Below are 280,731 nucleotides of genomic sequence, written 5' to 3'. Positions count from 1 at the left end.
ACTGCACTGCTGATTTCAGGCATGGCACCCAGGGCAGACTGGAAGCATTGCTAACTGCTTTGAGATGTCCTCAGCAGCTCCAGATTTTGGAAGGTCCCCCATGCTTGCCTGGAATATTTTTTCTTGATTTTTCTTTTGAAGCTGGTAGTTGCTTTAAAGTGAAGATACCTCTTGGTTTTTCCCTTTCTGGCTTGCTTTTCCCTTCTGGCTTGGTTTGTGCATCACCAATCATTTGCGGTGTCAGTGGGGTTTGTAAGGTAACCACAAAATCAGTTACATCTGGAGTGTGCTGAGCGAGGTCACTGGGGACAGAGTTTCTTTTTTAAAGGCAGTCTCAATAAGAGGCAACCAAGCCCTTTGCTTTTGCAGGAGGCAAAAGCCAAAACCACAATAGCATCCGTGTTTTCCAGTTAAAATAGCTGCCTTCTACTCTTGTATTGAAATTCAGTTTGGGTTTTTTTTTTTTTTTTCAGAGAAAAACAAGCTGGGGATCAGCTCATAATTAGTAGAAAATTGGTTTGGAATCTGCTTATCTCTTCATCAGAAACCAAGTCTAAACAAAACCAGAATCTGATCTGAGGTTTATGAGCTTTTTGACTGAGTATTCTAAAGCTTCTGAATTTCCCACTGGATCCAAAGTAGATTTTAATATTTGTTTTTAAGTATGAACCAGTCCTGATAGTTCCCTGGTGCTGCTCAACCAGGAAACTTGGGGACTTCCTTGAGAGGTTTCATGGAAGTTTGGCATGCTTTTATTAACTACTGATGCCTTTTTTTCTGAGGTGTACAATGGGCTGCAGAAAACACCATGGACATTTAGGTTATTTTTTTTCTATGCTGGTCAGGCTGCCTAAATGTGTTAATTCATTAAGCATGCTGTGTTCCTGACAATTGCCAGCTTGGGTTTAGGCTTCAGGCAGTTCTGAGCATGTCCTCGAAGCGGAGGCTTATCTCAAAGCTTCCTGAGTCTGCGGAATTGAATGAAAGTCTCACCAGGAAAAGTGGTTTGTTTTGCTTTTGGTTTGTTTTGTAAGAAAGCAGAGAGTTTCCCTTCCCAGCCAGGTCTAAGTGACCACAGAAGCTCACACGTTTCAGCGCTTCAAACTTTCAGGCTCTCCAGACTCCAGAAGTGCTAAATCAAAAATAAATAGAAATAAAAAGAACCCAGACAGACATATTTTCAGGCTTCCATTGAAATTGGATGTTGATTCAGTTGCAATTTGGAAAGAGGCTGTGAATGCACAGCCCTTCTCCCAATCACATTCTTCCTCGGAGAAGGGGAAAATGTCCACAATGAGGCACAAGGTCTGAAATAAAAATAATGATTAAAAAAAATCAACCTTGCTTCCCTGCCTCTGCCCATGTGGTGATTTGCATGCTTTTTGGCATAATTCTTGTGCGAATGGTCATCTGTCACGTGCGTGCTTTGTCAGTGATGGAGCTGAGCTGCAGTGAGGCAATATGATGTGCCAAAGGTCCAGTGAGAGGTCAGTGGCAGCTATGGCCCCGGTTCCTGATCTCTGGATTTTGTCATGGAGGTAAATGTTGGCTCATTTCAGAATTGCAGCTGCTGGTGTGGTCGGCCTGCAGGCATGGGGTGGTCCTGCTGATGGAACCCAATACTCTGACCCCTTCTGTGTTCCTGAAGCAATGGGAACCTCACTTGCTATATAAGGATCCATGGGCATCCACCCACTAGGATGGCAATGCCCGAACCAAGACCTCATCTGTATATGCATCTGCTTCCACAGGATTTTTTTACAGTGCACTAAGCTATTCTCTAATGGATGGGCTTCCAATCCTCTGTGCAGTAGTCTTTCTCTCTAAAAGAAATAATTTAATGAAGGTCCTCCATCTCAGTGCAGGATTTTGTTGGGGAGGAAAATAAACTAAATTTGGAAAACAATTAGTAACAATGTTGCCTTAATTTAACAACAGCTTTTATTAGATTGCACTTGTCCAGTGAGATTAATGGACATTTTCCTTTGAAACTCTGGGAGTCTTTCCTAGACACTGGGAATAAGTAGGCTCCTTCAAATGTTCTGCTTCCTACAGGATTTACTGGTGAAAGATTTAATACAATTCAGCACAAACATTTTAACCTTTCCATCTAAAACACTGAATTGAACCGTTTCCTGAATGTGTATAATTTAAAGGTTTGTGTTTTCCTGTGTCATGCTCTCTGAAGCATTTTATGTCGCCTTGCTCCTATTGACTCTTTTAAGAAAACACTACGTAAGTATACAGTCACTTTCAGATAACTCAGATGTTTACTTTATGAATGAAGGAGGAAATTGAATACTCAAATAAAGTTATGCATCTAAGTGCCAGAAGCTAACTGCCCTCTTAAATTTGCTTGTCTTCTTGAAAGAGCCTTTAAATACAATTTATGATGTAAAGAGCTTTTCCGCACTCAGTGCTGAGGAGGATCTCCACTGACACAGTTATAAATGGATGCTCTCAGCAGGGATCTCCCATACAGGGATGCTCACAGGGCAGGGACTAATGCTGCTTTAGGAGCATGCATGCATCCTATTGATCTGGTGTGGGGTTTGTGCCAGGGTACCCACAGGGCTTGGCTACAGTTCTCCTGCAGGTGCGCAGCTTGTTCATAAGCTCCTCACTTGGCACGGGTCTCCTTAGGTCCACGTACAAGCAGAATCCTTTGACAGGTATTGCTTTCTTTATGGAAAGAGGAAAGACTGCGGAGTTCCTTTGGGTCTGTTGTGTTGGCTGGGATTTGGCTGTGGGATGAGGAGATAGGGCTTACTCTTGCATCCATCGAGACCCAATGAAGACTTCTGTCCTTCAGCTCCATGTTCAGATACCAAAGCTATCTCCTGCCTAGAGGAGAGCTACTATGAAAAGCCTACTGCTGCTTTCTGATGTCTGAGTCCAGAAGCAGGGACTTTGGCCAGGTTCTACATTAGGCAATGACCTCTGAGCCAAGGACTACAGTTATCTGCAGCCTGGACAGGAGGAGGCATTACCCATGAAGGAGTTACTTGGAGCTTTTGCCACTGATTTGTTCCACTTGGGTGGATTCTCATAATTTCTTATAGCCTTGGGTTATTTTTTCTTGGAGATCCAGCTTCTGGTTTTATGCTATTACATCTGAACCTGTGCTTCAAGAAGGCACCAGTTGTCTCCATGACTAAGGGCTTGCATAAGGCGTGTCCAGCAATGTGAGATGAGCACCAGGTGACTGCACTCCTGAGTGAGAATGTGATGGATGAAGGCTATGGGTTTGGAGGGATGAATCCAGCTGTGAATCCAGATGTGCTAGAGCAGGGTGAGCTCAGAGTTGTGCCTGTTGGGAGCAAGGAGAGTTACTCAGTCTCCTACTCCTTGTTCTGCACCCAAAGAGGGGAGCAGTGAGAATGACCTGTTCTCTCAGTGCTGCTGCTTTGTATGGAAGCTGAGATTGGCAGAATAAACTGCAAATAATGGTAGTCACAGGAGGTATGGAAGTACTGAATTAAAAATGTGAGGTTCCTGTGAACTCAAGCAGATGTGAGAGTAGGAACCCAGATGTGTGTGACCTCTGGAGCAGAAGAGTGGGATGGATCTGAAGGGTGGATGGATGGATGGGAAGAGAGATGGTCTTCCTATTATAAGAAAGGTTTTAGGGTGCCAAGGAGACCCAGAGAGCCTCTTCCAAGCACTTTGCCCAAGAGAGAGGACCGAGGAGGGGGAGCCCTGGACCCTTCCCAAAATCCCAAATACATGTGTTGGAGCGAAGATGTACTTGGGGCTGTGCAGCAGGTGAAGGCAGCCCTATGAGCCAGGCAGAGGTCACCCCCAAGGTCCTATCTGTCCCCCAGCACTGCCAGTAGGATCCCTATCACACGCTAATATTGGGTTATGATCATGAGCCTCCACAATGTCACACTGATAACGGCGAGGTTTTTCCCTGGTACGAGCCTGTTTCATTTTGACACGTAGGTATGTCAAGTGAAGGGAATATTTTCCCTTCTGCATCAGACTCCAACTTCACTGAGGTCAGTCACAGGAGTGTGTGCGCAAATGTCAAGGCTGACAAGAATCATGGGGGAGAGCAGAGGGTCTTTGTGAGGCTATGGGGAAGGGAAGGTGTCCCACTGTGGTCCTCAAAGGGAACAGGATGCTGTGGGTCAAAAAGTGGTGAAGGCAAGGTTGGCACTGAGATGTGATGGCAGACCAGCCTGGTTTCATGTTTCAGAAGTTACTACAAGGGCAGCTAAAGCCTACAGAGTTTCCAGCTTTCCCAGTCTTAGCTACCCAATGATACTGGGGGAGGCTGGAAGAACAACTTCCCTCTACTTTCTCAGTTTCTTCTGACAAGATGAAGAGCTCGGCATTGGAGGATGTCATATCTCTATTTACTGTGCCTGTTGATGGACAATGTGAGGGGCTCCAAAGGCAGAACTGAACCCAGAGGTCATGGTGAAAGCAGCTCACTTAGCTGGATGGATGAGAAGGCTCTTCTGCAATTCTGTACAAGATCTTCCATCAGAAACTGATGCTGCTTGTCCAGAAGTATCCTAAAGACTGAGGCTCTGCTTCTACTTGAAAGAGACCTGTGTGCACCCAAATCAAGTCTCCTCTGAGGAAGGAGAGTTGACAGTCATCTGAAAGAGAAAATATGGTGACAAAATAAAAAAAGTGGCTTTGTGTTGGGAACTCTGCTGTCCAGAGCTGGTTCCCATGCAGGCACTACAGTTACCTTCTTGCTTCCTCTGAACCCAGAGGTCCCTGGGAGAGAGGGAAGTGCGACCTGAGGAAGTGCAGCAGCATCCCTTGGGCTGAGCTCTAACTCATGTACTGAATTGCACAAATGCATCACAGCTTGTGTTGCCTGGTCATTTCCTGCTGAAAAACTCTTTCCAAGCCTCTGCAAGACCCATATATATATTTATATATATCTCCAAGTCGATACTGCCCACTAAAATGTCAGTGGACAATAGTAACTAAAAATAGGCAAAACCAGGAATTAGTCTATAACATTTTTAAACTGGGAGGATGGCAAAGCTATATATAGGATCTCAGAGATCATAGGGATTGGAAGAAAATGGGTCCAGTATTTTTTCAATGAGGAAAACAAGGTGCTGTCACTTAGCAATGTATGGACTCGGTGCAGGCATCATTTCAGTGCCCTTCTTGAGTGCTGGGGCTCTGTGCTCCTGGGGCCATTGTGCACTGGGGCAAACGCTGTACTGTGAAGGCAATGATTGTGAGCAGGGGATTTTAGCACCGTCTCCAGTTTGCTGTTTCACTGAGAAGCGGATGGCGTGGAGGACATCAACGACACGCAGGAAATACCTCGTGCACCAGCTGCTTCTTGGCTTTCTGGTCCGCGGCATCGTGCGGTTCCTGCCGTCCTCTTCAGCCCTCCAGCTTGTGCTGGGCTGGCCTGGAAGCCTCTCCCGAGGCTAAATCTTGGAGGGCGAGGTTAGACTTGAGGCTGCTGCTCCCTCTGCTGACTGCCGAGAGCGCATCGCTCAGCGCAGGGCAGAGCCCCGCACAGGGTGGGACTGGTGCCCGGCGGGACGAGGGCAGTACCGGCACCAAAGGGCACTTTGTATTGCAGCAGTAGGTGAATAAACAGCGAACAGGAGATTGAGCGTTTCCTTTTCCTTAATGCACTTCTGTGACAAAGGATGGTTTTTATAAATAAATATATATATATATATATTTTCTTAATTCAGTTAGGACCCATTCTTGGACCAAAGAGAACTTGGCTGTCGAATTTAACAGCAACGCACTGCAGCCAGCAGTCTGCAGCTAGAGCTCTTTGCTTTTCCTCTGTAGGTCTCCTTAATCCTTTAGCAACTATGTGCATTTTCCAAAGAGGTTTTCTGTGTGTCCCACCAGAATAAAATCACAATGGGAAAGAAGTCTCCTTATAAACTGTGATTGGCTGCAGCCTCCCTCCAGCCCTGCTGGTAACGCCCTGTGGATATTTGCTTCTCAGAGATTAGAGGAACAAAGCGAGAAGAGAGCAGCGTTCCATTATGGTAGAGCATATAATATTGTGATTATTAATCATACCCCTCCAAATAATTAATCATTTTGTGTGTTATTTGAAGACAAACAGGGCCTTTGGTTCATTATCGCTTATACATACACAGAACTGGAGTCACATCGGTGCTGTCAGACGTGGTTAATCCCTGCCTGGGTTTTGTACATGTCTGGGTTTCTGAATCATGTACATGGCAAATGATCTACTAATATGTTTGCTCCACCAGTTTGTTCATATGGAGCCAAATATATGAAAGCATTCAAGCTCCGGAAAGGGCAGATATGGTCCTAATGGAGTTGACAAAGGCATCTAATGTTAAGGGTTGTGGAAAAAAAAAGGGCTTGCTGATGAAATGCTGGTTTTTTGTTTTTTGTTTTTAAGTATTTTATTATTTGGCACGGAGGGACATGGCTAGTGGGCATGGTGGGGGTGAGCTGGTGATTGGACTTGGTGATCTTAGTGGTCTTTTCCAGCCTCAGTGAGTCCATGATTTATATTTTATCCCGCTTGATGATTTGAACTGGGAGACTGAAAAAGCAATCAGCAAAACTCTGAGCACTGTAAAAATAGATTCTGGAGGTAAAAACATTAATTTAAACTAAAGCAGAAGGAAGGGATGGTTGCTGAAGAGCAGCATCTCGTGGTAGCCAAGAATGGGAGGCAGGTGATAAACTGCAGCTCAGCCCATTCCCGTGGTGCTGCAGGGGTGGGGAAGATCACAGCAGTCACCTTGCTGCCAGGTACCATCCCATGTTGTCATCCTGCCTGCATGCCACACTAACGCAGCCACCCTCATCATGCCCCCCAGCACAGCTTGTTGCCAGGCTGAAAACCTGGGCCATGAATTTTAAGACACCCTTACGAGAGCAGAGCCTCTTTTCAGGCTCAGCACTTGGAAGACTTCGCATGAAGACTGTAACGTTTTGATTACAAGTGATATAAAATGCCGTTTGCTTTATTTCCTAATTAATGACAGTACATAAGGCAACAGTAAACTCAATTGCTTCCAACAGCTTTTTATATTCACTCGGAGGCATTTTCAGAAATATGACTCGTGTACCCAGCAAAATCTTTCCTTGACCAGATGTAGAAGGAAAGCACTTTTATTGGCTCCATGATAATATCACTAAAGAGGAAACAAACTATAAAAATAAAAATTAAAAAAAAAAAAGACAGAATTTGAGAGTTGCTAAACTGAAAGATAGAGAAGCAAATACAGAGGAGATAAGAAGGCTTTTACTGATAGTGGTGTCCTGTGTAAATAATGCAGACACTGAAAAAGTCCCTCTGCAACGAGATTCATTAGAAGCGCGTACACCGGCCCTGAGCAATTACTTTGATTGTTCCCCAGCTGCTTCTCACAATAAATGTCCACAGGCCCACCAAGCTTGCAGCCATATTGCTGGCTGTGTGTCCTTGCAGATAGATACAGCAGTACTGAAAACACATAAGTGCAGGTTTGTTGCTTTCCAGACCATCTTTGGGAGAAGTGCTAGCCTAGGACAGTAGGTTAAACAAGCACCTACAACCAGGCAGAAAATGAAGCGTCCACTTCCACTGGGAATGAGTATGACCAAAATATATACTGACACACGTCTGCTTGGCATGTAGATGTCGTCTTGGATTTGAGTCAGCGAAGTGTGGGCACTCTTGAACTGCAATGAAATCTGCATAGACCATTCCTCCCTAACCTTCAAAGCCCTTCACAAAAAGGTATACTTAAACATTAAAAAAAAAACACCAGAAGAAATGAACATTGGAGACTACAGTTTTTGTGAGCATGATAGAAGCATAATGTAATAAGAGTAAGCTAAAAGCCAACAAGAGCAAAAAATACATACAGTGAGGACATAATTGACTTTGTATTCGTAATGTACATCGGTAATCTGAGGGTAAAGAGGTGAGTAAATGATACCAGACATGTAGAAAGAATAAAGCTCACTTGGAGCCATAAAATTTCATGGTAGCATGGAGAAAAATGAGCAGTGGGAGTTAAGATAGAATAAGGCAGTCCAACAGATCTGTATGTAAATGCTCCTGAGTTACAACAACCCTTCTTCCCTTTCTGCTGGCATCTCAAGATTCCTTTCTCCTCTACACATTTTCCAGAGAGGTCAGATGAAGCCACCCAAAGCCCTCGTGAGGAAGAAGCAGGGCAGTTGTTGCTTCTGAAGGCAACTCTGTGACTATGCTGTTGTGAAAATTAGAAAAGAGACATCTTTGGCAAGGCTGGATAAAGGGATCCCAGATAAAGGAGGGCATAAAAATATATATATCCTTAGAAAATGGAAGTGAAAGCAAAGAGTCTGCTAACATTTTCTTCAATCCCATTTCTCTGCAACAACATAATCCTCACAAATGAATCGGAGCATGTATTTGCTCAAAAGAGTTAATCTTTATTAACAGCTCCAGAATGCCCTTCAGCTCATGTACAACCTGGTTCAAAGGTTTTCAAGAAAAACAACATACCATAAACCAAAGGGCAGCACTAATTGGAAGCAGTGTAATGTCTTTGAAAACAGTAATAGCCTCCTGTGGGTTAATAAGCGGAAATTAAATTTCATGTATGTTAGCATAACCCATCACAAAGCACCAGGTGAAGCAAGGGGCACAGCCAGTAAGGATGGGGTTTGAGTGCACACAGTCACTGTCTTACAGTAACCCCTATTCCTTGACCAGAGTTGGGATATCCAAAGGAGTTGTCTTCAGCCTGGTTAAAGGGAATATTCTGAGCAACGTGGTCCCCGTTTCTGCTTTGGTGTTGAGATGAGTGTGGAAGATCATTGCAGAGGAGGAACACGACTTTGGCAGCCCCTAGAAGCAATCTTGGTGTCACACAGCCTTTGTCCTGGTACGTGGAGGCCAAGCAGTGGCACAGCATTGCTGTGACTTTGACTTGTTCCTGCAGTTTGATGTTGTCCAATTCCAGTGCTCAGAGCTCACCGCTGACCCAGAGCGCTGTTTCAGATGACCTTCAGGTCTTGTCTTCTGTGTCAAGATTGCTATTGAAAGACTAGTCCTACAGATTGATAGTTTCAACATTAAAATGTCATGAAATAGAGTAGATAGAAATGCATGCTGGGAGTGAGTTGGCTAATGATGACATTGCCTGAAATGGAGATGGCTAATATTTGGACTGCAGGGTGTGTGTCTCTTACAAGGAAATGGTTTAATCTGGAAAAGGAGGCAGAAATACAAGGTCAGATCCTCGCTCCTCTACCCTAATTTACTCTTCTGGCTGTGCTAGCTGCCCAGAATCTGCCAAGGAGTCAAGAAATGAGAGTCTTTGAGCACGGTGTCTGAGATGTCTCTCAATGGGAAATGCCACAGTGCTAACCCAACCCAGGGCACTGACAGCTGCCAGGGTGGGCTTTGGGCAGGGATGCTGGAGAACCTCTCGTTCAGTGATGTCTTGCAGGTAACATGGTTTCTCTGCCCAATATAATAATCATCTGCCAGTCAAACTGACCACGGGCTGATTACAGTGTTTGGTTGGAGATACCACTATTGACTGTCTGAATGACTGGGAGTTTGGTCTTGAATATGTGGCCTCAGACATTTACTGTGTCTTCGGTAGCATTTCCTGCACCTGGAGAGTCCTTTATAATATGGCAGATAAACGTGCTCTTATTTACCTTATTTCCAGCTGCTGGTGATTAAGACAATGGATGGGAAAGCCTGAAAGCTTGAGCAAGAGAAAAGCACTTCATGCACAGCATGGGTTGTGGAAGGATGGGAATGACCCTGGAGGAGGAACAACTCTTTGTGGCCACAAACCATGAGAAAGCCCTTCCCCAGCTCTGCTCACAGCAAGCTGCTGGTTCTCGGGTTCTATTTTATTTCTGCATCTCCCTGTGTTTGTGAGACTTCTTGTCTGTAGGCCTCTCCCCCCATGAAGCCATCAATCACCAGTGCTGACAGAGGTTCCTGCTGCCTGAAGCGGCCAGGAAGACTTGTTGGAGCCAGAACCCCAGGGGTCAAGTCCAGGTTGCCGTGTCTGAGTGAGGGTTGCTCAGGATATGCGCAGCCTAACACCGTGTTTGGAAGGCAGCAAAGGACCAAGAGGGAGGAGGAGGAAGGATAGGATGTAATCTTTCATCCTGCAAGTGAGATTTCAGAATGGGAATATTTCTTTTTGCCTGGGTTTTGAAACAAATGCTACTGGGGGTATGGCTCCAGGCAGCTGGAGGAAGGGAGTCCCCAGCCCAGGGAAATTGTGGCAACCAACTCTCTCCTGAGAATCTGCTCATTATTGCTGGCTACAGGAGAAATGCTGGCCGTGTCACACTGAACTCAATGGTGATTCTCGTGTGGAAGAAGAAATAGGAGAATATATAAAGACCCTGTGTTAACTGGGATCAGTGAGGGACATGTGCATGGCCAAAGGGTGCAGGCTGAGAGCCCTCCTTCATAAGATTGCCAATCTTACCCACAAAATGTCATGTTTACCCAAAGAGGCTGGTTGTATGCATTGGGAGCATTGCTTTGGTGCTGAGTACTCAACACACAGCTGTTCCCATGAGATATCCATTAAGAGTTGAACTCAGTGATCCTTATGGGTCCCTTCCTGCTCAGAATATTCTAAGATTCCAGCCAGCAGGGACAGCAACATTCCACAGCTTACTTCAGCATCCCCACTTTACATCAAATGTCATGAAATGACCCTTTCTCTTGGAAAGAAGCAAGACAACAGTCCTGTGGGTGTGCACCCACAGAGCAGCCCTCAAGAAGGTGCCAGGATGCCACCCAGAGCAGTGATGAGGGACACTCTCATCACACCCAACCAGAGAGATGCTCTGCCCCAGCCACTTGTGGATTTCACCCAGCAGCCACAACACAGCTCGAGCCAACTCTCAGAGAGCAGTGAGCACTCGGTCACACTTGCATTGTTTCAACACATTTACATAATTAGTTTATCAAGAAATGTGTTTGGCCTCATCTGATACTCAGGAAATGCTGTCTGTCATTTGCAGGCATCCTGCGGGGCCCCGAGGAGCTGACAGACCCTGGCTCCTTCCTATCTCTCCTTAACTCCATTTGCTGGGACTATTTCCTATTTTTTTTTTTTCCATGTAGCACTCCCTCACCATTTTGGGATTAAAGTAATAGATAACAACATTATGCCTAAAAGAAGGCTGTGACGGGTAGAGGAACAACATGAGTAAGGACTGGGAAGAGTATCTGGAAAAATGTTAAGCAAATGAAAGTGCAGGAACTCGGAATGTTTTTACACCCTTCCATCCAGATTCTCTGCAGATTGGATCCACTTCATAGAAGTGCTGATAAATGAAGAATCACTAATTATGAATAAAATATTCCTGCCACCAGAAGTTTCTATTTGTTAGAGGAGTTCCTGTCCAACAAAGCTAGTTTGAATGAGAATGGGCTTGTTCCCAAACCACTGATGAGGACAGGCTGCTTACAGGAGTCAGGGCTCAAGTCAGGCAGCCCATGGCTTGGTTCCCTTCATGCCCAGGGCTCAATGAGCTAGGAGCAGCAGCCTTGTGATGCTCACACAGCAGCCAGCCCACTGCCTGGCACTGCTACCACAAGAGCAACAGCCTTTTGTGGGCCAAGGCTGGATAATGGGGGGGCACAGGGTGACTTCAGTGCCAGGTCTCAACGAGGTGGGCTTGCTGCAGATTTGCTCATTTTGAAATTGAAAGCTTCTAGATGTCATTTAATTCATGCAAGTTGCAGAAATACCTGGTATTAGGACTTTTTTACTCCTGATAGTCACCCGTCATTAAGTTAAGTAAAAATAGCTCAGCTGGGAAAAAAAAAAACTCATTCTATTTAATGCCTGGAGTAGTAACACAGGAGACATTTTCAGAGATCTGTCAACCATTCCATAAGCAATAACATTTCAATCTCCCTACAGGCTGCAGAACCAAGGCGAGGCAGGAAAGCTCTGCACAGGCCTACATCTTCAGCACAATTCTTTCAGAGCTCCTGTGAGTACTTGTCATGATCCCAAGTGAGCTTCTTTGTCTTCAACACTACTGCTTGGATCTCAGCTGTGCAGCTGAATCACTTCATCTGAGCAAACCGTATCTGCTGAACAGCAGCAAAGATTTGGGTGTGCTGTCAGCCCAACACTGGTGCTCAGTGTCTGATTTCTGTGAAAGCAGTGCAAAGCACTCAAGTAGGAACATTTAAGAAAGCATATGTGATCTATAAGATCCATCAGCAAAGGGGTAAAGTTGTGTTCAAGTAGGTCTGACTGGTGATTTAGGGTCACAGAATCTTTTGAGTTGGAAGGGACTGTTAAAGGCCATCCCAGCTCTCCTACAATGAACAGGGACATCTGCAGTTCAGTCAGTGTGCTCAGAGCACTGTCCAGCCTGAATGATGTCAAAGAATGCTGCTGAAGGATTTTTACCAACATCATCTGCCCATTATGAGTGGACTGGACAAAAAACATGTTCTGGAGTTACTGTTAAAATCTTGGTTGCACTGATGGAAACAAAGCATAGGAACTTAGTGTGCAGTAACATTTCTTACTTCACTTTGTTGAAGCCCCCATGCTCAGTAGGATCCTGGTGTATTCTCATTGTGCTACCCTTCTTCCATCAGTGAGCTGGAACAGTGATCTCTCCCCTCTGACCTCAGCCAAACACAGGACTCATCCAGCAGGAAAGTGTTGTCATTCCCTTCACTGAAGATTGATATAATACCATTTTCCCCTGCTGGGACTAGTGCTGCCATTATAACAGGGGAGGTAACATGGGATAGGGCAAGGGCAGGCAGTGCTGAGTGAGCTTTGCCAGGTACCCCATTGGTGCTGCCAAGCATGTGGGGCTTTCCTCCAAATGCTTCCACCACAGGAGAAACGTGTCTTCTGCTGCCAAGGGTCTGGGAATGCCACTTAACTGGGAGAAAGCATGCACTGCAGCATGACAGCCACTTCACCAGTCAGTTCAGGAACGCTCTGTGAAAACAAAAGAGTACATGCTCCGTGCCAGAACTGTCCTCACTGGCAATGGAACACATCAGATATCTCGTGGGTCCAGGGAGCCTTTCTCAGTAAGAACATGAGGAAATGGGAGCCATGAGTTACACAGAAGAGTCTTCTATAGCTTAAGGCATGTTGGCTAAATATAGGTCACATTCCTGTAGCTCTTCTAATGATAAATGCTGTACAAGCTATATCCCAATCTGGTTTCTTTCCTCATAAAGAGCTCCTCATAGATCCAAAGATATCCGACCCACTCACATCCTGGATCTTTTTGTTTGTCTTTCAGCAAATGAATAAAGATGGGTCCTTTTTTTTTCTCAGATGTCACTTAAAATACGACACCATTCTTTTGACCTACTTGCATTTTCTTCTCTCCCTATCACAACATCCTTTCAACCATGGCATTAGACAAAGTAATTTCATCTCCATAGGCAGAAAAAGCCTCATAGGGAGAGTGAGAGGGAAGAAAAAACAGTGAGAGGGAAGACAAACCAGTGTTTACTCTGTCTTGGTCACTAGTCAATAGAAGAAGAAACTAACAGTTGGAACAGGTTGGTGTTTCCCTCTGACCCCAATAAACAGATGGGAAATAGTACAAAAGTATCACTAAACTTTCCAATAGACCTTAGACCAACACATGAGCTGTATGAGTAGCTGCCTAGCTCTGAGTAGAGCTTTTCCTTACAGAGTAACTCGATTCTCACTAGAAAGGCTCAGTGAACACTGATCTAACCCCTGTTGCAAGCATTTCTTTGAGTATAGTGAAATTCAGAGTGTCCATAGACCTCTTCAAGCACTAACTCAAATTCAGAACACAAACCAACTCCATCTGGGGCTCTGTTGTGCTTTAATCCATGCCTGAAGAGTAAACTGGTGCCCCTGAGAAAAGCACAGAAACTCTGCTTCTGCCCTCTCCCGTCCTGAAGATCTCCATGATGTACATGTGTTGGTAACTTACTGGCTGCTCCTGGCCCCCTGTCCTACAGCATTGGCCTCAGCTCTGCTCTGGAGTGGTTGGGAACATCTCTTGTACCTTTCATGTTCCCATGGTCTGGGAGAGTACAGATATACAGCTGTATTTTGAGCTGATTTTGGAATGGTCCCTTCCCAAACTGAAGGTCCATGCCCATGTGTGTGGTGCCCCAAAGGCCCCACTGCCTGCCAGAGGTTGCACAAATAGGGCATGTGTTACTTGCCAGCAGTAGCTCTTCATATTGTGCAACACCAGGTGCTGAACGAATGGATGAATGAATGGATGAATGAATGAATACTGAATGAATACTGAATGAATAACCCCTCTCCTCAGAAAGGGTTCTAAGGTTTGTTAGGTGACACAGGAGTTAAAAACAGGGGAACTTTGTCCTCAAGCTGACCCCAAGGCTGTGAGTAAGTGCTTAATTAAGTAGGTAGCTAAGTGAAAGAAGTGGCAGTATGGATGTGACACATATATGACTCAGAAATGCAAAGTTCTTACTTATCCATTCCCATGCTCCTTCCAAATGGCTTAGGGGCAGCACCTGGGTAGCAGTACTTGTTAGTACTCAGAAACACATAAGCATATATCAAGCTTATTGCCAGCTCTGCTAAGCAAGTACATGAAAGGCAGTTAATTAAAACGCTTTGGAGAACCTCATAATCTATACTGGGGCAAAGCCTCAGTCTGCTACCACTGCTGTGACAGAGGAGCTGTTGTTGCTAACTGTATTGCAACTTTCCCGAGGCTGTCATACCACCAAACGCTGCCGTGATCTGTGAGCCTTTGTTCATAGATAAAGATGTGAACTCCCAGCTCTTGTCATAGATAACAGCACAAAGCACTGCAGTGACAATGCAAAGACGTAAAACTCAGCTTCAAACATGCAGCCATTTGTTACTGTCCTCAGTGCAGCTGCTGAGCAGAACTGAGGGTTGTTCGTAAGTGGGAAAGCTGAGCTTGAGGGTTGGTCCATATGTCCCCTGGTTTCTGATGGTGTTTTGCCCCTCTGCATTGCTGGGTGAGTGCCTCTGTATCTGCCATTACCCACAGTGGGGATGCTGAGGGTTAGGCTTGGGTTAACAGAGGAATATCCTGCTGCAAAGCCTGCTGGAATTGGTGGGAAGATCACAGTGCTTTTTTGCCCAGGTTTTCATTAGGAACTGAGCCTTGGAGTTATTAATGCATTTCAAAAATGCAACAGATCTCTGCCACAACCCCATAGGGCTGTTATGGTCACAGGTAACTGTGAGCAGTGGGTGCATGTCATGAGCCTTGTGCAGCAGGATGAGGAGCCAGCCTCTGAGCTGCTGCACTGAAGGCCAAGAGTTGAGACCTCATTTTCTAGTCAGAGAGGTCTGACCCATCTCTCACTGGAAACCCGTAACGCTGGCTCACTTTCTACATCAAAACAAAATTTTCCAGAACCTAGCACTTGCTTTTACGAAAGCAAAAACTTGTTCTGAACAAAGCTCTTCAGTAGAGACACATCCAGCCTTCCACTTACAGTGGCAGTGAGGATAATTGAAATTTTTTTTTAGAGCTCGGCACCATGTAAACTACTGCCTCTGAAGGTGGTATAATGTCCATAGCTGCACCAATTCTGTCAGATTTGGTGTAAGGAACAATGTTTTCTTATAAGGAGAGATGAGAAAGTGACACAGCTGCCCAGGGAGTGGTTGGATCACCATCCCTGGAGGCGTTCAGGAACCATGGAGATGTGGCACTAAGAAACATGGTCAGTGGGCACACTGGGGTGGGCTGGGTTTGGATTTGGGGTTCTCAAAGCTCTTCTCCAGCCTTAAGGATCCTACAGTTGTACCTTCTGACTTGGGAATCCATTGGAGTTACAGATGGTGGGTCTTCATTGCTGGAAAAGTTCTTTGTACCTGCGTGCCTACTAGGAAGCACTCTCAAACAGCTTCTCCTCCCACCACGTCGTGAGAGACCTTCCTGCTGGAGGCTGGCACACCGTGCTCTGCAGCAGCTCCAGAGCTGGAGGTTGGTGGGGCCGCACCGGGCTCCCATTGTTCCCCGCCCGCGAGACAAAGGGTTAAGTAAATGTTTGGAGAAGATAAGGTGCCCTGTTGACAAGCAGCAGGCTCCAGCGGTCTCGGCAGGATCTCTCGCAGCGGTGATAAATGGGGAAGTTTTCAAAGTGGAATCAGCAGACGCCACGGAGAGGGCGGTTTCTGATGCCGTGATTGGCAGCGAGGAAGGAATCTGAAGGTGTTTAATGATCCCACACTCTGCTGCAGTTTTTTTAAAGGCTCTGTGTCTAGCCAGGGGAAAATCCTCTATCAGTCACAGAGGCTTGCACGCCTTGGTCTTTTTTGTTTTGTTGGGCTTTTTTTCCATTAAAACATGGGAAACACTGAATGGGATCCTGATAAAGCTCCTCTGGGATTCTTCATCCTCTCACATTGGCTTTGTCCCTTTTAATTTTCTCTTTGAAGTGTCTAGCACATGTTAGGTGAACTGTTTTCTTTGGATAACTTCAGGCAGGAGCTGCATTTTGGGGGAAATAGCGTGCCAAACTAACAAAGTTTTTTCTCTGTTTAGCTGTATTATTCCAATTACTACCATCTCTTTGCTATAACAAATATATAACCAAATGACACCAAAGAGTAAAGCCCTTAGAAGGAGTTAAACACCTGCCATGACATTACTGTGCATATGAGAGGCCAGAAGAGATTTTTCTCCTCCTTTAAATAGATCCCAAAAGCTGTTCAATAACTCCAAGTTGGCCAAACTCCAGTGACTTTTTATCCAGAACTCTGCCATATTTTCTGTCGTAATTTCTGGCCAAAAACTGCCCTGGGAAGGGCTGCAGTGAGGAATAGGCAACAGCAGTTGAGTCAAGAATGGAGCTTTGCTGTGTGTTGTATCCCCCTGCTCGCTGCAGAGTGAGGATGAGGTAACAAATACTACATGGTCTGAACATCACAAGGAGAAGGGGCAGGGCCACACTCATCCTGGAAGGTCTGAGATGGAAGGAAGGAAAAGGAAGGAAAAGGAAGGAAAAGGAAGGAAAAGTAAGGAAGGAAAAGGAGGGAGGGAAGGAGGGAGGGAAGGGGGGAAGGAAGGGGGGAAGGAGGGAAGGAAGGAGGGAAGGAAGGAGGGAAGGAAGGAGGGGAGGGAAGGGAAGGGAAGGGAAGGGAAGGGAAGGGAAGGGAAGGGAAGGGAAGGGAAGGGAAGGGAAGGGAAGGGAAGGGAAGGAAGGGAAGGGAAGGGAAGGGAAGGGAAGGGAAGGGAAGGGAAGGGAAGGGAAGGGAAGGGAAGGGAAGGGAAGGGAAGGGAAGGGAAGGGAAGGGAAGGGAAGGGAAGGGAAGGGAAGGGAAGGGAAGGGAAGGGAAGGGAAGGGAAGGGAAGGGAAGGGAAGGGAAGGGAAGGGAAGGGAAGGGAAGGGAAGGGAAGGGAAGGGAAGGGAAGGGAAGGGAGGAAGGGAGGAAGGGAGGAAGGGAGGAAGGGAGGAAGGGAGGAAGGGAGGAAGGGAGGAAGGGAGGAAGGGAGGAAGGGAGGAAGGGAGGAAGGGAGGAAGGGAGGAAGGGAGGAAGGGAGGAAGGGAGGAAGGGAGGAAGGGAGGAAGGGAGGAAGGGAGGAAGGGAGGAAGGGAGGAAGGGAGGAAGGGAGGAAGGGAGGAAGGGAGGAAGGGAGGGAGGGAGGGAGGGAGGGAGGGAGGGAGGGAGGGAGGGAGGGAGGGAGGGAGGGAGGGAGGGAGGGAGGGAGGGAGGAAGGGAGGAAGGGAGGAAGGGAGGAAGGGAGGAAGGGAGGAAGGGAGGAAGGGAGGAAGGAAGGAAGGAAGGAAGGAAGGAAGGAAGGAAGGAAGGAAGGAAGGAAGGAAGGAAGGAAGGAAGGAAGGAAGGAAGGAAGGAAGGAAGGAGGAAGGAGGGAAGGAGGGAAGGAGGGAAGGAGGGAAGGAGGGAAGGAGGGAAGGAGGGAAGGAGGGAAGGAGGGAAGGAGGGAAGGAGGGAAGGAGGGAAGGAGGGAAGGAGGGAAGGAGGGAAGGAGGGAAGGAGGGAAGGAGGGAAGGAGGGAAGGAGGGAAGGAGGGAAGGAGGGAAGGAGGGAAGGAGGGAAGGAAGGAAGGAAGGAAGGAAGGAAGGAAGGAAGGAAGGAGGGAAGGAGGGAAGGAGGGAAGGAGGGAAGGAGGGAAGGAGGGAAGGAGGGAAGGAGGGAAGGAGGGAAGGAGGGAAGGAGGGAAGGAGGGAAGGAGGGAAGGAGGGAAGGAGGGAAGGAGGGAAGGAGGGAAGGAGGGAAGGAGGGAAGGAGGGAAGGAGGGAAGGAGGGAAGGAGGGAAGGAGGGAAGGAGGGAAGGAGGGAAGGAGGGAAGGAGGGAAGGAGGGAAGGAGGGAAGGAGGGAAGGAGGGAAGGAAGGAAGGAAGGAAGGAAGGAAGGAAGGAAGGAAGGAAGGAAGGAAGGAAGGAAGGAAGGAAGGAAGGAAGGAAGGAAGGAAGGAAGGAAGGAAGGAAGGAAGGAAGGAAGGAAGGAAGGAAGGAAGGAAGGAAGGAAGGAAGGAAGGAAGGAAGGAAGGAAGGAAGGAAGGAAGGAAGGAAGGAAGGAAGGAAGGAAGGAAGGAAGGAAGGAAGGAAGGAAGGAAGGAAGGAAGGAAGGAAGGAAGGAAGGAAGGAAGGAAGGAAGGAAGGAAGGAAGGAAGGAAGGAAGGAAGGAAGGAAGGAAGGAAGGAAGGAAGGAAGGAAGGAAGGAAGGAAGGAAGGAAGGAAGGAAGGAAGGAAGGAAGGAAGGAAGGAAGGAAGGAAGGAAGGAAGGAAGGAAGGAAGGAAGGAAGGAAGGAAGGAAGGAAGGAAGGAAGGAAGGAAGGAAGGAAGGAAGGAAGGAAGGAAGGAAGGAAGGAAGGAAGGAAGGAAGGAAGGAAGGAAGGAAGGAAGGAAGGAAGGAAGGAAGGAAGGAAGGAAGGAAGGAAGGAAGGAAAGGAAAAATCTAGTTTGGGGAAGGAACCTGCCCAATGGTGCTGCTGTCAGGCTGGAGGAAGCTGTACTGATGAGCAAAGATGAAAGGGGCAGGGTACAGCTCAGACAGGGGACAAATGAGTTGGGACATGAAAAGCGGTGAAAGTATCTGAAGAATGTAAACACCAAGGTGAAAGAGGAATTATTTAGTATGTTATGGGCTCAATGCTGGGTGCGAGGTGATGGCACAACAAGAAAAACTTGCACTTGCTATCAGGAGAGCCTTGCTGAGTACTAGGGCTGAAACTCAAAAGGAAAGAAATGGTTTCAGAGGAGCAGTTCTGGAATGAGGCTTATGGCAACCAGCCTCCATTGCAGGTAGACTGCAAAGCTGCCCCTGTGCTGCTGGGCACATTTGCACTGTATGCCTCCGATCAGGAGCTGAGTGGCTCATGGCAAGAACAAACAGGATTTAGTGGTTGTAAGAGGGAGTGCACAATGCTCAAAGGAATTTTGATTGAGATTTTATAACTTCAAGAAAATCTTTTGCAGATAAATCCGGAGGGGGTTTAATAAACAGTTTGAGAGATTAGTATAGAAACAAATCCCAGTTAAGTCTCAGAGGAGATGCTGGTAATGGAAGCCCACTGCAGCAAAAGGACGTCAGGGGTATTACAGGCACTAAACAGAAGGCTTTCCAAAAATATAAACAACCTGGGGAGAGGGCAGATTGGGAAACCTGTAAAAATAAGCAGAACCACATTAAAAGGCTGAACAGAGGAGCAAAGTCAAATATTAAAATATTGAGGGATCTTCCAGCCATGGTGTTGGCCAGTTCTGTTCCGAGGATACCCCCAAGGATGTGCAGGGACACGGGGGCATGGGGACACTGCTCATGACGGACACTGCTCATGACACTACGAGATCCAGCAAGGAGTGACAGCGTGCAGCCAAAGCAATCAGCGTCCTCATCCAGAGATTAGGCGTGAGATAAAGGGGAAAATATCCCTTTAATGAGCATCCTAAATGCATCAGACACTAAGCAGATGCCTTCCACCAAAGACATCTTCCTAATTTCTGAAGTAATAAAAGAAAACTGCAGCTTGAAGACTAAAGACCTCGAGATCTACAGAGGAAGGATCCAAGAATAGCCAAAAGATCTGGCAGAGAGGATGTGCAGGTGATTTACAGGGGGCAAAACCTAGAGCGGTGAACACTCACTGTAATTAAGCTACAAAAACAGGAGAGAACAGCAGTGTTTTCACCCATCAGGACAAAAATCTAACCCATTTTCACAACAGAAATTACGCAGCAGTCCATATTGTTCTTAGGAACCGAAGAGATCTTTCATTTGCAAAATAATTTGGTGTCTAAAATGAGCATGTCTTCAGCTCCAGGTTGCACATTCTCTGTGGCACCTTTGGATGAGCAGTACCCAGCCAGGGTGGTGTAAGCATCCAGGCACTGATGCTGAGGACACTAGCAGTTTCCATGGGTGATGCTGATGGGTTGATGGTTGGACAAGATGATCTTACTGGTCTTTTCCAACCTAATATTTGCATGATTCTATGTCCATCCCGACTGCAGCCATCCAAAGCAATGGATTATGTCTTGCCCTTGGGTGGTGTGATCTCTGCTGAGGGGAAACTGAGGCACAGCAGGAGGTAACTGCAGAGCTGAAGGCTTGAGGAGGTTGTGCCTCTGCCCTGCTTTCCTCCAGCCACAGCTCCCCACCAGTGTCACAGTGACAACCTCCATAGTCACCCATCAAGGGACTATTTTTAATCACCTTTCCACCAGCTTTTTGCAGTGTCCCATTCACACTTGCTCTCTGAAAAAGGATGTTAGAGCAGATTAACAGCTGGTTCCTGCCTGCTACGACAGCTCTGACAATGCATCCCTCCTTCTCAAGGTGACAGGAACATGCAGCTGCCTAATGGGTACAGAAGTGTCTATTCTTTCCCAGTGACATTTATTGTGAAATATCTGAGTGGGACTGAGAGACATGCAAGGCTTTCCCCCCTTATCAGGCGACCCTGGTCAGTGTCCTGCTGTCAAGGACTGAAGTAATTTATGTCAGAGCAGCGAGTGTTTACTTATCTGCCCCAGCGCCTGCCCGGGCTCGGAGCAGCCAGACTGGCTCCGTGGGGCTCACCAGCCTCTTCCTGCCACTGGGAAAATCCCAGTGGGAGAAACAGCTGAAAACGTTCCTGCAGTGCAGAGAGGAAAGATGTGGTGCTGACGACACAAGGGGTAGAGCTGGAATCCTGCAGCACAAGGGATGCAGCCCAACCCCAGCGGTGGCACGTGGCATCTGCATAGATGGCACTGGGAAAAGTGTGAATTTAAAGAGGGTTAATCCTTTCTCTGTATGTTTTCCCTGGTCATCACAGCTGACAACCTGCAGAAAGCATTAATTCCAAAACCTTCCAGTTCTAGCAAGCATCACTGTGATTCCAGACATCCTCCCTGCACAGCTACCACTCCCCATCCAACCATGGGGGCTACTATCATCCCACTGGGCACTGCAGCCATCAGGCAGGGCAGAGACAAGTCAGGGTCTGATTTCTCTGCTCCCAGGGGCTCCTTCTTGTCCTCGCAGCATGCAGAGGGATCTTGGGTGCCTGCAGCTTCCTCACCAGTGCTCAACAGCTCTTGATATTGGGAAAACTTTAGCTGGTTGGGACATCACCAGCAACAGATTAAAGGAGACAGGCCGTCTCTTGTTAAATGAGCTGTTACTCTAAATTTGCTCCTTCTTATCCTTTTTCCAATCCAGGGCACTCATCAGAAAAAAAAATAGAAAAAAAAAAGTGTTCCAGTGGTGTTCTATTGCTTCTGACTTACGTTGTGTGCTGGCTGCTCTCCCCACCCAGCAGGGCACAACCAAGGGGCAGAGCCCTGAGGAAGCCCTGGCTGTGCATTCAGCCATTGCAGCAGGGCCCTGTGCTGACACAAAACCCACACTTCTCCTCCACTCCTCCCAAGCGTGATGCTGGGTGATACTGGGTGGCTGGAGGAACTTGGGAGGCAGCAAACAGCTTCACAAAGCACCTTTGCTTTTGCAGAAGTGCATTTGCAGCTAGTGGAGAGGGAGCCTGGTGGCTGCTCGTCTGTTTTTTCCCAAGTGCAGGGAGATTTCTGAAGAGTGGACTAATCAACCCAAGTGTGATGCCTCATATTTCTCCATCACAAGCCTACGCATGGCAGACAGCAACACACAGCCCCGGCACTCGGCCCTCTGCTCTCTGACAGAGGTTCCTATGCGAGAGTACAAAAGCTTTGCTTGAAAAAATAAGATATTTATTATGCCTTTGATGTTCCATAAGAATGGTTGTGGCTTCTGCTTAGTCTCCAACATCCGATTGACAATTGTTTATTAGTTTTAAAATAGCTGAAATTCATGTCAAACATTCCGCATGTTAGAAAAATGTTTATGAAGTGTTATCATCGTTTATTTAACTGCGAATGTTTAGGAAACCAGCATAAAATATAATGGACCACACAGGGTTCTGAGCAGGCTGACAGTGGCAGCCTCACTTCAAGAGCACCACCATCCCCAGCATCATGCAGGGTCCGGCTCATTGAGTGATCTCCAGGTATTCTGATAAGGATTTGGGAAACAAGGGACCAGGATTTGGGATGGCTTCATTTTGTTTGAAGAATGTTCCTTTTAAAAAGTTCACTAGAGCTGTGCTCACCATTGCTGCTTGTGGACAGCTGGGACCAGGGAGGAGAGGATCAATTCTTGGCTGATGTGCAACCTGAGTCACCTGGAAGATTGTTCGGATGTAGAGCATTAATATTCATTCATCATGAATATTTACACTATATTTACACTACTCACACATAATATACTCTGCATTAATATTTAGAGTGTCCAAGATACTGCATATTTGTCTTAATATTTTGGAGGGGAAAAAAAAAGTCTTTGTGATGGCAACAGGTTTGGATGAAGCTTTAATCCTTGTTCCTCCCAAGCTGTAATTTCAAGTCCAAGTGCATGTTGGCAGACAGCTGTCTGGTGAAACTCACTGTGTGATCCTTAGCTGGGGTTGGAGGAGAGCACCCCATCTGCAAGGGCAAGGCACACACCGCAACGTCAGCAAGCAGCTCCCATCCTTTTAGGATCATAGAATATCCAGAATTGAAAGGGATCCATAAAAACCACTGAGTCCATCAGGTGACCCCACTCTGCACAGATTACTCCAAGCAGAAGAAGCAGTGCTTTGTCTCAACTGAAGACCCTTGGATGTAAATACATGGTGAGACATTCCCTATGGGTGATCACCACCAGCAGCTGCTTGACATCAGTGGATGTGCATGGAAGAATAGATTCTGGAAATTCAGCACCATTCATTCTGTTTTGTGGAGTTTTCCCTTGAAACCTGCAGTGTTAGCAGCAGGGCCAGGGAAGGAAAGAGGAGGTTATCATTCCCAGCAAGTGACAGAAAAGTGGAATCGGAAAGAAAGTTTTAATCGTTGGGTTAAAATGCTTTTTTTCCACTCATTGGTAGAAATGATCCCATCTGTTTCTTTATTATTCTTGTGCCCAGATGTACCAGGCCCACAGGTCTTCGTGCCTGGAAGCTGTCAGCTCTACAGAGATGCACTGATGCTCCAGACATGAGCCATAGGCTTACCCAACAAACATAACACGAGGCAATCCATAGGAGCAAAGCAGCAGTGAGCTCTCTCCTGGTGAGGATCCCACCGAGCATGGTTTGGCTGGAGGCAGCCTCCTGCTGGATGTGATTGCATGCAGGATGTTGCAGCAGTTGCTCCTAGCCCAGAACCAGAGAGGACCAAGCTCAAGTCCCAGATTAATTGCTTTTTTCTCTAACCCATGTCCGACAGCAAAGTATTGCTTCATTGATTTTATTTTTGCCTGTTGGCACACACGTGGGTTTGTTTTCAGCAGCTTTGCTTTCCTGTTGTTTTACAAAGAGACACTGGGTCATGTCCATAGCTCTGACCTCTGGGACCTGATTTGGCTCCCACTAAAACAAGTTTCCCACTGGTGTCTGTGGGGTCACTGCATGGTGGAAGGGTCCTCATGGGGCAGAGCTGCAGCTGGCTGCACCAATGTGCTGAGCACTGCAACTCTGTGCTCTTCCCGTTCCCATCACCTTCAGCTGAATGTTTTTCCCTCTCCAATCATAAAATTTCCACTTTTAATATTTAAAACTTATTTCTCATAAAACCCCCAGTGACGAAAATTTCTTTTAAAGAAATACGCCACTAATGTATCTTTATGACGTGCAGCTGATGCTCACAGCATGGGCTATGACTTTTTTATGTTCCTTACTTGTTCTTGAGGCATTTTATTTTGACATCACATCCTTATATGCTAAATTAAAACAAATTTTTATTATCTACTATATGCCAACAGACAGCAGTGCCTTAAAGCTGTTGTACAGCTCCTCACGTCCATCCCAGGGCACCTTCCCCTCTTCCTCCCCACTCCCTCCCTCCGCCCCTCCAAAAACCCATGGAGCGAGTTATCCCCGCTGACAGTAATTTACAGTCCCCATTAACGGTCATATAAATTCCAGTGGATCAAGGCAGCTTCGAGTCTATGATATTCAGACGCAGCTAATAGCTCTGGGATAATTGCCATCTCGTGTTTCTGTGCTCTGAGCCCGACTGTTTATATCTGCAGGACAAGCAAGCAGTAAAACAAGTTTCCACGTTCCCCGAGTCACCCAAGGAGCCGCCGGCTCCAATAGCAGGAGGAGGGCTGGAGGTGGCAGTCATTTCCTATAGTTAATGTTCACTGCTTCTGCACAGCTCCCCGCTCCAGGAGGGAAGTGGGGTCAGCCCTGAGCCCTCCTGCATGCTGGCATACGGGTGTAAAGAAGCCAGCTCGGTGTTCCTGCTGTTAACAACGTGGCTTTGGCTCATGCAGTAGGTGGGTGATCTGTAATTTCAGGTTTTGGAATAGGCAGTTTGGAAGCTTGATTAATAGGAGCACTTATTGGAAATCCTTGTTGGCTTTGAACGCTTGGTTAATAGAGATATTTACTGTGGAAGCTGTGCTGATAAATAGCTGTTTAGTTTAACGGTGAAAGGACCAATTGGCATGCTGGGGGCAACAGGAAAAGCCATCCCCATCTTGCCCAGGCCCCTGGCAGGGGTTGTTTGTTGTCCCACAACACAGGAGTGCAGCCAGCATCCCCCCCGGGGCTGTGCCAGCAGTCTGCAGGCAGTTTGGGAGATGTTGTGGATAACCATGGTTATGTTCTGCGGCGAGGAAACACTCACTGGGTGGGATCTAAATCATAGAATCATTAAGGTAGTAAAAGAGCTCTAAGGTCATCAAGTCCAACCTCAGCCCACCCCACCATGCCCACCAACCACGTGGTGTCACATCCCTGCAACTCTGCAACACCTCCAGGGATGGTGACCCCACCACCCTCCTGGGCAGCTGTGCCACTGCATCACACTCTTTCAGAGAAGAAATTTGCCATAATTCCCAACCTGACCTTCCTCTGGTGCAACATGATGCCGTAACATCTCATCCTATTGCTGCTACCTGAAAGAAGAGACCAACTCCTACCTTACCAACCTCCTTTTAGGAAGATGTAGGGAATGATAATGTCTCCCCTGAACCTTTATTCTGGTTTTCTTTAAGTGACGCAAATCTCAACATCTTTTTGACTTAAAACCTGCATGTTTGTGTTCTTTTGCTAGGAATTCCAAGGGCAACGTTCTTACCTCATTGGAAAGTAAGGTTAAGGGCTAGGGCTCCCCATGTCCTGATTACCCCATGGTGCTGGGGCAGTGGGGACAGCACTGCTCCTCCTGCTGCATCCCACCACACTCCTGCTGTGATTCACTGAGCCCTAATGCCTTCCCTCACACTCTTGTTTACTCATTCTCAAGCCAAGAAAACCTTTCTTTTTGGGTAGGAAATTAAGAGGAATCCTCTCCATTATGCACATTTCCAATAAATTACTGGAGAGTTTGTGCCTTTCATGTTGGCGAGGTCTGTCAGAGGTATTTGCTCACCATTGATTCACTCCACCCCGAGCGCGGGGGAATCTGATCATGGCACATTACGTTTGACAGGGTTATCAGACGACCTTCTGAAAAATTGCAAAGCACTTTCCATCTTTTACAGGATGGACCGATAAAGCCTGGGGGGCTGCTGTGGTGCAACAGCTGAAAAATGCAGCAGGGGTGCGGCTCTGCAGGCAGCTCCACCTCTTTGCATCGCGCTGGGGGCCGCTCCCCTATAAATCTGCGGGGCTGGCAGGGGCCGCTGGCTCCCTCCATTGAAATGCCAAGCATCACTCCAGAAGAACCTCATTTGTACAGAGCCCTCTGGAACATGGAGCCAGGTGTTCCCCAAAATGTGAGCACAGCGCTGTTTTGTTGGAGGGGCAAAGGGCTGCTGGGGGAATCCGATTAAAAACTCCACTATGCAGATGCCAGGGCAGTGCCAACGGGATCCTGACTCTCCTGCCTGAATTTGTACCTTTTTCTCGTGGGTCAGAGCACATTTCAGTGGGGTGTGTGCCAAACCTGCTGGTAGTGGGTGGGAGTCCTATCCAACACTCCCTGCTAGCCCTGGCTATTTGCTGATTCTCCTGGCAGCTTTCATCCTCCCAAAATGTCTCTTTTGACTCTTTATAAAGGTGACCAAGTGCTCCTTCAACTTCTTTTTGTCTGAAAAAAAAAATAAAAAAGGCTTTTCTGCTACAAATCCAGAATTTTTCAGCAAGGCTAAAATTCTCTTTATGAGATTTTTTGGTGCTTACTGAGAACTGGGACTCTGGGAGAAGCGTGGTGGACAGTGAGGCATTTGCAGAATTCATTCACCGTGGCCAAACTCTGCCACTTTCCACCAGCACTGCTAAAACATGCACTGCTGTTAACCTTAAAAACTTCAGGAATGAAACTAGAAGAGAGGATACGTGGGGTTGCTGATGGGCTGCATTGTGCTGAGTGATGCCCAGCCGCAGCAAAGTGACATCTCTGCACTTGCTTTTCCACTTTTTTTTTTGACCATTTGAATCAGCACTGTAATATCCTTTGTTGCTGGGAATGTGCAGATTGGCACTTCCCAGTCTATAATCTGGTTTCAACACGGTGATGTTGGTGAAGATGCAATACTGCCACCACCTCTGGGAAGAGGTGACCAACACATCCCTATCGCCATTGCCATCCCAGCCTCTGTCCCTGGCCACCACTGGCACAAAAGGGAGAAGCAGCAAAGCCGTGGATGCAGAATGAATTCAGGTTTTAACTTTTTTGATTTAGCAGTAAACCTAAGTTCAGTAAATTGATTTTTGTAGTAATAAAAGCTGAACACTCATAACCCCCAAAGCGATAAACTTTTTACTGCTATTTAGAATTTATATTTTATTTCTAGTCTTTTCCTTGGATGTGCCCTGAGGGGGAACACTTTATGTGCGGCTCCAGAAATGAACTGAGTGCAAATATTTTTATTTTCTGCTAAGCATCAAAATTTTGATGCATTCTCATGAGACCAAATGCACTTCTTAAAAGTACAGGGCAGCCAGTAGAGCAACTTGGCTGCTCTTTTTTTAAAAAACTATTTTTTTCTGAAGAAAAAGCACTATTGGTACAAAGAGTGGGCACAGCAAGCACCAAATTCTGATCTTGGCCACCTCTTTTATTGATGTTCAGATATAATTAATCATTCCATGACTCTATTTTATGAGTCCCTGTAACTCAGAGGGGCAGAGGAAAATCTATTGAAGTTTCTCAAGAAGAACCATTCATGCCTCTCTGATTCAATGCTCACTTGGAGGGTGGGGAAGTCCCAGGATGCTGAAGCTTAAAATAACAGCACAGTGATGGATGAGAAGATCATTGCAGGCACATCTGAGAGATTTTTGAAATGTCTGAACTGTAACTCTTCTCTCCTTACAAGTCCTGGGTGGCCAGATTCACCTGGCTTTTTATGCAAAGGAATAAAAGAAGCAATACATTTAAATGGTATTAATGCTCCCTAAAACATCCTGGAAATATTCCTTCTGTAAAATCTCTATGACAAGTATAGATGGCATCTCATAAGGTGACCCAGATGATTCAGCACTTGGCTGCACATGAGTAATGTGGCCATCCCCATCTCTGCAGCAGTAACCTCTTTACACCATGTATTGCCATCCAGGAGGTGTACAGGCTTTCTGCATATAGAAATTCAGCTGCGTGCTGGATTTCAGCTTTCTTAACTGTTGCAACATCCCAGCAAACTCGGTGGGGTAACAGCAGCTGGAATTCAGAGCTCCTCAGAATCTCTGAGAGGACATCAATGAAGGCTCAGTACAGGGGGCTGCTGAGTAAATACTGAGAATGGGGAAATATTTGAGCATTGGCCTCTCCATACTCATCTCTTGCTTGCATCCTCAGACATGCTCTGTTTAAGCTTTGTTTTCATTTTTATTTTATATTAATCATAGGACCATTAAGGTTGGAAACAACCACTAAGATCATCAAGTCCAACTGTCAACCCATCTCCACCGTGCCCACTGACCATGTCCCTCAGTCACCTAAGAGTCTCTTCTGTCCTGCATCACCATAATGTGGGCAGGATGAGACCTGTAGAAACTCCCTTTTGCTCGGTGCCAGCTCTGAAATCTTCCCATCAATGAAGCCATACAATGAACCATGCTTAATGAATCAAAATGTTAATTATCACTCACATCAATTCAGCAGCCCTGCCTGGATGGTGGCTACCCCCCTCTCTACTACTCTGAATTCCTCCCCCTCATCATCATCACATCTTCTGGCTCTCTCCTTCATTAGTTTTTATCTGATGATTGAATACCACCATTAGCCAAAAATTATCAGTGCTTGCATGCGCTCACAGCACACTGCAAGGGAGCATTGTAAAACATGAGGCAATTTGTGCCACAAAGATGTCACAAACTAAAGAAATATCCCCCTTGTTTCCTCTGAGGCTGAATGAATGAAGCCTCAGCACCGCTGCTGAACACCACTCAGCTCCTGTGGAAAGAAAAGCATAACATCCAGGTACAATGGAAGAAAAAGCAGATTATTTGTGATTAAGATAGGCAATTTCAATGGAAAAAATATAGAATACCCCAAGTTGGAAGGGACCCAAAAGGTTTCATCACATCCAACTCCAGGAAACACACAGGACACCCAAAAATCAGACCACATGTCTGGGAAGAGGAGCATCGCCTCACGGAACTGACATTTTGGAGAGCAGTTTCTTCTTGCTGCATTTTAGATGAGTTGCAGTGATTTTGTGCTGTGTAATCCACGTTAGAAGCAGGTTCCCAAAGTGGAGACATGTCTGGCCCAGGCAGGAGAAGATGCTTTCGGTGCCTTTGCCTTCTCTTCATGACTTCCCACCTTGAATGTATCTTTAGGCATTTCTTTGTTCCATAACCCATCAGAATGAGTCATTAATTCCTAATTAATTAACTTCTGGTGGCCCTCAGCATCCTTAATGTATCCACTGTCACTCCATGATGGACATCTCCATCATGCCAGGGAATTCCATATGGAAATGACATAAGGGATGAACAGAGCCCCATGCTCCAAATCTGCACCCAAAAGCTGACCACTCACAGCCTTGTTTTGCATACAAAAATGGTAGGGGTGGTATTTTAACATGTTTTCTTCTCATTAGCTGATGGTCCCAACAAGCATTGTTGGTCACTCTGGATGTATGCCCCAAGGCAACTCTGCCTTCTCATCACTTCTCACACAACACATTTCTAACAGTTTGAATTCAGAGCACCTGGCATCAGTCACCACGGGGAGAAGTGTTTGACACCGGAGCCTCTGGGTGGGCCCAAATTTGGTCATTAGGAAAGATTACAGAAATGATGACGCCATTTTTTTACTGTTGGTCACTGGCAGTGATCAAGCTGGAGCACTGATCTGTCTCCCTATGTTCTGGGGGTTCCTGTTGAGCACCAGTGGTGGGCAAGTTCGGAACTGGGATTCCAAAGGACTTTTGGAGAAGGACTGTGCTTCTTGGGCTGCCCATGGACATGCTGCACCCATTGCATTGCCTTGGCTGCTCAGCCCAGATGCTAAGCAGAAAGGAATATGTTCAGTGTCCCAGGCACTGACAGCTCGACATATACACAGCCTAGATAGTTAGCAAACTAGATAAAGGAGTGACAACATCTCCTTGAGAGAAAACACAGGATTTCTCCCTCTGTGATGCTTCATCTCTGCTGTCTCCTGATTTCAATCTCCCAAGGCACACCACTCACAGCTGCCTCCCGCTGCCCTGGGGCTTGTGGAGCCTCTTGGGGCAGCGTGGAGCCGCCCTCCTGCACACTGTGTTCCCGATGGACAGTGTGCTTTGGGGAGTGCTGGGGGACTCTGGTTCCCTGCAGTCTTTGCTGGAGTTGTTGGCTAGCAGTGCCCCAGACCAATCCTTACCCCTTTCTCTAAGCAGCTTTTTACACTGCACGGCTCAAAGAGGTTGCAAATGCCTTTTCTCTGGCTTAGAGAGAGAAGAAAATGCTTCTGGATCTAAACCAACTATTCAAACTCTTGTTTTCTGGCATCCAAAGAAATCCCAAGGGTTTGTTTTGCAAAGGAGAAAGTGCTGGAGATTGAAAAGTGATCTGTAGAGGTTAAATACAGAGAAAGGTGCATGCAGGGTTTAGGGCACCTTAAGAACAATATTAATTATTTAATACTGAGAGCCCTGAAGGATCCACCAGACAAGAGTTGGGATGGATTTGTGCTGCCCCAGTGCTGCCATCGATTCTCACTTCCTGGCCCATTAGTGCTGCCGTGGTGCAGGGCTCAGGGCAGCTGGAAACCTCTGGCAATCTTCAAAATGTATTTCAGTGGCTATACTCTGGGGACTGTGTAGCCCCCCCAGGGATAAGCCTGCATGTGCCCAGCTGCTGAATGCAAGAAGAGATTGGTGGATGGGCACCAAATCCTGCACAAATGGCTAAGCCCAATCCATGAGGTTTGAGCGTTACACTTGGGCATCCTCAGTCCTAAAACAGCTGTTTGGGGCTGATGTTTGTAAGGTGTAAGGTTTCCAAAGGTGCTGATGAGATGCTTTGTCACAGTGTGCCATTAGCCCATCAAGCAGCATGCGTACATCCTTCCTGACCAAGGCCCCAAATAGAGGGCAGGAAAATTAATTGGATAATGCACCACAGATTTCCCTAAGAAGCAACAGCCACAAACCACCATGAGGCCGTTGGTTTCCTGCAATCTTCCCATGGAAAATGTCCTCACCTCCTGCTGCAGTCGGGCGGCATCTCCAGAGGTGCACAGCAGGAACTGCTTGTACACTGCTGGAGCACTGGGAAGGATTTCAATTTCAGGTTTTGCTCTGATTTGCACCAGCGCACGTGTCCTAGCGGAGCGGCACTGCCACATGCAAACAGAGCCCACAGCAGGGAGAACTTTGAGAAAGGAAAGGGCTCTGCTGTAGGCAGCTCTAGGTTAATAAGTGAACTATTCATCTGATAGGGACACGGGAGAAGGTTGCAGGTATTCAGCCCCACTACAATTCAGCAATACCACTTTGCTTTATCTCTCACCCAAGTAACACAAACATTTATGGAATTACGTTTTAAGGCTTTTAAAGGTGTATTTAGAACGTGTTTTCTTTGAGGCGTTATCTTTGCAAGCTCTCATGCACTGATAAAGGCCATGTTTGGCTGCCTCTTGAGGAGCACTTGTAAGCTGTTGGCTCAAGGAGGTTTCTCCTTGGGGGCTGCAGGACAGCAGCAGTGGCAGTGCCATGGGCAACAGCCTCGGGGACAGAGCAGACAGAACAGATGGGAAATTAAGCCCTCCGTCTCAGCGTGAAAGTTGCCATCTCCTCCCCGGGAGAAGGGAAGGAACACAGCTGAATGAATGACCTCACTGCAGGATGGTTCCACTTAGCATCCCCAGCCCTCCTCCCGGCCCTACCCAGCGATGAAGACGTCGCCCCACAGCTCATCACTCACGGCAGCGCATACCCACGCCTCGTCCCGCAGTCGGGGATTTGACCCAGAGCTCCTCGAAATCAATGGAAAGGCTCCAGTGGATTTCTGCAGGGCTCGGAGCTGAGCGAATGTTGGCAAACTCCACTGAAGCTAATGGGAACTTTGCTGGCAGTGCACGCCGGCGGGTCAGGCGGAGGGAGAAAATTAATTCGTCAAGAGGAAGATTCATCTTCTCTTGAAGTTTCCAATGAGTTTCTTAAAGGAGTACTCGCCACTACGCTTTCCTGCAAGGAGTGCAGCTCTGGATTGGCAGTGATGCTATTGCAAATATCTTGGGGAGGGGGGTGGGTGTGAAGTCTCCCCCCACTCCCTTTGCCCTGTTTCTGTCCTTCTTCAGCTCAGCTCCTCACCTCCACCCTCGCCTGGAGCCAAAATCTCCATGCTGGAGCCTGGCCCCACTCGGCCCCCCTTGTGCTGTTGCTTTCATTCATTTTCTTCCCCTAAAATCGCCAGGCACAACTTGTCTGAACGTATGCCGAACCTGATAAGCCTTTGGCAGCCTCAAGAATAGATTGCTTTCATAAAAATGAAAACCATTTCGTGAGAACTGAGGATGGGAGTGGGAAGGGGGAAGCAAAAACAAATGCGAAAATAATGTGCAGGCGAGGGCCCGTGCAATCACCTGGCAGGAAGAGGCATTCACAAATCAAAGCATAAATCACAGCACCGTGAGCAGCCGGGCCAGGCAGGCGGTGAAGCCCTGCACCTCCAAGCTCTGTTTGCACACTTGGTTCTGCACGGAGCACAGAGTGGGCACATCTTTCACCAGCATGCAGAAGGGAACTTGCTGAAAGGCTCACACGGGAGAAAGGAGCCCCAGGACTATGATCTGGGTCCAGGAGTGTGTGGGTGCAGCGGTTTTGCAGTTATTGGGGCAGGGCATGGAGATCTGAGGGATTTGGAAAGTTGGGGTTTTGCCCCAGCCCTTGGTGCAGCTCAGCAGAAACGAAGAAATCATGTTCCCAGTGTGAGTTTTGCTCTTGGAGAGCAAAACTTCACCATGGTCCCTGCAAGTAGAGGAGATGCTTGTGAGGAAGGGACATAAATCACTGCTTCATACAGCCCGAGCCATTGCACAACGGCACACGCTGCAGTTCCACCACGCCAAGCTGGCAGATTAGCAATGAGGCCCGAGGGCAAATCTGACATTTCCAAAGATGTTGGCCCTAGAAGGAGAGCGCAGTGCTGCTAGCACCAGCTTAGCAATTTGTCCGTGTAAGCGCAGTGCTTGCTTAGCTGAGTTCTTTTCTTCACCTTCTGGGTTCTGCAGCTACAGGAAACATCCAGTTTCTCTCTTTGCACTCTTTGCACTTCAGCCAGACTCCAGTAAATCCTCTGCTGCTGCCTTTCACTGCTGTGGGACCTCTCCAGCACCTCATGTAGCATCAGCAGTGGGTGACAGGCACAGAGTGGGCACCCACCCAGCTCCTGGGTTCTCATTACGGAGAAGAGAAGATGGAAACAATGAGAAAAAGTGAGTGGTGCTTCCAGGCTTTATCTGCTGGGTGTCTACATGGAAGAGGAGAGCAGTTGAGCATCTCTCTTTGCAAGGGCCTGTGCTGCAACTGAACTTCAAAACAAGCTATCTTGTCTTTAAGAAAGATACTACTGATGGATTAATTGCATTGGAATAAATGACACAGTTGTGTTTTATGGGTAAAGCGTTGCAATCGACCAAACACTGAAGAGCTGTCATCCCTCCCCAGCTCCAGAGAGCAGGAGCCATTCTAATGACAAGTTTTGCTAACGAAGCCATGGTGAAAAATATTTACTGTCAGAGTTCCCTCAATTGACATCTTCATCTTCTGTAATTTGCCAAACCCTGTGCAACTGGAGTTGTTTTCATGGGACCACAATTTACAAGAAGGGTTCCTCCTCACTTCTCAGTGTCTGCTTAAAATATAACATAAAAAAAAAGCATATTTAGTTCTGAGATTCACACTTAATTTTTTATTTTGTTTTGGCCAAGAGAGGAGGGAGTGGCAAGGGGAAATGGATATCATAGGAGACAGAACAGAGACGGAGGAGTATGAGATAGGAGGACTGCTCAGTGCAGTGAGTCATGGTTGCTTGCAGGAGAGCCAAGAAGTGTTAGAGCACAGCAGGGTCCTCCCCGGTTCAGCCAAGTGGGAGCCAGCTGAGAATGTCCCCAGGGAAGCAAATGAAAATAGTTTTGGGACAGGATCAGCACTGGGATCCAGGAGGAAATGGTTAAAGCCACCAGATGTCATTGGTCTCCTCCTTAGTGGTGAGAGCCAGGCACAGGGACCATGATGCCAATGTACCCTGCAAACCATCCCATCTTTTTTTTTTAGAGCATCAGTATTCATGTGTTGGACTATTGGGAAAGTCTGAGGAACAATGAGAGCAACAGGTGAATGCAGGTGGGATCATGAAAACTTACAATGTGTTTCCTGACTCGACACGTGGTGCCAAAACCGGGCACGGACAGATGCATTTCCATCATCATTTTGTGCTTCATTGAGAACAGCTGCCACCCGCTTTCCCACTGTCTTTGTACTCCCCTGCATGTTTGCAGCACCTTGGAAGGCAAACGCTGCTCTCCCCATGTGTTTGCAACCCAGATGTTGCAGGTTCAAGGAGGTGAAAGAAAACTGAGCCAACATGGGAAGGACTCATCTGCTTCTCCTTCCACACCAGAGAAAAGCCACAGCTAAAGGGCAAAGCATCACCGGTGTGAGGAGGTTGAAGGCATGGGTGCAGCTCTCCAGCCCAGGAAAGAAAAGAAAAGGAGGTTTTTTTTAGCAGGAAATTTACCGTTCTGTTTCAGTTCATACTATATATATTGCCATTGTGAGAGGAAAAGGGTAAATATGGACTGGCAGCTGCTGGATGCAGCCCTGCTGCAGGAGGGACCTTGCACCCCATGGCTGCTTCAGCCCACCTGGCTCTGGTTTGTAGGGCCACAAATGAGCTCCATCATCTTGAACAAATCATTCCCATTTCTCAAATCCACATCTCCTCCATTTCCACGTTGGGATGCTGACATTGCCCGTTGTAAGTGCCAGGAGATCTGCACCTCTCATCTGTCAGCTGTCTCTGATCTCCCCAAGTCTCTGTGGCCACATCTCATGCACTTGGGTTGCTGGATCCACACCAAGATAGAGCAACTCAGAGAGCACCAATGTCCCCGTGTAGGACACCCCCTATAGAAGTGGCCTTTCCCAGACCTGGCAAGCTCCCTGCAGCACTGCTGTGCTGGTGTGAAGCTCCTGGGTCTGCAGAGTGATGCCCTTTATTGTGAGTCTGAATGTTCTGATGCTCCCTAAGGGGGGAGTTCATCCATTTCCCTGTTAGCCATTTTGCTCTGGTTTTCTAACTACGAGGGGAGCTCACAAGCTTTTGAGAACAGTGAGATGACTCGGAGAAGCAAAGTTACACTTTCCAGGAGTAGAAGACGGGAGGAAAACCTGCACAAAAGCAGAACTTACTCCATCAGCATCATCACCCTTCCCCCATCCAGCCTGCTTTTATATCTCTAAGCAATGGAAATAAGAAGTGGGCGATGCCACCCGGGGAGCCACCTCCTTGCTGCTGCAGACGTGCAGGACCGTGTGACCAAACCCCGTGCACATCTCCGCGGGGTCCGAGCAGCTCCGTGCGCGGCTCTCGGCCGCATGGGCCGCTTTGCAAAGCCGGCAGCAGCCCCTGGTGGAGGCTGAGTGCCACGCGTGCACCGGCGGCTGCACGGCCCGGAGCTCTGAGCTGCGGGGAGGGGGACTTTGCCATACCGTAAAGCAGCTCGCTTTGCTCTGCTTTGCTCTGTTTTTGTCGGAAGGGAAAGCTGCCCAACTCATGCACGGGGTGGGTTAGGCTCGTCCTCATTCGATGCATCAAAGAAAGGGGACGCCTGTCTTCTGGCAGCTGATGGAACAATTTGGAGTCCTGAATAGTTAGTGGGAAGATTTTCAGTGCAGGTAAATGTAACCTGCATGTGCCCCTTTGTGTGTGGTGTGGACAGCTGCATTTGCCCCACTGGACTCACGGGGAAAGCTGTGCAGGTGGAGCAGGCATTTCCACCAGGGCTTCTCATCTCCCCAGTTTCCACTTCCAGTCATCTATCTCAGTCCTGATCTCTCTTCAGGTTGCACAAGTGCTTTCATGTTACTTCTCTTAGAATTCTGTTTGTTTGTTTTCCCTAGAAAAAGTGCTAGAGATTTTTTTGTTAATTTCTCAGTTGGAAATAAATTCAATTCCTGTGCAGATTTTGCACTTTCCAGCTGGGAAGCAGAAATCTTTGGAATAATCATGATTTCTCTAAGCAACCTGCGTGATCTGCAATAGGCATGTACAAGACAAGGAGGAGGCTATTTCAAAATGTAATTCCTTCTGCTTCCCAGAAGTTCCTCTTTACCCATTGGCACAGCCCATCCACCCATGGCACCAGGACCTCATGTTTCCATTCCCAAAGCCACAGATGGGACCAACAGCACAGCACGGAGCCACTGAGGCAGGCACACAGCAGTGTCCCCAAGGCCAGGGCCACTCGTCCCACTGCTGCCACATGCTGCTGGTTGTCTGGCAGAGCTCTGTGCCTGTGGCTGAGCTGTCCCCTCAAACATCAGCCTGAGGCATTGGGCTGCATCGAGCAATCAATCTCTAATTGCTAATTCCTTTGTAGAGCAAACAGCCCAAAAGGAAAGAGAGAAGTAGAAAGGAGACAAACGATTCCTTTTGCCCATTGGCTTGTGCAAAGCGGTGGCGGTGAGATAGCCCCACACCGTGGCCCTCCTCCAGAGGGACGAGCCAGGAATTCCAGCACAAACTGCCACCACTGAACTGTCCCTACAGGTCGGCCGAGGACCTCGACTTGCCGAGCAGCTCCTTGTTTACCTGCCGCCCATTTCCATGGCGTGGGAGTGCAGCCACATTCCTGCGAGCCCCGACTGCTCCCCGCCTCTCCGACCCATCCGCGTGCCACCAGGGAAGCACAGAGCTGGTGTTTGACAAGAAACGCTGCCAAGGATGCTCAGAACCACGCTGGGCTTGTTGAACCAGGCAGCTCGGCAGCAGGATGTAAACCACCGCGGGGATGGGGCTGCGAGTGGATGGATGCGACTTTACTCCATCACGGGGTCTGACCTGTTTAGGGGGGCTGAGCTCTGGGGGTGCACAGAGCGGGGCTGTCCCAGTGGGGAACTCAGCCAAGGGGCTCATCTTGGTGCAACCAGTCCCCCTCCCTGCCCAAATGCAAAAGCATTTCTTGTGTTTGCGGCACAACTGTGGCTTCAGAGGCGCGGGGGAAGGCTGCTCCTGCCCAGCTGTGGTGGGAAGCACATGGCAGCCAGCATTGTTCCAGGGGATGCTGCACTTCAAAGGCTCAGGGACGTGTCCTCATTGCCTGGGGCTGCACCTGCCCACGGCTGGGTGGAAGCTGCTGTGTCAGCAGCCGGACTGGAGAGATGAGCCGTGCTGAGCCAGGGCTGCTCACTGGGCTCAGCCCCATGGCCCAAACACAGCCTTTCCTCCTCAGATCATCCTTCACTGCACAGTGCCCCAGGAGCCCACCCAGGACCGTGGGTTTTCTTTCTCCCACCACTTGCAAGCACCCAGATGTTTCATTTGGAGAACTTTGCTTCTCCTTTGCCAGGTGTTTTGGGTTTGCTGCATGGCCCATTTGCATGCCCTGCGCCATGCATTGCACACCACCCCAAAACCAAATGCAGCCCCTTGTCCGAGCTGCACCTCCAAGAAATGCCCCTCTGTAAAGGAAACATCCCCTTGAGCAGACATAACAAATGCATCAGGGTTTAACAGGATGCTGATGTCACTGACTTTTTAGGAAGGGGGGGGGAGGAGGAGCTCTCCCCCCCTGAATGAGACACAAGTTATGTAAAAAGCAAAAAATCCCACCTCAAAGGTGGTGGAATTATTTAAATGGGTCTGTTTGCTAATGTGATTGACTTCAACCAACAGCACAGGTTGAGCTGTAATTATGGGAAAACAATCAAATCTCTATCTGGATTCAAACCATACTGGTCCTGCCACTTTTTTCTATTACAGCAGAACCTGTTCAGCAACTTCAGCTGAGCTGTGCCTCCTTTCTGCTGCTGGGGCAAAGAAAGGCAAACCAGTAGAGCAGGTCAGACTGCAAAGAAAAATTATGGCTTATTGTCTGTGCAAGTTCACCCACACTGCTCACTTCTGTCTCTCGTGTCCCAGATGACTGCGCTCAGATCACAGCTTCAGTGAGCCTGAGGAGCCCAGGGAAAGACACAGACCCTCCATGTGAGTATTGTGCCTGCTCTGGTCTTTATCTGTCTCATAGCACCTGGCACAGGGAGCTGGGAGGGAGCTGGGGAATGGCCCCAAACTGCACATCAGTGCTTTGGGGAGTGCTGTCACTCAGTGCCAGCAGCCAGAGCCCAGTCCAGCGCTCAGCCTGTGTGCAGTGTCCCAGGTTTGCTTGATCTGCTGTCACCTTTCTGAGCTCATGGAAGCTATTGGGGTTTTTTCCAGCAGCTGGGGAGTCGCAGGTGTGTTGCAAAGCACCTCTGAGAGCAGGGAGTTGAGCTGTTGGGGACCTTTCCTCTCACAAAACCTCTGCTCTGGCATTGTCCGTTCGATCAGGAATGGCAATGAGGTGTCACTGGGATCTGAAATGCACAGAAACGGCATTCAGCCGTTGCTCAGGGTGAGTGTGATAGCTGCACAAGGATCAGAGAAGGCAGTCGGTGTTGGGGTGTGTATGTCGGAAGTCCGATCACGTTTACATCTATAGAGCAGGGACCGGAGGCAGGGGGCATCAAAGCTTTCAGTGAGCAAATACCCAAGGCTGAGGCAGAGCCCTGTCCTCAATCGCACCAGGATGTGCTGTGGGAGCATGGGGCAGTCAGCAGTGCCCATCCCAGGCAGGTGGCACTGCTGCCCTGGTGTCAGCACCTGGCTCCTGTGGCATCACCCCTAGTTCTGCCTATTCCATACAGCATCTCATGCACTCAGAATTAGACAGCTAGATAGCTCCCAATATCAGATTCACTCCCTATCCCCATTTTCTCACCCTAAATCAATTGTATTTCTATCGCTGAGGGTACAGAGCAGCCCTTAGGAAAGGATGAAGGAAGGGATGAGGCTACTGGGGGTGGAGGAGGGGATGGGGGGGGAGGGGGCAGAAGGCCAGGGGCTGTGTCCATTGCCTGCTCTTCATCCCCTGTGCTGGAATGGTCCTGGATGGGGAATGTTCTGGGGATAGTGCCCTGATGGGTAATGCTTCCTTGGGCACTGTCAGCACACATTCTCCCGAGTACTTTGTTGAGGGACACCAGTTCATGATCTTGCTTCAAAACCCAGCCTGAGCAAAGTGTCCCCAAGTGTCACCAGTGCGTCACCAAGAGTTTGGGAAAAGCAGGGATGCCTCAACCCATAAAAATGCCTGGCTGAGGCTGTCCTGGTTCTAGATGGCACTGTGTGGTGCTGAATGCTGAGTAGGGATCCCCATCTACTGATGGGGTCCTGCTTCAGGTCCTGAAGCATTCCCATTTGAGAATCTCCATTTGGACATCCCCAACTGCAAGGGGTCCCAGAGCATCCCCCTAGGGCATCCCCCTTGGGGAAACCCCATCAGCAGGGGCTCCTGGGGCAGCCTATCAGGGCATCCCTATTCTCAGGGGTCTTAGAGCCAGACCCAGAACATGAGACCCCACAAGCTCCTGGGGGCAGAAGCCTCTCAGCTCCACCAGCACCTGTTTGCAGGTGTTTTCTTTTATAAATAGCATTGATGAGAAAAGTGGCTTCAGTTAAGGACTTCATTACCCACATCATGTTCAGTGGAGAGAAATTTACACTTTACATCCACGTTGAACTGACTCGGGATGCTCATGCACACTGTGCAGATGCAGTTTATGTGAGTGTGGTTAGGATGGATGTTCGAGCCATATTGTGCCAGGCACAACATCCATCAATCGCACCCCAACTCTCCCCAGGACTGTTTCCACCCAGGGGCTTTGGACAGGGGGAAGCTGTGAAAGTGTTGGGGGTTTGGGTGCTTTGGGTGCACCTCTGCTCCCGACAGAGCCTTGAGCTATTCCCTGAGTCTCACCACTTCTCAATTAAAACACCTGAAAAACACAATAATGCTTTATTACCCGCTTCCCAGAGCATTTTGAGGTGTTAATTAAGCGATGTTTATAGAAGCTGTGGTTATCCTGAGATTTAGAGGTAGATAAGGGACTCTTTTAAAACCATCTTCTGAATCTTTGCTCAGGCTCCTGGAGCTGCCCATATCTCTGCCCGAATCCCACTGTGCTCCAAGCTGCACCATGGCACAACCACAGGGTCTGAGTGTGTACCCAGGTGGGGGATTTTGGGGCAGTAATAATGTAATGAGAGAAAATCCACAGTGCTTAGATGACTGTCATAGGTGTTAGAGAAAGAAAAAGTATCCCCCAACAGATCAAGAGCCCTGCAGATTTTTTGTGACTGATCAGGCACGTACTTTTTGTGAGTATAAATTCCATTTAAATTTCTAAAATTATGCTGAAACATAGAAGGTGATAGTCTTCAGTGATACATCTCTCATTAAATCCTCTTGAGTGGATTGGCGGAGCTGGGGAGTGTGGAATCCCAACTTAGTTGGTCCATGTAGAGTAAGAAAGAGGCAAAATGAACCCCTTGAGAGCCTGGGGAGGTCCGCAGGGCTGATCTGCATGGCAAGAGGCCAAACCTGGGTTCAGAGGAGTGGGGGACAGTGCTCATACACTGCCTCATAACTGTGGTTGCACACAGATCAGAGACTAAAGGTCTTCTCTGGGTTTGCTGCAATGGCAGACCCAATTGCGGGTCCCTTTTTCAGACAGGGACGGATGCTGGCATGTCAAAAAAAGCACCAAAAATCTCAATAACTTTTCTCATCCAAAGGCTCAGGATCAAATCCCCAGGCAGGCACATCCCCTGCTGACTCAGGAGCACTGAGAAAAAAGACCAGGATGAAGACTCAGCCCCACTGCAGCTGTGTGTGGGGAGCAGGGCTGCTGCCGACACCGCAGCCAAAATTACAGCCCAGATCCCGAGCCACCAGGCTCTGCCCACAACGCTGACTCACAGCAGCTGCCTGCTGCTGGCACTGCTGGAGGGGCTCTGACCCAGCTCCCCCCACATCCAGCCCAGGTATCTCCTTCCTGGTACATCTCAGCCTCAGCCCTGAGCATCCAAGATGGGGATGGTGACACTGGGACAGGGCAGCATGAGCAAGGGCTGATGTAGACAGGGAGGCCAGAATGGAGCCCACGCTGTGATGCTGGGTCAGCTTCCAGGTGCAAAGCCATCCCATCCCTCAGCACTTCAAAGCCTTACCAAGCAGCACCCTACCAGGCAGTGGTGAATCTCCCCATTTCCCCCTCACCCTAAATTCAGGACTCAGCAACCCTAAGAGGCTGCGAGCTGCACAGACGGCGTTCTAGTTAACATCTTTTCACCGGGTTTTTGTCAGATGAGCTGGATATTATTTCACCTGGCTCATTGTTATGCGATGGTTTTTGAGGTTGAGCAGAAAAGATCAGCTCCCAATCCCATTTCACGGTGGCTGATCCCGAGCAGCCTGTTGGCTGTGCGAGCTGCAACAAGCTGTGCATGCTCAGGAGCCATCGCCCAGTGCTGGCACAGGTTACTATCTGCCCACAGAAGGGGCAGCAACGACTTTTTCTTACATTTTTTATGCTCAAAATGCAAGGGAAGCTGCTCAGAGGTTCATGTTCAAAGAGCGTGGTTTTGCAGCTGAGTTTCTGATCTGTGTTTTAGTCTCTGTCATGCTGAGCTGTGCGTGGTGTGAGCACACAAGCCCAGCTTGCTGCTTGTGCTCACTGGCGCGTGCCTAATTTCTTTTTAAAATCAGACCCTTTAGGGGAAAGTTTCTCCTTCCAGCTCTTCGTGCCCACATCTTGCATATGCAGGCGATCAGGCACACCTCTGCTCTGCATGCAGATAAAGGCATGCAGGTGCCGGCAGGGATGGGGAGCATGCAGCAGCTGCAGAATCCTTCCCATGCCACTGTGGGGCTGCTCGGTTCTCCCCGTTGTGTGGCCCAGGGCACCCAAAGCAGGCAGGGGACTCTCTGCAATGCCCCACAGTGGCACTTGGGTATGTGGCCCAGGAGGGACCGCAGCTATTTGGGGGACTCAGTGTCATGTCCCAGTACTGACCAAGGTTTTGGCTAAGCATTCCTATGATGTTTAGCTCAACCTCATGCATCCCTGCTGGCCATTTCAGAGCTCGTGATCACAGGGATTAGGGTAGATTTTAAAACCAACCACTTGCCTTTCAGACCGATGACTACCTGGTGCCCTTGGGGTTGGACCAGATGATCTCCAGAGGTCCCTTCCAACCCCTACAGTTCTGTCATTCACAGCCTACTGAGCTCGGGGTATTATGGCTACTAACCCTGACCCTAACCCTGCAACATCAATGGGGAAACCAAGGCAGGGGTGGGCAGGGCAGAGACCTGAGCCCTCCCCATGGATCTGAGGGGTCCCAGACCCCACCCAGCCTTCACCTCTCCAAACATGTGGAAAACGGGGCTAATGATGCTGGTTTTGGTGTCTCCCCAGGTGTGAGGAGGCAGTGGGGGCAGCCAGGGCAATGGCAGCTGGGCAGTCAAGTGTTACATAGCAGGCAGTCAGTGAGCATTTCTAGAGCCATCAGGCTCCAACCCTACAGCTACAAAGACTTGTCACCTGTCCCCAGCAGCATGAGACACAAGCCCTGTTCCCCACATAGAGCCCCACAGTCCCCCAAAGTAGTGGAAATGCCTGATTTTCAGCTACTGTGATGTTCCCACTATCCAAGCCATCAGTATTCTGATTTGTCTGTGCCCCCAGCCCTGAGCTGATGCAGGATGCACTGTTCTGAAAATGCCAGTGAACACACTGCTCTTGTTGCATGCGTGGGTTAGCAAATTATTTTACTTTCTATATTTGGGAAGGCATTTCTTCGTCGTCTTTCTAAGACTTTGCACAACACCCTATCATAAAATCATAGAACATTAAGGTTGGAAAAGACCACTAAGATTATCTAGTCCAACCAAATATCCACAAGACAAATTTTATATTGGACATTTTTTTTTCACTGTTCTAGGCTAAAACCTAAATAATTGGAAACTAAAGAATATTCTTGCATGTGGCCCAGGAGCACAGCCCAGCCCTGAACATGACCACAGACAGCTTTGCAGAATTCTTGAACAAGCTCAAGGAAATCCATGAAAAAGAAATCCAAGGTAAGGAAACGCAAGAAGTATTCTTAAAACTGGCCAAAGTCTATTCCTTTTGGTGCTGCCTTGATCTGTTCTGTTTCAAATAACCCTCTGATGATGTGCTCCCTCCATCTTATTGGGATATGTCTTGGATATTGAGGGAAAGAAGGAATGGGAAAGACACAGTGGTCTATAAGGAAGAAGCAACAAGAATTCAAGGCCCTGTTACAGAAAACCTTAGACTGTTTATTCCTCTAGGGAATTTCCCAGTCATACATCATTAAAGTAAGAACCATTCTGTTAAGGAAGCAAATGCCAAATCCAATTGCTTTCCTATTTTAACAATTCCCAGTGTCAGCATTACGAACAAAACAACAGTGCTTTTAGACAATTCTGGCTTATGAATTCATTTTTGTCTTTGTGATTTCAGGCCATGGGAGAGTTAGAGGAAACTGTTGAGCAATCTAAACCACATGTTTACATCTATTTTGCATAAAGTGGATTTGACAAAACATAACATCTGCAGATCCATCAATGAAAGTGTTCTCGTTGAGCTGTAAATATTCTCCAAGACACTTTGCAGCCCCCAGAGCTATAAAATACTACCCACCTGGGAAACTCCCGATGTAGCTAAAATAACCAGAAACAAAACTGCAACAGACTTTTTGGGGGTGGAGGGGAAATGCAAATTCATTAAGCAGTGGAAATGCAAAACATGCCCCCATTCTGTACAGCTTTGCCAGTTATGTCAAACTGCAGTGCCATTTAGAGCAGGCGGTGTGTTGGTCTTTCTCAGGAATGTGGTTTGCAAAGTGGAGAAGTTCCTTTCAGGTGACTGCTTTTTGTTTCTGAGGTGATGTGGGATTTGCAATTAGCACCCAGCTCTCCATCTCTCCACCTCTGTTCCTTGTTCCAGGTCTGCAAACGAAGCTAACAGAGCTGACGACAGAGAAGTGCCGGTGAGCAGCACCTGCGGTGCCAACGTCCCAGCGGGTGCAGGGGATGGGTTTTAGGATCTCCAGACACTTCTGTGCCTCACAGAGGTGCCCACGAGCCCTGAGCAGGTGGTTCCCTGTTTCAGAGAGCATTCTTTGCCTATTTGGCTGTGCCTAATTTAAGGTTTTTTAACGCCAGCAGTGTGAGCAGCATAGCCAGCCCAGAACAGAAACTCTTCCCACAGACTGGCTGCTAAGGATGAAGCTATAGGTACTGGGAGAAGACCACTAACCATCTCTTCCTGGCTCTTCTCTTACACTAGTGATGCACAGAGAATTGAAGAGCTGTTTGCTAAAAACCACCAACTAAGGGAACAACAGAAGATCCTCAAAGAAAATGTAAAAGTGCTGGAAAACAGGTAGGATTTCATGTCTAGCTATTTGGTGTCACACACACGTCCAGGTAGTGGAGAGGATTGCACTATTCTCCTCACACATGGTGCCTGTTTCCCTATGTGGATGCGTGGTAACAAACTCTCAACCACGGGTTTTCATCCAGGCTGCGAGCAGGTCTCTGTGACAGATGCATGGTCACCCAGGAGCTGGCTAAAAAGAAGCAGAATGAGTATGAGAACTCCCATTTCCAGAGCCTCCAGCACATCTTCATTCTCAGTAGGTACCAAGGTCTTCTGTAAGCTCAGCTTTGGCTGTGCTTTCTGATACCTGCACGGAGCCGCTCGATGGCTGCACTTGCAGGAGGAGTTTGGTGATGGGGAGGAGGGAGGGAGTGATGGAAGCATGGAGGTGCTGAGGAAACAGGTCTGGTAACTGCACGTTTAGCAGTGGAGCTGAGGTTTCAGCCCTCCATATCTTCAGAAAAAGGAGAGAGAAGAGACTGAGCTCCATCCCACTCCATGCAGCATCCAAAGCTGCTTATCTCCTGGTGTCTCTCTGCAGCCAACGAGATGAGCCGCCTGAAGGAGGAGAACAAAGCTCTCAAGGAAGAACTGAAGAGGATCCAGAGCCCAGAGTAAGTGCTCTCTGGGTGTCATCCATGGCACAAGGTGCTGGTGTGGCTTCCCTACCACTAAGGAGGGCTATGTATGGACCTGTGTGTCCACAGGGATAGTATTGCATAAGATTCCCATGGGTTCCTGTAGACACTGAGACAGAAAAATACCTGTAATAGTCTAAGTCCTCACTGAGCTTTGCTTATTCCCCTCTTCACGTGCACCCAATGGCTGAGTCTTTGGGGACCATGAGGCTCCAGTGATACTGAGGGAAAGATCTGCTCCAGCAGGTAATGTCAAGGAACCTGCCAGGCAGGCTGATACATACAGATCAGCTCATTCCTCAAGGGCTTAAAGTCCAGAGGAATTAGCACAGAGGGATTAGTTTAGAAATGTGTTCTCTTTGGAGCTCAGAAGCACCACCCGCTTAAAGAGAAACTCTCACTTCTAAGCTCCGATGCTCTCCAAGGTCTGAGCAGTTTGGGAGCTGCTGATCCGGTTTGGTTTGCTAAGAACCGAGCTCTGCTCTTCCCTGAGCTGCTGCGTAGGAAGGCTCCAACCAAACACCCATGTCTAGGCATCACGGTCTGGTCAGGACCTGATCAGTGACAAAAGTGTGTAGCTCAGACTCACAGAGGCTCCCTTGAAGGGATCCAACAGCTCTAAATGGTGACAGTGGGAGCCCTGAATCCAGCCCTACACCAGACAGGGAATTATGGGTTGTCACAGAGCTTTTGCAGCAGCTGCAGTGGGGCTCTGCCTTACCCAATTTCATGGCTCCCCGTGACATTACCCATGGGGAGGTGGGGAAATCAGACCTTGAGCTGTCATGCTGGCTCTGTCCCATGCTGGAGAGTGCAGCTGAGACAATGATAACCTGAAAGGGAGGGAGGTGAGGCTGAATATCCAGTCTATCCACGTGATAAATGAATATGTACATTTACGCATCAGGTTCTGTAACTCATAGCTGCTGGTACAGTGGCTCTCCAAACGATGATTCTCTTCTCCTGCCCCTTCCCATCCCTTTGTGTCTTCTTTCCCTCTGCAGGGACAGGACCAAGTACCCAGGAGCCATCTCCAGGGAGCGCAGCTCCACGCCCAGCTCCCCACTGCCACTACTGTCCCCTGCCAGCAGGAACACCAGTGCTGAGAGAATGGCTCTTGGGGTAGCAGAGGACTCCCACCACACTGTGCCAGGGCTGGAACTGGGGGAAGGTGGGTGCTGTGGTCCAACCACCCCTCGGGGTCCTGGGGACGAGGCAGAGTGGCTGAGCCATGGGGTAGAGCTACTCAAGGAATGGACCTAGAGAGCATAGAGCAAGATCTGGCAGCTCAGATGGATGCTGTTACAGAATAGGGACACTGTTCTGCTTTGTGCAAACAGTCCCTGGGGGTGTTTGGGTGCTCTTGTTCTAAGGCAGGTTCTGTGCAGGCATGCAGCCACCACCCACTTGGTGCGGAGACCATATGTTTGCCTTGGTGCCAGCTAAGCATGCAATGGAGAGTCCACTCATTCAGATACTTTCTAGAACCAGAAGGAAATTTCAGCTCAGTGGGACCATCCCAGAGGCTGTTTTTGTCTTTTTTTGCAGAGAAGGCCACAGGACAGAGAAGCTCTCCAAGCAGCAGGGTTTCCCCATGCACTGTCCTCCAAGAAGCCAGCCTGGCAGAAATGGTGAGTTGACAGAAGGAGCCCAGAGCCCATCTGCACTGGGTTAAGAGGGCTTGAAGCAGATGGACAATGAGTAGAAGATACTTAGAGGGTAAAACAACAACCTAGAATTGGGCAGAATGTTGTTGCCAGGGATGAGGAGGAAAACACCCCAACGACAGGTGTATTTTCTGCAGGAGCTACTGCTATCTGCTACTGAACCATTTAGATTATAGCATAGGCTCCTGTTCCCTGTTGTAGGAGAGTGCATCTTCAGTTTGCCCTCCGTGACAACGTACATAGCAACCCTGAGTCCCCTCTCCAACACGCTGCTTCCTCTCTTGTCAAGACATCCTCTCTGATGAAGAGATCATGTCAACTCATGTATTGATATGGCTTATGATAGTCATGAACAAGAGACTGCAGCACTGTGAATGATGGCAAAGCCTGGAGAGCATGTGAATGGTGTAGGTTTTGGATATACAGAATACAAGCACAGCACAGCAGACCTGCTCAGGAGCACCACGGGTATCTCTCCATCTGCAGCAGAATGAATATTGGTGTTTGCAGAGGGACTGGCATTTAGCAGTTGCCATTTTGTGAGGAGGTACAAACCTGCCATGCCTTTGAAGCTCAGAGTGTGTATCAGCTGAGGGATGCTGAGTGATATGATGATGTTGGTCACAGGGGAAATGAGGCTGCAGGACCTGGAGCCCTGCTCTTGCCATGGGAACCCAAGCCCACATACACACCCACGCGGCCGCTTCTGTTTTGGCACGGCTTTCACTTAGCTGAACTCTGCAGAAAAGCTGAAGGAGTGGGTGAAGTGAGGTTTTGGTGAGGCTGCAGGCAGGCTGCAAGGATAATTAATGGGGATCACAGGAAGGATTGGTGACATCTGTGGGTAAGCAGGGAGAAGTCAAGTCAGAACATGCAGTGAGCCCTCCACGGCAGATGGGATCACAATGTCCTGGCTTCATTGCTGGGTCTCTGCTGGAAATGCACCCCCAAAGAAATAACAGGAGCCTGGAATGAAGCCCAGAGGCCTGAGCAATGGTTGGGGAATTTGCAGGGTCTTATCTTGGTTAAGCAGCTGAATCATGACTTGACTTGAGACAAGGCATTTGGGCTCCTTGGCCACAGATCGGCACAGCCAGAAATAAAAGAATATTGAGGAAAACACAAAGGGAAGCTTTCCTGGGAAAGCCAATACAATTACGATTCAGCCACTGATTGGAATTATATCAAATCACTTCTTACCACCTCTGAGGTGGGAAATGTAAAAGCCAATGAGGAGCCATTGGTATGGAACAGCTAGGAGCAGTTTCTGTTAACACTGGAGAGGAGCTGGGTCTGCAGCCAGCACAGCTCCCAGAGCCATGTACTGATTTCAGAGCCCCAGCACACAGCCCAGTGCCTGACCTGAGTTTTCCTTACAGGCATCCCAGAGGATTGCCAACCAGCTGCATGGCACCATCGCCCTGGTGAGGCACAGCCTGGAGAAAAGTCCCTCAGGGGCCGCAGTGTCCCCACCAGCCAGGAAGACCCCACTGCCACTGGAGCAGGAACACAGCCCCAGCCTGGAGCCGTGAGTCCCCTGCCTGTGCCCCTCGTAGGCGTAGAGCCCCATTAGGTGGCCCCTAATATGTGATCCCTATTTGTCCACCTTCTTTTCCACACTTCTCACAATGCCCACAGCCTCAGGGGACAGGGGAGGGTCTCCCAGTTGAGAAAAATGACTGGAATCCAACTCAACCAGCCCGGACTCATGTTACTTCACCTTCAGATAGACCCAGCTGCCCGTCCCCAGCCTGCAGAGTGAGGACCTGGCTGAGCAGGAGGCAGCAGTCCCTGCTGCTCCTTATCTATTCTAATGGGCTTTTCTGCAGGGCTCAGCGATTCCCAGGGCTTCTCCTCCCCATTGATTTTGGAAGCACTGAGGCTGTTTGGCTGCAGATTGTCAGCTGCCCACAGTGGGAGGGATCTGCCGTGCATTCCCAGGAACGGCTCACACACTGGGCACTTGCCAAGTGATGAGCAACAGCAGGGACTCAGTTTGCCTGGGCAGGTTCACGCACAGTGCTGTCTCCTTGGCACTGCTGAGAGATCTGCTCAGCAGTGAGGCTAGGGATTGCTCTTCTGTCATCAGGTCACCAAAGCCACTGTGAGAGCCTGGGACAGACATGATGGGAGGCAGGGGGCCTCTGGATGCACGGCACAGCTTGGCTGGTGAATTCCAGGACAAGAGGTGCTGGCCATGTTGCACCAGGGGAAGTCCAGGTTGGGTATTAGAAACAATTCCTTCTCTGAAAGAGCAGTGAGATTCAGGCTGCCCAAGGAGAAGATTGGGTCACTGTCCCCATCTTCCTGCAGCACTGAGGGATGTGGTCAGTGGGCATGGAGGAATGGGTTGGGGTTGGACTTGGGGATCTTAGAGCTCTTTTATAGTGTTAAGGATTCTGTGATTCGGTGATTCTCAGCAGCAGTAAGCAGTCACCTCATCCCCACCACCACCTGCAGGAGTTGGAAAAACATGAAAATTCCCCCAAAACGTGACTTCTTTCCCATTTCTTCTAGTTATTTAACAACAACCAAGCCCATCTCCCCCAAGATTGCTCCATCCTACGAAAACCTAAAGCTGACTGCCCGCAAAGAGCAGCTCTGCCTCCTCAACAAGCACCTCGCCCTGCACCAGCTGGGGCTGGCAAGTGCCTGTGCTCCATCCGATGGGGACAGCAGCTTTCCCAGCCGCTTGCTCAGGGCCACGGATGGCGATGGCAGGACGAGGCCACGCGATGACTGGGATGACAGGGCTGCCCTGCTGAAGCTCCCTGCAGCTGTGGTGTACGTGAGGGATCAGCACCTGGAGGGGAAGCTGCACCTCCTCAAGAACCACGAGCGGCTGCAGCATCTGGAGCAGCAGCAAAGTCGTTGGGTCAGGGTAGATGGGGAGCCCAAAGCTGCCCCCAAGGGGAGGCCACTGTCCCCGTGCCTGAGCATTGCAGTGGGATGCAAGGAGGAGAGGATAGAGGATGCTGTGGATGGGAAGGTGGAAAGGGAGCTCTGGCTGAGCCGGGATGGCTCTGAGCACCGAGGAAAGGTGGAAGCATTGAGGGACTATGGTGTGGATGCCCCACTGGACCTGTCGGACACTGGGCGTGGGAGGGAAATGAGATGGAGCAAGCATCAGGAAGCCAACAGCCCACAACTGAGCCCTGGGGACAGCTCCATGCACGGCCCCTGCAGACGACATGGGACAGAGCAGGACAGCTCACAACCCCACAGCCGCTGGCATGATGCTGCCCAGACACAGCTCACAGGACAGCCTGGTGCCATCAAGAAGGAGGAGGAGGACGAGGAAGAGGAGACAACTATGGTGAGTACAGATCAGGTTGGCATCACGCTGACCTCCTCTCTCCTGTTGGAATTCTGGTGCTCAGAGCCAGTTTTATTACAATCACAATTAACGTCCTGTTCTGAAATGGCCTGGAAGCAGGTGGCTTTGTCATGTGTTTGGCAATGAGGTTTTCCACCCAGCTCAGAGGAAAGGTGTGCAGCAGCACCTGTGCCCCATTCCTACTGGTTTACGTAGAGGTGATGCTCATCCCAACACTTGTCACAGTCATTGTGCTGTGACCCCACCTGTGAAGGCAGTCATTATATTTATGGCATTTATGGGATTTCTGCACTCACTGTTCCTTACAGCTTGCTCTCTCCCGGGTGCACTCTATAAACAAGTCAACACCAAGCAACACAGAAACTCCTGCAGAGCCCAGGGTGAGACCGATAGCCAGTGCACAGAAGGAAGAACCAGGTAAAGAGCCCCGGGCAAGCATAACATCTGAGAAAGCAAATGACAAAGGTGCGTTCTGGTGTGTGTGAAGGCAACCTGCAGTGGGAAACAACCTTTGCAAATACCTGCAGTGCCTGCTGACCTCCCAAATTGAGCACAGGGGGAGGGATCCTGGTACTCGCGTTCTCCCTTTTCCCCCACTTTGCCTCCTATAAAACCTTTTTCCATCCCTAGATCTATCTCTGCCCCCTGGCTGGGGTGCTTCCCCTTGCTGATGGCTGTGGGACAGGACTGGGTTTGCTGCTGGGGGGAAGCAGCAGCAGCCATGAGGAGCACAGTGGGCAGCACGTCTGTGGGGAGCTGCTCCCTACCAGCCCTACTGGCTTGGCCAGAAAGTTGTGTTCACCTGGATTAGTTGGTCTGGGCGTGTCAGAGTGGTTTGGGAACACTGGGAGCGGGATTTTGCACAGTGGAAAAAAAAAAAAAAAAAAAAAAGAGGTGGGGGGAAGCCCTCTGTGATTTACATGTTAAGGAGATATCATCATAGCAGAAGAATTTCAGCTGATTACATTCTGGGTGTGGGAAAACACAGAACTTTCTTCAGTTCTCACCTGAAGGTTGACACAAAGCCCAGGAAGAAGCACACCAATACCTTTTGTGCTTTCCAGTGGACCTTAACCCCTGGAAGGACAGCATGAGGACAGGGTTAGGTACTATGGGTGCTGAGGGTGCTGGGCAGAGATGAAGGCACAGCTCCAACCTCAGTTCTGCTGGTACAAGAGGCATGCAGATGGGGGGATGCCAGGTCCTGGCCCTTTGCAGGAGCTGGGTGCATGCAAGTATGTGCAGATGTGTGCCAGGAGTTGTGTGGTTTAAGGTCTGTGTGCAGCAAAACCCCTTTAACTGAGCAGGAAAGAGGCTCCCCCACATCTCCTTCTGCCAAAGCTGCTAGCCACGACAGGGAGCAGCTTTATTCTAAGAAGAGAGGCAATGGCCATAAGTTGCATCAGGGGAAGTCCGGGTTGGATATTAGGAACAATTTCTTTGAAAGAGTGGTGAGGCCCAGGGCCCAGGGAGGTGGTGGGGTCACCATCCCTGGAGGTGTTCAGGAGCAATGGAGATGTGACACTGAGGGACATGAGCAGTGGGCACAATGAGATGGGCTGGGGATGGGCTTGGGGATCTTAGAGGTCTTTTCCCACTTTAATGATTCTGTGAATGCAGACACCCCATCATGAAGGTTCTCCAAGCCTGGACCTGTGGCTCTGTATGCCCATGTGCTTGTCCTCCATGCCAACCAAAACCCCTTAATTCTGTATTTCCATAGATGATGACGATGATGATGATGATGAGTCTGTGAAGCAGGAATCCGATGAGGCAGATACAACAGACAGTGAGGTTGGTTGGCTTTCATTGGTTGGGTCAAACAACACCTTTGGACCTGGGATTCCTGTTCTGGGAGCACCAGGAGGTGCAGGACAGGTTGTCCCTGCCCATCTACCTCTGGGAGGTGACAGCTCCTCCTGCATCAGATGCCAAGCCCCATTTCCTCACTGTTACCCAACTGGTTGTTGAGGGGTAGATATATCACTCTTTGCAGATAGGTTTCTGAACACCAGCCCTTGTTACATCTCTGTGGTGGTGGTCCCTGGCCATTCAGCCAGGCTGTCAGTGCACTGGCAATCAGGTATTTTGGAGACTGATGGCTCTTCTCATTGGTGCAGGTGGCTTCTCCCTATGAACATGACATCCTTCAAGAAGCCCAGTCTGAAGGGAAATATTTTTGCACCAAAGACAGAGCTCATGCACTGCAGAAGAAAAGGAAAAGAGAACAGGATTCCTGGACAAAAGGTAGGGAAGATGTTTCTCATTCTGTTTCCCAAGGGGCTCCTTCACCGCAGCACCAGAAGGCACCGTACACTGTCCTGTTCATAGGCATTCCCCTGCAACAAATCCCACCAAGCACACAGATCTTCACCCAAAGTGATGTAGTAGAGTCTTTTGGTTCGCTGCAATAAGTCATTCTGGGCCGTGCTTTTGGCAACAGCATCCCCATCCAGAGAAGAACTGATCTTTAAGTCTCCTCCTAACCCAACCATGCTTGATGGACAGAGAGTACCCTGAGCACCTAAGATAGCAGCTCCACATCCCTCCTGTTTGCTCATCACTTGGGAGGAGCTGCTGGGGACAGCCAAATTCCCAGCAGCGAGCTGCTGACATTCAGATCAAGGTTTCTGCCAGTTCTGTTGATTTTCCACTGTGGCCCCAGAGGTTTTCCCTGGCTGACAAGGGAATGTGTTGGGCCCACACTTCCTACAGGTGAATGAGCAAAGAGCTGCTCCTGATAAGTGTGAGGATATTACATATTGCCCTGTCACACTCTCTTTCTTTTGCTGAGCTTTGCTTCCCCCTGTGCAGCCCCTGTTTTGGGATTAGGCCACACTGACCTCGTATGTGCAAATCCGTCACTCAGCAGTTAACTCCTGGGCTCATCTTGCTGTTAACAGGCTCCAAGAAGGCAATGAGAGGAAGAAAGAAAGTCAAAGTGGAGCAGTGCTCGCTGGGGATGACAGAGGAAGCAGAGAGCTGCTCAGCTTCCCACCATGACACCTCTGAGGAGAGCTAACTGGGGGGTGCAAAGATACATACATCTGCAGCTGAAGGTGAAGAGCTCAGATCCAGCATCCCACCAACACAGAGAGCAGCTCCTGTTCATAAGGGCCTATAAGGACTACTTCAGGAGCAGAGCATCCTCAAACCCTCCCTGGGTGCTCCTGGAAGAGGCTCAGCATGGACCCTCACCCTAATGCCAGGAAGAGGGACCATGCTCTTCCTCAGGATTAGGTGCCAGGAGGAGGGACCCCAACCTCATTCCCTGTGGCCCAGAGCCTGGTGCCCACCTGAGCACTGCAGGTCCCATTGTCCCCATGCATCAGCTCAGTCCTGACCTGGGTTTCATACAGATGAGGTTCTTATTTGAGCTGCAAAGCCCATGGATTTCTTTTTGAGCACACGGGCCAGGCATGTGGGACACATTCCCAGAGAGGGCAGGGACAAGAGCATGAGAAAGGGCAGTGTGCCCAAGGTGTCCAGTGTCCCCAGCAGAGCCAGGTGTGTGCTCCTGGCTGTGCCCCACAGCACAGCCCCAGCCCAGCAGCTCGTGCTGCCCGTGGTGGTACTGCCAGGAGCTTGTTTTCACATGGATAAACTGTTCTCGCACAATTTTTCTGAATCATGGGCTGATTGTCCTTCAGCATTGAGTTATGTGGTGCTGTGCTGCTGCCTGAGATGGGACACAAAGAGCAGCAGTGCTGCTCCTTGCACGGGTGCAGCAAACAGAGCTGAAACCAACGGTGCCAGAGTCATGCGCCCTGCGTGGTGCCTCCCACTGTCACTTCCTCTGCCAGACATCTTATTTTATTGTGGGTTTGTTTGTCCCGTTCACACAGGGTGAAGCATGGCAAGCCAAACGCCCAGCCAGACACACAGCTGGCACGGGCATCTTCTCCACATTACGTTCCCACTTCCCTAGAGCAAGCCAGGTAAAATAAAAAAAATAATATATATATATATATATAAATAACGGCAACGATGATAGTAATAACAAAGCAAAAAGCCGCACTGCAGCCGAGCTGGAAGGGATCAGAGCTCAGCTCCTGGCCCCGGCGCTCAGTGCGGGCAGCCGCGGGCGCGCAGTGCCGCCTGCCGGGCAGAGCCGCTCCGCAACGCACCGCGCAGCGCCTTCACCGGGCTGGGGGGGAAGGAAGGGGAGGGGAAGGGGAAGGGAAAAAGAAAAGGAGGGAAAAGGGATAAAGGAAGAGGAGGAGAGGGGAGAGGAGAGGAAATATAAACCTGAAAAGAGGTCCCTTTGCAATGAGACAGCCTGAGAGCAGGTTAACTGAAGGAGGGAGGGAACTTATATGCAACCATAAAATAATCCCCTCCCTATGACGATCCCTCAATAAGCAGAAGTGCCACCAAGAGAAACAAATTCACCAATTTCTTTTTTCTTGTTTTTCCACAAAGCTTTTTTTCTTTGCAATGCTCTGCACAGAATTCACCTTCATTTAATGGACTTGCATTATTCTTTGTGTTGCCTCTTGCTTTTTTCCAACAGGCATTTTGAGCTTGTGCCCCCATTGCTCCATGCAATCTGTGGTCCTGGAGTGTGGAGGTGATACATATTTCATAGTTAGGACAATCCCATCACTACAAAAAACAACAAACCACGTTGAGAGTTTTTTTCTGAATCGAAGTGCCTATAGCAAGTTGCTGGAGGGAAATCATACTTCACAACCCACACTTCATCCAGCCCCTGCATACTGCCCTCGCCCAGTCCCTGAATGCTGGCATCCAGCGCCATGCTGCAGGGCCATGGGTATCTGCTGGAGTCCATCATTCCCTGTAATTCTGCTGCCATCTCTTGCTCATGTGATTCTTGGCAGATAAACACAAGTATTGATTTGGTGATGTCCTGGCAGGCTCAGGCTTGAGCTTGGTCTGCCATAAGGAAGGAACCTGAGCACAGTGCTGCCTTGTGCAACGACCCAGAATCCACACATGCTGAGTGTGTGAGTTATGTCCTATGGAGCAAAAAAGCAGAAAAGAGACTGTCCCAAAACCAGCTTGGTCCTTCTGGAGGACTGGCAGCCCATGTTTCCAGTCATAGCTCTGCTGCAATCCATGTCAACCTGCATGAATGTGGGGTGCCCATGCCCATGAGCTGCTTTCCCAGAGGACCATACTGGGAGCACAGCTTGGTTGCAATCCGCCCATTGGCTGCACTTGAAATTGTGCAAACGTGAAAGAGCAACAGGGTAAGTATTGCTGTTCCCTTTTAGCCCATCAAGAAATAGCACGGTTGGCTGCCCATCATGCAAAACATGTCTGAGTGCAGACCACTGCAATCCTTTTGCTTGCTGATCCTTAAGCATTTGTAGATGCTGAATCATTCTCTCAATGCTGCTGGCTGCTCTCAGCCCGCAGACCTGGGGGATGCACACCAGCCCCTTGTCCTCAATGCATCAGCCTCCCACTGACTCAGCAAAGAAGTGACATTTCCAGCTACCGGTTTGTAAAATGCTGTAAGAAATATGTTTGCACAAGCCTCAGTGTGAATATAAATCTCCATCTCAGGGGAAAAAAAAATGCCACCACACAAAGGTTCCTCTGTTGCACTGTAACTGAGCTGCTGCTGTGCAGGGAGGCAGCAACGGAGCTGGGAGTGAACAGGGCCATGCTGGGACGCAGGAACTAAAAGCACCAAAAATAGAGAACTGCACACCAGATCCTCCTCCTTCCCTTAAAGCCTTCAGCAGTGTCATTCCCTCTACAGCAGGAGGTATTTTGAAGATATCCCGAAGCTGTTCCTTTCTCATGAGGCTGACTGCCACCTTCTCTGTAGTGAAATCTCTTTAAATGGGATCTGCTCAGTGATGCCCATTTATAGTGCTGGCTTTGGGAACACAACATCACCCCTCCACTCACCACAGGAACACTCATTCCAGGCATTGCTGCGCTCTTGCTTAAGTCCCATTTGGGGGATCTGAGTGGGATGAACATTTGGGGAAGTGCTTCCCAAGGTCAGATGCACTCTGCAGGCATGGTACAGGCAGCCACTACCCCACAGCCTGCTGGTGCAGGACAATTGCAGTGTAGGGACAAAGCTTAAGGGCAGGACTTGAAGCTGTACTCATTCACATGGGGAATGGTACCCTGAGAAAACTTCTGAGGCATAAAGCATAGGAGGGGCTGGAGGAGCTTGGGAGAAAACATCCTAAGCGTGGTCGCTGGGATGGATGTGTGATGGTGATCTCTTTGCCTGGCCGTGATGGTGGTTGGAGAGTATTTCGTGAGGATGAGGGATTTGTGGCACAAGGACCTTGTGCTGGAGCCTGCTCAGGAGCAGGGATGGGAATCATAGAGTCACAGAATCACTGAAGTTGGAAAAGAGCTCTGAGATCCCCAAATCCAGCCCCAGCCCACCCCACCACACCCACTGCCCACGTCCCTCAGTGCCACATCTCCATGACACCTCCAGGGACAGTGACCCCACCAACCCTCTGGACAGCTGTGCCACTGCATCAGCGCTCTTTTGGAGAGCAAATGTTTCCTAACACCCAACATGACCCTCCCATGGCACAACTTATGGCCCTCACTGTTACGTGGGAGCAGAGGCTAACTCCACCTCACCCCAAACTCCTTGCAGGAGCTGTAGGGAGCAGAGAGGTCTCCCCTGAGCCTCTGAACCGTCCTAGTTCCCTCAGCCACTCCCCATAGGACTGTGCTCCAGACCTGTCACCTTCACTGTCCTTTGAAGCTCTGCACGTATCCTGCCAGGAGGTCTGCAGGGAAGCAACCTGGAGAACTCACAGGTCTCTTGTTTATTTTCTCCTGCGCAGGAAGAGGTGGAGGCTGTGGTGTCGGGCTGAGCTGGTGACTGATGTCACCAAGCAGCCACCTCCACCCCATCTCTGTGACAAGAAGCACAGGGAGCTGCTCCTGCCTGACATCCCCTGGGCTTGGGCTCCGCACAGAGGAGCACTGGGGACTGTCACTGTGCTGGTGCAGGGCCTGACACTGACAGGATCAGCGCATGCTGCTGTAACCATGGACTATGGAGAGTATTTCAACCACTGCTTGTGGAATTACTGATGTTTTCAAACCATGCCCCTGTGTTTGGGCTCAGAAACAAAAGCAGCATTTTTCACTCTGTTTCCATTTTCCTGGGACAGATGGCACAGGCTGACAGAGGAGGGCACCTGAGCAACGTGGGATTGCAGAAGGGTTGCACTGCATTCAGAATGGAAAATGTACAGAGATTCCTTGTGCTTCGTCTTTGTACAGGCAGCTGCTCCAACTGGAAGGCTGCACTCCTGGCTCCCAGCCTAAATAGATTCCTGACCTGCTTAACTTTGCTTCAGCTCAGGCTATGATTTTGCAAAAAACTTAACACCCAGCCCACATATGTACTCTAAATGCTGTCTTATATCAGATGCTCAGACCAAATCCTGCAGTTCTTGAAAGTAGGGAAAAAAAGCTCCCAGTGACTTCAGTAGCTCTGTTCCCCATATAATATTGGAATTGAGGCCTGCAGCTTGGCCCTGCCCAGAGCAGGGCCTTACTCCAGCAACTCCTGGCTAACCAGCTATGCATCCACATTATTCAGGGCTTCCTGTAAGGTCCATCTGCTAGTCCAGGAGCAAAATGAGGTGATTTATGTACTGGAAATCCAAAGCAGTGCTTTATATTCATGCAATGACTCTGCTAGAAATGCAGAACCACCTGCTTTCACCTGGGGCTTGGCAGAAGTTAAGATTCATGTGTGCTCCAGCTCGGAACTTGGAGCTGTGCAGACACACAGAGACAAGCCCAGCCTCTTTCTGAAATAGCATCTCTATGTTTGCAACACACTCAGCCAAAACAGAGCTTCCCCAGCCGCAGCAATTCCTCATCACCGGGAGCAGCGAGGAGCAGAGATCCCCCTGCCCTGCACCCAGCCCCCGCCTTGTGGGACCACTGCAGTGGGGCTGCCCATCTCTTTTAGTAGCAGATCCATGAAGCTCAGCACTATGCCCACTGCAGCTGTGAGCCCATCAGATGCAGACAAAAGCTCCCAGCACTGCAACATTCAGACCTCTGATTTCAGCATTGAAGGCAGCAGCCCTCCAAGAGATGGAGGTCACCTCCTCTTCTTCATCCCATGCTGACTCAGTGGGACAGTTTGTGTCCTGCAGCTGTTTTTTTGCAAGGAAAAATGAAGAAAAAAATTGTTGTTGTTTTGTTTGAATCTTGAGTTCTAGAGAACTGTTTGCAGGAAGCCTAGTGAGGTTTCCATACCCACTTATCCCTTGGCTTATTTGATTATCTTGCCAGCAGGAAGGTTTTTAATTCCTCTTTATCCCAAATTATTTTTTCACAACTGTGATATGAGACAGTTCTGCCAAATAATTATGGCTCAAAATCTGACCTATGTGGAATATCATAAGGTACTGAGGATGTTCTTGGGACTTTGAGGGGAGACTTTATACAGTGCTCTATTATTTAAACAGTTTTTAAATGAGAGCCTACATGAAAACCTCCCATCTTATTGCTGTTATTACTGAATACTGTAAATATTACAGGAGACATGCTAATGTACCACTTGAAACTGTAAGCCAAAAATCTCATCACGCAGACCTTAGCACCTGTTTGCTCCTTACAGGACAGTTTAACATCTGTTTGTCATTTTTCAGTCACATTTCAGTTCATCTCATTGGCCATCCTTTGGATTGCACATCTGGACACGGCTGCACGATGTCACCAGCACACACTGACATCCTCCAGGGGTGGCACGCGGGGTGCAGATCATAGGAATTAGTGCTCAGAGCATCACCTGGGGCCGAGAGTGTGCTTATATCATACAGCGTAAGCACGAGACTGGGAGCAGCGTGCAGTGCCGAGTGCAGATAACAGTTTGTGCAGCTGTGCCACCGCTGCTTGCAGGAAGGGCCAAAACTGGGGCACAATGTGACGCTATTTGAGAGAGGAGATGGAAAAGTTTTAAAAAGTGTAAAAAATGAAATAAAAACCAACGCGATGGGTGCTTGTGAAGATGTGGCTGTGGAAGGGAAGGACCCGCACAGCAGCCCCGACCCGCGAAGCCCTGCGGCGGTGCCGCCGCGGCGCTAGGACCCTGCGGCGCGCTGCCGGCCGGCGGGGTGGGCGTGGCCACGCGCCGAGCCAATCAGCTCGGCGTCTCTTCCCGTTTCATTTGCATCCCGCCGGCACGCGGCCAATGAGCGAGCGAGCTGCCGGCGGCGCCGCGCTCCGAGCCGCCCCGCCCGGGCCCGCTGAGGCGCTCGCCGCTCATTCGGAGAATGGCCGCGGCCGCTGCGTGCGGTTCCCCGGCTCCGCGGCCGCCCCGCGAGCAGCCGGCACCGCCTCCGCGGAAGCGGGGGGACTCCCGGCGGCGGCAGGCCGCGCTCTTCTTCCTCAACAACATCTCCCTGGACGGCCGCCCCCCGTCCTGCCCGGAGCCTGAGAAACCGCCGCCTCCCCCCGCGGGCCCGGGAGAAGCGGAGGAAGCGGTGGAACCGGCCAGAGCCCCCACGCGTCTGCTGTCCCCGCCGCGGGCTCCCAACGGGCCCCCTCCCGCGCTGCTGCCGCCGCCGCCGCCGCCGCCCGCCGCGTCCCCCGCGGGGCTGAAAGGGGACGCGGAGCCGCCCCGCGGGGGCGTCGCGCTGCTGCTGGGCGGCCCCCTCTGCCCGCCCGCCCCCCCCGGACCCCCCGCGCTGCTGGGCGCCGTTAAACCGGGGGCCGCGGGGCTGCTGAGCCCCACGCAGAGCGCTGGGCTAGCGCTGGAGGTGCAGCGGCAGAGGTGAGTGAGGGAGCGCGGAGAGGGGTTCCCGGCTCCTCCCCGCCCCGCGGAGCCCGGCCCCGTTGGGGCGTGGGAAGCCGAGGGCAGAGCGGAGCTTTCCCAGGGCCCTCACCCGGCCCGGTGCCCCCGGGGGGTGGGGAGCGAGCGTGGGAAAGCGGCGGCCCCGGGGGAGGATGGGGGCGTGGGACGCGGGGCCGTCCGCTGCCGGGGGTGCACCTGGAGGGGGCGGGCGGGGCAGCCCCGGGACCGCTCCGCTCGGGGGATGCTGTCCCCATCCCTGCGGGAGCGGCTCGCACGGCCCCGGGGTGCGGAGCTCCCGTTGTGTGGTCGTTGGGCTCCTCTCAGCCCCGCGGTGCCGGCGTTGTGCACGGTGGAAGGCAGCGTCCGGTGCGGATCTCGGGGATTTGAGCTCTAAAAGAGCTCCTTTCAGACCGCTAATTGCGTGAAGAGCTTTGGCAAGTGAGCTGGCCCCAGAGTCTGCCGATACGGAGAACCGAACCGAGGGCGCTAGCCCTCTGTGGTCCATAGAGCGGCTCTCGGGGCTCTGTTGGGGGCTGATGCTGATGCCCGTGCTCTAGAGCTGGGAGCTGGGATGCAGTTACCTTTGGGTGCACGGCCGGGCAGCGGTGCCGCTTTGATCGCGGGAGGATGAGCAAAGCCAGAGAGCAGCAGCCCTGTGAGTAAGGGTGTTGTATCCTCCTCCAGGGCTTCTCCTGGGTGCTGAGCTGTTCTTTTTCATGCTCTTTGGTTTAGTACTGTGGACGATGACTTTGAGTAAAGCTTCAGATGCTAGACGAGTGGAGAGATGTCTGTGCTTGGATTTACAGGGTTTGAGGCTGCTGGAGCTCATCTAAAATACTCATTCCTTCTCTTTTCTGTGCCAAGTCAATCAGACAGTGAGAAAACGCTCTTTAGTATGTGTTTCTTGGGTCTGCTGTTGTTCGATGTCCTTCCTGCCTCTCTTGGTATCTTGAGCTCTCATGCTTCACCAGTGGCTCCAATCTATCCAACTGAAAGGAAAGATTATATTGGGAAATGATAGAGAGAAATGTGCAGAGGTAACCAGAGGGATGAAAAGGTTTCTGTGTGAGAAGTGACAAAACAGACCAACGTTTCAGCTTGGGGAAGATGTCTGGAAGAGCCTAGGGCATTGCATTCAGCATTTGTCTGCTTGTATTTCCAGTCTATGTTATGTACCATAACCTGCCAGTGGGACGTGGGAGTTCCTGAGATGCTCCCTGGCTGTCAGGTCCTTTAGGATGGAAACTTCCAGCATGAGCTGGGTGTGTGTGCTGGCAGCGCTCCTTGGAGGCATGGTTTAATCTGAATGCTTTGCTTCATAGCACTGCTTCAGAAGCTGAATGACTTAACCTCCCACTTTTGTTTCCCTTTAGTTATCTTCTGTTAATGGAATCTTAAATTACAATGCTTGCGTGTGTACTAGTTCCTTACCTGTCTTGTTCTCCCTTTCCACCTTACTCTGTTCTTTTGTTCTGTCAAAGAACAATCAGAACAAGGGGTGTCAGAAACGACTGAGTTAATCTAAATCGTTTCAGGGCGGGAGTCTGAGTAGCAGTGATGTAGCAGCAGTGCTTTGGACCAACTCTGCTTGGAAGCGTTGATTGGATACAGTATCGCTGACATAGGTGTGATCACATCAGTTCCTTGTGTGCAATAGCAGAAGTGCTCGGTCAGGCTTTCCTCCTGGTGATGGCTAATGCAGTGTTTTATCCTGCTGCGAGCTCAGCAGCTGCTTTCATTTTCAGAAACATTTATTAAAAGAAAAGCACAAATCCTGTGCTAATACACTTTTGGTGTTGGGTTGTTTTTTTTTGGGGGGGGGGGGACCAAGTGAAATGTAATGTTTAAAAGCTTTAGCTGTAATTTCTAAGCCTTCTGCACAACAGCCTGGGCAGGCACAGTGCTGTTGAGGAAGCAGCAGTACCCACTGGAGGCTGAGAGCTGCAGCCTCTGAGCTGTGGCCATGGGCTGCTGTGCTGCTCAGGGCTGAACACAAACCCCTCCTGTGCCTGGGCTTTATTTAAAGCTCAGCAGAGATGTTACAGCTGCACTCTACTTCCCAGCAGCATTGCTTCAGCAGGCTTCTCCCATGCTGCACCCAAAGGTGAATGCATGTGACCAATAACAACTCATAGCCACCTCTTTTTATTGATTGCCTGTCGTTCCCAGCCTGGTACAGCCATCAGCCCGTGGCAGGGTGTGTGCCTGACAGCTCTAACTCTTGCCTGCAGGATCTCAGCGTGCTGCCTTAAAGCATGGTTTGTTTGGTTTGGATTCTGGAGTACTTCCCTCCATTCTCCTCCTTCTGTCCCCCCCTAGCTGGTGCCTCCCTTTTTGAGCCATAGCACTTGGGTTTTGCAAATCCCACTCTGAACAGAGCCGTATGCTGGATGCTGTGTGCATGTGAAGGTGAACACTGAGGTCTGAGCTTCTCAGTGCTCCTTGCATAGCTTTGCTGAGCACAGAAGTCTGCTGCAGTTTAACCACAGGCCAGTGTTTTTGCTTTGGATTTGGGTATGGCTTGCTAGGTCTTTTTTTTTTTCAGGAAAAAAATAACAGAGAGGGGACATGACTTTCACAAAATTCTGTATTGTGGTGTGTGTGCAAGCCATGGAATCTGGGTTTTTCAATTAGGTATTGTTGATAAGGCAGGTGGGTGGTACTAGCAGGGCTGCAGCTGAGCTCTTTGGCTGCAGAGCTATTAAACTCCTAACCTTTGGCTTACAGATACCGTGGGTATGATTTACTGTAAACTATTGTATTTCAACCTGTGAAGGTGATGTCATGTGAAGAGCCCTTTGCTCATCTTGGAAGTGCAAGGGAAGGAAAAGTGCTTCATGAGGCATTGCCCTGGCTTGGGAAGCACTGAGAGTTCAACACGAGAAGCTTCTGCAGGGGCTGGAGCACCTTGGCTGGGAGCACTGCCCTTGGGTTGATTGTTGGTTTTGTTTTTTTCTGTAAACTTGGGAGTTTTATTGAGCTGAAGGCTCTTATTTTAGCAAGGCACGTGATGAGATGCATCACCTCTCAGGGAAGTACTTGAATATTTCCATAGTGCTTAATGTCCTCAGTGACATCCCTTGCTCTTGTTTTGGTCAGCATTTTGGTCATCCTAGCAAACAGAGCACAGATCACGCTGGTTTCAGCTGGGGGTACCAACGGGACACGGCAGAGCCCTGGGGAGCAGCATCCTGGCTGGCACCTCCTGCTCCCACGGGCTCTGTGTACTTTAGTAGTAGTGGTCTCTGGACACAGCAGCCTTACATCTGCCTGCCTGCCTGCCCTGGGGCTTCTGTTGCAACTGACAGCTTTCGTAAGGCTTGCTGGAAGGCATCGTTTTCCCCTTGGCTTGTCGGAACACCCTTAGCACCAGAACAATGTGAATATGGGCGCTGTGAATACAGAGCTTGTTTCCGATTAGCGTTAGGTCTTAATCCTATGTGGTTGTGAATCAGCGATGAAGTAGCAGCCACTGTGACAAAGATCTACAGTCACTTATTTCCTTGTTAGTACTTAAAATCTTACAGGCTGAGCAAGCTCTGTGTGCTCTGCCTCCACCTCCAGTCCAGCTGCAGTTGCTTGTCTCCTCATTTGTCCCACACGCTGCATGTTCCTTGCACGGGGCTTTGCTGTCCTGTGAGGAAGGAGCACAGGGTTTGCTCATGAGTTTGGGGTCAGTCAGAAGGAAAGCCCTGGAGCCATTCAGTTTTACAAACAATCCTTAAATAAGAACACAAAGGTCAAAGATTTGAGGCCTCATCTCTAACCCTGAGGTTATGTAGCCCTGCTTCGTGCTTTGGAGTGTATTTTGGGTGCTCTAAGCCACATATACATGGTGACAACAGTGGCTTGAATGTGATTTACTATAAATTAGGTCTGACTTCTATGTTTGTGATTACTGCAGAGGTGTTGTTGCCAGTGAGTTGTGCTTGATCTGCTTTGAAAGGTGCAGCAGATGCTTAAGACACTGCTGGCAGTGAGTGAGGCATGGGGTGAATAAGGATTCTCATGCACAGTGATGCAAGCTTGGAAGCAGCAAGTGTCTTCCAGGCTGCCTATGTAGTAGCATTGACAAAAATTAAGCTTAAAGATGGGATCAGGTTCATGTAATCCTGTGACAGCAGTGCTGTTACCTGGTCACAGCAGCACAGTTCATCCTGGGTTGTTGGCTCACCCACAAGGAAGGGAAAGCCACCATGTGTCCTGACAAAGCAGATCTGACAGATTTCTCCCTGCTGCAAATAAGATTTGGGATCTGTGGGCTCCTCGAGCAAATCACCTTCATCAGTTGTCAGTAAGCCTGTGCCTGCACGAGCAGTAACTGATTTTTGTCATCGTTACATCTAGAACTCAGCCTCTTGACAGCAGTGATTAAACTGAGATATGTGGAAAGCCTTACAAGGGGGCAGCCATGTGAGCAATTTTGGAGTGAGAAATAAGAAACCAAATTCTTTTAGGCCCTAATTTTACGGTGTAATTAAAAATCCTTGACCTCCTTTGTTCTGTGTGTCTATCAGCAGTGTGCATTGTGAAGGAGCTGCAGAGGATCTGAGCCCACCTGCTAATTTTGGACAAGTGCCCATGGGTTTGTGCATGCACTGTAGCATCCTTCCCCCCTGGAGAAGCATGAGAGACACAGCTCATGGTGTTATGGGATGGAAGGAGCCCAGATATTATTGGGAAAAATGTAGGCTGGGTGTGGGTCATCTTTCTTTCCATTCTCTAGTTGATTTTTTTTTTTGTTTGATCACCTGGTTTGCTTCTTACTTTTTGCTTCTCTCTCTCATGGTCTTCTGGGTGTCTGTGGGTGGGCTGGGGGACGCTGCCCTGAACCCCCTGAAAGGTCACTGCTCTCCAGTCAGAGGCTGTGGCTTACACAGCTTTTTCCTTTCAGTTTGCGGGGTAGGACACTGAGGGATTACCGGTGCTATACATAGAGTGCTCTTAGCTGTGTCCTGTCCTGCTGGGAACACTTAAGAGCTGGGTTAACCTCTGGCCCGGGAACCAAGTGCTGCTTCTCTTTGTTGCCTCCCTGCTGATACAAATCTGAGGCTGGAAGCACTGAGAAGTGGGGTTCTTTCAGTGGGAAATGTGTCAGAAGGGAAACTGGGGCTGGCTGCTGCCTCCCAGGGTGGGAGTGAAAATGAAACTGAGCACACGTGGTTGGGTTTTATCTGTTCTGAAGGTGTTGGGCTAGTGTCAGCTCATAGCAGTGCTGTTGGATTCCATGTGCCTGCAGATAACAAGGCCAGGATTCCTCATCTTGTCCTTTATCTCTGGGTACAGTCCTGGGTGGGTGCTTTCTCAGTGGCTCTTAATATGGTGGCAAAGCACCAAAGGGAGGCCTCGATATGGGCTGGGTGGACAGACAGACACAAACCAACCCTCTGTGGTTTGTCCAGGAGCAGGATGTGTTGGTTCTCAGGTGGTTTGAACTTCCCTTAGGGTCCTTTTGACATTACTGCCTCCTACATAGAAACTTCCTGAAGTTTCCTGTGTAAGAAAGAAGTGTTGTTGATAGCACTACTCCAATAAACTGGCACTGCAAAATGTTTTTTTGAGCATACAACTGTGCAGTGTGCTCTGGATCCATGAGGCTTCTGAGATTGGAGGAGAGCATCCTGCTGGATGTTGAATTTCTCCAAGGTGACAGCTTCACACGAGGACAGAAAATCTCAGCTGAAGTGCAGCTAAAAATGAAGTTTCCTGCTGGCACAGTGGGGATGAGTCATTGTGGCTCTGAGCAGGATCCTTTCACTGCAGCAGCACTCACTGAGATGTGAGATGTGCTCTCACAGCACCACGGGGTCAGGTGCTTTGTTCTCTCATCTCTATTGTCGTTGGCTTTGGGTTTGCTTTTCCTGGTTGGAATTTTGGGTGGTGCCATGTGGAGCCAGGAGTTGGACTCAGTGGTCCTTGGGGTCCTTCCAGCTCAGGGTGTTCTGTGGGTCCACGACAGCAGTGGAGACGCTGAGAGCTGTGTTCATAACGTTTGAGATCAAAAACATTTTCATGAAACGTGTAGGCCTGTTGTTTGTAGATATTTTTTTTTAATTGCAGGATAAATGCCCAAGTGGACTAAAGCATGTGTATGTGAAAGCATTGAACTTTACAGGAAAGCTCTCACTGACAAGAAAATGTATCTTAAAACTGAAGCCTGGATGAAAGGCGTTTGGATGCTTATGTCCATTTATAAGGAGGAATATGTGAATGCCATCTCTTTGTGTCCTAGCTGGAAAGAAGGGGCAGATTCCCCTGTTGCTGATCATCTCTCTGTGCGGAGATCTGCTCATGCTTGCATTTCTAGACCCCTTGCTTAACAGAAGTGCGACCAGATCTTGTTCACATCCAGGACACCTAACGAAGCAGTGTGGTTGAGCTTCTTGTCTGGCTTTGCTGTAAAAACTCATCTGTAGTTGTTAGCAATTACGAAATCTGCCCTCCCTGCCCCTCTGCTCCCCATGCCTAGCCAAGGTGCCATGCTTTTGGTCTAGGGCTGGATGTTAACTTCTAAGCTTTAGGCCTTGGTTAACCCAGTGTCCTACAACGTATGTCCCATAAGCTTCTCCCAAGTTGGCTTCCATGGCGGTGTTTTGTGTCCGTTAGTTGAGTTATGGTGTCACTGGCACTGGAATATGTGTGGTTTGTGCTAAAAGCACAGTGCATGCTTAAAGCAGAAAAAAAGCAAGTTTGATGGTTGTGGTGGAGTATTTTGGTGACATTAGTTGTCTCTGAGGGCCTTGTTCCTATAGAAATTTCAGCCAGTTTCCCAATTTCTTTGTAAAGCACAGTCAATAAAGAATAACTTGACTAGTAACTGTCATATTAGGTTCTTACATTTACTCTCTTTACATCTTCCATTTGGGGATTTCAAACAGGCCCTGCATACTCTTTGCTTCCTCTAACAGCCCTCCCTGCTGTTCTCCTGACAGTCCTGTCCACATTACTGAGCTCATGTCCCAGACTCGTGGTCTGCTGCTGGAGCAGCACCATGTTCTGGGGCAGAAATGGAGCTCCAGGTGTTCTGTCATCAGACAGGTGTGTCGTTGTCAATACGTTTTGGTAGGTTGATCTAAAATGCCTTGCTGTGTGTAGGGAGCTTTTTGTAATATTCCTGATAAGATTTTGAATGTGTATTTGGAAGCTTTTTAGGTGTTTAACTTAAAGTAGGTGTTTTGGGTTTTTTTGGTCTTGTTAATGAAGCCAATATAAATACATACCCAAAGACTTCAAAGTTCCTAACAGGGAAAACAAGTTCTTGGCCTTTTTAGGAATGTGGAACTCGTAGGTAAGCACTCTTCCAACAAAACAAATCCAAGAAAAGCTGCCATTTGTCCTAAGAGCTCATACATCTGTTGCAGTTCATAAACTCAGAGGCCATGAACTAATATTGTTCACTCTTCGTGGTGTTGTACATTTTACAGAAGGCGTTTTATCTCCCAGCGCTGCTCTCTAGACTTTTTAGAAGACATAGTGGAATATGCCAGTGTACAAAGGTACTTTTTTCAAAAGCAGCATTAACCTTGACTCGTTGCATGCAGTCCTCTCCTCCCTCCACCCTCTTCCACGCCAGTATCTGAGGTCCTGCATGCAAGTGCTGCCATCTGATCATAAATCTGGCACAGTTTTTCTTGTTGTTTTTTTTGTTTGTTTTTCAGAGTACTGAAGTGTTTGGTTTTTTTTTTTTTCTTATAATTGCAGAACCAAGCACATATCTGGGTCTCCAAGGCACAAGAATTTGAAGAAGATGCATTTCATTAAGAACATGAGGCAGTATGACACGAAGAACAGCAGGTAATGCCTGGAGATCAGCTGTGCCCTCATTCTTGTATGAAATGGGATGTGCCCATAAATGAGCTCTAGTTCCACGTGGTTGGCTGGTTAACATCAGTGGGAATAATGCAATGTCTTTGTGGTCTTCCTAATTTTAAACATGTTTTCTGTTGAAGGCAGGGGGTGCTCATATCTGCTACATCTGCAGCAATCTGCTGACAGTTCTGCCACTCCATGAGGAGAAAGGGAGGAGGTTAAACCATTCTCTGCTGACACCATCCTTGTCTCTAGCACAGAGGGGAATCTCATGTTTGTGTTTCATAGAAAGCTGCTTTGTAACTTCTGGATCATAATTCCTATCCTGATCTTTTCCCATCTGCTTACAGGATTGTACTAATCTGTGCTAAACGAACGCTGTGTGTGGCTTTTTCTATCTTACCTTATGGAGAGAGTTTACGTATCAGGTGAGTTGCCTTTAACTGCTCTATTGTTTGTGAAAGGTCTTAAATGAGTGCAGCTGCTATAGGGTCTCCTGTTGGGAAGCAGATGGAATATTTGAGTTGCCACTTGCATGTAAGGACAAGAGCTTGCTCTCAGACTTTGCTGCAGTGTCAGAGTCGGTTGGAATTTCTAGGAAAAAAGTGTTGGAGAAGGGCAGACTTTTCCTTAGGTGTTAGTTAATGTTTCAAGTGTTGCAGTTCTGTGAAACTCCTTGAACAGATGTCAAGTTGTGTTGACAGGTAGGTTGTACCGCTCTCCTAAAGTGGTCAGAAATAAACTGTTGCCAAAAAAGTGTGCAATGCATCAGAGAGGGATGCTGCTGCTTTCTTACTGGAAGCCTTCAAGGTTCTATAGTGAAACTGTAACAAGGTTTGAGATGCTCTTCTGTTTGTGTTTTTTTTTTTACCTCTGAAGCTATGAATGTCACTAGCCACAGCGTAGGCCAAATAGAAGCCCGATAGATACTGCTTTTAACAGCTGTACTCCATTTTTTTGCATGGAACTGTAAATGTGGTCAAGTATGAGAAACAAGTCCTGCTAACTACATTTCTGTGCAGCTTTGCTCAGTGTCTTGTGAACTGTTAAGTTGATTCTGTGAAGGTCTGACCTAAAAGCACACTACAGAGAATCATTTTATTTTAATCCACTTCTGACAAAACAATTGTGTTCTCCCTTCTGTACATAACATACGGAAGAAGGAAACGGATGTTTAGTGGTGGGAATTGTATTGTATTCAAATACACTTGCTGTAAAAATAGTTGATGGGAAAATGTTTTCCCATTTAATGGAAAAGCAGGCAAGGTTGCTGGAGTTATTTTAGGGCACTTGTGAGCTCAGTGTCATTCTGCTTGTGTGGAAGCTGGCAATGCAGTTCTTCAACTGAAAGCTGTCTTTTTGTGCTGGAATATAGGTGACAGTGCTGCACGCTGCCATCATTGAAGTAGAGTTCTGGTAGCAGCTCTAATTCCTAGCATGAGTTTGTGTGCTCAGTGACTGGAAAATGGCAACTGAAAGGCCAGCCTCTGATCCTGGAAAACTAGTCATATATATCCCACTTGGTGCTGAGCACTTGAGCATTTCTGTTTTACCAACTGTTTGTCTTAAGAAGAAAGACCGCACCTAAAAGTAACCCCTTTTTTCATGGGCATGTTGCTGCAGATTTGACTTTTAAAATGAGATGAAATTAGATTCTTGAGTTAATGAACATCTCCACGTTTTGAAAAAGAGTAGTGAATAATTAATGCTCACTTGGAGATGAGGGTGGTGGATGGTCCCATTTGTGTGTAGTGGAGCTCTGGCCCTGTGGTGCTCGTGGAGCACAGGACAGGTCTGGCATTGGCCTTAAAGGCAGCTGAGCTCATGCTGAGTTATCCAACAGTGCATTTTCTTCTCTGCATTCAGTGATCTGAAGATGGATGGACAGAAGCAGCGCCATCCTTCTGGGGGTGTTTCAGTCTCCACTGAGATGGTCCTTGGAATGGAAGGAGTAGAGCTGGGAGCTGATGGCAAGGTAAGGAAGTACTTTTTGTCTCCTGATGTGTATTGCTGATGGCCAAAGCACTGCCTGCTGTGGGGGCAATGGGTGGGTCAGCTGGCTGCTTTCACCCTTGTGACTGTTTGATACAGGGGCAAATCTCTTCCATAAACTGAGAGCTTTAACTGTACAGAGCAGTGGAAGTCTGTTCAGATTCTTAAAGTTTTGAATGTTTGACTTATGATAATGCTTATTCTGAGGAGGCTGTCAGTCTCTGGTCATTTCTGCCTGTTTCTGGAGAACTGTTTTCCCTGGCATCTCAGACATCATCTGAATATTTTTTTTAATATCACTTTTTCAAAGGATGAAATGCATATCTCTTCAGTTAAATTTGTATACTGACGGAATTTTATTGATGTGATTCTCCCCTTTTTTTTGCCTACATCCTCAATAACTTTCATACTGAAGACCACAAAAACAAAGTATTCTTGTGTACAGGCTTTTCCTCCCATCCCCCAGTTTCAGGGTCCTCACTCTTGCTGGGGATCTCTGAGTTGTAGAATCCTATGTGTCCATTCCTTCCTGCCCTAACTACTGCATCTTTCTTTTTCTTGAAGGTTGTGTCCTATGCAAAGTTCCTGTATCCAACCAATGCCCTGGTTGTCCGCAGAGCTGACGGCCATAGTGCTGTCCCTCCCTGCCGAGCTGGTGCTTCCAGGAGTCTTCCTGGGTCAAGATATAAACCTGTGACTGCAAAAATGATACCAGCAGGAACAGAGATTGGTAAGGATGGCTGCCAGCATGTTCATCCCTTTTGCACAGAGCAGAAAGGTGGGGAAGGACTATGTTTGTCTGAAATGGTTGCAAGTGGTGAAGTGTTTGGAAGGAGACCACTTAGAGCAGAGAAGGTTTGTTAGTGAACTGCAAAGGATGAGCCTTAGGACTGAGACTTGTATGCATTCCTTGCATCCTCTGTATATCTGGCCTAGTTTATACAATTTGAGGAGTGTAAAGCATTTCCTTGGAAATGTGAAGCTTTATATTGCTCAGCAAGAGGCATCTGGTGTGCATGGGTACAGATGGCCTTCCTTGCCTCCTAGCACTGTAACAATGCACAAATCAAAGGTTTGTGTTAAACTGTGTAAAAGAGCACAAATGACAATGCTATCATCTGTTAGATTTGAGCAACAAATCAGGTTTGTGCAGTTCTCTGTGCATATTTGTGGAAGACAAACCGTTAGTTAGCACTGTTTAAAATGGTGTTGGGCATATGTTGGCGACAGCTTGTTTGCTTAGTAACAACTCTAATACATAACTCTAATACCTGACGCTTACGGAATGCAAATGGGTGACTCTAGCTGCAGCTTGCCTGCCCTGTGGGATCTGCCAGGACTATAGTGTTTGCTGTTTAAATGCTTTATTAAAGAGGAAATAGGAGACTTGAAGTTCTGTGGCTCAGTGTTGCACTTTCCTCATTCCTTCAGGAAGCGAAGCTGGGGAAGTGGCAGAGTATGATCCTAATCTTCTGGATGATCCTCAGTGGCCCTGTGGAAAACATAAACGGGTTCTCATCTTTGCCTCTTACATGGTGAGTGGTTGTATGAGAGATCCTCCTATGAACAACTTCCCCTGGGGAGAAAAGTCCTTGAGGAAGTGGTAGTGGCTTCTTAAGAGCTGATCGGGAGATGCACGAGTAGTTGAGTTTGTATTCTGAGCTTGTCAAGGACCAACTTGTCTTATCTCCATATTGGCCTTTATTTATGGTAACTATTTGCTTACTGCTTAAGATTTTTCTTTCTGTGGCTGAGATTCAACCTGGGCTACTACCTGGATGTTACAGAAATATAAAACTTAGTTTTGCCTTTGCGCTGAAGTGTCCTTGAAAGACTTGTTCATCTGTCAGCACTGTTCACAGGACACAATTTTTCTTCCTGTGTTTCAGACAACAGTCATAGAATACGTGAAACCCTCAGACCTCAAGAAGGATATGAATGAAACCTTCAGAGAGAAGTTTCCTCATATCAAGTTGACACTGAGCAAAATTAGGAGGTAAGAAACAAGCAGTGAATAATGAGAACATTTACACGGTGCAAGGCTGCTTTTATCTGCCACTTGTATGGAGCAAATACTAGATCTATTTATAGTGTATATGATTAAATGCTAATCTCTTGTTTCTGGTTGAGCTGGCTGGAGGATGACAGGCTGCTGGGAAAGGGTAACATTTGGTTTTCATAGTTCAGCCTAGATGAGTTTTGTGTCATCAGTGCTAATAGCCAATTAACAGTGAAGTAGCATTAGCCTTGAAACAAATATTTGTAACTTGATTGGCTTTTGTGCAGTCCTGCTCTTATCCAGATTGTCTCTCTGGCTGTTTTCATCTTTCAATTACGAGTCTTGTTGATGAATGTAGACTCAGCAGGGTTCTAGAATAAAAAAGAATGATTGTTCTGGGGACGCTTGGTAAAGAAAAGTATTTTTTGAAAGTAGGACTGTGTGTACAGAATTCCTCACCATCTAGGAAATGTGTGACTTCACCAATGAGATGTACTGTTGTGCCTTCTGAGAGCTATAATCTTGCTGGTATTACACCAGAGTTAATGCAATTAGGGCCTTCTGAAATAGCCACCTTAGAACATGATACTACTGAATCACTAGCACTGCAGCTCCCAGCTGAGGGCAGGGTTTGCTCAGAGTCTGGCAGTGCCCTGCATGCTCATCTCTGTAGTTGTTTCAAGTAGGGTCATCTGCAGAGAGCTCTGTAGCATGGTGTTAGCAGCAAGAGGGAGTATTTAGCATGATATCCACCCTCCTGCAGACATGAAGGGACATCTGCTGTGGGGAGGGTATGAAGCAGTCTGTCTTTCCCCTTGGACCTGATTCTTCCCTGAGGTGTGCAGGAGACAGGCCTCCCTCTGCACAGCATTGATGTGATGGTGTGTAGGTCAAGGCAGTTATGATATGAGTCGTGAATCGGTTTGGGATCTCAGAGGGATCCATACAGTAACAGCCTGTGTTTCAGTGAAGGAGCTGAACCCATAGTGTTCATGGACAGATAAGGAACCGTGCTCCCATAGTAAATGCAGGTTAAACCAGTTCATGGATCAGTTCCAGCTTGCTGCCAACTAGACTGCCCCAGTCTGGGATAATACCAGTCCTGGTTTTTTAAATAAGAGTCTTGAATGTGTGTTCTTCTGAATTTCTACACTGCGGTGTTCCTACAGCATCTTCTAAAAGCTGTTTTGTTTCAGAGGGTCTTTTCTCTTTTTTTCCCTCCCTGTTCTCAGTTTGAAGAGAGAGATGCGGAATCTGAGTGAAGAATGCAATCTGGAGCCAGTTACCATGTCCATGGCTTATGTGTACTTTGAGAAGCTTGTTCTCCAAGGCAAACTCAACAAACAGAACCGCAAACTGTGCGCTGGTGCTTGTGTCCTGCTTGCAGCCAAGATCAGCAGTGATCTCAGGAAACACGAAGTGAAACACCTTATAGATGTAAGTACCGCAGGGCGTGTTTTGGGTGTGATCAAAACCTTCCTTTTTCATAGAACAAAGATTACAAGGTTTTCACCTTTCAAGTGCTTGCTGCATTCAAGACTTATCTCTTCCAGTTAGTTTCAAGCTTCATTGGGGCTCTTCCTTTTGGATGCTTTTTCTGATTCATGAAAAGCTCCTGACTGATGCAGTGTGATGTGCTGCTGATCCTACAGTGTGGCTATTTTTGTGTTTAGTGGTTGCCTGGAAAACAGTAACTACTGTGTGGGTGTGACAGCTGTGCTGATTTCCATGTTTGATTGTGGCAATACTTCCTTCTGGCCTTGCATCACTTATTCCTCTTTTATGTTGACTCAATCTGAAAGCGCATTGATAAATTCTGGATAACTCATTCTGTTTCTTCCCTTCTGCTTTTATTTATTTTTTTTATTACTATCATAGAAACTAGAAGAGAGATTCAGATTCAACAGAAGAGATCTTATTGGTTTTGAATTCACTGTCCTTGTAGCTTTGGAACTGGCTCTGTATCTTCCTGAAAACCAAGTGTTACCTCACTACAGACGGCTCACACAACAGTCCTAACCAAAGCTCCACTCCAGCTGGCAGCCAGTGGTGCTGGGGAGATAGCATCACCAAGCTCTGCTGCTGACATTGCTGTTGGCCTTCGTGCCCTGGGTGCATCCTGCCAGCTCTGGCTCTGAAGTCTGCAATGTTTTCAGACTGTTGAGGTTTGCATTATGGACACACATGTGAAGTCTGGGAGATGGTACGAGAAGAGTTGATGAACTTCGTTTTGTTTTGGACATTTGAAGCACAAATATTCACCAGTCAGCTGTCATGGCTGCTGATTATTTCTTATTTATCTTTTCAGTTTTACTAAAACTGTTCTTCCCTATGAAGAATCCTATGGTATTGTTTCTTTTTTTTTAAGCTTTTATTTTATTCCTTGAAACTAAAGGAAGCATCACTTCCATTCCAGTGCACCATCAAGTCCAGATGTTTCTAAGAGTCTTCTTGCATTTTTACATTAATGGAACACATACTTTATTTTTTTAAAGATGTGCCTAAAACTGGCTGGTCTGGTACCAGTACTTTTTAAGTTAGTTATGTTATTTAGTGGGGAATCCTGAATTTATATAGCCATTTATTCTTTACCTGCATTGGCCTTGCATATAGGGAAAACAATTCCAGTATATCTGCACTAATGTGATACCCAGGGTATCTATCCTATACTATCTATAACTAGACTGAAATTACTGTTTCAATTTAGTTCACCATAACATTTTAAGATCATACATTTTATTTAAGTAAAGTTTGTTTCAAAATCTGTCATGAAATACCACCTGTTGAACAAGGTAGCTGCAGCAAAGTGATTACCAGCCCAATTCACTCTTAAATGGAAGATGAGCGCTTTTGACCAAGAGCAACTTGCTCTAAAATATATAATTCTTATATTGATTTCTGTGTTCTGAACTAAGCACCTTTTTCAGTAGGACTGTATTATATATGGTCTTACATGGCTCTTAGCAAGTACTTAAGTCAGTAAAGCTATTTCTGCCAAACTAAGCCAATGAAGCAAAGCATTCTTGATATTTAAAATGCTACTTTTTTTACTTTGTTCTTCCAAGCATTGCATCACTGTGACAGTCCTCATAATACTAGCATTTGTTGCACATCTGAACAGCCACTTAGCAGCTGGTGCCAGGCAGCACCTCACTGCTTACACAGGGGTTAATAAGTTCTTTGACCATTGACTATTCCTTCATTTGTTCTTAAAATATCCAGGTTGGTAATGAGCTCTGATTACATGTGGAACCTTCTGTGATATTGGCTCTTGGTTTTATTTTCTGAAGCAATATTAAGATACAGGTAGCTGTGTCCATTTGCAAGAAGCAAAACTGATGCTTGGCTGTTACAACTGAGAAATTTGTAATTTGTTCAACTTCTAAATGGAAATGCTAAACCTTGTCCTGAGGTATGGGTACCTGTTATCTAATATGTAATGTAAATTTATGTTCCATGTATTAGATGTTGGTTGTAGGCAAAAACAAAGCTGACTCTTTGTTCTTTGGCCCTGTTTTGCCTGAAGCTAATTTTGCTTCATTCAAGTTGCAGAAACTGTATTGGAGCCCCTTTCTCTTTATGCAGGGCTCAAAATGTATTTTTCATATGTAATAACTACACTGACTATCGGATCCTTTGTAACTATGTTCAGCTGTATGTGGCTTCAAGTTATTTGTGTAAACTGAATATGCTTCTGGCTCCTCTTTGTAACGGAAGGAATTTCCAGTCTCTGTAAGTGAGATGGTAGCTAATAAGTTAGGCTTGTCAGTTACCTAACAAAAGGGTTCTAAAATTGCCTACTACTTAACTTTCTACTGAGTATAACTGTCATTGCATGCAATTAGTAACAAAGTGCTAAACATATACAGAGAGCCTTGGAATTAGTGAACAGCGGTGAGCACAACTGAAGTGATCCACCACTCCCTATGCTCATTGGGTGAGGAGGAAAAGCTGGAATGGTAGATGGTATCTCCAGAAATGTGTAAAACCCTTTGTTTAGGGAAAAATAAGTCAGAGAATGTCCCTGGGGATTTCTTTCTGCTTAGCATATGAAGAGTTTTATTTAACAATTAACTTTCTCACCATATAGAGGGAAAATGTGTTTATTTCTGGGATAGTTCAGTCTGTATTCAGTGGAAGTTTCTCTAGGTACAGTGGGTGTTGGGGCTGGAATTTCACTCGCAGAATGTGGAAGCTATGGTTTACCATCATAAATGGGTGAGGTTTTGGTTATATTTCAGTGTGGTTTTGTTTGTTGTTTATTTTCTTCAGAAAAACAGGTTAGGATAAGGAGAATTACCTGACAGAATCCTGTTTAACAGTAACTTGGAATGTCGGCTGAGGTGCAGTGGTGCTGAGCCTGGAGGCCGTGAGGGCTGCAGGGGGTTGGCCGCCCACCGCGGGGCACTGATGGTGGAATGGAGCAGAAGCAGTGCTGTTGTGGGTTGGCAGCAGCCAGATGCAGCTCGTGAATGAGTACCTTTCTCGTGCTGTCTCGGCAGGATCCGTCCTGGAGCGATGCAGCAGCAGTGTGTATGTGTTAAAGTTTCTGTTTCCAGGGTGTAGCTCGCAGCCCCGTTCACTTCCTCCTTTGTGGCACCTAAAAGCTGCCACCGTGTGGCAAAGGACAATTACTGCATTATCTATTCATGAAGTGGGACCCGGAGCCCCACCAGCTTCACCTGTGCACGGAGCGCACCTTCTCTGCGTCTGAGCCGCTCTGACGGCACAGGCGATTCTCGACGAGTGGCTGTATCCTCTTGTACAAAAACACCCGTTACGCTTTTTGTCTTACTGTGTTATTTAAGAATCTGGGTTAGACCGTTCCGTGTCCTTTCTTCCCCCTTCCCCACGAACTTGTGCGGTTAAGATGCTGTGAAATAAAACCTGTTTTGATACGTCTTTTGTAACCAAACGCGGCCTCCGGGGGTCGCTGCTCGCGGCGCCCGCGGACGGGCGGGGGAGGGCGCGGCCTCTGACGTTGCACGTGACGTCATCGCGCTACGCCGGATGTGCTCCCGGACGCACGCTCATTTCCGCTTCCGGTGGGCAGCTCTTCCTTTCCGCCGCGGTGCGTGTGTGAGGTATGGCGGCGGCGCGCGGCTGCTCCCGGCGCGGGGCGGGGCGGGGACCGGCACAGAGGGCCGCGAGAGCCGGAGACGGCCCGGGGGGGAAGGTGGGAGGGAAAATGGCTGCAGCTCGGTTCCTGGGATGCCACGAGGCGGGGAGGGGGGAGCTGTAGGCGCCGCGCCTCGTGGGGACGGCGCTGAGTGCTTCGCTCCCTCCAGGTGGTAGCACTCGGTGCCGGCCCGACCCGCGCACGATGCAGAACGACGCCGGCGAATTCGTGGACCTCTACGTGCCTCGGAAATGGTGAGCGGTGCTGTGGGGGTCCCCGGGCAGACAAAAGGAGCAGAGGCTGATGTTTGGCCTGTTTTGTTTGCGGGGGAAGAAATCGTATTTCTGTGCTTTCTTTTTTATGTATAGGCTGTAATTTTTTTTTTCCAGTTACATCTGCAGTTGAAGAGAATGCTCCTCCAGCTGTATAGCAGCCTCCCTTACAGTGGCTGTGGCAGGTTGTTTGCAGCTGCTTTCAAAAGGAAGCATGTTTGTAGTGTAGTAGCACCAATGAGCTGCAGGCTGTTGCAGAAAACGTGTCAGGAGATTGTCTCAGGAGCACATCATAAAGATTATGCTGAGACTGTAGAAAATGGGTTTCGAGACGTTTTTCATTTAATAGGATCCATACAATCAGCTTATTTTGGCAGGGTTTTTTTTTTTAATTAGATGCTTTTAAAACCAGTAATCTCCGAGAGGGCTGAGCTTAGCAACATGAATGAGTTTTGATAGCTCTGATGACTCCCAGTGAATGAAGGTATAGAAAATGCCTTTTTTAAGAATTTCATTGGCTGATGGTTTTTGCACGTCATAAAAGTCATATTTAATACTCTGAAGGTCTGTGGCTACATTGTACAGGAATAAACTGAGCATGTCAAAGTGCAGGGAGAGTTGGCAGCTGAGTGTCACTAAAGTGGAAGTCTCTTTTACATGTCCTTTGAATTTTAGTTTTTCTGTGCACTGAAGTATCTGAGCCATATGTTTTTAGGGTCTGAATTTGTGCAACTATCATTTCATACAAGTCTAGCTTTCATAGTCTTTGTTTACTGTCACTGTCCTATTTCTTTTTGTTTAAATATACCTTGTCATTTCTTCCTTAGTTCTGCCAGCAACCGAATAATTGGTGCTAAGGACCATGCTTCTATTCAGATAAATATATCTGAGGTAAGTTTCTTAACAGAAGGGTCTGATAAGAGAGCAGTATCTTTCAGTTTTGATAGAAGTTAGTAAATATAAATGCTTGTGGTAAATCTCAGTAATTATTCTAGTGTAGAACTAAAGGGCTTTGGTACTTGCTAGGATACTACTGGATGCTACTATGTCACTTCTGGTTATTTTTCAACCTGTTCCAGACCATTTAACTGTGTGACTAAATAAAACACCCATCCTTAGACACTGAGAGTAAAAATGAGGGGATTTCTCTTCCTGAAGGAAATGGAAAGAAGTATGTAATTGTGGAAGATTGGTATCCCTTTCAGTTTTATCTAAGAAAGTACAGTTCCTGACCCTGTTCTGGTGCATATAGTTTTTCAATTTTATATTCTTTTTGAATCAGAACATGGAGTGTTAAAATAATTGAGAAGTTTTATTTATTTATTCTTGAGTGGGAGATCACGAGGTTACATTCCGATAGAAACCAAGAGCCCATTACTTAAAACCTTTCTGACTTAGACCATTTTAAAAATCATTTTTGTTTGTGATTTCCTGTAAACGTTGGGCAAACTCATCCCTTGTTCACTGTGTCCTTCAGTGATCTGTGTTGCTTGCTTTCCAAAGTTCATGGATTAGCAGAACTTGCAAACTAACCCACATGGTATTACAGCTTTCACTATGCTTTTTAATTTCATGATTTATAGTCATATTTTTCCTGTTAAATTTCTCAGTGATTGGACAGAATGGGACCATTTGTGAACTTCAGCTTGGTCAGTTTTCTTCCTTTGCGACAACATTGTCCCCTTGGTCCCACACTTAAACTTCCCATTACATTACCTTGACTTAATTAAAAGAAACTTGAAAATGAGTTAAACAGGCAGTAATGTTGATCATTTTCTATTCATAGAGTAATGTTATCTGATCAGTTAGATGTTATATTGAACTACATTATGGAGTAAAAAATACATGTACTTTGAAAACACGTGTTCCAATGGCAGTGTTTGCATTGGGTTTTTGTAGTTTGCAGTAAAATATTTGCAAAGCTGAAAAGTAATATTTGTTAATGAGCTTTTGGCAAGTTATGATATAAAACCATAACACTTGGTAAGAATTCTGTGAGAACCTACATGGAGTAATTTGCTTGTGATTGCAGGTTGACAAGGTAACGGGCAGAGTCAACGGGCAGTTCAAAACATATGCCATCTGTGGAGCAATTCGTAGGATGGTGGGTATTTTCTGGAAGCAGAATGTGATTGTGTTCTTGTTTGTATTGATCAGTAATTTTTTGAGATTTGTTTGGCCCTGGAAAATGGAATGTGCTTTCAGCGTGTGCTAGAGGAAGAGCTTTGGTTGGATTAGTAAAGACAGAGTGAAGATGTGAAGTAATTGACTCCAAGGATCCGTTCCGTATGTTTTTTCCTCAATTCTTTGATTCGGAGAATCATTTATGTTTTATATTTTATAAAATGTATTTTATAAAAATCACTAAGAGATGGAAGTGATTTTTTTTTCCTTTCAATAATATACCACATAACTGATAACTGATAACCTTTATGGTTGTTAGGTATGATTCCGTTTCACTTAAATTAGTTAAACAGGCATTTTGTGGAGCTTCCTAGAGTTCATCAGCAGTTCATTTTACTCAGAAACACGTCTTGTTAATGCAAGTGTGTATTTTATCCTGTTTATCAAGTTTCTTATTGTGAAGAATGATAATTTTAACAGCTTGTTTTAAAAACTGCAGTCTGTGGCAATAAAATGCAATGAACAGCCCTGTGCATTTCAGTGCCACCAGTAAGAGCTGCTGCTGCCTCTTTTCTGTCTGTATCAGCAATCATTCACTCACCTACAAATTATTGTTTTTATTTAAGGGGGAATCAGATGACTCCATTCTGCGTCTGGCAAAAAATGATGGAATTGTTTCCAAGTACGTATGTTTATCTCATCCATAGTAACATTTGCAGAGGTAACTTTCAAATCCAAATGGCAGGACTAAAAAGTGTGCCTTGTGTTTATCAGATGCTTGCACAGCTGATCAGAAATTCTTAGTGGAGCTGTTGCAGTGTGACAGCTTGTAACGTGTTTGTTTTATTTTCTTCTAGGAACTTCTAACAACAGAAAGTGCTATGGAACACTGGATGTAAAATAAACAGTTCCAACCCTATATTGTGCTGTGTCTTTTGTCCAAGTAATGAACGCTGTCGGATTCATTATGGTTTGTCTTAAAATTACTTAGAAATATATGTCAGTGAAGGGTGTATGTAATACAGCTTCTAATTTTGAATTAGGACAAATCAGATTGCAGAGCGGCACCAGAGTTAAAAATCAAGTTTCCACTTCACTCTTTGTCCAGTTTAATCTTTCTAATTGTAGCAGGCTTTGTAATTGTAGCACATCTCTTTGGATTTCTAGTGGAACAGTTTGCAGTGTAACAATCTAATCCCGCGTGGGGCCAAAGCAAGAGCTTTGTTTTGGTTATGCTGTCAAAGTTTATCTTTTTTCCTGCTGATAAAAGGCTCACAATATTTATTTTGCCATTGACACATGTTCTGTATGTGAATTACAAACACTGGAGCTCATGGAAAACTTAAAAAAACACATGTTTATGTATATATATGCTTTGTTGCATGCTAGCAAGCTAATTTCAGTGTGAGAGACCCAGAGTTTTAACTTTAAGTATGACCTTGATGCTGAGTAGCAAGGAAATGTTTTAAGAAATAATCCTGAGTATCTGGCAGTATTTTGATAACTGAGTTAATAGTCTTTCAATGGCTAGATAAACTTGCTGCTTGCTGCTGTTATTTTTTAGCTATCTTGCTAGCAGAATCCAGGGAGTCTGCAGGCAGTGTCAGTTAACATCTGCTGGCTTTGCATTTCTTATCTGTCCATTCCCTCTCTCTGGCTGTTTTCCATCATTTGATGCTTTGGAGCTAACATGCCAAGAAACGGTTATGATTTAATTAGAAACATTTGATTCATGATTTTACCTGCTGTTCTTTGGGTATGTGTTTTTAATTAGAACTGTTTCTGGATTGCTAAAGCAAGTATTAATGTATTAATGCAGTCAGACTGTGTTCACTCCTCTAGGACAATGTTTGCAATTTTCTTTGCTTTGTGGTGCATTCCACGCTATAAATTGTCTCTGTGTACAACTGGTGTGGGAACTTTCAAGCTCAGACTTCTCTTGGGAGTGTGAAATGGCAGCACAGTTGCACCAAGGAGCATCAACTATCTCAAGTTTTGTATCTTTCCTCTTATCTGTGTTTTGCCCTCTTGACACTTCCAGCTGCAACATACATCTTCCAAAGATCATATCTGCTGAAGCTAGGAGGGTAGACCAGCCCATGTTAATGTGTGGTTGCAGAGTAAAGTGGACCTTTGTTTCACGAGCAAATTCTGCAGAGAGGGCTGAAATGAGCCATTAGGCTTTGTTAGAATAGCCATAAAGCAAAACACCTTTGCTTGTGTGTTCTGCATTCCCACTGCTGACCCTTGAATTTACAAGCCCTCCAGCATGGCGGAACCTTTGAACTCCTGCATCTCAACCAAGCAGGAGCTTGTAATTTTAAAAGATGAAAAAAAAAAAGGTCTTGTGTTGAATTCACATTCACCTTTTGAATACCACACTTCAAAATAATATTTTGGAGTTATTTTCTGGCGTCAGTGTCACCCGTGAGATACCACCAAAAAAAAAATGAAAGCTTTTATTTGTAATTGTGCTGTGTTTCCAACAGCTGAACCTCTGAAAACACTTTCTGGAAAGACAAATACAGTCCCCAAAGTGGAGAAGTTTAGACTCAGCTGCTGTCCAATCCTCATTGCTTTCTTTTGTACGCAGTAGAAGGAGATAAGTTCTAATTGGACTTCATGTTTCTGACGTATCTTAAGTTAGCTGCTTCTGCCTCAGCGTTAGGGTAGAACTCTGAATAAACCAGTAACTGTTCACTGCTGATAAATGCCTGGTTTACCAGAGAGTAAATATTGTTGACTCACATCTAATCCTCTGGGACTGTGCTCATCCGTGTGGATTTCAGTGGAATTCCCCCCATTAAGAGAAAGTGAACTGACAGTTTAATAGTTCAGGATGAAGTTGAGGTCATTTGAGTGTCTCTTTAAGTGATAAAAGTCCATTAGGACACAACTATACCAAGTGAAATCTGCAGCGAGTATTAATCATGTATTTAAAAACTGTAATTCAGAACATTTTTTGTTGTTTTTACAGCCATGTTGGTGTTGTGTTTTTTTGTTGTTTTTTTTTTTTTTTTAATTCTGGAAATACATAGAGCAACAAACATCACTTTCTCATTAATATCTTGTAAAATAAACTGAGGAAATGCTATGATGCCATATCCTAAAGGTAGTTCATCTGGAACAGGATTAGTGCTGTCCTACAGGCTTTGTGAAATTCACATCAGTAGTGCATCCAGCACGAGGTGCTGCAAAACTGCAGAGCACTGACAGGGAAAGGTATGTGGCCCTTTAAAAATCAATTTTGAGTTGCATTTTATAGTATTGTGATGTAAAATGTTCTTTGTTTTCGCATGACAGGAATAGTTCAGATCTTCTAGAGCCAAGAAAGGGAATGAACTGTACTTGTGCTATACGAGATGGACAGAGTTGCCCTTACATGGTTACACTGCACCAAGTCATGGGATTCTTTTCTGTTACAAGGACTTGGCAGTGGCATCCTAGACATCTGATTTAGCTGAGGCTATTTCAGTGTATTTGGCCAAAATGTTGCTGCTCGGAGCCTGGCCCTTGGAACACCTTGCTTTTTGGTGGCTGCTTGTAGATGTCTCATTCTGATGTGGTTTCTTTGAAGCCTCGATGTTCTTTTCTTGAACGGTGTTTGCTGTGTGACCTGCTGGAGGTCTGGGGTTAGGTGGCTGCTGTATCTTCTGTTGCTGGGAGCACAGGATGAGATGCTTTGATGCTATCAGCTCTGCTTGCAAGGTGCCACGCAGGCAAAGCAGTGCCAAGGCTGGGAGGAGACACCAGGCAAAACGCCTCCCTGGCATCCGTTGTGCCTTACTCAAAACAGGAGCACTGTGACTCGGAGGAGGAATGCAAAGGGTCAGAAGTGTCTTTTGCCTTCACGTGTGTCCGTTAGCGCTGCTCTGTGCTGGCTGGTTCCAGCTCCCGGGCAGCGCAGGCTGCTCACTAGTGCTCCCTGCAGAAAGGAAGCTGGGATAGCTTGGGTGTGTTGCGGTTTCTTTTTGGGGCAAGTGGAGGCACTGAGCTGCCGCGATGTGAAGCAGCTCTGAAAACCTAGCTGGAGCTAAGTGCTCCCCGGGTTTGGCAGCAGTTTTGGTTTTCAGTCGGATTTTATGGATGACCATTTGTTCCCACCCCGTTTTGTCCACTTGCTGTCACTCTTGGTGATGGACGGAGACAAAACACCTCTCTGATGCAAATACTGAATAGGTTAAGGATGCTTTTGTTTTGGATTAATTCACTGATGACTGTTTGTGTTTAAGCATTCCGGGCGAACAGCTTCCCTACGTGTATGTTGGGATAATTAGCCATAGAAGAAACAGAAAATTAATGAGTTTTTTTTCCTGCTTGGAAATATGCTATTGTCTAATATCAGGCAGGAGTTCCCCTTGGCTAAATCCTCAATAGGAGCTGTAGGCACTGGGAGTTTAAGAACTGAAGACTGCTTTCAGGCTCTTGAAGTCAGCATCCCAGCACTGGTATGATCGATGGCCACCACAGACTTGGAGAAGTCTCCAGGCAGTCTGACCAAAATCTGCATATCCAGGGAGCAGGAGCCTTTGCAGGTGGCAGCATCCCTGCCTGCAGTGACACTCACTTCTCAGCTACACAGTGGCTGTTTTCAGATCTGCTTTCATCTTTAGGCCACAGATGCAAGGTTTCTTTCCCAAATTGTTATATGTCACAGACATCTCAACAGGTTTCCCATTTCAAGCCTATCTAGGACGGGTTGGACAGCAGTTCTCACCTCAGCTGGAATTGCTGCTGACTCTCCACCAGAAGTCTTAATTCCTCCAAAAGTAAATATTTTGGATATTCATATATCTAAAACAGCTTTGCACAGTCATGTAAAAGTGTCATGCAGTCACTTCACCAGCTATCTTGTGGCTACTGTCTGTCCTATTACTCAGCTCCCATTGACTGCAGTGCCTTTATGTGTATACCTTAAAGGTGCATATACCTTAAGGATGATCTGTGGTAGACTCGGTAGAGCTAAACCAGTCATGTTTTAACCACTGCATGATGTTATCCTCTATTCAGCAGGGAAGTGTCATACAACCTGTGAATTACCAGATATCTCTTTTTTCTCCTCTTGTATCCTGAGCCATTTACAAGGGTGAGACAGGCCCAGGGTTTTTTCTTCCCGCAGGGCATGGGTGGGGAGGGGGAGGGTCATATCAAAGCTGTCTGCTGGGAAGGGCCCCTCTGATTTACAGTGTTCTGCAGCTCGAGATAATGCTTCTGGGACTTTGGGATGCCAGAATGCAAATAGTGCTCATGTGGAGTCTGCTCCCAGTCACCCATCCCTTGTATCTAGGAGCTGTGAATGACACAAGGACTGAGCGCTGTGCAACCCTTTGCTGCCCTGCAGTGCACGACTGCCACTGCCCTGATACTACTATTGCTCAAGTCTGTAGACCTCCGAGGCCAACGGAGCCTTTAAAAGTTCACAAGATGCCATCAGTCTTTGATTTCCATCTTTGTGAATATGCACGATGACAAAGCCACACCAGCATCCCTCCAGAGCTGCTCAGAGCTGGGAACAGAGCAAACCAAGAGAAATTCCAGCAAAGGGGCAGTGACTGATGCAGCAGATAGCAGTTATCAGAGGAGCTCATAAATCCACCCAACCTAAACACAGTGTCAGGCAGCAGCCCTTCTACATTGGATGTTGCCTCCAGGGATGTACGGCTGCTTGTTCCGATCAACAGTTTCCATTCTATCTTTCAGGTTCCCAAAAGACACTGTTTCCTGGGAAATGTTTTTGTGGTGCTGGTTCTGAGTGCCTGCATGGCCTTAGGGAGTTGGAGCAAAGCATTCTGTTCTGATGCACAGTCCCAGACTGCTGTTAGGCTGCCACGGGATAGCTGGGAAATGTGCTTAATGGGGAAAGCAACATATATTGGTGAAACCAGCTTGCTGGAATTACAGAAGTTTAATCATGGAGTCATAGAATGGCTTGGGTTGAAAGGGACCTCAAAGTTCATCTAGTTCCAACCCCCTGAAAAGTCTGCAATAAGAAACAGTGCCAGCTTCTCTCCTGGGAGTTGTGATTAGTCATTTACTAGCCCTGTGCTCCTCAACACAACAAATCTCTAGCAGCATCACTGGTTGCAGTCACCCCTCTCCTCTCCAGATGGAGATTACTTGAGGTGAGATGGAGAGGTGCACAGACATCTGAAGGGAGTCACTGCTGGGGGAGCTGGGGAAGGGAGGGCAGGGTTTCTGTGTTACGCAGCAGGAGGGATCAGGCCTTCAGATCACTGCATGAGCTGCACGGTGTGCTCTAAATGCATGAGCAATCACGCCTCAGTAGCAGTTTACTTTGCAACCAGCAGTGCTGCATTCATCCACACTCTCTGGTGGTGGGAAATCTAATAGAAGTGGTGCTTCCCTGCCTGCTCGTTAGGGATGGCTGAGCTGGTGTGATCCACGTGGCTGGAGTCCTTTTGATGAAGTCCATGGCACAGGGCATCTTCCCATGCAGGTTCCCTGATGGTAAGACTGTCCCATTCCCATTGGAGTGGGAAGCAGTTTTGTTTGTTCCAGTTGGCTTTAGTTGAACATTTGGATTAACGGTAGGGAAATTCCTGGGGTTGGAATCAGAGCCGGGAAGGAAAAGGAGTCATTCTGGAGTCCTTCTGGAGTCCTTTAATCACCGTTTCTTCATTAGTTGCCAGAAATGCCAGCATTATTTAATCGTCTGTTAAATCCTAATCACATGAGCACTTTCCCTGAGTGCAATGTCCTGTGATAAATTGCCCGGTGCTCGTGTCAGAGCCGTGTTCTGCTCTCCAGCCCACACTAGGCTGAGTGCCCTGTGACTGCTGCTGATCTCTGGACAGGGAGCAGGAGAGGAATGGAATGTTTTCAGTGTAAATTGATTTTAAAAGACCTCTGACGCCAAATTTGGACAAAGACACCATCTTTTTATTGCCTTGAGGCCTCTGTAAACGATGCTGTTTTCCTTTCTATACTCCTCAGCAAATGCTAAAGGGTCTGTGTTGTATCAGGGGAATCACAGACAATATCTCTAAGATCATCAAGTCCAACCTGACCCACCCCCACCATGTCCACCAAGCCATGTCCATTTACAGCTGTGGCAAATCGTACTAAGAAATAAAACTAGAAATCACTGTATCCTGATGCCATATCCCTCCCCAGCCCCAGATCATCCAACATCACCCAATACTGGTGCCTGAGTGCCAGTACCAAAGGAATGTTTAATAACATCTCTTTTTCTCCTTTGCTCTTTTTCAGTTCCCTTTAGATCCAAAATGATTTGTATTTCCTTGGTGTTTGCCCCAAAGGCAGTCAAAAACAAACGTATTGACGTGAAAATGAGTACCTTAATCAGCAAAAATCATGTTTTGTTGTGTTGTGAGGTATAGATATATATATTAATAATAATAATGGGAGCCCAAAGGGAGAGAGACTGAGAAAGAAAGAGCAAATAAAGGGAAAGGCGATGTATGTTCTGGCAGGGTGCCAGGGGCCCTCTGGGCCAGGTTTGGATAAATCGGGGCTTAATTTGTGGTGTGAGAAACCACTAGAGTGAGTCTGCAGCAAACAAAGGGCGATTCACAAAGGGACACGGCCACGGGTGGGTGGGATGGGGCAGCCTGCCAGGCCTGCCCGCTCTTGGGTCCTCAGCACATCCTGCAAGGCCCGATGAGCTGCTCAAGGCTTTCTTTCCTGCTTGCGTTTTTTAAAGCGTATTTATTCTCCCAAAGGGAAAAAACAAACCACCTTGAAATATACCCCACGGTCCAGAAAACAAAAGGCAGATGAGGAACACCGGAGTTCATTAACTTGATGAAAACTGAATTGAGATTCTTAAGCGAGACTCCAGAGGGAGGGGAGATTTCTTCCTTTGACGTTTGGGTTGGGCTCTGTGAAATGCTTTCCTGGACCATGAGCAGTTGTTTACATTTGAAAGGCAGTGCTGTGTCAGCCACCCCGGGCTCAGCGCTCAGTGCCAGCCCCATCTCCATGGGGTCCCCCCCAGAAGCACCAGAGCTCGGTACTGCCCTCCTCCAGGCCCCAGAACGTTCTTGTTCATGGATCAGAGAGATGGCATCCAGGCCCTCCCTGGTAGCTGGGCAGTGTGAATCTGCCAGGGGAATTTTCACCAAAATGGGAAGCTGTGTTATTTCTATCACAGCTCACAGCATGGGTGGTACCAACAAATTGTGCCCAAGTCCCATAGCATTCTCCTGTTCTTCCCAATAAGCAGAGCAGAAGGAATAGTTGGGTCTGCTCGGACCTGGATGGTACTTAATAGCTACCAATTAAACCCTTGGCTGGTGGAACATCCTCTTTTGATTGCTTGGATCTGTGCAATGTGTTCAGTAATTAGCACTCAGACAGGTGTATGCTGCGGTTTCAGAAAGTAAAAGCAATGTCTGCATTTATGTGCAGTGATCACAGCTGTTGGGTCCCACTCAAGCAGGCTGATGGGGACACAGCACTGCTCCCCCAGAGGAGCAGTTTTCCCACCACATTATCTGATTTGTGAGGCTGGCTGTGGAATTCTGCCTACACACATTTCTTCTTGCTGCTGGAGGTCCTGGAATGACAGTAGATCATCCCACACAGGGCAGACTGTGGTCATTTACCAGCCCAGGCCAACACTGGCTCATTCCTAATATTTTATTTTGGAAAACACAATGATGGGAGCGATGGGAATTGATCTTTTGGGTCTCCACATTCACTTTGGGCTTAACTCATGCAACCACAACTTGGGTATTCCCATGAGCTTGTGTCTGAAGTGAAGAAGGTTTGAGCTGTGTCTATGGAACAGTTTGGGCTTTGTTATTGTCCCAGCAGAGGCACTGCCAGAAACTGCTCCTTGAGCTGCTGCCACTCAAGCAGGATGAATCCGTTGGTAGAGTTGTAGAGTGGTAGAGTTTGCATCAAACCCAAAAGATGGAGGCAGAAAATGCAGTGGGAAATGAGGAATAAAATCATTTCATTTTGCATTTAGGTTAGTTGTTAGGAGAAAATCCTTTATCAGAGGGCATGAGGCCCCAGCACTGCTGCCAGAGGTGTGGGTGCCCCTTCACTGGAGGTGCCCAAGGCCATGGATGGGCCCTGAGTGACCTGGTCTGGTGGGGTATTGGAATTAATGATCTTTAAGGTCCTTTTCAACCCAAGCCACTCTATGGTTCTATGATTTCATGAGTCTGTCCCTCTGTGTTTCTATGATCCCATTAGTCTGTGTTTTTGTGGTTCTATGAAAAGTACCAGGAGTTGCTAATGACTGGGAGAAGACTGCCAGCCATCTTGGCACTGTGCACAGCTGTCCCTCACTGGGAAGGGGGACACAGCCACTGGGTTCTCAGCCACGTGCCACCTACCCATGCCCAGGCACAGCACTGGGATCCCTGTTCGGTGTGTGGAGGTGGGCAGGTGAAGGCTTTCTGCTGCATTACACAGGGCTGGTGTGACTAATGGAAGGGAAAGAAGTAATGTTTGACCCTCGTTAGTGTCACAAATGGAAACGATGCCCACCCATTGTCTGAATAGTGTTTTACGCTTGCAGAGCTCTGACAAAGAGGGCTGTGTTCTGTTCGTGTATGATTAACTAAATCCTGTGTTTGATGTAGTGGGCTGAGCGACAGAGAGAAAGGAGATGCAATAATAGCGGCAGCGGCTGTGCCTCTGCAGCAGTGAGGTTTGGGTGGAGAGAGGCCAGGCACTGCTCCCACCCTGTTTGTAGCTGTGGTACAGTGCATACCTGAAATCTGAAAAAAAATCCCCTTGTTTGGCCTCGTTTGGGCTTCCCACATGGAAAAAAGGTCTGTGTGGACAGGAGCGTGCAATGCTGAGGACACAGAGTGCTTCCTGCTGCATGCATCGCCCACTGGGGCAATGGGGAGGAAAAGCCGTTTGTCTGTGTAAGAGCTGCTCGGTTAATTGAGGCTCAGGAAGCCCCGCAGGGGTCGGTTATCTCATTCTTCCCTGCCCCCAGTGTTTCCCGCTGTTCAGACATGGACTTGCTCACAGCATGTTTTTCCCCACTGTTCCTACTTGCCTCTCCTGAACCAAGACCACATTTATCAAAATCCCACAAGGGTCAGCTCCTTGCAGACTGGGAGATACAGATAAATCCCCAAGATTTTTCATGCTTATTCATTTCAGCATCACCTGTCTCTGCTGCTCATCATCTAACACTGTTTTTATTACTCTTAATTGCCTTTCTCTGTTTAAAAAAGCAAAAAAAAAGTCTGGCAGCTCAATTTGACTGCAAATGCTTTTGAAGATTGACAGGAACAACACTTAAATTGCTGCGTTCCAGCATGAGCATGCCTTTCACGTCAGAGATTGGGACAAAAATGATATATCATGGTGTTCCAGGTTTAATTTCACCTACAGCATCTGTATATTATATGGTAGCAGCCATTAGAATGAATGATGCCAAAACTAGACAGAGCCTGTGCTCTTAATTGTAGGGAGCATTTGCTGTGCTGATGACAGACAGTGACTGCCTGTGGATGCTGCTTTCACCTCATTCCTACTTTTTCACCCCACTTCCTACTTTTTTGCTGCAGCATATGAAAGTAAGAATACACTTTTTGCACCATTTCTGGCTGTTTTTGTGGGGTTTTTTTGTTCGTTTGTTTTTGCAAAGCGAAACGTTGTCACATTTGGTTTCCCATGAACACCTCCGCTTCTGGATATCGCTTTGGTAACCCTAACAAAGCCTTCTTGACAGCTCTGACTGACTGCCCCCATTCATAAAAATGTGTCTTAATATCCACTTCTTACCCCTCAGTATCAGTCAGGCAGCTTCATTGCTAAAAAGATCAAACAATTATTTTATAGTAATACCTGTGTATGTCTAATTCTTGTTAGGCCCAAGACCCACAGTGATGGAAGATGTGGGGATGCAGATGTTGTATTCTCTGCCATTTCATGGCCAGTCTGCTTAAAGCCCTGTGAAAGAACCACTGCCTCATTCTTTATCTCTGCCAACGCATCGGGGCCCCCTCCCCCAGTTCCAGCTCACTGAGTTGTAAATCAGAAATGGAAGTGGAGCATCTTTTGTTTTGCTGTCACAACTTTGATCTCCTGCTGCAGTCACAAGCCACAACGGGAGTTGGTCTGGGGCTATTTGCAGCACGAGGGTTTCAATAGCAGCCACTCCCTGCAGACTCCAGGAGCAGTCCCCAGACATGGACAATTTAAACTCTCTGCTACTGTGTCATGCACTAAGACCAACTTTCTCCCAGGGATCCATATCAGACAGACATGATCTAACTGGGCTGCATTTCGAGCCAGATTCCTGGAAGAGCAGGCTGCTTGTTTTTACATTGTTAGGAGGTTTTTCATGACGAGTCATCTGGGTTTTCAAGCACCTTTGGGTTTTATTGAGCCTACATTAAAAGGTACGAGTACACCCGGACATATGTTTTAAATTACACCATTTGGGCTGTCAGGAGTCTAATGTAGAACAGATTTAAGTAGCTAGAGTTACAGTCAAAGATCCCCACGAGATTGAGCTTGGCCAGCTGAACGCTTGCTAAGGGGTGACTCATTTAATCTTTGTCAGCATGGTAGATGATGCATGTTAAACCATGCGAACGGATGCATCTAACAGTGGATCTTTGTGCTGTCAGAGCTCACGGGCTCTGTGTGGTCGCCTGGTTTTGTGTGTGAGCGATGGCAGCAGCAGCCTGAGCCATGGGGAGCTGCCTCAGGCTGGAGCTTATTGTGTCCCTTGCTGGGAGCACTGAGTGCAAGGTCTGGAGAGTCAGCGTGGCCTGGGGAAAGTGATTCAACAAAGATATGGGGGCCCAAGAAATGCCCTGATTAGCTGAGATTTATGAGCCAGGGATGGACACATTGCTTGAAACTGCTGAAATGGGGGATGGGACCTGGCCCTTCCTGGATGTGGTGGTGAGCTGCAGGCTGCACTTCCCACACTCCTGGTGTCCACATTCTTGGTGCCCATGTTATTGGTGTCCATATGTTTTTGCCCACGCCCCTGGTGTCTATGTATTTGATGTCCCTGCTACAGCACCTCTGGTATTTCCACACTCACTAGCTTCTCATGTTTTGGCTCTTCCTTTGGGTTCCTTGCCTGGCTTAGCTTCTTTTAGTAAAAAGAATTCTGCAGCCTCGGTCGTCTTTACATCTTCAGTTCAAAAGAACCAGGTATTTTTTCTATGTGGACTTGGAATTTTCTGCAGATCTCTTACTGAGCTGGTGAGCTTACAGCACAAAATGTGAGAACCCACTGGTGCTGTGCAGGACACGTGTGACAATGGCACTACCCTGTAGGATCCAACTCTGACAGAGCTGCAGTGTGGGCTGCAGAGGAGGTCTCTGGGTTTTCTCTCGAGCTGCTGATGTGACTGAGGTTTCCTGATTTTCTGTCTGGCAGAGTGGGACTTTGTAGCTGCAAAGGGCCTCTCAAGGGTTATGTTTTAGTAATGAGCCTCCTGTTCTCCAGACTGAACCATCCCAGTTCCCTCAGATCTGTGCTCCAGACCCTTCACAGCTCTGCTGCCCTTCTCTGAACACACTCCAGGGCCACTATGTCCTTCTTGCACCGAGAGGGTGAAAGGAGGGGATCTTGAGGGATCTCAAGGCGTGGGTCCCCTGGTACCTTTTATCTTTAAAATAATTAGGGGAAAAAATGAGCTGAAGGGGCCAGGAATGGCAGGCAGGCAGGGGCTGACTTCAGAGGAGAAAAATGCCAGCAAACCTCAGCACTCCTTGAGGCAGGGGAGCTGCCAGCTGCACTGGGGCATGTCATCCATCAGCTGTCACCAGGGCCTGGAGCACTGTGGGGCCACGGGCACACCTGTAACCTTTGCCTCGTGGAGCTGCCTGCGCTGTCCCCGGGGTTTGCTCTGCACTGAAAAGGCAGCAAAGGGCTGCAGGGCAGCAGGAGGGGCTGCGGGTTCAGGTGGGAGCTTATAGCTCCAGGGGGGAGCAGGGGGCATTGAGTGTGCACAGTCCACCCCTGCACTTGGGGTCCTGCATTACCCAAATCCACAGATCCTTTGTCTGTGGGGAAGGACCCGTGGGGCTGGATTTGGTGATGCAGTACCACTGATACCCACGTGGTAGGCACAGCATCCCCAGCTCTGATCTGCTGCGGTGGCTGAAGGTTGGGTGCCAGGTTTTGCTTCCAAGAAAGAGTAGAGGGAGTGAGCTTCAAATGAGGGTAAAGGCCTCCCAGCCCCACTCTCCTTGGTTATTGTATAATTTCTACAGTACTTCAAAGGCACTCTGCAAACCAGCACTTGAGAACCCTCTCCTCAAGGCTTGTAGTATGACCTTGCAAGCATTAAATCCCTGACTCTCTCAACCTGGAACTGTTTCCAGCTCTCAAATGTCTCCTGAGGACCCTTTTCCTTCCCTTCATCAGCTGCTTTGTTCTAACATCCAAATTCCTCCACCAGAGCAAGCTCTGTTCTTCCTGATATTTAAGATGCTGTTACACACCAATGAATCAATTTCCTTTTTTAGTTGCTGAATATTTAAAAGCATTTTAATGATTTTTTAAGGCCATACTTTTTTAATGTCTTTTTTTTTTCCTTCTGACATTCTGTCTCTGAGGGAATTGGAAGCAAGGAAATACCACTTGTAACTTCAAAAACAGAGCTTAAAGTGTTTCTGATAGCAGGGCTGTAATGTTTGCTGAAGATCAAAGGAACCTTCCCAAACTCCATTGTTTTGTTTCCCTTAAGAGCTGCCAGTTGCATCCTAAATAACCAACCAATCCATAACCAACCAGCCAATAACTAACCAGTCCACAACCAACCCCTAACCAACCAACCCATAATCAGTCAACCAGCCAATAACCAATCAACACACAATCAACCAATCTGTAACCAACCAACCCATAGCTAACTAACGTATAGCCAACCAACCAATAACCAACCAACCCATAGCCAGCAGCCAGTAACCAACCAGCCCATAAGCAACCAACCTTTTTCCAAGAGAATAAGCAGTGCTGGCTGAGCTGGCTGTGCTGCCTTCATCTCAGCAGTGTGAGCTGGACCTTGGTGGTTCTCCGGTCCCTTTGGGCATCCCAGCTGTTGTAGCCAAGCTTCAGCCCCAGGGGATGGTCTGAACTTCAGGATGGATATAGCACAGCACTGAGATTTTCCTGAATTCTGCCTGCCAGGGGTCTGCAGGTCACTGGGCTCTTTCGTCAGCAGTGTGGGAGAAGGGATGCAATTCCTGATACGAATCACCAAAAAAGCTGGATGTGAAGTGAGTGTAAAAATGACACAGTGCCCTGGGCATTGCTGCTGGAGACTGCTGTGTGCTGAAGAAGTGCTGTTCCCAGATGTAGTGCATCCAGATGTGTGTGTCCCACATGTAGCACTTGTGCTGCTGTGGAAATGGTTAAAGTGCTGCTCTTTTTGCTTAGATAAACAGAGTCCTGCGTGAAGAGCTTGGTCATAATCCCTTTCTGAACTCTGGTTCTAAAAGTGATATATGGAATGTAAATGCCATAAAGATTAGAAATCAGAAAAAAATAAATAAAGCACTGGGAAGAACTGTGGAGTTGCTCTGCATTCCCAAGGAATGCTGCAGGAATTCCTTTCCTGGTGCTGTTCCCCAGCTCACCTCCTTCGAGCACTGCTGCACACAGCCAGGTGGTTTGCAGAGGGATTTTAAAGAAGCCTGACATGGGCTGGGAGTGACCCCGAGTAAACAAGGTGGCTGTTTGCCTCCGCTTCTGAAGCTGTAAGGCAAAGTAACAGGATGCAGCTACTTGTCAAGGAATTTGGGGATTTACTTCCTGCTGGGCTCTCAGGAGGGAGCGTGTCAGCACTGTGTCATTGTCACATGGAGAGCAGCCCTCTGTCACTGCACTTTTCGGGATACTCACGTGGGATCCTTCTCCTCTAACCCTCTGTGCACAGGGCTGCAGTGCTGAGCAGGGCTGGTCACGTTGGGTGTTGGTGGGACAGGTTTGGTTGTCAGAGATTTGTTGCTTACCTTAAAATCTAGCGATGTTAAGGTGTACAAATTCTTCCTGGGTATGGTGGGGGCGGGTTGGGGCTGGACGTGGTGACCTTAAAGGCCTTTTCAAATCTCAATGATCCTGTGATATATCTCCCCAAAAAACCTTGGTCCTCGAGTTGACCTTGTGAAATATCTGAAGTCAAAGGTGTGAAGGAGGCTCTCCCCCCAAAAAACCAGAATGCATGGGGGCTGAGCTGTGGCAGCTGCAGCCTTTGAAGAACCCAGCTTTTTGCACGTGGGGGATTTCCCATATTTGAGATAGGCTCCTACCAACTGGTGATAGTGATGTGGTTTGGAGAAGGGGGGAATGCATTCACAATCTGCTGAGTCTTCCAGTCTGTGAGTTATGGTACTTGGGGTTTCGAGCTCTGTCTGTAGCAGCATGCTTGGGGATCCATGGCGGGTGGGAGGAGGTCTGTGATGGATTGTCTGTGCTCAGCAGCACTGAAACAGAGGAGCTGAGCCTGTGGGCAGCTCCTGCTCACTGGGTGCAAAGCATGGAGCTGGGCAACCCGCCAGCAGTGATTCACAGAGCTGGAGAGGACCTGAAGGAATTGTGGCCCGATCAGACCCCGGTTCACAGCCCTGCCTGAGTGAGGGCTTGAGGGGAAACATGAGGTGGTTTCATTGCAGTTTCTGCACGGTGTTGCCATGCACCTCCCAGAGCCCTTGGGCTGTGTGCAGAGCTGCTGTTGGGCTGAGCAGGATGCTCCAGGAATAAAGTGGGCTCTCACTGAGTAGGAGGTGTTTGCAGTGTATTGCCAAGACTGTTTGGTCTCTAATTACAATGTGAGCTGTGTTGGAGACCACCCAGAGCTCTCCCTGAGAACATGACTGCACTCCCAAATTATTCTGCTGGGAGATCCCATTGCTATCCCATACCTGCAGAGGTACAAACCACTGCTCCTCTGCCTGTGCCGTGTACCATTCTGTGGGTCTGTCTCCTAGCTTCATGCCCAGCTCTTTCCCTGCTTTGTCTGTACTTATACTGTGTTACAGCTGGGAACTGTGTCTAGCTTCTTGTTCTTCCAAGACCACATAGGAATCTCATGAGAATAAAAAAAAAGAGCAACTCCCATTAAGAACTTTTATATTTTTTGGTTTTTCTCTCTTTGCTGCTGATATATCTTTCATGAGCTGTGCTACTCACATAGCAAATGTGGGTTAGGCTGGAGGCTCCTTCAGCCAACCATTTGGGATTTTGCCCTAACAAGACAGCTGAAACTGCACAGCATGTGTGCTCCAGAAACAAAAACCTCCACTTCAGTGCAATGAGCCGCCTTCTTTCCCCTAAAATGAATGGATCCATTTTGATTCTGGCCCAGTGACATTTCAGTTGGCTTTCCATCATTACCACTCACATCAGGAGCTGCTGCCTCAAACCAACACGAGCTGGATGCCCCTCTCTTGACAATTCCCAATGCTCACCTGTTCTAACAGCCCCATACAGAAACAGCTGCACTCCCAATGCCTGACCTGTGTAGCCTCACAGGGAGAGTATTCCTTAAATGGCTTAAGATAGCTTAAAAAAATAAACTGTAAAAAAATGTATTTACATTCTTTTTATACCTGGGTCAGCTCTCTGCGCTGGTTCGCAGCACAGTCCCACAAATGGTAGAGTTGGCATGGCCAGAGGGGGAAGGAGTGCAGCAAAGATGAGGGGATACTGGTGCCAAGGATAACGTGTGCAGGGAGCAGCTCTGCTCTGCTTTCCCCAGCCCCAAACGTGACCAACACTACAAAAATCTGGCTTTTCCCCTCCAACACACAGTGAGCTCCTGCAATAACGTGGATCTGGTAAAGACCCCGAAGAGCTTCATCAGGGTTTCTCCAGAGGAAGTGTCGGTGCTGTTATTAGCAAGCAGGTCACATCCTCCCTCTTTTACACTGTCTCTGCATCCCTCCAGAGCAGTTCAATGGCAGCAGGCACGAACTAATTAAATTCCTTTATTCATACCTCATGCAGAAGTGTGGAGCTCGAGGCAGGAATGCCAGCAGGCACACACCCATCCCTCTGTTTCCAGCACTTGGGATGCTTCATTAGAGATGGGATAAATCCCTCACACCAAGCCAGGGGCATCAGGTTCTGTCAGCATGAATCTCGTTAGTGGTTCCAAGGGCTTTCATCCTGGGATTCCTTAACATTCAGAGCCGTGGGTCAGCCCACATTGGGTATCTTTCATCAGAGATTCCACACCTGAAGCTCTGTAATAATGTGGCTCCTCTAAAAGAAATCCCAAACACCCAGCCCAGCTGCAACGGCAGCATGCCCTCGAGTTAATGACTTTAATTGCTGTAAAATTACCAGATAGCACATCTGTAATTTTAATCTCCTGATCCACAAAGCACTTTTTTCCCTTCGGTGTTTTTAAAGAAGGTAAAGCAGCCTTTGGTTTCTGTGCCAGTTCTTCTGGGATCTTTGGAGAGAACCTTCCCACAAAACCCCCACTGTGGCTCTGAGGTCCCTTTTTCTTTATTGAAAATATCATCCTTTGTATTCATGCAAACTATTTGGAAGCAGGAACAAGATCCATCCCAGAAAACCAACCAGGTTAGAAAGGTTTCTTTGCTTATCTGGATGGTTGTACAAAGGTTATACTCAATGCAAACCTTAAAGCACTGAGGGAACTGCAGATTATTGCAAGCCCCAATTTTCCTATTTGCTCTCTTTTCCTACTGGAGGGAATCATTTTTCAGTGCAAAACAGCTGGGTGTTCCTATCGAGCAACCAGAGGAATAATCTGCACGGAAAAAGCTCAGAGGCTTTCCCAAATAGGAAGTAATTTAGATTTCAGATTAATGCCTGTGGCAATGGAAATATGTGCAGTCCTTTCCTGAGATGGAGCCCCAAGCATGGCTTGCTCTTATCTGCAGTGCACATGGGTGTGAAAACTCAATCGTGCTGTTCAACTAAAAGGCAGAAACCCCACACATGGCACTGCACACCCAGACATGCTGCGATTCTGCAGGTGACAACTACTGGTACCTATGGTGGCTGAAGAGAGGGCAGCACTATGTTTTCATGTATCCCCTCTAAACTGACTCTTAGAAGCCGGTTCATATGAGTCTGGTGCTTGTAGAGGATACAGCTGTGGCTCATGCTCTGCTTAGAGATGGAAGCCCATGGGCAGGTGGAGAGAACCAAACGATCTGGGAGCAGTGATAGGGTGCAGCCCAATGGTTGCCTTGTAGGAGCTACAGGTGTAAGCTGAGCTCTCCTCAGCTTGTAGCTCTGATGCTTGGGCAGCCACTCCCTGTCCCCATTTACTGAAGAAGGAACACCAGTTGGCACCCCAATGTTCTCCATCCCCATCTCACCCAAGCAAGTGAATTGCCAAACTCATCCTCCTGGCAGCAAAGCACCAATTACTGAGGGTTGAGGCACAGAATCCTTCTTCTGGGACCTATAAACCCTCCCTTCTGGCAGTGAAAGGAGCTCTGCAACAGGAAAACTTTGGGCTATGCGGACATCTGGGATGGAGGGAGTCTGCACAAGGGGGGAGCCCACTTCTGGAGCACTGATACCACTCCACTGCTGGCAGCTGCAGTTTGCAACAGGGTCACTTAGGTGTCCTCTGCTGTTGTCGCTCTGTTTGGTATGGTCCTGCCCTTCAGGGGAGTCCTGCAGAAAAAGACCTGCAGTCTTTGCAGGTCCCCACTCAAGCAAAAGACAAACTCTGCATATGCCTTAAGCTTTACATGGCCAAGGACACGGACCTGAGCAATTCAGATTGCACCCAGAAGAAGGGCACTGGTGCAGCCTGGGCAGCAAAGGGAGGAGATGGCTCGTTCAGGGCATGGGGACTCTCTGCAGTGCCTTCCCCACATCCCAGAGGCCTGCCAGCTTTCTCTCACACCAGTGGCTTTAGTTGCTGAAAACTTAAAATGCTGCTGATGAGGGCTGTGCCATGCTCCTGGCTTTGCATTGCACGAGGGCCCTCCACATTCCTCACCTGTTCTGCTCACTGATAAGGTTAACAGGGGGAGGATCTTGCTGCCAAATGCGTTTTAACAGATGAGGGCTGTTTGCACCCAGCTGTTGGGCTGATGGTGTTTCTGTCTCAGGGAATGCAGAATGGGAAACATCAGTGCAAGGAGCAAGATGAAAGAGAAGAGGCTGCAAAGGGCGGCCCTGCAAATTTCTCCTGCACTCGGTCAAGCTCCAAAATAATCAGATTAAGCCGTAAGTGTATAAATGGGGCCGGAGTATGTTTGCTCTGCTGACTCCATCCTGCATTCAGGGTGCTCCGAGCAGTGTAACTATAGCCCAGGAGGTATTAGTCACGCTGGGAGGGCTTCAGTGAATGTAAGAGGGCTTCATCTGGGCAGTTACCAAGGCAACTCTCGCTAATATTTCATCACAATGCTTTCACCCTCTCCAAGTCCCACGGATTAGGAGTGGGAATCTCAGAGAGAAGAGTTTATTGTCAATATTGTGCTTGGACTGAGTGTATCCCTCCTTCCTCTCCCACCCTCCAAACCCACCCCCCCCCCCCAAAAAAAAAAAAAAAAAAAAAAAAAAAGAAAGAAAAAAAAGCATTCCCTATGGGCAGAACCCACACTGAGCAGCTGGAGCTGAGCTCTGTCATCCAGCACTTCCTATGGAAGGTCTTGTGCAGTAACCAATCTCCCTCTTTCCAACTCTGAAATAAGTGGAGATGCAGCATAAGCCCATCTCCTTCTGCACTGAGATGACTCTCAGACCCTGCAGTGTCATACCAAACTCATTGCACCAGTGCCACTCACTGGCATGGGCCATTCCCCTTCCTGGGGTCAGGGAATGATATTATTTCCCACGTTCAAAAACTGCTTTGAAAGGCATGAGGGTAGAAATCCTTCATTTTTACTTTTTTTTCTTTCTTCAGACTTTACATCTAACTTCTTTAGCAGCTGGCACTGTTTATGAGACCCACTGCTCTCATTTCATCTGGGAAAACACGTGCAGCACAATTAGAAAAGCTGCTGGGGAGCAACAAATAGCAGAGCCTTACAGCAAGAATGTGGCGTCGCTGCTTCCTTTGGTTCCTCCTTGTGGGGTGAGCTTGGTGCTTGTAATGCTGCTAGGATCTGTTGCTTGTTCCTAACTTGCTTTAATCACCTATTATTTCTCCTTAAAGAATTGGGACTTAATAGGAAAATGACAATACTGTGATCCACTATGGCAGAGAAAGTCTCTTCATCAAGTCTGTGTACTAGAACTTGGTACCAGTGGGGATTTAAGGCACAATTCAGGTCTCCCCATGGTGCAGGTATGTTTGCACGAGCACTGTGTTCCCTGTAGTGTGCTGGTTTGGGAGAAATAATGGGATCAGAGCATTCCCTGGGCCTTTGCTTTGCAGATCCAGATTAGTTCTTCCTTCTGCAGTATTAGCTGCTGACTATGGGACCTGTTGTTTTCAGGGTTATCTGTGATCCCAGCAGCAGCTCTCTCAAGAATGGCAAGAAGGAAAGAAACCCCTGGAAGGGAAACACAATGGATTGCACTCAAGCAATCCTTATTGCCATAAATCACTCCTTCCTTTCCAGTGAAAAACTGTGTGTGCATCAGCAGTGCTGAGTTCTTGAAATCCCTGCCTCTAGGGATCGCCACCTACAGTTTGCAGAGTGGGGTGTGATGCGGTGTTTCTGCTGGGCAGCAAGGCACGGCCACGACCTCATACCCAAAGAATATGTGCACACAGCCATGGGGTACAGGAACAAACCCAGGAGAATGAACTCCCAGGCACTCCTGGTGTGCTGGAGTGACATAGTAGGACAAATCTTATTCCCTGAGCAGGGATGGAGCCAGGCTCCAGTTAGCAGCGCTGGATGCATCCCACCTCTGGGCGTGCTCTCTGCCTGCTCCCTGTTGCACTCTCACACATGAGTGCACACATCAGCACTGCCCTCATTTCCATCCTGAGTATGTTCGCTCATCCCCCTCTCCCCCTGTGGCTGCAGTGTGACACAGCTCTGTGTCCTCCTGGAAGGATCTTCCTGTGCTGCTGGCTGAGCTGATCGCTGCTGACACCGTGGGGCCCTCCATGGACCTTGGGCTGCAGGGAGAGCTGCAGAGTACACCTGAGTGTGATGATGCCATTAACATAAAAGCGGCAGTGTTCACATTTGATTTGTGCAAAGAGAAACATGTTGCTGATGGAGATTGAGCTTGGGGCATGCCCAGGGGACAGCGTGTGCTCAGTGCTCTCCAGAGCAACGCGGTGCCCGGGCTGTTAAAGAAAAAGTGTTTGGGCCCCTGCCAGGTAGACAAGCAGCATGAATGAAACACCTGTTCTGGCTATGGAGGGTTTGGAGCCACCCTATGTCAGGGGAGGTACAGGCTGACCTGAACATGAACTGACTCCTCTGGTGTAGAGTAACACGTCCCTCAGGGCCGTGGGACTGCGTGATCTCTTGTGGAAGTGTCCCTACAGACAGAAGGCAGTTGTGCTGTTGGTATCTAAAAAGTGCAGCCCAGGCACGGCAAACCCCACAGCCGTGGGCCAGAGCACACTTCTCCAAATCTAAACAGGTGTGAAATGGGGTACACTGTGAAGGGAATACAGACAAGATAGATGAAAGTGATTTTACAAAGGGAAAAAGATAGTGATTAATTCCAGATGTCTCCTAATCCTATTCTTGCTAATGCTTACTTGGAGCTGGTAGGATTTGGGGATCTCCGTTTTGCCTGATGTGGTTTAGTTCTGAGAAGATCCAGAGGACGCTGCCTTCCTGGAGCTGCTCCATGCTGCAGCTCCGCATCGTTCTGCTTTGGTCTGAAGACTTTTTAACTTTATGCCTTTTAAAACATAGCAAAAACTGAAAGCAGAGCTGTGCTTGAAGCTGCTGAGCACTGGAGGTGACAGCTGTAGTGGGTGCACAGCTCTGGCAGCACAGTGCTGACCCCGAGCAAACCCCTCGTGCCTTCCAGAGAACTTTTCAGACATTTCCCACTGCAGAAGCAAACAGTGCCCCGTCCCCATGTGCAGGAGGGTTCACCGCTGTGATTGAGCCGTCAGTGTGAAGCACAAACAGGGAGATGTACTCTGAGTCTCCGTGCTGTTTGCAGAGCTGTCTGTGTGTGCGTGGGGTCCGTGCGAGCAGCAGGAGCTGCTCTCAGTGCAAACCTCACCAGGACACAGGAGACCTAAACGTGGTTTTGCTTTGCTTTCTATTATCTTGCAGTCCTCTCAGGCACAGCCTGCAAAGCGTGTACAATTATAATGGAGATGAAGGCTGTTGCTTGTTCCTGCAGCTTGTGTTGGTTCCATTCCAGCTCAGGTGGGATTAATTCTGAGCACCCAGTAGCTGCTCTCGTGTCCTGCCCCGTGTCAGGACATGTGTGTCGAAATGGTGATCTTGGTGCAGTGCTCTTAGGTCAGCACAGAGGAAACACATTCCTTCACACTGCTTGCAGCAGAGCAGCAGAAAAGTAATTAAATCTTCCTTAAGATAACGAGTCCCTGACCCCAGCTCATGCATGGTGCAGAAACCATATGCTCTGCTATTTCTCTTGGCTCAGACACTGACAGCTCTGAATGCAGAGATACCTTGCTGGGAAACACCACAAGTAAGGCACAGCTCTTCTTCCATTGGAAGTACGTTGTTCTTCCCAGAGCAAAGAGCATCTTATTTCACTTCTCTACATAATAACAATATAAAGCTGGGTAATTTCTTGTTATTACCACTCAATTACTCAGCAGGCTTCCACTTTGTGGCATGCTTCTCTGCATTTCTGCCACAGGTTAAGAGGGGATGTGGGTATGGGAAATGTGTTGGATGTAATTTGCTGAATCCTTGCTCAGGCTTAGGAGCTGGGTTCCCTAATTGAGGTAAGATTCAGGGAGAAAGAGCTTGCTGTCTTTCCAATGGAGGCTTCTGGCAAGCTCCTCGTGGTCCTGCAATCTGTAGGGAGGCAAAAATAAAGACTTCAGCAGAGCTTGGATGCTGCAATGGCTGCGGCAGTGTTCTCAGAGTGTGTCTGAGCAGGATTGTCAGAGGCTGGATTGTCCCCTTTCCTTCTACATTTCGTGGTAGTGGGCTGGATTGGAATGGAAAAGTCATTTCTGCTTCAGCACCTCCAGTCTGAGCGAGTTACTGTGGGTAGCAGCTCCACAGAGCCCAGCACAGGAGCATCCGTGCCACACTGCAGCCCCAGTGCACTGTCAGCCCTCTGCTGCCCAGCAGCCCTTGGTTCTGCTCCTGTGGCTGAATCCGTGCCACAAAGCCCACGAGCTCGCCGTGATCTCACTCTGGATGGACGGTTCACTTTCCTTAATTGCATTTTGGAAGGGTGATTAATTACGTGCCACAGCGTTACCACTAGAGGGATTACGGATATTAGAGCGGTCCCAGTGTTTTGCTTTGAAACTCTCTCGTGGGGGAGGGAGAAAGTGATTTCCCTAATCCGTGCCTTGCTTTCCTGGTTAACTCTTCTGGTGTTTTCACAGATGCCATGGGGTATAAGCAGCTAATTAATCTGGCATTTGATAAAGTTGAAGGAAGTTTAACTCCAGCTCTGTCAAGCACTGGTTTCCTGCACATAACCGTGTTGGTTAACGATTACTGTGCTCAGAGGCGGCCGCTCCGCTTTCCCTAGAGCAAGCTGCCCGTTGCAACGTGCACTTTAAAGGGCAGAGACTGCTCGTGCTTTCTAAAAGAATTTATTGCCAAGGGTTCTGTTATGCCTTTTAAGTATTTATTGGCTGCACATTAAGACCTTGCATGAAGTAGATAAACGGGAAAAATCTCCAGAGACAGGGCAGGAAGGGGTTAAAGGCGCCTGGATGCCCGTGGGGGCTTTCCTGCCCTAGTGGCTTTGGCTGTGCTCTGTGCCTCACACCACGGTATGACACCGGGGCCACCACGTGCCATGGTGGCACAGCTGGCACAGCTGGATGCGGGCTGCAGTATAGGAGGTGCTGCTGGCAGTGCTCCTGATCTTGTGAGCCGTGGGGACACGAGGGACGCCGGCAGCAGGGTGATGGGGAAGGGTGGGCCATCGGTGCTCCTTTCCCCTTTAGCTGAGAAGACAGAGCAAAGAATCACAGAATCAAAGAAGGGCAATTTTTCACTGTCCAAACTAAACAAACAGCAAACCTCGAGGAGAGTGAATGGGACTGGGGGGTGGGAGTGGGGGGCTTTTAACGTTTTGTTAATTAGTAATAGAGCTTTTCCTGGAGATAAACCAATCTATTGGTTAATGGAGTTTATTAATGCACTACAACACCGGCGAGCAGGAGCAGGGCGGCTACAATAGACACGTTGTTTCCGTGAAGATCCCGTCCCTTTCATTCTTCTTCATCTTTTTTTTTTCCCTTCTCTTAGAGAAAAAAAAAATAGAAAAAAAAAGAAAATCCCTTCACCCCATTTAGCCTCTCCTCCTCGCAGCTCGGGGCGGCTCGCAGGGCGAGGCCGGCTCCGTGTTTGGGGAGGGGGGGGACGGACGGGACCGGGGCCCCCGGGGGCGGTGCGGGCGCGGGGCGGTGCGGGCGGCCCCTCCCCGCCGCTGGGGCTGAAGTAGCGCGGAGCGGCGGCGCGGAACGCAGTGCGCTTACGGGACGGGAGCGGGGAGACGCGGAGCTGCCGGGCCCCGCTGCGAGGCCGGCTCGGGGAAGATGGCGAGGGCTGCGGAGCGGGGGCTGCGGCTCTTGGCGCTGTTGTTGGGACTCGGAGCGGGGCTGCTCGCCGCCCGCCCCCCCGCCTCCTTCCCCGGCGACGTGAACGGGCACAGCCTCCACCCGCCCTACTTCAACCTGGCCGAGGGCACCCGCATCTCCGCCTCCGCCACCTGCGGCGAGGAAGCGGCGGGGGCAGCCGGCAGCCGCCGCGCCGTGGAGGATCTGTACTGCAAGCTGGTGGGGGGGCCGCTGGCGGGGGGGGACCCCAACCAGACCATCCAGGTAGGGGCCGAGGCTGGGGCTGGTCGGGGCGGGGGTCCTCCAGGCATCCCCTCAGGGCCGGCTCTGTGCCGCGCTCGTGCTCTCCGCTGCTGAGCTCGCTGGGTGCTGTGCACGCGAAGCGCGGCTCGCCGCGTTCCCATGGCGTTATTTACGAAGGACTCAGCGCTTCGCGTTGGTGCGATGCCGGGCGAGGCGGCTCCGCGGCCCCCTCTGTGTGCCCGAGGGTCGCTGGGGCGCGCGTGGGTTGACCTCGTGGGTCTGAGCTCTGTTCCCTGGGGTCGGCTGAGCTGCTGAGCCCCCCCGTGCAGCGCAGCCACCGGCCCTGCTGGGCTGCTTGTTGCTGCGGGGCTCCCAGTGCCCGGCACCTGTTGCAGTGGAGCGGCACAATGTGATGATGAAGAGCGACGGAGATCTGCCGGCTCCTCACCCAGAGCCTTTCTTGGCCTTTTGTTGGAGCTGCCTTTGTCGTGGGATGAGCTTTTGAAGCGTTTTTCTCGTTCTGGCTGCATTCTCCCGAGTCAGTGCTCTGCTAGGAATTTTCTGGCTGCTGCGTCTACAATGCAGGATTTTTCCCAGTTTGTCATAGAAATTGTTGAAGATGTTACTGGGAGGCAAACGCTGGCATAGTCTCCTCTGAGCTTTGCTGCTTTTTAAAGTGTTTCATTCTGCCATGCTGTAAAATGGTGCAGCTTGAGCCCTATGGGGAGACAGTAGGAACAATTATTTCACTTTGGTCCCTGTATGTTAAGCACGTGAGTTTTCATACTGGAAAGAAGGAAAGGTAAAGAATGTGCAGCTGTGCAATAAAGAAAAGTGAATAACGTGCCAAGCAAAACTGGGAGGATAATAAGGTAAACTTGGTAGATGCGGGTCTGCATTTATTGCTTTGTTGCTGTCCACCTGTGCTGCAGCCAGGTCAGCACCAGGTTAGCAGCCCAGTGTGGCACTGGGGATGGATACTGAGGCTGGGATACTGCACGTGGGCTGTGCTACCCGGAGGCTGCAGTTTCTCGAGTGCAACTCATCCCTGGTACCCTGGGGGTGTCACATCCTCCTGCCTTCCCCCTCTATGCCCACTGGGACACTGACCACAGGTTTGTGCTGCTCACTTCTTCTGTCCCCAGTGCAGCTTTGCATGGGTCCCTCCGATGCTGCTCCCCAGGCTGGAGCTTTGGTGAGCTGAGGGTTTTAGAAAAATCCCTTTGTGGTGGCTTTCTGTGACTGCAGGCAGAACCTAGGGAGGGGAGGAAGCAGGCAGCTGGAGCAGAGGTCGGAGCTTGGCACCCCTCTATGACCAAAGCAATAAGAGAGTGGGAGAGAAATGCTTTGTTTAGGCAGGCTGAGTAATGTAATGAGTAACGAGCTCTATCTGCATGTCCTTGGTGCTTGCTTGTCCCACTGGTCCCGTCCCTTACCCACTTGCCTGCTCTGCCATCTGGGCATGGTGTGGTTGTGATGAAAATGGACTTTCCAGCAGGAAGAATGCCTCCTGGAATACCCCGAGGGACTTCTGTCCCCTACTGTGGAGAAGAGATGTTTGCTTGATTGTGGACCCAGTGTAGTAGTAGTACAACCATCAGTGGGCTCAGTCCATCCTGTGTTCTGCCTGTTGTCACTTGGCATGGTAGTACACTTTCAGGAAAGAGTTTTTATTGACTTTAAAGCCTAATATTCTAAAAAATGTCAATAATCATTAAGCTTTCTAAAATAATGGTGCCCTGAAGAGGTTTGCAGTGTTTTTGGCACAGCTTGTGGGAAGGCTCTGAACCTTTTCAAGGAGATTCCTTTGCTTTATTCAGGACTTTTTGGCAGAAGACAGCAGCTCTAGCTGCGGGAGGCTTTTCAGGCTGTAAGGATGTGATGCAGAGTGCTGCTGAGGTGTGCTGAGAGGGACTGCATGGTGCTTTGCTCCTCTCATCCTGTTCACCAATCAGCACGAGCAGTCCCACCTTAATGCAGAGTGCCTTTGACTGATCTATTGAAGATAAGACAAAAGGGAGATATTATAGGTTTGTTTTCCCCATGGAGCTTTAGTGAGGGTGCCTGTGAGCTGTCTGTTCCAGGGCAGGGGTAGTGCTGCAGGGGTGCTGCTCCCAGCAAATGAGGTTTATGGATGGTGGCTTGGTTTCAGATTAGTAGCACAACAATAAGGGAAGTTACTAGCATTAATTGAGGCAATTGCATACCTTAACATTAAAAAAACTTGCTGATTTTAATCAGTGCTTCTGCCTTCCTCTGCAACTCATCCCAAACCCTCTTTTGCTTCTTGAATTGCAGCACGGAGCTGCACCTGCCTGAGAGCACAGTGCTTACAGGAGGTCCTGTCCAGGTGTTACAACAGCTGAGGTCTGGACCTGCTCAGTACTCAGGTGGTTCCTGGTGGCAGTGCTCCTGCCATGCTGTGCTCACCCATGGGCTGTGGTTGTCTGACCCCATGTCTGCACATCCCCTGCATAGCAGAGGGAGATGGCTCAGCCCAGGGGTCTCTGCAGGTTTGGTGCTGGCTGCTGTGAAACCTCTTTGAGTCTCCTCTATGCTTGTGTATGAACGGACTGGAGCAGTTTGGTCTAACTGCAGGGTAATTACCTACAGAAGAGATGTCATGAAATAGTGCCTGCCTGCCTGTGTGAGCTGTGTTGCTTGGCCTCGGATAGCCCTGGGAGCAGCTTCTGAACATACACTTTTATCTGGAATACCACCTCCTGCTTCCCATTTTTTGCCCTATGTCCCTGCCCAGCAGCCCTGTGATCACATCACTGTGGCTTTGGGATGAGGCTGTGGCAAGGCAGGGCTGTACCCCAGTACAAATCCCTTCACTCTTCTGGGGGCGAGCAGTGCCAGCAGGGCACCAGGCAGCCTTTGTGCAGAGGGAAATAGCTTCTATTGATGTGAGGAGAATGGGATCAGGCTTTGCAGTGCTCTGGAAGCTGCCCTTTTTTCACATGTCCCTCCTTATCTCCCTCCATTTGCAGTTTGCTCTGATAGTGGAGCGTTTATGCTCTGAGCTGCCTTGCAGCCTCCTTGCATTGCTGGAGCTCATTCCCTCACGTACCTTGGTGAAATCTGTGCCCATCCTGCTCCAGGAGCCTGCTGCCTCTCCTGAGCCTGCAGCTCACAATTGCTTTTTAATTAAAATCCTCTGCTGATGTCCTCTCTTCTCCCCCTAGAGACCTGGCATGCTGAGCAGGAGCTGCTTTAAAGTACAAATAGCTATAAATGATCTGCATGAGGATTAGGTCTGGCTCTAACAAAGTAACTAATGAGTAAGTGGTGCAGCAGAGGGGCCAGGGATGCTTTTACCAGCAAACCTGGCTCAGCTGCTGACGTGTTACCCACAGGCAGCTTACCCTGCAGGCTGCCCAGCATGGGGAGGGATAACATCAGCATTACAAATGTGCAGCAGCTGATCCTAATTTTTGGTCCCCTCTTGCTAAACCGGAGTTGGCTGTCACCTGTCCATGTGAACTTTGGGTTCAAAATGGCTTTCACATCTGTGGCAAGAATTTAAAGTGTGAAAACATTTTTTTATTTATCCCCGTTTTGTAACCTTGCCTTGCTTCTCCCCCTCACCTTCCTGTGAAGTAGACATTTCCACACAACCTGTTGCACCGGTTCCCCTTAAAGGTTTGTGCTTTGGAGTGGGTCAGTTTTATCTGGTCTGTGCTCCCTCCTCCTTCCCTGTGTCCTGCCCTCTGCAGCAGAGCTCCCCACTGTGCATCAGAGCTGCCTGCATGCTTCCAGCTGCCCCATTCTTTGGCCTGGCAATTCCCCACTTGCTATTTTCATGTTTCCAGAGGAATTAATTAAAAGGCATGCTTATTGACACAATTTGCGTTGCATAATTGTCTGCAAATAACATGACTGTGGGGAAGAATGTGGGGAATTCTCCGTTTCCTTTGCAAAGTAATTCCTGCAGAGGTTGGGGCAGCTGGAGGATCACATCCCTGTGGCTCTGCCTTGCCTCAGCCCTTGCAGGGGTGTGGATGGAGCAGGCAGGAAGGAGCCTGCCTGTCTTGAGGACATGTACTGGGTGTAATATTAAAGTGGGCAGCAGCTGGGAGAGGCAGCTTGCATGCCTGGGAATAGCTGCACCTTTTAAAGGAAGACTGCCTGCAACAGTTCCTTTCCAGGCCATCTGTAGCAGCAATCTGAGCTACAGGAGAGATGCTCCACAAATCAAATAACTCTGATTTACAAGGCTGCCTTTGCAGGGCTCCTTAAGAGTGAGTCAGATTCATTTGCCCATTCAATAGGAAAAAAACTGCCCTGAGCAGCTCGGGGCTTTGTCTGATACCGCTCAGGTTGTGGAGCTGTTGTTTTGTTGTTTTTTTGGGTTTTTTTTGTTCCTGGCAATGAGTCCAGGGGTCTGACAGCCACCACACCGCCAGAGCAAGACAAAAAGCTCCATGAGTGCAATGGCAGTCAGGTCCTTGGCCAGCTGACAGCAGGGGATGTCCCCTTCTGGCTTTGCATTGCAGCATTGCCAGTGTGAGGGTCTTGGCTGCCACACTGTTAAGCTTGAAAATGGAGCTGAAAGGACTATGCTTGTGAAATGAGTAGACTGACAAGCAGCAGATTGCACGGAGCTGGGCAGAAGAACTGGCAGCCTGGTCCACAGCAGTGACTGAATGGTGCAGGTCGGGATCTCTGGGTGTTGGCAGGGCTGTGAGTGGCAGTTCAGCACAGCAGCCCCTGTGGTGCTGGAGCTCAGGCTGCCAATGCACAGTGCATGTGTGAAATACAGAAGGGGTACTTATTCAGAGCACTCAAACTTCACACTGGGTTATTGCGGGTTTTCAGAGCATCCTTATGTTCATTTTTCAGTCTTTGCTCTAAATTGGTGCATTGCTTTATATATTGATTTACACTGTATTCTGAACTGTTCTGGTACCTGTCTGCTTTGTGTCATGCTCTCCTGACCATAGTTAAAGGTTTCGGGTTTGTTTTTTCCCTCTGCTTTCCCACAGGGCCAGTACTGTGATATCTGCTCCTCAGCAAACAGCAACAAGGCACACCCCATAACAAACGCCATCGATGGGACAGAGCGCTGGTGGCAGAGCCCCCCACTCTCCCGGGGGCTGGAGTTCAACCAGGTCAACGTCACTCTGGACCTTGGACAGGTAACCCAAGTCTTTCTCTGTCATAGGCTGTGCTATGCTGGTGAGGATCTGTCCTTCCATTCTTCTCAGGTTCATCAGTGGCCTTTACTGGAAGGGTGAGATGAAACCTTATCTAACCCAGGGCAGCAGGCTCTGTTAGAACTGTGAAGTTATTTGGAAACAGAAAGTCCACGCTGAAGATATTTCCCTAAAAGACAAAGAATGGCAGTGGGTGCTTGGTCTCTGAGTCGGAGGGAATTAATGTTGTGATGTCCCGATGGCTGCCAGCCCATGCCCCTTCTCTGCTGCTCCCATTCAGCCACAGAAACATTTCTCTGGAAGCAGGTTATTCTCTCAGACCTTCCTTAGGAAAGATGTCCCTGTCTGAAGCTGCAGTCACAGATGAGGGATGTGAAGGGCTGAGGGATGGGGGGCTGCTTGCTGCTTTGTGACATTACTCCAGAGGCAGTGTAGGTACATAGACACCCCTTCCACTTCCCAGACACCTTCCTGAGGGCTGTCCTGTTTGAGGGGCAGTCTGGAGGGAGACAGCAATATGGAAGAGGGGAGGAAGAGGCAGTGTCACATACAGATCTGTGCTTTGAATAACAACCGTAGTTCAAATCTGATTTTAGGGTGATCTTGTTTGGAGCCAGAAGTTGAACTCAGTGATCCTTGTGTCCTTTCCAACTCAGGACATTCTGTGACTGTATTAAATGGACCCAGCAGTTGTGCTGCTGGGGATGGTTCAGCTGTGGGATGGGTAACGTGACTGCTCAGGGACTGAGTGCCCCTTAATATAGGAACTTGCACTGATTGCAGTAATTTCAAGTCTTGTCAGGCACTGAAGCTTTGCACTGACCTTGGAGGCAGCTCTCACCCACTTGAATGGACTGAAAGCTTGTTTGTCATCATTCTCTGCCGGAGGTCTGACTCTAGATTTGCAGCTGTCTGGAGCTTTGCTATACACAGCAGCACCAAATGTCCCCTGGTGCCTGGGGCACTGTGTGTCACACAAGAGCTGGGTGGGCACAGCTTTCCCTGGCTGCACACAGTGTGCCAGTCCTGTTAGCTGGCAGGGTGTGCTTACGGTCCCTGCATGCTGTACCCTGAGATGGGGTTGCCCCATTGCTCCTGTGAGGTTGGTAACACAGCTTGCGTTTGGTGGGGAGTTCCTCTGGGGTTCCAGCTTGCTCAGTGACCCTCCTGCCTTTGCAGAATGAGCAATTGTTGCAGCAGGAGCACAAACCTAAAGGATCAGCCTGTGTTCAGTGGCTTTCTCTTAATGTATGCCCATTTTGCACATAATTACTGTAGTAACCTGTTCCTATTCCCAAGGAGGGTCAGTCCTTTGCTTTTCCCTCCTTTGTTTTGGTGGGTCAGGCACCAGAAGCACAATGAAATACTACTAAATCACTGATTTCCTCTCCTTGAAGTTGAGACTGATGAAAAAGAGAGGAAAAGAGGAATTCTTGGGACCCAGCAAGGTCTGCAAGGTGAGTCCTGGAGCAGACTGCCTGGCAGCCAGGTTTGCAAATTCCTCGGATACCTGTGAAGCAGTGCAGGTAACACCCTCACAGGCATGTCTGAGTGCAGGGCTTTTTTTTTGTCTGGCAAACAAGTCCTCTCCTTGCTCCACGTTACCATCTGGAGAGCTCTTGGACCAGTTAAGATTTAATTTAAGAAACTGACGGCTATGGAAACTTCCTCATCCCTTTGGGGAATTGTGAGTGCCTGTGGCATAGAGCTTCAATGGAGCACGGTGGGAGGGGATGGTGTCAGCCCCCAACCTTCTGTGTCCCTGCTCTTTGTCCCTCTTGTGCCATAGCTGCTTAATTACCGTCCAGAATCAAGTTTCTGCAGCATTTGGCAAGGCTGTGGCAAGCGGGAGAGGGGCCCTGTTGGGCTTTGCTTTTGCTGGCTGGGAGTTCACTGTCCTCACAGGGATGTTAAAATAAGATCAGAGCTCCTGCTGCAGCGAGAGAAGGCTGTGCCTGGTTATCTGCAGAGGGGTTGGGGTCTGAATTGCTCCTGCTGGTGCTGTGTCTGCCTGCTGTGGTGAGGAGGGAGGGGTGTTTTTTTTTTTCCTTTGTAGGTTGAAAAGCTGAAAAAGAAGTTACTGAGGGTTCCCACATCAGGCCTGGTCCTGGGAACCAGAAATAACACGAACTGCTCCAAGGAGCAAAGTGAAATGGGTTTTAGGAGCTACTGGGGAAGAAGCATTAATAGGGAATACTTTTTTTTTTCTTGCATTTAATCATGACCTCGTGCTTAATGCTTTAATATGGTTAGGATGAAGGGTCGAGTGACTGCATGGGTTTGTCTGCTGCCAAACTCAGCACTGCAGCACCACAGTGGGGCACAGTTCTGGTTTTACAGGCTGGAACAATTGGAGGATGCCATGCTCAGGGAGAACACCATTGTACATTGTGGTACTGCTGTGCTCACAGAGGGACCATGACTCACGGCCACTGTGGAGATAGTCCCCTGTGATCCTGCAGTGGGTGGAGGGGAGGAAAGGGTGTGATGGAAACTTCTTTTTCCCCAAGTAGGTCGCTTGAGTCAGAGCTGACAGAAATCGGGAGGCTCGCAGAGCCATGAATGGCTGGCGTCCTGCCAGGGCTGACATCTTCCTTGCGTGAAGGTGAACCCAGGCCAGCCCTTCCCTGAGATGTTTATGGATAGCTGGTGCTTTATGGTAAACTCTGGGGAGAGGAATGCTTGTGGTCGTGTGAGAGCAGGAGCTTCGTGCCAGTGCTTGCTGGAGGTTAATTACTGCTGTGAGACGGTGATGGCAGCGCATCCCCCATCCCCAGAGCCCGCTGACACTGGAGAACAGCAGAGCCTCACACTGAAGCTTTGCAGGGAGTTTTGATTTACACGCCTCGAGCTATTTAACGCTTGTTTTAGTCAGGAACAAGATTTATGTCTGAAATCCTCTGTGTAAGGGGTAAGCTTCTGGCAGGGCCCTGCTTGCCAGCAAGGAATGCCTGAAATCAAGGAAGGCCTGGTGTCTGGTTAATGAATGTTAAGTCCTGGACTGGGTGAAAAATGCTACTTGGCCTGATACTGAAGGAGCACTGCTGAATGAGAGCACAGCACCTGGCACGTCACAGCACTCTGAAATCACCTCTTCAGTTTCGGTTTTGCCACTGCTGTTCTGTTTAAGCAAATAAGGAAGGGAAGCTGCTCCAGGCTGCCTCTGGGACAGCAGCTGGAGGAAAGCCCTGCAGGCCAAAGGACTGAGCTGTCCTACCGGTCCCCAGCAAAAGTCTTCAGCACGGAGATGAATCTCATGTTTATTACCTGGCTGAGTTAATTCAGGGCTTCTTGATGAGGAAACTTGTTAAATCTCAGGAGTGAGCTCATGGTTATTCTAGTATGGAGCCTTTCCTAAGCCTGGGGTGGGATGGTGACCCTCAGAGGAGGATTTTCAGCTTAAAAACTGCATAAACCTCTGTTCTCTTACCTTCTTCCTTTTGCACCTTTGTTTCAGTTGCTGCGAGGTTTCTTATTGCCACTGGCTGATACCACTGATGCCTGTTTCCCTCCAGGGCATCCTGTCCCTTGCTATGCTCAGAGGGGAACTTAACATGAATCTCCCCCCTTCCTTCCCCTTGGTGGGGATATATTCTGCATTCCTGTTGTCTGCACGAACCTCTAGCAAATGCACAGCTTCCTTTTGTCCCAGGCCATGTGCTGCCATGCCTGCCTGGCACGTGCATATCAGAAAGTATTGTGAAAATGGGGTGATATCTGAGGATTTTTGTACATTTTTCTTTAAAAACAGCCAACAACAATTGACTGTAAGGGCTCCCAGTTCTTCATTGTGTTGGGGTACTGCTGTGGGAAAGGGGTAGGAGGGCTTAGTGATGTTTATAGGGAAGTTTAGCACCTTAAATAAGGGTCTGGGGCATTACATCTCAAACAAAGGTCTTTTTTTTCTTTTTTTCTTCATCTCTTGGAGCAAAAGCAGTATTAAAAATAAAGCATATTAAGCAGGTTGAGCAGAAATCCTTCTTGCTTTCAACAGCTGAAGCAAGTATCTTCTCCTGTTGCCTGATCTCCTCCACAAGGAGATTGAGATCTGTCTGCTTATGGGCTTCAAAACTGCAGCTCCTGCCTGGGCTGGCTCCTGGCCTCCCTTTACTTAGCAGCCTGCTGAGCGCTGCTGTGTTTCCACATGAGCACCAAGTGGAAGCGGGGCACGTGTTTGTGATGCTTCCCTGGGGAAAGCTGGGAAGGTGCGAGTGTGAGAGAGCACGCAGCGCCGGGGCTGGCACTGAGCCCACCCGCATCGTTCTTCTTCTGTTGTATTTCCCCCTTTATTGTTTGAAATAACTTCACTTCTGAAGACTTTTTTCAGAGTTCCAGTTCCCTGACCCAGACCCAGCAGCTTTTTATTTTTATTTTTTGCCTTTTCTTGGCCCTTCCCAACCTTCCTGTGCTTTCTGCCAGCTCCCACAGGATTCCTGGCTCCAGCAGCTGTGTGAGCGTTGCTCAGGTGAGTGGGGAGTGCTCTTCTGTAACCAGGTGGGGGTCTGTCTGCTCCAGCAGCAAGAGCAAGCCCATCCTCTCCCCATCCAACACCCGTGCCAAGTTCCCGTTTCCAGGATCCAGAGCAGCCAAGGCTGAGATCAGTTTTTTTTCATCTTTGTTACTGCTGTAGCTGTAGGGGAGCAGATGTGCAGAATATCACTGAGGTAAATCATGGGTGGCATGAGCTGGAATTCTGTGTTACGTTTACTTCTGTCGTGAAGCAGTACTGCTAAAAATCACTTCTTCAAATCTGAGTGGTTGGTATTTCACTTGGACTATTTGGCTTTCCCAAAAACTGCTGTGTCTGGCATGTGTGCTGGGCTGCTGGTGGGGCAGGAGGCTCAGAGCACATCACTCAGCAACACTGCACCTTTTGTGCTCTCCAAGGAGGCTATTTCTGCCTGTCCTTTACATCTTGCTCGAATGGCCCTTGTCTTTCTACTGCTTTATCTTCCCGCGGCTCTGCCCAGACCTGAACCAGCTATGGGGAGCTCAGGTGTTAAAATCAAGCTTCAGCCTACTCCCTTAGAACAGCTCCAGGTAACAACTGATGAAAAGATAATTACTGTTTCTGAAGAAAAGAAACTCATGCGAGACTTCCAGTGTAATTTCTCCCTAGGTATTGTTGCTTATTTTTAATTTCTTTGTGATGAGAAAGGAGGTGGTTCGTGTTCCTCTCTTGGCTGGGCTGGCTGCTCCTGCCCCACTCCCTGGGATTCCTTAGAGATTAGGAGAAAGCCTCCAGGCGAGCTGGGGAGAGGTCAGGCAAGCTGTGAGCTGGCATATGCGAGGCTTTGCTTTGTAATGAATAGCTGGAAGGCAAGTCTTGTAATTTCTTGCTGTTCTTCTGGAAAGTGCCTGCTTGGCTGGGCTGGTAAACAAGTGTGTGCCTTGGGTCGGGTGTGAGTGTGCTCTGAGCTTGGCTTTGTCTGGCCTGTATGTGATTGCACCCAGCAAGTTAAAACAGACTGGGGCCATCTAGGTCATCCTCTGATTACTGGAGAGCTGTGTTTTTCTGCTTCAGACGGATGTGGTTTGTGAAGGTCAGGGTACCCAGTGGAAGCAGAGCTTCACTGTTTTTGATGTGGAGTGCAATGATGTCCCAGCAGTTGCTGCTTCCTAGGAAAGCTTTCTGGGACCCCACTGAGCTGGCATGGAAGTCACTACTAAGTGTGCATCTGCCTAACCAGCTTCTCTGCTTTTCCAAACCTATTTTGTTTACCCCCACCCTACACCTTTCTTTCCATTGCTCCACCACACCTGGCTCAGCTTTGCTTTCATCTCTGCCTCATCCTTTTATTACAGTCATAAACACAGGCCTCCAGGCTGTGCCCAACCTTGATCCTTTGTTTCCTGTTCTCTGGATTCGGTTCTCCTCAAATTCCAGACCTCCCCTCCCCTGTGTGGTGCCAAGCATTGCAATAAATAGTGCATTGTTGATAGAAGACAAAAGGGAGACCAGCAGGAAGGCACAAGGTGAGAGGCAGTGCCTGGTTGATGGAAGAGGAGAGCCTTCCTGAAGGCTTCTGGTGGCCTGGGGACAGTCAGGGAGATGCAGTCTAATCACAGAGAGCTGGTAATTGAGTATGTGCTTCTAGAGGCATGCTGAGGGGATGGGTAGAAAGAAGAGGTAGGGATATGTGTGATATGGGGATGTCCAGGGAGAAGCACAGGGCCTGGCACATGGGTGACTGCACAAGGAGAGGATGGTTCAGTAGCTTGGAGCTCCCTTGGATGAGATCACCAGAGACTATACTCAAGGGCAGGAGGAATGATTTTGTTTTGGGCTCCATAGAAGGGTTTGCCAAGTGTGACCATAAAAAGGCTTTTGTTAATATGAGGTCACTGCTAATAGAAGGTGGGCCTGCATGATGCCAGCTCCTGTTGTGCAGCACAGGAAGCTAGGAAGCTTCTTCAGAGTGCTCTGGTCTTGCTTCATGAAGCCTGAAAGGCAGTCATCCATGGACAGGGAAAGCAGGGAGGGGCTGTTGGTGTCACTTAGGGACTCTGTGTCCCCTTCTCTTCTTGGAGACCTCAGATCTTAGGATGGCAATTTGATTGTCCTGTCCTTCCTTCCTTTGAATAGCAAGGAGTGGAGGAGGTGTTTGGCTGGGAGGAAAACGTCCACGGAAGAGTTGAGTAGCTCCTGGATGTGGCAGGAAGCTTTGTGCCTCTTGTCCCAGCCATGTCTACCTGGAGCAGCTGTGGCTGTGCCAGCAGGGTTAAACTAGCCCGGCTCTGGTTGCAGAGAAGCATTTGTCTGTGTTGAATGGTATGCAGGGCTCCCCAGAGTTCGAATAGTTTGTCAGAATAAGGTGTATTTATCCTGGAAGAGTTGCATATGTTGATGGCTTTTACACTGTGCCTGTATATGCTGAGAACGTGATCTCTGATGGAGCAGATCTACTGGCAGAGCTTTTATGTAGAGCTTGGCTCTCCCTGGTATCCTCTGCATGAGGGTAAATTTTGCATCTTCTGCTTGGCATTCTGAGTCTTTAGCAATTGTTTGCCTTTAAGCTGCTTTCTCTTGTTTCTTTCTTTTCCTGTGTCGATGAAGAGTGCTGCTGAGCTCTCACACACACAAGCACTCAGCTGAGCTCTATTTATGGGTTCCTATGAGTTCTCATCATTGTGGATTGGAACGTGCCCTGTGACCAAAAAACAGTTAGCATGATGCTGCAGGCATCTCTTGGATCCAATTAAACACATGTGATGCCAAGCCCTGTTAGGAAGGAGGAAAGAATGGCTTTCTGGTATTTGAACATAGTTGTACATCTGTGTTTATGGTTTGCAACTGCAAACAAACCTGTACCACTGTCTTCATTGTGGCTTTGCTGTTGTCCTGACTGTTTGCTAAAGCTGCTGCTTAATCCTTTCTCAGTCTTTTGTGAAGTCTACATCCACCCAGACACAGTGGACATAAAGATTGTGGCTGGACTCCAGGACATTTTTTTTATTCTTTATTTTACAGTAATCACTTTCTGTCTTGACATTAGCTTGCTTCAAGTTTCTGTAAATGACACTGCAGATAAAAACAGGTTTTTGGGGCTTGCGTGAGCACAAAGCCCACGCCCTCATGGGCTTTGTATGTCCAAACAGCAGCAAGAACCACTGTGCAAATGCTGTAGCTGCAGATCTCTGCTGGTGTTAGTGGCATTGGGAATGTTAATCCTGCTGTGGCCCTGGTATGTGCTGCTGTTGGGTCAGCTAACCTGGCTATGAATGGCAGTGTCATGGTGAGGAAACTTGCTGACGAATGCTAACATAGTGCATGGCTCTAATGCAGATTTTTAGAAGAATAAGCTTGCTTGCACGTGTTAGGTTTGACATTGTTGAAATCTGCTAACAACTAAAGCTTTAAACACAGCACTGCTGGGGCTTGCAGGAACCATGCAGGAGAATTACAAAAAAAAAAAAAACCACAAGAAAAACAAAACAGCCACCGATACTGCTGAAATGTCTGGAAGCTTGATTTAGTCCAGGGCTGGTGCATGGAGCTAATCCATGGTGCAAGGTGTCAGTTTCTCTGAGGCTTCATTATCAAATCCATGTGGCCCAACCTGGGAGCCAGAGCTCTGGGGTGAAACCCCTGCCAGGATCCTCTTCTGGAGGGAGAATGAAAGAACTGCTGGGACAGTGTGGTTTGTACTGGCAAGGCAAGGTCCTTGCTGTGTGTGTGCTCAGAGAGACCCTCTGGAGCCAGGTCTTCTGTCTTTTCAGGACCCAGAGCTGCTGTGCTGTCACTGAAAGGGGCTTCCCAAAGCCACTGCCAGGCCCTAGGAATGGGCAGAAAGAAAATTGCATTGGTGTCCTCCTTGAGCTGGGGTCAATAAGAGACAGAAGTCAGGTGTCAGAGCTGGAGTATCTGTATCCTCCTTGAAATCCAGGAGAGGGAAGATTTAGGTATATTGCTCTTTGGTGCTGGTGAGCTCAGATCTCTTCTGAAGTCTGTGCAAGCCTTCAGCATTTGGCCATTTAAAATGAAATCCTTGCAGCTGCTTCAGTGGTGTGCTGAGTTCCTCTCACTTGGTGCCAATTTTTAGCTTATCCATCATTTTCCCTTTCCTTCCCCTCCTTACCCTCCCCAAGTGCACAGGTTTCTGACAGGATATCCATTCAAGAGAGTGGGGGAAATATTTGCTTATAGCGTGGCCAGTTGCCAAGGCTGCTTTGTTCTCCCAGTTTCTGAAAGGACAGCCCAAGGAAACGTGCAGAGCTGGAGCTGGCATGTCACTTGGAGTCGATTTCCTGCAGCTCTGGAAGCAAAATGTGTGACACTGGAATTTCAGTATTTATTTATTTATATCCCATAAGTGCAAGGAAAGAGAAAACTTGGGTGGGCTGCGGACGGGCTGGGTCTGAAATCCTCTTTGATGTGAAATTGCTGTGTCATAGCCATACAAGTTGTGCCTTGCCAAGGTTAAATTGGACTTTTTTTTCTTATTGCTGAGCTTGTGGCAGACCTGAGCTTTCAGCTATGTGGTTAGGAAGCTGGTTGCTCCTGAACCATTCACCATAGTACAGCTGGGGACTCTTCGTGGTGACATCCAAGCCCTGCTGTGAGTGCAGAAAGCCTTCTTGTAACAAAATCAGACTTGTGATGGTGATGCCAAGGAAAGCAGTGAACTGCAGGGTCTGAGTTTTGACTCCTTGGTGGGGTCTAAGTGTGATGTCCAGGGCTCTGGGTGTGCAGCAATGGGCTGCACAGGGAGAGTGAGAGCTCTCACAGGATGAAGCAGGTGCCTGGCTATTGGGGCAGGAATAGAATGTCTGCTCATGAGCAAGTCCCAGAGGCAAGTATTGTTTTGTCTGGCTTCTCCATTCTCGCTGTACTCGTAAGAACATTCCAGAAGCATGTAAGATCATTAAGACTGTCTTGAGCAATGAATCTGCATTGGTATTACTTACTGTAACTTAAACAGTGTGTAGAAGATACAGTCAGGAACATGTTTGCTCTGGGTGGTGGGAATGTCCTCTTGAAAATGTGCTGCGCTTTGGTAAGTGTTAATAGAGGGTTTTTCCACCCCAGCCCCCCCTTCCAGGTTTCTGAAGGCCAAAGTCTTGAAACAACTTAGAATGGCTGCTAAAGCTGTGCTGATAAGATAGGCAGCATGTGCTTGACAGCCTAACCTAGGAACTGAAACATTTAAACTGTTTGCTTTGTTCTTAACAGTGTGAAAAATGAGCTTGTCTCATTGAAGAACTTGGGGAATCATGTACTCAGGGTAAGGACTGCACCAAAGTGTTGTCCCTGGGGCTGGCTGCTACCATGCTTGCTTTGGGTGTATTGGGCAGGACGCTGGAGCTGGTTTGGGCTCTGTGACCCCAGTTGTCATGGGTCCATTTACAGCAGGCTCTGTCCAGCCCCTTGGAGCATGGCACAGACATTTCTGCACATCACGAGCATCTGCACAGTGCCTTTCTATGGGATGTGCTGGCTGGATGCATCCTATCAGTCTGGGGTACTATGAGAATAGCAGTGCCATTGCTTAAAGATTTGTTTTTAACCTGCCAGGTGAAGAGTGCATTTGTGTGATGCTCCCACCCTGGACATGTGCTGCTCACATGCCCTCCTTTCACTGGTGGTCTTTCTTTCAGCAATGTGTGCTTACACACCCAAGCTTTTTATCTCTGCTAAATCATAGCTTTCTTAAGCCCTTGTGGTTTCTGTAGCACTCCCTTATCTCTGTTCCTTTCCAGGGCTGGGCAGTGGGAGCGAAGAAGCAGGAGGGGCTGAGCAAGCTGTAAATGTGTGTTTGCTCTGCAGTGATGCTACACGGCCTGCCACAAAAGGCAAGGCTGAGAGAAGTGAAGCACCTGTAGGGCTCTTGGATTTTTCTGGCTTGTGGGCAGCTGAAATTCTGCAAGGCCATTCTTCGCTTTAGGGTTTGAGGAAGCAGGACACCACAGCATGAAGCTGACGTGAATGGCGTTGAAAGCTGTCTTGAAGGCTGCTGTCAACTTTATCTCCACTGCTATGTCCTTCTGGCCAACCATCGGAATAAGGATGCTGTGAAGCTTGGGAAAGGTGCTTTTGGTACTCCCAGGCAGGCTGGGATTTGTAAGCATCTGCACTTGTGGGCCTGTTGCTGGGATGGGGCTCTGCTGGCCATGCAGTTGGTGGCTCCAGCCAAGCACTGCCTGTAAGGTGGGTGCACCTGCTCTTGTGAAGTCACTGTTTCAGATGAGAAGTGTTGGGGCTGTTACTGTTGTTTTCTTTCTCTTTCCTGCAGTAGGCATTCAGTAGGAGCTTTACAGTGTGGTCACCTGGCAGCTCCCCATTCTGGATCTGCTCTGTGCTTATGGGTGTGGTTGTGTTGTGTGCATATGGTGTTGCCCTCTGGTGGTTGAATTTGCGGGGGGGTGGGGGGGGGAACATTGGGTTTTATTGCTGATCCTTGCAAGATTTCCTGACTGTTGGAGTGAGGGGGAACAGAGGCTGAGCTCTGCTTCCCAAGAGAGCACACTTGCTGAAGGGAAACATCACCATCCACAGTGACAGGCAGCAGCTCCTCAGCTTGCTGCACCTTTGCCTTATTGCACAGCTAGAATGGGGCATGGTGCATCTTTGCACGCTGTTTTGGAGGAAGCCTGTGCAACGTGGTTGTGTTTGGATGCAATATGACACCTGCTGTGATGCAGGCAGCAGCGGGGACGTGCATGTCCTCTGAATAACATGCAGATAGTTGTCTAGCAGTGCTGGTTTTGCTCAGTTTATAAGGCATCTGACCTTTCTTTGGCTGAGCCTTTCAACAAGCCAATTTACAGCCTTGGAAGAGACCACCCAGTGTCTGCTTTCATGGGCAGCTGAGGGGGAAGGGAGCGAGCTCTTCAAAGAGTGGAGGAGGTGAGGTCACTACCATGGCTTGTATATTGATTTCATGAACCGTCAGGCTTGGAGTCAGATGCCAGCCTGCTTTGCTCTGATCTTAGCAGAATGTCATCCCATCCCTCAGCAGCAGAGGTTTGCAGCGATCATGTTTCTGAGGGCAGATCTGATTTCTGGAGGTTGCTGTGCAGTGCTCCCTGGGGGCAGTGTGGGGGCTGCACCTGGTGGCCAAACCATTGGGTACCACTGCACAGCTTTGGAGGTGGGTGCCAAACAGCACAGATATCTTGTAGCTCGTACCCTGCTTGTGTGGATGGTCTGCCTGCCTCCCTTGGAAGATGATGACTCTTTGAAAGCAGGAGATCAAGACTTGTGTCTGGGATAAGTTGAAAGATGCTGTTTACAAGTGTTTATCCTGGAAAATATTTACAAATCTCCCCCTGGGAACAGAACTGTGCAGCACAACCCTTTGGCCTGTCAATACAGCTATGTCATGCCTGTGAGCCAAACCCTCTTGGGGCAGTGTGCATCCTGCTGTGTGCTGCCACACGTCCCCATAGCCACTTATTGTCCCCACAGTGCTTATATCGCTGTTACACACAGTGAATGCTAAATCACATTCCCTGCCTCTAGGAGAGCTGCAAACGTTCAGCAAAGAATGGATGTTAAATGGCTGCTGTCTGCAGCTGCTGTAGAAATGTTTTGGGATATTCACACCAGGTCATTAAAAGCTTCTTGTTAATCTCATAGAAGCATGACATGTTACAACAGTGCTACTGCTGCTTCGAAAATAACAGCCTGACTCTTTTGCTCCGGCTGTGTGGTTCAGAGCTGTAGTATGGATGTGGTTGGTGTCGGCAGCAGTGCTGGGTATTCCCATCCACACCTGCTTCTGGGTGCTGCCCATTCCCATGGGCAGAACTGGGGTGGGGTATGTGGCCAGCTATTGGAGATGCTGAGTGTGTAACCTGTGTTTATGCTGTACCCACATGTGCTGCTTGAATTGCCATTTTTCTTTTGTTGAGAGTATGGTAAATCCCCTACTCCAGTGATGGTATTCTCTGGGCATAGAGTAGGGTTGGAGGCTTGGATTTCCATGCTGGTAGGATAGATCTGCTTCCGTTTACAGCACCACAAGGAAGTAAGAAATGTGAGATTGCTGCTGGGATGCTGCCTGTGATACTGACTTTGGGGTTTCTTTTTCCCACATCCTAACGTCTGCATCTCACGTCAGCAGTGATACCATCCCATGTGGCTTGGCATCCCCAGGGCTGGGACAGGACGTGGGCACATTGATAGCATAGCTGCCTGGGGTTGTGTTACTGAAAGGAGAACAGGTGCACTGCTGGGCTTATGGATGGCAGATGGTGAACAGAAACTGCCTGAATCCAAAACTGGGTCAGAAGCAGGCCCCCAAACACACTGCTGCTCTGAGTATCAGGGCTGGGGGAGCTTGGGCTGTGCTTCTTCCTCTGGTGCTGAATGTTGTCTGGGCAGAAGCAGTAACAGGAATAACATTGCTTCTCGTCAGCCTCCTTCTATGCCAGCCTCCTTCTATGCTGATACATTTTTGATCAGGATAGCTGGAGATGCATTGAAAGCATCAGTCCTCAGCTAAGCGAAGCTGTTGTGTTTATACTGGGCTTGTCAGCAGCTAGACCTGCTGTGTGCAGCAAAGATGCCAGCAGGGCAGAGGAAAGCAAAGCTCTGCGTTGAGCAAAGCATCTGCAGGTGGCTGAGCTGCAGGAGTGGAGTGACTGCACGTGTCCACAGCATGCTTCATCTTAATGTGTTGCTTATTTGATGTTCTGTTTGTTCTGGCACAGCCTGGTTGCCTGCTGAGATAGATTACTGGATGCTGGAAAACAGCATGAGTGAATTGGTTGTGGGTTTTTTTTTTTTTTGAACCATTTGCTGTTCTCTGAGTGGCTGGTAAGTTGCAGGAGGGGATCCTATAAGGGAAGGGAGGCTTTTCACCCATCCCCTGGCAGGGGAGATGGGACAGTTCATTTTGGAAGCCCCTCTGGGGTCCTGGGTAGAGAAGAGGCTTGACAATAGCTTTAAACTTGAGCTGCCTTACAGCTACAGGAGATGGGGAGCAATAGGATGCAGCATAGGGGAAGGCTCTGAGCTGGCTGTGCTCTACCTCTTTTTAGGGCTGGGCCCTTCGGGGGTGCCTGGTGTGCTGGGGGCTGCTGAAAGCACAGCATATGGCTGTGCTGCGGACGGTCAGCTTGCCCCAGAGGACAGCTGCTGTCCCACCGCATAGCGAGCCACCGATTTCCTGTTATTAGTTAAAATAACACAGCACGTATTTTAAAAAACAACCCTGCATTAGTCCTCCCTCTGAAAGAATTCAAACCTGTCATGAAATTTAGAGGAGGAACATTTTCCCAGGCAGCCCGGCCGAAGCAGGACACTTCTGCCCTGGTCAGCTGCTCTCACTTCTGGGAAAAGCAGGCGGTGCATCCGAGAGCAGAGCTGCCCTGGGAGCACGGGGAGAGGGAGCTGCTGCTGCTTCCAGCAGAGCCTCGTTTGGGTGTCCTGGCAGCAGCTTTGAGATGCTATGGTTTGTAAATGATTAGCCCCAGGCCTTGGGGTGCACTTAAGGAGTAGAGAGCAAGGGGTAGCAATAGGGGGATCAGTGTGTTTGAGACTTGGCACTCAATTGAGGACATGTGGGGTGGGAATTAAAGAGTTTGCTGGTCCTTCAGTGGTGGAAGGAAACCACGCTGGAAATGTCTGCCTGGGGGAGTTGCTGGGTTTCATTAAATGCAGTCAGCCTCCTTTCACCCTACTGGGGCTGAGCTGCTGGGGGGGCAGTCAGAAAACACACAGTTGGTGTCATGCTCATGTGATCCTATCAACTGTCTCCGAATTGTGACCGGGTTTAGTCGATGCTTTCCCCAGGTCAATTTGGGAGGATTCCTCTTCCCCAGCAAACGACATTTCCAGATGCTTACTTCAAAGAAAAAAAAAGAGTTAGGGATTTTCTTTGGCTACCTCTCCAGCTTCCAGCTGTTAAGTACTGGAAATGTGTTCCTCATTATGTCCTAGAGAGAAATGCTTTTTTCTTCCGATTGGGGAGGCAATAAATAATTCAAAACATAATGTGCTGCAGACAAGTGAGTTAGTAGTGCTTGCTTTGCGCTCAGTGGTGTGCAGTGGGTCAGGAGCAGGCACGGTGTGGTGAGCAGGCTGGGAGTTGCTGAGCTCTTGTCACAATGCATCAGCTGTCCTTGGGCTGCACGCTCCCTGTATTTGGCTGTGGATTTGATAACCAAGGGTTTGGTTCTGCCTTCAGGAAGCTTTGCATTAATTAAAAATAAACACAAACCAAATAAGAACAATCCTTAGTAGGGTTCCCTCTCTGAGCACTGCTGCTTCTGGGGCACGCCGCATGGTGCTGCTTGCTTGCCACATCCAGCCCATGGCACTGCACTCCTCATCTGCCCCTGCACTGAGCTTGATGTGGCACGGCGATTTTGGAGGAGGAGAGGTGCATTCCAGCTTTGTTGGAGTATTGCCTCCTCTGCCAATGTTGGCTTTGTTCTTAGCAAGGATGCTCCAGCTTGTGAGCTTCTAGTGATGTTAGCCAGGTCAGTGCAGCCAGAGCACTTCCACTAATAGGAGGGTCCCATGATGCAGCAGTGCAAGTTTTTCTCCTAATCTTAGGTAGTTAAGTCCCTGAAGTTCAGTGCATTTCCCTCTATGGTCAAGGTGCCAGTTGCTGTCCAGAGACTGTGATGGCAACATCTGAGAGTACCAGCTTGGGAAGGCAGAGATGGTGGTGGTGGATAAATCAGCTCAGCTGAAAGTGGTGTCATAACTGAAATGTGGATGAACCCTTGGTGCAGAACAGGGCAACACTTGGTGTGCTGCTGTGGATGATGCTTCAGTGTAAGAGGAGAAAATACTGAAAGTTTTGCTCCAAACTAACTGAAATCCAAAGGAATATGAATCAGAATTAAGTCCCAACTGGGAGATGAGGTCATTGAAACAAAAGGGCAGAGCTGGGAAATGCCACTGGAATATTTTTCAATCAGGAAAGGACAAAATAGCCCCTTGGGTGGGAAGGTGGCCCCTGAGCTGAGGTCTCTCCCAGCTCTCTTTTAAGACATCTCTGTCCTTCTCTCTCATTTTTCCTTACCACAGCCCCAAAATAATGGCTGTGAGAAGGCTTCTCAGATGTTCGGGACCTTCATTCCCAACATGGGCAATACTTGAAACTATGTCTTGTGCTATAGCATATGTTTTCCTTTAAAATAATACTTAAAAAAGAATATTTTTAAAAGTTGAAGTACCAATAAAAGCAGGAGGGCGTAAGCCAAACATTAAGGAAAAACCCTCGAGGATAGAATGAGTTGGTGAGCAATTGAGTTTTAAGCTCTGTGGGAATTGGATTGAATCTGTGAAGTCTTCCCAGATCATCATTTGAAGCCTTAAAAATAACACAAGACTTGAATGGCCCCAGTGACCCCAAAGCTATTTTGTGGAGACTTGAACGCTTTGCAGCAAGTCTAGGCTTCAGAAACCCCCAAGGAGGGGATTGCTAATTGGTGGCAGTTATTTGCTAACATCAGGCTTTGAGGGATGGGGCTCTTGAGTTTGCTTCCATGAGCTGTGGTTGTGGTGGAGGACAGCTGCTTCCTTTCCAGGGGCTCTGCGGAGGAGATGTGAGCACATGCACAAAGGTCCTGACAGTGGAGGTCCGGCTTGAAACAAAGCAGCCAGTTTCCTTTCACCACAGACGAGCCTTATCTGAAGAGATTACGTTTGTCTCGAATGGAGCCTCTGGTGTCATAGCTGTGCTCTTCCTGGGCGGATGGAGGCTTGGGCAAAAGTCCCATGCAGGAGCCTGGGCTCTGTGGTTGTGACTCACAAGCCTGAGCTGATGCGGGAAGTGCTGGGACAGGGAACTTGGGGCTTATTTTATTGTGTATTTTTTTTCACTTCTACTTCTTTTTTATTATTTATTTTTTACTTTCAAGCCAGTAGAGGAGAGGAGCTGTGGGCTTGCTCTCCCACCACAGTGTGGTCCTTCTGTGGGTTCTGGCCCCATTTGGAGCCATCGCTGTCTTGAATGGATATTGTCCTTAGAAATGATCTTCTCCAGGAAATGGTCTCCTCAGCCGGAGGGAGGAAGTTATTTTCTTTAGCTCATGGGGAAACATTTTTACAGCGTATCTTCAAAAATATATCTCCAGGAATCAAGTGCTATGCAGTTGTTGCCCAAAAAGGGTTGCAAGAGCAGACTGCTTTTTATCATCCTGGTGTAACGTAGCTGAGATATTTACTTTTCTCTTCTCTTCCTGTGAATCTTTGTGTGAGATCAGCGGGGGTCTGCAGGTGGTAGATCCCCTGTTGTGGTTGAGGCTGAGCTCAAAGCAATACCTTGCCAAGGTGCACTCAAGGCACTGGAGGAATTCTGCAGTTATCCTGTCCCTGTTGGTCAGAGGAAACTGCTGCTCCTTCTCTGTGCATCCCAAATCCCATCCTTTTTCTGCGAGTGTTTTGCTGAATAGACAGATTGACAAAGAGTTTGGTTTGGGGTCTGTGTATGTGTAATAAATATATATATTTAGCTCATTTGTGATGTGAAATATTCTTACTGAGGCTGGGGCAGGAAAGGAACTGGTGATAAGGGGATAAAAGGCTGTGGAGTAAATCCTGCGGGCAGAGATAATGCAGTGAACAACACTGGAAGTTCAAGGAAACTGAGATTGCTTTGCACAGCCAGCTTAGCCTGTAGCATACCTGAGCCAGCTTCTAGGTTAATGTGCACCTTGTTGTTAGAGATGAGTTTGTGTTCGAAGCTGTGTGACATCATCTATATTATTAGATTTCAGTGGTCTATACCATTTCCATACAAGCTCTGTGCAAAACTAGAAGGCAGTGGTGTATGGCGTTGCCCTTTGGCTACGGAGCAGAAGCACTGAAGCAGTATGAAAGGTCAAGCCAGATTTCTGAGCAAGGGGCTGTTTGCTCTTTGGAGGAAGTTGAGGAATTTTGGCCCAGAGCAAGCTGAAATTCCTGCTTGGTTGTGTGGGAGCCTTTGGTTCAGAGGGAGGCAGCTCCACTTGCAGATCTGTTGAGGCTTCTCTTTAAATTTATTTGCAAGGACACGCTTTGCATGATAGAGGCCATATCATGGGTGCCCTGTACTGGCTTTGGTCTGCAAGAGCAAAATAGAAGGAATTATGCAGAAGTGTCCCAGTGCTGTCCCACAGCTCCAGCAAGGTCGTGCAGGGAGCCATGGGGATGCAGTCCTGCTGGATGGAGGCTCAGGGCTCTCCCCTGCTGGGCTGGGGACCTGGGCTTCCTCACAGCTGCGTCCATGCTTCCAGAGCTGGAATGTGCCATGTTTTAATGACTGACTTGTAGCGTGGTTGCTGCCAAAGTCATGGATTCCTTCTATATGTTTTAAAAGCAAAGCAATCCATGACTGTGGACGCTTTATTCTCAGCATCCTGGCACGCATGCAGCTGGGTGAACCGTTAACTGTATTAACCAAGAGCTGTTAAATAAGTCAGAGGAGATGAGAGAGAGACTGAGAGCTGTGCTGAGCTCTGACGGACAAACTCTTAGTGAAGCCTTCTCATGAGGATGCTGTCTTTATCTGGTAGAGGGATGAGTGTGGTCTTTTCCTTGTGGGGGACTCTTTTCCTTGTGCTTGAGGTCATAGTTTCTGTCCTGTTGGACTGCATGTTGATAAACAGGAGGTACCAGGCAGAGCCATGGTTGTTGAAGAAATACAGCTCTAGTCTTGAAGCCCATTTTTTCTTGCTGTTAGGATTGGATACTCAGTGAGGTCTTTGCATACTGTGTGTACAGACCCTGGGACAGTATGGCAGTAGATGGGGCCTGGGCTGGGCTCTCCTCCAAGCCGTGCAGAGATGTCAGTCACTGGAGGAGAAAACAGGGACATGGTTTTTGTTAAATTTAGACCTTGTCCCTCCCCCACAGCCCTTTGAAAAATGCAAGAAAAATGCCTGCTTTGTCTCAGTATATATCCCATGACTACTTAAGCCTAGACTACTTCTTTCGGTTGTATTGGGGCTGGTTGAACCTTCCTGTCGCTCAGGAAGACCATTGCAGGATTGCTGTCATGATCTTATCTTGAAGAAGCCATTGACGCTCCTCTAATGCAAGAAGTAATGGATTGGGTGTTGTAGATATGTACAGAGAGGCTGGGGCAGCATACTGTGCCATTCTTCCCTTAATACATGTGTATTGTCTGGTGTTCAAGTCTTCCTTCCTACATTAAGCAGTTAATGTTCTTGATGTGTTGGTGCAAGACTGTTCCCTGAGCACAGGTGGCATTTGGGAGCTCATCCATGAGGATGAGTGCACTGCAGAGCAAGCACATGAAGTGGGTGTGCCAGGTTTATTTGCAGGGCAGTGCAGTGCTGGGGTTGCTGGGGGGCACAGAGTACTTCATGCTGTTCATGGAGACCCACCACGTTCTTCCAGGTCAAGGGCATGTTCAGCATCTAGAATTTGCTGCAGCAAGGTGGGACACTGTAGGAGATTTTGTTACTGAAGTCCATCTGGCATTAAAAGCTGAGAGTAGTGGGGCACAAACAAAACTGCATCTGCACATGGGGTTCTCCAGCGTCGCTCTTTGCTTTGATTATAAATTGGTTTTGGCTTCCTGCTGTTGCCATCAGACAGACAACCAGCTGTCTCTTTTTCTTCTATTAATAACCATTTCGAAGTAATAGTGCTAAGAAAACCCTTTCCTGTGGAGATCTCATCTTCTAGTTGGTTGTTTTCATTTATTTAATGCGTTGTATTATGCAAAATAAATGCCCTGAATGTACGAGGTAGCTTTACGTGCACAATGCTCTTTTGGAAACATGCTGCAGTTCATAAAGAAAACTTCAAAGAATAACGCCCTAAAGAGAGAAAATAGCTCTGCAGTGTTAACAACAAAAAAAATGCTCTCCCTGCGTGAGAGCTGACAGCTCCCTGAAGTGCTGCTGCTTCACTCTCTCAAATTCATATCACATCCCTCAACTCATGCTGCTTCTTAGCAGCTTTAGGATGCGAGCTCTCCAGTTTATGCCAGCAAGCAGGAACTACCTGAGTTTTCTAGTCATGAAAACACACTTCTTTTAATGCTTTTTTTTGGGTGAGTTTGCCAGCGTAGTTTTCTTTTTGCTAAAATCAGTGGCAAACTTGTGTTATTCCAAGGGGGCAGAATTAAGGCAGTGCACAAAGAGCCTTTGAAAAATCAGCCCTGAGAACAATGTGCTGTTTTTTCTCAAAGCTATCCCTGTGTAGGTGGCTGGCTTGGTTCAGCTGTCTGCATTTGGGTGACTTCCAGTTACATTCCTCTGCAGCACTGGGGCACCTGCTTCTTGCCCACCTCTCTGCACAGAGCTGCTTGCACATCAGGCAGCACTGCAGGAGCGCTCATTGTTTTGCAGCTGGGGCCTTCGGTGTGTGCTCATCTGCTGGTGTGCTGTGTACTGCTGAAGCCCAGAAACCAATGTTCATTTTTCCTATTTTCCAATCACAGTGATTTTTTTTTTTCCTTCTCAAGTAATGCCATACTTTTCTGGGAAGAACACAACCCGTTGGAGGACACCCCCCCCCCCTCCCGTGCAAATTGCCACTAATCCCATCAGCAGCTAATTGCAGTGCAAATACTTTCCCAGAACACCTGATTCCGAAAAGCCACCTATTCCCAGAAGCTTCCTAGAAACGTTCAACAAAGACAATTGACACCTCAAGGTAAGTAGCCTGAGAGTATGAAATGTGGGTATAGTTACTGTCTTATCTCTTAAGGATTAGGAAGGTTTAAGAGCATCTTTACTGCTGCTGCCGTGCTGGGCTTGCACTGGTGTTTGCAAGTGGATTAAAGCAGCAGGGAGGGTTTTGGCCCCTGTGCTTGAGGCACCCACTCCTCTCCACACCCCATGGGCTGGTGTCTCTCCCCTTGTACAAGGTGCCCAAGGACATCTGCTCACTTAGCCCTTCCCCAGTGTGTGCTGGTTCAAGTTTGGGCTGAAAGGCAAATATTTGTCTTGTCTCTAAGGAGTTGCTTTACACTTTTCTCCCCAGCCTATAAAGCATAAAGGCCGTTTCAGCTGAGTGCTGATATCTCCTAATGCACAGTGAAAACCAAGTGTGGGCAAAGCCCTTATCTTTGAGAGGCTGAAGCTTCATCTCAAGGAATTCCAGGCATCCCCTTCTGCCCTGAGCGTGATGTGCTCCACTGTAATGCCTCTGGCTCCTTCCACCCACCCTGTGCACATCTGGCTTCACTGAGGGATGCTCAGGTGGTCTGTGGGCAAGCATGCATGGGACACTTGTGAGCTGATGCATCTGCATTCCTGAAACACTGCAGGTGTAACTGCATTGCACATGCTGTCTGCAGCTCTAGGGTCTGGCTGGGATTCTCCCCAATCCCTGCATCCCATCCAAGCTCTATCCTTAGCATCAGGCAGCTGAAACATGGCACATCAGGTTCCTGCTCCTGTCCTGCCAGAAGTTATTTCCCAACTCAGGCATGCAACCTTCAGTTCAGCGTGGTGCAGGCTGCCAGGCTGTGGCACTGCTTTGTCCTGGCTCACACCAGGTGCCTCCGATTGGGTCCCCTGAGGGCTTTGGCAGGAGGCTGCAGTGCTGCTGGCCTGGAGAGGCAGCATGCATGAGAGGATGCTGCAGAGAGAAAGCAGTGCTGTGTGCGAAATTAGCCAACAGGCCAAATCCTTCTCAGAAGTGGTGCTTAAAGAAAAAATCCTTTGTGGAAAGCACTATCAGCCGTTCACCTAAGCCAAGCTGCTTAGAAAGGGAACAGGCACTGTTTAGAAAACAGCGTAGTAAAACACTGGGTTGCTGTTCGCTGTGACAGTGAGCAAGTCTCATGCTGGCTGGTGTTTGCTAGTCTGCAGGTCCCAGGAGAGTGTTTTCTTTGGTCTCTCAATAGAACTCAAAGGTTTTAAGTGAGAAACTTGTGAGTTGGTGCGGAGCTCCGTCCCTTTCTTCTCCCCAGCAGTGTTTGCATACCCATGACTTTGTGTCAGGGCTTCTGCATGTTCTTAAATATGAATGAGGAAAAAAACTATGCCTGCTTGGAGGGGAAGCACCTTTTTGCTGTCTGGAAGGGCAAAAATTGCTCTTTCCTCATTAGAAGGTAGGCACGTACCTACCAGCAGCTGGATGGGAGATAATAGAGAACTCTGAAGGCAGAGTCAGGAAGAAATAAAGCTGCTGTAGGTCAGCAGGAGCTCAGTGTGGGTCAGCCTAGCAGTTAATGAGTAAATCTGCTGTTACAATGAGAATAAATGAGTACAGGCAAAAGATCCCAGAGCGACAGATAGCCACTCTAGAGAAATTCAAAGGTAAGTTAAAAGCTCTTTCCAGGGCTTCTTCACCTTCCATGTACTTGCACCCACAGCAGAGTGTCCCAAAATGCCATGAGTGCTGCTGTGTGCATGTGCTGAAGCCCTCTGGGCTGCCCAGTGCTCTGCAGGGCCCTGTGTGTCCCAACAGAGAGGGATTTAGTGGCATGCAGTGCACACACCTGCTCCATCCGATACTTCCAGGAAATCCCAGGCAGAGACACAGCAGTAATGCTATCCACACACGTGCTCTGCAGGGATACTTTGCGTTGGTTAGGAAGAGACAGATTGTTTTGCTTTTATGTGGTGCTATTTTAATAAGTCAACGCCAGAGGTAGTAAATCCATCCTGCGGAAAGGGAGAGAGCTGTTTGCCATATAAACGCAGCAGCCAGCACAGCCTGCTCCTTCCTTCTTGTCAGAGCACCAAAAATGGATCTCTCTTGCTGTTTGTCAGCATGTAGCTGCCAGGATTGCAGCAATAAGGTTTGGTTAACTTACTAAGTGTGGCTGCATGGTGGTGTGGTGCCTTGGAGGGAAATTAGTGAGACCTTGCCAAAGAAACTAAAGATGTGGCTGCTTCTAGTTTGCTATCTTGGATCAGCATCATATTTCTATGGCACTTTGGTGCTCAGTAAAGCTGTCCCAGTGTCCAAATATGCAGAGACAGGATGAGAAGGAAATGGAAGATATGCCCTCACCTCCATCCTCTCCTGCTGCCTCTTTCCCTCCCAGCACTGGGGCAGCTGCAGGTGATTGTTAGTAAGGAAACATGCTTCAGAACCACTAGCACCATGGAGATGGTGTTATTTTCAGTGGAAGGTGGTTGCTAGTTAAAATACCTGCTTGAATTTCCTGGCTGAAGTCTGGCTTCACATAGTGAAGGGAATTAGGCTGTACCTGGTGTTCTTTGAGAGTGAGGGACCTGCTTGCCTGCAGGCAGGTGTGCATCAGCGCTGATGTCCCACCTCCCTCCTCCATGGAGAAGGCAAAAGAAATTGTCCAAGAGTCTGGGAGCATAGAGGTTTTTATTCATCTGACCGATAATAGGAGCTAAATAAAGGCTTTGGAAGCAAACCAGCCATTTTTCTTGTAATATTGGTTGGGCAGAACTGTACTGGAACTAAACATGGAATGAAAAGTCTGTCTTCTTTGCCAGCTCTATTTTTAGAGCCACTGCTCCATCTTTGTGAGTTTTCTCAGCATATGCACTTGAAGCAGGCAATCTGCCTTTATTTTTTCCGCCAAGCTGTCATATTCTGCAAGATAAGGACGTGGGATGGGGAGGCAGGGGCCTTACCAGATTTGTCTAGAAATCCCTCTGAATAGCAGGATATGTGTCCTGTTCCAGGATGAGGTTCAGTGCGGTCACAGGCTGCTGAATACTTTCTGTGCTCTGATCAAGAATGGTCCTAACCCTTCAGTGATGGAAGGAAGCATGTGTGCAATTTTGTCTGGCTTCTTAATGTCCTCAAACTGCGGCCCTAGCTGGAATGAAATCCAGCCTAATGTTGTAGTGCTAACAACAGTTTGAGGTATGGAATGGAGGAGCAGTGTTTGGATTTGCAAGTGGGAGCAGGACAGGGAGGATACCTGAGATCTCTTGGCTAAGCCAGCCAGGAGCCAGAGGTTTTTGTTGTTGGCATTACCCATCTCACACCAAGCCATGAGCAGTCCATTGGCTCTCCCAGTGCCTGAGACCGCGACATCTGCAGGCATGCTGGAGCTGCAGCCAAGTCTGTCCTGCGAAAGGCTCTGCCAGAGTCCAGCAGAAGCATTCATTTACTCCCTGTAGAATAAAGCTGGAGGAGGATTTTAGTGGAGGGAAGGTGTAACTGCTGGTTGGTGCTCAGTCCTGCTTCTGTGCCAAGAGGCAGATGTGGAGCTGTGAGAACTGGTCCTGCAGAGAAAGCTGGTGCCTGAGATGAATCCTCTTGGGTTTCTCTAATAAAGAATGGCTCCAATGGGAGGGTAAGTGGGCAGAAAATGCTGCTCCTCCAGTGAAGCTTAGTCTCGTGCACCTTGACAGAGGGGAATTTAAGGCAGCATTTAGGTCTGTTTGTCTTCATTTTTCAGCAAGTCGAAAAGGATGCGTCTTTCCCCTTGCTTTGGCTCACCAGGCTTTTGGCAGGCAGGAGCTGTGCTGGGTAACCACTTTGATTTCTTCATTCTGGGTCACACCAGTCCTTACGAACCCCTGAGAGCAGCGAGAAATCAGTGCATTTAAATGCCTCCTCCTCGCCTCTTTTTTTTCCCCTTGGAAAATCTCCTGTGTGCAGTCAGGGTTATATTGGAGGCTCACTGTTATTAGTACTGACCCTCTGTCTCAGTGATGTGCACAGGCTCCTGTGCTCACACCTTGGGGACAGCTGCACAGAGACAGGCACAGAGTCATCCTTTTCTGTCCCTTGCAGACATGTCCCTTTGTGTACCTGCTAATCTTTGAGGGATACATGCTCATACAGTACCCACTTTGTGTGAGGAGGGACTACTGAGCTGTAAATCTCTGCTTTTCAGGCACTTAAACTCCCTTTTGGGTTGATTTTGATGTTAGGAATTTTCTCCGATAAGAGAACTTTATTTGCCTTTAAATATCACTTTGTGACAGGATGATGGAGTGGGGATTCTTGGAGCAAGCCTGTGTCAGCCGGGGAGGGGAAATTCTGCTGGGGCTTTTGTTTTTCTCTAGCACTGACATTTTAGCTCTTTAAAGAGTACATTTATTTTATTCTTGGCAAGGGTGTGTGTGTGCACACATCGGCATCCAGACAGATGGGCGCAGCTCAGGGTTGGAGCTGTGCTGAAGCCAAGTGGGTCTCCTGTAACTGTGGCACCTGGGGAAGAGGAGCTTTTTTATAGTCAACTTCAAAACGTGGGTTGTGTGCTTGAAGCAGAGCTGTAAGAGCCCATAAATAAATCTGTGGCATGTTGCACAGAGGATGATGCTGGGCTTCTGGCACGTGTTAACAGTTCAGTGTCAGTTGTTAGCCCAAGAGCAGCCTGAAAGCCCCCAGAGTAGCTGTGTAGCACTTAACATCTTTTTGTGACCATGCTGCTTAGTGGGGACCAGGCCTTTGCCTTGCCAGGCTGGGATCAGTTCTTGGAGCATTGAATTTGTAGGGCTGAGGCTAAGCCTGCAGAGCCACCCTGCTTCTGAGCAGGGCCTGTAGCCACAAAGTCTGTACTTTGTTTGCATTCAGACCTGTGGGAGCTGAGCTCTGCAATCTGCCTCTCTCCAGCAGCCAGCCCATATCTCAGTCCATTTAGATAGGGAGGATTTTGCTCCGCAGTCTGCTTGTGAGCAGCAGGCCCTGCAGAGCAGCAGCTCCTTCCCTCTCAGCAATCCCTGGTGTTTTTGAGAGCAGTGGAAGCAGTGTTTCCCCTAACTCTGTGTTCCTCTCTTTCAGCTCTTCCATGTGGCATATGTCCTGATCAAATTTGCGAATTCCCCTCGTCCTGACCTCTGGGTGCTGGAGCGATCTACCGACTTCGGCCTCACCTATGAGCCCTGGCAGTACTTTGCCTGTGAGTATGGCTGTGAGCTGAAGCTCAGCTGCGGGAAGTCATGGTCCTGTGCAAGGTGGAATCAGAGAGAGAAGGCTGGGAAGGGAGGCTGCCAAAACCCAGGCTGTGCATTAGAAATTCCTTCTTCCCGATTCTCTGATTAAAACCTTCAGAAACAGCTGGTTCTCCAACTCTGCTGTCCCATGGGGTCTGTAAGGCAGCCAGATTCTGCTACTGCTCCCCTCCCCGAACCAGCACCACTAACTGGGAGAAGTTAAGATCTACAACCAGCGTTTAAAACCTGGCACAGAAGGACCTGGGAGTGCTCAAAGGCTGCTCCTCAGGGCTCGTATTTCTGACTTGTCTGTCAGCCCGTGCTTCAGCTTTGCTGGCCTTTTCCCACGCAGGAAAGAGCTGCAGGCATTTTGTGCATTGTGCTGCTTTATGGCAGCTCCTATCCAGCGTGGAAGTTTTCTCCTCTGCAGTACATTAGTGGGGATCACTGTCAAGTTGCCTGCCTTGCTTTTTTCCTCAGTACTGAGAATTTTCTTTCGGTTTGGTTCTCCCCCGGGGCTCATTGCAGTTATGTTAGTGCATGATGTGGAGCAGAGCAGGCAGCTCTTGCCCTGCACGCTTGTTCCTGCTTGTAGAGGCACCACTTGAGCACCAAGCCCTGCCTAAGCCAAGCCCCCTTGGGAAGTGACATGCATTGACACAGACTGGGTGGAAAATTCCCGTGGCAATAAAGAGGTGGCTGGTCTGATCCATGCTGGGTTCATTAGCACAGCAAGTCCTATGTGGAGGTTTATTTTTGGCTTGGGGAATTCTGTAGGTAGTCTAAGAAAAACACTGTTCTGTTCACTGGGATGGTTACGAGCAGTTACAGAAGTGTAAGTGCTCCCCAGAGCCATGCCCTGGGTGCCACCAGCTCTGTGCTGCCTCAAGCCCTGCTCCTGGTGGGAGGAGTACGGCCCCCCAGCCACCCTGCCCCTGCCAGCCCTGCTGCTGGGAGCTCAGGCTGAGCTCTGCCTGGGGAGGGAAGGAATGACCATCGTGGGAAGCATCTGCCAGAGCAGCTGATGGGACCGTGGCAATGCAAATCCTCCGTGGCAGGAAAGCAGCGTGCCTTCCACAGCCACCAAAGGAGAAATGGAGAGAGATTTATGGGAGTGTTTGTATGCATGAAGGGTTCCCCATGCAGCATTACAAATGGGGACAGGTCAAGAAATGTGCCCGGTTCCAGCAGAGCCCTGCCTGCCCCAGCTGAGCATGCTGTGTGGGATCAGCCCATTTCTTCTCACTGTGCTGGGCAGTGCCTTTGTGGAGGGGAAGGCTCTGACCTCATCTCTACTTGGGATGGGCTTCCCCAGTCTGCTGTTCCCAGCACTGCTGGCTTCTGGGCCAGACACCAGCACTGAAACATTCCACACTGTCTTCCTATGGGTGTAGCTCAGCATTGCCAAAGCAGTGTTTCAAGGAGCAGGATTGCAATGCTGAGGATGAGCCTTTGTTTGAGGCGCTTCTGGAGGTGTCTATTACTCTTAGAGTGACTCCCTACTTTCCTAGTAGTGAAACACGTGCATTAGCAATGAGAGAGTTGATACAAAGCAATCTTTACCTGGTGAGTGCTTAACAAAGTGTCCATCTCTCCTGTTGGCCAGCATGGAGAAATAATACAGGGCTCTGAATTGTTCCTTTTGTCTTACTGCTTTTATCTCTGGTTGGTAAACAGCTTCAAAGAGGGACTGCATTGAGAAGTTTGGGCTGCAGACCGTGGATCGCATCACCAGGGATGACCATGCTATCTGCACCACTGAGTATTCCCGAATTGTGCCTTTAGAAAATGGGGAGGTGAGCCATCACATATTTTTCGTTCCTTGGGGTTTCCAGGGTTTCTGTGGCTGGAAATAAATTAAAATTAAAATTAAAAAAAAAAAAAAGCTGGTTTGATAACTGGGCATTCAAATAGTCAGAATAGTCTCCTAGAAGACAGTGGGAAATTCTTCCCTGTATTCATGCTTGGGTAGGTTGTGGCTGTGCCACGAGGCTGATGGAAGCAGTGTTCCTCTTGCTTGTTTCCCTTCATACTTATGTTTACATGGGGCACCTGCCCTCAGCCCAGCTAACCCGGAGGAGCTGCAGAAAGTGTCAGTGAGCCATGGGCATTTATCTTAAGAAATGCAAGTCAAGTAGGAGGTTTTTGAGGAGAACAGCAGAGAGGAGATAGAAAGGGCTTAATAACATAAACTTGCAAACTGTGGAGCGCTACAGTTAAAATCCATTTTCCTATACAAGAGCAGGTAATAAGCAGGGGCAGATATATCAGGCAGGTGCTTGCATTGGACAGAGTTTAGAAATGCTCAGCTCTCCAGGGGTGGAAGCAGCAGACCCTGTAGGAGCTGTGGCACGAGGGAGAGAGCCATGCTACGTTCCATGCTAGAAGTCTGCTAAGGGAACAGACTTCTGGGGCTGATCTTTTTGGCCATTGTTCAGTTACATAACAGATTTCACTTGGAGAGTGGTGATGCACTGGAACGTGCTGCCCAGAGAGGTTGTGGATGCCCCATCCTTGGATGCATGGCTGGATGTGGCTCTGGGCAGACTGCCTAGTGGTTGGTGACTTTGCCCATGGCAGGCAGGCTGAAACTTGGTGATTTTTGAGGTCCTTTTCAACCCAGGCCATTCTGTGATTGTATGAGTTCTTGTTTTGTTATTTTTTCAGTGACAGAAGGTGCTGTCACATTAATGGTTCCATCTTGACTTTTGGAAACTGCTTAAACTGCTCAGTTTTAAAACAAATCAGGGTGGCAAGGCGATGATTCAGTTGTCCTGAAAGAGAGTAGATTGGGTTCGTCTGACGGAGACATAGATTTCCCCCCATATCAGAGGATGATGCCAGTTTGTCTCCTTGCATTCACAGATTGTTGTCTCTCTGGTAAATGGGCGCCCAGGAGCCATGAACTTCTCCTACTCTCCTCTCCTACGGAATTTCACAAAGGCCACCAACATCAGACTGCGCTTCCTGCAGACAAACACTCTGCTCGGGCACCTGATGGGCAAAGCTTTGAGGGACCCTACAGTGACCAGGAGGGTAAGGCAGGCCTCGATACCTCCTAACGAGGTGGGGGTGTTAGAGGGCTAACACATTGTAGTAGTGCATAAAATCCTGATGAATGTGGAGCTTATTCATAACGATACTGACAGACAACTTCTCTTGTGCTCTGCAGTATTACTACAGCATCAAAGATATCAGCATTGGAGGACGCTGTGTCTGCCATGGCCATGCAGACGTCTGCGATGCCAAAGACCCCAGTGACCCTTACAGGTATGTTTTTCAAAATACCAGTTCTTTACAAAAGCATCTGAATTGTTGTGCTAAGAATGGAACGTACCAGTGTGAGTTGAGTCCTGTCCTGAGCTCCTAATTGTGCCAGTACTGTTGCTCTTGGCTCTGCCCCGGGAACAAACTAGAAACTAGTTCAGCCAAAATAGCAGAACTGAAACCTGTTTTGTCAGGCTATCTTTCAGACAGATCAGCTCCCTGGTGTGGTTTCCCTGTACACAATTCTGCCTTCCCTATTGGGGGGAAAGAGTCCTGCAATGGGAAGGTGGGCACACAAAGTTGGTGCTGTTGTTGAACCCATCTTCACAGCCCAGGATTTGTTTCTCAACTTGTTCTGAGGAGTTTCTTGCTTCCCATTTGGCTTCTTAAGAAGTGGGGCAATGCTCCATAAATGGATGGTCTCCCGTGAAACCTGAGTCTGCTGTCCTGTTCTTCTCATAAGAGCCATAGATCAGTTATGTATGTAACTGAACAAACACTCTTTGCAGAAGAACGAGCATGCAAAACAGTTTTATATTTTGGCTCATGGGACTCTTCCCATCCGCCTCAGCAATTTGAAATACCAAAGAGCTGCTTCAGACCATGAAAGTGTTGCTGCTTAGCCATCTGTTTGCCTCCTGAATGTTGCCTTTATGAAAGGGATGGGTAGATTCAGCTGGACGAGGGAAGCTTGTATTACTTTCTCATAAGGATCATGTAGAGCTTTTGGACCTTCTAAAATAAAGCTCTGCTAAGTCTCAGCCAAGTTTAAAAGCTACTAAGTGTTAAGACAAAGATGTATTGAGAAGCAAGTCTGCACCAGTGTGCTGAGCTCCTTGACAAAGGGAACTTCATAAATATTTGAGTGCACAGTTCCTTGTTTTTCTTCTAGCCTTTGGTGTGGCCAGCTGCACTGCATGCTCATGTACCAGAGCAAAAGGACTTTGTGGTGCAAAATGATTTTTTTTTAACCTAGAAATGCCCTGGTGGGTGAGAAGGGAGGAAAGATTTGTTGGGGAGCCTTTTCAGTGCCACTTGTGTTGATGACTCTCTCTGCCTCCCAGAATCCATCCACTCCCATTTGGATGCATTTGGCATCTTCGCTCTTAACCCCAAACTGTGCTCTAAAGTTGCAGCACGTGCTTGTTAAGCAGCTGTTGCATTTCACCCAGAACAGATTGTGTTTGCCTAGAGGAGAAAACATCTCCTCAGGTGCTTTGTATGGTCAGCATATAACATCCCTAAGGCCTTTTGGGAGACATCAGGACAAAGGTGCTGGTTATACAGAAAAACTTCTCGTGCTGTTACTGTGCCCTGTTAGCATGACCAGAAGCACAGAGCTGTCAGTGGAAATGTGTGACACCTGCCATAATCCTGCATGACAGGAGGCATCATTGAGGCAGCTGGGGCTCAGGACACATTGTCCCTTTGTGTGTCATTGACTTCAGCTGTCAGGACTGTGTCACTCCTCCAGAAATCAGCACAACCCATTTGAGCAGGAGGTGCCACGTGTTCCCCCACACACGTCCTGCTTCTTCAGACACTGACATGACAGTAAGAGGGCAAGGAAACGCAGAGGGAGATGAGGAATGTGAGTTGGCCTGGCCCTATTGAAAAGCCCAGTTATGTCTCAGTCTGTCTGGGAGGTCTCTGCCTTTCATTTTAACTTCACTTTTCAGCATGTGCCTGGTTTTTATGTTGCCCAGAGAAGCAGGATGAGCACTTTGGTGGAGGTGAGCTGAGCTAGAAATCTTGGCAAAGATTTTAGGACGTGATGGAGCACGTTCATGAGCAGACTTCCTGGCCATAAATGATAATGTTTATCCAGCTTCTCTGAAGTGCCAAGTTACGGAGGCCTCACTTCCAGACAGATTGTGTTGGCAACACGTCTGGTCCCACTGTGCATGTGTGTGCAAGGACCCACGCTGTGGGGAAAGCTGCAGACTCCTGTAAGTCCTTTGCACTTTTCACAGCCTTCTCTGTTTGCACTGAGCTCTTATGGATCCTGAATGCTAAAAAAAATGCTGGAAAGAGCAATCTCCCATTTTGAAAGGGAAGCACCAGGTGTGTTGGCACCTTTGTGCAGCCCACGGGTCCCTTTGCAGGTGGCAGGTACAATCAGAAGCAGTTAGAGAAATGGGCATTTTTTTCCTCATTGCACTTTTCTGATGTCCTGGCCAAGTCCAGATCCTGCAGCATTCATGTGCCACTCTCAGCCATGACACAGTTACTCACTGGAAAACTGTTTACACTGTCTGCTATTGAGCATCAATCGCAGTGGAAGGCTGTGGTTTTATATTTATAGCAGGATGGCCAGGAAATGCGTGTGCTATGTGAATGCAGCCGCTCCCTCTTCTTCCTTGTATATATTCAATCAATGAAACATGTAAATATTGTAGCTTATGAACATTTGTCCATAATTCATTAGCAGCACGGACTCAGCACAAGGTGCAGTAAAGCTGCCTTGATAGATGAGCTCTGCGAGGTCATTGCTAACTCTGAACAGCAGAGACTAAATAAACGGTTTCTTCTGCATCTGAAGCATGCGTAGTCATTGCAGGCCATCCTTCTGCATTCTGGGAACTGAACCAATGCTTTTCAAACATCTCAGATGTTAAAGAGCTGGGGCGTGTGGCTGGAGCCATGTCTTCCAGCCAGGGAGATTAATACTGTTCAGCAGGTTTGTAAGTTCCCTGACTCAATGACTGTCGTTTTAACATGTACATATTGTGGCGTTAGTGGTGATCTCCATCTGCTGCCGTGGGGGGAAAAAAAAAACAACACCAAAAAAACCCCACCAAAAAACCATAAAAAAACTGTTTCATTGGAGCACTGGGCAGTGGTCAGCCAGGAGAGAGGTCTGCAGAGGGTTTGTTACCGAGGCACGGCCAAGGTTGGTCTTCCAGTGGGGCTCCTTGTGAAACAACAGAAGAATAAAGTGAATGTTTCAGAGCTCGTTTCTGCTGCATAGGCACCAGACACCCCCTCAGGGTCTTGGTTTGCAGCCTGGACTCTCCTGGCCACAGCCCAGTGCATGGATGTGGATAAGGATGGGGCATCATAAGACTGCAGCTGTGTGTTTCATGGTATCTGCATGGGGAGAGCTGCCCCTGGGGCTGGGAGCAGAGCCAGGACCTCCTGCCTCAGCCTCTCAGGCTGAAGCAGATGTGCTGGAGTGTGGGTCCTGCCTGTGTTTCCCAAACTTTCATGTAATTCCATATTTCATTAAAATGAATTCATTTGTCCCATGCTGCTGCCTCTGTCTAGCTATTCACCGTATGCACACTTGAGGGTCTCAGTTCTTAAAAATACACGTAGGTAGAAAACACAGCACTCACCACTCACTGCAGTCATTGAGTCATTGTCTGCACCTCTGCATTTGACCCAGAATGACTGCTCCATTTGTGTCTGCTGTTTTAAAAAAGATACTTTTATTTTTAAATGCTGCTTTTGAATTGGAGGAGGGAGAGATGGGAGTGGCAGGCAAGCCCGGAGGGGAAATGAGTAATTGCACAGATAAAAGCTGGAACATGCTGTATTATCCGTAAGTCTAATACAACAGAAAGCATTTGTCTTGGATGGGGATTGCCTTCTGCTAAGTGGAAGTTTTGCAGATGATGTCACTGACGTTAATGAATCAACGCTGTGGTCGTGCAGGATGAGATCCATCATTGTGCTGCTGAGGTTTCTCACCCAGCACTGCCCACCCGTGCTGCCCAGAGAGCAGGAGGTGCAGCTCACAGCGAGCATGCTAAAAGTCCCAATTCACATTTCATGGGGGCCTTCCTCTCTGCAAGCACAGGTACACCCAGAGGAGCAGACAGGTTGCACGTGGCCCTGTCCCTCTGCAGCTCAGGGCTGCTGTTTATCCCTTTCCCACCAGCCCTGCATGGTGACATAGACATCTCCCTGCCCCTGCCCCTGCACCACACAGCCCCCTTGTGTGCTGGTTTGCTTCAGCTCAGGTTCCTCCTGCTTTGTAGAGCAGATTAGGCAGCGTCACACTGATTTGTTCTATTCTTCATCTACTCCATAAAAGCGAAGTGATGAGGGAGGGGGAGAAGAATGGGACATAGCAACAGTGGAAGCGAAGTAAAGCTTGGCTCAGGGCAAAATTAAAAAAAGAAATCAAACATTAGGAAAAATGTTTTAAAAGCCTTCTTTTCAAAAACAAACCCCATGCCTTGTTCCTCGCCCTTGCAGGCTGCAGTGTGACTGCCAGCACAACACCTGCGGCGGGTCCTGCGACCGCTGCTGCCCCGGCTTCAACCAGTTCCCGTGGAAACCTGCCACTGCCGACAGTGCCAACGAATGCCAGCGTAAGTCGAGTTGGGTTTGGCCACCTTCCTGCCAGCTGTTTCACAGAGCAAGGGCTGACCACGCTTGACGTTGCAGTGTGGTGAAGTCTTCCCCCCAGCAGCGTGCTGGGTGGTGATGTGTAGCTCCTTGGCACGGTTGCAGCGTGGTGTACACAGCGGTTCGTTCTGTATAGTGGAGGCTCGCCCTCAGATCTGTACAGGGCTATGATCCTAATCACGTTTCAGTTCCTCCTGCGTGTCCGAGGGTTCACACAGGCGGGTCCCGTTGCTCAATTCTGTCTCCAAGATGAATTGCACTTGGGTCTGTTTACATATGGGACATCTTTATTTGTCTGGAGAAACCTTTGGTAAACGCCGACGCTGGAATTTGTGCCGCTGTGGGAGCGCAGAGCGTAACTGCACCGCACGGTCTCACAGAAGGGCAGGGCAGCACGGGAGGGCTGGGTCCTGCTGCTGTGGGCTTACAGACAGCACTCCCACCTTGTGCTGAGAATGTTGAAAGCAAGAATGTTGCCCTCTAAACCAGACTACTGGAGCCCCCCCAGAGCTGGGTGATTTCTTTCTCGTCTCTACATGCCTGCACATACTTTTGTCCTGGTTTTATGCCTGCTGGGTTTGGTTTTTTTTTCGGTTTTAAACTCAGCTTTGTGACAGAGCTTTGTTTCTTCTGTGCTTTTGGGCTCCGAAGCTTGGGTGATGCATTCAGGTGACTTTCCTCATTGAAATGTAACCCATCAGGAAGAGTTAATCTCTTGAGATCCATCCGGGGACACAAAGACCCCTATGGGTTGGTGACTTAGCTGCAACCTCTCTGTGTTTTCAGCTTGCAATTGCAATGGCCATGCCTATGACTGCTACTACGACCCAGAGGTGGATCGTCACAAAGCCAGCAAAAGTCGAGAAGACAAGTTTGAAGGAGGAGGTGTTTGCATCGACTGTCAGGTAGGATGGCACTGGAAAAGGCTGTTCAGATCCTTGTGCTTGTTTCTGCACTAACACCTGCAGTTCAGCCTCACTGGCAGCTCTGCCCCTCCATCCTCTGTTATCATAATTAGGGTCTCTCCTTGGAAAACTGATTTCTTTTCTGTAGGTGAAAGGAGTATGCTCCAGTAATAAGAACAGCACACCTACATTTTAGCTGTAGAAAGCAGATCACTCCCAACCTCCTAGCCTGAAACAGTCTGAAGCAAGCAGAATGGGCTTGAGGTCGAATAGGAACCTGAAACTCAAGCTGGAGTTACAGGAGGGTGCATAGTTTACACGGGAAATGCTTTGCTTTCAAATCAGCGTATGAAATTTTGATCGGATTTCAGTCTTCTGTGTGCTCTCAAGTCACTCCCTCTGAACCCTGTTAGTAAATGACAGATGAGCATGAACCCATTCCTGCAGGCAGAGGAACTGATGCCTCTCTCACCTTCTGTCTTTCAGCATCACACCACAGGCGTTAACTGTGAGAGATGTATCCCAGGATACTACCGGTCCCCTGATCACCCGATTGACTCTCCGTACATTTGCTATCGTGAGTGTGATTTCTTCTGCAGGTTACAGACCCCCTCCTGCACTTGGTGACCCAGGGTCTGTGATCTCCATGCAGCAGTGGGTTATATCTATCCCAATGGGGAGCCCAGCTTGGTCTGGTGCTGTGACTGGTGCTGTTCTACCACACTTCCTTCCCATGAGTGCTCCAGTGCCACCACAGCCTCTCCAGGGGACCTGGGGCCTCCTGCAGAAGCATGTCAGGGTTGTGTTGCTTTCCCTGGGACTGCTCAGTGTGACAAGGACAGTGGCAGCAATTCATCTGAAGAGGCAAAATCACACTTCTTATTTTTGGAGAGAATATGCAGAATTTGTGGAGCCTCTTCCAGAGACACTGCGTTGTAGCAGTGTCCCTGTTATGCCTGTGGCAAGGAGCAGTGATGATAACTGCTGTCCTTCTGCAGGCTGCAACTGCAAGTCTGACTTCACCGATGGCACTTGTGAGGACCTCACTGGCCGCTGTTACTGCAAACCCAATTACACCGGGGAGCACTGCGATGCCTGTGCCGAGGGATACCTGGACTTCCCCCACTGCTACCGTAAGTACAGCAAGCAAGGCCAGGTCCAGGACCTCTTATACTCAACAGGTACAGGAGCTGTTGGAGCTCTGTTTGGCACTGCTCTCTCTCTTTATCCCGTGCCACGTCAGTACTCCTGTCCCAGTAGTGGTTCCTACAAGTGTGGACGGGCTCAGGCTTGGTCTGGGTTGAGATGGAAGCAGAGGGTCAGTGGGACCTTTGTTGTCTGTCATCTGCTCTCTCACTTTCTGTGCAGGAGAGAAAAAGATATCTTTCAGGAGCCCAGGTTCAAAGTGGCTGTAATTGATTTTTGGTGTGTTGTGGTGACCTGCGCAATGTCTCTTTCCCCATGCAGCTGTTCCAGCCTTTGTTTATAACCATACTGGAGAACAAGTGCTCCCCGCAGGACAGATAATAAGTAAGCACTGCAATTTTCTTTGCTGCTTTGGCAATCACCCTGCTATTACCGTGCCCCCTAAAGCAAGATCAGGTCTTCACCTCACAGTGCCTGTATGTTGTAAGTGACAACCCTGACACATAGTGGTTCTGAGAAAGGAGGCAGCTGAGGGGTAGGGGAAAGTGAGCTGCATGATTCCCCTTGTAGACAGGGAAACTCGGAGCATGAGGGAATGTCTCTTCTGGTCTCACTATAAGCAGTTCCCTAAGATAATGGAGAGGCTGTGGTTGAGGTGGAATTCAAGCTGTATTCTCCACCTTTGGGTTTTGATACAGACCTGTCCTGCCATGCATGCTGTGCACTGTCTTTGGGTTGGAAGGTGCAGTGGGTCTGTGCTGACAACCCCCTGCACGAAGCCACGAGCAGCACTGCTGCATCTGGGATGTGTGTGCAGATGGCTGCTCTCTCCATGTTGCCTTCTGTGTTGTTTGGAGCTCTCAGCCATGCCCCCCCTCCATCTCCCTCCTCTCTGGCAGTCACCTCTCTCAGCTTTGTCCTTTTTCTTCTCTTTTCCCACTGTGTCCTCCCCTGTCTCATGCTCCCAGTGTGCTTCAGATAACCTTTTCCTTCCTTATGATATTTTAAACTCTGTATCTTCCAGGCAAGTTTTTCTTTCCTGAGCTGGAATTTCTCACTTCCCTTCTCGTTTCCCTGCCTCCACCTCCCTCTGCTTGCTGGACAAGTTTTGCTTTTCCCTCCCCCAGCCCACCACCCATGCTATTGCTGAGTTGGATGAGGGCCCTGACAGGGAGAAGGGCTTGGATGCAGCAGGAAAAGAGCCAGCTTGGTAGCTCAAATCCGTGGTAATTTGTGCACAGCTCTTGGGCAGTGCTGCACCAAATCAGCCCTGACTGAGCTATGCAGTATCTGCACTGTGCACTGTCCTGCTGCCAGACCAGCACCTTGCACACTGTGTGATGCTGAGGTTTCCCAGCCACCCTGCAACCCCATGAGCCAGCTGTGCTGCTCTCCTGAGCAGGCTTTGATTAAAACATTTGCATCTGATACGAAGGTTATTAGGGGACAACCCTGTGAGCTATTGTCTTGCATTGCAACCCTTTCTCCATCCTTATGGACCTCTGCTAAGCAACAGAGATCAACTGCAGGCCGATCTCATCTTCTGTCCCTCTTCATGTTGTTGCCTGTTGTGTGTCCCCTCTCCAGACTGTGACTGCTATGCCGGTGGGACAGAAGGCAATGCCTGTCGCAAGGACCCTCGGGTGGGGATGTGCGTGTGCAAACCCAACTTCCAGGGGACACACTGTGACCAGTGCACTCCAGGCCACTATGGGCCCCTCTGCCAGCGTGAGTGATTCAGGGTTAGCAGCCCGACACCTCCTGCTGCTCACCTCCCTGCTTCTCCCCACCCTCTGCTCACTCTGCAGAGAGGAATTCTCCAGCCTCACTTCCAAGTGATAAATTCCCAGGACTTTTGCTGGTATTTTCCACCCAGCCATGACCCTCTAGTGTCCTCCCAGCCCTGGGGGGCTGTTGAGAAATTCCATATGGATGTGAGTTCTGGACTGGGCATGCTTGCTGTCAGTTCTGTCCCCTGTGGTTTCTCCAGTTTCCAGCCCAGAGGAAGCAGCAGTTTGATTCCTTTCTTAGGAGGGGAAGAGACTAAAAAGCTGTTTATTTACTAGTGCCCTTCTTGCTTTTCAGCCTGCCAGTGTTCCGGCCCTGGTCAGTATGATGGCACCTGCGACAGTGAGACAGGACAGTGCCTGTGTCGAACGGGATTTGAAGGGCACTCGTGCGATCAGTGTGCTCCTGGTTACTTCAATTACCCCCTGTGCCAGCGTGCGTATCTGTCCTCCCCAGGGCTGGGTGGGTTCCCTGAATGGACCAGTGTGCAGCAGATCCTTTTGTGCTGGCAGAAGCTGTCTAAAGATGATCTCTGCCTTGCTTAGAGATACGCTACTGGAGAAGAGATGCCCAAAGATGAGCACAAGGCAAGGGTGGCACAGTGGCGATCAGTGTGAGAGCAGCAGTGTGCCTTTGCCAGCTGTAGGGTAGATATTTTAGCAGAGCCACAGTCTTCTGGTAGGGCTTCAGAGGAAGACCAGAATGTGGTTTTGTGGGTATTTTGGTGGGCATGCAAAAATGGGCAGAGATCAACAGCTCGAACACTTACGTGCCCACTCGAGGGCCTCAGAAAAAGCCCTGTTGCACCACAAGCTTTGCTCCTGGAACACAGCAGATGATTTCCTTCTGTTGCAGTGTGTGGCTGCAGTGCTGTTGGGACTCTGCCAGGAGGCTGTGACTCCTCTGGGAGATGTTTCTGCAGGGCCGAGTTCGCAGGGCCACGGTGTGAGCAGTGCAGCGCTGGGCACCACTCCTACCCCCACTGCTATGGTAAGGACCCACTGCAGCAGCAGAGGGATGGGGATGGCCTCCTGTCAGGGTACTCTGTCTCCCTAAAACATCTGTCAGGGGAGGCTGTTGCTGCAAGTGAAGGAGAACAAGCTGGGTCCATGCTAGTAAGGCAGCTGGGGACCACATCTGGTGGTTTCCTCTTGGGGATGTGCAGCTGAATGCGGGAAAGAAGCCCTCTCAGCTCCCTGCTTAACGTGCATCAGCCTTAGAAGTTGCTTGAGTATGCCTCAAGTTTTGGTTATTCACAAGGGGCATTTTAGTGAGCATTAACACTCAGCTCCTGCTGTCTGTCATGTTCCCCAAAACATGCCTTTTTTCACAGAATCTTGATGCTTCTCAGAACCAAAACCCACGTTGTTTGCACTAAGAATTTGGCAGGCTTGCTCTGGAAGTCACGGATCATGCCAAAGCCTGAAGGAATAATAGTCTGAAGGCTTTTCTTGGTCACACTTCCTCATCACAGCCAAGCTGTGTCTGAATGTCCCAGCTTACACCTTCTTGTCTCTCTTTAGTCCATGGGTGTTCAATCTTTTGGCTTGCCTGGGCTCCACTGGGTGAAGAGGAATTGTCTGGGGCCATGCATAAAACATGTAATATAGTTAATGTATATAAGTAACAAAACTTCTTTTTAATATTTTAATTAAAATGTTAAAAAAAGAGGGCACGGAAAACATAAAACTGATGGGTTGGACACATGCTTTAGTGCATTAATTTGCTAAAGGAGCATTGAATAGGCTGTAAAAAATAAAGTTCACCGCCTCTCAGGGACATTTTTCTGGTACTGCTGTGACTCTAGATGAAAGTATTCCCCATCTCTCTGCGGAATTAAGAAATGAATTCCTTTTTGATATAAATAACTAATCCCTGTGGGACTAACTGATAGTTCAGACCAGCAGTGCTTGGCCGTGGTTCAGGTGTTTCATCAGAGTTCTGCTCTTGCAGCTTGTTCCTGTGACTCCCGTGGTGCTGTGGACAACAACTGCAGCCCAGCTGGGCAGTGCCGATGCCACGTGAATTTTGCAGGGCACACCTGCAACCAATGTGCCCTGGGCTTCTATGGGTACCCCAGCTGCACACGTGAGTAACCACCCTCGTGAGGATCTCAGAGGAGGAAGGGGAATAGCTGCTGTTACTGGCTTAGTAATGGTTTCCCTTTCCATAATCCATCTCCGAGAGTTATGTAGGTATAGAAGCAGCTCTTGCAGCAGGACTCAGTTCCCTTGTGCACAGTTCACCTGGCTATTTCATCTGATAGGCGTGCTCTGTAATGAGTAAACATCTCTAAGGAATGCTTCCCCAGAGGCTGTGCAGTTTTGTCTCTCCAAACTCACTGTCACTTACAGCACGAGTTTGGGTCTGTCTGCTTGGTTGGAAATAAAATGCAGTGTGGTTATAAGGCCTCTGGAACAGAGGCTAACCTACAGATAGTAAATAGGAGACCAGCTGTGGTTCAGACTTCCTCTCGGAAAGATCAGGATTTGGGGTTTCATGTCAGCCCCAAATTCAAGGTGAGAGCTTTGCAGTGACTTCCCTGGGCACTGCATTGCTCCTGGTGGTGCCAGGACTGAGCCCTGGGTACTCTGAATGGCCCTCTCCAGCTCCAGGCAGTGTCCCTGTCTCCCTCCTGCTGGCAGCCCGACTGAAAGCCAGATGTATTCTTATGTCTCCCAGCAAGAATTTACTGCTCATTAAAAAATAATCTGTGATACCATTTCCCTGAAGCAACAAAAGAGTATCATCACCCTCTTGCACCATACTAAATGTAGATGCCTGAGCTGCAGCCAGCTGGCAGAGCACTCCTTGCAACTGCTGGTGCCGGCGGTGCTCCTTTGAAGAGGCTGGAGGCATGGCTGAAGTGGTCTCGTAGGAATTCAGTACTCGTTTTTTTTCTCTCCTAAAGCAGTATCCAGATTGCAGAGCTGTAGAGGAATCGTGGCAGGGCAAGAAGAACCTGGCTTTTTAAGAATTGGTTGTTTAATTAGCAGTGTTTTGCTATACCCACGTCCCCCTCGGCATCAGAGCAGGGAATTGAGGAGTGCTGGCAGTGCCAGGAGGGCAGGGGCAGCTCCCCAGCAGCTCACTGACCTTTTATGCCATAGGGCAGCAGGATCTCTTGTGGTTTGCAGGAAGCATGCTGTGTGTGAAATGTGGAGCCATCACCTTTGCCCCCAGCAGTGCCGTGGCTGTGCACAGTCCTGCACTGCAGACCTGCTGCCCACGTGCATCGTGGCTGAGCATTGCTCCTAAGAGCCTGGGTGCAAATGAGCATTTGTAGATCTGTTTGCTGGAATGAGATCACACAATCCCCTTTTCTGTAACCAAAGCTTCTCTCCCCCACCACTGAAAAACACATCGATGTGCGTGAATGGCTCTGATAAAAAAATGTGAAAACACTGTTTTTCTTAAAAGATTTTTCTTTCTCAACTAGATCAAAGAATGAGCGCATTTGTTATTTATAACCTGTTTTTCACTACTTTGGTGATGGTGAAGGTCAGGCAGACAGAAGTGGTTGCCAGAGGGAGGCCTTGAATGCAGGATTCTCTGTGCCCTGCAGGCCCAGCAGTTCTTCTCCCCTCTTTTGCAGCCTGCCAGTGCTCCAGGGAGGGCTCTCTGCACAGCACGTGTGACCAGGAGTCGGGGCAGTGCAGCTGCCGGCCCAAAGTGATGGGGCTGCGCTGCGACAGCTGCGTGCCGGGCGCCTATGGGTTTCCACACTGTGAAGGTAGTAGCCCCCTTCATCCCCTGGGGCAGGGACTCTGGGGTCCTGGATGTGGTGCGGCTAGATGGGATGTCGTTCCCTAACGGCTGTGTGAGGGAAGAAATAACGGCTTTGAGGAGCAGCCAGGATGTGAGTTGTGTCTTTGTAAGTCCCACCTTGTGCCTCTTTTCTAGTGGGCTCGTGTAACCCAGCTGGGTTAGTGACTGCGGATCCCTCACTGGCCCCGGTGAGTATCTGATGAACCTGCCCAACCTCTGCAGGCCCTTTTTTATTTTTATTTTTTGCATGATCCTTCTTTTTCTCGCTTGGGCCAAATCATTCCTAAAGCACAGTTCTGGAAACTGCCATTGTTCACCCTAGGGTAGCAGACACTATGTTCAGCACATTCTCACCTGCTTTTTTCTCCTCCCTGTCTCCAGGGCTCCTGTGAATGTCGGGCATACGTTGAAGGCCCAGCTTGTGACAGATGCAAGCCCTTGTACTGGAACCTGACTCCAGACAACCCTTATGGCTGCACAAGTAAGGATATGGCAAATGCACAGCCCCCAAAAGTCCTTTCCACGCTGTAATGGTGCAAGATTCAAACCCAACCCACTGGGGGCCACCACTGTTGGATGGAAATGATACCTTTCCTTCCTTTTTACCATGAGATTTTTCAAAGCTGGAGGTATCTGGGACACTTCTTAGAGAAGGGGAAGGCTAGAGCCTGGAACTTCTTGCTTGGAGTGGATCTCAGAGCTCATGCAAAGAGTTGTGCCATTCTTGGCCCTCCCTGAAGGCTTTGCACGCTTAAACTTTAATGGCCCAATGTGCAGAAAAGTCAAATGTCTTTGACAGCTGTATTTGCAATGGTAACTGTCTAAAATGGAAGTGAGCCCTGGTGCAATGCTACCCTCTACTTGACTGGCTCCCAGGTCCTATTATTCCAGGCAGTGTCCTCTGAAATGGTGGGTAATGGTCATCCATCAGGCTTCTTCTCGGGTGCTGAGCACTCTTCTGACTTTCTTGTTCATCTCCCCCTCTCCAGGCTGCAAGTGTGAGACCAAGGGCACCATCAGTGGAATTGCAGAGTGTCAGCAGGTGGGTTTGCTCCTCGCTGCCTCCAGGCACCTCTGAATCTGTGCTGTATTGGGCGTGTTTCAGCTCTGTCTCTCCTAGCAGCTGCTGGAGACTCCCATCCTGATGTTGAACTCTCAAAGGTCACACCACAGTCTGTGCTTGCATGACAACATAGGATTAAGACCTGTCATAAATTAGGCACCTAAATATTTCTGGGTCTGGCCCAGGATGCCTGGATTTTTGTTTGCCTGGATTTCTGGGCAGTTGCACTTATCTGGCCCTTATCTGGCCCACCCACACACAGGAAACATGAAACTCACAATGTTCCTCCAGCACCTCTGACTAGAACCCACGTAGCTGAGTAATGGCTCAGCCATGACGAGCAACGAGAGGGAGTCAGCTCCCATCCCTGCTCTCTTCTAGGGCAACGGGCAGTGTTTCTGCAAACCGAACACCTGTGGCCAGTTCTGCTCAGTGTGCAAGGATGGCTACTTCAGTATGGAGAATGCAAACTACTTCGGGTGCCAAGGTGAGTCCCCTTCTGACGTGTCAGGTGAAGGAGGGGGGCACAAGGGCTGGCCCTGGAGCATACCTCAACTGATTGGTAGCCTTGGAGAGAAGGAGCAGATGTCTCAGCCCTTGCTTTTCAGCATACTGTGACCTAGAACACGTGCTGGATCTTACTGTGTATCTGGAGGCCCAAATTCACACTTTTACCACTGGTGGACAAAGGTTTGTAAGGCTGAGGGATGAGAGCCCGGCGGTCCTCGCAGCTGTACCCCTTCCTCCTGCTGGGAGCAGGTGGACATGGACACGTGGGGTTGGCTGCTCTCCATCGTGACCATGGGAAGAGGGGAAGGAGGAGATCTGGCCACCGACAGCCGGCCCACACGGTCCCAAAAGGGCTGGGAAGAGGGAACAAGGCCACCACGGTGCAGCACCCGGCCGTGAGGGCTTGCAGCCTTGTTCCTCCCGCAGCCGTCAGCCGTCTGCAAAATAGCTCGGCGCTGAGGTGGAAGAGGAGCTGATCCAAGCGGGGTCGGGGCCAATATGAAAACGGATACAATGGAATAAAAATAGCGGCCCCGGCCTCCCCACCCGCTGGGGTGCGCCTTTGATTAGGGACCAGGAGCTCGTTAGCGTGGCGGGAATGTAAACAGGCGCTTCCTGCCCACAGGCTGCCGCTGCGACGTCGGCGGCTCGCTGGGGCCGTCCTGCGAGGAGCGGAGCGGAGCCTGCCGCTGCCGGCAGAACACGCGCGGGCCCACCTGCACTCAGTAAGCTGCACCTCGGGGTGCCCACCCATCCCTTGGGGCTGGAGTCCTGCGTGGGGATCTGGGTGGTGGCCGTGTGTTGGCTGAGGTGTCCTCCTGGATGCGGTGGGGACATAAAGGTAATGGCGCTCCTTCTTTTCCCCAGACCCGAGCGGGACCATTATTTCCCTGATCTTCACCACCTGAAATTTGAGCTGGAGGAAGGGACCACGCCGGCTGGCCGGGCTGTGCGCTTTGGCTACAACCCACTGGAGTTTGAGGGCTTCAGCTGGAGAGGATATGCACAGATGTCCTCCATCCAGGTATGCTGAGTAGCTCCATCCCAGCCCAGCTCCCCCTAGGGAGGACGCAGCCAGCAGAAAGCTGATGTCCTTTTGGCACGCATCTGTTATCCCGAAGTGCTTCTCAAAGCCATGTGACAGCCAGCATAAACAGCACAGTGTATATATAGCCTGTTTGTGGAGATATTTCCTGTAGTTCTGGGGACAGCATAGACTGATGAGGGGAAAGATCCTAAACTGGGAGTCCCCTGACATCCTCATCCGGTTAGACAAAGGTGGTCGCTTGGTGATTGCTTACAGGGATGTCTATAAACACTGTCTCGGGGTTTCCTTGTGGCTGTTCCATCTGACTCTGCTCTTTCTTGCCACTTTCCATGTAACCTTCTCACTCTTTTCCAAAAATAAAGCAGTTCTTTGCTGCCATATTCAGCTTAGACCTCAGCCTCGGCTCTTGCTGATAGGTGGCTTGCCAAAACTATGATTTACACTAACCTGGAATTGTCTAAGCCCCAGAGATGAAGCTCTTTCATCTGTTGACTCTTATTTCTCATTGGATTCTTCTCCTGCATGGCACCTGCTAAAGTGTCACCTGTGTGTGTGTTTGGGGATGGAGTGCAGGGCGGTCATTCTCTGTCACTTGTCCCATGTAAGGTTCCTTGTTCTGGTTTGTGTACTTTCAGTTTTCTTTCACTTTTTTCACACTTAAGTGGAATAACAGAGGGGCCAGAAGCATTAACTCTTTTCCAGTGAGTTTGTACTTAAGAGCTAGGCAACAAACTACTGTAGGTTCCTTTGCGAAAACCCCAACCTTAAAGCTTAAGGATGGTGCTCATGCTCAAGCTCTTGGCTTTGTTTTGCATCCAGTGTTGGCACCGAGATAGAAATAGGCCTTGACAGAAGGGCAAGCTTACGGCTTCCTGCTGGCAGGTCTCTCCTGTAGTTTGCTCTCTTCAAAGTCTTTCCACATTGCTCTCCTGTGGGCATGTAACTGTAGCTCCCAGTAATACAACAGCTCCCAGGAATACAACACTCCTTAGGAGTCTCACCTGGCATGCCCCCTGCTTTCCACCATAAGCAGAAGGATATTTAAGCAGGTGTTCAGTTCTCTTTAAAATGAGTAGGACCTGAAGCATCTGTTTAACTCAGGTCTTCCCAAGCAGTATCCAGACAGGTGGAGGACTGATGCATACTCAGGGCCACGTTCCCTTGACACCAGTGGTTATGAGTCTTGCAGTTTCTTAGGGATGAGGAATGAATTCCACTTGCAGCCTTCTCTGTAGGCATCTTAGCAGAGATGTGGAAGAGCAAAAGCAGTGCCTTCAGCATTTACTACCTGCTAGCTGGTTACATCACAAAGCCCAAAAGCAATATGTAGATAAGAACAGCAAGGATTTCTTAAAACCTCTCCTCTGACTTGGCATGCGTACCAGGCTAGCTGAACAACTCTGCTGTGCCAGAGAACCTTCCCGAGGCTTCCCACCCCTTCCCACAGGCAGCTTGCTTGCTCTGCAGGCAGCCCTGGAGGGACTGGGGTTGTGAGGTGCCCGTGCTGGGGCTGTGCAGTAGGGTCAGGGTGCTTGTCTTCTCCTTGTGCTGTGGCATGTCGCTTTGGGAGCAGTGAGCCGAGCAGCTGCGCTTGGGCTGGTGGCTGTCGGCGGTGGAGGTAATTGAAGGTGTGCTCTGCTTCTCTCCCCTTTCTCTCTCCCACCAGCCCAAGGTAGTGGTGACTCTCAATGTGACCTCCCCCGACCTCTTCCGCCTCGTCTTCCGCTACGTCAGCCGGGGGTCCGCCAGTGTTGAAGGGAGGGTCTCGGTCGTTGAGGAAGGAAAGTTTAATATTTGTGGCAACTGTAAGTGCATTTTTCACTTCTAGACTAACTCAGAGCATCCCATGCTGCGTCGCTGCTCCTCTGCCCCTTCTCCTGTCCCAGGTGTGACTGTCCCAGGTGTGCCCATCCCAGGTGGCTGGCCAGTGCTGTGCCATGGGATGGTGGGGAGGGGGAAGAGAGGCAGGCAGGCAGGCAGGTAGGCAGGTGGGTGAGGCTCCCCTGAAGAGCAGGTGAGCAGCCAGGAGCTGGCCTCCCAGTGACGTGTGCCCCATGTGCTTTTTTGCTTTTTGCAGAATAAAATCAGAGTCACTGTAAACGTGAAGGAGGCAGAGCTCTATCTGTTCCATGTCATCCTGAGGTATATTAATTCAGGAGGGGCCACTGTATATGGCAAAATTACAGCTTATCAGCCACGAAGGAGAGGTAAGGATCTCAGACTGCTCTGCTCCCCTGCACCATTGCCACCTCCTTCCCATCCCAGGCAACCTTCTACATCATCCTTTCCAGAAGACACTTGCATCTGGCTTTACCTGTTAGCCCTGCCCTTCCAACTCAAAGGCTGATTGAGCCTATAGCCTCCTTTACTTAACGCAGCAGTAGCAAGCTGGTCTCCAGTTCTGGGGCTACACATTGAGGACTGTTATCAGCCAGACTATTGTTGGATAAGGCTCCTGTACAACTTGATAGAGTCTCTCCAGCAAGGGGCAGAGTCACCCCAGTGCCCCAGGCAGAACTGAGCTGAGCTTCCACAAAACCAGAATCAGCCAGGTGCTGGCAATGGGATCCAAACTTTGGCAGCTGGACTTAGATTTATTTCGCAGCTACTCCCATGTGTCAAGCTTGTCCTTGCTTTGTGCATCTCCTAAACCAGTCTGCTGGCTTCACAGGCTTTGGAAGTGACTTGAAGTTGCATGTTATATAGGCAGTGTACTCAAGTGATTATCTTCTTATCAAAACATGAGCTGCTGAAGAGGAAGAAGAGCCACTAAAAGGTGGCTGAACAATCCTAGAGACCTGGGCATCAGTTACTTTGGGAGTCAATGTGAGCAGGATTGTGCAGATACAGACCTGGAGCCATGCATGTGCCCTAGGGCACAGCTGGCTGATTGATCTTGTCCCTCTGACAGCTGTACAGCAACATTGTCTTGCTGTATTTGCACTGTATGAGGTTGTTGACTTCAGCATATTACTTTATCGATATATGAAGTTTTCTCCTCTTGAGTTGATATGGAAGATGTTTGCCTTCGATATGATATGCAAAGTTTGAAATGCCAAGATATTATTTTTCTACCTTTTTTGTAATTATTTTTGGAGGGGGAGAATAGCTGGTAATTTGAAGGCCAGCCATATTACACAGCAGAAAGCCAAGAGAAGCATAAATGAAGCTCGTGCTTGAGGATCCCACCGAAGGTCCAGAAGTATTTGATCTTTCCTATCCAGCAGCAGAGCTTATTTGCCTCATAAAGTGCTTCCCTCCTTGCTCAGGAGCAGTGTTTGATTTTTTTAGTGTTGAAAGGCAAACTGCTGGACTGGTACACCAGCAAAGGGATCCAGGAGAGCAGCTTCCTTCACAGGCCAAATTGGCTTCAGAAATGCTGGGCCACCTTCTGCTTGAGTAGAATGGGCAAGTGGTAAAGGACAAGCAGCATGGAAAGAAGATATTAAATGGTCAGATATGACCTTTTCACTTCCTGCTTGAAGAAGGCAAGATGTGGTTTGTGAAAAGGGAAGCCTTTTCCAAGCATATGGTTTACTGGCCAGTTTTTCCCACTCCACCTCCACAACCCATCTGAGTTTGAGATGTATAATCTCTCAAAGGAGTCCTCAAACTTCAGCTCATCAAGAAATCTGCCCTGTGACCTATTCAGGGAAGTCTCTTCGTTCCTCGCATTCTCACCTTTGCTTCCCATCTGTGGAAGTGAGAGCTTGGCTCCGGCTGAAGCCAGGTGCATTGCAGAGCTAGCACACACAAGAGGAGGCTGACTCATCCCAGCAGCAGAAAAGCCCTTGCTTTAGCTTCTGACTCTCTGCAATTGGCCTTGATGTCCATGTACCATACCAAGATAGTCAGCGTGTGGCATTCTCCACTTCTTCATGTCATCTGCTCCCCATGCAGCCATATTCAGTGAATCCATCTTAACCATGTGCTTCAAAACCCTCCTGAGTCTGCCAGGCAGGCAGACAGTCTGCTTCTAGGTGCTCTGCTGTTTTTCCATCCAAAGTTAATGAATATAAAGGTTACAGAAACGTGTCAGCTGAGCCAAGGAGCTATTCAGGTACACTCCTGTCAGTTAAAATTGTTATCTGAATCTCAGGCAGAGAGGGTCTGTGGCTGACAGGAAAGACAGGAGCACAGATTGAGTGTCCAGGAGTTTGTGAGAAGATAGTTAACTCACCTGTGGACTTGGGATCAGAATATCCCTAAGGAAAAACGTATCTGGACAATTCTTTTGGTCTGTTTCAGAATAAATTCTTCACTGATGAGTTCTTTTTCTAGTGGGAAGATTGCTCTTTGGCACGTAATGCTCTGCGCTTTGCAGCGCAGGGATGCAGAGCACACTGTGGGAGCTGTGGATTAGTGTTAAGGATTACAGTGATTTGATTTTTTTTTCTCCTCTTAAGCTACTGAGTGTGTTCAGAGTGGATGTCTCTCTTATGGGTCACTGTGGGACTGTGGTGCATCAGCAGGATGTCTTCCTGCTGTGCTAGAGCTGCTCCCCTGTGTACAGCCTCCTATTTGCACGCTCAGCTTTTCCATCCCCTCCCCAGTGCCTTTACAGCCTCTTGTCCCTCCCACTCCAGGTACAGAGCAGAGCAAGCAGATTGTCTTTGCTCCCAGCACGGAGCCAGCCTTTGTCACCGTCCCCCAGAACAGCTTTGGGGAGCCCTTCGTACTCAACCCCAACACCTGGTCTCTGGTTGTAGAAGCAGAGGGTGTCCTGCTGGTAAGGATCAACCCCTGTGCTCCATGCACCATGAGGAGCTTCAGCAGTTCTGTGGGGGCAAGTGTCCCACATGGCACTAACTCTCCTTTTTCTCCATGTAGGACTATCTGGTTTTGCTACCCAGCTCATACTACGAAGCTCCAATACTGCAGCTAAAGGTCACAGAGCCATGTACATACCAGCCAGCCCCAGAACAAGCCACCCAGAAGTAAGAATCTCTGTATCTTTGTGCCATGTGGGACTCAGCTCTTCTTGGCCTGGAGTTAAGAAATATATAACAGTGTACATTCTTTGAGGGTCTGAATGCAGTAAAACTGCTTTGTGGAGTGCTTTCCATGGTTGGTAGACTGCTGAGACTGCACTGGCTGAGAAAGCCAATGCACAGGTTGCCTTATCCATGGCACAGTCAGTCTGTGTGTTCTGGAGATCTAACACAGTAAGAGCATAGCACCTTCCTATGCTAGGATGCATTCCTGGTGTTTTGTGTATAAGTCACTCAACAATGCTGGAAAGTGGCTACAACTTAGTGCTTGCTGGACTGTTTAAAATGAATGGGCAGAGTCTGATAAGTGCTTAGAGCATCTCAGTGTATCTGCTTGCACTGCCATCTGACCATGCTGGCAGGAAGGCTGGGTGAGTTCTGGACATCACCTGTCCCCTCCACTATAGCAGTGCTCCCCAGCGTAAAGCACATTGCAAGGAGAGAAGTACTTCATTCTGATTGTCCTTGCTGGTCCTGTAACTCACGGTCTCATGCATCACAGTAACCAGAGATGCTTCTTTGAGCAGCAGAGTCCACATGGGTGCCCTTTGGCTCTTACATTTGTTATGTAACAGCAGCTCTTTCCAAATTCTTAATGCTTTTAGCTGCCTCCTGTATAAGTACCTGTCCGTGGATGGCTTCCCTGCCGTGGCAGGGGTGGGCGCGGTGTGCAGGCTGGACAACCGGTTACCCAGAGGCTGTCCCACGGAGCAGCTCAGCCCTTCCCATCCCTGGATGGCCATGTGCAGTGGCAACGATGTGAGTAGCACTTCTGCTTCATCCCTTGCTTGGTGGCAATCATCTCTGCTTGCAGTGCCTGGTGCTTTGCACACACCTGGGCAGGTTATCAGAAGGATAATGGTGTTGCTCCATCAGCGTCGTGTGCTTGCATGCCCTGTTGCTCAAGAAGAGAAACAGTGTCTTGCATGCACACTGTTTACAGAGACATGCGTGGTATATGGTAAGAGCTGTCACATCATCCCCTCAGTCCCCTGCAGCCTTGGCTTGTACCCAGAGAGTGTTCCCTGAGAGCCTATAGCATACAGGTAACAGAATCAAAGATGCTTTGTAGATAGCTGAATGCAGGGACACAGACCTCAAGGTGTAAAGCTGGAACAGATCACCCCAAACAAACAAGTAGCACGTGCTTCTGAGTATGGCTCGTTCTGCTCTGATTCATTCCGCAGCAACTGCTGCACAGGGAAAAGAGGAGATAGATTTAAAGACCAGAGCTGTGAATATCTTTTAATTCACAACCGCTTGAAATGCCACAATTGAGTGCCACTGTGTATCTTTTCCCATGAGGGGTGCATACAGCAGTGGGGTGCCCCCCTTCAGTTGTGTCTCTGTTCTGCAGGTGGAAGTCCAACTGTCCCTGCCTGTTGCCCAGCCTGGAAAATACGTGTTGGTGGTGGAGTATGCCAACCCCAATGCTTTGCATCTGGTGGGCATTGCCGTCAGCTCACCGCACTTAGCCATGCAGCAGGGCACCTTCACCTTCTACCCATGTGTCTACAGGTATGGTCAGCTCCAAGAGAGAAAGTTCAGTCTCCCTCTGGCCTGGCTAGGGTAGGCGTCCTTGGTTGAGCTTTTTCTGCTTTATTGCATAAACAAAGCAGTGCTGCAGCGCTGTGGATCTAAACTGCTTGTGTCCAAATTCATTCTCACTGGATATAGATTTTACTGACTAGCTGTCCCTGAGAACTGCATCCCTGGCACATTATTGTGCCAACGTAGTCCTGTAATACCTCTGCCAAGTGGCCTATTACTCTCATTTGCAATTAGGTACATTGGTAGGGGCCCTGGTTTGGGGAATGGACTTCAGACAGGTTTTTGGAGCCACTGGTGAAGGTCAAACCGTGTCCCTTACTATAGAAGTGTCTGACTTCAGGCTGCAAACTTCGTAGTGGGAAACTAATGTCTGAGGTGTCCTTGGGAAACTTGCCAGAGAAGGCATCAAAAGATTTACAGGGACTTTGTCTAAATGCCTCCAGGACGTATGGCTGGCAAGACAAGAAATGTGTCATGACCCTGCTCGAGGCTGGCCTCAACATCTATGTTTGTCTCGCAGTTTCCTTTGTCGAGGTGTTGCTGTGGATTCCCAGAGCCGCTTGGCAACTTTTGAACTGACCTCAGAGGCCACGATTCGGTTCATTGCTGACCTGGCTGACTTCTTCCTGGTGAGGCTCCCTGTCAGGGTTGCTGCTTGCAGGTTAAGAGGAGGAGAGGTGGGAGCAGTGCCTGGATGGCAGCAGGGCTTTCCTGGCTCTGGTTGGGCTGGATACTAGATCTCCATCCATGTCATGTGCAGTCCAAAGTGGAGAGCATGCTCGGCAGTGTGTTTTAAAGGTTTGGGATAAGATGCTGATGGGAAGATGCTCTTTGTGGAAGGAGCTCTTGCAGCAGTGTGACAGTGCTTCTTCCCACTTTACTTGGAGGCATTCCTGGTTGCTTAGATGAAAATAGAAGTGGAGCTCCTAAATACCTCAGGGCTTGTACCAGGGAAGGAGGGGCAGGAAACAGGTGTGACCTGCTATGTGTTAGCCAGTGTGTGATGAGGGGTGTTTGATGCACTGATGTGGACTCAGAAGCCATTGTAGGCTCCCACAGACTGTTTTGTAACCAGATGTTTCCTTTCCATGCACGGCAGCACAAAGTGTACCTTGTTCCTGCTGAGCAGTTCACCATGGAGTTCGTGGAGCCAAAGGTGCATTGCATCAGTGTCCATGGCATGTTCTTATCCAATAGGTAAGGGAGTGTCATGTCCCTCAGGATTTTATTGTGAACATGGCTGTAACTCAGAACAGTTGCTTGCCCCACTTCCCTCAGCTTTGCAGCCTCTAAAGTTACTGACCCAGCTGAAAGAAATCAGTGGCACAGGAGACTGAGGTGAGGCACCTTGCCCTGTCCCTGGGCTCTACGCTACCTCCTGTGGCAGGTGTCACCATGAGTAAGCTTTCCTTATCTATTCGATTGCAGCACTTGCCCTGTCAAATTCCTGACACTGTTTTGAATAAATACATATGCAGGAATTAGCCTTTGCAAGACTTTTGTCCTTACTGCTAAGCCTGTGTCACAGAGCTGCAGGTCCCATTAAGAAGCTCTCCCTCATCAGTCATGCTTCATCATCTACCACATGTTACAGGTTCTGCTTTTCCTGCCAGGATCCCCAAAGCCTCTCTCTTTTGTGTCCTTTTGTGTCCTCTTGCAGCAGCTCCTGCATTCCCTCAAGGTTCCTGAAGCTTTCCCAGTCGGTTGTTTTGGAGGTGGGCCAGGCTCTGCCCCTCTCCCCCGATGTCCCCCTGGCTCAGGCTGTCCACGTGGCTCCAGCTGGGGTCCCATTGGAGCCTGCACCTCAGCCTCCCACAGCAATGGACTCCACCTCAGAGCTCATCCTCCTGCAGCCACCACAGGTAGCAGCATCAGCACGGGGTGGGCTGGATTTCTCCTTCTCTATTCTGTAGCTTTAACAGTCCAGCAATTAGCAATTTTGGAATTTAACCTTGTCCCTTTAACCTTGTCCCTGTAATTCCCATGGGCTCCTCTGTTGTACCTCCGTTCTACCCTGCTTGGTTCTCTGAGCTCCCAGGAGCAGCTTTGCAGGTGATATTGTTAAGGGGGGAGAGTGGAGAGCTGGGAGGTGGATTAACCTAAAGTCTGACAGTTGGGTAATTGGAGCAGAAATCACAGGTGTGTGTATTTGACTGTGTACTTGTGTTTGGGGCCAGGCTGCTGTTGTGTTTAACAGCCGGATTCAGAACCTGGGACGCTACGCTTTCGTTCTGCACTACTACCAGCCCAACCATCCCACCTTCCCCGTGGAAGTGTTGATCAACGGTGGGCGCATCTGGCAAGGTGAGACGGGCAGGGTTCCAGGGAAAGCTGCTGGTGGGCAGAAGCCCTCTAAGAGGGGTCCCAGAAAGTTTTTCATGCCAAAGGCTAACACTGGGTTCTCCAGGGATTGCAAACGCGAAATAAGACTGACTCGTATCCTTGAAGCCAGGAGGGCATGATGGGGACTGCAAGGGAACTGTGGGACCAATATGTTTGTTCTTTTTTCAGGTCAGACCAATGCTACTTTCTGCCCACATGGCTATGGGTGCCGGAGCCTGGTAGTTGCTGAGGACCAGATTGTCCTGGATGTTACTGACAATGATCTGATGGTAGTTGTTCGAGTGCCAGAGGGCAAACAGCTGTGGCTGGTGAGTGTTTCTCCTGGCAGCTCCTGGAGCATACTGGACCAGGATCCAGCCACATGTCTCCAGCAGGAGAAGATTTTGTCCTTGGGGATATTTGTGGTTGTGTCACCATAAGAACGTTTCCTACCATCACTCGGTTCCTGAACCAGCTTAGAAGGGTGCATTCTTCAGCATTGGTGTTGTAGAGGGCAGGATCCACAGAAGCAGGACCTGTATATGATAGTTATCCTTAGCTGTATGGTTTTGACACTAAAGCAAGGCAGAAACCTTGGGCAACGGGACTGCATCAACCAAAATCTGGGTAAATAGCTGAAAGGCAGAACAGGAGCCCAGGTGTCTTCATGTCTGGGAGTTTAAGGTGACAGTAGTTGCCTGCTCTGTGCTGAAGCACAGCCAGTGTTCCCCTTTGGGTCACTCTTCATGTGGAGCATTAGAGCAGAGGGAATCTTAAGGATAGACCACAACAGAGAGGTACCCCCTGTCTTTCACAGGCACCTTTGTGTGTAATATTATGTCCTGTGAAGGATGAGCTGATGAGAAATTAAAGGTGTAATTGGACTTTTGAGTGAGCTCCTTTTGAACTGCATCTGTCAGCTCAGCTAAAGAACCTGGCTCACCCACCTTGTCCTTGCTGCAGGATTACATCCTTGTGGTGCCGGAAGACAGCTACAGCTCTCAGTACCTGCAGGAGGAACCTCTGGACAAGTCCTATGACTTCATCAGCAGCTGTGGCATTAACAGCTTCTACATCAAGTGAGACACATGGCTTTGGATGGCTGCTGTGCTGTATGGGGGCTGCATGCTCCTCAGGGAGCAAAAACATGTTCCCTTTGCAGGGACTGTGGGGAGGGCTCTGTTTAATACTTTTCTTATGTAATGACCAAACCCGTGGGTGTCTGGAGATGCTCTCCATCCCACCAATTTAGCACGTGCTGTTGTAATAGATGCTGCTGGATTTTGGGGTGGTGGGGACGCTGCGTGACGATTCCTCCTGCCTTCCTCTGCAGTCCCAGCACGTCGTCGAGGTTTTGCCGTGACTCCGCCATCTCACTGTCCCTCTTCTACAACAATGGGGCTCAGCCCTGCCAGTGCCACGAGGCAGGAGCACGGGGCAGCCAGTGCGAGCCCTTCGGTGGGCAGTGTCCCTGCAAGCCCAATGTCATCGGACGAGAGTGCTCCCGCTGTGCCACCGGCTACTGGGGCTTCCCCAACTGCAGGCGTAAGTTGCCCCATCTCCTGGCCCACTTTCCACAGCATTGACTACTTGGCCTCTTCTGGAGCAAAGGCAGAATTGGAAATGGTTGCGTTTCCCAGCCCTGAAACAGCTTCAGGAAAGCAGCCCGGGTTCCTGCTGAGCTGCTGAGACCTGCCTCCATTGCCCTGTGCCTTCCTTGGGCTGCCTGGCTCCTGCTCTTCCAAACACACCTCCTTTTTGCCTCTTGCAGCCTGTGACTGTGGGACACGTCTCTGTGACGAGGTGACGGGGCAGTGCATCTGCCCTCCACACACCCTGAAACCAGAATGTGTTGTCTGCGAGCCCCAGACCTTCGGTTGCCATCCCCTCGTTGGCTGCGAGGACTGCAATTGCTCTCAGCCTGGAGTGCAGGAGCTGACAGAGCTTGGCTGCGACGTGGACAGCGGGCAGTGCAAGTGAGGAAGCCCTGTCCCTGTGCAGGGCACAGCTGGCAGTGTATCTGCTTGCTGCTGGGGTGATTAAAAACACAAGAGGGGTGCAGGGAGGAAACATACAGGATGGAGAAATCTTTGTCAGCACCGCATGCCTGCCAGCACAGATGAAACTGCAAATGCAGCAGCATAAGGCATGGGTTTCTGATGCTGCATTTTTTCATCCTGCCCAGGTGCAAGCCCAATGTAATTGGGCGACAGTGTGACCTCTGTGCCCCTGGCTACTATCGCTACCCCAGCTGCCAGCGGTGTGACTGCCATCCAGACGGCACCGAGGCGAGCGTGTGCGACCCGGTGACAGGGCAGTGTCACTGCAAGGTCAGTCCTACAGTGTCTTCACATGATGCATTTCTGCTTGGCTCGAGTCTCTTTGCTCAGGCTGTTCAGCTGGTTTAGCCTTGGGGCGGTGGGGGTTTGATGCCTGCTGGGTGGTGGGGTTCAGAACACCCTGATAGGCTTCTCCCCATCTTTCCTGGCTACCAGGGCTCACTCACCGAGCTATCCCTGGGCAGCCTGAACCCAGCTCTGTTGTCAGAGAATGATGCAGGTAAAGATATCAGACCACTGACTCCTACTCCTGTGTGAGAGTAACTCAAGCTGCTGCTCAGCCTCTTGCTCCTGCTGCTTTGCAGGGCTCACAAGTGTTAAGCCCAAGTGAATTTGGTGTTTGTTGGGTGATGTGCTAGCAGATCTGTTTGGGAACTGCTCAGTTGTCTTTGAGAGTCACAGTGGTGAACTTCCTTGGACTTTGATGACTCCTAGAGCCATCTTTGCCCTCTGCGAAGGCCCAGTGAGGAGCTGCTGACACTATTGAGCTTTGCTTGTCTTCCAGGAAAATGTGGAGGGCCCGAGGTGCGACCAGTGCCGCCTGGGGACATTTTCTTTGGATGCCAGCAACCCCAAGGGGTGCACCAAGTGTTTCTGCTTTGGTGCGACCAATCGTTGCCGCAGTGCTGTGAAGTACCAAGCTGAGGTGAGGGACCAACAGAAGGGCCGAGCTCCTATCTTGGGTCTCCATTGTGCACTAATCTTCTTGCCCTCCTGAAAGATACAGTGTGAGGAGTGTTATCCCTGTCCTGCTCTGCCTGTCTCCCACTTTCATTCCCTTTTCCTGGTCTCTGGAGTCTCATAGGGAAGAAAGTCAACAGGTGGCATTTGGGGACTGTGCCAGGGAGGGGTGGTGCTCAGTTTTCCAGTGGCTTCATCAGGATGTGTGTGAGGTTGTGCCCCTGTTGGCATCTTTTCTGCCACACTGAGCATCAGCATCCAAATACCTTCCATAGCTCTTCCAGGGCACACAGAGAGAAAAATGTATGCTTGGTCTTCCCCTGCAGTTCATCGACATGAACGGCTGGCTCCTGCTGAGCAGTGACCGCCAGGAGGTGCCTACAGCTCTGAGCCCACGGGAGCAGCTGCTCCGTGCTGATCTCAGGAACCTCCTGGATGCCTATCAGGAGCTGTACTGGGTTGCACCTAGCTCCTATCTTGGGGACCGGGTAAGAGCACAGTGGCAGCTGGGCCAGCAGTCCTGCACATCCCTGACCCCATGCTCTGGTTGAGCATGGATGGCTGTGACTCAGGTCGCAGGTAGCAGCTGATGCAACTTGGCTCTTCTTTAGGTTTCCTCCTATGGTGGCCACCTGCGTTATGAGCTTCACTCTGACCCACGGAGGGGTGATGTCTTCATTCCCATGGAGTCCCGCCCGGACGTGATCCTCAAGGTGCATCCCAAGCAATTCACCAGTGCTTCCTGCTAATGTGAGCAGGGTGATGTGGTGCCTGACGCCTTCCTTGCTTTTCTCAGGGAAATCAGATGAGCATCATGTTTCTGGAAGGCTCCTACCCTTCCCCGGGGGAGGTACATGAAGGCCAGCTGCAGCTGGTGGAGGTGAGTTAGCACACTGAAATGTACCAAGTGCTCAGATGCTACTGAGAGGAGAAGACTAGTTTGTAGGCAGAAGAGAACATTGCTTTGATCTCAGTATTTTTGAATGGTCCTGTGTGGAGCCAGGAGTTGGGTTCATTGATCCTTACGAGTCCCTTCCAACTTGGGATATTCTCTGATTTTTGGCAGTGTCTTTTGCAGTAGAACTGGCTGTGAAGATCCATGAACTGCTTTACCTGTGCAAAGGGAGCTCAAAGTTGGACTGGATGCCATAAAATAAGTGTTTGTTTTTCTTGCCAGTAATGTCAGATCTTTTTCCTCTAGGGTAACTTCAGGCACACGGAAACACACAACCCTGTATCGAGAGAGGAGCTCATGATGGTGCTGGCAAACCTGGAGCAGCTGCAGATCCGAGCACTCTTCTCCCAGCTCTCATCCTCCGTGTCCCTGCGTCGTGTGGCCCTGGAGATTGCAACAGATACAGATACAGGTGTCCCTGCCAGCAACGTGGAGTTGTGCTTTTGCCCAGCTAACTACCTGGGTGACTCCTGCCAGGTAGGGGCAAGAGGAGAAGCTCTGTTCTAAGCAGAGAGTGGTTGAACAGCTGCAGACATCTCCTTCTCCTCTTTCCTCAGGAATGTGCTCCAGGTTACTACAGGGACACCAAGGGTCTATTTTTGGGAAAATGCATCCCATGTCATTGCAACGGCCACTCAGACCAGTGCCTGCCAGGGTCTGGGATATGCCTTGTAAGTAAACAGTGAGACAGCATGGCATTTTGGAGCTGGAAAGCTGGAGTTTGGAGTCTGCAGCATGGGATTTAAAAAGTTATTCACATGCAAACTGGGCCAGTGGGACCATGCTTGAAGTAGAGCTGCATTTGCAAGTGCCATTTTGGGGGTGCTCTCACTTGGGGCTGGGTGAAAAACAGTTCTGGGAAAGAGGAGGGACTGCAGCATCCAGATACCTGGTGGGGGCATTTCCTGCAAGGAGTGCTGAGCTCAACAGCACACCTTGTCCTTTCAGAACTGTCAGCACAACACAGAGGGAGATCACTGTGAGCAGTGCAAGGACGGCTATGTGGGCAGCCACAATGCTGAAGGAAGCCTGCAGTGTGTCGGATGTCCATGTCCTCTTTCCATTGCCTCCAACAAGTGAGCACCTTTGAGTGGGATTGTCCCAGGGCACTGGTTTGGCCCTGGGGATGTCCCAGTGCCAGCCTTGTCCCTGGCCCCACACCATGGGGTCAGCACCTTGGCACCACCTCAGGTGGTAGCTGCACCTTCCCATTCATGCCTTGTTGTTTCAGTTTTGCCATTGGTTGTGTGCACAAGGGCTCCAGCACACAGTGCCTCTGCAAGCCTGGCTACGCTGGACCCAACTGTGAGCGGTAAGGAGGATGGCACCTGTGTTTCTCGGGCCATAGCCCCATGCTAGTCCCATGCAGCCACTGCTGTGGCAGAAGAGAAGATGTCCTAGTAGACACTATGTAGGAAATGGCTGGCTTTGCCTTGAGTGTCCTCTGCTTGAGCAGCAGGATTTCTTTCAGTCCCTTTCAGATGCACGTACCCCATTGCTGTCTCCACTGCTGATACATTTTATTACTGTGGTTGTATTGCTTAGCTATGCTTTTGCCTTGACTTGCAGTCTGTGACAAAGGCATCTTTCTGGGGTATCATAAAGCAAAACACAAAGTGCTTTGAAATCCCAGAGGGTCGCATCAATTCCGACTGTTGGATGCCCTCACTGCTGTAATTGCTCAAGGCTCATGGGCGGTGCAGGCTCTGGGATCCCCCAGAGGCCCTGGCTGTGTTTAAACTCGCTGTGTTTCTCCAGGTGTGCCCCAGGATACTATGGCAATCCCCTGGTGATTGGCAGCTCGTGCCAGCCCTGTGACTGCAGTGGGAACACGGATCCCAACATGCTGTTCAGCAGCTGTGATTCGCTGACAGGCGCCTGCACGGGGTGCATGCACCACACCGCCGGTGCGCGGTGCGAGGTCTGTGCCCCTGGCTACTATGGGGATGCAGTGGCAGCCAAGAACTGCACACGTGAGTGGGACCAGCAGCAAGCACTCGGGGGGAGAAGGACAGACTGACCAGGGACGTGTCAAGAGTTTCAGTGGGGTTCTATGGCTTTCATGGGGCTGTGCACTGCGTGGATGAATCACGCACTCAGCTGCATGCGTGCCAGGACAGGCAGCCTCTGAAGGTGATAATAGGAAAGCACGCAGCTCCAAAAACCAGCCCTCCAGCATCACAACTCCAGAGCTTCTGATCCAGCCCTAATTGCAAGCTGCCAAGCCACACCTGGGTTGGAACAGCCTTGCTCCAAGCAGCTCCTGCAGCAGCAGTGCTGGCACTCCCTGGAAGCGTGGGTGTGCACAGCCCACTGCCAGCACTGCTCCTTTCTGTCTGAGGAACAGCCAAACTGCAGCTCACCAAAGGGGGACTGCCCTGGGCAACCATAGTGGAAATAAGCTGTCAGCAGGAGCAAATCCAAGCAGAGGGAGGCTCTGTATTAGCTGTGATTGTGATAAGACAGGGGAGAAATGGGATTCCTTGTCAGGAGTAAGGAGGTCCGGGGTGGCTGATGGGTCTTTTCGATTCAGCATATAACTGTGTGTTTTCCCTGGCAGAGTGCAGCTGTTCACCTTGTGGGACTGACTCATGCCATCCACAAACTGGACAGTGCTTCTGCAAGTCTGGAGTGACAGGGCAGCACTGTGACCACTGCGAGGTGAGGCCACCCCTGGATGGCAGCGGTGCCTTTGCTTGTTACAGGTGCTAAGCTGCAGCCTTGGAAGTGATGCAGAAACCTATGGGAAACTGCATCAAACCTCCTCTCCCTGCATGTATCCAGCATGATCTGTGCAGGACAAGGATGAGTTTGCCCTGAACAGAGCCCACACTGACCTGCTTTTCCCTAGGAGGGGTACTACGGCTTCGAGGGATGCTCTGGCTGCCGGAGGTGTGACTGTGATGTCGGTGCCATGGGGAGCAGCTGCCATGCACAGACGGGCCAGTGCCACTGCCTGCCTGGTGTCAGTGGCTCACGTTGCCACCAATGTGCCCCAGGCTACTGGGGCTTCAGCGAGAGGGGCTGCAGAAGTGAGTCCTGCTTCCTGGCTGTCAGCTCCCTGATGTGGGACAAGGATTTGGTGGCCCATGTTCTTGTCAAATCGACAAGAGAAACCACCAACTGTAGTTTGGGGTCCTGTGCGTGTTCTCAGTGTGTGCAGGGAAACCCCCAGCAGTGCATTGCGTGTAAACCAGCAGAGGTGCAATGGCACAGCTGGAGTAAAGCCACTTATTCCCCTCCCTTCGGTGTGGTAAGAGCACGGAATGATGACATGGGTGTTTCCTTCTCACTGAACTTGGCAGAGTGTGAGTGCAGAGGGGGCTCCTGCGACCCACGCACAGGGGAGTGCACCTGCTCCAACGGGCTGACGGGGAAGCAGTGTGATGTCTGCATGCATGACTACGAGATCCCCGTGGCAAATGGCCCGGACAGCATGAGGTGTGAAGGTGTGTATCCTGCAGCCCTGGGGAAGGAGGTGAGGGAAGCTGTGGCAAAGGGCTCTGCTGACTGTTCCGTTGTCTGGGCAGTGTGTGACAGCTGCGTCCTGCTCCTGCTGGAGGATCTGCAGAGCATTGAGATGTCCTTCCCCTCCATCCGAAGCCAGCTGGTCAACCTCAACGCCAGCTCCATCGCCTGGGCTCGCCTCCGTGGTCTCAACAGCACTATGGCGACTGTTGCTGTGCGTGGAAGGTCTGCTGCTGCTTTTTGCCTGTTTGTCCTGGCCTGCTGGCCTCATTGCAGCTTTTTTCTTTCCAGAACCAACTGCGTGAGTACCATAGAGCTATGAACAAGGTCAGGCAAAGGGCTGATGAGCTGGAGGATGAGAACGCAGACCTCACGCAGGACTTGAATGCGCTGCAGCACAAAGTAAGATATTTCTCCATCTTCCTCCCATTGCCAGAGCAGGAGTTCTCCTTTTATCTAAAATGAGGGCATTGGAAGGCCATCAGAAACCCAGCTCAGGCAGGCTGGGTATCCTGCTCAGCCTAGCACTGGGCTGTGGGTGCAGGGCTGTCTTCCATGGCTGAGCTCCATGAGCTGCATCACTCCCTTGAAGGGCTGTTAAACATCTCATGACATCAGGATGTAGGGCCAAATGTCTGTGTGTACATATATCCATGCTTTGAACAGCCCAACTGAAGAAGGACCGTGTTAAACTTGAACTTACACTTCAGCTAATAGTGCTTTGTGTTTCAGATGGTGATGACTCACAGAAAAGCAAACCATTTAGACCAGCATACACGGGAGACTTATCAGAGAGGAGAGCAACTCCTTCTAACTATTCAAAGTATTCAGAAAAGCATTGGAGGTGGGTGATGTGTCTCTGCTTTGTGGGTTTCTCCTGCGGGGAATGCCCCACATTCACTTTGCAAACTACATCGCTTAGAAAAGGCCATGGAAAAAAGAAGGGGAAGTAAAACTGGGACAGAGATCTACACAGTAGATATATAGGTATAGGTAGACTGAGGGTTATTGAACCCCAGGAGGAACTGCACAGAGGCTGCCTCTGTTTTGGTGAGGCTAAGAGATGGAAGTGTGGGGGCTGCAGAGGGACTGGGGTGAGGATGCTGACGAGCCCTGTGTTTCCCTGCAGACCTGGTGCAGCAGATGGCCAAGTTCGGGGCAGCAAATACCAGCACCACCTCCACTGAGGAGTTCCGGCAGAAGATGGCAGAGGTGGAGAGGATGCTGAGGGAGATGAAGGAGCGGAGTCTGGACAGCCAGGAGGAGCTGGCAAGGCGTGAGCACAGGGAGGCTCAAAAGTGTGAGTCCGGCTTTGCAGCATGGGGTCGAGCTGTGCTGGCCCAGCTTGGTCTGGATATTGGCAGCCTGGGTTGGAGCCCATGCAGGTTCTACACATCACGCTTATGTTCAGAGGTGTGATTGTTAAAATAGACACCTCTAACAAGTTTTACAATCAGTTCAGGGTCCTGTGTGGCACTCCAATGGGATCATTTATGAATTTTTTTTCACCTGAAAGTGAATTTTAGATTGTACTAACTGGGTAGTTCTGCTGGATGACTGAAAATGAGAACATTTAGAACCGGGAGTTACCATTATTATATGAGCATCACATGTGGGTATGAATAAGTCACCCTGTGTTTCTTCATATTCATTGCCCCAAGGGAGTGCACTAATCAGAGTAATAACAACTTCAGTTTGGGGTTCTCCTTCATATGGACCCTTTCAGGCATGGCTGAGCATCTTTTTGAAAGATCCATTTTTCATCCATCAGTTCACTGGGGGTTTATAAACAGTATTGTATGAGATCCTGTGTTACCTGGGCTGAAGGAGGAAGGGATACCTGGAAAGTAAGATCAGAATTAGGCTTTTCCACAGCCAAGCACAGAAAGATGAATTACCAGTTCTCATCTCCACTCCCAGTGTTGGATCGGGTGAAGAGTGAGCTTCATGCCCACTGGGAGTCCAACCAGGTGCTGATGAGCAGCATCCAGGACTGGCTGGCACAGCACAGCTCCCAGCTGATGGACCTCCGTGATGCCCTCAATGAGGCTGTCAACAAAACCAGGCAGACAGAGGACTTGAACAGTCTGAACCGCAACAACCTGGAGGAGAGTCAGGTAGACCTGTAGCAGATGAACCCATACTGCCATGCAGTTAGGGGGAACCTGCCCAGACCCCGCTGGCTCCCAACTCTGCATCTCTGTGTTTAGCAAAAGAGCCATGAACTCCAAAAGCAGTATGGGCTGGTGCAGGAGACCCTGAGGATGGCTGAGGATGCCCTGGCCAAGGTCTCCAACTTCCTGCAGAAGATGGAGAATGCAAAGGAGGTGAGTGATGGAGTTGCTTTGACATGGGCAGAGCACAGTGGGGCAGCTGCTGGGGGTGACACATGTCCTTGCAGGCATATGAGAAGCTGGCAGCCCTTCTGGATGGGGCAAAGTTGCCTCTGACAGAGCGAGTCAAGAAGTTCTCCCCAGCCAGCAGCAAGATCCCTATTGTGGAGCAGGCTGAGGAGCATGCCCGGCTCCTGGATGAGCTGGCAAGGAACCTGTCCAGGTGAGGCTCCTGGCTGGCTCCCTGGTTCTGTCATCCTGCTGGGGTTAGGGATGGGACACCACAGCCCCAGCACTGCAGCAGATTTTGCAGCAGGGTGTTGTCTCCAAGGCTTTAGCTTGGAGAACATTCCTGCACACTTTAGCATGCCCTGAGGAGCCCAGGGTGTTTGTACTCTGGGACAGGAGCCCAGCCTGAGTAGTCTCTGTAGCCTTAATGACTTTGTCTTCCAACACAGCATTATCCAGGGCACAAACCAAGATGGCTTTATCCAGAGGGCAATTGATGCCTCTAACGTGTATGCCAGCATCATTGAAGCAGTGAAAAAAGCTGAGCGAGCGGCCCAGGACGCCGATGAGGCTGCTGCCCAGGCCTTGATGGTATGTGCTGTGCAAATGAGAGAAAGCAAAATGCCCTTGGCAGCCTTGCAGCTTTGTGCTGGAGAACAGAGAACAGGTGGCTGGGCTGAGCTCGGGGGGTTTAGGTCTCCCCATTGCACCACTGCAGGGTACCCCACTGCAGTTGTCCAAATGAGTATGTTTGTGTGTGTTCTCTGGGTCAGGGACTTGAATTCCTCTTCCAGACTCCGAGGCAGCAAATGTTTGTTTTACAGAACGTCATGTCAGAAAATCTCGGGGCCATCTCTAAAGAGCTGAAGAGGAACAGCAGCAACCTTGAGGAGGCTGTGAGGGGAGAGCAGACAAAACTCAATGGAGGTGAGAGAAGCTTCATCGCAGGGTGGTGGCTTTGGGCTGGACTGAAACCCGATGTGAACAGCGTGTGTTGATTGGCTTTTTTAATTGCAGCTATTAAAGGCACTCTGCAGACAGCAAAGGACAAGCTGGCTGACCTCCGCAGGAAGAAGGAGCATCTCTTGAGCCAGCTGCAGTCTGTGCAGGATACGCTGGGCAGGGACCAAGGTTTGTCCTGGGTGCTCTCTGTCCCCATCTCACATCCAGCCTGTGACCCAAGGCTGCTTCCTCCCTTCTCCTGACCATCTCGGGGATTTTTTTCCTGTCTTTCCAGTGGACACAAAGGAGACAATCCAGAATGCCAAAGCAGCAGCCACAGAGGCCAATGAAACAGCTGCAGGAGTGGAAAATACCCTGAGCACCATGAGGAAGAATCTGAATGAGTGGAAAGACAAGTACGGAGGCCTTCGAAATGAAGACCTGAACCAGGCAGTCCAGGATGCCAGGAAATCTGGTGAGTGCTGATCCTGCTCAGCCTCTGGGGCTGAAAACAGTGCTTTCAGAAGCTGTGTATTGCAGCTCCAAGTCAGGAGTGCAGGGAGGTCAGGAGGCCAGCACTGGGTGCTTCAAATCCCACCCCTTTATTTTAAACGGCAGTCTGCAGATTGTACATTACCAATGCCTTTATTGCAGGAGGTTGCATGTGCTGGAGCATTTTCAAAACCCCATATCAAGCTGCTGTGCGTGGGGGAGTGGTGGTACAACTCTGCTCTTAGCTTCCACTGCTTTTGGCTTGCATGTCTCAGACCTGCTGAGCTTCACATCTCTCTTGCTAATGCTCAAAACCACTGTTTCTCTCTCACTCCAGTGTCCAGCCTGGAAAGCACCATCCCGCTGCTGCTGGGGAAGCTGAGCAGCCTGGAGAACAGGAGGAATAAGAATGCCACTGTGTCAGAGAACATCATGCGCATCCGGCAGCTCATCACGCAGGCAAGGAACGCTGCCAGCAAGGTGAGCTTGTGGGTGCCTGGGGAGTGGGTGAATGAGGCCTTACCTGGGGGGGCATGTGAATGGGGCAGGTGTCTAGAATAGCTCTGGGGCTGCCAAGCAGGGTTGCTTTCTCGTGGGAAAACTTCGGAAAGTGCACTTGGAAGAGCTGTCAGGCACAAGAGGTGGCAGCAGTGGGTTTCAGCTCTTTAAAGTTTTCTTTCTTTCCCTCCAGGTGAAAGTCCCCATGAAGTTCAATGGCAGCTCCGGTGTGCAGGTCCGGATGCCGAGCAACCTGCAGGATTTGGCAGCCTACACATCCCTCAAATTCTACATCCAAAACCCTGAGCCCAGGAGCCAGCAGAACGGGGCAGAGGAGGGGCGGTTCGTGCTGTACCTGGGCAGCAGGGAGGTGAGATGGGACAGGACAGCACGGGCAGGAGGAGGGAGATGTGGATAGCTGCTCCCTAGCTCTGGTGCACCAGGGACAGCATTGCTGGTACTTTTACATGTCCTAAATGTCAGTGTCTGTTCCTGTGTCCCCCTGCGTTCAGGCCACTGGAGACTACCTGGGTATTGTGCTGAAGGACCGCAGAGTGCAGTGGGTCTACAAACTGGGCAATGAGGAGCCAGCTTCCCTGACCATCGATGAGGAGATCGGAGAGCAGTTTGCTGCCATCAACATCAACAGGTCAGAGATGGGTGGATTACATCCTGAGGCAGCTCGCTGGGAGCCTGTCCCCTCAGAGCACGTGGGTAGTGCTGTGCCCAAATGGTCAGTGCCAAAACAGCTCAAAAAACTGCCAGGGAAGTGGTCTCACCACATCATGGAGGGTCTGGGGCTTGCGTTCAGGTTGAAAGGTGATGCTCTTTGACAGAGCTGTGTGGGGAGGCCCTTTACTCAGGGAGGGCAAGGTTGGCTCCTCATTGAGCATCTCCACTCATCTCTGACCATCCCTCCCTGCCACAGGATCCTGCAGTACGGGCAGATGTCAGTGATAGTGGAAAGGCAGACGGTGCATGAGACCAAGGGAGACAGCGTGGCCAAGGGGGAGCAGGGGCTGCTCAACCTCGACCCACACAACGTGGTCTTCTACGTGGGTGGCTACCCATCCAGCTTCATGGTGAGACAGGTTTCCTAGGAGGTATCAGCAATATCTTTGGAGCTTCTTGGTAGAACAGCACATGATTTCATGACTAAACCAAAATCAAACTGTCTGGTTGCATTCCCAGCCCCCTCCCACTCTGCGTTATCCCAACTACCGCGGATGCCTGGAGCTGGACACGCTGAACGAGGAGGTGGTGAGCCTGTACAACTTCCAGCACACCTTCCAGTTGGATACCACCGCTGAGAAGCCCTGTGCAAGGTAAGGCCTTGCAGCCAGGCAGGGCAGTGCCTGTTCAGGAGCTCACCCTGACCCTCATGCCCCCCATATGGGGGCAGTTGGCTTTGGAGTGATGCCTTGTGTCACTTCTTGTGTGTTTCAGGTCCAAGTCCACAGGAGATCCCTGGCTGACCGATGGCTCCTACTTTGATGGTACTGGTTATGCAGAGATCAAGTTTGAGAGCCAGTTTGGCACAACCAAGCGCTTTGAGCAGGAGATCCGGATTGTCTCCTACAACGGCATCCTCTTCTTTCTGGAGAACCAGGCAGGTGCCACTGTTCTGGGATACCTTCACTCCTCCTCAGTCATTGTGATGGGGGCATTCCCATCCCTACCTGCAGATGTTCCCGTTTCAGGGTTGTGAGGAGAAGATTGCTTTGTTGATGATAGTACTGTTTGGAGCAGTACTTGTGCATTATTGTTAAAAGCCACCAGAGGGCTGGACACAGCCCCTGCAGCCAGGGCAGTCTCTTTTCTGGTGCTGGAAGGAATGCGTGCACAGTGCTTTGAGCTGGACCAGGGTTCATCGTGCAGTCAGTGCTGCTAGGAGCATTTCCATTGCCCCCAGCACAGGGTTGCTGCACGCACATCCATCCCTCACTGCTGTCACAGTGACAGGTTGAGGCATCAGCAGCAGGACCTGCTGCCAGTGCTAAGCCTTGGTGCTGAGCATCCAACCTGCATCCCACAGGGGCAGTTCCTGTGCCTGGCCATCCGGGATGGGAAGCTGGTGCTTTACTATGACTTCAACACGGGCCTAGAGATGGCAAAGCCCAGCAGCAACTCTTCCTCCATCAGCAGTGCCACAAACAAAGCGGTAAGGGGGGAGCAGGAGCCCACCTGGGGGCTGGCTCTTCATCCAGAGTGCCATTTGGGCATCTGGACCCTTGTTTTGGGGCAAGGTTTGAAGCCTGCAGGCTCTGGGTCTCCTTTCTGAGTGTAAACACAGTTTGGAGACATGAATCAGACAGTTCATGCTCTGCTCTCTGATGGATCTGGTTGCCCATTTTTCTGTCTGCAGATCCAGATCTTCCTGCTCAAAATGAACAACAAGAAGCGCATCCTGGTGCGGCTGGAGCGCCTCACCATCTTCATGGTGGAGCAGGAGAACTCCTTGGAGAATGCTGTCTCCTACTACCTGGGCGGTGTGCCCCCGGCAGTGCTGCCCCCCAGGTGGGTCTGGCCCACCAGAGGGTGTGAACAGTCTACATCTTTATCTCCAGACTTTGAGGGTGGGCCTTGACCTTCTACAAGCACATCCAGGGCTGCTGGAACTCAGTGAGAGGTTTTCTCTTCCTGCCCATAACTGTGGGCTTGAGAATAGGACATCTCCAGGGAGGGATGAGGTGCTGGTGGGTGTTGCTGAGCTGGGTGCTGTGAAGCAGCCTTCTGCATGAGGCACTGCAGCCTCACCTGGCCATCATGTGTCCTTCCCAAGTGTTCTGTCTGGGGGCTGCAGGGCAGGATCCTCAGTGGGGTTGTCCTGTTAATGCTTCCTGCTTCTCCTGCAGCCTGAAGTCACTCTTCCCCATGGGTGGGTCCATCCGGGGCTGCATGAAGGGCTTGAAGGCTCTCGGCAAATACGTTGACCTGAAGCGCATGAACACTGTTGGCGTGAGCTATGGATGCACCTCAGACCTTCTGGTAAGTGCAGTGGTTCAGCAGCTGGGGATGGGGTCCGTCAGGGAAAGCAGCATGGGACCCTAGGACAAATTCAGTTTCCTGTTCATGCAGAAGTGTAAACCCCACAGATCCTCGGTGCTGGGGACCGTGGCGAGGATGAATGGCCATAGCATCAGCCAGCCCAAGTGAGATTTTGGATACCTGCAACACTGGGGCTGGCTCTCACCTCACCTCCATGGTGTCCCTCACAGGTGGCTCGCTCCATCAGTGTCCATGGCTATGGCTACCTAACCCTGGCCCTGAAGGATGTGCCAGGGCTGCGGGACTTCTACAGTGGCTTCAGCTTCCAGACGAGCCAGCGTGAGGGGCTGCTGTACCATCACAGTACACAGGTGTGCACCCACAGTCCCCCTCTCCCCCAATCATCCTGGTAGTGGGACAGCCATCGGCTTGTGCAGGAGCATCAGGTGTAGCTCCTGCTTGGGAAGGGGAGGGATTTTGTTGAAATGTGAGTGGGGACAAAGGAGTGAATCCAGTGAAATCTGGATAATTTGGGTAAATGGGCCCTTCCTTGAGGCTTGGCTGCCCAGCAATGGTCCGTTGCTTTCTGCAGGAGGGGACGTGCCAGGTGTCCCTCCAGAGGGGCCAGCTAGCCTTGAACCTGCTAGAAACCAAAGTCACCACTGAAAATATCTATGCGGATGACAGGACCCACTATGTGGCCTTCTACAGTGATGCCCAGGGGTATGTGTCTTGGTAACACAGGAGTGCTGAGGGGCCAGCAGCCCTGGTCCCCTGCTCATCCCGCACTGCTCGTGCCCCATAGGGTGCGACTGTACGTGGACGACGAGCTGCAGGACGCTGCAGCAGAGGCCAGGGCCAGTTGGAGGCAGCGGCGGCAGCAGGATGGCCGGGCACTCTTCCAGCTTGGAGGCTCACCGGAGTCCGGTGCCCTCAGCAACCTCACCGGCTGCATTGGGAACGTGTTCATCAAGCGGTGAGCATCGCCATGCTGCTTCCTGGAGGGCAGGACTCGGTCCCATCCTGCCTTTCACCTGGCCTGGTTATGGGAACCTCTTCCCCCTGTGTGTAGGAGGTCAGAGCCGCAGATGGTGGTGGACTTGCACCAGAACGTGGAGAGCATCAACGTCACCATGAGCTGTCCTTGGGGAGAGCGGCCGCAGCAGCTCAGAGTTGCTCTGAAGAAGGACAGGAGGAAACCCAAGGTATTCCTGCTGACGGAACTCCCCCCGCCTTCTCCGGTCACCCACCATTACCCCTCAGTGGGGGGACCTTCCCTTCACTCTGTTCCTTGGTGCATCCCATGTAGGTGCCCAGCAGGCCAAGCTCCAAGGACCGCCGCCATGACCAGGCCGGGCTCTGCCGGCCGCAGCCCCGCGCAGCCAGGGGAGCCTTCCACTTTGGGGGGTCCCCGAGCAGCCGCTGGGAGTTTGAGGAGATCCCGGCCTCCTTCGGCCAGAGGTGAGGCTCACTGTGCCCAGCCCATGTGGACTCAGCCCTAGGAACCATCGCTTGCCTCTTGCAGCAATGGGAGGGCAGGGTGCTCCTGTCACCCCCTGTCCCCACAGGTGCCATTTCTCCCTGGAGGTGAGGCTGAACTCCTCCCATGGGCTGCTCTTCTATGTGGCGGGCAAGCGAGGCACCTTCATGGCTCTCTTTGTCACCCACGGGCGCCTTGTCTTCCTGGTGGACATCGGCGGGCGCCGGCTGCGCCTTCGCAGCAAAGGCAAATACCACGACCGGCGGTGGCACACGGTGAGCAGAGCGCTGGGGCTCAGCCAGTTTGCTTTCCCCTCTGGCTTCTCCCACTCCACAAAGCCCCCAGCCCTGGCACCCACCTTTGGTCCTTGCAGGTCTTCTTCAGCAGAGACCAGAGCCGAGCCCAGCTGGTCATCGATGGGCTGAGAGCCCAGAGTGCTGCAGTGGCCACCGCTGAGCTCTTTGTGGCCCAGACCCCCTTGTATGTGGGGGGGGTCCCACATGGAAGAGCCAAGTCTCACATGCTGGTAAGCACTTTTGGGGGGCATCACCCCATCTGTACCAGCTCTTGGTCCCACAGCACTGCCCCATGCCTCTCACACTCACTCCCAGGGCCTCTCTGCGCAGGGCACATCGGCCTCCAGCTTCAGCGGCTGCCTAAGGAACCCACAGCTGGATGGGAAGCCCCTGGGTACCCCCTCACACACCTTTGGGGTGACACCTTGCTACGAGGGCCCTCTGGAGAGTGGGATTTTCTTCGCTGCAGACGGCGGGTCCGTCACCCTAGGTACCCCACAGCAGCCCAGGCTGGTTCCCGTGGTCCTGGGACTGGAAAGGATGTGTCTGGTGGGAGTTCCCTTGTCTCCTTCTCACCAGTGGCATTGCATTTCCAGCTGATGCAGTGGCAACGGAGCGGGACTTGGAAGTGACACTGGAAGTCCGTCCCCACAGCACTTCTGGGCTCATCTTCCACCTCGGGACAAGGAGAAGCCACCATCTCATGCTGTACATGGAGGAGACAAAGGTAGCAGGAAGGATGGCTTCCCCATAGCCAGTAGAGGCCATCTCCTGCCCACCACGCTCAGCTCAGGGAGCTCTGATGGGTTTGTCTCTGTGTTAGGTCACCCTGAGAGCCAGCACTGGGGCTGACGGGTTCTCCACGTCGGTGACGTGCCCATCTCTCTGTGACGGGCAGTGGCACACCATCACAGGTGAGGGGACAGCACTTGTCTCTGGGAATGCTGCTGGGGGCAGTCCAGTGCCCTTCCTCAAGTATTTAAACCCCAGCTCCCACCTGTATGCATTTAATTTGGGAGATTGCAGCTGCCATGAAGTCATTTTACTAATTAGAGTCCTCACCTAATCTTGTTAGTGCTGCCAGACCTGGCAAGCTGGATGGTTGGGGTGGTTCCCAGGTCATGGAGCCACGAGCAAGGCCAGGGCTGCCCTGTGCTACTGCTGGGCTGCAGCAAGCAGCACTGCCTGACTCTTCATTTCTTTCTAAGCTACCAAAAGGAAAAATGTAATCCAGGTTGAAGTGGATGCAGAAAGAAACTCTGCAGTGGGACCCAGCCAGCCTCCTGCACCCAGCACAAAGGCACTGTTCTACATAGGAGGGCTGCTAGGTGAGTTGAGAAAGATGCACTCCAGATCAAAACACCCCCAAAGAAGGAGCTATTATTGCTGTTGCGAGTAATGCGTACTTAATCCCTTGCTCTGTTATTAGTCTGACTAATGCTTGCTTTTATTTGTTCCTTCTGCAGAAGCAGACGAGGCCAGTACAGCGTCAGCACTACCTCCCCTCCCTCATTATGTGGGCTGCATGAGGAATCTGCTGGTTAACCAGAGCCACGTCAGCCTGCTGCAAACGAGGACTGTCAGGGGCTCTGTTGGCCTCAGGGGTTGTCCTGTGCTGTAAGTGCACATCAGTGCACAGCCTGACACCAGAAAACTGCACTGCTCCCTGGGCCCCAGCCAGCAGCTGCGAGCTCTGCTCAGCCAGTCCACCTCCAGTGCCTGCAGCACAAGTCTGTCGCACGAGTCTGGGGCCAACATCAGGGAGGGGCTACAAATCCATGGGGAAGGAGAGCAGGGGAGGAAGGTGGAGAGAGAAGGGAGAAGTTCAGGGGCATCTTTCACAAATATAACCAAAAAGTTGGAGCAGGGCGTGGAAACGGGTCTGCCTCCTTCCCCAGTGGTCACGCAGCTGCTGGCACACAGCCTGTGTTACGGGCTGCAGCACGCAGCAGCCCAGCACCACACCCCAAATCCCTCTCCCTCTACCCCACACTTACAGTGCACATAGGTTTAGTTCACTGAACACTTGAGGCTATTAGTAACGGTCACAGACTGCCTTCTGCTGAAGGTGGTTTGTTGTATAATGCAATTAGGACAGACTGGATTAATTCCATCACTTTTGTGTTTTTATAAGGATGCATTCAGCCCTTCCCCCTGCGCTCAGTCTCTGCTCACCTGCTACTGCTGTGCAAGTGCAGGGCTCTGAAAGGGGACCTTGGACAAAATTCTGCTTGCAGAATTAGCATCTGCCAATCAGATTAATTTATGAGAATTCCAGAAAGGAACGAAGTAGGCTGGAAGAGCTGCTGAGGGAAAGGAGGTCCTCACAGATCACTCTGAACTCTCAGCAGTTGCATTCAGTGCAGATGAATACACTGATAGAAGTCCTGGTGTACGAAGCAAGAATCGGTTGCTTGAAAGGGAAGAAGTCGAGGTTTCCTCTGTCCAGACTCAGTGTCACTGCAGCCACCTGCCCTGCCACAGCCACCTCCTGGCCAGCCTAGCCCACTCTGCTAGCAGTGCAGTCTTCACTTGAACAAAAACCAACACATTTTGCTCCCAGAACACCTAGTTCACTTGTGCACTTACACATCATATATATATTTGTGTGTGTATATATATATCTAGCCACTTGGGGACAAAATCGTGCTTCCAGAATGGACTTATAACTTATATATTGTTTTTTTATGAGGGGTAAATATTGTAAAATGGGTTTTTAACATGTCCATCTGCAATGTAATTATGACCTGTTTTTAAGTTGTAGTGTTAAAGATGGTCTTTGTAAATCACTGGTACATACTTCGGAGTCAAATAAAGTTTTATGTTATTCTCTTTCACTTTTTACTGAAGTCTGAAAGGTTTCAGTCCTCTGGCCTTCCATCACAAGGAAGGCTGAAGAATGGAGGCAGCCTGACATGGAAAGCATCAAAACCCAACTGCACCGACCACAGAGAGCATGAAGTACCACTTCAGTTTATGTTAAAGAGACTGAGAAAAAAAACACAGGATGGCAGATAAAGAAAATTCCTTTATTTGTAGATTTATATAAGCATAATATGAAGTTAGTAATCCTACTGCAGTTGCTTAAGTTAGTATCTAGGATATCTGTAAGGAAGAGCAAATAATTTAATCTAAACTCATATCTTCCTCTTCATCCTTCTTGTCCTTAGAGTCTCCTTCCTTCTGGTCTGACTTCACATTGTTCTGCATTGCTTTGGCAAATGCTTCTACATCTAGAAGTGAAAGAAACCGGTTATTTGCAATGGGGATTTTTCTGGGATGGAATTCATGGCCTGCATGAGGTTGTGCCGTTATTTGGAGAGCAAGCAGCTGTTCCAGTAAGAAACAGAAGAAAAGCAAAGAGTCTTAGTGCTCACTCGGCGCAGCATTTGGATCTGTGCAGTTTAACCTTGTGCACAAACAGCCCCAGCACTGCATCGCTTTAATAATGCAGCAGCTTTCAAATGTCCGCTGGGGAAAACTGCTGCCCTCCCCTCTGCCAGGGGTGTCACCTCAGCCCAATCATTAGCGACTGCATAAGAAAGACAACTCCTAAGCAAGGTGTGAGGCACCTGCAGGCATGTGCAGCTCCTTCAAGGAAGCAACGACGAGGCTGCACAGCACCGCCCTGCAGAGCCCTCAGCTCTCTGCAATCCTGACAGTGCTGTGTGTGCAGGGCGGCTCCTGAGCCACTCACCTTTCATTTTCAGGAGTGCAGGAGTCAGCTTTTGGCAGTCACTCCCAAACTCATCACTGCCTCCGACATTCAATGGCAGTGCAAAACAATTTGCAGTGCAAAAAAACACCACACCCAGAACAAAACGAAACAAAGCTACGAAAAGATGAACCAAAAGAACCACCACAGCAGCAACTCAAAAAGCAAACCCCACCAGGTGAGCATCACTACGTACCTCCTTTATTCGCCGCATCTATGGCCTCCGCAGGTAAGCCAAACTGACTCATCAGTGGGCCAAGCTGTCCTGAAGCTAAGGCAGCACTGAACATGCTCAATGCCTGTGAATTGGAGTCAGAGTGTCAGAAGGAAAAGCATGCACTGAGTTGCTCCAGCACCACGTGGCTACTGTGCAATAACAACACAAGGGCAGCAGCTGGGGGACGCTTCCACGCTGACCACAGGGCCTGCCTGCAAGCAGCCTGCCCCCTACAGAACACAGTACTGCACTTGGACCGGGCTCTGACACGCCTCTACAGCACAGGCACTGTGTGCTTTGTAATGAGGAAGCGTACAGCTGTCCTGTAAGCACGAGGCAACAAGCTGTGCTGGACTAACCAACACCAACATCACCTCCTGCCAACTGAAAACACTCTTAGCCAATGGGACTTTGAACATTGAGCAATTTCAGTCAGTACTAATTGAAGTTGGACTGCAAGACAACAGATTTAATCTGATGAAGTATGTCCAAATGGACAGTCCTGGAATTAAGAACCATGTATTAGAAAGAAAAAAAGGAAGGTAGTGCTATAAACATTAGCACCTCTTCCCTTCTGTGTGTTCCCTTCAATAATTAAAACTTTAAATGGACTGCTTACAATCCACTCTTTGACAGGCAGTAATGAGTTCGCTGTTACTCTGCTGCCAACTGCCAAAAAGCATTTTTAATAAGGAGCAAGGTGAAGTCCAAATCCAGAAGTGAAAGTAAAACCACCTTTCCAGCCTGCCCTTGGCTGAACTCCATGAGATCACATCCCTCCTCCCTCCCCCTTCTAAGGAGCAACTTCCTACTCTGATCAGGGGCTGGAATCTGAGGAACAGGGCAGTGTGAATCATGACACGTGGGGGAGGAGGGAAGGAGACGCCGAGGTAACCACCTGCTGGAACTGAGGAGATGTCAGCGTGTTCTGAATCTCTTCTGCAGTTTGTGGCAGAGACTCCCCTGAGGGAAGGTAAGGCATCAACCTCTCCTGCACTTCAGCGTTGGCCAGAATGGGAGCCATTATCTCGGGAGTCAGAACAGTTGCCAGGTCAACTAGGAGAAAGAATAAATGGTTGGCTGTGAGACTGTGCACAGTAACCCACATTCTGTCACGTAAAGGGAGCGTTCTGGGCAGTGGAGTGCTGAATCATATTTAGCACACTGCTGGCATCCTTCCTCCCCTTTTAATTTTGCACTCAAGTAAGATTTTCGAGGCAGGCAAGAAAATACAACGTTATGACACCTTTCAAATCCAATTGGAGCAGGACAGGACAGTACAGCTCCAAAGGACCCCTAGATCCAACAGCTGTGCTGAGAACACCGTTACCTTGCTGTCCTCCTGCTCCAGATGGCACGTTCATAGTAGCTAAGATGTTCTGGAGGTCACTCAGCTGGATGGGCTGGGTTGGGCTCGTGGCTGAGCTGGTCCCGTTGCCAGAACTCGGCACAGGGCTCGGGCTGCTCACAGCTGCAGCCGCGGGAACGGCCGGGGCAGGCGTGACACGCGTGGAGGAGGTGGTGGAGGACGGCGTCACAGCAGCAGATTGGCTGCGAGAGCTGGGGAGACACAGAGGGAATCCATTCCTCTCGAGCCCTTACGGTACGAAGGGCTAACGTCCTCCTTCAGAGAAGTGCCAAGCAGCCTCAACTCCCATCCTCTTTTCTGTTCAGTAAACCACGGTTCCTCCCACCACAAGAACGCGGCGGGCTCGCTGCCAACGGATGTCCTACCTGGATGATGAGCTGCTGGTCGGGGGTGCCCCGCTCCCAAGCAGGCTAGCCAAGCCAGGCCCCGTCAGCGCCCCCAGCCCACCTTCCGGAAACACAAAACAACAACGGGTTTAGGAACGCATCCTTTTTCAGGTTTCCTGCACCTCCCTGGTCGAGAGAGGTCACTCTTGTACCTGAAAGGTTTTTATTTGCTAAAATAAAGGAGGAGGGGGTGGAAAGAGCCCAGACCAACCCGCCCCACCCCTCATTTTCTGATCTTGCATCTCTGTTACAGAACTGTCTCAGGAGACAGTCGTGCATTTTGGAAATACTCGATGTCTAGATGCACACAAGGATGAAATGACTTTGGTTCGTGCTGTACACACATGATCAATGCAACAGAGCCCTTTATCTGCTAGTTTATCTGCTAGTCAAACCTCCAACTCTTCTCTAAACCTTCAACAAAGGCCCTCAGCAGAAGAGTGCAGGGGCAGCCTCTAAATCACACCCATACATCTGCATTTACTGCAGCTTCACATCTAATGCAGAGCTGCAGCAGCAGAAGCAACTGAGTCATGGACAGAAGAAAGATCAAGACCAACCCAGCATGGAATCAAAGTGCTCCAGGGAGAACAGTGATCGAGAGACACAGCAGGAAACCAACACCTGGCCTTCCAGCCAACTGATGTAAGCAAAAGAAATCAGCTCAGAGCCTCCTTCATCCCCACTGCTACTCCTGGCCACCAAAGAATTACTGCAGCACTGAGAACAACAGCTGAGAAGAGCTGGGGAAGGCTTGGCTCCCAGGTCTGCTGGAGCTGGCAGTTACTGATCGTCCCCCTCTGATTCCTCTGAGCCACATTTGCCACATGTTCCACCTACGACACACTTCCTATCGAGTAGTTTGTTGACTACGTCTGATTAGATACACCTTCCAACCCAAGCATCTACATCACCCACCTTTTGGGAACTCATCTGCACAGAGGACAGAAACGCCTCATTAACAAACACAATTAACAAACTGTAAACACTGGAGTCAGAGCACACACCAGGCATCTGCCTGGTACTCTCCTTTCTATAGGACCCAGTCCTGCAGTCATCCATCACAGGGCTTTCACAGCTGCAGGATGAAGCTAACCAGGCTACATCAGCTACATCACATGCTACTCTATTCAGTTTGTCCTGGCTAGGAAAAGTTTATCCAAGAGCTGCAATAAAAGCAAAGACCTGAGAGAGATGCAAACCAGATGTAAAAGAACCAGCTGCTACTCGGAGAAGAGATCCACAAGGATTCATCACAACCCATCTGCTGAGGCAATCAGATGAGTGTTTTGGCTTTATGTGTCAAGCTGTCTTATAGCTAGATGCAAAGGCGAAGAAAGAAAAGCTGTTGAAAAATGTGTTGAGAGTAAGACAAAGAAAGTTTCAGGAGTCCTGAGAAGCTTCAAGAAGGAAGAAGGTCTTTTCCAAGCACATCCTAAGAAGATGGAATCTTCCATGTGTACACCCAACATCAGATTTTGCTTACAAAGGTACTACTGCTAGAATCTCAACACTGGACTCTGGAGGTTAAGCACAGAACCTTAGTCACTGCCACCTGCTAAGCATTCCTTTGCCTACTTCCACTCCAGGGTCTGACTTACCACTAAAAGCTCTACTGGCCTTGGAGCACAGGCAGCATTAAGAACAGACTGCTGCAGTGACTCCAACACAGATCACTTTCCCTTTAGAAAAAGCAGGGCAGTAGTGCAAGCTCTCCCCGGCATTGCCCAGAAGAGGAAGCCTTCACCTGAGCCTTCCTCTTCTGACTACAGGTTGCTGTGGGACAGGTACACTCCAACCTTCCTCTTGAATTCCACTTTGCACTCAAATAGTCACTGGATCAGAAACAGCGTGAAAGAATCCACAGCTTGACAGCTGGGACATTCACCTGGGAATTTCTGGGTTTCCTACTCCAGTGATTATTTAGGAGGAAGAGGAGGGGGTTTACTAGGAGAAAAAAAAAAGGCAGAAGGTTCAGGAGAGCAAGGAGCAGAGCTGGTGTTCCTTGCAGAGTGACAAGAGTGTCATGTAGAACTTGGAACCCATTTTCTGCCTTTTTTTTTTTCTCTGGCCCCATAACTCATCTCTGAGGCAGAGCCTTGCTTTCTCACGTGAAAGAAGTGCTATTCAAATCAATAGCACTACTTGGAAATATTGTCAGGTAAGATTTAACCTGGCAGGAGAAAATACCATTTTGGCATAAAGATATTAAAGCATTTTACCAAGTCCTCCTAAGCCCGTTGGTCCGATCAGCTGCATGAGCTGGTTATGGCTCATGTTTCCAAGAAGGCTTTGCAAGCCACCCTCACCTAAAAACAAAAACATTCTGAAACACAACATATTCACATAGTTTTTTTTTTTTCACAGCACTCCAGCTCAAACAGCAGGAGATTAATTGGCATCACATTCTGTATGGAAAAAACAGTTTCAAGTGTTTACTGATTCATGATGCTCATAAAAGATAAATGCAACTTGGCCTCATAAAAGGTAAGACTCCAGAGAATCTACTGAAAACATACTTCTTCTGGTGGTCTTAGCTTTCAGTCTGCACCTATTAGCACAGCACAGTTTATCTTGCTAAAGGCATGTTTATACTTCTGGTATTAACACTGTCCCCAGCTCACCCTCCAAAGTCATCAGGAATTTCTCCCTAGGGAACTACAGGTGCTTATTCTGACAGAAGATCTCACATGTGAAGGAGCAGAGAATGGACTGTACCTCCTAGTGCTGAGAGCTCGTGGCCTCCACTCGCATTGCCACCCAAAGCACCCGGCATTGGGGGATTGTTGAGATACTCATTCACTTTACGGCAGTGCTCTTCATCTTTGTCTGTCTTTGGCTCCTGCAAGAAAGTCCTTCTTGGTACAAGGCAAACTGCAAGTTATTCGTGCCAACGCTTTTATTTACTTCCCACAAACCTGCATCCAGAAGAAGAGTCGTTTTGATCCTGCCTTGAACTTCAATACATACACACGGCCAGTAGTACACTGGGGTACCCTTTTGAATTCACAATCATCAGGAAAAATAATCAAATCCTGGAAAACACGGCAGTGGGAACAGATATTTCAGGAAACATATAAATATTACCGTCAGCCTCCCTGTCAGACCTCTGGCCCTCTCCCAGCCATCTGTTCCAAAGAGTTCAGAAGGGCAGGTCTGTCGAGTCATTGTGGCATCACATTCTAAACCGTCCCAGAACTCTTTCAGCAGGGAAGAAAACAAAACCGAGGCAACAGAGCACTCTGACACCTCAGCAGGGAAACACAAAGCCATACTCACATCTTCAACGTTGCCCGAGGTCCTGTCCTTCCAGCAGAAATGGATGAGGGAATCATCCGTCTGCTGGATGTAAACAAGGCCTTTCCTCTTGTCTGGGGTCACAGTGCTGCCCTTCAGGGACATCTTTCCTGCCCGGAATTCCACCAGGTATTTACTCGAAGAGCCACGGGAGCCCGGCACCAGGCTCGGAAAGAGAGCACCTGAAGACATCCTGGCAACAGAAAGATCAGCACACGCAGTTAGAAAGCTCTAGCGTGCCCCGCTCTAAGCGTGACGCTACAAAACGAGGCCCGCAACGGCAACGTGCCCCACTGCCTCCGGGGCTAAGGGCGCTGCGCGAAAGCTGCACGCAGCGCGGGATGAAAGCGGGACAGTACGCGGAGCACAGCTGCCCAACTACGCGGAATGAGTCCACCCCCGCGCAGCTTCCCCCCGGGGCTCACACCACGGCCGCGGCGAGCTCGTTCCGCGGCCCCCACCCGGCCGGCCACGGCCTGGCCGCCAGCCCCCCGCGGCAGACCGCTACCGGCAGCCGGTCCCCCGAGCCCGCCGGCAGCGGCTCTCCTCAGGGCTCGCTCGGCCGCCCCGCGCATAACCGCGCTTCGCTCCCGCCGGTGCCGGTACCTGCCGCCTCACCGCCCGCAGGCCCTGCGCCGCTCCCGCTTCCTGCCCCGCGCCCCGGAAGTCCGCCCGCCGGAGAGCGGAGCTAGCACCGCCTCGGCCGTCCGCGATTGGGCGGCGCGGCTGTCGCTCAGCGGCACAGCCCGCCCTCCCCCGGCCTGCTGTGTCATCACGGCGGGAAGATGGCGGTGCCCCCGTCCCTCCCCCCGCCGCCGAGCTGTGGTGGCGGTCCCCTCACTTCTTCCCAGCGAGCTTTATCCGGCTGCACAGCGGAACAGCGAAGTCCGCAGAGCCGTACAGACCTCTCTAAAAAAGCCGAAGGCGGTCGTTAATAGAGACGGGCTATGCAGTGAAGTCCCACTCCCGCAGAGCTCTCAGCAGCCGCCCCGTCCCACACGAGCTCCCCTCACGGTTCCCCCCCCCCTTAAATCCCTCCTATCAGTGAGCATCAGTGGCGTGGGCAAAGCCACGGCCATCTGCACGCGTCCCCACACACACCTCTCAGCACCTAGAGGCCCGAAGGGAATTAAGCATTTATTATAATTTCTTTCTAGATGGTTTCTCTACAGTATTAACATATGCTAACACAGTTATCTTATATACAGTGCTTAATCAAGTTATAAAAGTGACATTCTTTTAAAAGGTGCAAAGTTAATGTTTTGACATGTAAACTACTGAGGCGAGATCTGCATTTCAAATAAAGTTTTATCACTTTCAGAGCGATCACAATGTGCTGTTGGGGATCCCGTGGCTCGCCAGGCAGAGACTTTTCAGCAGCAATGAGAAAATATTCTGTAAATGTTTTCAGTGAAGAAGAATAAATTAAAAGAACAGAGTTGGAACCCATTCGAGATTTCCCTAAAAACATTACACTGAAGAGAGAGGGGAGAAGGGGGTAAAGAAGTTATTTTAGACAACTTGCCGATTTATTTTTAGATTGCATGAAGTTCCCAGACTGAAGCTTCAAATAAACGTGGTATAATTCTCTTCCTGCATAATGAAAAGGGTCTTTATAGTAAAATTCTAACTAAGAGGAGGGGGAAGCTAACTGTATATCCCTCCTTAAAATCAGTATTTCTTTACCAATTACTCTGCATTTTTCCATTCTATTAATAAGTTTTTTTAAAAAAGCACTTGACTCCAAACTTGCTTCAGCAAGTTTTAATCTCCTGTGAGATGTTAAAGTGGCTTAGCCTGTGAATCTTTTCAATCCTCATCTAATAAGAATGGTCCCTAGTCAGCTAGCAGAAAATCTGCAAGGAGCATTCCTAAAAAAAGGTAAAGAAAATCAGCAAAGTATAATTTCCAGCAACTGAATATCGCTGCCATGAGCACATTTCAGGTTAGGCCTTTTTACTGCCTTGACTTTTCACCACTTGTCTCAGTTTTCCAATGAAGAAGACAGCTCAATCTCCCAAACTGAAGTTAGTCCAATCATGTGATGCATCACTGGATACAAAAACGTTTCTCCGTGAGTATGTTAACTTCCTTTTGCATTTTAATCCTATCACTGGGACAGAAGTGCAATCTGCTCTTCAGCTGAAACCACAAATGTGTTCAGGCATCGGTTGGATCAATTCTTCACAAACTCCTCAAGGTGCTGGTGGCTAGCACCAGCCATTTCTGAATCACTGTAAGCCTAAATGCAGTACAGCCACTGTCCTTTTTTTGTCTAGTTACTCAAAAATTTTTGTTAAAAAAAAAAAAGCAGCCTTAGGATTATTTTTAATTACTAGATCTAATTTTTCAAGCCTCCCTTCCCTCTCTCCTCACCAGAAGTATCACTTTGAAAGAAAATTAATATAGCAGTTCAGTAATTGATCTGTAGTTCAATTATTTCCAACATTATATGGCTTTGATGTTTCAATATGGAACAAAAAAATTCCACTTTCATGACATCACATGCTCACAGAAAACAAGTAATAGGTAATATGCCACAGCTTGAAATTGATTCTGCTCTGTCACAACATACAAAACAGACATGACCTAATAATGAAAAACATGCAAACAAAAACATCCCAGAAATATGAAATCTGTGTGGATATACATACCAAGTGCTTCCAAATAAAAGTTTAGTCTAGAAGCATATTTAGTGCCAAAGCTGCCAAAAGTAGTGCAGAAGATCTAAGCCTCCAAGTGGTAGCAAGCAATATATTTTACACTGTAACCACCTCTACATTCCTGCAATTGCTTCTGAAGTTTCTCATACTTGGAGAATGGCATTTGACTTCAGAAAAAGCACACATCATTTAATGCACCTTGCTCTTCTCTTAACATGTTGGTTGTACTTTTATCACAGGTATAATATACTTCAATGCTCACAGTGACCAGAAATTGTGAAGACTTTGTAACAGATGACTACAGTTTGAGAAGCTAGAGTTGTTTCCTGGTTCTCAAAGTCTTTGAATTGTTGAATCATATTGAGAGAGAGGGGCCAGGAGCTCCAATCCCCAGATAGTGCTACATACTGTATGAAAGTTTCACATGCATCTCTTCATGGGAAATATCCACAGTACTACATTTTATCATGTTCGTACCTTAGTAACTTTTCATCCCTGCTCCAAGTTCTGAGAACCTAGATTCCTCACTACTCTACTAAGTAAAGATGAGATTATCTCTATTTTCTTAAAGTTACATAGTTTTCAAGGATGTTATGAGCTCCAGCAGGTACAGCATACCATCCTGACAAAAAACTAGGGGGAAAAAAACAGAGATCCAAAGCTCCCTTTAAAAATTAGTGAAAATGTAATGATTTCAGATGTAGCTTTATGAAAAGAATGCAACAGTGTTTAAATATTTGGCAATCCAACATTAGTGATCATTAAAATCCTTGATTGTTGACCGATAGGTGTTTTGTTAGGATTTACTTAGAAAAGCTGAGTTTTGTTATTAACAAAACCAGACTAACTGGCTTACAATGAAATCTAGTGACTAGATGTCCAGATGAGATGAGCTATTGGTTCCATTATTTCAATATATGTCCGGACAGTCTGAGAAATTTCTATCAAAATAGCCACCTGAGTACAGCCAATCTGAAGTCCCAGTGTAGGGGTTAGTGCCTTGATGAAACCACCTGGAAAAAAGAAAAAAAGGAAAAAAAAATGAGAAACAAATCAAACAGTTTGAAGAGCAAACTAAACACCCAGAACTCTGCTGCTTTCCCAAGAACATTGTTGAAAGACACAGATATTTCTTACTGGGAAAAAAAAAAAAGCCAACAAAAAAAACCCACCTCTACCAGTATTCCAAGCATGAAAACCAAGGCATTCAGCTTCCTGCTGCTCACTGCCTTAGCACTCATTCTTTTTTTGCATAAAGTCAGGAAGAAGTATGAAACGGATTTTGAAATTACTGTCTTATTCCAAACAAAAATAGCACCGATACTTTGATCGTATACTGATTACATATGTTAATTTTTTGCTTTTTAAGAGTTTAAAACAGCAGTTTCTGAAGTAAGCAAGCCAAGAAGTTCTAGAAGGTTGAAAGTAAAAGGCTTTAAAAGGCCACAACATGCTACTCAACTGACAAAAGTTAGACAGGAATTGGTTAAGGGCGAGATGGGACTTAACACTTTATTCAGCCTAACAAAAAGATGAGTTCTGTAGGCTTAGAACAAAACCAAAAGAACAGCATCACCAGTTAGCAATGACAGGTTTCAGCATTTATTGTACAATTATTTCTCTAGCACAAAATTATCAGCAATTTGATTTTCCAGCTACATTATTTCAAAGTTGACCCAGAAAATAACTACAAAATACTACAAATTGTGCTGTCATGCAGGAAATCAAACACACGTTGTCTTCAATAAAAGCATTTCAGGCACTAAAACAGCAACATTCAAAGCACTAAATAAATGCTCAGCTTCCTGCTCCTTACCGTGTCTGCCACTCCACTTCATCTTTTGCACGCTCCTTGCGAGCAGCTCTTTGTTTCTCTTCTAGTCTTTCTTTTTCTTTACTAGCCACATCTAGCAAAGATTTCAATAAGAAAATTATTTAGTGAAATGGAAGCAAAAAAGCAGAAAATGAGGAACAGACTGCAAAGAAATAAAACACAGTTCATTCAAACAACAGAAAGCATTTGCTGGACACAATCTATTCAACAATGACAACTGCAGGTGACAAAACTGAAGCTGTCATATTGGAAATGCTGAGACTACAAGTGGCATACACAGTAAAGTTACAGAGTTTTATCCACCCAGACAGTGGGAAAGAATTTAGACTGAGTATAACTTATTCTTTTTCCCCCACTACATGATAGACAGCAGAGCAAGAGAATGTGTCTGCCAGTGTCCACACAGATGTCCTCTAACACAGGATAGCAGTCTTGGGATCCACCTGGGACACACTTGCTCTCCCAGGCTTTTTGGGGAGAAAACAGTCATTACACTGTACAAAAGCATGACCATTAGTGAAGGATGAAAGGATATTAAGGTTGCTTTGAGAATGAGAACTTGAAGATAGTGTTCTTATAGCAATCAACACCCCCCTTCAGTGATCTCTCTCAGATTTTACTAGTGTGAAAACATTTTCTTCAAACACATACCCATGTTTCCATTTTCCATGTTTCTGATATCTGGACGTAGCCGACAGTCAGTGGGAGCTAAGATTGCTTCCATGCCCTTCTCTAGCTCATTGAGACTCACAGCAAAACTGGTGAAATTGTACATCTTGAAAGCAAGTTGCAGACAATATACATGTTATTTTGACCAAGTAGCAGTAAGCTCCCTATACTGAATGGATACAACAAAGCTTCTGAGAGAATTACCGAGTCAAACCCTCTCCCACTGGCCACCCTAAAAGCAAGACAAGTTCATTCCAAACTGAATTCTTTTTCTTAAAGGGGAACGAGGAGCAACGTGGAATCACAACAGTCTTTGCCTCAGAAGATAGGAACATATTTTTCCTATATCTGATATTTAACACCATGATTTATCTTTAAAAAGAAAACACACCTAAAACTAAGAAAACATGCATGCATGTTTTCATTAACTTCAGATTACAGTACTCTGGGCTTTCTAAAGACAATAGTTAAGCATATAGTACAGCTGCTTGCACTGGGAACTACTTAGGTTAATAACCAGATGCCCAGTTACTGCATTTTGGGAAGCCTGTCCTCCAAAAGCAGGGATAGCAGTAGGGAACACACATCTGTATTTTAGCCACTCCTAGTGCAAAGATCTCACAGACCACACGCTGAAGCAGCTGCAGTCAGATCACACATTCTACCAACTCTGGCACAAGAGTGCTGCTTTCAGCACAGGGCTGAAGCAGACAGCTTGCTGCAGTTTAATTTATTGCTGCAGCAAGAACTGCCAGAACCTATCAATAAGCACACTAAGGACAGACACTTTCAACAGGGTTTCCCTTGAACATTACTCATGTTCCCTGGGATGAGTCACTAGTGACAGGAACGTACACATTGATTGAAACAGTTACCTGTGATGAGTTTGGTGGCCTACAGTTTATCCTCCAAAGCAATTTACTGCCAGGTATAAACTGCACGGTCTCTTGAACTTCTGGCATATCATCAGCCTCATCGTTTTCTGATTTAATAACATCTTCACTCTGAAACAGAGATAACACTTTTACTCCTTCAGGTTCCAATGAGTCAAAACTGCAGTTTAAACTAGTTCCTATAATGGCTAAGAAAGATAAATAGCACCTGCTTGCCTTTTGAGCACCAATTGCTTTGTCACTTGCAAAAGCATCTAGTTTATTTCATTAACGAGGAATTAACTAGTGTGAGTTCATCAATTTTACTTCTACCTAAAACATGCCACCTTTTCACATTAAGGCTCGTGCTCTGCATCAGTTTATATACATTAATGCATGTGCTGCCAAAGCTGCAATAAGGATTCAACAACTATTCTTAAAGGAAACTAATTTCCCAAGGCTCTGGCCAGCATTCCCCTTCTCAGTGCTATGGTATGTATGTTAGCAGTGTCAATCTCATACAGCTGGACTGTGATTTCTGAATCCTACTTGAGGGTGGAGAACAGGATGAAGATTTTTATTTCATCACCTCACTATTTTTATTCCGCTGTTCACTTCACAGACCTCAATCACTTTTGTTCTGGCTTTATCTATTTTAAGAAGAAAATAGAATCTTTTTCTGTGAGCAATTAGAGGAAGGAAAGAGGCTGAGCACAGCACAAACAGCAGAAAACATCTTCTTCCCCATACAGATGAAAGACAAGCAGAGCACATACATGTCAAGCATTCTCTCCATACAGGAACAGGTCAAACACCACCAGCTGTCACCGTGCATACATTTTCACCTACTTGAACTGCACAGACCACAGATCACTGGGCAGCTTCTTCCCTCAGCTACCTGAAAACCTGCTTTCCTGCATGCTTGGTTCCTATCATCTGCCTGAACCACAGGAGAATCTGTCTCAGAACACAGCTGCACTGTAACAGTTCAGAGGATTTCAATATGAGAAATCACCTGAAAGCACAACCACCAGAAGGGAAGAGTTTCTGTCACAGTTCTCCCATTTTCCTTCTGCCTCCTCTGACGTCTCATTTATTCTCTTCAAAACAGTTCCCTCTCTAAATATAAATTCCTCAGGAAGGAAGAAAGGGAAGAGTTTACTTTCTTAAGATGAACAAAATCTTATTATTTAAAAATAAGTCAAAATACAAGCCTGCATCATGACAGAATCCAGAGGCAAAAAACAAGGCCTGTTGTTGCTCAGGATTCCTCTGAGTGTTTAAATGAAAGACTGAGGCTCTTAAACAGAAGCTAGTCACTCTTAACTTTAGCTCATCATTTTCATTTTGTGCGAGCAACCAGAGCCCACAAGACTTCTGCTGATACTGGAAGACAGAACAGTCCTCTGCATCATACAACATTCTGCATCTCCCATATAACCCTGAGGCTTTGGCAGTAACTTATCCGATCCAGACCTACATGTGAAGAAAAAAATGCACAAGTTTCCAGACCCCTCTGCTCTCAAGGCTGTCTGCATCCCAAATTCAAAAAGGCTGCATCACCAAAAAAGGCATAAGGACTTAAACACGGTACTTAGGAAATTTTCTTTTTAAATGCCCACATTCAGATATTTTCCTCATCTAGAACTGGCAGTATAGCCACTTCCTTTGCTGAATAAAAGACTCGGGGGCTGATACATGACAACAACTCTGACAAGTCTCTAGCAAACACTACTTCTGTAAGTTCTCGAATACCAGCAGCTCTCATCAAAGCCAACATAATTACAAAGTGCTATGCTTTCTCATGGGACTAATGCTGCATACCTCAGACCCCTACCAAAAGGTGAACAATTATAACCCTCCACACACCACCACCAGACTATTTCTGAAAAGGTGATTTCCTCTCATTTTTGTATTTCAGTTCAATTTTGTATTTTCACTCCCTAAAAGATCCTTAATCTTACCGGCTTCAATTTCTTCTGTTCACCACCTCTCTTTTCATTCTTTTTGTAAGTCTCATATGTAGTGGGATCAGTGCACCATAAGCATTCAGTCCACTTGCCATAGATGACGCACAGCTTCTTTCTGCTGCAGAGAGAACAAAGGAGAGTTAGCTTTTGCTTCTCATAAAGCCTTCTAAGCCAAGTCATACAGACCCTGGGCTACATTAAATACACAGCTTCCTGCCTTGTTGCCTTTTGTTTCTTTGCAGAATTCTTAGAAGCCAGATATTAGATTAATACAAAGAAAGTGATTCACCTTCACCTAGACTTTTTGGTATTCAGTCCTGCAGAACACATTCTCATGACTTAGTCACGTACCTTTTGCTATTGCTGAAACGAGTGTGGGTGCAGCAAAGCCATCAGCTTACAGTACAGACCCCTAGAGTCACACAACAGCTTTGGGCTTGATTAAATACTTAATAACTGCATTCTCATTGTTATAAGCTTCAGACTAGAACTGCAACTGTGCAACAGTGAAATCAGTTTCAACTACTCTGCATTTTCCCTGGATAACTTTATTTCAAGTGACTGGACTGGAGAGTTTTTTTTTCTATAAGTGCTTGAAATCCTCATTCTAACTAAGGAATTTAATACAGACACAGAGAATGCAAATGGTTATAAACTGCATCACTACCAACACTGAAGAGACATCAATTATGGTCACCCATGCCAGCACTAAAGCAACACCACAGTGCTCAGAAACAGAGAGGCCAACAGAGTAACACTTACTTTTTGTCCTGGATGTATCCCTCCACTCTGTGAAGCTCTTTTCCAAACAGCCCACATGGTTTAAAATTAAGGACACATTTATCTCCAGTACTGCAAAGGAAATTTCAAGTAAACACTTCAGGAACAGGCTCCTAAGCACCTCTCCCATATCTGCATCTTATTTTAGCTTTTTTTTTTTTCCATGTAAGGAATGAGAGAATTATCAATATCATAGCTTTTCTTTAACTATGATTTATTATCTGATCAAGGCTTTTCACAATTCCACAAGAAAGAAAGAAAAAAAAGTGCATAAGACAGCAAAATAAGCCCACAAGTGTTGACTGAAAACACAACTAAACTTCTGAATTTTCTGCATACTTAGAATTTAACAAAAATGTTAGGAATAAAGTGGAATGCAGGACTACATACTGATTGACCTGCACCACTGAAACACCATATTTTGGTGGAACGTGTTCACAGCTAACTGGAATGAAATGAAACCTTACCAACAAACTATACAGGGAATAATCTAGTTAACAGCATTAAACTGCATGTCAAAAACTCTGAACTAAACATTTTAAAAATACAAACTGGTGTATTTCAGCACCTTCCCTACACAGAGATGTACGTGTAAGTAATCTCCCACAGTGAGGTATGTGGCCAAGTTTCTATATTAAGCACAAATCATACAGAGACCATTCTGGGTTGCAGGTCTGAATTTAAGAGACTGATGTAGATTTGCTGAGATGGGAAGTACCAGAACAGCAGCCTGCTGGAACAAAGCTTCAATCTATTCACAAAAAAGCAGGTGCTGTATTACAGGTGCTGCATACTTCTGTAATAAAGAAAATTCTCCCATTTTACAAGAGATTACTGTCTCCTTTGTTTTATGTAAAGTAAAAAGCCTTTTTATAGCCAGTGGGCAGAGCAACTGACATGCTACAAGTTCACATTATATTAACACTCTACAGTCATTGCTCTGTGCTGCACTCTTAATTTAATACATTTTCTATTATCAAAACTAAAAGAGCCAAATCACAATCAAGCTGATGGAGGTCTACAGCACGCCTCCAGCAATTAATCCATGCAAAGGTTCTGGAGTTATATTTAATTTCTGTTCTCTGTCAATAAGGCTGAATTTGAATAGGTAATTCACAGATGTAAAAGCTTTGTAGCCCACAAGCCATCCATCTATTCATTTGCCTTTTCGTTTACATTATTATGATACTAAGCTCAGCCCAGTGAATAGTTTGCATTTGTCAGAAGATGGGAAAAAACCACTTTGGGCTTACTAATACAAAAGGTGTGCATCCCAGGAAAGTATCTGCTTTGTAACAGAAGTGGAAAGGACCACGCACAGCCCCTAAAAGCCAGACCCATGATTAGCATTACCTGTGATTGACAATTTCCACTGTTCCGTATTGTTCTAGCCACAGTTTACCAATAATTACATTATGTACACAACAGGTCGGATTTGTCCATGTGTAAGCTTCATTATGTCTGTAAAGAAAACACAAAAATCATTGTTTCTTGAGCCTGTGATGGAATGTAAGCCTGCTGTAACTCTGTTTGCAACCAGGCAAAATATTTACTGCTCCTGTGAGCAGCCAGCAGCTAACTTGGTAACAGAGAAGAAGCGGATTTTTCTTTGTAAGCCAAGGATGTGCTGCATGCAAACACGAGCACAACAAAGGGAGAAAGTCTCCTCCTCTCACAAAGAGGCAGAAGGTCTCTCCTCCAGCACCACCAGTGGCAGTTCTAAGGGACTAGCATGGTTCTGTTTGTTCGGTATCAGTGAGATGTGATAGCACTACAGTCGGGTCTCACAAACATGACATTTAAAATCCAACTTATTACTCCATTTTATCCTTTTCCCAAAGATTCACTAAGAAGAAAACTCCTAAAATTGAAGAATTTTCCAAACAAGAGTTTTTCTTAATACACTTCGTAAATTATTTGACAAAGATGAGTTAACAGATTCTAAACCCTTAGAAGACATTATTCTAAGAGCAAAGTGTTAATTAACAGAAGTTGCCTGGTTAGCAATCAACCCATGTTAGAAAAGCACGCAATCTCTATTTTAATACCAAAAACTGCAGACACGAGCAGCATCCTCTGCAACAAATACCTTGTGCTTCTACTTCCATTAAGTATGAAGCAAATAAATATACTTAATATTTCCAACTGTCAGTTTCCAGCATAGAATAAAAACAAATCAACAAAGTCTGACTATTTTCCACAGCAAACTATATTCAAGAGTACTTTAGAATAATGACTACTCTTCAAGTGGAAAAAAAATAATCCCCCCAGCCTTAGTATTTGTTTTTATTCATGAACTTATTGACAGCAAAATCTGTGCAGCATAAAATATAACAGAAGAAACTCATGCCCTGTGAAGATGAATTGAAACATTTATTTGTGCTGGAAAAGTAGGGAAGAATTGTGCTTTCTAACACAGAAAACAGTCGTGGTCAACATAAATGCAGTACTTAACGCTGATTGATGATGTTGTTCCCTAAACTTAAGTCTGGCCCAGAATAACTCAGACTTCTCAAATCAATAGACTGCTACAAATCACAACATTAAGGAGCTCAGAATCTGAGCTCAATTTCTGCTGCTAACTTGATGCAAATGTTTAAACCAAATGCTTTAATAATTTACACTGCAATTATAATCTGCACCATGATTTGATTAGGCAGAGCAGGAACCCTAATTCTTCAACATAAAGGCTCACTCTCCACCAGCACACGTTTTGCTCAAGCCTGCATTCTACACTGGTGTTCACAGTCATTTCTATATTCAGAAGAGATTTCCTCAATTTACATCACCACTTATATCCAAGACCACTTCATGCTTCTACAAGCTTTGGAAGATCAGATGCCAGCATCCTGACAAACTGTACTTTCAAAAGAAACTACAGGAAGAGTCAGTGCTTGATATGGCAGCCATACTGCCCCTTTATTGAGACCAAACGTCCACCTTGTATCTTCATGAATGTCTGTCTTCATGAGGTATTGTAAAACAACCTCATAGTTAGGCCTGAGGAAACCCTTTGGAAAAGCACTTGTAAGTGTTCAACTGCAGATTGCTTATCACGAACTGTCTTGCAGACAGCCACATACTGAGACATAACTGATTAGGAGTAATATGGAAAGGGATTGATGATTTCACTTGGAAAGTGATCATACACACAGCATGAAACTGGTGACAGAAATCCCAACAAGGTTCTCACTTTCTGCCATTAAGCAAAGCAGTTATTCTGAAGCAGCAGCTCTTTCCACACAAACATGCAGGCACAATAGGCATTTGCTTCTCATACTCACTTCAGAAGCTCCAAAGTAATTGTTCCCCGTGGCTCCGCCTCTATACTCTTTCCCCAGAATTTTAGTTTGGGGTAAATTGATCCATGAAAAATAAAGTCCTTATTGAGGCCTTCAGAATAAAATGCACTAATAGGTGGGTGGTGACTGACTTGCTCAGATATAAACCTAAATCCTAAATCCTCCCTATAAACACAAAAGAAAGCATTAAACACTTAATCAACTCTTAACATTACAGGAAAAAAAATATAACTTGATACTTCAATTATTTTTAAGGATTTTTAGATTGCACTGAAGGTAATACTTCCCCTTTTCAAGTTCCATGACACAACTGAAATTAATAAAATGAAAGCAATTATCTTCTGAATACTTCTTAAACATCTGTTTATACCCAGAAGCAATCACTATTCCAATACCCAAGTGACTTTCCACTTAGAAAGGCATCTGAAGAAGTCTGGCTGGAATAACTCTTGAAAATGCTGCAATTCCTTGGGCAGCAGTAGAAGGTCTGACTGGAAAATTTTCTCCACCACATAAGCATCTCCCATTCCAACATGCTGAAAACCTCTCAAGATAACTTCTCTATCTGATGCCATAAGCACAGCACTCTAAAAATAAGTTAATAGTCTGCTGAAGACACTTGAACAGAGAAGAACTTAAACCATTTTTTCTCTGAATAATTCTAAGAACACCCTGCATGAACAGAAATGAAAAAACCCTCTCAAACATTTTGTTTGGGGAAAATAATTTTAGCTATATTCAAAAGTATGAAATACATTTTAGTGGTTCTTTAATTACTTTGGCGAATTAACAACTAAACCAGTGTGACAGCCTGCTCACACAAACAGCCTCAGATCCCCGTTCAGTTATTACCTGGTTAATTCATAGGTTTCTCCTAACAGTGGGTTAAAAGGTTTGCCAGTTCTCTCCCACTGAGAAGCTACAGCAGAAACTGCAAAAGCAGCTACAGCCTGTAAGGAAATAAGAACACACTGTTATATTAACTGTACACTACAACTATGAGTTTAATATCTCTTTTACATTGTAGGGTATTTTATTCTTCTTCCAAAAAGAAAGCTTTATATATTGCTTAAGGCCAAAATACTAGCAAACCATGGGATAATAATACAGAAGTGGGAAAATAAAAGCAGTTATTAAGCATATCATTTCAAAAGGAGTCATTTTCTGTAGTAAATTTTGCCAGGTTATACTTTGCTCCATTCTCCTCTCTTACCTCTAGAAATCATAGAGCCACTCAACAAATCAAATTAATGCTTGCAATGTTTTGGAAAGCTTGGGAGTTTTTGTGTCACCAGGGCACAAAATAACTATTTTAAGGTGATCTAAAGCCAAGATCTCATCTTTACAATACACAAAAACCCAGAGTCACAGCTAAAGCAGTCCTAAACAGGCTGAGGGCCTTGGGAAGCATTTACTGCTGTAGACTTTTGTGCACAGGATCAAGTAGGAGAGCATCACATAACTCACAGCAACCACTATAAACCAAGAAATTGCTCCAGACAAATATGGGTATTCTTACAATAGCACCAGAGAAAGAAATGCACTCAAAAGAAAATCTGCATTAACACAAAAGATCCTTGAGAGAGAAACTACTTCTGAAATAACAAGAAGCTGGTAGCTGTGACTTGCCTGCATTCTTTCCAAGGGGTCTGCATGACTACAAGCTTTATTAATGAGGTATATGTGTTCCATATATTCAGTTATTCGTTGAAGAAAACTCAATGGCTCGTTGAAGACAATGGGCATTGTAATCTTAGACAACTCCTGGGTAACAAAAACACAAGTTAATTTCTTAGAACACTGTTACCAACTGATAACACTAACAATTCTGAAAGTAAGCTGTGGGTTAGTGGAGTTGTCAAATATCTTTTGAAGAATGCTACAAGTCTGCAGCAGAACTCCATGTGCTACAGCAGAAAGGGGCTAGAAGCACTGCAGAATTCTACTAGGGATCAGAAAGAATGAAAAAAAGACCCTTAAAACTGATCCAACTAATCCAGTAAATTCAATAAAAATGTTACCTTCTACTTTGTGTTCTACATACAAGAAAAGAGGTTAAAATTTATGTAGATAGTGGAAATGATGTGCCAACTAGCTCACTACAGGCATTTAAGTACCACACATTTCTTTGACATCCTCACATACCTACTTGCACAAAATCTAACTATTTTACTGCAGGAATCACAAATTTTTAATTAAGAGAAACAATTATATAAAGAATACTATTTGAATTGCTCTAACACATTTTAGTGGCTTTATTAAAACAATCTGTTTCTCATTTCCCATGTGGATAAAAGACAGACACAAAGCTCATACAGAGATTTCCAGCTCCCCAGGTCTTTTACTATGTCAGATCTGTCTGTTTGTTAAAAAAGCTGCACTAATGACTGAGTGTTTCCACCTTTTATGTGCTTATAATTTAATGGCACAGAGAATGCTATGGGATAGTTAATACAACAGTTTCTTCACACTGCCACAGGCAGTGAGGAAAACTTAATCCTAGCTAACCTGATTTGGTCAGGCAAATCTTTCTGGCAGATATGTCATTCATCCTTACCAAAGGAGTTTAGACAGTACATTTCTCTCTCTTAGATGATATAAGGTAAGCTGGCAAAGCAACTCACTGACTTGCCTGTTGCATTCACTAAGTACTGTGCTGAGAGATCTAGAGTAGATATGAATATCTAAAACCAACAACAAAAAAAATAACAAAGGAGAGAATGTTGTGTTAATCAAAGCATTACTAACTATATTATCAATGACTTCACTCCAGTTCTTATAGGACAGTGTTAGAAACACCAACTCACATGTTCCAACAGCTGAAGTAAGACAACAGAGTTGGAGTTTAAGTTCCTCACATGAAAAATGCAAAATGCAGCAGGCATATTCTGTATGCAAGTTTTAAGCAATACAATTAATGAGTCAAAGTCAAGAAATTTATCAGCATATTTAATCTTGGGTAACTCACCAGTCCAATGCATTTCTTTAATATGCTCCACACACTAAAATCACTTCTAGAAAACATTGGGGCAGGTAATGACGTCCTGTAATTGGAAAAAGAAAAAAGAAACAACAAAAACCTGTCACTATAAGCTCCTTAAACAAAAAGATATTTTTATTTACAGGTATCTAAGTACTTAATGAAGGAAACAAAGCATTAACCTCCACTTAACATAGGAAGCAGACAAGTGAAATGTGTTCAGTTTCAGAGGAATAACCTCTTCCTTGGTGAGAGCAGTAATACCCCCAAAAGATCACAAACCAGCACGGTCACTTCTCATTTCCTGCACAGCACTGCACATTTACCTGTGTCTCTTAATTCCATTTTCTTGAATCTCTGTCTCTCCATTATGCTTCCCAGTCCTATTGCTTTGGTGTGGATCTAGATCAAGCATTTCCGCAACTTTATGATTTGCTTCTGAAAACTCTCCTGAAGAATTGTCAGAATCAAAGCCTGTGTGGAAAAAATAAGTCAATAACTTTCTTAGGAATCTTATTATGCCACAGTGCCACTCACTTTTTACAACTCTCACAGCATAAGTACACTTACACCGTTATTTTGTTAAAAAAAAAAAACATCAGAGTGAAGAATTTTCATCAACTGACCAAGTTCCCAAGAGTATTTAGAGCTAAGTGTTGCATTACAATCAGGCATTCTCATCTGTTTTTTCATGCTGCTGTATATAAAACCAATTCAGAACCTTGCCAGCTCTTCAATAGCTCCTAATCATATTAGCTGCATTGCCTCTTCATTAGAGCTGTGATGCGATTACAATAATTTTTAGTTACATAGTTTTCCTTGAAGACCATAAAATAATTAACATAACCTACTCACACCACCACATACAGAGCAGTAAGGAGGAAAAAGTGCCCATTTCACAACCCAGTGGCAAACATCCATACTACTCCAACAGCAGAAATATAGGATATCTAATCTTTTTGCCACCCTTACTGAGCAAACTTCACACACAAGAATCCAAGCACATCAGAACAAGTCTTCAACTGCTGAACCTGCAATGCTGAAGCACACAAAACATACAGGCATCTCTGCAGACAAAAACAACATGATAACATCATTAGGTCATGCCTACTCCCCCCTTGATCTCCCTGAAAAATTACTGAAAGCCTACGCTGCAAGAAAGGCTGCATGCAATTCAACCTCATCCTTTGAGTTTAACACGAGATGAGCTAAGAACAACAACATAAAAATGGAGCAGAATAGACTTTCTTCTTGGTTCTGCAGCCAGCAGAGTGAGTTGGAAGAAAGTTTTGCAAAGATTTCAATACGTTTAAGGACAAACAAAAGCCTAGAAGAAGTCTGAACACCCCATGGGAGCATTAGAAAAACAAAGTAGTGGTGAGGGATAGGACTAGGAAGGTGAAAAATGCCAAAATATTTTGTGGGAGAGGTTATTCAGACTTGGAGATTAATGAAGGATTCTTTTTTCTTTTTCCATTTATGTTTGTATTCCTTTTGTTGCAGTTATATCACAATCTAGGCAAGCACTTCTCCGTGCTGACAGTCACTACCACAGCTAGCTGCAGCCAATTCTGAAGTCCAGCTGTGGGCACAGAAAGAAGCCCAGATGTTACAAAGCACATAAATACCCTAAGAGAGTAAAGCAATGAGTTTTGTGTATTTCAGCTTTACAATAAGTAAAACAACAATTCTCTGGCACTAACTTTTAAAACAAATTAGATAATATCTAGCACAAGCAATGCTTTTTATTAACAACTCCAATCAAGTGCTTTTACTCTGTTAGATGAATTCATCCCAGATGTACATCCAGAACCAAAAACCTGTTTGTTTTTTTTTGCAAGGATAACAACAACAAATACACAAATACATCCCAAGCTACAAAGTGACATACCACTGATACGATCCTATTAGCTGAACAGCAGATGTAAAGGGTGATGTCACATATTAAACCCTCTCCTACATTTTGATGTTACAAGGGTATAATTACAGAGCAGTAATGACACCTTAGCATGTCTTAGTACTTAACTGGAAAATATGAGAGTTTATATATATATATCCAGGTAATGGAAATGAAGATTAATCTGAAACACCTGCCTTTAAGAAAAAGCAACACCTGTCTATCTTCATTCAACCCATAACAAGAGAATAGCTGTCATTTTTAAAAGGTATTTCTAATCACATAATAGCTTGTTTAGGAACTCATTCTGGTACAAGAAGATGGAAAAGGCAGATACCGTAGAGAATAAGGAAATAACTTTGACTGATCAGGTGGGGAAAAACACATGAGCTTTCAGGCAAACACGCCTTCAGCCAGAAAGCTGATCAGGCACACACAGCATATGGAACATCATCACATTTAATGGGCATTTTAATGAGTTAGAACACACGACTTTCCACTGTGCTTTCAATCTTCACTAACAGCTGGCTCGTCTGCTACAAGCCCAAACAGAAGTTTTAAAGGCTGTTTCTCAATGAAATTCTAAATATTACAGTCCTGAGGAAAACATCCAAAGGATGATCTTCGCAGAGGAAACACTGACTTGGAATATTTATTGAAGTGCTCTGTTATAGTTTTACTAAGTTCCAAGTCTTTCAAGCTGCTATTAAAGCCTTGCAAAACAGAGTATCTGACCTGTACAGGCTATTTTGCATAGAGAAAGGCTACAAAGAGAGAAAAGTGTGAATTTAAAGAGGGAAAGGGGACCATGCACAGAAATAAAGCTTCAAAAACTACCTGAATCAAAATCAACTACCTGAATCAAAATCAAGTCCCAGCTTCTGCATGTTAAGGGTAAAACCAAGTTTTTAAAGCCTTCAGTTACCAAAGTCAGATATAAACTGGTTGCCAACGCTAATCCATTTCAAGAGCTTAAAGAAAAATGACTTGCCAGTAGCTCTAGTTCTCACAGTTTTCTTCTTCCTCATCCTGCAGATGAAACAAGTCCACTAAGCCTTGTTACACATCCAGCTACAAGGAGCAGAGTGGCACAGTACTGAGTACACAGCACACATAAAGACACAAGACTGCCCTTTCATACACTCAGCAGCTTCCTCAAATACTAATTGAGGTTTGTCACTCAAGACAGAAAGGGAATCAAAATAGCAAAGTGGTGAGCACCTTCATACCTAAAAAAGATCCTTCAGAGTTGGGATAAATATGCTGGAACTGCACAGTGAGTAAAATAAGAGGTCAATTTTCCTTGGCCAGAAACTACTAATTCTTCACTTTCCAAAACAAATCAGACTTCACACTAAGGGGCCATATCATGCAGCTTCCAACAGGAGGCAGGCTGGGCTTCCACAACATCTGCAGTACTTCAATACTGGGGCACAATCTGCTGATTCAATCCAAACATTATGAAAATATATACATTTGGCAGCAGATACCTCACTTCCTGCTCCCCAGGAAGAAGCAACAGTTTTTACAGTGAATGAGAGCCAAGCAGCAGGAAGAGAAGGGCAACCTGCTCTCAAATGCACTGCACCAGATTAACCTCACAGACACTGAGCAGATTTTGAAGAATCTGAGTTTATCAGTGAATTTACCAGGTTCCCTGATCCTGCCTCCAAGAAGCCTTCCTCCTGTATTTGAGAACAATAAAATGCTGTGCTGCCAAGAACTGATGGATGTTATGCACATCTCCGAGGTGCTCACAGTGAGTACTCAGTCCTGAAGTAAGGATGTTATGTGTCCAGCTAATCAGCAGCGACAATCACCTCTGAACACAAAGCAACTTCACTCCATGGAAACTCTTCACCAGCCAGACTGACTCATCAGCTACACAGCACAGCCTGTCCTGGACATTTACAGGTGTACTCATCATCAAACATTGTTGGGTCAAACCACCTGCCAGGATGACTCCCAACCACACAGCATGCAATGCCATCACATGAACATGACTTCTGGATGTGATGGGGACAGTGTCAGAAGCAGGAAACTTCTCATCCTAAGAGATTAAATCCATGACAACAAAACCCAGGGGTCCACAGGGCAGATCTCCACTTGAGAAGTGGATGTTATCAAGTAACTACAGAAAAGTTGAGGCCTTCTCAAGGAGTGAACTCGCATTTTAAAAGGGAGAACACATTACCTAGGCTAAGATGGCTGCAGAATTCTAAAGCTCTAAATTCTGTGAAGTTTCTCTACCCTGCTAAGCCTGGTTTGCTATTTGTAGGGCAGAAGCAACAGCATCCAAATTACTAAAATCAGGGAAGCTGTGAGAACACACTGCAACTCCCACTGAGGAATGCAGAGCCCAAGACAACTGGGAAACAAGTGGAGAAGAGCATGAGGTACACACAGTTTTCATTTCAGCATGGAAATGAGACACAGCTGGAGAATGAGCTTGTTCCTGGTAGCCACATCCCAGTCACAGACTTAGGGGAAAACCAGCAGACATCTCAAGTTGGCTTCTGCCCATCTACTGCTCTGACTTAAGGAATGGAGAGTGTGCTCAGAAAGAACAAGCTGAGAAGTCTGCCAAGGGTATTTTGCTTTTTTAATCAAAATTTGGAACCCAAAATCCTGAAGTTCTTACTGTGGAATGCAAAAGCTTGCTGTGACTCAGAAAGGACCTCAATTCTGAGCTTAACCTCCTGAGGATACTGAGTGTACACCTAGCTGCTAAAGGCATCAGCAGAAGAATGCAGAAAGACCTATTAACAGTTGTTCTTCGCATCACATTTATGTACCACCTGGAGAAGTCATAGCTACATAGAACTAGGTGCTGAGAGCACACGAAGACATCTTTCACTTGGAAGCTTTTCTCCTCCCTTCACATGTACCCTCGTGGAGGAGTAGTTTAGGACATGGCACGCTCTCTGATGGATGTACAGTATCCCACACAACCTGCTGTCAGTCACAATGCTTCAGTCAGCTCTCTCTGCTTATTTGTCACAGGAATCTCCAACCAACCATGCCTGTCCACCACACCCACTTGCATCTATCATGCTGCTTCCATTCTTTGGCTTTCATGATTGCCACCATTCTCTTTCATTCCGTTGGTTTCAAGTACTGCACACTCACTAATATTGCCAGCATTTTTCACTTCACCTCAACTACAGAACTTCTAAGGAGATTATTTACATGGAAAACTTCACTGCTTTGGGATTTTTGAAATGACATTTTGTTTGTTTGTGCTTTTTTTAATTAAAATACTTTAAGTATTTCAACTCATCACTAAAACCACACGTGGCTCTTACAAGTAATCATTCATCCTTGTTACTTCAGAGAAAAGCACTATTTGATACACTGCTCTAGAGCGATGCAATTCTTGTTTACTCTTCTAGATACAGCACTGGATTGCAAAGTCTTTCAGCTCCCTACCCTGAAAGCATGCTTTTACAACAATTTGCAGAGCTGTAGAGAAATATTTCTCCATTTGAATTCTCTGGAATAAGTTTTCCATTAAAATCAATAGAATAACAGCGAAAATAACCTACAGAAGCTATTTCACCTTTCAAAGGGCCTTAAAAGCACTACTTCTCAAGCTGCCGTAAAATTACCTGCGTTTCATGGAAAAATGAAAGCAAGACTCTGGCTCTGAAGGAGTACTATAGTGGTAAAATAATAGTCAGCACTAAGCTTTAAAAAATAAAAATAATTGGAAATAAATACATATTTCCAAGGTCGAGCCCAAACCTTTCTTCTTTTCAGAACACAGTAGTACAAGTTTTACTAGGAGCACTTTTTCTTCTTTATTCCTCAACAGTAATACATTACCAGTACCTTAACACACACAACACAGTCACAGCTTTTTCCCCCTCCTTTTAGCAGGGTGCCCACCACTCACCCGTAACGGCATCATAGAACTCTTCTTCACTATTCATCCTTCAGCATGAAATCTCTGCACAGCCACTTCAGCTTCCTCTAATGCATCGTTGAACTTGATTTAGAGATTAAGTATCTGTATGCTTTTGAAGTCTTCTTCTGCAAACACTCCGCCGCTTTAGATGATCTATTTGAAAGGACAGGGAAGAAGAATTAGCAGCTTCCACAGTTCTTACATGCACAAACACACACACTTGACAAATACTCATTTTCCTATTTCTTCCCACAGCAAAAGAAAGTGTTGGATTGTTGTGTTCATGAAACAGTCACTGTGACTGTGAAGTCCTCCTGAAGATCAGTGCTATCTACTACAAGAACAGCCAACGTACTATGCCACTCATTCTCTCTATATAAAAACAACATTTACACTATTGTAAAATACACTATTCACTGAAAGTTGCATTTCAGGCAAGCACAGCAAGAAGGAGAAGGAAGAAAAAGACAGCTGGCACACAGAAATTCCTTTTCAGACAAAAGATAAACCTTACTGCATCCTTAAACAAGAAAGCTGGGAACAAGAGAACTTTACCTCACTGCTGCATAAAAATGCAGGGCCTGGCTGCACATCATGCATTCAGTGACTACCAGGTAAGCTCTGTCACAACACTGCTATGAACTCCTGAACACACAACAGGAGGTTTCACTCTCAAGACAGAAAGTGTAAAGAAACAGAACTTTTTCTCACTGAAGCCAAGCACAGAACAAATCACTTACAGATTTATGAAGCATTCCAACTCTACTTTACGGACAGACTACATTAGATTTATTCCAGATGGTTGGCAATGGTGAAATGCAAACATTTTACTTCACTCATTTTTAGTCAAAGCAGAATCGTCGATTCTACCCCTGCAAACATTCACCAGGTACCAGCACAGAGCCAGGCACACAGCACTACTGCTGGCTCCCCCAAAACAACCTCAATGTGTCAGCCTCAATTTTTTCTGATCCTTGAAGATCCCACTGCTTTTGTGAGAGTGGCTTTTCCAGAGTAATTATAACTTGCACAGTTCCATTCCAATTAAGGGAAACAAAGCCAGAAGCACACTCTATTCCTAGTAGAGGAGCTTGCCATGTTTAGAGCCAATCCCCTCGCTCCTCTCTGCAAGACACTGAATTGCACGATGCCCCCTGACCTTCAACTCTTTTCACCTCACTGCTCCGAACAAAGCTGTGTGAATGCCTCACACCCTGTCCTTCCAATCCTCTGTTCAGAAGGAGCTGAAATAGCCTCTTTTATTACTCCCTCTCAGTTAATGAACAGCATTTACCTTGATGCACCACACCTTGAAGCATCAACGCCAGGTACCTGACTGTCACTTCTGCCTTACGAATAACCTATTTTGCCCAACCACAGCATTTTAGATCAATCTCTGCATCATTGTTAATATCTCAGCTTCCACATAATCATCAGCAGTTCTCCTTTACAAGTCCTCACCTCCATAAGTTCAGAGCATCACGCAGCTGCTTCTTTTGCCTGTTGCTACACTCCTGTTGCAATTGCTGTCAGCTGAACAGTTTCCTTCCCTTTTCCCTGTGCTCCAGCCACAGACCTCTAAGCAAGAAAGCTGAAGAAGGCTTATCAGCAAGATTTCTGACTCAGCTTACTCAAACTGCCTCGCTCTTCCAGGGAAGGATGCAAGAGCTCAAAACACTGACACCACAGTCAGGGATGAATGAAGACTTCCAGTGCAAGGCTACCAGCAAGTGCTCTGCTTGCAGAAGGGAAAGGAGCAGCAGCTCCGCTTCAAAAACACAGCACAGGCTGCTGGCAGAGAACCAGAGAAAGGCAGAAACCCTTTAATAACTGGTTCAAAAACAGCAGCTAGCCCAGACTTCTGGATGAACTAAGCAGGATGCTATGCCTCTTCTTTAAACAGCAGCAGGATTAATTACACTGCTCTAAATGCCTACCTCTAACTCGAAATGCACAGAAACAGCTCACAGCAGACAGGCAGGGGAAGCTGTGCTCGGCTGCAGCACATGTCTGGCTGTTACCTGGCCCAGCAGAAGGCAGGCCCTGACTGCAGGAGATGCTCACACTGAAACTGCAGACAACAGAGTCTCTGCAAGCCTTCTAGCCTCACCAGCAGTCTCTCTTCTAGGTCTCCAACTCTGATGAAAACCTATTCTTGAGGATGTTACTGTGTACAGCTTTCACTGGGGAGGGAGGAGAAGGAGGAAAGCTCTAGTTTTCTTAGGACTCAATTGCCTCCAACTGTTGTACACTTCTAGAAAACCACCCAGAAAGAGATGCACGAGTGCACATTGTGCAGCTGTCTCGTGACAAGCACTAAAATTCCTGAATTTTCTCCAGCCATTCCCACATCTCCCATTTTTATGTCTAGCCCTTGCTTTTTAATCCAAGCTCTGGCAGCAGAACTGTTCTGAAGCAGTTCTACCCACCTGCAATGCACACAAACCAGCTGCCAACCCACCCCTGTTTAATTAGCACACCAAGAGCACACTCCCCCTATCCAAACACGTCCTGGAAGGACTGCCAGCATGCCACAGTCCTCTAGAGGAGGCGTTAAGGAATAAGAACTCTGACTTACTGATAATAAGGGCACTGACTACAACGCCAGTGAAGCTTTCCTATGAAAACAACCACCAAAAGCAAGTGTGGTGACTGCAGGGAAAGACCCGAGTGAACCAAGAGCCCAAGTTACACTCTGTCCTTGTGAGATGCACCTCACACCACACCCTGAGCTGATCCTTATTTGAGAAGGAGGGTTTGGTCGTATGCTGTAAGTTACAGACAAGTACTGCAGCTGTCACCTAAAGAACAAAATACTCACAGAACTCACTGTAAGTAATAGTCACAAGTTGTTTTAAGGTGTTAGGAGAATTTTAAAAAGCATAAAGCGATGCATTTGGCATCACAGTCACACTAGGAATAACTTAACACTCGTATTACCACTTTTAAATACAGCTCTTTTACTCAGCAGAGATTAACATGACTTCACACGCACATGAATAGAGGATGGATCAGCCAAAAAGTGAGGACTGCTGAAAGCAACAGCAAAAAGTTGCCAGCAGGCAAAAACATCCTGTTTGCTTCACGTTCAGCACTTGCAATCCGTGTTTCCTCCATGCCAGTAACCACAGCTAGCAGCTTCTATCCAAGCTGCAGGAGAGCTGTGCAAGGAAAGGTGCCACACTCCCACACAAGGAGCTCCATCAGTGCTTAGGTTTAATTCCAACCCCAGAAAATCTGTGATAAACATCGTGTTCACTGTTAGTACTGAAGTGTAGATGAAATACAAAGTGTGTGCATATATCCGAAGCCAGAGGTGTGAGACACACAGCCAGGTGAAATGCACTGCCTGCTCTCTGCCACTTGCATGCTCCAAGCCTTCACTCCACAGAAAACATAAAACCAGCCACCAACCAAAAACCAACAGACCTGGCAACGACTGGCTTAGTAAGATCTAAGATTCTAGATCCTAACCACTCCAACACTAATTAAGAAGAAAAAAAAAAAGCACAACAAAATACCAGGACCTGTCCAAAAATAAACCTGCAAATCGCGGTGATTTTGTTAATCTCACATAACGAGTTACTCCATACTAACTCGTTCTGCTAGGTTAGCCTTCACCAAAGCCCCTGCTGGTTGACCAGAAGTTACTCCTCCTTAAAGAAACATTTACATGCTGTAGGAAGGTGAGCTCCCACTGCTGGAATGCTGCTCAGCGAGCACAAGGCTGGCTGGTGCAGGGCTGCCCCTGTGCTGTCCCGCTCCTCCTGGCCTGATGCTGAAGTCTTACATCGTGCAGCACTCCTGGAAAGCAAATGTGACACTGACACATTCTGCTTCCTTTACAAGCCCTGCTTTTTCTCTCCAACAGCATGCATTTAATGCTGCGAGAAGCACAGACAACACCAGGATGCATCCATCACCCAGCTGCCCAAACCACCACGAGAGCGAGGAGTGCTTAAGCAAAACCACATATGGAAACAGTAAGCAGCTCTGAAAACACACTGAGGTTGGCCAGCATGAGCAGGGCTGGTGTTAGTTCAGTCTGCAGGCATTAGAGTGCCACCAAAGAATGAATGAAGCAGCACATTCATGAGTTTTTCCCCATGTCCAGCAAGCTTCTGCTGGATGTGTGCTTCCACAGCAAACTTTAGAACAAATTGAGTTTATGAACTTGAAAGGAGAATACTTGTTAGCAACACAGAAAAAAATAAAAAATAAATAAAAAGAGCAAAAAAGGAAAAAAATCAAGTGAGGTTCTCAGCACAAAAAGGTAGTGACGATTTTCTATCAAGCTTCACAATAAAACTACTGCACAAATATTGCCAGGGGGTGGAACAGAAGGGACAAAAACCTGTGAGCTGTGACAGGACCCTCTGCTCTCAGGCATTTCAATGCCTTTAATGGGTCAGAAGGACACCAGCTCAAATGAATAGAAACCAGCCTGGTCAGAACATAAAGTTACCTTGGTACAAAGGAAAATTAATTCCACAGCCTGTTTAATCCACCTAACAACATATGTAAATAAAAAGCAACATTTCCATTAGCACATCTCCTGGGCTCAGGATACAGCTTCTGTGCAGAAATGGGCTCCTGAGGAGCTGCTGGCAGACCAAATACATACAGCCCTCATACCAGTGCTACAAACAAACAAACCAGGAAGCTCACAACACCCTTAAAACATGACTGGTGAAGTAAGAGCCAAGCCCACCTCTTCTCAAGATGCCAGCTGAAACAAAACATAGCTGCTGCACTTCAAGGGACAGAAATAAATAGCTTGAACCAGAAGATAAATATTCATGTGCTTTTGCTCCGTATATATCTCCTGAAAGCATCAGACTGCAGTGTTTCATCTCTGAATGAAAGCTTCAGCAAGGATGAATCTTAATTGACTCATGAAATTAGGTTACCGACAACAGCGGATCTAAAACATCGACAAGAAATTGCCAAGAAGTCGTTTTAATTGGCAATTTAGATGGCTGTTGTAATTATTATGCACTTGAAGTCTCTTCAAGCAGCAAAGAGCTACACAGATGGCAGGATCCAGAAGTGGATTTTTTTTTTTTTACCAAGCTACAATTGTTTTTTACTTCAATGTAACACAACAGCACCTTCCTTGCACCAAGGTGTCCTGGCCAAGTGAGACTCACTCAGCATCCCTGCCAGGAGGAAGGCAGCTTGCTTCTCAGCTCTGTGCAGCAGTGAGCAGAGGGGCTCAGGGATGGCCCACTGCCACTGTGCAGCTTCTTCACGGACCACAGCTATCCCCACTGTGGGCCCTAATGCAGCTGGGAGCTGCCCTGAGGACAAATCCATACCTGCGCAGGCTCTGATGGCATGGAGCTCATTTTGTTCCTAGCTGCCTTTATTGTGCTGAGGTTTGGATGTGCTTCTGAAATCCCCCTCCTGTGAGCACCTGCAGGTAGAGCAGAGGCTGGGAAGGAACACAGCTGACCCAAATTAACTCAGTGCTCAGCTTTAACAAAGACTCCACCTCGCTATCTGTTTGGTGATATTTAACCCTTTCAGATAACAAGAAGGTTGTACAGCACTTAGAACTACATCTAAGACAAAAAAAAAGCAGTGTGTACACAGTTATCTGTACCTCTAAATACAGATAACATATTTCTTTTACTCTTAAACATCTCTCAACAGCTTTACTGATGTTCTACAAAGCCTAGCAGGCACAGGGAAGAACACGTCTAGCAAACAAGCACGCTGCTGAGCTGACTGTTGGGTTGGTGAGCTAACCTCTCAGCAGCCTTACTACATGCAAGTTTTTTTTAACTGGGAGTTATTAAAAGGATTTCTGTTTTCACTTGGTCACACACTGGCCACTGCCACCTGATGGCTGGAGCACACACATCCCAGGACTCACACACCTGCACTCATTACACTTTCAGACAATAACTAGTTCTGGCCTAGCACTAGTACCAAAGCACAGCGTGCTATGTTAACAGATTCTTTTGGAAGCCCTAAAAAACAACTTAAGAGGATGCCCGTGGGCATGTAACAAAGTCACCAGCCCGTGAGTACACAAATAAGAGCATGCAACCCCCTCTGCAACACCTCAAATCTTCAAACATCCCAACAGCCCTTATCTAAAGCTGACCAGAAACTGCACGGGGACAGGAATCCCACTGCTCCAGGTTCACACTAAATCTGTTGCCAAGCATGGATGTACTCATCCAGCAGTTTGGAACCATAAGCGGGCCAAGACTCAAAGGCCCAGATGCAGTTCTGCAGCTGCAGGAACAATTCATCTCTTGTGCACACTCCTGTCAAATTTATAGATAATCACAGGAAGAAAACACTATCCAGCCCCCTGCATTTTCTGAATGGAGGGAAGCTGTAATTCACTGAAAATCTGTCTGATTCAATTATGTGCATAATAAGATATACTGACATAATCTGAAGGATCTGTCTAGACAAGCAAATGAATTTCCAATTGTAACTGTATATATAAAAAAGTAAATTTAAGTAAGCTTTGTCTATTCTTATATCTCATTGATACTGAAGATTAAGACATTATCTTTGTGCACTGAGTCAAAAACACGTTTGTAAAGAGGATAACTGAAAGCAACATAAGTCACATTTGTCTAATTCTAATTGCTTACTCCTTCCATGCACAGAGGCTTTAAGACTGCAAAGTAAATAATTACATCATCACTCTCTCTTTCAGATTAACACTGTTAGGAAATAAAGGTTTGAGATCAACTGTTTTTAATTCATATTACATAGTGGTCTATTCCATAAACTAAAAAACCATAAATGAATCTGTATCACATGTAACCTCTGTTTCTTGCAACAGGAAGCACATCAACATCCCTTATCTTTCAAGGCAGCAGATAAACAGAGCCCAACTTTCTCATGGGTCTCACTTCCCCATTTGTTCAGCTCGAAGATGCCCTGAGATCAGCTGCATTCAAATTCAGCTAAAACATTCACACTGAGAGCTCCAGACTTAACACACACTCTTTGCAGACTGAACAGTAAGCATTTAAGAACACCACGTTCATGACAAGGACAGACAGCTCTTTTCAGGTGTCTTTGTGACTCAAGCGACAGTATTTGATGCTGAGTGAAGGACCACAAGAAAGCCCTATAAATGGATGCCCTGCTTACCAAGCAGTCTGATGCAACATCCCACTGACCAAGAGTATGTTGCTTCAAATACCAAAGATAATGAATTATCTGCTTAAAAAAAAAAAAAAAAAAGAAGATCAGCATACTTGCATGTGAATCTCACATGTAAACAAAAAAATTGCCTGGCTGGCACTCCAACCAGTTATTTAAAAACACAGCCTTATCAAAGCAAAAAAGCCTGCTGCTCTATTTTCCAGCCAACACGAAAATAACAGAAAGCTAAGCTTTCCACCTTTGTTCTAGGTCAGCATGTGTGAAGTTCACACAGTAGAGTTCACAAAAAGAAAGACTCAAAGCATTAACAGTTTCAGTCATAAGATCTGTCAGCTTAAGCAGGAGCACATCATAGAAATCCATCACAGTTTTAAAGCTGATTTAAAGGAACCACCCAACAGTGAAAATTACCCTCCATGACCACAGTTTCCAAATTAAAACACTTGCACTTGTTAGAAAAAAACTACTTATACCACGCTCAATTCTCTTGTTTTTCAGCATCACTTGAACTGAAGCCTTTAACTCATCTAGTCTTCAACTACTTTCAGGCATAGTTAAGTTATTTAATCATCATGTTCTCTCTTGAACTTCTGTCTCCTGTTTACAATGTTACACTGACATGGCTGAAGAGTCTGTTTTGGAAAAAACAGGGTATTTATTCCTGGACAGCAGATATCTCAGTGTTCCTTCTGAGCACTCCCTGACATTAGGAGTTCACTAAGAAGTAGTTGGTTCAGCAAAGCAACTGCTCCCGATCTCATCCCAGTCTGCCTTCAGCTTTCTGTCACGTGGTCATCTGCACGACTTGACAAGTATTTTAAGAAAAGAAAAGCTGTGTTTACAGTAACTGAAACCCAGGGGATTACTGAGGGATAAATCTCTACTTGGAACATCTTGCTTCCATGCTAGTTTAGCCAGTTCTCCTGCTTCCAACCCACAGTGCAGGGCTGCAGGTTTAGAAGTTACGCAAGTGACTGCTTCCAGAAATTGCCCTGAGGTTTGAGAAGTCCCAAAGCATACTGGTATAGAGTTTGTGTGATGATATACCTGTGGCTGTACCCTGCTATCAACGTGAATTTTTGAAGGATAAGTTGGAACTGAATAGAAACAACTCAAAAACAAAGGAAATGCTATGAAGGAAATAGTGTGCTGCTGCTAACTCACTGCAGATGGTGTCTCTTTCTTTTTGAAAGTTTATGTGAAGGCCACGTATGTTAAATGGGAAAATTCACGGCACACGAAGATTTCTGCTTGCATTGAACACGCTTTGGCTGTGGGAAACGAAGGCCTATGGCCAACAAAAGCCGAAGGGTGATTTCAGACACAGGTTCTGGCCTGCAGGTGCAGCAGAGCCGCTTCTGAAGGAGTCCCGAGTCCAAACACAGATGGCACAACATCACTCACACCCAAACCAAATCAACGGCAGCACAACGGATACCTCTATCACCATGCGGAAGTTCTGGTGGCATGTTATTTAAAGAGAGGCCTTTTCTCCGTCTGTTTTCCTCATCTTCTCTCTCGCCTCCCTCTCAGGAGCTCTGTAAGAGAAACACGTTGCGGGGATCTGCAGCACGGAACTCCGGCACAGCCCGAACAGCTCCCGCAGCGGCGGACGGCTCCAGGACCGCGCGGCGCCCCGCGCAACCCAAGCGGATCCCAAAGGCACAAACAGCGCGGCAGGCTGAGCCCGGCCGGGCGCTTTAGGGACAGCCGAGTTCCGCCAGCTCTACTTCAAGCAAAAAATAACCACAGCGGCGTCACCGCTCCTCCGCCGGCTGCACGGCCTCCGCGCCCCGCGGGCAGGACGGCCCCGGGCCGAGCTGACAGCCCCGCGCAGCCCCCCCCACCGCCGCCGACGAGGCCCGAGGGCGGCCCGCCCCTCGCTCGAGCCCGCTGGATGGAGGTGCGGGCCGCGGAGCGGAGCCCCGCGCGGGGCAGGCCGCCCGCATTACCTGGCACCGCGCTCCAGCGACGGCCCCGCCGCAGAACCGCCCGCCCCGCGCCGCTGACACCCAGGCGGAAGTGCGGCCCTCGGCGCGGTTGAGCGACGAAGCGCTCCGCCAATCGCGTCGCGAGACCGCGCCCCGCCGGAGCCGGATAGACGAATCGGCTGCCAGTCCTCCCGCCAGGAGGCGGGGAGAATGCTAATCAGGCGCCGAGATCCGCGGCCCTGAGCCGCCCCTCAGCGCAGGGGGACGGCTGGCCAATAGAGAGCGAGGGGGCGGGGATATGTAAATGAAGACTGATCCCATGAGGCCCCGCGGCGCTGAGCCGCCTCCCGGTGCGCGTTCTAGACGAGTTTTGACGCTCTGTGAACGTCAGTTGGATCTTGTTCTCTAGCAATCTAGAATCCAGATATTCATGGTAATAATAAGAGGAGAGGGACAAGACTCCAGAACCTTGCTGGTTTCCCTCCTGTGGGGTGAGAGTTATTACCTTATGACAGAGACGCTATTGAACATTTTGCCTCGTTGTCAAAAGTTTTGCAATGAAAGAATAAAATGGGGTTTTTCGGTGGGAAGTGTTGAGCAAGTGCCTCATACATAGGTGCAGCTCTCTGCTCCACCTGCAATTAAACCAGCTGCTCTCCTGCGGGGGAGCGATGCAGAGGCTGTTCCAAGAAAACCCTGTCACTGCAGCAGTTACAAATCAGGAATTGCCACAGAGCAAGGGAAGGCAAAATGGGAACACAGAACTCATTGCTGGTGTGATCTAGAGCTAGATGCAACATCAGTGGAGAAATGGCATGAGCAGGATGCCCAGGAGTGAGCTGGGTCATGCAGCAGGTCTCTGCAATCGTGTTAAATATTAATTGTGATTGTTTGGGCAATAATGTGGCACACCTGTGTCACGCTGTGCTGGAGGCTGTGCAAACGTGGAAGAAAAGCTCTGCGGCCCAGGGCTCACAGCTGAAGGCACTGCCACGTCCTGAAGGACAGAGGGATGCAGCAGACACAGCTTTGCTGAGTGTGGAACGTCCAAATGTTCCCCAGTCTGAAGAATAAAAGTTTCCTCATGCAGCTTGTCCCATCTGGCAAGTCATCGCTGTGCTGCTGCTCCCATAGCTCATCTCTGCACCAAACTCCTGTTGATGGATGGCAGTGCTTACATCAGAGATTAATTCAACAATACGATGCTTTCTTTCTGGAAGTTTAAGTCAATGGAAGCTAATTATACCTATTGATGCAATAGTAGAATTGATGGGCAAGTAAGATCCAACCTGATCAAGTGCTTCTGTGGCAACTTACTTCTCTCTGTCTCCAGGATCTCGTCCATCACAAGCGGCCAATGGAGGTGTGCACACAGCAGGGCAGCCCACAAGTAAAGGGATGCTTTCCTGGGAGCACTGGAAAAAAGGAAATAAAAGAAAATGTACATATTGAAGACAGCAAGCTTTTCTCCTGACAAAACAGTAGGCTGTTCCAGATAAGTTCAGTGTGTAATTTTCTTCACTTTTGTAAAATTGCTACTGATGGTCCAACAAATAAGCTGGGTCTGTTCAGCCTGAGGAAAAGAAGACTGAGGGGAGATCTGATTCGTGTTTATAAATACCTTAAGGGAAGTGGGAGGCAAATGGATGAGGCCAGGTTCATCTCAGCAGTTTGTAGCAGTAGGATGAGGAGTAATGGCCTAAACTTGAACCTAGGAAGTCCCATACAAACATGCAGAAGAACTTCTTTATAAGAGTGATGAAGCACTGCAACAGGCTGCCCAGAGAGGTGGTGGAGTCTCCTTCTATGGAGATATTCAAGACCCATATGGACGCCAACCTGTGCAGCCTGTTGTAGGGTGCCTGCTTTAGCAGTGGGGTTGGACTCGAAGACCTCCTAAAGTCCTTTAACCCCTGTGATTCTGCCTCTGTGATTACTTCCTGGGACAGTTCTGAATGTGTAAATGGAATAAAGTCCCACTCACTGGTCCCTAGGCAACTATTGGAACAAATTAGTAACCACTAATTCACACACATCCATCAAAATAAGATTCACATTCATGTTACCCTTCAGAATCTTTCATGCTTGAAAATCAGCACCTTAACTCTTCAGAAACAAATGATACTAACCTGTAGATTTGTTTAAAAAAAAAAAAAAAAAGAAAAGGGTTAAAAGGGTTTTGTTATGAAGTTCCACAAAATCAAGCCTTAAAATAGATGGAATATTTGAGCATGAGTGACAAAACAAAACAGCTGCTGTCCCAGATGGGGCTGGAAAGCTGGGCAGATTGAGCTGTGTGGTAGCAGCAATCACGATGGGTCAGTGTGGTGCCTTCCCCATCAGCTCCCATGTCAGCCACTGCTGGCTGCTTGCTTTTAGCCCTGAGCAGGAACCAGGAGCAGGAGGAAAAGAAAAACCTTCATTGATATTCACAGTGATGTCTTGACGTGTCCAGCATTGTTTTTGCCTGAGGGAGTTCTTTCAGAAAATGTGAGAAAACGAGTTATTAGGTGGAAGAATGGTCATCAGAAGTGAAGGAAGGGCTCTGCTGGGGTGGAAGGATGTATTACTCTATGCATTAAAGTTCTGTGAACCTTTTTGATTATCATTTTGATTATCATTTTGATTACTCTTTTTTACATTTGGTAAAAGAGATTCAGATTGGGAACTATGGAAAAAACAAATTCATGACCTTAACTAAGCTAAACACCAAATTAGAAGCCTCTAATGATCCAGGCACATGAGTTGAATTTGCAGCTGACACGTAATTGTTCCCTTACGCCGCCTGCATCGCACGGTAGCATCCCTCCTTGTCCCCATCGCTCTGCAACAACGTCCTGAACCCAGTGTCAGACCCTCTCCAGTCCCAGGGCTGTGCTGCCAGTGGGACCTTCAGCTGGAGACACTGTACCTGCTGGGCTCTGCAGGACCATTGCCAAGGGCCTGCCTGCTGGTTCCCAAGCACAGAGCACGAACTCCATTTTCCAGCCATCCGGCCCCAGTGTGGGTCAGGCAGGAAGGAGCCTCGCCAGCTGGCTGCTAGCTGAGGGCTCCAGCAGGGAGAAGCCCGGACAAGGAGTCCTGCACACTGCCAGCATCGCTGCCCAGGGCCCATTTCACATTTGGATGGGTTCCCAACCTCCAGCTCCACTCGGGGCAGGATCTGGCTGCAGGCAGGAGGGGAGGCTGCTGCCTCTGCCAGCTCTCCTCAGCCCAGGCACTCTGCTTGCAGCGCACGCTGACAGCTTTCAGTCTTTGCCATTGGGAAGCTGATCCTACAGGTACTGTGGCCTCACATGCACAAAGGGAAGGTTTTGGCTCAAAGCACAGCATTAATACTGGTGTGAGTCGTACCCAAAAAGTTTCACAGGAAACTTCTCATTGACTGAGATGGGATTCGTTACCAGGCTTGCACAGTGCATTAAAACAGCATTACAAAAAAAAACTCCAACCACTGAACCCCCAGGCTGTCTGGCAAACAAGTACCCCAGTAACTCTGCCATGCGGGTGGGGGTGGGGGCTCCTGGCTGCAGAGGTGGGCTCTGCCTATTGCTGCCTTAAATATGTCTTCACACAGATCAGAAACAGACCGGGATCTGAAGTAATGCAGGGACAGAGAAAGAGGGAGGAGGAAGGAACAGAGATCCACTAGGTGGATCAATCCAGCCCCATCCTTGTGCCATGTGTTAGAGCAGCATCCCATCCCTTCCTGCTGGGCCCTGTGCTCAGCTCCAGCCTCATCCCACAGCCACTTTGGGTCCTGGGCTCCCCAGCAGCTGCAGCCCAACCCGTGCCAGCATTGTGCACCCATCAGCTCAGCACAGTGGCCTCAGTGGAGAGATATCCCCATGGAAAAACCTTTGCTGCTTCACTGTAGATGGCTCCGGAAGCGTGAAAACTGTTCTGAAGAGCAAGAGCAAGTGCTCTGCTGTGCCAAAGATGGACCACCTGATGATGCTCAACCAATTGTAGAGGATCAGGGAACAGACTCTCCCAGGCAGAGGGACACTGTACCATTTGGGATTGGCAGATGCTCAGGTGACAAAATACAATAGGTGGAAATGAGACAAATAGCAGCACCTTGCTTTTCAGTGGGTAAAACAGATCGTGTGCTCACAACTGCAGCCTTGGAGGGCAGCACATGTTCTCATTGCTTCAGCTAAATAGGACCAGAACAGCTCTTTCCTACCTATTGTATGCACAGCTGCTGTTTAATGTAAATGAACTTACCAGAAATTGAGTAACTCCCACAAGAGTAATTTTACACCCATCCAGCATTTAAATCCTGAATGCAGTAATTTGCAGCGCCACGAGTTACTGGCAAGGCTAGAATTCCCAAGGCAAGTGGTCTATTCTTAAACCTTTCAAGGTTTGTGTGATAACTCAGGGGACCCAAACACAGTGCAAACCTCTGCTATCTGCTTGTGCATAGTGGTTGCAGAAAAGAAATAAGAGCAAGAAAAGGGTCTGAGACACTACAAAACCTGGAAGATCTTTTGCTGTCTGCAAAGGGTCTGTGTCATCCAGAGCCATGGAATGGCACTGGAATGGGCAGAATGGGGGATGGATCACTGTTTGCTTTGTGTAGAGCTCGTTGTCTTGTTTCCCTCTGCAGTGAGGTGCATCACCTTTCCCAAGGCTGTTGGACTTGGCCTGTGCTTGGGGAAGAAGAAAAGAAAGGCAGAAAGGCAGAAAGAAAGGCAGAAAGAGAGAAAGAGAGAGAGAAAGAAAGAAAGGCAGAAAGAAAGCAGAAAGAGAGAAAGAGAGAGAAGAAAGAAAGAGAGAGAAAGAGAAGAGAGAGAAGAGAAAGAAAGAAAGAAGAAAGAAAGAAAGAAAGAAAGAAAGAAAAGAAAGAAAGAAAGAAAGAAAGAAAGAAAGAAAGAAAGAAGAAAGAAAGAAAGAAGAAAGAAAGAAAGAAAAGAAAAAGAAAGAAAGAAAGAAAGAAAGAAGAAAGAAAGAAAGAAAGAAAGAAAGAAAGAAAGAAAGAAAGAAGAAAGAAAGAAAGAAAGAAGAAAAGAAAGAAGAAAGAAAGAAAGAAAGAAAGAAAGAAAGAAAGAAAGAAGAAAGAAAGAAAGAAGAAAGAAAGAAAGAAAGAAAGAAAGAAAGAAAGAAAGAAAGAAAGAAAGAAAGAAAGAGAAAGAAAGAAAAGAAAGAAAGAAAGAAAGAAAAGAAAGAAAGAAGAAAGAAAGAAAGAAAGAAAGAAGAAAGAAGAAGAAAGAAGAAAGGAAGAAAGAAGAAGAAGAAGAAGAAGAAGGGAAAGGAAAGAAGAAGAGAAGGGAAAGGGAAGAAGGAAAGAAAGAAAGAAAGGAAAGGAAGAAGGGAAGGGAGAGGGGAGAAGGGAAAGGGAAAGGAAGAAAGGAAAGGGAAAGGGAAAGAAAGGAGAAAGGAAAGGGAAGGAAAGGGAAAGGGAAAGGAAAGGAAAGGAAAGGAATAGGAAAGGAAAAGGAAAGGAAAGGAAAGGAAAGAAAGGAAAGAAAGGAAAGGAAAGGAAAGGAAAGGAAAGGAAAGGAAAGGAAAGGAAAGGAAAGGAAAGGAAAGGAAAGGAAAGAAGAAGGAAAGGAAAGGAAAGGAAAGGAGAAGAAAGGAAAGGAAAGAAAGAAAGAAGAAGAAAAAGAAGAAAGAAAAAGAGAAGAAAAGAAGAAAGAAAAAGAAGAAGAAAAGAAGAAAGAAAAGAAAAGAAAAGAAAAGAAAAGAAAAGAAAAGAAAGAAAGAAAGAAAAGAAAAGAAAAGAAAAGAAAGAAAGAAAGAAAAGAAAAGAAAAGAAAAGAAAAGAAAAGAAAAGAAAAGAAAAGAAAAGAAAAGAAAAGAAAAGAAAGAAAAATGTTTGTGGGAAATGGAGATGCAATTATATTAAAACATTGCCTTTTCTGAGATGTAACAGCAACAAAAATTACACGCAGATCAAAGAAAAAGGAGTCTGTGTTCAGGGACAACTCAAAAATAATACGGAGCAGTTGCTGAGCAACTTTCCAGTGCAAAGCCTTGGTTTGTTTCTGGTTCCTCGCCCATCTGTACAAGAGAGATGGTGTCTACTATTTGTCAAAGGAAAGTCTGTGTGATTGCCTGAGTACAATTAGATCCATGGTCTTTGCAAACAGCTCCTGTCAGTCAACCCTGAGCCATTGATCTTACATCTCAAGCACTTACTAAAAAATAAATTGTACTTTTTTCATCTAATCAACTATTAAAGATCCTTTTCTTCCTTTTAGAGGCTGGGTAAATAAAATTATTCCATCAGAACTTGCTTAATAATTATTCCGAACGCACGGTAGACCAAATCCTGAGTACAAAGCAATGACTCAGAAACCAAAGGATGATTTCTTTTTCCTCGGGTCCTCTTTTTTGTTGTAGTATCTATTCTTCCAAAAGACGTTCACATAATTTGGTGCACAGAGCTAAATGCAGTTCCTTAGTCAGGGCACTGTCTGTTATCTGCATGTGTGCCATGGGGATCTGCCTGCTCCAAAGTGGTGCCCAAGGATTTCATCTTCCTCCTTCTGATGTGGTTCGTCCCTCTCCAGTTTTTGTGCCGCATCTGTTACAGATGCAAAACCACATTTGTGCCCTGAGGAAGGACAGCGAGTTTTGATCCATGGAGATTCACTGGCATCAGGAGAGCAGTAATGCAGGCTGCTGTCAGAGGTCTGTGGGGCAGATGCCATGACAACTTGGTGGCAGGGCTGGGATGAGCCAGCACAGGCTGGGGCACAGCTCAGGTGGTTGAGGAGAGGTTTACACCACTGAGAGCCACAGAAATAGGATGCTTCCCTTCGTTTTGTCACAAAGTGAGTAAACCTGGCACTCCAACAAGAGGAATTAGCGGGCCTGCCTTGGGGCTGGTGTAGGTGAGATGGGCAGGGAAGATGATGTGTGTGGTCAGCTCCCTGCCAAAGCACATCTGAAGCACAGCACAGTAACCCTGCAGACCCTGCATCACGGCCGGGGAAACACAGGACACAGAACCCACAGCTCCAGCACTCTGCCTCAGCATGCAGACACGGGGGAACCCTGCTTTGCATCGGGATGGGATGGAGGAGCAGCACCTCCTCCCAGGGGCCAAACCCGAGGCAGAACAGATGCTTGACCCACACCAGCATCGGCACAGCATGCCTTGCCCTGCTATTTCCCATGGTTTTTTCTTTTAAATGCCCCTTGGAAAGCAGCGGAGCTGGCCCAGCTCTGCCTCTTGGATGCTGGCATGCTGCCACCCTCTAATTAAGTCTGCTGCTATGTCTGACATTGGAGGCAGCGCTTCAGGTCGGTGGGAGGCTGTGGGAATCACACAGAAATCAGGTGGCTGTGGAGTCACAGGATGGCTGAGGTGTTCAGGCTAAAACAGCAGAGTAATGGTGCCAGTATTACCACTCTCACTGATCAGACCCAGCCAGAGCATGGAAAAACTCCTTTGCCTACAGGGAAGAGGTTGGCTGGGAGCAGAGAGCATTGCTTTGAAACCCAAATCCTCACTTGTGGCACAAGTCATGGGGAAACTGCCGCCACAGGGCTCTCTTACATCTCCTGACACCAAAGTGAAAGAAGAACCATTTCCAGTACAGGTTTCCAGCAGCCATTGGCAGCACCCATAGTCAGCTGTGTCCTGCAGATCGGCTAAAACTTGAAGTGGGTACTTCGGAAAATCATTTTCTCATTGCAAAGTGCTTTGAGATCTTGACTGGGAAGTGAGACTCTGCCTCCAACAAGTCATCAGCAGAAAGAAGAGAAAAAAGTCTGCCCGAGGTTGGCCTTCTGTCAGTGCAGAGCGTGGTGGGCAGCACCCAGTGATTTGGATTCTGCCTCTCAATTTGTGTCAGCTGTACCCTGCTGCCCCAGAGAAGCTAATCTCTGCCTTGCCCCCATAGGACAGCCTGATTTAGTCTGCTCTGCCTGCAGATAGTGCCTTATACAGAACAGTGTTGCAATTAAACATTTTCTCTGCTCTATGCTAATGAGAAACAGGAAGAGCTATCAGAATGCACAATGGCAGATAATTACAGCCAAGCAATTACTGACACAATCCTTTCTCCTTGTCTTCACGCTGCTTTTTCCACTGCTCAGTGAGCAGAGCTGTGAGTGCGGGGCTGTGGAGTGGCCCCTGGAGGCACAACCTGCAAGCAGACCCAGATAAGCACATTTTTATACATGCAAGCTCAGACAGAATGGCTTTAAGACAGTGCCATCATATTCTCATATGCTGAGTGTCATGTGAGTGCCTTCCTCTCGCTCCCAACCTGCTTGCAGACAAGCAGCATCTGCAAAGCCCCACTCTGGGTACTATGAACAGCACTGGCAGTGTGTGATGCTCTGTTAACTAGCAGAATTATGAACTCTATTTCAAAAAATCCTCCTAGATCCAACCCCACACCATTACTTGAAAAGTGATGGTGGTTTGAATTAGACAGTTCATCTTGAGCAATTAATTTATCACTGTGCTCTGCATCCACCTCACGCCATGCTGTCAGAGCACACAGAATGACAGCACAAAACAAAAAGGAGAAGACAGGATGTGAACCTTCCCTGCAAACCTGAACTCACGGAGGGAAATGAAGCAGGTGCTCCTCCCCCAGCCCAGTGCCCTGCCCCAGCCGCAGGTCTGCAGCTCGTTCCAAGCTTCATTGCTCTTCTTCGTTTTCCAAGCAAACAGCCAAGGAATCCTTCACTTGCATAGCACCAAGATAGACTTCATTAGTTAGCACTACCTGCAAAAATTGCACATCGCAGACTTTGGTCTGTTTGACAGTAATTTTCAAGCTCTGCAGTGTCTCTTGTGCCCTGTGAAAGAAAGGAAAGAGGAGCAAGAGAGACAAGTAGGGAATTATCACTCACTTCGCGCTCCCTGCTGGTTGGCATTGTTTCACAGCCTCAGCTCACTGAGACATGGGGAAGGACAGAGCCAGCAGGGTTTCTGTGGCTGTTGGCCTTGGGATACCCAAGTACGGGGTTCTCAGTCAGCCATAAAGGAGAGCTGACTCCCAGGATCCCTAAATTCTGTCTTGTGTAGCATGCAGGCGAGACACTGAATGATTGTCACCTCTTGAAGGCATCAGCTCAGTGACCTGTGCGTTACTGGCCAGACAGACAGAACGACAAGGGCAGAAGTGCTCCTGAAGGAAGACCTGGCTCCCACACTATGTGGCTTTGTACCTCTGGTGTGGTTCACTCCCCCTGCTTACACTGGAGGTGCCTAACATTATTTCTTGTCCTTGGCCTCCCCCAGTTCACGGCATCCTACCTGCACAACAGCTGCACCCTGCTTTGGGGGACAGACCTGCGGGACCTGATTTCTTACTGAGGATAGGAAGACTTTCAGTCTTTTGATTTTCCTTTTTTCCCACGGTTCATTCCAGCACATTCTGAACTCAGTGAGATCCCAATAACTGTTGAGTTCAGTGGCAGCTCTGTCACACTGGAGCCTCCTGAGATGGCTGAGCTGAGTGGTTTCATAAGAAGAAGAGCATCATAACTGCAGTGAAGAAAATGAGAATCCTGTTACAGGCAGCAGCAGCAAACTCCCTCTCTTTGCAGAGGAACGGAGGCAGCACAACAGACCAGAAACCTTGGCAAGCACCAGGCTGGCTGGTGTAGCAGCTCTTGTCGCTGAAATGTCATTCATTGCAAGCTAACCCAGTAAACGGAACTGCTTCGGGTTCCAGCTCCTCTCAGGACCCAGGAGAGCTCTAGTTTCTTTGTGCTCTACTATTTCTCTGTACCAGTCTGACTCCAAATTACTGGCTTGTCTGGAAGCCAAAGCAGCCCAGGAATGCATATTAGTTCCTGGAAGAGGGAGGACAGGTAAAAACATCCTGGGCATTGTTGCTACTTCTCCTGCAGCAAGCTGATAATTCCTAAATGCTTTGCCTTCCTCCTGTCACTGTAATCCCTTTAATCCCTCCTCACCATGCCTTTATAGTTGGATGCCTGACACACTCCCTATTAGTCTCTGCTGACTTATAGCAAACATCAAATGGAAGCCTGAAAAGATGAGGAATCAGTGACCAGTGAAGCATAGTTCAGAGTCTGGGAGGAAATGTGTGGCAGAGAGGGCAGCATCCCACTCCTGGCAATCTTCTGGCCTGTTCAAGCATGGAAAAGAAGGGCAGAGGAGCCAAGGGTGACCATGACTCATGAGTGGGACAAGGAATCCAGCAGAGCTGATGAGGGCTTGACCTAGCTCCAAAGGGCATCTTACTTAAAGTTCCTGCAGACCTGCTAGGAATGAAATCAGCAGCATCTCCGGGGACTTTTGTCTGCTTTTTATCCTCAGTATGTGTGGGTTGAGCTCAGGGTGAGCCCTTCTGATGAAGGTATCAGTCACCACCTGGGACTGTATGGTGATATTTCATACAGCGGGTGCAAAGGCAACCTCAGTCCAGCCAAGCCAATTCTGTCTGCATCTCCTCTTGCACCTCACTGGCATCTCCTTCCCATCCTTCTGGGTGGCAGAGTGGAGGTTTTGATGTGATAGAATTACAGAATGGCTTAGGTTGGAGGGGACGTTAGTGCTCATCCAGTTTCAGACCCCTGTGATGGGCTGGCTGCCCACCCAGCTCTCACTGCTCAGGGCTCCATCCCACTGGGCCTTGAATGCCTTGCCCTGTCCTCTCCTCTCATGAGAAATCCACACACTTCAGATAAGGTCTACATCCACCATGTTGGTCTCTGGTGACAAGCCAGGAAAAATCGCCTTTATATTTCTGCTTGGAAAGCATCTGTAGGAAAGGGAGATATCCTTTCCTTTGTGTTGCACACAGTGAACCAATATGGTGACATCCTCACAAGAAGGAAGAGAATTGGGCCCACATTGAGTGGCAGTAATGAATTAAATTGAATTAAACTTTGATACGTGTGAAAGATATTTTAGTTACTATATAAAGTGTTATAATTAATTAGTCCAGGAAGTCTCTTAAATATTACATGAGGTTCCCAATGGGTTTCCTGCCTGTGGGCCCCCACAGACCAGCAGGGATTGAGGGAGCTGACATTTGCAGATCTTCTGCCTCAAGAACCTCATGGCAGCTCTGAAGAAAACCATGGGCACCATAAGTGGGCTTAAACTCTATTCCTCTAATTGCTTAATGTCATTAAGGCTTATAAAGTTTGATTAAGCATTAAGGAGCGCACAGCTCTGCAGCTTGCACAGAAGCCCAGCTCATTTCTCTACAGCTGCTCCATGTTTATGTCCACATGAGAACAACATGAGAAGCTGTTGAGAAGTCCTCACTCAGCTCCGCACCTGCACTACTTACTGCCATCAGAAGTGCTGGGAGTGAAGTCCAGCCTGTTAGTTTTTTTTTTTAACCATCTCCTAACACAGTACCAAATGTAACTGAGAATTTTTCGACACAACTGTAATGTTTACTCTGCCACGTGGCAAAATGCTTCCGCCACTGATTACAGCTGTTTATGGGTATCATGTCTCATTATTCAGACCCTGCTGTCTCTCTCTGAAAACATCTATGGGCCTTAACAGCTGCTGCCAATTCAATCCAAGCTGACAGATGCAGGATGACTTTTGGTTTTATTCCCCCTGTGCTCTGAAATTTTCATTTCAAAACACAATATTAAATTGGCCTTGACAAGAACCAGGTGCTGACTCTGATCACAGTTACTGCATTACTCATCGTGCTGTACCCGTTTTCCTCCCCCAGAGCAGCAGCACTCAGCACTTCCATGCTCACAGTAGTCCCGTTGGTTCCCTAAAACTAGAAACATGGCTTTATATCCAACACAAAATTTGCTCCCTTCAGTCTCTTGCTCAAGAGCTCCGTTTATTCCATCCTCAGCCGCTCTGGGCTCTCTTCTCTGTGCTGCGTTGCCCTTAACCTCACCCAGGCGTGCTGCTAACTTATGAGGGGATCTCAGAAAAGGGAATTTTCCAAACTGAATAAACATTTCTTATGATGAAAGACAGAAGAAAAAGAAGTAAAACAAAGGGATGGGCTTCATAGCGACAGATACTTGTGTGAATGCCAGACCACTTTCAACCTTCATCAGTAAAGGCATGAATACAAAGAGGTTATTAAATCATCTCTTTCTTTAAAGTTTGTTTCACAGACAAGCTGGCTCCACGGGGCAGAAATAAGCAGTGGAAAAAAGGGCAGTAATGCAGAGCTGTAACAGCATCTCGTGGAGGTGTGGGCCTTGCTGTGCCCCCAGCCTGTCTCCCTTCTCGTGGGAGGAGCGGAGCCTTTGCTGTGATGCTCTCACTTGTAAGAGTGCAAAGATAGACACACATCAAAGAGAAGGTGTCACAAAAGCTCTTGTTTCCCCTTTAGACCTTCCTGGTACTGTGTGTTCTGATTTCCTTCTCTCCTTTGCAGAACACAGATATCTTTTTATTTTGTAATTGCAATGATTCATATCTGAACCTGCACTGAAGTGTAAGTCCTTCTGTGCAAGGGTGAGAGAGGCTGATCAGCATCCCAAGGACACCAGGCCATATGGATTACGAATAACCCCTTAATCATTAGCACCTTGTGTACTGGCCTTGATGGGTCTACGCCAGGAGAAACGGGAGCTTCATCTCTCCCCTTCATGAAGAAGCCAGCAGGAGCAGCACAGGCTGCATATGCTCCCACACAGCTGAGCTCATGTGATAGTGAAGTATTTTGCCCCCCAGCAGTGGCACTTGTACTGATGTGAAAGCATTGTATGAGTCTGGAGCTGCAGCCGAGAACATCAGAGCACTGAAGGACAGCTGCACCTGGAACAGAGGGGCAGTGAATCTGTGAACCCTTCCAGCCAGCTGCTGCTGCACAGAGGTGGTGGTAATTCATAAGCAGAATGGGGCTGCCACCACCTCTACTGGTTTTGACAGGGGTACGTGAGAAAAATTTCAGGTCATGTATACTCCAGGACAAACCGAGAGACAGTGTCTTTTTGTTTTAATGATTCAGTCATAATTATCACTTCATCATTTGTAAAAGACCATAGCCTCTGGAGGTGGGAGGTGTTGTGAACTACGTAGCAATATTCAATCAGCCAGCTGCAAAGGAATATCCTGCCAGCTCCAGGTTTCTTACACTGGGAAGTTGTCTACGGGCCAAGATGGTGCTGTTTTCAACAAACACTTCAATATACTCCTCAGAGCTACAGAGACATTTCAGACCTAAGTGGGTAAGATAAAAATACCAAAGGAAGCCACCAAAAGGGTAAGGCAGTGTCCCAAGCCAGATGCATACAAAGCACGAACACGGCGGTCTCAGAGTGCTTCCCCACTGTGAGCAGCAGCAGCAGAGTGGGCAGCCCCACCAGGCTGAGCTGGTGCAGCAGCAGTGGTCCTTGGGCAATATTCAAACCCTGCAGTGACAAAGTTTGGGATAGACCCAACTCTAGAATCACGCCCAAAGATTTCCAAACACCAGAAAGCTGCCAAAGTTATTTGTCTCTTAGCCTGAAGGTTTTGTGTCATGGAGAAATGGCCTAGAGCAGCCATTCTTACAAAGTTATTCACCTCTTATTCACTCATTGCTTGAATCTGAAAGAACGTTGGAGTTCAGATATCACTTTCAGTATAAAGCTGCTCCAAAATAGACATGGATTGCCCTTGTCTGTTTTAAAAGACATAGAACACCTGTGTAATTCACATCCAAGCTAAATGCTTCTCAAAAATAAAGCAGGGAAGGAAGTAGAGGGGAGGAGAGCACACAGTGCCCTTGGTCAGGAGCCCCTGGGACTGAAAACACATATCAGCAGCAGAGCTGCCCCTGAGCTCCTCACCCCTGCCCTTCTCTGAGAGCTTCAGGCACAGGGCTCCAGCACAGCTGCAGGAAACACTACTTTAGCACATCTGAGACATCCCAGAACTGGGTTGATTGGTGAGCTCTGGGTTAGGACCTCTACCCTGGCTGTCTGTATCTGTGTGAGGACTGAGTGGTGCACGGCTCTGAGGCTCCCGAGGCCATGAAGGGAACCCTGATGTCAGGCTCATCGATACTCCCAGTGAACACATGTAAGCACTTAGGGATACATGACATCTACATGTGACACATGCACTGCATAAGCCAGCTCAGAACATTAGCCATTGTACCATCTGCTTCCACATCCACATGTAATCTGCTAATTACCCTTTCTAGGCTGGCTGGTTTCCTTAGTTTCATTACCGAAGCAGCATGATTCCAGAAGTACATTAGATATATAGCTGTCCTTCTGCTGAAGCAAGAGAGAAACATTCAGAGGAGGAAAACCCTGTTCTGCTCATCTCTGCCATCCCTTACTGGTCTAAGTGCCAGGGAGGTCACCCTGGTTGATTGAGAACTGTCCATGTAACGTGTTGGAATCCCTTTGCAAATTACCTCAGGACCAAAGAATGATTTCTGCTTCTGTTCCGATGGAGCAAACTGAGCAACGACTGAGAGCCAACCAGCAGCTCCCAGCGGTAGTGCCGCCGCACTCACGCAGTCATTTGGAATTCATAGATGTCTTAATGAATACTAACGATTGCCTGAATAGCTAGGCATCTCAGCGCGACACGGCAAGCAGCCTCCGTATGGAAGTGTTGGCCGTGAGACGTCCTCATCCCGCGCACATCCCACGCACAGCCCCGTTCTCCGTCCTCGGCAGCGCTCCCACGCGCGGCTCCACGGGCACACAGTGACCTCCTGTGTCGGGACAGTGCCGTGGGGGCTGCAGGCCGGCACAGCGATGGTGCTGCCCTGCGCACCCCACGCTCTCCTCCGTCACCTCCAGCGGAGCTGACGGGACCCGGAGGGCATCTTCACTCCTGCACGCGGACCGTGGGCTTCACCGCGGTCGGTGCTTCGTCCTGGAGCACGGCTAGCTGAAAAAAAGCTTTCAAACAAAAGTTGCTCTCTTAACTATGAAATAAACACAGAAGCGGAGGGAGGAAGAAGCGTGAATGGACACCCTGCAGCTGGAAGCGGGGGGCGGGGAGCCCCGGTTTGCAGGTCGTGTGCTGCGCAGGGGCAGCTCCCGTGCGGCTGTGCCTTTCCCCCGCTGCTTCTGAGGGGCGTGAGCAAGAGCATCGCTGCCTTCCCCCACCCCCCCGGGGGCTGCTTTCTAATGAGGCGTTTACCTCCACACCTCGACGTTGGGGCAGAGACCGTCGGCTCTCCCCACGGCCTCTGTCTCTGGGAGGACGCTTTGGAGGAGATGCGGAGACGTTCCTAGCGGGACACGTGTGGATACTGCGGAGGGATCGAGGGAACGGAGGGGAAACGGGAGCGAGGGGACGGCGTCGCGCGGCGGGGATGCTCGGGGCGGCAGCGGCGGGGAGCGCGGGGCTGCAGCCCGGCGGGGCGGGAGGCGGGGCCGGGCCGGGCCGGGCCGGGCCGGGGAGGGGCGGAAGCCCCGCGGCTGCGGAGAGGTGCGGACCATGGAGAGCGGCGGGGCGCTGAACGGCTCCGCCGCCGCCTCCGGGCGCTTCGCGGCCGCCGGTACCGCGGTGCTGGGAGCGCTTATGGCTCTGCTGATCGCCGTCACCGTGGCCGGCAACGCGCTGGTGATGCTGGCTTTCGTGGCGGACTCCAGCCTGCGCACCCAGAACAACTTCTTCCTCCTCAACCTGGCCATCTCGGATTTCCTAGTAGGTAAAGTGCCGCCTGCAGCCGAGCGACGCGCCCGAAACTTCGCGGAGAGGGCAGAGCAGCGCGGGGCACGGGGGCTCTCCCGTCCCGCAGCCCCGGGTCCCGTCCCGCAGCCCCGGGTCCCGTCCCGCAGCCCCGGGTCCCGTCCCGCAGCCGTCCGCCGCTCTCCGAGCGCTCTGCCCCGCGTTGCCCACCCGCAGCCCTCGCCCTGGGGTGGGAGAGCCCGGGGAAGCGCACGGGCGGCGGTGCCGCTGCGGATCGGGCCCCGCGAGTCCGAACAAACGGAGGTTCTGTTTGCAGGTGCCTTCTGCATTCCCTTGTACGTGCCCTATGTGCTGACAGGGAGATGGATCTTCGGGAGAAGCCTCTGCAAACTCTGGCTGGTAGTTGATTACCTGCTCTGCACCTCTTCGGTCTTCAATATCGTGCTGATTAGCTATGACAGATTCCTCTCGGTGACAAGAGCGGTGAGTCCTGGCACGGCAGCCGGGAGGGGAATAGCTCTCTTCCTTTTATTCTCCAGGCTCGCTGCAATAATTAAAAGCTTTTTGAATCCTCCCCAGGATTGTTAATCTTTCAGCCCGGTGATGGAAAGCAATAATTATCCACAAATATCTAATTCAGTTGTGGTTTCCGATTAGTAGTTCTGGTGTACTTCAATCATAGCCCATTGTGCACATCTTCCTTAGCAGATGATGGGAAGGCAGACCTGCTGTAACTTGCAGGGATCTGAGGACAGACATGCAGGTTGCAGTCCTAAAGCTGGGGAGATTTCAGTTCAGCTCAGATGCGTGGGTACTACGAAGGGAGGTGACAGTGGCCTTTCTCAGGCTGATCAGGGTTTGTTTGTGAAGTGCCTCAACCAGTTGTGTGTGTAGCCATACTTAGAGAAAGGTTTCCCTACTGCAGGTCTCCTACAGAGCCCAGCAAGGCAACACCAGGAGAGCAGTGCTGAAGATGGTGATGGTGTGGGTATTAGCATTCCTGCTTTACGGACCTGCCATCATCAGCTGGGAGTATATCTCGGGTGAGAGTATCATACCCACTGGGGAATGCTATGCTGAGTTTTTCTACAACTGGTACTTTCTCATGACAGCCTCTACGCTGGAGTTCTTCACCCCTTTTATCAGTGTAATGTTTTTCAACCTGAGCATTTACCTGAACATACAGAAGCGTGCCAAATCACGCCTGGATGTTTTCCACGAGGTGCACAACCAGTCCATCTTCGCCGAAGAGATGGAAATGAGCCCTGAAGCAAAGCTTTCTCCGAAGTGCTACAAGTGGGAGCAGAAGGAGCCAGCTGAAACCCTCGACCTCCCTAAGAGTGAAGCACAAGCAGCAGCCTCCACTGGTGCAGACGACCTGCTGACAGCCAGCGTGGGGAAATCCCAGTGCTGCATCAAAAAGGGCTGTAAGGATTCGGCATCCACTCTGTCCTTAGAGAAGAGAATGAAGATTGTTTCCCAGAGCATGACTCAACGCTTCAGGCTCTCCAGAGACAAGAAAGTAGCCAAATCGCTGGCAATCATCGTGGGCATCTTTGGAATTTGCTGGGCACCGTACACCCTCCTTATGATTATCCGTGCTGGCTGCCACGGCCACTGCATCTCTGACTACTGGTACGAGACTTCCTTCTGGCTGCTGTGGATCAACTCAGCTGTCAACCCTGTCCTGTATCCTCTCTGTCACTACAGCTTCAGGAGAGCTTTTATTAAACTCCTCTGTCCGAAGAAGCTGAAGATTCAACCTCACGATCCCCTGCAGAACTGCTGGAAATGAAGCCAGCCCTGGGCGTGGGAGAGCCTTTGTGACACAGGTGTAGTATTGCTTCTCCAGGAGTCGGGACCACCGGTGTGCAGCACGTGAGGAAAGCAGCAGGGACATCACTGTTAACTTACGCCAGTTCATCACCAACGAAACCGAGCAGAACAGAAGGGTGTAGAGGTTGTTTGGTTTTTTTTTCCTTTTTGACGTTAACCACAGGCAGTGATACGCGTCCTCCACCTGCACAGCAGAGCTCTGCTGCCACCTAGTCAGCCTGAGCAGCACCAACGTTTTGTTGGAGTAAGAAACCCAGAAAATAAATACCTGACCAAAACCCACTGGACTAAATTACAGTTTACATGATTGCAAACCTGATTTTTACCACAAACGTGTTCTGTTTTGTTCTCTTTTCACTTAAGCGATTATGAGACGATACAGCAGGAATGAGCCATGAAGAAAAAATGCCTCATTTGTCATTACTGCTACAGCTGTAAGTTAGACCCTCATTGCATATGCTGCAAGGTATGTCCTTTCCACTCTCCGAGAAGGGGCACATCTCTGCCCCAAGGAGCCTACAGCCAGACTTCCTTTTGAAGGAGGAGACCTTGATCAAGCTGATTCAAGCCACACAAATAGCATTTTTTACTTTTTTTTTTTTTTTAAGCAATCAGCCACAGACAGAACACCAGATTCAAGAGACCAGGGCTCTAACCTAGCATGAGATATTGGGCATTTTATCTCTACTTCCCATCTCATTCTTCGTCATACGTGCCCACGTAGACTTGATGAGCTCTTTGGGAACAGGCAGTATGACCACAAAGCCAAAGACTGACTCCCCACTTCTGCTGGTACTGCTCACTGCTGTGGTAATACAAATACATCATCAGTTGCCATGGAATGCACTTGTGTGTAACAGTATTGCAAAATAAGCTTGAGATCTTAAGTCTGAAAACTATATTTATAAATGGAAACTCAAATGCTGTGAAGTAGCACCCACAAGCTTATGATGCTGTGATTGCCAGTTACACATAGCTGTTGCGAGCAGTTTCTTGGCTGTTGCTAGGAATAAAAGAAAATGCTATCCAACTTTATTCCAGTGACGTTTGTTGAGTAGGTCAATATTGTCATCTGAAGTCAGGTTTAACTCATGTTTTGTGTATATGGTATTGCAGTCTTGTGACAAGTTCTGTCAGACCATTACATGTGAACTAAAATATGTTTTGAAGTAACTGCACTAAGAAATGCCAGCACGCACTGTTGATCCTCTTGTAATTTCCTGTGTCTACAACCTTCTAAGAACCCCAATAAAGTACTTTTATACAAAGTTTGCCAAATATTTCATGGTAAACAGGATGTTGTTAGGAATTATGAAATCAAAACTTATGTATTTGTCTGAGGAGACAATTAGAAGCTCCTGAAACAGCTGCAGCTCTTTCACTGCTGATTAAATGGGGTCTTGATATCACCCAAAGTTGTTGGTGGTGCACCCACTGCTTTATTATTTTTTTTATTTTTATGGTCTCTGACTGCTGTATGTGCAGGAGATGCTCAACACATTTTCAGATCAGAACTGTGTGAATTGCAGCCATAGATCCATCCTAAAAAGAACATTAGTTTCTCCTGTTTCCTTTTCCTTATCTCCCCAGATTTCTGCAGTGTTCCCATCGCACCAATAATGTTTTAATTGCATGAAAGTGATATCAATGTGAGCAAAAAATAGTCCCCAGGTTAACAAATTATTAAATAAGATAGGAGCAATGCATCATTTTGCTATAAACTAGTTTCTGGGAAAATATAATTCAGGAATCTTTTAGAATTCTTCACGGCAATTGTCTGTTCTTGTATGAGAGATCACATATGCCCGTGCTTGTACCAACATGCACGGGGATGATGGAAATAAACCTGTGCCTCAGCAATTAAACACATCCATGCTTCTTTAATTCCTGTGAAAAAGGACAATGCACATTGAGCAGGGTTTGGATTTTTAACATTGTGAAGTATTTGAAGTGTGAAGTAGTGGCTCGAGATATGCTGCTGTCATTACCGAAGAGAAAGAGAACTGCCACAGAGGTCAGCTGTGTGCACGTGCACCAAAACATCAACTGTTCAGCAAATGAAGCTTCCCTTGATTTTTATGGAGGGGTTATACATATTTTCAGCCACCGTTTTCAGAGAGAAAAGAAACATCAAAACCCCTCTCTGTATCCTATGGTTCTCAGAGATGACTTCTGAGAATTGCCTAAACTTTGCTGGAGGTGATTTTAGGCAGATTTTGCAGGGAAGGTGCTTGCATTCCTTCCTGGAAGTGAAGCTCCCACCTTGCCAAATACAAAGGAAAAGCAAGGATGCAGGGCTTGTATGTGAGCTCACACCCAAGCCTTCTTCTCCAACTGAAGCCTTCTGAGCTGGTATGAACTTTTCAGAGCAGCTGGTGACTAACTCAAACACGGCTAAAGTCTTATGTGAATTCTGCTGATGATTAGTGTTCAGATTAGATGTCTGTGTGCATTTGGCCTAAGGAACCTCCAGGCACGATCCAAAATGAACTGTGAAAACTGCAGCGCCATTAGAGAACGCAGAGCTTCACATCAACTAACCTACCAAAGCACTTGGATGCTTTTGCTACCAAACCTGCAAAACCATTGCCCTATTGCTATTGTCTAGACAGAAACCAAGCAGATAGAACCCATTTCCAATAAAAAACATGAAAGATGACCAACTGTAATTATAATATGCATCAGTTATGTGGAAGCACATAAGCATAGAGGGGAAAAAAATTACAGCTATTTCCAGAGAGAAATACCCAATTTATGCCTGGAGCATTAGTAAACAGTATTCACACAGTTGTAAATTGTCCCCAGATTTTTAAAGAAACAGGCTAGGTGACCTGCTGTAAGACCTGCTGGGAGGTGATGCCAGTGCTTTTCTCTTAATACAAACCTATGCTCCATTTACCACAGAACGTAAAGGCCAAAACAACGAGGCCTGCTGTCCCTCCCTGGAGCACTGTCTGCATATCAATAAGCTATCAAAGAACATTTTTCAGCATAGCTACTTCCCTCGTAGCTCCGTACTGCTTCTTCTCTAATCACCAACAATGAAATATCTCTTCACGCAGATAGAAGTCCCTGCTCCCACAGCCTCTCTTCTGAGCCCTTCCTCAATTATGGCTCCTTATTTGTTCTCCCTAACCTGTACTTCTATAAATGGCTTCATTGTCCCAGAGACACCGCTGAAGCTTCATTAGCTAGCTTAGGAGGCTATGGGAAAGAGACAATGCAAGAAGGAGCTTTTGTTGAAAAACACCTACCTGTGATAATTAATGAGATTTGCCAAGAGGGAAACTAGGAAGATGTAATTATATTCTGATACGAATGAGCACTAATGGTTTCCTTCCATGTTTTCTTGAAGTGAACAGGCATTCTTGTGGCAAAACTAGGATGGGAAGACACTAGGTTAGCAACCTTGACAGAGAGAAGTTTAACAATGTGACTTCTCAGAGGGAGGATTACTTTTTCACAACCCCAGCCCTGGTGCAGTGATACCACCACAACTTTTAAGTACAGACCCAGTCTTGAAAGAGACCATCTCTGCTCTAAAGGACTCCACAAATTGATGGAGCAAAATAAGGAGTATTATTACCTTTATTTCTGATGCAGGAATTGCAGGCAAGAAGTTTGCTAGCCATCATGGATGAGTGCCAAAAAGAGAAAAGCTTTTATTTTTATAGCTGTAGTCCCAGGTGCAGGAGTATTGCTTTTTACTGGGTATTTGCAAACCACACAGTTTTACTCCCTAATTTACAAGCCTCTTGCACAGTCTGAGTATAAAAGACAACCAATATTTAGTCCAATTACCAAACATTATGGGCAGTGCTAAGCATGCACATTCGTGAGGGAAGAACAGGACTGTTGTTTTTCCATTTGTAAAATACTGCAACCCAGTACAACGTAACAGGTGACTCAGATGCACCAAGCAGGACTCCTCAGTGTGTCCGAAAGCTTTTCTTACACAACAGAAACCTGTCCATAATTCCGAGCCCCACACCATAACATGCAGGGATTGTGTATCAGGGATGGCAAGGACAGAGCATGAAAGAAGTGATGGTGCACACGTGTATTAACACCACAGGAATCCATCCTGGGCACGTCAATGTTAAGTTCATGACAAACATGGAATTTTTACAGGCAGGCTGGGCCCACGACATGACACCTGTCCTTTTAAGTATGAAAACACACCTGTGATGCGGCACAGACTTCTGAATTATTTTATCACAGTATGCTAGGGTTTAGCAGCACAATTAATGCTAAGGAAACTGGCTAATAATAGCTAATAATCTCATTCAAGATCTCTCTGAGCACTCACAAACACACACGGATGATGGTCACTGCAAGGACACAGCAGAAAGGCAAATCAGCAGAGGACCAAAATGCCCAGCATACCTCACTGCTCTCACTGGGAAGAGCTCACGTGGACAAAAGTGCGCAGAACAGTTCATAAAGAGTTGAAATCCCTTAGAAATTCCCACTTGGAAATCCTACATGCTCCCAAGCTGTTTCAAAACGACCATCTCAAAAATAATAAAATAACCTTTTGAGTAATTTGCCTGGAACAAACAAGAAAAACAATCCCCATTCATTCATCTCTTGAGAGCAAGACCCACTTCAAAATGAACAAAAGACCAAGAATAAGAAAATCAACTATTTAAGGTCTTCATACCAACTCATTTGAATAACTGTTTTCATCTCGGCAATTAACTTACCTAATACTCACTTGAATAGTGTTGTTCAATCACAACTTAATAGGGAAAATTTCTGGTCAATATTAATCACTCACAAATATGGCATGAGAAGGCATCAAGACAGCACGTAATACAACAGAACTTCCTCCTCCACACCAAAGCAGGTGGAAGCATGAGCACCAGTGAGCCTAAATGCAAACTACAGGCTGGCTAAGGAAGTATTTGGTCTGACAGAATCTACCAAACTGCATCAGAAAAATGGATACCTTAACTAAAAAGAAGAGCAAGCACAAAACACTGTCTGAACAAGTTTCTTCTCTATTCCATTAGATCTGTGACCCCTGACAATTATTTTTTCCATCAATATACAAATACTGGGGCTTTATTAAAATAAAAGCAGGAAGAGCACTATTTTTAGCTTGAATAGTCACTGAAAGCATTTTGTACTCATTCATCAGTAATGATTGAAGTAACCTAGTTAGTTACATGCAATATTGGTTTTGTTCCAGACTAAATACATTAAGAAATTAACTTCTGTAGCACTAACTTCATTTAGCCTTAATACATAATTCTAGAACTGTTCCAGGCTGATCAGTTTCATGAGCCATTTGAATATACTTAGCGAGCATTAAAAAGTCACCATCTTTAGAGCACTTAATGATAATTCACATGAATGAGCAGCACCCGTTAATAAACTGTACATGTTGACATGGTGTGAAGGTTGTAAAAGCAGAGACCAGCACGAACAAGGACAAGGAGGTATTACAAAAGAAGGAAAAGGAGTGCTCACCCATCTCCAAAGATCTAGGTTCACTAGCTGCGCCCTCTGACTACAACACAGGCATTAGAACAGAGCTAGCACTGTACCCAGGTTTTCCAGACTCCAGGTCCTCTGCCTCAACACACATACCCTATGTGATTTCACAAGTCATGATGCTCCAGAGCCACATATGCATAGGGCACAACAGGAACTGGCACGCTTCAAAACCACAACTGCTGGCATAGAAATTACATTTAGGAACAGTTGTTAGTTTTTATTTCTCTAGATTGTCCCAATGTTTTCAACTTCCATTATATGCCTGGTGCCAGGGTGGGTAAATGAAGAAAACAAACATTTCCTAAAAACATCCAGTAAAAATGTCAATTTAATGCAGTGACCTTCTGTGAGGCTATTTTTACATGTGATAAATGTGTTCTGTCTGGACAAAGCAAACTAGCTGCCCAAACTCATCTACTTCATTCCTAACAGCAGAAAACAACAGGAAATGAATACCCAACAGTATGATTGCATGAATAAGATAATCAAATACAGATAGCCCATCTGTACTCTTATAGATAAGTCCTTGACAAGCAGTGTATAAGCAATTATACTGCCTCACACAAATATTTTTCTTCATAAGCATTTTCCATTCATAGTGGAAGACTAATTTATCTGGATTTGTACAGTGAATGGCTAACTTCTATCAGTGGTTGATGAGTGCGTACACAAAGGATGTACTGGGTGGGAATTCACATGTCCTTGGAAAACAGCTATGTTCCTTTCTCAATGGAAATTAAGCACTGAGGAAGCAAGTGTCAAGATTCAAATAAAAAACATTATTACAACTGAGTTTTTCCCCATGGTAAAATCCAAAAAACCCTTGATGTTTTCTAAGGTACTGACTATTACCCATGCATTCATGGTTCTTCAGTTATGAAGAAAAAGAGGCACCCACTGAGGATTTGAACAGAAGATCATTTGCCCTGTGACTGGAGTTTCGTCTCACTTTGCAGCCAGTGTCAATACGTCTGGATATAAGTGCATTACTAATGCATGCATTTTAAAAGGTGATTCAGCTTGCATAAAACATTCTCAGCATATGCAAATAAGCATTGATGCTTTGTGTCTTATTTTACCCAGTAACCAAGACATAAAATAACAGCATTTGAACATGCTGTAGTGCTCCACTTCAGTAAAAAAAAAAGCTAAGGGACTGAGGTCACCAATGTGTTATGCCAGTGACTCCAATTAAAATTAATGGCATGTTACCAGAATAGAATGGATTGTAACCAAGTTACCCATTACCTCTTACTGAAAATGAGCATGCAGAGATGAACAAGTTTTCAAACCATAATTACATGGTCCAGCAGTAGGGCTGGCCCCCTGTCGTGGCTCCAAGGAGATATGTATGTAACATGTGAACACTTCCATCTTGGTGACATAACATGATAGCAAGAGCCAGCTCAGACAAGGAACGCTCCAAGGATTCAAAGCAATACTTCATATCAACAAGGACAGAGGAAAAACAACCAACCAAAGAAACCAAGCCCTGTGTGTAAGAAATCAGGCACTGCTAAAGCTTCCTTGGACAAATCTCTTACATTGGAGAAAGAGAAGATGAAAACTTATTCTCAGTGGGAAAATGAAGGACAAACAAGCTCAATATTAAAAGCCTGATAAAAATCTCACTGCCTTTTTCTTACCTCAGCTGTACCTCAGAAAAAATGGGTACATCCCATACAACAAGCCTCAGAACTGCCCAGAATAAGAATCAAGAGTGCAGCCTGAAGGTGTCTTTGCTCTGTTATCGAGGGTTGCCAAATCACCCCTTATCATTACTGACACACATATATAACCTGCCCACAAACATGAATAACTTCAGTCCTCACAGACCTTCATAGCGCAGGAACAACAAATCCCCACTTAACAAGATGGGGAAACGTAACGGAGAGCATGTTCAGAAGCTGCACTGTGGAGACAGAAGACAACGAGACTGTGTTTTAAAGGCCAGGCACACAGCACTATTAGCACCAAGCTTAGCAGAATCAGGATGCAGTTTTAATTTATCCCACAGCCACGAGCATGAAGATGACACACCTCCTTACTGACAGGAGAGATCTAAGTTCCTTTCAGGGAAATGATGGAAGAGATGCCAAACTGAAAGCTCACCTACTCTCACTACACACAGTGGGTCCAGTAACAGACTATGAGGGCTGCTCTGAAAGTAATGCCTCCTACTTTGTTGGGTTGTCCCACAGAGGTGGATGTTGGTGGTGTGGCAGTAGAGATTGTTCCTACCAATGGAATGAGTTTCCTACAGGAGACCTTCATGCTAATACTGAAAGAGCACTACAGAGAAAGGTGACCCAAACTATCAGCTCTTCATAGGGCACAGTCATACCTGTTCAGCATTATCTTAAGAGACCTTTCACATGATGAGGTTACTCTATTCAATATAGATGTATTTGGACTACAGAAAGTTCAAGCTCCAAAAAACACCTGTTCCAACAGTAAAATCAAGGCAATCTGGCACTTTTTAATCAACAGATGAAAGGACGTGCTCCTGTAAAACCTCCTTGAACCCTATAAGCCTGTGGTTAAGAACTTGGTCTGTCAGAACAGGTGCCTCTAAACATTAAGAACAAAGAAACCAATTACATGATCCACAGGACATTCTGTTGAGCTGTCTAGCAACCTGCTGTGCCGTTTGCACATCGGTGCACAAAATGTTCTCCAGTGAAAGCACTGAGATGGTATGAGCACTGGGAAGTCAGTGTGAGATCTGAGTAAAGGGCGTTTAAAATGGTCTTTGTCATTCTCAAAATACTCAGACAGAACGTTGAGTATTTTTAAGTACCAAACAGTCTGCAAAGTTAAATGTTGCTGAAGAGCACATATAATAATAGAAAGGAAAACCAGTGAGGCCTAATAGTGCTGCATAAGCCCAATAAAAAGGACAGAACTGAACATAAACTTCCACCTAATTCAGTCTGGTAAATCCTAGGAGATGAAGCAAGTATGAAACAAAATGTGAGAGCCCCTCTGGGATCTTATGGTTTTATTTTTTCCTGATCATACCTGGAACAACATCACTGTTTATTACACAAAGATTGTCTCCCACACCCAATGAGATGCAAATACTCAGAAGGAAAATTTAAAAGAGGTAATTACTATTTTACTTTTTTTTTTTTTTTTAACTTAACAATTCAGGCATTCAAGTTACACTTGCTCTTTTTCAGAACAAAAACCTGCTGCTCTTAAGAAAGGGCACACACTTGCTTTCTCACACAGGCTAAGTTAGTTCTAATTCATAACATAATGACAGATCTCATCCCAAAAGCAAAAGGGTATGAGTTATTTTACTACAGAGACTGAACAAGACTGCTCCTCTGCAGTCACAGGCAGACAGAGGGAGGAAAAAAGGACACATTTCACAAGAGGCAAGAAAGCCTACCTGTTAAGGTTGCACCACCCATAAGAACTGAAGTATTTGACAGGAAACCAAACCAAACGTTCAAAGTGACAGAAGCAGAATTATCAGCTTTTCTGTAGAAAAAGCCACAGTTATAAATAAAAGTTCTCCAATTCCTCAAGGAGAAAACTTAACACATTTTGTACATAGTAAGTTAAATAAAAAAACACTTCCATCACAAAAGCAAAGCACTGCATTTATTTTGTAACGCCTAAGACACCTCAAAGGTGAATTAAAACCTTTCCACTGAAATCAGCCCAGAATCAATTCACAAGCTGTGTGAAATATGTTCAAAATAAACAATCAACAAAGAAAACAACACATGCAGATGTTATCTAATCAAATCAGGACTTGTTTTTCTTTCCAGAAGTTTGAAGTAGCTCTGGTTCCTACCACTTGACCGGGCTTTGCCCTTGTGATTGTTCTATTTTCACGTAAGTGTCATACAGCTCTTTCAAATGCAGCAACAGTTCCTCTAGGTTGTCTCCTGTCAACGCAGACAATGCAATGACTCTGTCATCTATCTTCTCTTTAAGAAGTGGTAGATTAATCCTGGACTCAGCAAGGTCAATTTTATTCCCAATGACAACACAAGGCCTTGCAGACAATCCTTCTTTATATTGCTCAAGTTCATATTTTAAGTCTTGCAGCTGAATCCATGGCTGAGACACAGAGAGATCCACCACATATAAAAGAAAGCAGCATCGTTCAATATGCCTTAGGAAGGCTATCCCGAGGCCCCTGTTCTGATGAGCACCTCTTATTAGGCCAGGAATGTCAGCAACTACAGGAAGAAAAATTTCACAGTGAATCCAACACACTTAACAGCAAGGACAAAGTCTTTCCCAATCCACTGCAAGTGTAACAGAATTATAACACAACACATAAATACTAAGGATACCTAATGTTACACCTATCTTACACCCCTTAGATTTAAGTTATTCCAATGAAGACAGAATTCAGATGGCTAGTTTGATATTGAGGTGATGTATAAGTGAACATGAAACAGGCTTTCGGTGTTCCTGTTATATCAAGTCTGAAGTTCCATACAGATAATTCAACAGAATTTCTAACTTACTTCTACAGCATTCAAAGATGAAGCCGTGTGACAAACCGCTATCAAGGTACACTCAGTGTGCTGTAATTTTTACCTGCTACTTGTTCATAGTCTTCATAGTGGACAATGCCGACATGGGGGTTTAGGGTTGTGAATGGGTAGGCAGCCACTGCTGGCTTTGCATTGGACAGTGCTCTCAAAAGTGATGATTTCCCAGCATTGGGAAAGCCCACCTGGAACACAAGCACTTATTAAAGCCACAGTTCAAGGTTAATCCCAATAATAATTGAAGAAAAAAAAGAAAGCTTTCACAGATATAGAAACATTCTCCCAGTAGGGATATAACATTAATTCTGCATCCTCTTTAGTTTCCTTCTTTTGTTGATAGCTGACTTTTCCCACAAAATAGATCAAATGTAGAAGGATCTCCACAGCTTTTTTTTTCCTGTACAATACTGAAGAACTAATTTTAATCCAAAAAAATATTATGTCACTTTGTCACTTCTCATTTCATCTGTGATCTTATTTCGTCTCCACATTGTACTGTTCATCTGTAGACTCTGCAGACAAAGCCTGCTGTACATATCAGTGAGCATTAATCATTCATGAACTTTGGACACTGCTTTTCTATAGATACAGTTGATTTTAGCAAAAGTAGGATGAAGCAGCAAGAGCCTGACAGCTCTGCGAATCACTTTGGACACCTTCCTACCAAATAACAGCAAGAAAGCATCAAGTTGCATCTCTAAACAAGCAAGCCAAAAGGCTAACTAAAATGTTATCAGACATTATTTCTTCTGTCAGTCAAATGTCATCCTACAATAGGGAAGCTGAATAACCACAGCAACACTCACCAATCCTGCATGAGCTGTTGTCTTCAGTTCCAAATGCAAGACTCTCTCCTGACCTGGCTCTCCTGGAGTAAATAATGTTGGAGCTCGCTTTTCATTGGAAAGAAAAAAGCGATTACCTTTCCCTCCAGCTCCTCCATAAGCTGCTACATACTCTTCACCATGCTGAGTGAGGTCAGCCACAGTTACCCCATCCTCCTTTACCAATGTACCTACAGGCACCTTAAAACAAAGACAGATTAACCTCAGTGTAGCACCTCCAACAAAGCCTGCTTCCAGTTAAGTTCTGTGTTTTGACTTCTCTAGGTTATTACCCCAAGAAGCAAAAGCAAGTCAGGATTGTATTTCAGTCAGATGTACCTTCCAACTAAGTCTAATTCTGATGAACAATGTAAAGAATTTTAATTTGCCTGTGTGCCAAGCAGCCCTGCTCCAGCAAGCAAGGCTCCCTGTAAAAATGTATCAGAGATATTCTCTTAATGAATCAAATGACTTTGAAAACGAGTAATGTAAACATCAATCTAACAGAGCAGCCACAACCTTAACTTACTTTAACATACACACATGCACCATTGGCTCCGTAACAGTTTTTGCTTCCTCCTCTCTCTCCATGAAAACCCTGATAGAAGGAAAGGACTGAAGAAAGTGATTTTATTTGCTGGTCAGCTGTAAAGCAAAAAACACGTGCTTTAGCAGAAGGCACTGTTTTAACAGAGCATGCAAACGAGAACACTTATCTTGACTGTTCTTTCCCTTTCTGAATACTGCATTAATGCACATCTGATTCACTGTCTCAACGTAGCATATCAGGGAACACTATCAGTGTAACTTGTGATGAAGTTTAACTGTCTTTACTTCTCTGCTTAGGTTTGTTAACCCATGCATTTCATGAAGTGGTTCATTCCAAAAGGTACACAGCCATTACAAAATCCCCTAGAAAACGTATTTGGCAGATTAGCACATTTTGCAGCAGAGTGGTAGCACAAGCTGCCTTACTTAGCTTAAGGGTAAAACATGTTGGGTTATCTTTATGCACCAGGTAGCAGTCACTAAAGCATCCACAAAATATCACAGTTTTTTCAAACGCTTCCTAGGAGACTCTTCTAAGGCTGTCAGTGTCATTGATATCCTTGTCACCACAGCTCATAACAAAGTGTAGGAGCAAAGACAGCATAAAAAGGAAGAACTTCTTCCTTGTAGAAACAAAAATCCAACCAAAGGTGTGAGCTAACAACAGGAAGTAAAACAGATCTGTTGAGTTTTACCTTTCAAAATGACGTGACCTCCATCACCACCATTTCCACCGTCAGGACCTCCAAATATTTTTCTAGGTTCACTATAAAAAGATTGCCCTCCTTCTCCTCCTCGTCCCCCAACCACACGCACTCTCCGGTGATCCACAAAATAGCGTGTCTGCAAAGATGATATTTGTTGCTTTTAAGTACAGTTTATCAGAGACAGTTCAACAAGCTAACTGCTATACAGAACTTAATGATGTGCAGATCTGCTCTTTTTGATTATGAATTCCACTAAACTGTTGAAAAAGAATCTCTGTTATCATCCACAGATTAAATACAGACTACAGAGTGTGTCTCTGAAGAGAAAGGGTAGCTGTTTATGGGTGTTTTTAAGAACTCCTTCAAACCACAGACAGTGTTGCTGCAACCTGATGAGGCAGGTACCAGAAGAGCAAGCTAGAGAGCTCGCAACAAGGAAAGTACCTCTCCAATACAACGACATGCTGCTGACACAGGCAGCTTAACAGAGCTACCGCATTACAAAACCATTCATGCAGATAAAGCGAAAAAAAAAAACAGACGGACAAGCTTCTAAAACCTGACCTAAAACGTACAGAGGACGTAGCGTCTGCGTGGAGGGACGTTCCCACACTGCTTTCTCCACCAGGCGATGAAAGCAACACAAACGTCAGCCTATTAACAACCAACACAACCACACGCGCGGAGCACAGCACGCGGGCGGGGCGGCAGTGCGGGGAACAGCTGCGGCCGAGCGCAGGGAGAGGAGCGGAGGGCCCGGCGTGCACTCACCAATTGCTTTTCCGAAAGGGCTCTTTTTTGTCTCAGCCGCCTGTTCTTTGAGCATGCGGAGTGAGTCGTGGAGAAAGCCCGCTGCCGGCCGGCCGCGGGTCCCCAAGCGGGCCGCCAGCACAGCCCCAACCCGCAGCGCAGCAGCATGGCACCGCCGCGCCCGCCCCGCCCTCACGCCGTGCGCATGCGCAGCGCCGTGCCGCCGGGCGGTGGGAAAGCGCGGGAAGAGCGGACAGCGCCTCAGCCCGCTGTGTGTGTGGGGAGGGGGGGGGGGTAGGTCCGCTCCCGTCTGCGCCGTTAAGAAAAGCACCACCAACTTCGCTTTCAGATTAACGTTTAACCCAAACAGTTTCCAAGCATTCTGCGTTACAAACCAGAAAACGGTTACAGTTGATGACAGAAGTCAAAATGCTGGCGTCACGCTGCTTTGCACATCGATACATAAAAATGGACAACACGTTAAATAAACATTTTTTGTTGCTGTTGTTATTAACAGTTAGAAATATTGACACCCAAAATCATGTATAAATTAGGAAATAAATGTACAAACTATTTCCAAAGTGCTCTTTCAAATACATTATATACACAACATTCAAGAAGTTCTTAATGTAAGACATTTCCGATTGGTGGGATGCTGCTGCTTCGCTCCAAGTGTCGTTTCTATTCTCTCCAAAGTATTTCAGCACTTTCAAAAGCCACGGAGAAGTCGCACTGCCAAGCTGGCCAAGAGCAATACCACATTCTGGCTCCCTGTGATGTTAATATTGTTGCAAAGAAAACAAACCTACTTCCTTTCCATTCCTTGATATTTGAGAGTACTTATGTGTATGAAAACACCAGCAGGGAAGATGAATGAAAGGAGGACGGACTGAGAACGCCTTCTGTTTGATCAGGAGTGAAAGGTATTAATGTTGCTGGGGCACTGCTTGGCCAACATCTGATAGCGAACTGTCCGGTGAAAGACTTCTCTACAGGAATCGATGTCCTGAAGCGAGAGATCTTTTGTTTTACTGTCTTGGCTTTTCAAAATATGCAGTACTAGACCTCAGAATCCTGTAAACACACCAGTGTATACAAACAAAATTCCTACAACAAAAGGGAAACTTACAGCGGACACTTCCAATTAATCTCCTATTAAAAACTGCTCATTGAGTATAACCACCCTACTCTTTCACCACAGAGAAGTTTGGACGTGTTATTTCATTCATCAGTTACAGAAGCGCTTCACAAGTGCTTTATTCAACACTTTATAAGGGCACATAAAATTGAGTAGAAGCAACTTCAGCTGTTCATACTGGCTTTTACATACATCCAGTTCATATTTCTACATTCTCCCTCTAGAGGTATTCTCTCCCTGGTTGACCCCATTAACAATTCACCCTCTGTATGAACAATATCGTTTCACAATTAAAGCTGAATTTGGCTGATTTCCTGCCTTTTTTCTTTTCTTTTTACTTCTGAACTATTTCTGTTAAGCGACAAGAGAGAGAAAAAAAAAAAAGTATCAGTCATCCAAAAAATCTGACAATATTTGTGGTTATAATGCTTGTTGTGAAAGTTCAATAAGGGCTACGGGAGAATGAGAAGTAAAGAAGGATGCCAGCCACTTTGCCTGTGAAATTTGGCATGAAAATATATATGCAAGTTATAAAATTCGGAGTAGCACATTTAAGACTGCAAGGTTTGCCAGATGTTTTTCTCAGCTAAGCACAACATGAAGCAATACTGACATCTAGTAGGCTGACACTGCACATCTCTGAGCTCCCTTCTGTTTTTCTTCCCATGACAGAAATACCTTCGTTTACACGGAGCTATAAAAGGTGCCATTAACACTTTCTAGAACACAGGTTTTGATCGTGTTTCTGTACCTTTTACAACAGAAATAACAACAGACTTACCGATTATTGAGTAATAAGACGTGGGCAGTTTGCCCCAGAAGGTATTGCAGAAATTGCAGAGCGTGGAACTGATGCATAAGGAATGTAACCTTTCCCTTATTCTTACAAAGTGAAGAGCGATGGATTTCAGAAGCTGGCAGGTAAGCCGCAATGCATTTAGTTTACAAAAGATGAATTACCTACCACAGGACACCTTCCTGAACTGAGATATGACTGAATGGACTTGTGTTTAGTTAGAATGCAGAATATCCTGGCCTTTTGTCAGAACGGGGCATGACTGCGATCAAATGATCCTAAAGCTATTTAGAAACATCAAGAATGGGGGGAAAATTAAAAACTGCATTGTATCAACATACAGTACTATACACAGCACCAAATATCAAACCATTAAAGCATTGTCTTGTTACCAGTAGTGCACTGCTTCATACCCAGCATGAAATGAACACTGTTCACATACAGACGCTGCTCTGTGCTAAGGGGTAACCAACATATTACAATTAATCAAAACTGCCAGTACATCCAGTTCAAAAGGTGGATATACTATTGAAATGAATCTGACACAGGATCATATTCTTTTATTGCTGGTAATTTCCATATTGACCCTAGGGGAAAAAAAAAAAGAGAGAATGAGAAATAAAAATATTGGAGAATAACGTATCAGAGGTTTATAAACAGAGAGTTAATTTTCTGCTGGTTTATGAATTCTGAAAGATCCACTCAATGTGCCTGCACCAAAACACCAGATAGATTAATGTGCAGAGATAACAGCTAAAGTGGCTTTTTTATAGCAGAGAATTAGACAGTTTACCTGCTCGTAGCCATAAGGCCTCTGCTGCTGAGCGGATGGTCCTGTCTGAGAGGTTCTGTAGCTCCCATATTGCTGCCCCTGTCCCTGTTGGTAGCTAGAATACTGTGAAGATGCTCCTTGTGCGGGACCTGAGGAGACAGTGACATTTATTAATAGGAGTTGATTTGCTACAGAGATTTCTTATGGTTAGCAAAATGTAAAGCACAAGGGTAATAAAGTAAGGTTAGCGAGCACGTACTGCGAGGCAGTCCCTTGCCCTGAAACTAATATTTGGAATATCCTCAGCTTCTCCAGCCCGTTTTTGTACTGATTAACCTGAAATGGTTTCTTTCTTCCAGAGACCGAGGGTGCATGCAAGTGCCCACTGAGCGCTTCAGACCTGATTTGATGACAGTGAGGAGCCCTGCTCCAGTGACCAGAGAGGTTCCACAGCCCTGTGCCAGAGTCAGCTGTATGTTCAGAACACTTCCACTTTTTTTCTTTTCACCTCATTTCCTCACCAAGGACCAAAACCTTTCCATGATGTTGCAAAGGAGTAATGGTTCTCTAGATTGCTGATGTCAGCTTGGACTGTCTGAATTGTTTTTCATGTCAGTTGCATAACTATTAGATGTGTAGGAGGCATGAGAAGCCACAGAGTGACCTTCTACCAACACTTAGCAGTCAACATGAGGCGCGAGTACTTCGTAACTTTCTCAAGTTATCAAGAGAGAAGGAATGGGATGCTAACATAACAGTCTGGAATGCAGGATTAATGGATGTTGCTGCACAGAATCTCTTTTCATGCTATGCTGTTTGGCTACTTTTGATATGCAGACGGCCAAGGTTAATCAATAAAATAGTTTACAGCATAGTTTAGGTGAGGAATGGAGGCATCAAGATGAAGTACTGCAAATACTTGACCAGTGACAGCTTTACCATATCCTTGCTGTTGTCCTGGGTAACTCTGTTGGTTCGGGTATTGCTGCTGGGAATATGTTTGCTGTTGTGCAGCTCCCTGCTGGTACCCTGCCTGCTGCTGGCTGTACTGAGAGTTTCCTAAAGAAGGAAAAATGACACAGCGTGGTTACGTTTGTAGCAGATCTTCCTCTGTACCTCTGTAGTAAGGAGCCTTGGGCTCCCTGACAGATAACGCTTCTCAGAAAAAGATATTTGCATTTCGCCAGTCACAATGAGTTTATTTCTCTAGTGACTTCTAGTTCTTTGAACGGGAGAGAATTGTTTTTTTCTACACATCGTTAAACTAGTGAACAAGCAACCTCCTCCCCAAAGGTTTTCTTTTCTTCTCCTAAAGTGTTTCAGAAGAAAAAAGGCAGAACCACAAAGATAAGGGTGCCAGGGTAAACAGCAGGTTTCTCAAAAAGCCCTCCCAGTGTATTTTGTTCCAGATAACGATGTTTGTTCATACATCCCAGAAAGACAGCACATTTAGTTGTTACTGATTTTTAAAAACACCTACGATGGAAATCCCACTTGCAGTATCCTAAAGAAACAAAAGGAAATTCTATCCGGCCCAGCTACACCTGAGGGTAATTTTGTTCCAATGAACATGGGGCTACGCACAAGCTATTAGGGATCATAAACTATAACCATAGCTACATTTTATCTTCTGGACACTTAAGTAATCGCTAAGTAGCAGTTTAGCAACACAGGCAGCGCAAGTCATACTTTGTATTTTCATCATTGAGTATCTGAGGGGGCCTCAGCTTTGGGTTACGAAGGTTCCTGATGTTTTCCTACCTCCTTCATAATAGTGCTGTGTAGAGTCATCAAACGACCTGTCATAGCTCTGCTCAGTGTAGGATGACTGCTGATAGGCATAATCACCATGTCCTGTAAAAAATGGCAGAGGTGGATCAGATACACTGTTAATATAACTATATGTACACACTATTGAATACATATATTACAAAGTTGCTTACGCACAAATATGAGGCCAAGAGAAAATAACCCTACCTAAGATGGGAGGTTGAATATGTAGCAAAGCAAGTCTATCACATAAAGTGGACATGAATCTTAACATGTTTGCCATGTCTTTGGATGTGCCAGTCATGCTGCTGGTCTACGCTTTATCAGTATTACAGTGACAACAGTACAGAGCAATTACCATCTGGGTAATATTGCTGATTCATAGGTTCTGATGAGCCTTGTCCATGACTGTACTGTTCACTGTAATATTCCTCCTGACCCATGTACTGCTGCGAGGAACCTGCAAGGCAAAGACAAGAGAGAGCACACTGAGCCCACGGACAAACAAGTGATGTTTGTTCTTTTTCTTTTGTTTCTTAAGAGAACAGTATTTACATCTTGATAAGTAAACAGGCTATGTACGCTGAGAGCAGTTTCAAAGATGTTTTGCTCACTGGAAAAAGGAAACGACTTCGTATTTTTAGAAAAAAAAAAAAAAAAAGCTAGTTGAAACTGAACTGTCAGTAATCTAAGTCCTAAAACCACTCTCTTGTATGGCAATACCAAAAGTAATGGCAACGTTTCATCTACGAATCTGAGTTATTAGAAAGCACAGGAATGTATTCCATGCTCATGAACATAGTTAGAGTTAAATATATTTTAATTAGTGTATTAATTTGTTTCTTAGCAAAATTCAGTTTGTATTAGAATCAGTCTAGCAGCTTTGTTACCTCTTAGAACTTTTTCCAGAGAGGTGTTAGAGCATGGTGGTATTCTGGCGTTCTCCTTGCTTTGGCCTAATTTTTCCTATTAATTGCTGGCACATTCTATCTTGTCTGCAGAAATGTGTTCCTTGTTAACTGTGCCATTTTATGGCTGATCCAATACCATTCGAAAGAAATGAAAAGGCTTCCAGTTACTTCAGTGAGCTGTATATCAAATTGTTCATCTTTTCTTTAGAGATGCACCGTCTCTTTTAGACAGAATTATTTCTAAACACCTGAAATAATTAAATAAACTTGAAAAGAGATTAAAGTTCTTCTGATTGTCATGGTACTTCCAGCACTTTAGATTTCCTTTCTTTCCATACAGGATTTCTAATTCATAAAAGTGCCTTGGAAATCTTGTTGTCCTTCCTACCCCACGGGGTAGAAGGAATACCATCAAACTGCTACTAATGACAGCAATCACTAATAATAGATCTTACCTTGCTGTGAGGCCCTGTAGGGGCCCATTGGTCGCTGACCCATCATGCTGTTGCCCTGGTTGCTCTGAGTCATCATGGCAATGGAGGACTGCCCCTGGTAATGCTGGCTCCCTCCTTGTGCCGAGTTGTAATGTGACGTTGCTGCTTGCTGGTGCATCATGGAGACTACAAGGCACATGGAAAGTGTGTTTTACAACGGGAGATGATGGTTCTCTCCCTAGTCTCTTTGGAAGCAAGTTACAACGTTCCACTAAATTACATCCTGATCATTCTATGAATTTTCCACAGGGGGAGATGTTCTTCTACTATATACATTGAGCTCCTCTCCAATGTAACCCAACAAGGATTCTATTACACAGTTCTTGCTGTTTGTTTCAGTCACAAATCTGACAATACATCTAACTTGGTTAAGTGATAGTTGTTTTAAAAGAATGTAATCGTTACTGGACTAGGATTAAGGAAATAAGAATTGATATTTGTTCCCAATTCTTCCTGACTCGTTCACTGCTGCATTTGTTCTCTAATCAGTTCTAATTCCTTCTTATTATACAGTTTAAATAAACTGACACCCTAGGACTGGCTTGCTCCCTGTATTTCTGAGAGAAGAAACACTGGACACCCCACTCAATACTCAGTAGCAATCACTTTTACAGATCAAGAGACAAATTCTGAGCTGTCTGCTGTTCTCTCTCTATGCCCTTCAAGCAGTGTTAAGTATCAATATAAAATGACAGAAATGTGGCAGTAATGTCTAAATGACAAAGGTGCAGTTCTCTGGCTGGCAGCTCCTTCAGCTGGGATAAAGGCACTTTTCTGATCCCCTGCAGCTGTGGGATTTGCAGCCAGGGCCCATCAGGCAGTGCTGCTGCACTTCCAGCTCTCTTTTCCACCACTTGTTAACCATGGCGAGTCCACGTCAGTTAAAGCAAGTCTGAAACTGTTCTGCTGCCCGACACCTTACATGCAGAGACATCCTAAAGCTTTTCTTCCTGCATGTTTGTCCCTGTCTACAGAAAATATTTACAGAACACATTCATGTGTGGTAAACCTCTGAGGTCACTGCAATGTCGAGTTGGCCCAGAAGGAGGAAGAGGGAGTTTACCTGGATTAGACTGCATGTTGATGTTTGTTCGAGAGACATAATTGCCTATTGACCCCTGGCCTTGCATTGGCACATTCTGAGATGCAGGCACTGTATGGCTATAACCAGGCCCAGTTCCATGACTGCTGACAGTCATACTCAGAGAGGTTGTGGGCATAGTGTTCTGGCCTGACTGCTGCATAGGCACGTGATTAGGACCTAGAAAAATTAAAGAGAGCAACAAGAAAATCTGTGCTATTATCAGCAATGTACAGTGAGCATTAAAGCCCTCACGGCCTTTCTAAAATACGAGAAGGCAAAACAAAACAAAAAATCCTGATTATTAAAATTCACTGTTACTGACACATAAAACTGCTTCCTGCAAAGACGGAGTTGCGATCCTCTTCCTGGCTGCCAAACCTAGCTGTACAGAATTGCAGAGAAGAAAAAAATCAGCAGCTGTGGCCTATAAGCAGTTCCTCGGGGGCTTCCACTGATCTTGCAGGCAGTGGAATTCACAAATGCCAGCAGTATCACATACTTCAGAAAATACACAGACTCTGGAAATGTCTCAGCCTTCTGAAATTCCTTCTTTCCTTCCTTCTGTCCTGCTGTTAACCCCATTCATACAGATGGTGACAATGGGAAGGCACAATAGTGGCTGATAAACTCTGCACGTTGCTGCATTCACTCATTCATTTCCCCTCCAACCAACTGCACTTTGTGGCTCAGGCTTAAGAAGCACCAGGGGGCCCTCCCCTCCCCTCGGAGGACCAAGAGGACAAGCTTGTCTTCCCCTTTCTTGAAGTTTGATTGAAACAACCTCAGACTTTCTGAAGATGCGTTTTCCAAGTCGCCATCACAATCACTGTTGTTACAGTGCCCTGTCCAATATCACAGTCCATAACTACTGGGCTGCTCCAATTGTACCCTGGGACTGTGAGTGTCATTCTGCTGACCCAGCACTGTGCTTTTTGGCCTTGGGGTTTTTTGTTTGTTTGTTTGGTTGGTTGGTTTTTTTTTAATTCTGTTGTTGGGTAACAAAAATTAGGGAAGGTCTGGTCCTGATCTTTGTTGGCATTTGTTGTAAATACTTTTATGAGTGAGTTTTGGAAAGTTGTCTTCACTGCATGATGTTACTGTAGAAACTGTGATAGTACGTATTGTTGCCTATCTACATTCAGCTGTGCATTGCTGCCTATCAGATTCAGTTAGACAGAACAGAAGACATGCAGGATCCCTACAAGACACAAAATTATGCTGCAGTGCTTAGGTGATATTTCAATTTGGTTATTAAGCATATCTACAGCCTCTGAAAAAATGTTTAATTCTCTTACTGCAAACCTCATTAATTACTCCTAATGATATTTATAGTCATCTAAAACAGAAAATTTGCTGTTGATTATTATATTTTCCTCTCACAGAGAGAAGCAAGCAGCATTTCCAACAGCAGATAAACAGAGCTATTTCTACTGAAATCTGTAGAACCAGAGATACACATGCTGCTACAGAGGTCCAGCTCTGTGTTTTGTAAGAGTTTTGTACATCTTGTAAAGCTGATACTTGTTTTTGTGCAACACAAAACCATGTGGTGTTTGAATGGCATCTGCAGACGCTGAGTGAAAGAGACTGGGCTCACAGCAAAGCGTGTGTTGGTAAATCTTGCCCTATTAGCATGGGAAAACGTGAGAATCTGGGCTTTCTTTAAAGCTCAAAAAAAAAAAAAAAGTTTGCCTAATTCATGGTTGTAAGGGAAAATACGAAAGCATGACCGAAAGTGTTTAAATAAAAATACTAGAACAATAAGGCAGATACAAAGCACTGAACCTCATTCATACTTTCGTGAATCTGAGAGAGCTAAGCTTTTCTTTGAAAGGCCTCATTCATCATTTCTGAACAGTTGGGATTCCCAGTTGGACCCCGTTCTGTTGGGAGGCAGCTGAGCTTCCCTAGCTGATGTCTGAACCTACAAGTTCTGCCTGCAGGGTTATGGCATGAAGAATCACCACACTGTGGCTGTTGGATTATTTGAAATATCAGTGGGTTGCTTTTTAACCTGTCCCCACTGGCAGAATTATCATTAGTTATGGACCTAGCAGCCACTGCTGGTAACTATCCAATATTTATGGTATTACCTAGTGACTGTCTTGCAGAGGTGATTCCTCTGAAGACCAGTCTGAGGACAATGAGGAATAAAATGTACTAGTTTAATGTCTTCTTCCCTGTCCTTCCCTCTTTAGCAGTGCTGTACTGTTCAGTACAGACTTTCATCTTCCTTAGATGAAAAATGTTCACAAGTGCTGCAGCCCATACATTCATAATTGTTTGTGCATATTTTATTCTTAACTTGCATAAAATGCTGTCCAGTAATCAGTGGCTGCTGTTAAATAGTTTCTCAGTCTCAAAGCCCACCTACTCATGAGGATCGGGTGCAGGACACCTTAAGGTGCTAACTTGATTCTGGCTGGCACACAGACAGCAGCAGGAGGGGCTGGCTGGGTGGGTGTCCCCAGGCCTGGGGTGGGAGGCTTCTATTCTCACACCGCAGCAGCACATGCCATCACTGCTGCTGTTACCTAGGCTACTCACAGCACGCCAGGAAAGGCAGGCTAGTGCATTCTCAGTCACACCTTCCTTTTGAAGAGCAGCTCTGTCTTCAGACAGGCTTCCAGTGGACCGATACTTTCATGACAAAGGACCTGGCATTATGCAGGTGCAGAGGCTTGGTCAAAACATTTGGACAAAGAGTAAGCTGCCCCCAGAGCCCCAGCTCAGGCTGCTAGCACCAGGTTGGGGGCACACGAGGTGAGCTTGTACCAGCACTGCCCTGCCTGCCTCTGTTCTGCAGGTGATGCCACTCGGCAAGACCACCAGGCTGGCTCTTAATGAGCATTACATTGCTGTAAAAAACTGGAGGGCAAGGGAAAATACAAAAAAAAAACCCAGCAGCAGTAACACTGAAAATGGAGATCTGAGTAAAAAACTAAGCTAGCAATGTTCAGACTGATTTAGTGTAATACTTGTACTAGTTAATCAACCCTCCAGAAGGGCGGCACAGATACATTCCTAAGTTCTCTCTACATCTGGAAGTGTATAAAGGCAGGTACCTCCTCCGTTTGTTCGAGAGGTCCTACCAGCTTGACCACAAATAGATTTTTAAAAAGTCAGAAGTGATTTCATTGCTTGCATCTGCTCCTGAGCTCCGCTGCCAAGGTCTGTGATTTTACAGTCAGATACTTCTATTTATAGACACTGTTTTTCTCTCTCTCACTTTGGGAAAGACCCACATAAACAAGAGCTGACTAAATAACCAAGAAGTACAAAATAAATAAATGGATTATTAGTGCTATAGAGTATTAACACAAAGTAAACAAAAAAAAGGTATCTCATTCAGTGAGCTTCTTTTTAGTTGCAAGGACCAAAGAAACAAACAGATAAATGTGTACATTTATCTTGTCCGTATGTCTGCGCAAACTCTTTGGCTGAGTTCTACAATCAGACAAAGGCTGACATAACACCATTTTGCTTTCCAGAAGGCATCTATCCTAGAAGACCTTTGCAATCTGAAGGCTCAGTTGTGCAGTCATGCAGGCAATCCCATTTTACCCTGGCCAGCCCTACCATCTTCAGGAGAAAAATGATGCAATATTTTTCTAACTAGAGACTTGGGGGCATCTTTACTTGGTGATTCTCGCTAGATGTTTTTAAAACTGTTTTTAATTTCTTCTATAGAATTACTGAGCAGATTGGAGGCCTTGCAAAACCCAACATCATTACAGACTGTAGCCATTTTGTGATGATTTCAGCACGTCCCAGAAATCCCCATCTGCCTGAAAGGTGAGTGAAGAGAGGTCTTTTACAGCTCTGTAAGTATATTCTGCATTAATGATTTTGTTGCCAAGCAACAGCAAAGCAGCACAAAGGGGACCAAGGCTCACCATTGCTAATCTGACTCTGCATGAGGGAGGAAGGAGGAAGGCCTGTCCCGATTGCATCACTGAGATTGCTCTGTGAATGAAGAGATTGGTTGGATGCACTCTGAGTCATTCCTCCTGGGCCCAAGTTTATGTTTTGCGTTGGTGGCTGCAAACAACAAGGAGGAGAAGCAAATTTTTGGTTAGGTTTCATTTAGAAAAACAATACAACTCAAATGAGCCCGAGCATGACTACAAACTGCCTCAAGTAGGTGCTTCCCTCACTTTTTGAGCAAACCTTTTTTCACTCGACTAAGATGTATGAACGACATCAGCATGACCCGGGGAAGCCAGCACGCAGCACGGCGAGCGTCTCCAAACTGCTTCTAACAGAGGCTGGCTTCTGTGCCCAATCTATCGTACTCACATGAATTCCATTTGGACTGGACTGAAAGTGACTGCTGTGGGGATATGCTTCGCAAAGACTACACCGAACTGTGCTGACAGATTGAGCTGTGCCAAGCATAAGGCTACTGTGCATTTTGTGCCATGTTGGACACTTCTAAAATCAATCAGTTCAGCAATAAGTCAATTCTTAAAAGCAAACCAGTGCCCAAATATTGAGTGAGATTTTGGGTACAAAATAGTGGCTTTCTTTTTTATCAGTAAAGAATATAGTAAGAATAAGCAAAGAGTAATGAATGTGGAATAAATGCATCCCGTTCAGATATGTAACACTGCACCATTCACAGTATTTAAAACTTAGGCCACAGAGACAGCTATTAACACAAATATCCAAAAGAATGTATTTTAAACACAGCAAAGGTAGTTTTTCATTGGGTTGGTGGTCTACACAACCATTTCAGAAAAAAAGGCTTACTGACAGTGATCAGTATCTGCATCAAAGCACATTCCCCTCCGGCACAGCAAATAATGTGGCGGAGGCACTGGTACTTACAGCAGGAAGCAAGGACTGCATATTCTGGTTAGAATCTGCTATGGTTGCCAAGTAAACGAGGTTTCTGTGCAAGATCTGTTGGTATCTACAAAATAAGGAGCAAAGCTTATTTGAAAAGGGTTAACAACAAAGAAATTTCCAACTTTTTTCCTTCTTTCTTCCTTTTTGCTATGTCTAATCAGTTAATCAAGTGACATTAGCCCACTTCGACAGATGTAAAGTAAATAATAACTGTACTGACCTATGTCTGTGCTGTTGTGCTTTTCAGCAGCGTGTTCAAAACTCATTTTACAAATGGGTAAACTTGGGAGAAGCACAAGGTAAGATACACACTTCTTTGCAAGCACCTGGAGTGAACTTTGCAGCTGGGACCTCTGGCTTTGAGAACTCACACTGGGTGAGCTGCTGTAACAATAAGCCACTGATTCTCCCTCTGTCCAACCAGGATCCTATAGGTAATGAAATTCCAAAACCCAAAACCTGTTTGCCCTGACAACAGCCTGAGAAGAACAAGATTTTTTCCGAGAGTGCTTTAACTGAAGTGTTTACTCAAGTGAGCACCCCCTGAACCATTTGTGCTTCTTCACAGTTCTGGATGAACTGGAAAAAGGAAGAACAGGAGGGCATCCAAGGGCAAACTACAGACATACCACTGGGTAAAGAGAAGGGTCAAACCTGGAGAGTTTGATAAGAAGGCGTGAGAAAATACTTTTTAGCATGATTTTTTCTTCTCATAAGGGGAAAATGTGTGGGAAGTAGTAAAACTGGCAAATATGAAGCCGGGCTGTGAAATGAACACAGAAAGCAAGGAACTTGGTGGCCTCCTCCCAAATGCACACAGGTCCCACAGCAGTGCCTTCTCTGCAGGTACACTCAGTGACCTTTACTGCTCAAAACCTTCAGTGGTTTAATTTCCAGGCAGGAGGTGAATGCATTATCGTGATGCTCCAGAATTAATAAATAATCTGTTAAAACAACGCCAACACTCAAACTCTTTGAGTAAACCAAACCAAACCTCTATCCCGAGACCAATCTGTATCTCATAACACAAGCAAATCTAAAAAATCAGTCCAAGTATTTTCTCATTGGCTCCCGGTAATGTCCTTGAGGAAAAGTACACAAAGACACGGCCCGAAACTCATCATACTCACTGAGTACATTCTGCAGTTTTCCCCTTGCTCTGATAATCCATAATACACTGTATTAGATGGTGATTTTCATCTAACATCTGCGTAAGAGAAAGATGATCAGACACATGAGAGTCACATTAACGGCCTGTGTTTCTGTGGTGCTCATTTCCCTCTGCAGCCACGGACGGTGCTCTGGGCACTTCTGTTGCTTTGGGATACCGCCACGTACCTACGTGTGGCAGGACCAGTCCCTGAGTTGCTGAGATGCAGGGGGCCCCAGCTCCCACCTCCACTACCCACAGGAAAACACAGTTTGCTGTCCCAAATTGCTGTTTGGTGAAGCATTTTAGAGCAGTGCCATCACTGCTGCGTGGCCCAGCGCTCTGACTTCCTACACGTCACCTATCTTCTGGCGGGAGGCGGCACTGGAATAACTACAGCTCTGGAAGCCTATTCAAATTGAGTTAATAAACAAAAATAAGCTGCTTACATATCACAGATACAAATAACAATACTCTTGTTTTACAATGGCACCACAGTGTTCTCAAAATCTTGCTTTCCTGGGCATCTGCAAGGCGCCCAGCAGCGTGCCCAGCGACCACAACCACCCACACTCACAGCAGCCCCGAAGCCGCACACCAGCAATGCACCCGAGGCGGGGAATGCTTTGTTGCTGAAGAGAGAACATTCTGAAGCTTCCGTAAAGTTCGTGACTGTGGACAAAAAGGAAAGTGTTTGACAAGGGAAGGATGGAGATATCTGGCTGCCCTCTGCTACTGGATACATATTACAGGAATATTTTACTGCTTGAAATTAACTGCTCGCAATACCGCGCGTGCTGCGGGAGCACGGGTTTAGTTTCCAAACAGTGCCCTGGATTTCAGTGACACTCTGCCCACTCTGCTCTTAACGTTCTTCCACGGAGGTTTTTTTTCCTTGGAGGTCACAAGCTGGCACCAGAGGACAGTGTGGCTGCACAACTACTGCCCATGCATCCGCAGCCGGATCAGCGACAACACCGCCTCGCTGCCCACGGACGGAGCACGGCCAACACCGACACCTCATGCACGGCACCGCCCGCACTGCAGAACCAAACGCCCCTGGGGTGGGCACCGCGCTCACGTCCAGCACGGGTACACACGACAAACAGCGGTCAAAGTGAAACACGCACGTTCTTTATTGAGTCTGCAGCCTCTTCGCTGTACGGCCACCTTCCGCAGGTGACGGAGGCTCGGCAGGTGCGTGCAGGTGCCAGCCCTCCGGGAGGGGAGACGGGAACTTCCCAACCGGGAGCCCTTCTGGACCAGACCCGCGCGGAGAGCTCGACTGCAGAGAACATCTTCAAGACCTTTGTCGTTAGACACCGATAAACACAGCACGGATAGCGGCAGCAGCAGATGAGAGCACCACTGCCTGCTGCTCCCTCTGGCTTCCGAAAGATTCCGCATCCAAACGCAACGGAAAACCCTCGCAAATGCAGTATTTTATTTGATTTTTTTTCCCCCTTTGGCTGATCTATGGTCAGAAATCAAACGCATATTTACAAACGCTATCGCAATTTCGCAACGCGTTATCGTCCGCCTCCTTCCCACCAGCAGCAGCCGACGTGCCAGCGGGTTTCATGCCGTACCCCGTCTCTGTTTCTCTTTGCAGCGATCCGCACACCTTTGCTTTGTTCCACCTCCTCCTCCTCCTCCTCCTTCCCCCACCTCTCTCCAGCTGTCCATCTCCGCAGCCCCGGCCATGCACGAGTTTCCCTGCTCGCCCGCAATCCGCCTCCTTCCACGGCTGCGGGAGCGCGGACGGAATCACGTCCACCCCATCGGTACAAAGCATGCTGTTTTACCTTCTGGATAGTTTGCTGGGTCACCTCCCCTTTGCCTCTCGGGCGAGCAGAAGCAAAGGCAACCGACATGGTGGGCTTTTTTTTTTTTTCTTTTTTTTACGTGTCTATAATATACGGGTCCCGGGCTCTAATAATATTGTTATTATCTGCCCGCTATTGCCGTGCGAGGATTCTCCGCAGTGCGCGGGCAGGGGAGGCGCGGCACATGGTACGCTCTGAGCCCGGCACCCAGCGGCGGGCAGCGCGCCCCGGGGCGGCACACGGCGCCCCGCGCCCGAGCCCGGTGCCGGCAGCGCGGGGCGGGGGCGCGGCGGGGCGGATTTGGGGCGGGGGAGCGGAGCGGCCGCCCGCCGCCCCGCGCCTCTCCCCGCCGCCGCACATGGTGCGTCCCCGCCGCCGGGTTTCCTGTCGCAGCCGAGCGCCGTCTCCCTGCCTCCGCCGGCCGCCGCCAGGTGCGCCAACTGCGTAAGGGCGGCCGCCGTCTACGCCGAGCGCGTCGAGCGCCGCGGCCGCCTTCGCTTACGCTCGTTGCGCAACGCCTGCTCCTCGCGCGAGGAGCGCGGACGGAGCTTGGCGGCTGCGGCGTACGGAGTTGGCGCAGGGGGCGCCGTCGGCGTACTCCGGAAGCGGGCGGGGGCATGAGTGTGCTGTTTTGAGCGAGGCGGCGCGCGGCCGGCAGCCATGAGCTACGACCGGGCCATCACCGTGTTCTCCCCGGACGGGCACCTCTTCCAGGTGGAGTACGCCCAGGAGGCGGTGAAGAAGGGCTCGACGGCGGTGAGCGAGGGGACGGCGGCGGCTCGGGGCGCGCCGCGGGGCCGGGCCGGGAGCGGGAGCCGCGCGGGGTGGGGGGAAGGCCCAGAGCGCGTCCGCCGCGTTGAGCCGGGAGCGGGGACACGGGGACACGCACGGGGACACGGGCAGGCTCCGTGGGTGGGAAAATGCATGTCTGGAGTGTGAGTGGGTCCCGTAAGGGGTTGAGCCGCGGCCGCCTGCCCGCCCGCTTCGTGCGGCAGCTTCACTGCAGCTCCTGCGTGGGGCAGGACCCCGCGGGGCAGTGGGAGCGTCTCTTAGGAGTCCCACGGATTCGGGTTGGTGAAAGCAGATTATGAAACTGCACGCAGGAGTGAAGTGCAGTCTTTGTTACATCAGTCCTCTCCCAGCAATAAAAACAAAATACCTCAAGTGGAAGTTTATAACGTGTTTTATTACTCTTCCTTTTTCTCTCCGCTCATTTCAGCATCCCACAACCCGTTTTTGCGGAGCCTAACTTAACTTTTGCTTTTTTTTACTCCTTTTCTTTGAATGCACCAAAGGTCGGAGTAAGAGGGAAGGACATTGTTGTTCTTGGTGTGGAAAAGAAGTCCGTGGCGAAGCTTCAGGATGAAAGAACTGTGCGGAAGATCTGCGCTCTCGATGACAACGTCTGCATGGCTTTTGCAGGTGTGTGATCCCTCCAGAGCCTGGCGGTCAGTGCAGCAGTTGCTGGAGCACCTTTGGCTAAAGTTACGGATTTGGGGACATATGTAACTGAGTGAGGACTGTGGGGGAGGGGCATACTGCCCTCTGCTCCCACTTTTTCAAGTAGGTGTGTATAGGTCTGTGGGATACGTAGAGAGAATCAGTGGTTGAATGAGGATGAGATATTGGAGAGCTTACAAGGTCCACTGAGTTTCATGTGAGACTGAGAAGTAACGATATCGACACAGGTACAGAAATATACTGTTAAAGAACATATGCAAGCTCATGTGTGCTTAGATTTCAGCAGACACCTCTTGTCTGCAAGCAATTCAGTCTCTGTATCAGTATTAATATAATGCTATAAGGGGAGATCTGATTTAGCAGGCAGAAATACTGATTTGTCAGAGGTAATGTGCCTTGCTTCCCCAGCTCAGGGTGCTGATACGTGCAGGTGGGTTCACAGGCTTGAGGAAGAGCTGTGTAACGCAGACAAAGCTCCCAGCTGAAAATGGCATCTCTGGCTAAGATCTGCAGCAAGAAATGTATATGTATTTTTGTCAGCTGCCATCATGCTGCTATAGCTGCATCAGCTACATGAGATGTGCAGATAAATAGAGAGGGGCGTTGTAAAAAGAAATATGACCACCATACACAGGATCTGAAGTCACTGCTAACCTGCCGTGAGATGGAGTGCTGCAATCCCTCAGGGGTGTTCTGATTGCCTGGTTCATAATCGCACGTTATTTAATAGACAACCACTGAATGATGTCCTTGCTCAGCAAACCTAAGGAATCGTGATCTCTTGTATGCCTTCCTCCCCTTACTGTTGGCACTGAGAGCCTTTCAGAGCAGGACAAGTTGTGTGTGTGTGCATGTGGAGCACTGAGCCTGAGCGCCGTGAATGCACTGTCATTGCAGGGCTCACAGCTGATGCCAGAATAGTTATAAACAGAGCTCGTGTGGAGTGCCAGAGCCACAGACTCACCGTGGAGGACCCGGTCACCGTGGAGTACATCACGCGCTACATCGCCAGCCTGAAGCAGGTGTGCCTGGGGGAGGCTGTCCTGGTGTGTGTGTGTGTGTGTGCTCTGCTGGCACCACACGTGGTGGTTGGTCGTTGGAAGCGAAAACGTCTTGATAGAAAACGGGGACTGATTGCCAGTTCTCCTCCAAAGATGAAATGAATTAGTGCTTGTAATGGTGTATGAGTGCATCGGTGGTGATGTGAGGAACGCTGCTCGTCGGGGGCTTTAATGCACCCATTGTGACTGTGAGGCAGTACTGTTTGGGTGTTCCTTCTCCTGAGACATTGCAGGGGGGGATGCGGGGGGAGCAAATGATGGCAGCACTCAGTATACTTCGTTTGGTACTCAGGAACCTGGGGTTAATGATGGTCAGAGTACGCCCAACTGCCTTCTGTGGTAAAGTTGTTCGTTTGCTGCTGCTGTATTAAACCAATTTTCAGTAACTAGAGGGGATCAGCAGAAGTGTAATCTAGTGATGCACGGACGTGTTAGTGCAGTGACAGTGGCAGCAGTGTGATGTCTGTTATTCACTAGCCCGGCAGAGCAGAGTCCCACCGTGTTCCTTCACAGTGTGTGTATTTCATTCTGGCACTCCTGCAGTTTGTCTAAAAGTGATGTGGAGGTAATGCTGCTGCTGCTGAGCCTCCGTGCCTACGGTCAGCTGTGGAGAACTTCAGTGGGTGTTAGGAAACGAGGCTGAGAAGTAAAGCAGTGGCTTCAGTTGCATGGCTTGTGGCCTTTGGTGGGCCTTTAATGGGTGGAGAGGGGAGAAAGCCTCCTGGAAGTCTTTCTGATCCCTTTTGTGGCTGTAACGTATGGGATGTCTGCTTTCTGCTCTGACAGCAGAACTGCTTGTGAAATGAATGTCTGTTCCTTCTGCCCAGAGGTACACTCAGAGCAACGGTCGCAGACCTTTTGGTATCTCTGCTCTGATTGTGGGATTTGACTTTGATGGAACCCCCCGGCTGTACCAGACCGATCCCTCCGGCACGTACCATGCCTGGAAGGTGAGCTGCTTCTGTCTCTTCTCGAGGTGTAATGAAATATTTAAGAGTCGTGGTCTCCTTTAAGGAGGGATTGATGTAGGAGATGGAGAAATGAAGCCATCTCCTGGGGGTGGCAGTCTGCAGTTAAGCTCAGCTTGGGAAATCTTACCAAGTCCATTCGGGTGCCTGACTGCTGACTCCTTGTGTGCTGGGGGAAGTGGTGTGTTCAATCTGAAAAACACACAGTGACCACAGAAGGCTCTCAGGTCCTCTAAGCGTACAGCTCCCATTTCTTGCTGATTCCAAGCTTCTTCCCACCCCTTCCCTTCCAGGCTAATGCCATTGGCAGAGGAGCAAAATCTGTACGTGAATTCCTGGAGAAAAACTATACGGATGAGGCCATTGAAACGGATGATCTGACCATTAAGCTTGTCATCAAGGCTCTTCTCGAGGTGAGTCTGCTTCAGGAGCTTCGTGTCGCTCTTCAGCTCGTGTTTGGTTTAACTTACCTGTGTGTACTCTGAAACGCTGAGGGCACTGCAGGAGGGGCAGTGGGGAGCATCTGTTTGCTGTAGGTGTGTGGGCACAGGTGGGGCTCAGGTTTGGGAATCCGTGCCTGTAACGTACGTGGAAGAACTCAGGTGGCACTTGTTGCCATTAATACAAATGAAGCAAAGATGCACTGCGTGCAGTGTGTTTTGTCTTTGAGACTTGAGACAGGAAGTACTCCTCTTCCCCAACTGTTTTTCCTACAAGATCTGAAGGAGGTGCATTAGAACAGCCCTGCTGCTAACAGCTGCTGCCTTCTGTTCAGGTGGTGCAGTCTGGTGGGAAGAACATCGAGCTGGCTGTTATGAGGAGAGACCAGCCCCTGAAGGTAATGCTGTAATGCTGGAAAGCTTCCCCCCCTTTGTGGCCCATTTCTCTGCTGCTGTAGCTCAGCCCCACTGTCCACTCCTTCACCTCACATTCTGCACTGGCAAATATTTGTTTAACAGTAACGGCCAAGGGGTGCAGTGTGTGCAGCGTGGCCGTGCCTCCAAATAGCTGTGAGCTTCCCTTGCATGTCAGAACGACTCCAGTACAACAGAAGTCTCAGAGGTCACCGTTTTCCTTCCTTCCTTTAGATTCTAAGCCCTGAAGAAATTGAGAAGTACGTTGCTGAAATTGAGAAGGAGAAGGAAGAGAATGAAAAGAAGAAGCAGAAGAAGACGTCGTGATGAGCTGCTCTGTACAGACAAGGTGTAGGCATTCCGTTCATTCATACTGTGCCCCTCTTGAGACCTACAATAAACCTACTGATTTTTTTAAGCTCTTATTTTAAAAAGATCTGTCTGTTCCTGAGGTTTTAATTACTGAGGATTACCTGATCAGCCGTGCCAGAGCAGCAGTGACCCATTAAAGGATGAAGAGCGGTTGTGGCTTTTTTCCTTTTCTTTGTGTGGAAGAGAAGCACTGAACGCTCTCAGTTGGAGTGGTTGTCTCAGTGCGAACTGCTGCTAATGAAGGATGCTTTCTCTGTCTCTCATCACTTTTCGTGTAACACCCCTCAGGTTGTGGTTTTATATCACAGAGGGGTTTGGGGAGGCAGCAGCAGAGCTGTCTGAAGGCATGGCAGCGCTGAGTGAGGCAGTGTGTGAATCGCCACCTGCAGGTTCAGCTGGGTGACAATGAAGTGGTGGTGTGATGCCCACACGGGGATCTGTTGGCCTGCTCACTTCCTCATGCTCACTACATTCGTGCTAGGACCATGATAAAGCTCTGTGCCACGTTTGCCTTTCCTGTTTAACATCCTCCCTCTCCCTACCCCAGCTCTGGGGGCTGTGTGCAGTCACAGCTGCCCCTTGACCCCTTTCTCTTCCTCATGGCAGAGGCAGTTGATGTTCTGTAAGCAATAGAGCCCTGTTCCAGTCAGAGCTGTGTGCAGCCCATGCACCAGGCACTATCGATGCACAGAACAGGTGTGGAAGGCCCATGGGCAGGTGGCTGTGCACCCAGCCAGCCTGACATCCCACAGCCATCTGCACTCTGAGGCAGCTGCCCCAGCTGGGAGTAAAGCTTTTCGGGAGCAGGGGTTGTGCCTTTGTGCTGTGACTGCCCCTCAGCAGCTCTCACCTCAGGTAGTGCCTGCTCGCAGCAGCGAGGGGCCCCGTGATGATGGAAGCTCCCTGCCTGCACCAACTGAGCCATAGGAATAGAACAGCCCTTGAAAGCAGCTCCTGTGCCTGTTACCAGCAGCACAGCCTCACTCACAGGCACAGAGCAAGAAGTTAAGGACTGGAAGTAGCAGTGCACGACCGCAGCGGGGAGCTCAGCCTGTGCTCCCAGCAGAGCAGCTCAGGCATGTACTGCAGCCCCCCAGGCTGGCAGCAGTGCTCCCCGCAGCACAGCCAAGCTGTCAGAGCTGTGCCCCAGCAGTGCCATCCCACCTCGCAGGGTCACAGCAGCTGTTCTGCCATCGGAGCAATGAGCTTGGAGGACGCTGGGAGCAGCCCAGCTACTACAGGCAGCACCACCCAAAACGAGCTCTGGTTATGGTTAAGCTACAGACGTTTGCGGTGCCCAGAGCTCACAGCCAACAGCAGCATTCCTTCAGCTGGATGCTGCACAGCCACAGCTGCCCCAGGAGGCAGCACAGGCTCCTCAGGGCACAGCAGCTGCAGCACGGCCCTCAGTGCCCTCTCCCCAGGGCAGCTTGGTTTCCTTCCACATTTCAGCCGTGCAGAACAAAACAGGAAAACATCAAACATTTACATGTTTATTATAATTACAATTTACATTACTCCAAAGAGCAGCCCCACTGCTATGTTCTAATTCTTAGCAATAAAGTCCTACAAAAATAAATCCAAGCTTTTACAGTAACCTAAGTCAACGCGTAACTAAAAACTCCTAGCTGCGTACGGGGTTCAGTCATCAAGGTGCTTCTCCAACAGAATTCCCTACCAACAAAAAAAGGGACACATGCCTATAGCAATATAACCCACGTATTCATGCAAACAAATGTCACCCCTTCCCTCCCAGCCCCTCTCCCCACATACAGATATTAAAAACAAAAGAGAAAAAAAAACCTATTTACAGTATGGGGGTACAGAGGAAAAATTAAACATGCCCATCCGTTAAGCTTCATTATATGGACTCCCCATTCCTAGCTTAATGAAAGCATTCCATAGTGTTCCACCACAGCCTACTAGTGTACAGAGAACCGCTTGCACTCAGCACTACACAGACAAGGTACGACGCGAGGCAGGAGGCCGGCGCCACGGGCTCCTCACCATGCAGCGCCTGCAGAGCCGTGGAGGAGTGCCCAGCACCCTTCAGCTCGAGGGAGGCACAGCTCTGAGGGACCTCCCCCGTCGTCCTGGATAACCAACGGCCGTTTTACACCACCACACCATCAGCAATCCAGTATTCCCAAGTGGCAGTGTGCACAGCTCCTCGGCACCGGCAGTCCGTGCTTCCGGACACCGAGTGCTGCTCCACACGCACACTGCGCAGCGAAGACCAGCAGCACCAAAGGATCCTTTTGGTTTCTCAGAACAAACAAGTTAGCTGGTTTATTTCAAGTGAGCTTTGGTTCCGTGTTAAAATGCCATGATTTCACCTCTTCAGGGTTCAGAAAAGGAGGCTGACTTTAAGCTCAGGCCGTAGCAGCCTTCGAGAGACCCGAAAGAAGAACCATGTAAGTTAATCTGCACTTAAAAAACAAAAACAACAAACAAAAACACCCTGAAGAAGGTACCCCTGAACACATTCCCTCTTCCAAATACTCCAGCTGACAGTTGCTGGTCCAAAGTAAGTCCAGAATATAAGCAGTAGTACATGAAGTTCTGTCATTTGAGCTGAGACAGTAAACAATATGAACCATTTCCCACATTAGTGCAGCAGTTGGTTGTTTTCTATGTACATTTTCATCCTCCCAGGAGCGATGTTAGAACCTACACAGGAGAGAGGTACAGTCAGATTTGACACCCAGAGGGCCCACCCGAGAAAAAGCCAAAGTTCATACCTACACAGCAATTAAAACGTTTAGCTAGAAAGTCTCAGCTGAGACAAACAGCCCTTGGTTTTCACAGAGGTTGGCCCTGGGAGCCAACAGATCCATCACCACATTAGAACTGCTCGCACTCCCCTCAGTCACTTAAGATGGACAGATGGAGAAGAGCCACTCCTCATTTACCTGTGAGACTGGAGAGCAAGAGGAGGCTGTGCTCACAGCTCAGTAAGGGGTAAGAAACGTGCCTCGGTTGGGGGGAGCACTTATGATTGCTGAACAAAGAAAACAGAGTCTACCTGTGGAGTTACACTCTGCCAGTCCCAGCTCTGTGCGTGGTCTGGCTCCGCCTCGCTGCTCCGCTGCCCCTCCCACCACGAAACCCACCACGAAAGCTGCGGCCGCGCAGGAACCGGCCCGACACCCCAAACGTCTCCGTATTGAGCTTCCTCTCCTCAGCCCACGTGGTCCGTCTGGAACTGAACGGGACAGATTAAATAACCCCAACTGCCTCAGCTGGGAAGCTTCGAGCACCCTATTTTATGGACTAGGACTACAGCAAGAACAGCTGCAGCACAGAAATACTACCTCAGCTCCTCTCTGCTAACCACAGCTTTGCTACAAGTGACAGCTGCTGGCTTTCACGTGCTACTTCCACACCGGAGAACTATGGAAAGACTTGAAACAATTGAACGAGGACTCAGTAGCATTCCACACCCACTCTGGTTTTCCTAGCAAACTCCAACTTGAATCCCACAAAGCCTCCCTGCACTCCTGGGCAGGCAGCCCTGCCGCTGCTGAGGTTCAGCTGTGTCCACAGCACCAGCCCTAATTCCTTCCCAGGACCTGCCTACCCCAATACTGCCTTACAGCAAACACCTGGAAGAAAGCTTTGCTGAAAGGAAGCAGGAACACCACCAAGGGAATTTTACATGCTGACAGTAAAGGGAAGTTTAACTTCGCCGGGCTGCTCACACCACCAAAAGACAGCAGCAGATGAAGCCCTTCATTAATATTTGCAGTACTTAATCTGATGTGCTTCTACAGACAGACCTGCCCCAACTCCAGGCTTAGCCCGCTCCTGCCTGCAAGCTGGAATCCTCAGCACAGCGTGATTCTGTTGCCTCCTCCCACAAATGTGATTTTAAACACTTTATTCTACGGGTTCAAAGTCAGGACTAGGAAACAGAATGGGATGCATTAATTACAGCACAGCCAGAGAGAAGAGGCCATTCCTCCACTGTATTTAAGCACTGGTACAGCCTCACTTGAATATCACTGGCAACTATGGGCTCCACAGTATAACAACACTCGGATAATGAACACATCCAAGGGACTAAGCTGGTATAAGGGCAGAAGGACACATCCTATGAGGAAAAGCTGAGGTTCTACTTGTCTCATTTGGAGAAAAGGAGGCTAAGAAGTGACCTCACTGCTCTCTACGACTTCCTGAGGAGGGAAAACAGAGCACGGAGACCGTCTCTTCTCCCTAGTAATCAGTGACATGACACATGGCAAAGCGTACACCCATGTCAGGTAAGGCTTATTACTGATACCATGTGCCTCCACCAGAAGTGCAGTGAAGCACTGAAACAGCCCTCCCAGAGGGGAGTTGGTGCTCCATGGCAGTCAGGGCTCAGGAGCAGTCTGAACAGCACCCTTACCAACACGCCTCAGCTCCTGGTTAGCCAGGAAGCAGTTGGGCAGCTGGGCACTGATCTCTGCAGCTTCCTCCCAAATCAACTACACTGAGAACTAGTGATCCTTGTCTCATAGGGTAGGGAAGTGTATCAGTGCAGCTGAACAAACTGCTTTCTGTTTGGTCTCACTGCATGAAGCTCGGTAACATCATCAGTGATGCATCAAGTGTGTGACAGTTCCCCCTTCTAAAACCACTTCTGATTTTCTCACATTTTCTTGTAGTCTGAGACTCCTAGAAAGTTACAGCCTGTTACACATCCAGAGTTATGCCTAAGGCAGCAAAAAAAGCGAGCTCAAAGAAATATTCACCTAGACTTCAGTTCTGAGGAGATGTTGTCAAAGAAAGACTTGGATTTATCGTAATAGCAGTTGGGTCCCAGAAGGTCTTCCTCTGCATTACCATCACTGTTTTGAGTTGCCACTCCAGGGTCTCCTTTCTCTTCCTCCGTCTCTGCTTTGTCATCTGAAGATAATAAAATGCATTACACTTCCTTGAGGCATACTGAGGAGCCATCTGTTCTCTTGCTCCCTCAAACAAAATTTGAGATGCTGCCACATGTAATCATGCAATTTCTTAGAATGAGTTTGTCTATGCAAGGTTTACTATGAGCTCAGTAACTCCTATTTAAAGATGTTACAAACCTTTAAAGTTTAGTTTCTTCTTGAATTCTTTATCAAGTTCCTCTCTGTTGAATTGTGCATTTGCACTTTCAAAGTCAAAGTCTCCTTCAAACTTGATTGTATTTTCCTTCACAGTAGTCGGTCTGTTCTGTCCTCTAGAACGATTTCTGGTTCTCCTGTTTCCCCTATTTCCTGAAAGCAGGAGAGTTTAAACACTTGGTAACACGTGGGGAAGTTAAATGACTTGAGCATGAGCAGAGGAAACCAGGACCAGAACTCAGGATGGTGCTTCCAGTCCTATGGTATGGCCACACCTCTCTGAAAGTAACTTCTGAAGTTGGCTGTAGGAAACACATTCAGCAACACTTCAACTTTCTGAAAGGCATTCCTGCTGCCAGTCTTACCCCTAAGACAGAATATATCCCACTTTCCTTTCAGCATGGAAAGAGAAAATAACAGCAATACATCAAATAACACTGAGAGAAAGGTACAGGGGCTATCAACTCCATTTGCTTCTCATTTGATAACCTGTCACAATAATTAATCCACAAACCTGTCATGATAGGGATGAACAGGTCACTGGTTTCAGGAAACCTACCCACCAAGGGGACACGTACTTGGAGTGCTTTGTGCTTTACAACTACCAGCTACTGCTTGGATCAAAACAACCTGCAGCCTTCCTTCCACAGCACTGCCTTCAGACTAGTTAGAGAGCTACTCTCAACTCCTGCTCCTTCCCTCTTCTCACTTTGGGCAAGGATGTCTAACCGCCTTCCCTCACTTTCCTTTGACCTGTGCCTTAATAGCCATCTCAAGGTAAGAGCTCTGTTCTAGAGAACTCCTGACTCCATCCTTTCTTTTAAGTTGAAAGAACACCAGATATCCTTAAGCAAGCTGCCCTTCCCAATAAAAAACAGCAGAAAACCTTCAAGTTTCAAAGCAATTTAGTTACTGCTGCCAATTTCTTTATCTTTTTTAAATACAGTATACCTCTACTGTCCAGATGACACCAGAATTTTGTCTCTGGACGGTTCTGAACTTCTGTGGCTCTGGAACTTCTTTTGCTAGGGAACCACCCCCAGATGGCCAAAGCCTTACAAAGCCTTACTTCAGTCTTAGTCTTCTGTCCAGTAATCCTTCACTGACTCCGCAATATTTGCGCTCATAAATCAGAACAAGTGTTTAGTGTCAGAGTAACCTACCCGACCTCCTCCTCTGAGGCCTCCTGTTTTCATCATTCACCTGCCCTTGGGTTTGTACGGGCGTTGCTGGAACCACATCTACCGAACAAGAAAGAAACTTCAAGGTGCACAAGAACAACCTGGGCACAGCTTCACGTTGCTACGCGCCTCTGAAGGCCGCCTGGCAGCAGCACACACGTACCAGCTGCCTTGGTGCCCTGCGGGACCTGCCGCCCATTGCGCTGAGCCGCCGGGGTTACCTTCACCGGGAGCGGCTTCTGGGAGGCGACGGCATCAGCGGGGCCGGTCTGAACAGCCTGCTCCACCATGGGGCTCTTGCGGACCGGGTGAACCGAAGGGAAGCCAGCACCTGCAAAGGATTCATGACTGAGTGCCCCTCAGAAAGCGTGCTGCTGTTATTCAAACCCTACCCGCTCCTACGGAGGAAACGCGCACCGCGTTACAACCCTGGCTGCTTCCCTTGCAGGCTACGTTTCAACGGCACGCAGGGAAAGCACTACTGCTGCAGCTCTGGGCTCACAAACCCAGAGCCTTACATCACAAAAACTACCCGTTCATTTCTTAAATCAGACACTTCAGATGAACAGGCCAGGTCAGTGTCAGGGAGCTTACAAGAACGTGAAGCTTCTGGGTGCATCTCTGGTTATGCAGGATTGTACTTTGCATTGTCTCTGAAGCGAAACGCTGCCGTTGTGAGGCTGCCCTGGAAAGCTTCCCCACTTTGTCTACAAAAGCCTGCTGCAAAAGCTCAGCCACCTCAGCTATATATCCCATTTCAGAAGCCATTTTTTAGAAGCCCTTGGACTACCTGAAGTACTGTCATCGCTTATTGTTAGCTTTCAGACAAAGAAAACCTGAAACCAGACCAGGATCTCAAAGTTACCCTTTTAAATTCCTTCTTGGTCAAGGTCAAAGTGTTACCCAAGACTTCTGTTGCTCTTCCATCCAGGCTTATTTATTCACACTACAAAACACGTAAATACTTTTCATGGTTTGGTATACCTCACACCAATTATATTAGAAAGTGACAGTCTTCAGTACTCAGAAGAAATACTGCATTCTAGATTTAATTAGAAGAAGTTTTGGAGCACTACAGGCTTTCATAGTTATGCATAAGAACTGCTTGGAAGCAAACTTTAACTGAATACGCTAAGAGCAAGAAAAGTGAAAAAGCTGAGTACACACAGACCAAGGCACTGACACTTCTGGGCCACCCAAGTCCACATGAGATATACCCAGCAGGTAACATCATGCAGGTTCCCAGTTATGTACACCTGGAAAACTTGCAAGGAAGACAGACACAGCCTAAGGATTATTCAGTAGGACAAAGCTGCTGTGCAAGTTTATCAAAGTTTCAAAGCTTAGTAAGAATATTGAGGAAGTATATGCAGATAGATGGCCAAACAGAAAGCAGAAAGTGTCATGCCAACACAACCATACATGCTAATTGAAAAACAGATTAAACTAATTACCATGTTTAAATGGAGGCTGCACCTGGTCTCTCTGCTCTGAAGATGGGCCAGTCTAGTCATCCCTACTCAAACTCCTTCAAAAGTTCAGAAGCACAGAAGCACCCAGAACTATGTTACTCCCCTGCTTAGCACAGCTGAAACTGTTCACTGTCAGTTGTGCTATACTAGTTGGCAATCTCTGCAAGGTACACTGCCCCATCATGCATGAAGTACATCCTGAAGTTTCCTCAATTGCAGTAATACTCCTGAATTTTCTACTAGCCTGTTTAATTTTGAGCAGTAAGGCCACCCATGATTTAAGGAGTGTGCTTGGCCTTCTGGGAAAGGCCACTTAATTTCCTGTCCAATGCCTAAGGTAGCAAATGTTCCCAGGCAGGATGCAGCACAACATCCCTAAACCTCAGCCCTTTCCTGATACTTACACAAGAGATCCACAGTTCTTTACTTTTTCCATTCTCCTGTCTCTCTAATTGATACTCCTAGTGCAGGAGGAAGTAATACTTCATGTGATGAAAAGCAACAACAGCCAAGAACAAACTCATTTCACTAGCATTACCCATGTAAGTACTATCATTCTGGGAGGGGGTTAACAAGAACAGATTATTTTCAAGTGCCATGCAGTTCTTCCAAATATTTGGAGTCCTCAAACTGCTGTTACCCTTGGAAGAGAGCTGATGGGGCTCTGAAGACATGTCAGGCTCTGAAACAGGTTGTGGAGACGGAGAAGAACTAGGACTGGAAGCAGCTGCTGATGCTGGAGGGCTTACCAATTTCTCTAAAGAGATAGAGGGAAGAAGAGAAAGCAAAAAGATATACGGATAAGATACAAGGTTGTGTAACATCTGGAGGACTTGGAAAGAGATACAAGAATCTCTAGAACAGCTTTAGAGCAGCTTATTTAGTTCTCTTTTGGAACACAAACTCTTTTCACACATGGGCTGCGCATGCGAGGTATGTCAGACTAGAAATGAACTGACCTCAACTGTTTGTTATTCATATTACTTTGAGAGAAGCTTCAACTCTTTAGTTTTTCTTGGGTACACGTGTGTCAATGAAAGATGGGCCTCCTAGCTATAAGATCATTGCACAAAGCTTTTAACTATTCATTCACTGCTTCTTGCAGCCTGACATTCAGTATGGAATTCATTATTAGTTACTGCTATTTGGCTCCAGTGTAGCTGCACACAAAGACCGTATCTTTAGTCCAGCAAAGAAAGCTTTTACTTACCTAAACCTAATGAAGCTGCATACTGCTGGCTAAGTAAAGAGCTGGCAGCAAGTTGGCTGTAAGGTGGCATACCTCTGAACGGGCTGTAAGGCACATGTGGCTGAAAGGATGATGTAGAGGCAGAGCCCAGTGAAGACTGTAACAAGACAAAGTACATTTTCATTTACAGTGCCCAGAAGGCAGCTTGCTTTGGCAGTGATTCTTTACTTCAAGTACAGCACTATTAAGGCTCAAGTAAACACTGATGCCTTTACCTGCATTCTCAGCTAGTGCACTAGCTATACTTTTGTCAGCTGAAGTCGTAGTACCATCATTCTAAGCAATGAAATGCAATTCAGAAGGCTTCCAAAAATCTGAGGGTCCCTGGAGACAATGACTGGCCTCCATTTTTGTAATCCTATACCCAAATCCAGTTTTCAACCCACGTTTTAGCACATCTACCAACACTGCAGGCTAACTTACTTGGACGATGGCAGGATCCTGTGGCAGAGTATGCTGAGCTTTCGGAGGTTCGCAGACAGTGATGTCTTTGATGTCACTTCCTCGAAAAATGATGTACTCATAGATTTCTTCCCTTGGAGGAGCAGGTCTGTCTGTGGGCCGGTCTTCAGTGCCAAAGGATCGCACTTCAGCATTAGAGAGAGTGCTATTAGATCAGGATTATCTTTGCAACATTAGACAAGTTAAGACTTAACAAAATTAGGAAGCACTCCTACAGTACCTGCCAAAAGTAACAGCAAAGTAGGTTACTTCCAGAACTCCAGCCCCCCACATCCCACACACCTGTCCCCCAAAGACCAGATCTTTCAGCAACCCCCATAAATAGATTTGTTCACAATCTGTGAAGGTCAAGACCATAAACCGGTGGGAATGAAGTCTATTCCAAAACTGAGACCTTCCCCACTGTGCTATACTGCCACAGTCACCCTTCCTCTCCAGATGCTGTCCCACATACACATCCAACTTGAGACAACAGCCACCACAGCAGACCACAAGGGAGCCCTCTGAAGCAGCAGAGAAAAGTTCCTCAGTGGTTTTAGAGCTCAAATCCATACTTTGTTTTCAGGTATTTATTAACAACAAATTCCATCTGTATAAGAGCTTCCTATTTAAACTCTCTCCATGTCACTGGCTTCATGTTTAGGAAGCTTTAAGGGATTAATCCACATCTTAAAACCTTCTGAAGCTTTACTGAGTCTCAGCTACCAGAACACTTGAGCAGGTAGTACCCAGAATGTTGTTCCACTTTACAGTGGAAAAGAAGGCACACAGTCAATTACAGCCTACCAGGGAGGAGCATAAATTAACTCAATCCATTAAACAGGAGGAGGTCAGATTCAGACTCACTACTTTGTTAGTGCAGGAAAACAAGTGGCAGTCACATTAAACACTGGAGTACAAAACAGACTAGAGGATGAGCATGATCTGCATGCACAGAGATTTCCTTCTACACCTTACAGAAGTCTATCAAGTCTGCTAGTGCAGTTTTCTGCCTTTGTGAAGCTTTGCCAGTTCAGATAAGCACCAGCACATATTAGTTTGATACATGCTTCTTGGCAATGGAGGAACTCCAGACTGGAGTTGCATCAGCCATTTCTAACAGGTTAGCAGAGAAGCATTCAAACTTTGGGTCAGGACACACCAAAGTCCAACAGCACCCTCACGAACTCTGTCCTGAACAGACCCTTTGCAAACACCTGCTGTACCACAGCCTGCAGCCCTGCACCAGCCAGCTGCAGCTCCCACTCCAGAGCAGGAAAGATAAGTGCAGGCAGCCCCGTCACGTGGATGATAGCAGGCAGGGAGGCACTGCAGCCCCCCAGATAAAGGGTAGCAAGAATTGGATTAACTCAACCCCAATGCTTGGCATTCCCAGCATCCTGCAGGGATACCAACTGACCATGGGGGTTGATGCTTTGTAGGTAGGACTACTCACCAGAAGCCATCCTCAGATGAGCAGCTGCCTTCAAGTGGCTTCCCTAGAAGCAGCAGCTAATGCTGCAAGCAGTCTTCAGGTTTCCTCTGTGCCATGTGGATACGAGTTCACAAGGAGCACAATCCCAGTGCACAGCAGCAGCTCAGTGCCAAACTCTGCCCCCATTCTGCTGCTGCTCTTCAGCACTCAGCTCATACCTAACCGGTGCAAGTACAAACTGCCAGTTGCTTCCCCTGAACACAGCCTTCCATTAGTAACCAGGGTATAAAAACTCCTAGTTATTTTAGCTCTCCAGCTGCTGTTTGATCATATTACAGCTGCAACCTAGTCAACTAGAAGCAGATTATCAACTGAAAGCGATACTTGCACCTCTTTAGACATGAACCATACCACTGATATTCCTGCTCCAGATCAGCTTATTACAGCATGCAGCTCAGGGCAACACATGCTAAAGCCACCCAGGAACTACTGCAGAATCCCACAGCTTGCTCAAAGCACAACTTCTCTCTGCAGCAGGATCAGCCTGTTGGCTTCCAGATAGAGAAACACATGAGCTGCAACATCCAGAGCTGTGCAGGCAGCCTCTCAAGTTGCCCAAGGTCTGTAACCAGAAGGGTGGAAAAACCATGTCCCTGTTGTAGACAAAACAGCAATGATGGCATCTGAGAGGCCTCCAGGAGTGGAGCACGCCCACTCCCTGTATCTGAAGTGTTTAATGATTTCTGGCACAGCACAAAGCATAGCTTGGAGTTTCTGTGGAGGTCTGAAGGGCTGTCTCCCATGAAGAGTTACAGTGACTATTGTTTACAGATGAACAGGAAATCAATCCCACGCTGTGCCACAGCTAGCGCTTTACAACAGTTTGTATTTGCATGCAGGACTCCGTGGAGCTCAAACACTGAAGGGTCAGGAGGCATAAGAGTGGATGTCTGGAAAGCAACGCTTATATAAGGTATTTTTTGCTTAAAATCTTTCTTCAGACTCATGCAGAAGGGGGAGGAAGGTAGTGGCATTCCCTGAGAACAGGAGGGTAATTATGTATTGCATTACAGCCATTGTTCATACTGCAAATTTAGCATCTAACAAGACAGGAAGCTTTCTTGCAGCACTTAAGCACATGAGATCTGATCCAAGGAGCTGAGCTGCTGCTCGTGTCAAGATTTAACAGGAACAACATACAAACTGAAGTTTGCCTGCTCTGAGTAAGAATCTGAACCAGATTCCTTCCCCCCAAGGTCCCTTTCAACCCAAGTTGCTCTTCATACTATCTGGATGATAAAAGTCATGAGAACAGTACATACAGGGTACATTAAAGTTTCCTGAACCCTTAACATAGGCATTTGGGGTCTGACAACTTACTTGCTATCCAGACAGTGTCAACTGCACATCAGTAGCTCAGTGCTCCCAACCCCTGCAGATCACATTTGCAACTGCTGTTCAACCCACAGTGTTGATGCTGCTGTCACTGCTTTGTTCCTAACACTGACTCTAATGCTGACACAAAGTCCCTCTGATTTTAGGAAAGCACGTGAGCTACAATGGCAAGCAGGCTCTGCACTGTAGAGCTTAATGCAGCACTTTCAAAGTGTGCTTTTCCACATACTGCAGCTACTTCCTAAAACTCCAGTTTGTTGCAGCTAAACATTAAGAGACCGATCAATACCAGTGCTGCCAGAAATATCACACCAAGCGTGTTCTTCCCAACATCATCAAGCATTTTAATCACACGTGCCTCTGAAACATAGCACTCCAGCTCAGCAGTAGAGAAGTGCTACACGGAGGCCAGAGCTGTGTGTGAAACCATCTCTGCTTTCTGCTGAGCAAAGGTGAAGACCTTTCTGCACACAACGAACGATCCATGCCCTTCCTGCAACCTGTTACTCAAAGAAGCTATCTATAGATGTTCAGTGAAGAGCCTCTGGAGAGTTCATGTGTGAAAATTCGAGAAGATCCCCGTTTTTAAGCTTTAGAACAAACACCAATAGGTTTCAAGTGCTCACGTCCAGCATTGCATCAATGCCACTGCACTGAAACTTCGCACTGTGGCACAGGCTGCCTGAAGGAGCCTGCTTCGGCAGGGGGCCGGACGAGATCACCTCCAGAGGTCCCTTCCAACGCCCGCAACGCAGTGCTCGTGTGCAGGCACAGCTGAGAAGCAGGCAACGACTCCAGCAGACACACTCACGAGACAAAAGCAGCCTGGCTTTTGAGCGATCCTGAAGGGCTCCCTAAGGCCGCCAGAACAGAGGAGGACAGAGCTCGGGGAAAGGAACGGCCGATACGCATCGGCTGGAACAGACAACCCGGGCCGCAAAGGCGGTACACAAGGGAAAACAAGACCTTGTCCGAGAGACTAAACAAGATAGGGCAGGCTTTCCCGAGAGCAAACACGGGAGCTCCCCGCACAGGTGGCCATCGACCCCAACACCCACGGGCGAAGCGGGACACGAAGAGCTCCGCTGCGCGGGGGCAGCGCCGCTCCACGTGCGGCCGTCCCACGGCGCCGCGCAGCGCTCGGTCCCGCGGAGCTATTATCGATCAGCGGAGGAAACAAAGGCGGCGGCCGCGGCTCTGCCCTCCCCGCGTTCGCTTTCCGACATCGGCGCGCACGCACGGAACCGCCCGCGGCTCTCCTCGCTGGGAACCCCCGCCCGCACGGCGAGGCGAGGCGGCCTCCAGTGCTGACTCACCCGCGGCCTCGGCCCCCGCGAGGAGCGGCGGGCGGCCCGGCCGCATTGTTCGGCCCCGCACCCCCTCGCTCCGCCCCGCCGCTCCCAGGCCGCGCTCACCCTTCGCCAAGGCCACGGTGGAGTTCTCGGTGTCGATGGTGTAGAGGATGCCCTCATAGCGGATCTGCGCCTTGGAGATGAGGCTGATCTTGCTGCCGATGTACGGGGTCCCCGAGCTCATGGCGGCGCTCCGAGGGCCGCGCGGGTGGCTGCGGCGCCCGCCCACGCACACTGCGGACGCGGGAGCCCCGCCGCGCGCGCCTTATGTAGGGCGGAGGGAGACGGGCTGCGGGGGGCGCGGAGCGGGGGCGGGCTGCGGGACCGCCGCGCATGCGCGGTTACCGCCCGCTATTGACCAGACGGGAGACGGGGTCAGACGCGGAGGGTGCGGGGAGGAGGAGGGGGTGGGGGGGGAAACCCGGGGCCTGCGTCACGTGACGGGGGCTGCCACGCGCGCGCGGGAGGGGCGGGGCGAGAGCGCGCGCGGCCTTCCCGCCGCTGCCCCGGGCCCGGGCTGCGATCTGTCGGTACCGCGTGGGGGTGGGTCGGACCGGGGCCGGTGTTCGACTCAGCCTCGGTGAGGCGCGAGCCGTGCGGGGCTGGGAAGGATCCTTTCTTGCCCGTTGCCGGGCCGAGTACGGATTGAAATGCGGCCCGTTCCTCGATGTGTGTATGTGTGTCTGCTGTAAGAGCGCGGGGCTGTTCAAAGTGGGAAAAGGTGCGGTGGGAAATGACTGTAATAATAATAACGAACGCTCGGGTCAGAGGCAGACGCAAATAATTGCTCGGGATGGGCAAAATGATGCTAAGACAGATATAACGTAACCGAAGGCGGAGCAGCAGTGCTTCCTCTTGTGGTTTATATCCCTCAGTTCTTATACCATCACGTTATTTTTTTAATGGCAGTAAAGAGGAAGGGATGATCCCTTACCAGAACAGC

The 280,731-nt window shown here is 47.8% G+C and overlaps 11 protein-coding genes across 15 annotated transcripts; 6 read left to right on the top strand and 5 right to left on the bottom strand.

Moving 5' to 3' along the window:
• Positions 1 to 37,906: 37,906 nt before the first annotated feature.
• Positions 37,907 to 53,757, top strand: RBBP8NL (RBBP8 N-terminal like). The gene is made up of 14 exons (XM_065754257.1): positions 37,907 to 38,070; positions 42,910 to 43,048; positions 43,941 to 43,983; positions 44,283 to 44,378; positions 44,519 to 44,631; positions 44,917 to 44,989; positions 46,018 to 46,184; positions 46,562 to 46,644; positions 48,060 to 48,208; positions 49,198 to 49,996; positions 50,326 to 50,482; positions 51,741 to 51,811; positions 52,138 to 52,264; positions 52,921 to 53,757. The coding sequence occupies exons 2-14, from the start codon at positions 42,982 to 42,984 to the stop codon at positions 53,037 to 53,039; spliced, it is 2,064 nt and encodes a 687-aa protein (XP_065610329.1). The 5' UTR covers positions 37,907 to 38,070; positions 42,910 to 42,981; the 3' UTR covers positions 53,040 to 53,757.
• Positions 53,758 to 59,210: 5,453 nt separating this feature from the next.
• On the top strand, positions 59,211 to 74,398 carry CABLES2 (Cdk5 and Abl enzyme substrate 2). Of its 2 annotated transcripts, XM_065754608.1 has the most exons (10): positions 59,211 to 59,771; positions 67,217 to 67,288; positions 67,494 to 67,586; positions 67,952 to 68,029; positions 69,468 to 69,576; positions 70,158 to 70,323; positions 71,025 to 71,128; positions 71,483 to 71,589; positions 72,825 to 73,029; positions 73,471 to 74,398. In XM_065754608.1, exons 1-10 carry the CDS (start codon positions 59,272 to 59,274, stop codon positions 73,609 to 73,611), a joined length of 1,575 nt encoding a protein of 524 aa, XP_065610680.1. In that variant the 5' UTR covers positions 59,211 to 59,271; the 3' UTR covers positions 73,612 to 74,398. The 2 variants fall into 2 exon arrangements, with proteins under 2 accessions (XP_065610680.1, XP_065610682.1); XM_065754610.1 differs by lacking the exon at positions 67,217 to 67,288 and having other exon boundaries at positions 59,213 to 59,771.
• Positions 74,399 to 76,884: 2,486 nt separating this feature from the next.
• Positions 76,885 to 80,026, top strand: RPS21 (ribosomal protein S21). Its single transcript, XM_065754259.1, has 5 exons — positions 76,885 to 76,965; positions 77,811 to 77,874; positions 79,016 to 79,087; positions 79,734 to 79,789; positions 79,965 to 80,026. The coding sequence occupies exons 1-5, from the start codon at positions 76,916 to 76,918 to the stop codon at positions 79,972 to 79,974; spliced, it is 252 nt and encodes an 83-aa protein (XP_065610331.1). The 5' UTR covers positions 76,885 to 76,915; the 3' UTR covers positions 79,975 to 80,026.
• Positions 80,027 to 103,612: 23,586 nt separating this feature from the next.
• Positions 103,613 to 179,207, top strand: LAMA5 (laminin subunit alpha 5). The gene is made up of 80 exons (XM_065754394.1): positions 103,613 to 103,952; positions 108,920 to 109,072; positions 134,178 to 134,295; positions 136,007 to 136,125; positions 137,195 to 137,365; positions 137,502 to 137,599; positions 141,800 to 141,915; positions 142,739 to 142,857; positions 143,344 to 143,434; positions 143,856 to 143,990; positions 144,325 to 144,387; positions 145,591 to 145,731; positions 146,089 to 146,226; positions 146,647 to 146,781; positions 147,745 to 147,879; positions 149,387 to 149,524; positions 149,695 to 149,747; positions 149,941 to 150,040; positions 150,549 to 150,601; positions 151,004 to 151,109; positions 151,758 to 151,857; positions 152,000 to 152,156; positions 153,847 to 153,985; positions 156,767 to 156,909; positions 157,011 to 157,117; positions 157,777 to 157,930; positions 158,529 to 158,689; positions 159,243 to 159,351; positions 159,822 to 159,919; positions 160,383 to 160,584; positions 160,900 to 161,026; positions 161,234 to 161,373; positions 162,008 to 162,123; positions 162,378 to 162,589; positions 162,816 to 163,020; positions 163,230 to 163,374; positions 163,889 to 164,029; positions 164,391 to 164,552; positions 164,676 to 164,777; positions 164,861 to 164,944; positions 165,266 to 165,496; positions 165,577 to 165,690; positions 165,968 to 166,095; positions 166,251 to 166,331; positions 166,778 to 166,992; positions 167,580 to 167,680; positions 167,871 to 168,051; positions 168,325 to 168,468; positions 168,550 to 168,701; positions 168,779 to 168,889; positions 169,220 to 169,331; positions 169,617 to 169,787; positions 170,408 to 170,604; positions 170,698 to 170,814; positions 170,889 to 171,043; positions 171,279 to 171,420; positions 171,654 to 171,756; positions 171,847 to 171,960; positions 172,067 to 172,246; positions 172,601 to 172,743; positions 172,955 to 173,131; positions 173,274 to 173,410; positions 173,690 to 173,843; positions 173,953 to 174,086; positions 174,208 to 174,370; positions 174,797 to 174,922; positions 175,127 to 175,278; positions 175,617 to 175,749; positions 175,980 to 176,120; positions 176,342 to 176,472; positions 176,555 to 176,725; positions 176,822 to 176,954; positions 177,059 to 177,210; positions 177,318 to 177,504; positions 177,603 to 177,755; positions 177,856 to 178,015; positions 178,122 to 178,252; positions 178,349 to 178,439; positions 178,734 to 178,853; positions 178,992 to 179,207. The coding sequence occupies exons 1-80, from the start codon at positions 103,668 to 103,670 to the stop codon at positions 179,144 to 179,146; spliced, it is 11,064 nt and encodes a 3,687-aa protein (XP_065610466.1). The 5' UTR covers positions 103,613 to 103,667; the 3' UTR covers positions 179,147 to 179,207.
• Positions 179,208 to 180,533: 1,326 nt separating this feature from the next.
• ADRM1 (ADRM1 26S proteasome ubiquitin receptor) lies at positions 180,534 to 187,176 on the bottom strand. Of its 2 annotated transcripts, XM_065754611.1 has the most exons (10): positions 187,116 to 187,176; positions 186,492 to 186,702; positions 186,131 to 186,247; positions 185,931 to 186,054; positions 185,435 to 185,521; positions 183,192 to 183,273; positions 182,788 to 183,017; positions 182,356 to 182,513; positions 181,437 to 181,539; positions 180,534 to 180,758 (listed from the first exon to the last, which is right to left on the bottom strand). In XM_065754611.1, exons 2-10 carry the CDS (start codon positions 186,699 to 186,701, stop codon positions 180,652 to 180,654), a joined length of 1,218 nt encoding a protein of 405 aa, XP_065610683.1. In that variant the 5' UTR covers position 186,702; positions 187,116 to 187,176; the 3' UTR covers positions 180,534 to 180,651. The 2 variants fall into 2 exon arrangements, with proteins under 2 accessions (XP_065610683.1, XP_065610684.1); XM_065754612.1 differs by lacking the exon at positions 185,435 to 185,521.
• Positions 187,177 to 188,396: 1,220 nt separating this feature from the next.
• On the bottom strand, positions 188,397 to 216,034 carry OSBPL2 (oxysterol binding protein like 2). The gene is made up of 14 exons (XM_065754426.1): positions 215,962 to 216,034; positions 207,372 to 207,536; positions 201,906 to 202,053; positions 201,568 to 201,643; positions 200,229 to 200,363; positions 199,452 to 199,549; positions 198,582 to 198,764; positions 196,651 to 196,758; positions 195,280 to 195,369; positions 194,512 to 194,635; positions 192,551 to 192,679; positions 191,658 to 191,781; positions 190,989 to 191,079; positions 188,397 to 190,185 (listed from the first exon to the last, which is right to left on the bottom strand). Exons 2-14 carry the CDS (start codon positions 207,406 to 207,408, stop codon positions 190,083 to 190,085), a joined length of 1,446 nt encoding a protein of 481 aa, XP_065610498.1. The 5' UTR covers positions 207,409 to 207,536; positions 215,962 to 216,034; the 3' UTR covers positions 188,397 to 190,082.
• A 15,626-nt stretch (positions 216,035 to 231,660) lies between these two features.
• HRH3 (histamine receptor H3) lies at positions 231,661 to 233,775 on the top strand. The gene is given in 4 exon segments (XM_065754242.1): positions 231,661 to 231,775; positions 231,778 to 231,999; positions 232,297 to 232,463; positions 232,906 to 233,775. Coding segments are annotated over 4 exon segments (1,374 nt in total).
• An 8,659-nt stretch (positions 233,776 to 242,434) lies between these two features.
• On the bottom strand, positions 242,435 to 246,853 carry MTG2 (mitochondrial ribosome associated GTPase 2). The gene is made up of 6 exons (XM_065754108.1): positions 246,690 to 246,853; positions 245,907 to 246,054; positions 245,192 to 245,307; positions 244,645 to 244,863; positions 243,885 to 244,023; positions 242,435 to 243,517 (listed from the first exon to the last, which is right to left on the bottom strand). Exons 1-6 carry the CDS (start codon positions 246,834 to 246,836, stop codon positions 243,123 to 243,125), a joined length of 1,164 nt encoding a protein of 387 aa, XP_065610180.1. The 5' UTR covers positions 246,837 to 246,853; the 3' UTR covers positions 242,435 to 243,122.
• Positions 246,854 to 248,656: 1,803 nt separating this feature from the next.
• Positions 248,657 to 261,708, bottom strand: SS18L1 (SS18L1 subunit of BAF chromatin remodeling complex). The gene is made up of 11 exons (XM_065754431.1): positions 261,440 to 261,708; positions 259,615 to 259,691; positions 258,464 to 258,548; positions 257,530 to 257,674; positions 253,613 to 253,810; positions 252,511 to 252,675; positions 251,503 to 251,604; positions 251,136 to 251,228; positions 250,314 to 250,433; positions 249,396 to 249,523; positions 248,657 to 249,189 (listed from the first exon to the last, which is right to left on the bottom strand). Exons 1-11 carry the CDS (start codon positions 261,506 to 261,508, stop codon positions 249,163 to 249,165), a joined length of 1,209 nt encoding a protein of 402 aa, XP_065610503.1. The 5' UTR covers positions 261,509 to 261,708; the 3' UTR covers positions 248,657 to 249,162.
• A 317-nt stretch (positions 261,709 to 262,025) lies between these two features.
• PSMA7 (proteasome 20S subunit alpha 7) lies at positions 262,026 to 266,222 on the top strand. Its single transcript, XM_065754434.1, has 7 exons — positions 262,026 to 262,216; positions 262,756 to 262,882; positions 263,819 to 263,943; positions 264,810 to 264,932; positions 265,244 to 265,363; positions 265,726 to 265,788; positions 266,039 to 266,222. The coding sequence occupies exons 1-7, from the start codon at positions 262,121 to 262,123 to the stop codon at positions 266,129 to 266,131; spliced, it is 747 nt and encodes a 248-aa protein (XP_065610506.1). The 5' UTR covers positions 262,026 to 262,120; the 3' UTR covers positions 266,132 to 266,222.
• Positions 266,223 to 268,370: 2,148 nt separating this feature from the next.
• On the bottom strand, positions 268,371 to 280,161 carry LSM14B (LSM family member 14B). 3 transcript variants are annotated; one of them, XM_065754428.1, is made up of 10 exons: positions 279,852 to 280,161; positions 275,589 to 275,752; positions 275,127 to 275,262; positions 274,557 to 274,673; positions 272,608 to 272,775; positions 272,427 to 272,504; positions 271,246 to 271,416; positions 270,913 to 271,066; positions 269,202 to 269,381; positions 268,371 to 268,846 (listed from the first exon to the last, which is right to left on the bottom strand). In XM_065754428.1, exons 1-9 carry the CDS (start codon positions 279,970 to 279,972, stop codon positions 269,210 to 269,212), a joined length of 1,281 nt encoding a protein of 426 aa, XP_065610500.1. In that variant the 5' UTR covers positions 279,973 to 280,161; the 3' UTR covers positions 268,371 to 268,846; positions 269,202 to 269,209. The 3 variants fall into 3 exon arrangements, with proteins under 3 accessions (XP_065610500.1, XP_065610501.1, XP_065610502.1); XM_065754429.1 differs by having other exon boundaries at positions 275,199 to 275,262; XM_065754430.1 differs by lacking the exons at positions 268,371 to 268,846; positions 269,202 to 269,381 and adding an exon at positions 270,000 to 270,080.
• Positions 280,162 to 280,731: the final 570 nt, after the last annotated feature.

Source organism: Cyrtonyx montezumae, unplaced genomic scaffold, assembly GCF_038088225.1.
Source record: "Cyrtonyx montezumae isolate F1298 unplaced genomic scaffold, pur_monq_1.0 scaffold_9, whole genome shotgun sequence".
Classification (NCBI taxonomy): Eukaryota; Metazoa; Chordata; class Aves; order Galliformes; family Odontophoridae; genus Cyrtonyx; species Cyrtonyx montezumae.
The sequence above is the reverse complement of the archived record's forward strand: the minus strand, read 5'-3'. Positions and strand labels throughout refer to the sequence as shown.

Coding starts and splice junctions, on each gene's coding strand:
- RBBP8NL (XM_065754257.1), top strand. CDS start 42,982: ATGACCACAGACAGCTTTGCAGAATTCTTGAACAAGCTCAAGGAAATC. Junction 44,990..46,017: donor AAGAGGATCCAGAGCCCAGA/GTAAGTGCTCTC, acceptor TTCCCTCTGCAG/GGACAGGACCAAGTACCCAG. Junction 52,265..52,920: donor ACAGGATTCCTGGACAAAAG/GTAGGGAAGATG, acceptor TGCTGTTAACAG/GCTCCAAGAAGGCAATGAGA.
- CABLES2 (XM_065754608.1), top strand. CDS start 59,272: ATGGCCGCGGCCGCTGCGTGCGGTTCCCCGGCTCCGCGGCCGCCCCGC. Junction 67,289..67,493: donor GAATATGCCAGTGTACAAAG/GTACTTTTTTCA, acceptor TTATAATTGCAG/AACCAAGCACATATCTGGGT. Junction 71,590..72,824: donor ACACTGAGCAAAATTAGGAG/GTAAGAAACAAG, acceptor CCCTGTTCTCAG/TTTGAAGAGAGAGATGCGGA.
- RPS21 (XM_065754259.1), top strand. CDS start 76,916: ATGCAGAACGACGCCGGCGAATTCGTGGACCTCTACGTGCCTCGGAAA. Junction 76,966..77,810: donor CTCTACGTGCCTCGGAAATG/GTGAGCGGTGCT, acceptor TTTCTTCCTTAG/TTCTGCCAGCAACCGAATAA. Junction 77,875..79,015: donor TTCAGATAAATATATCTGAG/GTAAGTTTCTTA, acceptor TTGTGATTGCAG/GTTGACAAGGTAACGGGCAG.
- LAMA5 (XM_065754394.1), top strand. CDS start 103,668: ATGGCGAGGGCTGCGGAGCGGGGGCTGCGGCTCTTGGCGCTGTTGTTG. Junction 137,366..137,501: donor ACCCTACAGTGACCAGGAGG/GTAAGGCAGGCC, acceptor TGTGCTCTGCAG/TATTACTACAGCATCAAAGA. Junction 164,030..164,390: donor CTGTGAAGTACCAAGCTGAG/GTGAGGGACCAA, acceptor CTTCCCCTGCAG/TTCATCGACATGAACGGCTG.
- ADRM1 (XM_065754611.1), bottom strand. CDS start 186,701: ATGTCTTCAGGTGCTCTCTTTCCGAGCCTGGTGCCGGGCTCCCGTGGC. Junction 186,055..186,130: donor GACTCTTCTTCTGGATGCAG/GTTTGTGGGAAG, acceptor ACTTTCTTGCAG/GAGCCAAAGACAGACAAAGA. Junction 180,759..181,436: donor AGATGCGGCGAATAAAGGAG/GTACGTAGTGAT, acceptor TTTCACTTCTAG/ATGTAGAAGCATTTGCCAAA.
- OSBPL2 (XM_065754426.1), bottom strand. CDS start 207,408: ATGAATAGTGAAGAAGAGTTCTATGATGCCGTTACGG. Junction 192,680..194,511: donor AACAGAAGAAATTGAAGCCG/GTAAGATTAAGG, acceptor TCTCTGTTTCAG/AGTGAAGATGTTATTAAATC. Junction 191,080..191,657: donor CATGGAAAATGGAAACATGG/GTATGTGTTTGA, acceptor AATCTTTGCTAG/ATGTGGCTAGTAAAGAAAAA.
- MTG2 (XM_065754108.1), bottom strand. CDS start 246,836: ATGCTGCTGCGCTGCGGGTTGGGGCTGTGCTGGCGGCCCGCTTGGGGA. Junction 244,024..244,644: donor CAACAGCTCATGCAGGATTG/GTGAGTGTTGCT, acceptor CTTGTGTTCCAG/GTGGGCTTTCCCAATGCTGG. Junction 243,518..243,884: donor AGACTATGAACAAGTAGCAG/GTAAAAATTACA, acceptor TTCTTCCTGTAG/TTGCTGACATTCCTGGCCTA.
- SS18L1 (XM_065754431.1), bottom strand. CDS start 261,508: ATGTCGGTTGCCTTTGCTTCTGCTCGCCCGAGAGGCAAAGGGGAGGTG. Junction 258,549..259,614: donor AAAACTGCAGAATGTACTCA/GTGAGTATGATG, acceptor CTTATTTTGTAG/ATACCAACAGATCTTGCACA. Junction 252,676..253,612: donor CAACATGCAGTCTAATCCAG/GTAAACTCCCTC, acceptor TGTGCCTTGTAG/TCTCCATGATGCACCAGCAA.
- PSMA7 (XM_065754434.1), top strand. CDS start 262,121: ATGAGCTACGACCGGGCCATCACCGTGTTCTCCCCGGACGGGCACCTC. Junction 264,933..265,243: donor GCACGTACCATGCCTGGAAG/GTGAGCTGCTTC, acceptor CTTCCCTTCCAG/GCTAATGCCATTGGCAGAGG. Junction 265,789..266,038: donor GGAGAGACCAGCCCCTGAAG/GTAATGCTGTAA, acceptor TCCTTCCTTTAG/ATTCTAAGCCCTGAAGAAAT.
- LSM14B (XM_065754428.1), bottom strand. CDS start 279,972: ATGAGCTCGGGGACCCCGTACATCGGCAGCAAGATCAGCCTCATCTCC. Junction 272,776..274,556: donor CCATCAGCTCTCTTCCAAGG/GTAACAGCAGTT, acceptor AATCCTTTGCAG/GTGCTGGCTTCCCTTCGGTT. Junction 269,382..270,912: donor TCCTCAGAACTGAAGTCTAG/GTGAATATTTCT, acceptor TGTCCCGTTCAG/TTCCAGACGGACCACGTGGG.